General features: G+C 36.9%; 3 protein-coding genes across 4 annotated transcripts; 2 read left to right on the top strand and 1 right to left on the bottom strand.

Annotated features, from left to right (window-relative positions):
• Positions 1-27,702: 27,702 nt before the first annotated feature.
• On the top strand, positions 27,703-71,375 carry LOC104146878 (regulator of G protein signaling 7 binding protein). Its single transcript, XM_068925892.1, has 6 exons — positions 27,703-27,939; positions 30,681-30,847; positions 55,372-55,502; positions 66,056-66,203; positions 67,691-67,761; positions 70,347-71,375. The coding sequence occupies exons 1-6, from the start codon at positions 27,778-27,780 to the stop codon at positions 70,436-70,438; spliced, it is 771 nt and encodes a 256-aa protein (XP_068781993.1). The 5' UTR covers positions 27,703-27,777; the 3' UTR covers positions 70,439-71,375.
• Positions 71,376-90,084: 18,709 nt separating this feature from the next.
• On the bottom strand, positions 90,085-98,500 carry LOC104146879 (protein SREK1IP1). The gene is made up of 5 exons (XM_068924580.1): positions 98,061-98,500; positions 96,681-96,728; positions 94,895-95,035; positions 92,212-92,290; positions 90,085-90,709 (listed from the first exon to the last, which is right to left on the bottom strand). Exons 1-5 carry the CDS (start codon positions 98,071-98,073, stop codon positions 90,520-90,522), a joined length of 471 nt encoding a protein of 156 aa, XP_068780681.1. The 5' UTR covers positions 98,074-98,500; the 3' UTR covers positions 90,085-90,519.
• LOC138064026 (spliceosome-associated protein CWC27 homolog) lies at positions 98,163-212,077 on the top strand. 2 transcript variants are annotated; one of them, XM_068924578.1, is made up of 14 exons: positions 98,163-98,512; positions 99,500-99,596; positions 101,234-101,346; positions 102,698-102,841; positions 103,392-103,490; positions 103,702-103,805; positions 104,868-104,937; positions 107,931-108,010; positions 110,595-110,628; positions 112,652-112,827; positions 174,226-174,323; positions 190,284-190,393; positions 193,511-193,614; positions 211,656-212,077. In XM_068924578.1, exons 1-14 carry the CDS (start codon positions 98,471-98,473, stop codon positions 211,816-211,818), a joined length of 1,434 nt encoding a protein of 477 aa, XP_068780679.1. In that variant the 5' UTR covers positions 98,163-98,470; the 3' UTR covers positions 211,819-212,077. The 2 variants fall into 2 exon arrangements, with proteins under 2 accessions (XP_068780679.1, XP_068780680.1); XM_068924579.1 differs by lacking the exon at positions 98,163-98,512 and adding an exon at positions 98,735-98,828.
• Positions 212,078-215,101: the final 3,024 nt, after the last annotated feature.

Genomic DNA, 215,101 nt, shown 5'->3' with positions numbered 1-215,101 from the left:
AACACTAGTGGAATAAAACTGTTCCTCCTGCTTCTCATGATTGACGTTATGCAAGTGATGATACACATCACTATATGATATGTTAGTGCTGGCTTATTTAGGTTTGCAGTTTGGTTTTAGGATGAGAAAACTGCAGTAATTATATTATGACTTTTTGCAAGATGTCTTTTAAATTAATAATAATTTATTTTATTTTCCATCAAACATTTTCTTCAGCTGAAATATTTCTATGGTTCCAATAAGGCATTAAAATGTAATAAGGCAATCACTTAAATATATCACACATGTAATCTTTTATCCTCAAACAAGAGGTGAAGCATAAAAAGTAAATGCCACCAATAAAAAGATCATGTTAAGCCATTTAATATTCATACAAGCATTAAAAATTAATTACATAAAATCAGTTTTACTCTGTCATAAAAAAATGAGTATTAAAATGCTAATATTGTACTGTACTCCACTATTTCTCAGCTAGGGAATGGCATTCAAATTGAGCAGAAGGGAAATCTGCATGTAGCCACGCTGTATTAGCTCCCCAGAATAAATGATGTTGGATATTGACATAAAAATCTACATGACTGTCCTATTCAATGAACAAGTGAAAAATAATACTTTAAAAAAATCCTATGTAATCCCAGTGTGCCTAAAACATCCCTCTCTTGGGGATATCAGCTCTTCATATAATTAAGTTACTATCCAAGAAATATTGTTTAGACTTACAGTGAAAGTGTGAAAATAACTGAAACTCACAAAAGGCTCTCCTTAATCCATGAAGATTTTAAATCCTTTGGGATGTACTTGATTTCAGAATTCATTACCAGTCATAGCATGGCATCTGATAGTGCCTGAAAGACAAAACGTTCTAATTAGAAACACATGAGGTAAGACTGTGTTTGCCTTGCAGATGGCTCTAGCTAGCTAATGTATGCCTTTCAGCTGCCAGAAGTTAAACTGGTTCTACAATAATTTGAATCAGACCTTATGCAAGGAAGAATGTGTTAATTTTCTTTTATATCTTATCAAGCCGGGCATGTTTGCAAGGAACTAATGTTACAGATGATTTTTAAGCCCTATCTTAGAGAAGTGGACCTCACTTTTTATCTTTTTTGGAGTTGTGAATTTAACAGACATAGAAATTAATGATTAGTTGTCTTTATTAAAGAGCACAGGCTTTTCTTGTGAAAACTCTCTTACACTACCCATGTAGTGCATTTTTTATGAACAATTCCACCACCTACAAATGGTCTGGTAGTTTTGTATTATACACAACTAGCAATTAAAACAAGACTCCCAAACTCATTTTTGTCATCTGGACAGTGATTTAGATTCTAAACTACCAAAAAAAAATTATAATGCCATTAAGTTGCCAAGCTATACTGGCAGATTTATTCCATGCCCATATTCAAGGGGTTCAAACTTCCACTGTTTTGAATCTCTAAATACAAGTTCTAAGCCTTCAGAGCTTCCGTTTCGCCTTGTGGGGTAAGTGTACAAAGCACTTAGAGCTCCTCAAGTGACAGGCACTGTTACAAGCACAAGATGGTATCTAAATTCAAGTATTAAACTGTTAATCCAACAGTTTAAAAAAATATTTTGGCAACAGTAACTAAAATATTATCAAATTATCATTTAAATCACTGGACAGCCAATTACACATGCATGGTTTGTGCAGTTATTAACTATATTCTTTACTGACTCAATTTAAAAAAAAGCTGGTTTAGGATGTACTGCTTTATGGGAAGTTTAATATTAAAAAGTGCTTCAGGATTTTGTGTATGATCCACTGGTAAGGAGGAGATTTCTGGAAGATTGCTGTTGGCAGCATTCCTCCACATTGCTTAGCCAAGTATCCTCAGTAGGAAAATAAAATGTCCAAGCCCTTAAATAGTGCACACACCAAGTTGCTTCAGGCAACGCAATATAAATTACAGTATGATTTATCAAACGTTGGTTCTTTGCTCACTAGAAAGATGAGTTTTATTGCATGTCTGAGCTTTTTATCAAGTACACATAAAGTAATCAAGTAGTAACTGTACAAACCTAAGAGTCAGGAAGCCACCACTGTCAGCATCGCCAGTGATCTGCTGTGTGATGTAGCAAGTCATGCAACTCTTTTTTGCACTAGTATTTCTATCTGTAAAAAAGGATGCTTGTAAAGACTGTTGAGCTGTCTCTTTGAAAAACACTGTAAGAATAATACAGCATTATTTTAGAAAAACAGTGCAAATTGTAATACAGAGCAAATACAAACAACATTTTTTAACCTTTCTTGAAACAACTCACTCTTTATACATTGTATAAAGGATAGATTTCAAAAGCATGTGAATAAATTTATTTCAAACATAATGAATGGAATTACAGTTTTTTAAAAAAATCTTCAAATACAATAGCAAGTGTGATTCCTTTATATTTTTTTTCTTGACCGGGTAAAGCAGTGATTCCAGCCTCCATACAATAACAGGAATTACAGTGCACTTAAACTCAAGGACTAGATTAGTAAAATGTCAAGTTCTATAAAAGCATCTTCCAAACAGGTAAGGATGAAGTTCTGATTCAGCAATGAATGTTAAAGCTGTCCACCAGTCCCAGTGAAATTAGCAAATACAAAGCGTATTACATACGCGTACAAGCGTATGTAAGCGTATCTACGCTTACAGCTACGCAGAAGCTGAAGCGTTTTGCTGAATCTGGCCTTGGTTTCCTAAACTTGCCAACACGAATCTCAGTCTAATGAAAAGCAGCAATTGCTGCCACAACAGCCACAAATAAGTTGAATAAAACAGATGGCTTTCAGCAATAGTAGCAGAAGATAAGCTCAGAGTCCTCAGAGCAGTTCTACCCGCACTATATCATGATGTCTAACTTCTCCTAACCGTTCTGCTGTGGTATAAGCCTCTGCTGCAGTACTTACTTACGTTCTTGTTGTGAAGCAGTAGACACTCCAGAGATGAACAGAAATGAAATAGTTTTGAAATTTCTCTAGAAAAGCCTGCTTTACCTTGTTACTGGCTTACAATGATGCAGAGGTAAAAATCAGATAGTCCAAAACTTCCTTCAGACTCGCTCACAGCTGAAAGATAAATTCAATGCAACTCTTACTTAAGGCTTTCCTTTAATGGGTGTTAGATAATACACAAGTACAGTATTCATCTGTTCCCATATTATTTTGTAAGAATATTTTTCTGTAAATTTTCATGGTGGATTATTTTAATTAACATTTCATTTTACACACTTAGTGAACCGATTCCAAATAAAACCTATAGCCCATTTCCATTCCCACCCTTTTTCACACTTCTACCTTATTACTTAAGATCATGTTTATCACATAGAGGCCCTCAAATTCAAACATTTTAAAGCAAAGATATGGGAGGGACTCCTGTTGGCCTCTAGCCTATTTCACTTGATTTTTTTTTTTAATGGATTAACATTTGTCTCTCTTTAGCTCACTTGCTGTTTCATATTCCTTATACCTTGGTTGTGCTGTTACACCTTAACTGGATTACTGACATGTCCATCTAAATTATAAATCACTTAATCTGAAACGTCGAATTCCAGTTTTATAAGGAATTAATGAAAGTAGATAATGGAATTAAACCATCACGTTCAGAATGCAGGGTTTAGAAATACTAGGTTAAAAACTGAAATAGTATTCTTAGATAAGTAAAACTCTCATTAAGCTCAAAAAAACTATTTCTTTCCTCTTGTTTTTACCTGCTTTTAGGGACAAATCTGGTCTCTCACTAGCCCTTTTTCTGTACCACTGCATCATTCTGCACCTGAAATTGCTGCGATCTGCTCCCCTTTTAGTACAGGAATCCTTATGTGGACTAAAGCCAGCATGGCTGGCTGTGCGCAACAACGCTTGGCATTGGGAACTCACAGATGGCAGGGAGCATGGTCAGATGGCACTGCAAGCGGGCCATGCTCTGCCAGAACAACAAGCTCTAGGTGACTGTTAGAGAAAAGTGGAATTTCAGCGGCTGCAACTCTCCCAAGTATTTCTCCTCTGTTCCCAGGAAGTGATTGTAACACAGAATGAAGGACGCCCATATCCTCTACCGTAGGAACCTAACTCCCCTTAAAATAGCGGTATCTATTATACATAAATTATAAATATATTTATCACTGATCATGATAAGATTATTCTACGTAACAGTTTAGTGGCCAGAGAACTGTTGTTACATAGGGAGAATGTGGAATTAAAGTACAAATGCTTTAAAACCTTAGCATATCAAAGTAAAATCCCTGATTAAAACTCTTGGGATGCTTCTCTTTCGCATAGTGGTCTTCAAAATTAATTGGAATCATTACTGTATACAAATCAGCAAGCATATGAAAAAGATTAGTTTAACAAAGCCACCAACAGAAGTTAATTACGAAATATATGAACATTTTGTCTCTCAAGTTACTTTTTAAAGAACAAGAAAATATATTTACCTTGTCAGAGATATTTGATGAATTTTTTAAAAAATGTTCAGCACTGATTTTAAGTAAATGTTTATATCAGTGAAACTTTTTAACGACAATAGAAAGAAAAAGCAAAATAACACTAACAGAATTTTGCTGAACTCTTATTAAGAAACTCGTGTTTGATATTACCATGTTAAAGGCTGTGCAGTTTTTAGATACTGTTTTGGCCTTGACATTGTTCATCGCATTCACTCAGAGTCAGAATTGTCGCAGTCTTTGCTGGGAACCATGGCGAACAAGTGCGAACCCTCCTCTCTGGCCATTGTCACAAGTGTTCTCTCATTTTCTGGGAAGCATGACGAATCCTTCCTTCTATAGCAGGCACTGCAATTACTGATGTTCTCTTATCTGTGCTTTCTTCAAAGGCTCGCAGCACATTCAAAAAATGCTAAAATAAAATAATATATATATTATAAAACAGTAGAATAAAAATATATTAACTACTAGTCATTTAAACAATTTAAAAGTTGATCTGATTGTGGCATGACTATGGTATAGTTAATAAACACTTTAAAGCATTGTTTTTTAATTATAATCTAGAATTCTGATAGATAATTCAAACTGCATAGTTTCCTATAATTTTGTCTTTTGCATACCTAGAACTCCACACTGTAGTTGGAGTGAGGCACCAGTCTTCAACTTCTTGAAACTATGTCAGAATCCAAGAAATAGCATTTACAGACTGTACCGTGAAATGCAGAAGCAGGTCTCCAGCTTACAGAGACTATGAATGTGGAATAACTGGGTGTTTGAGAAGTTTTTGTAGGATGAACTAGTCTTCATTACCAAATCCTTTTTTTCAATCTCACCCACATGAGCTGAGGCTAAAATTTAGCACAGCTACTGCTTCATGCTTGAGAGATTTCTCACGTTCCTATTATCCACAGTGCTGTCTTAAGACATAGGCCCCCAAATTCCCAGGCTGGAAGAAGGTCTTAACAGTGGTCATACATCTCCTATATATATTTGTATACATATATATATATATATATATACACTGTGCAGTTGATATCTGTGAGTACTGCAGAGAACTACATATACACTAAATCTAACACACAGGATGCACATGAACATAAAGTACTCAGGAGCTTTTCAAGGATTAAAAATTCCTGCTGATTCACAAACTAAAAGTAGTCCGTATGTTGTACAAAATGAATACCATAATCTATTATTCTGACAGAAGAAAGTAAGTGTAAAAATTAAATAATATGACAAGAAGAGGAAAGAAAAAGCATCATGAAAAAAGAATAATTTATTTTGAATCAGTCACGTGAGGAAAAAGAGGTTAAATATGATGTCGTAATAACAAGGGAGCCAAAGTGGGGAGAATAACTTGGTCTGAACTGTATTGACATATCAGGGAGCCCATTCCAGCGCTCCATTACTTAACGTAATGGGGGCTGTATTGGCTTTGAACAGACTGTGAATAGGGTGCCTCTTCCTTGCACCCAACACGCCTACTGCAACAGGATCAATAAGGAAAAATAATGAAGGCATCAGTTAGGCCAGTTTTATTACCCATCAGGAGATGTTTGTGCTAGGTCGTAGGCCCAGAGGGCTGGATTTTTTCATTGGCCTTTCAAAGTAAGGAAAAATGGGAATAAAGCAATTCACATGACTGTAAGGAGATAAAGTACAGCCAGTGGGCCTCAGGGAGGAAAGTGAAAGAAAAGACTTAGAAGGAAAATGAGGAACTTATTTTTCTCACTAAACTTTGAAACGTCTACTTTCAGCAGAAATTACATAGATTATTGCATTATCTCAAGCTCTACATGGCGAAACACAGTGTTTCTAGGCTTTGTTCTGTGGCTTTGGGCTGATTTCCTTCATATCTATCTACTCCTGGCAGAATTCCTGAAACCTTTTGGGACACAGGGTTATAAATTACTCTGGCTAAATTACGAATAGAAGGTTTTAGCTAACGCTAATGTTTTTAAACACTCTTTCTTTAACTTTTTAGCACAAATCATAGGAGCATATGACCTGTTATCTGGCTCATATAATTTAGATCTATGAAAATGGTTTTAACTATCTTTACTTTTCACATGATTCTTAGGATTAAAAAAAATACATGTTAACAGCTGCTTAGCCCAGAATGTCAGGTAGACTTCCTTTTCTGGAAGGGATTTAAATATATTTGACACTGCATCTACTAAAAAGTGATTTCTCTGTAGCTTAGTCCAAAGCTACAAAGCTTTGGTTTCAAAAAAGATGTTCTGAATTTGCTGTCTATGAAGCAATAAAGATGCTGAACGAGCGGTCATTGCAAAGTTTCCAAAGTGAGGTATATGATACAAATAAAATACAGTATTTTATTCACATTGTTTTGGGTACAGGGAAAATTGAACAAGATGTGAGATAGCAAGCATCAGAATGTGCCATAAACTGTTCATTTTAGGACAGTGCAAAAATATAGATGACAAAGGGTAATGCCTTACCTCTTCAGTGTTTCACACGTCCTTGACTAAAGGAAAATTGCTTTCTGGATTATTAAAAGGACTTTACAGGCAGGTTCAGATAGTCAGTAAGTAAATACCAGCTTTTAGCTTTTTCTTCCGCATTTCAAACTTGCGGCAGAGGGGTGAGTTTACTGCTATGAAAATGAGAATATATTTCAGCCTGTAGGGTTCATGAATAGATGGCAAAAGTGTCTTACAGAGAAGATCTTTAAGTTAGAGTTATTTAGATCAGCATTCCTCCCTTCTAACAAGTAAACAGTGTTCTGAAAGAAACAGTTGTGTTCAAGTATCACTGGGAGAACCTGACAAAAATTGAAGGGCCATAGTCATGACTAAAGAATAAAATCTTAGGTGGGATTTTTCAGACCTGCGCAAGTAACTTAAGTGTTAAAATCCACATATTCCACTTTAATCTCAAGTACATGATAGCTAAATAGGGCATCTTCTAATAGCGACGTAGTCTTAGCTGCCTTTAAAGGTGTCACTGTCCTTTTCTGACCTACTCATTGAAATCAGTGAGATCTGGGTGACCTAACACCCTACGATTGGTATTTTAGTTCTCAACCCTTACAATGAAAAGAGATAGAGCGTTATGTAGTTGTCATTTTCCTGACTCATTTTAAATTAATTCTAATATTTGTAACCATGGAAAAACTAATACAACACAACTTCTGCAACTGGTGCCTAGAGGAGCAAAAGTGACAGAATCATGCTGTACTCTCTCCAAACATTAGTTTTGATACTTATATGAGGCAAAGAAAGAAAAGGAGATAGATGGTGACAGTGCCAGGAAGTATCAGTAGACCTTCATCCCCCCCAGAACAATTTTATCACAGATTGTTTGCGAGGGTGAAAAAGGGATTTTATCAGAAAGGCTTCTGTCCCTAAAAAGCCTTACATGCTAAATCCAAAGCCTCCACAGGTTAAATTCACTTTCTTAACATGTACGAGGCCACTAGAATTTCAAACCACAGTCTGAACTCTTTAAGACTGTTTTGTACTTCCTCCTTTTTCTATCTCTTCAGAAATCTATCTCTACATGCCTGCAGGACTTATCTCCCAAATACAACCAACTCTTAATAATCTGTAATCCAGCTTGCATCTGGAAGAAGTATGACCATATTCATACAGCAGTGGCTGCATGGATTGCAGGGGCAGGTACTCAGAAGCTGTCACAGATTTTTCTTTTTCTTTTCTGGATTACAGTCTGGTAGAGTTCCCATAAACTAATTTCTGTATATTTTGTGTTTTAGCTTTATTTGCATTATTCAAACTTATAATAATCTGGATGACCGAAAGATGACCACAGAAGACAGGTCTCCAAGAAAAACAGTCCCATTCTCATAAAGGACAGTTCTAACCATAATACTAAGCAATTATTCCTCTAAAAAAATATAGCACTTACCTCTTAAATACTGCACAAGACAGGAAAAGAGTCAGGAGAAAATGTCCTATTTGTATTAACCAAATTCCAAAAGCCATCATAATGACGGGAGCTGATTGGAACCTCATATTTTAAATTACCTGTTAGTGATGCAGATTTCAATATGGTAATTAAGCTCATTCTGACAGATTCAAAATGATTAATAACAGCTGCAGAAAGTGTCTGTGTAGTTTCTGTATCAAACATCTAGGAATACTTCTGTAATGCTGCATCCCTGAATCCTTTCTCTGAAAAATCATAGTAATAATATTTACCTAATGAATATGTTCATACATGAATGTACACACAATGCCTATTTCAAAATTACTTTCAACTGTAAGGTTGCAAAAGAATTAGTAATAATACTATCAATTTTTGTTTTATTACAAATATTTTATTAGCTGGAAAAATAAGTTGAAATTGCTTGGAGCCACCTTCTTAAATAACTTCCAAATTGAACATGTACATTTTGCATACAAATAGAACTGAGGGATCGTGGCTACAAATAGCTGTTCTTAATGTGAACATGCAAAAATAGTATTTGCATACATGAACTTTACGAGAAGACTAAGATGGTTTAAAAAACAAATTTGGTATCTGTGTTTTCTAATCTTCTGCAGGATGGCAGGAATATTCATTAGACTAAAGAAAGACAGGAATTTCAGGAAATGAACACATTTGAAAACTGATAGGGGAGAAAAGGTAAAAGAATTGAATCAAAATCCAGTGTACTCTCATAATTTAGCAATCACCATTAGATTGCGTTTTATGGAAATAATGCTTCATAAGCATGAAGTTTTCTCCAAAACTCTATTTAAATATATCAGAACACCTATTAGCCAACTAATTCTTAATGTAAAGTAGGTAGACTTTTTTTCCTTTAGATATTGTCCTTTACTTAGAATTCTGTGCCCTGGTTCTGCATCTGGATCAAATCCAAATTCTATTCCTGCTACTTGAGAAAATATGGAAGTTAAGAAGACAAATGCTGAACAGCAAAAGGAATAAAACAAATTAATGAACCATTTGGAACAATGCAGTAAAAGCCCACTCAGAACAAGCAAGACATTGCTCAACACAGTAAAATAAGATTCGTAAGATCGTACTTTCACCAAATACCCTAAAATATAACGGTATTTGAGGCAGCAGTTAGGCTTCTTGCCAGCAGCCCAGAACATGGTCCAGAACTAATCGTGAATGTTAAGACACTAAAAAAAATAAAGGTATCTAGTTATTATGACATAGTTGTGCTCGTTTGCAGGTGTTATTTAATGGTCTCATGGAAAATCCAGGCTGCATGTTAAATCACAACATGTCATTTCAGTACTAACTAAATCATTAATGAGTCTGTCATTTGGAGAATCGAGCTAACTCAGCAGCCCACAATAAGAAAACGTCGTTCTTTTGAAGGTTTTTTTTTCAAAATAAAAAATATTTCCCAGATAAATATCCCATTTATTTTGTAAACCAAACATGCACTGTATGTGATATGATTCTACCCATTTTTAAAATAGTATAATACAGTAATAATATTAGAAATGTGTCTTTGCATCATACTTTGTACAAGTATGACACAAGGTTTGTGACACCATTATCAGCATTAATTGAAACCATCAAAAAATTTAACTTTCTGGGACAATTAATTTTGTCATACACAAATAGAACAGATTGAACGATCAGGCTACAGAGCTTCCGTCAGGAGCTGGCTGTTCGCAAACTCGAGAGCTTCCAGCAGTTGTCTTCCTGTAATTCTGACTACTAGCGGTGGATCTACAATAGGAAAGTCAAAAGATCATGCACAGTAAAATCCCCTGCTGCAGGTACTCGATTTGAACAAAAGGTACCAATAAAGTCATAACAGAAAATAAAGGTATGTGATGGTTTTTTTTTTTCCATAAACATTTGGTTATATAATACATTTCCTTGTTCTAAAGATTTAATATTTGAGGTTAGGTGCATAAATAAGACAGGATGTGTGGAAACAATTGTCCAAATACCTGCAATACTGCAGTCAATGCTGCAAAGACTTATACATATACTTAATTTTGCGTGGTGAATAATCCTTAGAAAATTAAGCAAGCATGCTGATTTAATGACTGCTATAGTTTTTTAAAGTTTCATATACATGGGTGGATGGAAAAGCCAAATCTCAATCTTAATCCCTTCCATCATAAAGTAAGAATATAGCCAATTTAAAACTAAAGCTATTTGGGCACCAGGTAAAATATTGTTTAAAATAAACAGTAAGAGTTCAGTCTAAGAAGAGCAATTATTAGCTAGGAAAATAACAGGAAAACAGAGAGAGCAACCCCAACAAAACTGACTGTATATGAAGATTTGTAGACATTTTCGTTTTTAAAATAGTTTTACAGCATTTTGATGTAAAACACATTTGGCAAAACCAATTGCTCTGCAGATTTAGTAAGATGAAGACTTTATATGTGGGAAGAAAAACGTCCTCTCAAATTGCTTCTTATTTGGTTAGGGAGTGGAAATAACTGCAAAAATATGTTGCCTCTGAGACTATGACCAGGGTTTCACCCAGGCCATTTTATCTCATTAAAATACTGCTGTATTAAGTGTATCATTCTTCACTCTTAACCATATTCACTCTATAAACACAATATGCTTGATTCCTGCTTTGGATACCATATATTTTAAAAGACCAAAAAATAAAAATAAAAAAAACACAAGAGAACAAGAGATAGAGTAAGGAAAAGTAGACCTTTTAAGTAATGTGTTAACAGGAATCACTGTAACAATATAAACTATAAGTATGAATAAACAAAAATTTTCTAAGACTATGTGTGTCCATATATACACAAGTATGTACTTCAAACATAACCGGAAGCAGTTAGGTTTATAAGACAGTACATCTTAGATGTTTAGTTCACATGTAACATGCTGATATTTTCGGTATATTTCTTGCTATATCAAGTATTAACACTCACTTTTAGAAATTTTTGCTGTTTCTAATTCCTTCAGAGGCTTTTTTTTCTCTGAACTTCACTGGAATGCTTGGATTTCTTTTGTGTTACAAATCCCAGACTTCTTGATTTGTTCTTGCTCAGATGTCTTGGAAGGACTACTTCAAACTTTAAAAATTAAGACATATTTCTAATTTTAAATATTAATAATACAAAATGTTTGACTATTTTAACAACATGTTTTAAGCGAACACTTAAGTAATGCAACATCAGCATGAGCACCTTCTAACATTGCATTGGCTCTCAGATTTGCCAGGTTACTTTCTGCTCTTAGAGTAGTTATTCAGCCATCTAATTCTGTATCAATTGAGCAAAGAATTTCTAAAAATAGGTAAAAATAAAATTCACAATATCCTTATTTGCAACAGACATTTCCTTAATGCTCGAAATTGGTTTCAAAAACAGATGTTTTATAAACAGTTTTATAATTTTAAGTAGAAAAAGAAGGATATGAAAAAGGTGTATTATCACTTCAATCCCATAAATCTGAATACATGTACAAAACAATTTGTTTTGGCCTTGGTTAATACCAGCGTTCTGATTCCACCCAGCTTCCGTTCTGTATCTACGCTTACGAGAAGCTAACAGTACCAGCAAAGCTACAAAATACATCTCCTGAGTTTGACAAAGCAGAGGGAATCCAGTCTAGCATTTCCTCTTACTACATCATATACAAATAAATTGCAGATATCAATGACAGTGGACAGCAGGACTGAGACCTGCTCTAAGATATTAAAACAGAGACGGTTTTGCAGAGTAATGGATACAGTTCTATCCATCCTCGTCCTTAGACAGAAGGCTTGACTGGACTGCAGATTACTCTCTGCAGGAGACTGAAATATGGGAGCATGTTCCCATGCAGGAAACCACTTCTCAAAAGCTAAGGATATGTGGGATTTTACTTGTGAGTTGAGAAAAGTCAGACTTTTCCATGTTTTTATGTCTTTCACGTGTTTTATGTGTTGCCTTTGCAAAGGGAAAGGTAAAAGGATTCAAAAGATTGTATTAAGTCCCCGAAGACGACTGAGAAGAATTTAGCCAGAATCTGAGTATATATGGCAAGGGCCCCATAACCATGTATATTGAATTAACAGGTTGCAGCCTGCTGCTTAAATCCCCTTTTGGAGCCATAATCAGCCACTTGCACTTCCTCAGCAATTTTCTTAGCTATTCTGTTACATGATATCCAGAACAAATTAATCTCCACTTATTGCTGATACCTGTTGTCAGCAATAGAAACTTCCTCGGAGAAAGTTAAGTGCTCAGGGATTGCAGGCAACTTCAGTCAACTTAACCTTTAACAGTCTCAAAGTTTTACTCTAACGTGTACTAGTTTTTAGTGTCTTTTGTGGATTCAGACAACCTAATTAAATTGTCCTGTGATCTCCAGAGTCCCCTCAGGAGTAGAGAATAGAGCAGATGCACTACTACAGTATGGCAAAGACTGCTATAAACTGCAAAGATTGCAGAAATCTACTGGTGATTGACAGGTATCAGTGGTATCAGTGTTGCATATCAGGAAATAGCTTATTTGAATTTCATATTTAGTCAGAAATATTTTATACACAGCAGGAAGGTACTATGCAACTCAACTATGATAACTACATAAGGAATTTAAATATAAAGCTCTAGGGATTGTAGTGCTACAGCAGTATCACTAACAAATACCTATAATAATACAGGACATTCTTAATTAATGGACAGTGATCTTTCAATTAGAAAGTCCCAGCATCCATAAAAAGGAATGTTTTAGTAGCTATGTCAAGAATGACTTAATTTATACACCGTCTTTAAAACTGCATAGGCAACATTCATTTTCATAGGTCTGAAGAGATTCTCTCAAGAATGCAGTTGGTAACAGGCAGAAGGATGTCCAGGGTACTGTTTCTTACCATGAGCTTTCCCATATGCTGCAGATATAGCAATATTTTAAGTTCAACCTGGATAAAATACAAAATTTCTAAATGCCATTTTCATAAGTGGGATTAAAACTAAGTCTGAAGGTAGGTGAGGTCTTCTACTGAAGTCAGTGGAGTTAGATCAGGAAGAAATATGGACCTCATTTAAACATGTAAGGTGAAGCTAAGTCACAAATTCCTGTCGAAAAATAAATGCAGACTGTTTTCATAAAAACAGGAAAATCCCTCGTTACAATGTATATGAAACAGAGTTGATTGCACTGAGAATAATACAGACTAGAAAACAGAGAGTACTCTTGCTTCCCCACACCCCAAATTCATACATACAGAGTCAAGGTTGCAGCCGTAGTAGAACTCTGTGTCCAGGAATATGGAAATACTGCACAGTCCAATATTATAGATGTGGCCATTGAAAACAGATTTTTTTAAATAAATTTGAAAATAATTCTTGTTAGCTGTTTATTTTTTAAATAGATAATTAAGAAAACCATACATACCTGTGGGTTTTGAGTATACTCACTGACCACTGATTTTATAAAAGAATCTTCCAAATTTCTCAGAATATCAGTTCTTTGAAGGTTATACTGAAAGTGTGAACCAAAGTTTCCTATACTTATTTTTGACAATCCATGTTCATGCTTTTGATTCAATAATCATGGTCAGGGCCATACAGTATCGATCTACTCCATGGGTATTCTGTGCAAGTCTCAGTCATTAATTCACTTCAGATATGTCATAGCAATGATAAGCTCTGCTCCTTCTGCTTTAGGTTTTGCAGATATTTCATTAGCTACTTCAATATAATCTACATTTCAGAACTTACTAGGTGAATGCACTGCTCTTTTCAGTAACCAGCTTTGTTGTCTAGTAGTTCTGAAACTATTTGTCATCATCTTACTTTGGAGTTTGAACACTTGCTGCCCACATCAAAAGCAAAGTCTGTTTCAACAGAAGAGTCTATTATTCTGTTTATTAAACAGTATTTCTTTTCATAAGCACATTTTGTATTGTTTGCCTGTTAATTTCTAGGCAGATTATAGGCCAAACAAAAAATCCTATATAAATGGTCTCGGATTTAATTCTCCCTTGAAATAAAGTTGTCACACAGTTGCTCCAAGTAGCACCTGAATTAGAGAACAACCGTTCTCTTTGTTAAAAGAGAAATTACTGTTGACTGGTTATTCTAGGCTATGACACCATACCTTTAGGATTTGATGTTCCTTTTATTTGTGCAATTTGAGAAGCAAACTTTGACTCTTCCTTCATTCCCGAAGAAGACAGTCCACATGAAGGAGCGTTTTTTGAGAGAGCTTGTAGAAGTGCATTCCCTACACTGTGTATCCTATGACACGGTGCTTTGTAGAGCACAGACACACCGTGGTCCAACCCTGAAGAGGGACTGGGAGCAGGCCAGAGGTGCTCTCGCTACAAAAATACCGTGCTTGTTCTACTGACAACAGTATGCTGAGGCTGCGGAGCACTACTTCGGCCACTGGATTAAAATAATCCCTTTCTACACAGCACATCAACAGTTTAGGCTATGCTGACAGTGCAGATCCCCCAAATTTTATTACAGATAAAACCTCCACATCTCACCTAGACAACTTACAATCAAAAAGCTGTAGGTGACTCCATACAATTTGGAATAAATCAACAAATTATAGGTATTATGAAACCCAACTTACTTTATATTTACTTGGCAAAGATTGGGCAATGTGCTCCAAAGCATTTAAAATAGGAATCATATGTTTTCCTTTAGTTACTGCACTTAAAGCTGACCCATTTAAGCAGTCTCCACTAAAAACTGTAAGTGGATTCAGAGAACTAAATTTTTTTGTATCTGTAGCAAATCTACAAGCTAAAAAAAAATCAGCACAACATGACACACTCTTGCTGTTCTTCATCCATTCTTGTAGCTCCTTCCCACTGTAGAATTAGCAAAGTTTTAGAGCTTGGCATTTCCTCAAAATAAGCCAAAATATTTACAGACAGAAGAGATGAAGGAACACTCAGAACACTGTATTCTTTTTTAAATGTCAATAGTAGGTGTGCTCTGAAAAGAAATGGAAGGAAAAAATAGAAAAAAAACTACAGGCAAAATGTGGACCTGCTCTTTTTCCGTATCCCACTACCTTTTGCGTTATCTCATTCTGACCTTCACTCCTAGATACCTGCTCTCTTATCCCTTTCCATTTCACTCTCATGATTCGCAAGTATTCTCTGCTGCTGTTCAGCTGTTTCTGTCCTGTTTCTACACGTTAGTATATATGTCTCTCCTCTTCCCTTTTCTTCCCTTCTTCCACACTTCTTCATTACCCTGATCTTTAAAATATGTACAAATTACTGAAATATTTAATTAGTACTAATGTTATTGTCTTTAAATCACTTTACTGGTGCTCTACTGAGAATAGCATTTCCAGTAATTGAATGTTACAAAATGTTGCTTTCAACAGCACTGAATCTGAAAAGCAGAAAAGATGCTGAAGTAATGGTAAAAGCAGTGGAAGAAAACATCTGTCTCTAGAGTGGACAAATAACCTTCCATGAAATGGCAGACCCTTTCATCAGGCTGGGGAAGGTTGCAAAAGCAGTTTTTAGCTTCTGTAGGAATATTTGCAAGCAAGTATTTCTTCTGAAGCTGACATGAATATTTCTAATTCTTGTAATTCTAAGAAGTACAGGGTTGAAAAGGACCTTGAAAAGTCTTATAATCCAGTTTCCCTCCCAAGGGATGATTAACACCTCACATGTAACTTCTGGCAGAAGGGTGTCAAACCTTTTCTTTCAGACCTTCAATTACAGTCTCCTGCAGAAAACTAAACCAGACCTTCACTATCCTTACCATTAGAAAAAAAATTCGAACTAATTTGAAGACTTGCTGAAATTTATTACATTATTTCTATTTTTTATTATTTCTATAATTCCAGGAAATTATAGAATTTCCTTTTGCAGGAGCATTTTGTGTACTTGAGAACTGCAGTCCTGGTCTCCCTCAGTCCTCTACTTCCAGTACTTTCAATCTCTGTGGAGTTCATGTTTTCTAGACCCCTTATGATTTTTTTCTCCTGACTCCCCTTCCACCCAAGTGGCTGACAGCTTGCTTGAAGTGCAAGGCATCACACTGGACAGGGTATTGCAGCTGGTAAAGCTGAGACCGAGCAAATATTAAGTGGAAAGATTATTTCATGTGTCTTGCTAGTTATAATACTAACTATACCTCCTAGTACGATAGGGTTGGTTTCTTCCCATGGCAGCTTCATCTTCAACTCAACAGCTACAAAAAAACCAGATCCTGTTCTGCAGAACTTTATCTACCCCAATCTTCCACTTATACAGTGGATGCCTTCTGCCAAAGTGCAGCACCTTATACATTTCATTATTTAACTTCATAACATTTGTAAAGATAATATTCTCAAGTTTGCCAGGACCACAATGAATTCTCATTTATCTAAATTCCAGCAGCAATCCCTTCCAGATTCACATCACCTGCTACTTTAATAATCGTACTGCCAATAACGTCATCTGAGTGATTACAGAAAACACTGAACAGAGCTGGACTCTGCTGAACCCCATTCAATATTCCATATTAAGAGTCACCCATTGATTATTCCTTGGGATGTTTGTTCAAATAATTTCAATTATTTATTATTATGTTCAATAACACCCCCATGAGAAGGGTAAGAAATAGCATAGAGGTATATACTAATCCATAGTACATCTGTGGAACGTATGCTATATATATGGAATATGATTTCCTCAGTCCCCTGTGGTTACTCTTGGACAACAAAGGCAGGACTAGAGACCTGGCTCCGTAAGTCTACCATGCAGGATGCAGTTTATGTTTGCTTATGAAGCTGGATCTAATTTTATTTAATTATATATAATAAACCTTCTTCTCACATTACAGTCTTAACATGAGTTCTTCAGGAAGTTGTTCCATTGTTATACCTAACTAATCCTATGCAACAAAAGTTTTGAATTTTGCTTATATTTGGTCATCTAACATACTAACTTCAAAACTACATTTCAACTTGTCATTTAGAAGAACAGAGCAGAACAGAAATCAATAAACTCTTCTTTGATCATACAGAAAAGAAAAGATGGCAATGTAGACAATAGAGAAATGAGTGAGAAATGAGATTGGAAAAAATAAGGACAAAACATACAGAGTAGATGGGTAACATCAAAACAGAAGAACAAATGGAACAGGAAAATATACCAATTAAAAAAAAATAGTGCATAAATCATGAAGGAATTAATGCAAAGAAGCAAAAGAAAAAGCTAAAAAGAAGAGAATAATAAGAGAATAAGAGAATAAGAGAAACATTAATAACATCTAATAAGAGAAACAAGAAAAGGCAAGAAAGAAAATGCAAATTCATGAAACAACATTGAAGGCAAAGACATTAAGTGGTTGGTTTCAAACTATATTTCAGTCCTATATTTTTAGGAGAGTAGTCATACGTTCTCCAATCCTTAGCTGTTGGCAGCGCAACAACTTCATGCAGGATTTTAAAACATGTTTCAAGACAAGGACGTACCAGTCTCTCTGAATTTCTGCAGATCCTCCCACGCACTCTATCTTTTTCTTGATCTAAGATTCATTAAGACTTAAGCTGCTTTGCTGTTTTTAAATCTATGAAATATATTGTCAGAAATATTGGTCTTGGTGAATGTCTCCCCAAACCTTTCCTCTTCAGAATTCGTAATCATGTTTAATCCTTTTTTGAATCTTAGAAAGCTATTTCTTTCACTTCACTATCATACAAAACGCAAGTCAGCATTACTAGAAGGGGTTTTTCTTCTTGTCTCTACTGCCTATGAAGTAGAAAGGAAAAAGAATTAGAAGAGACAAAAGTTGCCAGCCAAAGCCTGCATCCTGATGCTTCTCTGGTTCCAGATACAGCTACCACCACAATCATAAACACTTTTCTTATTTATGAACCTCTCCACCTTCACAGTAACCACCCAACAACTTTGAAAACGTAAAACCACAAGCCTATGGCAGCAACCCAACACCACCACAGCACAACGAGGATTATCAAACTTTCCGCATAGGTGAGAAGAGAGAAAATTAAAGCAATCATCAGCTTACTACAGTTTGCACAATCACACAATTAATAAAATATATAACTGAAAATCCTTGTCAATATCATCTAAAAAGTCATCATTCTACCGTCCCAAAATATCACAAGAAATTCTTTTCATTTGCTTTCATATGGATAACCATATGGCTTTTTGTGTTGATTTTCATATTCTAACATGTTAATACCCTAATTTAATCAGTTGCAGGTTTCTTTAAGAGCCTCCCTGCTTTCAGGGAACCTCCTTGGAATGTCATCAACAAGCATCGTCATTCTCAATCCTTTTCTAGATAATTTTAATTAAAAATAAAAAATAAAAAATAAATGTAATATTCAAGGGTCAGGAGAGCAAAAACAAGGGTTCCTATTATTATCCTGCTCCCATTAGTCATGTCACAGACAGCCATATTCTCAGAAATGCTCAACATTCATTGAGAACTACAGTTTTTGTTTGCTGGGAGAGTCTGAAAATTAATCTGCCTTTCTAAAAAAACAAAAACCACACAATAAAAACTAACCCTTTGGCTCTGCAGCAGTTTTAAAAACTATGACTGATACTTCCCTTTTTTTTCTATGATACCAGCAACTTTAGATGAAACGCATAGAATTACTTTTAAGCTGGTTACATTTAAAAACAGAATCATAACATAAAACACAGTGCACATGTCTTTCGGAGAAAGAAATTTCGCCTTGGTAGATGGAAGGGGAGAGACCTAAACTGAAGAAGAGCAGGTACTAACAAGAATGGTTTGCATCCTCCTCCACAAAGTTCTTCCATGTTATGTACAACTGCATATAAAGCTCTTCTCCAAAGCAGCATAAAATCTGCCAGAAATAGGTACCATTTGAAACTGATTTATCCGACTGGTAAGGTTTTATATATGAACCAATACATAAACGCCTGTGGCAACGTACTACCGAATAAGCAAAGCTCAAGCAGGCAAAACCATATAAAAACTTACTCACGTTAAATATCCCTAAATACCCAACTCCCTAGTGCAAACAAGGTAAAAAGAATGAAACCAGCCAAAACCCTACAGTTAGTGAAGGGGATGCTCCTGAAAGCAAACTGGTGAACAAGAGGCTGAACAACCACTGGTCCCTCAAATTCAGCCACAACTAACAATTTCTTCTGAAGCTGAGACAAAACAAGCGAAACAAAAGTGACTTATAAAAATCCCGAACACCCCGTGGCCTGGAGCAGGCCGCGGGCCCGCCGCAGCGCCGGGCGGGCAGCCCCGCGGCCAAGGCACGGCCGTGCCCCAACAGGGGAGCCGCAACGGCGCTGCGCCCCCTTCCCGCCCCCCGAGCAAGATGTGAAATACTGGAAGGGTCGCTCCCTCCTTCTTGTTCTAACGTTGGGATGGGACGGTATAAGAAACGTTTTTTGACTGTCATGTCCTTGACTCCCAGCGCTATGAGGGAGCGAGCTATGTCTCAGCTGCCCCTTCCCGCCTCAAGCGGAGGCGGCGGCGGCGCTTCGGCCGCGCACTGCCCCGCCGCCTGCCGGCCCCTTCCGGCCGGGATCCAGCAACGGAGCCGCCGCAGGAGCTCGGCCAGCTGCTCCGCGGGGCTCTGCGTCACGGGAAGGGCAGAGGCAGCGCCTGGGCCGCCGTGTGGCGACCCCCAGCGGAGGGCGGCGGGCCCTGCCCCGAGCCCGGCCGCACGGGAGGCGGGAGCGGGCAAGATGGCGCCGAGGCGGCCGAGCGCCCCGGGCTGGCTGCGTGGACGGCGGCGGCCGTTGGGCCGTTGGGCCGTTGGGCCGGGGCGGGCGCCCGGCCGCCCCCAGCGGCGTGTGCCGGAGCCACGCGTTGGGCGACACCAGCTAGTTTAATTCCGTTATTAGCAGTGCAAGCTTTATTAAATGACATATGGGAAAAGAACGGAGAGAAGCCACTGCGGCGATGCATATATTTTACTCTTTATAATCTCATTACTATACTTGCTTAATGCAGGGAACTTAGCTCCTAGCATGCAGACTCGCAGCGGAGTCAATGACAGGAGCGTCAGGAGCAGGTGTCACCGGGTGTGCGGTGCTCTAAGCCATTTATTATGGTATTATTTTTTCCCCGCTACGTGCTTGCAGCAAGTTGCCCCCGAGGAGACCCGCACCGTGCAGGGTTTCTCCAGGCATCCCTGGAAAAGAGGTGGCGGAAGGAGCGCGCGCCCATCTCTTCAGCAGGCGAACAACGGCTAGACCAAAGTGACGCTAATTTTCTCCAGGAAAATCATTCACACCATGGAAAGTAATCACGCAACAGTTCAATTCAGAATGATTTCTAATTTAAGTAATTATGGTATTCCAGTAGTATCTGTAGTGTGACTTAATTTTTCAGTAATAACATTTTTGTTAGAGGTGAGAGATGTAAGAATAGTGAAATGAGAAGTTACCTTGTCTTTTAAGTTAATTACTGCCTCTATGTTGTATGAAAAGTAACATTGTAGCTAATCTTTAGCGATCAGCATAAGCAATAGAATTAGATGGAATAATACATAGCTATGTATTACATTATCTCAGTGGAAAAAATAAATGGAAGAACTTGGTGGGGGAGAATCACTTTCTCTTCCAGATAGGTTTTATTCTGCTTTGGAGTGGCATTTACAAAAGCAGTCTGCCTTAAAATACTGCCTAGCCTAACCCTGCTCTGACTCAGGTTTGTTTTTCCTTTAGTACAAGGAGAGTTAACGCTAGTAAGAGCAGGGAAAGGCCAGTGCAAAGTGCTGTGAAAATCAGCAGCACAACTCTTCGGTGGGTACCGACAAGGGCCCCGGCCGTTACACCATGAGCACAATCCTTTTCCCTCTTTTTTCAGCTTTTGCTCTCTCTCTTCTTCCCACCGCCAAGTCTTTGTTTTGTAGAGGCTGGATGACAAACAAAGAAAATTCAAACACAAATAACCTGTATGGGAATCAAAGTAAAACAATCTCCTGTGATGCCTTGGAGGATGTTCTTCTTTTTTGTTTGTATTTCCTTTTCGTATGAGCCATTGATATGATTATTTTGGCCGTAACAACAGGCAAAGGGAATTAAAACTGACAAGACATAGTAACAAAGAATCTTTGTCAGATTTCGCAATTTGAACGTATTTATAAGCAAGTAATAGTACTCCAAAAAATACACAGCATTTTTGGTGAAAGTTACATCAACTGTTTCAATTTGACCAAAAATGAAGACTTGAAAATTCTATTCTTTCCATTAAAAATACGAATTTAGTCGATGTGAAGGCAGATAGATAACTCCTCCTAAGTATGACTTAGACACTTGCAGTATATGTTTCCATTGAGAATGGCATGATTTCAATGCAATTACTCACAGCAGCAAAGCTAAGAAAGCCTGTAAGGCAGAATAACAGCTCGAGTTTCCTCAATAAGAAATCACTGGTCGTTTGATCCAACCCATATTACATTTTCATGTAAAAATGAGCTGTGCTGCATTTGCCACGTACCAAAAGCAGATTAAGCCAGTGTTTGTGGTGTGCTGTAATGACACTTACATGGAAACCACATCATTTTCTGAGATTTAAGCTTTCATTTAAAGAAAATATGAAAATGTGGTTATTAGAGTAATCTTCTAAATGTGAAAATTTATTGAATCTGCAGAGTAACGTTCCCAGCTGATAGCTCTTAAGAGGATGTGATCTATTTCTGTTCATTTCAATAGAACATTAATTTCTAAGTGCAATAATGATAATTTTAAAAATCAATGCTATATCTTTTCCGACCATTTAACAGAAATATTAATCAACAGAGTAACTGAAATTGTAGACAGTTTGCTTTGTAGGGCTACTATGTCTCTTTCAAAGCTGTAGCTAGTTATCACTGACTACAGGCAGAAGAACGGAGATACAAAGAAGCCTGTAAAGGTATTTTCATAAATGACAAAATCACATGGCAGGCAAAAGAGGTTTCAAAGTACTGCTGCCTCCAATGAGCTTATTGATTTTGAGATGTATCTTCATCTTCTTATAACAAATTGATTAAGCCTCTATGTCCACTGTGATTTAGTTTCCAGATTTTCTTTAGGTCACTAACTCTGAGAGTTTTCTTTGAATACTCTTTAAGAGTTTCTCAGAGAGTCTGAGAGTTTGAATAATTCTTTAAGAGTTTCTTTGAAGCTTTCTTTGCTCCTTGTAATGGCATAATTCTTGTGCTGCATTTACGTTAGAAACAGCAGTGAAATGTTAGTATCCTTGATTTACTTTTGAAATCTGAAAATATTTGTTCAGAACCACTGAAATGTTAAGAAAATAATCTTTCCAACAAAAAATGTACACATATGCTTGTGTAATCAACTAGCAAGATTCCTTTACCTGATCTAGGTTATGTTGTTTGCTGTTCTGTAGCTGAGCACCTGCTGCATGTCTCCTAGGAGAGAGTACTGACATAGTGGCAAATCGTTTCTCATACAGACTAAACTAGACATTTTCTATAGGACTTTGTTTCTCAAAGCCACATGGGTCCACAGAACAGCTCTGGACTCTTTAATGACTATGTATTGTGTTATCTATTCCACTTCTATAAATTAAACATGTGACTTTTTAAATGTTCCTGAAGATACGGCGGAAGACCTGTCTCTTAGTCCAGGCATTTTTCCTCAGTGGAGCAGGCGGGAGGAAGATTATTTGGTTTGGTATTTATCCATTACTTCTATGATTCTGAAAAGATGAGACATGTTTTTTTGAATTAAGTATATGTTTCCAGAATCCATAGAGGATTGCAATTTATACCTTTAATACAAAAACACAAAACCCCATATTTCTCCTAAGCATCCATCAAGCAGTCAGCCAAAACACTGTGTGCCAAACATTGCATTCTCTAAGTAGTAAAGCACTGGTGCATCTACAGACAGTAAATTCATAAGCATTCATTTGGCTAGAGCTATGTTCTGTCACTCCTCTGTCTTACAGCTCCTCAGAAATACATGGTGTATTCATTTGCATAGCTGTTTCTATCCTACTTGTATTCATAGCCATGTTTTCCTTTCAGAGTTTAATCTTCACCTCACTATAAATCAAGTATGGATTTATTATGTGTATTTCTTATAATATTTTACTGTCCAGTAATTTATAAAATTTATAATGGGGAATATTAGTAGTACGGAATTTAAATAATTTCATAAAGCTGACCTTCTAATTGTTAGTTCTTAAAAGTATTTTGCCATTATTTCGATTTTTTGTGCTTTATGAAGTTAGTTTTTCCTGGCTCATTTTACGCATGTTTATAGGAGGATTTATTTGTGATCCTTTTTATCTTCCATTCGTTGTTTGGCTTTGTTTTATTGCCAAATTTTCTATCATACAAAAAATAAAGTTAAGGCAAATTTATATGTATTTCTTGCACTCATTCTCTGTTATCTTGACCGTGTTAGCAAAAGATAAATTATCCATGCTGATACTGTCATAAAAAGAAACTGATATTAGCCTTGTTCTTTTCAGAATGCTAATTTCATAAATAATTTTTAATTTCTACAGCTTAAAGATTTGTAATGCTAATGATTATTGTTGAAAATAGGAATTTTGTTTTTTCTCCTAATAAGAAGTGCTGATGGCATTAGCCATTATTGTATAAATGATATTATGTTTAAACAATTTATACCTGTAGAGCCGAAAGTAAAAAAAATCTGGTTGTATATGGCTTATTTTTTTCATTTTTTGTGTCATCAAATCCTACATTTTGTTGGCCAAATCTGGAGAAATTTGAACCCGTCTGGCTACCTGAGTGCTCCCAAAAATATTTTCATATAAATTCATGTTATGTATTTCATTTATGTATGTAAATACACATAGTAAAGGAAACGTAGAGACGTAATTTAGGGTATTTGGGGTCAGAACCACTGTATTGACTTCTCAAGTGACTGAACATTTTTCTATATCTTGTTATTAGGCTAATAGATACTAAAAATATACGAATGTGCAATCTTTCCCAGAAAATAATTTGACTTGGCAAGCATTGCACTGAACGCACGCTGAGGAGAAGAGGTGCAGGTAGCTGCCGCGGCTGGACGGGTCGCTGAATCCAGAAAGGCTGACGCTCAGCTCGCGCTCCACGAACCGCTGCTTGATGGAGCCGGGCCAGAATACTGCCTCCTGTGGCACTCCTTCCCTAACTTCTCAGTCTGGAGGAAATGATTAATAAAAAAGATATGGCCACTGAAGCTGTGATCCTCAATGCATTATTAAATTAGGTATGAAGCTTAAATGTTTTTATTCCATGGCATGCGTGCTGCAAAAATGGACTACTGTACCTCCAAGCACTGATCTGACCGTGCACTGCAAGGGAACAAAGTTTGAGCCCTGTTTGAAATGCACTGTATGTACCTGGAAAGATAGTCAGTTCACTTTCTTAAAATGCATTTTAAATAGATGCGAAAAAAGCTTCTGATGCTATTCTTAAGCTTTCCCTTTCAATCTAACTTTAAAATGTATTTTGTTTTCTGCCCCAAGGACATCATGCAGAATGACTCTTGTGTTGTCTTCAAGGTACCTGTTTCTCGGTTTTCTCTTTTCTCCCTGTATCTCTTCCTACAGAAATGGCCTGTTTTGCCTTCTCTCTTTCTTCGCCTTTATCTTCACCTTTTTTCCCTTCAAAGGGCTCTCCTCAAATTTCTCAGCTAATCAGTGTCTCTTTCCTAACTTATCTAATACATTGCATTTTACTCACCCTTGGGAAATATTACCAGAAACCAACAGAGAAATAGGTGTATTAAACAGACATTACAACAAAATGGTGCAAAAGAGGCTCCCCAGTAAAAAGTTTTGTCTTAGTTCATTTTTGTAGAATTACAGTTCAGATTATAGGCAAAGCCTTTATATTTACTGCTATTTCATTACGGAGCTGTGGCATTGCCTAAGAATTTGACTTGCCACATACATTGTGAACATATTTCAAGGTCACTTATCCGTGCTCTTTTGAGGATGTTGCGGGAGGGAGAAAAAGGCCCCTGCTTGTTGTAATCCATTAAACATCAGGAGACAAAGTTAGAATAAGGCTATTTGTGGCAGCTGAGACAAAAGGAAAGAACAATTTGTATCTCTCTTTTCAGGAAAAAAATCCTGCAGCACAAATACCTGTTTTCTCAGGAGAGCATTTTGTATCCTGGGGTTATATATTTTCAAATCGAGTCTGATTGCTCCTGCCACCCCCTGAGGCAGCATCTGATAGTTTAGCTTGCAACTGTTTTCCCAAAGACCGAGAACTGAGACGCATACAGAACTGACTGTTTCTTCTTCATCTCCACCTGACTTGTTCCCTGTCATTCCTGCTTCTCCAGCAGCGCCCTGAGGGTGTCGTTAAATTCGTAACGTTCCGTGATGATTTCAGAGGTCAACTGGAAAAATTACAAAAACACAGAGTCTTCTAATTACCGAAAGAATTACCAGATACGCTTCCAAATGTGCACACAGGGAAAATAGAAACAAACAGGACTGCACACATTGTAGATCAGTTTTACCATTGACTTCAAGGGACTTTCAGCCAAGATAGGTCATGTACAAGCAAACACACTGCACTCTTTGGTAGATTTATTATTATTTCATTATTAGTATTACAGTAGCTCTTAGAGACCTGAAATAAGACTAGAACATATGAATGAAATGATATAGGAGCAAAGTTTAAAATACTATAGAGTTAATGTGGCATAGCAGGGACATTCTATTTTCCCTTTAAAAATAGATATTTTTGTTCTGTATAGATAATGCAAGAAGAAGATGCATTCATTTTGCTTTTTGCCAGTATTTAACTATTTTCTGTCATTAGGTAGTATTTTGTCTGTGTATGGAAGTAATGTGATGTCCTAGCTCAAAGTGCAGCATCAAGTTTAAGCATTTGCTTCCTATCAGTAATAGAAATAAGTTTGCTATGAAAAGAAAATGTGTTGTCCTTAAAATAGCACTTGCAATCTGCAAGTTCTTGTTGCTCTGAGTGCTGAAGATCTAGTAGCATGTTTTCAAGCGTAGCATTGCAAGGTCAGTTTAGTTTTGCTTAGAGCGATGACAGTGCTTGCAAGTGCTGCAAACCCATCAACACTAACGCACATGCGGTAGCTTCCCTTCCCAGGAACAGAGTGCGAAATGCCTAAAAACAGTTTCAGAGTAGACAGGATGGGCAGTGTTGAGACCTCAGGCAGACGCTGGGCTGCCTGCATCACACCAATGCTCTGTGCAGCCGGCGAACAGGTCCTCTGCCTTCCAGAGCGGCAGCTTCAGTATATCCAGGCTGCTTGGCAAGATCGCGTTTCTGTGTATACTGTTTGGTGTTCCTTCGGTGCCTTCAGTCCTTCCGTATTACCAACATAAAAGGCCACACACTGAAACACAAAAAACTTCAATTTAATATTATAAAGAGATAAAATTGTCCCTGGGTAATGAAAGTGAAGTAAATTTCTAAATGACCATAGCTACCTGATCACCAAGGGGAACAGGAGCAGCCCTGGGGGGAGGCTGGCTGCTGCCGCAGCTCGGCCCAGGGCAGAGGGTCCCCGGGGGGCTGTGGGGAGCAGGGTGCGAGCTGCGCGAACCCAGCCCCGCGGCCGTCTCAAGTCGGGGGAAGCACCCTAGGCCTGGGGGCTGCCAGCACCATCCAGCTGAACTCCAGCTGCTCCGGTCAGTCAGGATTTAACCTTCCACAGTGAACAAATACAATCGCCTTCCAAACATCTTGGGTAGCGCCCCAGACTACGGTATTTTGTCGTGAACGAAAACACACTTAAGCAATGAACCACGGCTTGGTTAACTAGAGAAACATCTTCCAAGTCATCCTCTGGAGGGCCAGCATACCGACTTCCCCAAAAGTCGGGTGGACACCGTGCTAGCGTCTGCTCGGGGCCGGCGGGAGCAGAGCCGGGGCCGGCAGGGGCCGCAGCGTCCCCCCGCCGGGGGCCCCGGGGCCAGAGGCCGGCAGGGCGCGGCGCGGAGCCCGGCGCGGGCCGCCTCCCTCCCCCGGCGCGGGGGGCGGCGCGGCGCGGGCGGCTCCCACTCGCGCTCCCGCCCCGCGAGGGCGTCGCCAGGCGGCCGGTGCCCGCGGCCTCCGCGCGGCGCCCCGCGGGCTCTCCGGCGGCGCCGGGGCAGGGGCAGGTGTCGCTCGGCGGCCGCTGCATGGAAGCCGGTGGCGGCCGGGCAGGGCCGGGCTCGCCGCCCCCCCGGGCTGCGGCAGGAGGACGGCGGGGCATGCCGCCGGCGGGGCGTTTCTGCAGGGACTGACATGCTGCCGCAGGAGGGAAGTTGCCAGCCCCTTCGCCTCTGCCGCCGGTAGCGGCCGCGATGCGCGGCGCTCCCCTGGCTCTGCCGCCGGCGCCAGGCTACCGCCGACAGCAGCCGGGCTCGCCGCTGTGAGCAGCGCGGGGCCGGGCGGGCCGCCGGGCGCGGCCGCCGGGGAAGGCGTTGCCCGCGCCCGCGGGGCCCCGCGCAGCGGGCGGCTCCGCGCGGCGGATGCGTGTGCATGAGCGCTGCAGCGAGCGGGCGCAGGAAGCGCCCCCGCTCCGCCGCCTCCATCTTCCAGGGCAGCAAGAGCCCGCCGGGCGGCCGGGACTGTGAACGCCGGGGCAGCGGCTCCGAGAGCGCCCAGCAGCAGATCCAGAGAGCCCTGGACGACTGCAAGATGGTGGGTAACACACCAGGGCTTGCTTTAATTCCTGCCGTTGCCGTGCGCTTTCGTGGCCGGCGGCGGTGCCGCTCCCCCCGCCAGCTTGCCTATTCCCATCACGTGCAGTTGCACTATTTTTAAAACCGCGGTGCCCGCCGGAGGTGCTGCCCTGTAGCCTGACTCGTAGCGGTTCAAAGGCGGCGGAGGGGAGAGGCGCGGGGCCGGCCGGGGGGCGCAGGGGGGGCTGCCGGCTCCGGGCAGCGGGAGCGGCCTCCCCGCGGCGCTGCCAGCACCGGGGGCTGCCTCTCGCCGCATCCCGCCGAATTTGGCCCCAAACTCAGCCGCTAAAGCCCACATATATCGGTAGCTGGCGGCGTCCCCGCAGCAGCGCGCTCTCAGCTTGCCGTCTTGCCGTGCGGCAACTGCAGCCCTCCTCTTGCCGTGCAGTCCTTCTGAAATAGGATTCAGCATTTGAGACCCTGAAATTCAGTCCCTGAAGTAGGTAGCACCTGCTTCCAGTCTGCCCGGGATAGCTGGTTGCCACTGTAAAAGCCCAGACCGAGCCCCTGCGTCCGTGTTATTTTTGGACCCTCCCGTTATGGTGTGACACTCTGCTCCATTCATGCTCAAAACGTTTGGATCCTGACACGCTCCTCCAAACCAGTGCAAACGGCCCGCGTCTGGCTCCTTAGCCTACAGACAGCTGGACACTGAGCCCCAAAATTGCACCTCTCACCAATTGCACAGATAGAAAACGAGTGAAGTTGCTGCTACTTTACCTGAAAAAAAGGGATCGTGCTACACCTCTGTGGAATAGCGCTGGAAACATACTGGCTACCTCTGCTCTGCTGAATTCCGGCTCTTTTTTTTTTTTTCCTTATACTGCAAATTGTGCTGGCAGATACCGCTCTGATACTTCAGATTCGGTAGCAACTCCCAGTGCACCAAGGAAGCTCTCACAGTAGGGCTATAAAGATTTCCAACAAGTGGATCCTACTAGGTCCTGTCTTTTTTTCTCATTCCAGACAGTGAAATTTGGATAGTTACTCAGTAGCGGCAGCTTTATCTCTTCACTCTTTATCCAGTAGAATTCACTGATCAGAAATAAAATGCAATTTAGAGGTGGATTGTTAAGATGCACTTCAGGAGATAAAGCCGGTGCTTTTTTCTTCTTCTCTATCTCGATGCTGCTAGATCAGTCTGATTTTGTTTTCCTTGGCAATGCCGTAGTGGTTAAATGTGTCCTCTATTTAGACGGGGGGATATCAGGTGACAGGTGGCAAAATACCTCTGGCTCAACCAGTAACCAGTTGCAGGAGGTGAGGATTTTCTTGTTTCTTCTTAATGCAGAATAATTATGCTATGACACAACATAGTGCAATTGTTTTTTCTCCACTGGCTACATGCATTCTCTGAAGCTACAGAGACGCAGGCCACATTTAGCAGAGTACAAGTATTGCGTCTAGGGTTTTGTTTGTTTGGTAGTTTTTTTTTTTTTTAGTGCAGATGTACCAGAATGCACTGGGAATGGATTGTTTTGCTGCTCCAGAAACAGTGAAACCTATTCACTACTCTTACGATGACATTTAAGAAAGCATGGGCAAAAATGGGTCCAGATACTGGTTCTGAGTTATACAGGGTAATTGCAGTGCGATGTATGAAGACCCAAAATGTAATATTGCAGGGGAAACAGCTAATTTCTATTTCTGAATATAAGAATTTGAAGGCTTGGCTTTAAATTTTTTAGATCTGATAGAACCCAGGTGCCAAACCAAGCTTTTTAACATGCTTGTATGTTGGGATATGTTGAACTCCTGGTGATAATGATGGTTATAGAATTATAAGCAGCTACGTTTGTCTATTTTTGTACAGTTTGGAAAATGAGGTCAAATTAGCAAAACAACGATAAATATATATTTTGCTCTAACGCTCCCTAGCAGTCACCCCCAACCCCACAACATGGGTAGCAAAACATCTGCTGTGCTGTCTTTCAGAAGGCAGCAAATGCTTTGTTTCTTATAGTATCATCCCACATAGGTTATCAGGTTATCAGTGGAACTAAACAGTAATAATCTTGCCGTCATACCCACTTATCCAGTAGCATCCACGTATATCTGCATATATCTTGTGTTAGAAGATTTCTGTGAAAAGGTTGAAATGCTTATTTACTTTGTTGTTCTTTCCCCCCCTATTGGAAAAAGTGCTTTCTAGAATACTAATTGGAAAGTGCCTGTCTAGTACATCTTCTCAGCCAATAACTTTAGATCAATGTCAAGCCTGAAATCAGGGTTAGAGGCCAGTGACAGAACAGAAATCATTACAAAACAAATTAGCCAAATCTCCAGTGTAAAAGCAAATGCTACATTCCAGTCCCTAAACGTGCTGTTAATCAGGAAGCAGGAGGAGCAAAGGCAATCATTTCTGGAGATATTTTTGTCTTTTATGATAGCAAAAAATAATCTCATGCTTCCAGGGAAACAGCTGGGATTTTTTTGTGTGCTTAATATTTAGGACTAATAACTCAAACACTTTCGGTGATTAAAAGAAGAAATACAGTCTTGCAAATGAACACGTATACAAAATAGGCAGCTGGCATGAACGCCCTAGTCCTTCGCTAGATCCTAGGCGCTTGATCCTGTATGCCATGAAATCAGGAGGAGCAGGAACAAGCCCCAGATTGGGCATGGTTTTCTAAAACTTGAATGTTTTTATCAATATAGCTAAATGTCTCATATTAGTACATCATCTCTGTTTTTTAGCTTGTCCAGGAGTTCAATACCCAGGTGGCTCTGTACCGGGAGCTGGTCATTTCCATTGGGGATGTCTCAGTCACCTGTCCATCTCTACATGCTGAAATGCACAAGACTCGAACCCGAGGATGTGAGATGGCCTGTCAGGCTCATCAAAAACTAGCAGCAATTTCTGGGTAGGAGTCTCCTTATGTTTAATTAAAACTGTATTCTTGTGCCATCTTTGCTAAATATTACAGTGAGGCGGCTTTGGGCAAAAGCATTAACCTATCGTGTTTCTATTTTAGAGAGATGTATGACCACAAATTCTACAGACTATTCATATCGTTACAATAAAGTAATTTGGAATCAAATCCTGTTCCCCTTACCAGGATGGCATCTTACTGATTTCACTGGATGCTTTTATGTAAGGTGAACAGGATTTTTCTCTGTACCACTAGGCATCTTAAAAAGATCAAGGGAAAAGTCTTGCACTTCAAGGGCAAAAGAGCAATGGATTTCTGTTGAATCCTGCAGTTTTAGACACGATGACCTTCCATTGGGTGTATCACCTAATTGAACAGAGACAACTAATTCAGCACAAACAGAGACTTAGCAAAATTTGAGGAAAAAATACTTAATTGATTGAGAGTTACATAGAGGGGAATACAAAGATGTACTGTGAAAACAACTTTAAATTCTACATGTTGTAAAATCTTTAGTTGTGTTGACATGAGGCTCAAAGCCTTCCCAACATATCATTTTTCAATTTATTCTCCAGTGAACCTACATTACCGTATTACATTACATACTCTTCTTTTCATGGTGACAGAATATATCATCACATACTTAAGACTGTGTCTCAGTACAAGAAAAATGAGGATATCTTACAAAAAGTGAATTCATGTTGCCTATACAAAGTCTACTTATTATTGGGTTCTTCACAGGATGGTGATTGGGGCATTTGTATCAACACAAACCTGTACCTTCTGAGTGTTTTTTCTCTGACTGAGTTCATCAGAGCTTTTGGAGCCTGCCTTGTCCAACGTAGTTTTCTTCCAGAGGTGCACAAATGGTTTGTTTTTGGCAGCTCTGCCAAATCCGCCTTGCAGTTCTTTTATCAGTTTACTTTATGGGAAATCTGTAGGAATATAAGGGAAGACCACACTAACCAACTAAACAGAAAAAAAAAACACTGGTTGTATTTTTGGTAAAACTGTCAACTTTTTCAGATACAATTTTGTGCAAAGTCTATTATGTTGATATTACAACCTCTGCTTTGTTCCTCAAACAAAACATATGCATTTAAAATTCTAAAGTCTGTGAGAATTAAAAAAAATCAAAAGATTTTTAACCAGTGTATGCTACCTTAACACTGTAGCACTGAATATAAGCAAATAGACAGATTTAAAAGAAGTGAAATTGATCCTATGCATTTTCAGAGTCAAAAAGAAAATAATACATAAAATAGCAGAACCAAACTTCAATTTTTTTTTTTTTTCAGAAAGGAAACCATAGATATGTGCTCATTTAGAAATACAGAGGTTTTTTTTAAGTAATCATTTCACAGTTGGGAGTCTGTCATATACACAAAGATGTCCTGAAGGTTGTGCAGTTGCTATGAGATTGACATTTAGCTAATCTAGAACTGTTTTAAGTAACCGTGATAATAATGTGATATCCATAACAACTGGTAGGTGTTAGAAACCCTCTGGAAATGGGTTGTTTAGTTTGACAGACGTTTTTCAAGATGTGCTTCACATGCCCACCCTGCTACAGCTGAGGGAAGCTGGATGATCCAACTTAACTTGTTCAGTATCTCTGCGACGAAAGATAGGAGATGAAGGTGCAGCAAGGATTCAGTGTAGAAAACAAACGGAAGGAGAGGAGTAACAAATTTGGAAGTTCAATCTTTAATTCCGCTGGAAGAGTGATGTAATGCATAGGATATGCATAGGATATGGCATAGGATCTGGAATGGGAACATACAGACATAAGAGTCAGCATATATAACATAACAAAGACCCATTTAGCTCTCTGCTTTAGTTCAAAATGAGCAGCATTGCGCTGTGTGAGCTTCTGGATAACGCAACCAATTCCATCTCCCTTCTTCAAAAGCTTCTTAAAAGACAGTGATCTCTGCCTATTGCTTTCCCAGCCAGAGATGATAATAACAATTAGCTAACTATGTTACTAGACTATAAAATTTCATTACATATCATCATTCTATTAGTTAAGCTCATTAGTAATGTTTGGTTAGTCTCTAAGTGACCTGAGCTATTGCAGTGACATTTGAGTTTCTTTCAAGAAATCGACATCACTGTATCAGACAACACTGAGTCTATTAATCTTGTTTGCGCTGATGTCCTCCTTGGAAAATTAGCAGGCAGCTTCCTTTTATGCTTCTTGTTTGAATACATGAGGATTTGAGCGTCTTGCACTACTGAGTCAGGCGGCTAGAAAAGACACCGATTTCCCGTCATAACTCAGCGGTTCTACCAGAGTAGGGAAGGTAACAAAGAGGAAAGGTGCAAAGACTCAGGCAAAAAGAAACAAGAACAGATTCACTGGCTTTGGCAAAGGCAATTCTGGAAGAAAATTTGGGAATTGTGAGAAGAGAAACAGAGATGCTGAGATAGAGATAATGCATTAGGAACCAAACGGGATAGAAGTCATGAGGAGAAAACTGATCATAGGAACATCAGTTTTTGGAATATTAAATGGACATGAGAGTGGGACAGTGGTGTAATGTGAACAAGAACAGAAGGCTCCACTTGTAGCTACAGAAAAAATATACACTGATAAGCCTTCCAAAGGCAATCCAGCTAGGGAAATAGAGGGAGTGAGAACCACCTTAGCTTTTAAAAACTTATCAGAAAAAGAAGAGCAAAGGAGATAATAACAAAGATAAAGAAGTAGCAAGGAAAAATAAAACCTTAAGAAGTCTGCCCTGGATTAGACCATATGACTCCATCTAGTCAGAGTCTTGACAGGAGCCAGTAGCAGAGATTTAGTGGAAAAGTGTATAAAAAACAGGCTGTGCATAAAGTGATGCCTTCCCTAGTATGCCTGCCACTTCCCGGCAATCAGTAGTTTAAGGGTTTTCTGAGGCAAAGGCTGCATATGAACAATTTGTGTGTGACAGACCTGAACTCTCGTAAAAGATTTCAGGATTTGTCTGAGTATTAAGGTCTTTACTTAGAAAACGCTGAGGAGGAATAATGACATCTTTATACTGTGGTGTGTTTAAATCTTTACAATTCAATTTGAAAAATAGATTTAGTTGATCGAAAAGGAAAACTTCAAATTCTATCCCTGACTTAATAGGTCTTCATCGCTATTAGACCCTCTTCTTAACTTGCTGTGTTATGTTTTTTTCTTGTAGAGACACATGAAATTTTATCAAAGAGCAGATGCAGGCTTGAGTTCTTTTCTCAGACCAACTCTATTTTGGCTTGTAAGGAATAAAGATTAGAAATAAAAATATTTTAAATTGAAATATTCTAGTTCTAGCTGATGATCTTTTAGCAATGTCAGTCAAAGAAATCTCTGCTTTCACAGTTGGTATTTCAGGAGCTCAGGTCAATTCCTGCTCACCGTAGTCATCCAAAAAATCCTTAATGATTTAATGAGACTGTCTTCCGAGTAAACTGAGCAAGGTTTGGTCCTTCCATTACATTTTCTACTGTATGAATATACCAGAAATTAAATATCCCAATGGAATTATGCTATGCACCCTTGTAGATGTTATGGTCAAACCTGGAGAGACTAAAGCAACAAGAATATGAGTCAGCGTGGTTTTTTTCCAAAGGAAAACTAAAAGAAAGGAAAAACACTTGGAACAAGATGAAGAAGAAAAAAAAGTGTAAATCTGTTTTGTAAATCGGTCTGCTTTATGAGATGGTAAAGACTCTCAAATAGAGGGTCAGCTTTACAGAAGTGCGCTATTTTGACGCTGTAAACAGAAAGAAAACTTAAAACTGTATTTTAAGATAGAGGTCTGCACAACTGTGTATACACTTTGTCCCTTTCGTATTCTCAAGCACTTGGTATGTATACATAATGTAAGTACTTTTGCAGGTTCTTGGCATGCTGAAACCAGAACTGGCCACGTGTCTGTTACAGTGTGATGTATATGTAGACAGAAGAGCGCAGGGGTGCAGGGCTTTGAACGTCTCTGTGAACCTACCTTTGAAACAGGCTGTCCTCTGTTGTTCAGAGTGGTGTTGCAAGGTCCTGCACCTGGGGAGGAATAACCCCATGCACCAGTAGAGGCTGGGGACCAACTGACTGGGAATCAGCTTGACAGAAAAGGACCTGGGGGTCTTGGTGGCCACCAAGTTGAACGTGAGCTAGCAATGTGCCCTCGCAGCAAAGATGACCAAAACCACCCTAGAATTAGGAAGTGTCACCAGCACATCAAGGAAGGTGATCCTTCCTGCCTGCTCAGCCGTGGTGAGGCCACATCTGGAGTGCTGTGTCCCATTCAGGGCTCCCCAATAGACATGGACGTGCTGGAGTGGGTCCAGGAAAAGGCCACTAAGATTATTAGAGGCTTGGAACATCTATCATTTTAGGAGAGGCTGAAAGAGCTGGGACTGTTTAGCCTGGAGAAGAGAAGGCTCAGGGAGGATCTTACTGATGTTTAAAAATATCTGAATGGGAGGTTGTGAGGAAGACGGAGCCAGACTCTTCTCAGTGACAGGACAAGAGGCAATGGGCACAAATTGAAAGACAGGAAATACCATTTAAACATAAAAAAGCAAATTTACTGTGAGGGTGGTTGAAAACTGGAACTGGTTGCCTGGAAAGGTTGTGGAACGTCCATCCTTGGAGATGTCTAAAACTTGACTGGGCATGGTTCTTAGTAACCTGCTATAGTTGATGCCTTCCAACCTGTGACAATAGTCACCATTAATTTTCTTATCAGGAAATTTCCAAGATGAAGTTTCCTTATTTTGCACTGGGGTGCATCTTTCATAAGACAATTGTTACATGTAACTTCCCCTTAGTTCAAGAACAGTTAGGGAAGTAGACCTAAAATCACATCCTGACTGCATTCCAGTTTTTGTTGTAGTACATAGAAACACTGCCAGAGTGTTGCTTTAACTATGCACTTATAGTTCACTTCTACTGTTCTTTTTTCTTCTGCAACCTATATTAGATTTCTGATGTTTTTATTAAGCAATAGAGGGTAATTTTTCAGACCTAATTAATATTAAATCAGTTGTGTTAAAAGACTATTCACACCTAGTTATGGCTACATTTTTATTAAAATGTTTATGAACTTCCCCCAGATTAAAGCATTTTAAAATGACTATCTGCTTTCTAAAGCACACAAGCAAACAAAAAACGTCTGCTGCAAAATATTTCACAAATTAAGAGAAAGGAGACTTCAGGCTTATAACTTAATGAGAGCTGCATTAGGACAGACATAATACAAACCATTTTAACTCTTTAACTTAAGATGTTAAATAAAGCACTCCTGGCAGGTGGTATAGCTTGGCAGAAACAAAACACAGCAACACGCAGTTCAACAGAGAGTTTTTATCGTCATGAATCAAAACAAGATAATGCCAACAGATAGAGCAACAAACTAGAGCTCTCCCCAGGCTAGGTATCAGTCATGCAGCATTTATGGAGATATCTGCCCTCCACAGCTGTCTCTACAATCATTGCCATTGCAATTGCCATTGTACTCCTTCTATGTACTGTACACTGCCTATGCCAGAGGTGGGGAGAGTAATGATAAAGTTAATCCCTTGAGTTCTGAGTATGAGGCACTACCCCTGTATCCTACCTCAGTTACAGTTAAAATAGTTTCAGCAGCTAAATGAAAAGTTGAAAAGAAGGTAAGTATTTGCTTCACAAAGGCCACACCATGATAACCAGAACATGGCCAGTTGTGAGCATAATTAAATATTAAAAAATAATACGATGATCAATACTCTAATACATGATATACCAAGGACATAATGCTCCCTAAATCCATGTGGATTTTGCCAAAATTTTGCAGAAATTTCAAAACAGTAAGAGGACAGCTCTGACCTTAAGGACCATATTGAGTAAGCTCAAAATGACTAGGTTGTCTGCTTCTGAAAGCTGCAGGAAATAAAAAAGAAAACTTGCCATTTGCACTCACAGGCATATACTACAAATCATCTCAGTAAGTAGTTCCATATAAGCTGGTGGGCCAGATCCCGCTATTCTTATAATTGTTCAATAGTACCTTACTCAGCATGTTGTCCTGATGACTTGACTTGGACTGTTCAGTATGGGAAAAGTCAGTGAGATCTTTGTCTCCATCCAAAGAAGAGCTTTCAGTATCTGGAGCAAGTTCATTACTAAGCACTGTCATCATATAAAGCCTTTTGCTTTCCCTCAACCATTATATTCACCTCTGTAAACTTTTACTATAGTTCTTAAATACTTACATCTTTTTGTGACATGAGCATATCAAATTATGCAGTCAAATTCTTATCGTGTTTGTTCCGCTTTATTTGGAATATCTTCACTAATTTCTCAGTCTGAACTTGCTTCAGACTTACTTTTATATCAGAGACTTCTTCCAGTGGCTCAAGGCACACTTTGGACCAGTGGAATTGGTCTATACAGGGATGTTTTGGGAAGTAAGCTCAGCTGTGAACAGACTGTGTACTTACTCTCTGTGGACAAGCTAGTGCACAAGAAGTATAACATAACTTATTCCTCTCTCAAGAGGATAACAGTCTTCACGATTGGAGTTCTCACTCTAGGTTCCTTTGCAAAAATTTCTCTAATTATACAACAAGTCCTGCGCATCTAGAATGATGGAAAGGCACACTTTAAAAAGTTAAGTTGATTTTGTACAGCGCTGAGTTAAGATGGGTTCTGTTGTTGAGAAGAAAATCTATTTACTAAATTTAAAGTTGGTAGTAGAAAAAGAAACCATTTAAGTCTGATGCCTCAATTTCTAATAAGAGAATGCAGAAAGTGAATAATGAAGGAGAAAACAAGGTTACTTAACTAAAACTAGAGTTCTCAAAATAGCTAACCTCCACAGATTGACTTTTCCTTTGTACCCTTGTCTTTGAAGATGTGTTCTTAATAGGCAATTGGGACTTAAAGATACAGGGTATTAGTATCTCCCTTTATAGATATGTCTTTCAAAACTGGGAGCCAAATTTAGTAAAGGGTAAACATACATACAACTGAATTTAGCATTTACTTCCTTTTGTCCAAACCAGAAGTCCTGAAAAGCCTGAAAAGGTCTACCTCTGAAATGACACAATGTAACTTAGTTTTGACAAAGTGGAAGAGTCTTTGCACTTTGCTTAGGGCTAAACCTAATCAGGAGGCAGAAAAGAGTCATTCTTCCTTGCTCAAACTCTGAGGAGCTTGATCCCATAGGCAATCTCAGAGCATCCTTAGAGCCTAACGCACACTGACAATTTTGGACTCCTCACAAAACACAGTGGCAACTGCCACTTTCTTTTAAACCAAAGCTGAAGGTGAGTCAACTTAATTCCTAGAGCAGTGGCACGCTACCTCCTAGAAGAATGCTCTGACTTCCAGACAAGTGAAAGTGAGAGATGAAAGCAAGACAGACATCACCTTTGTCAGAGTCATTTATCTGTCCCTTTCTTCCACCTCACGCTCCACCAGCACATTGCAACAGCTCACAGTACAGCGCTGCTGCTTCTGAGACACTCAAGGACTGCAGATGTCAGGTAAGTCAGACAGGTTTGTTAACCAGCTGCCTCTTATGTGAGGGGTCCTCTAAAAAGAGGACCAGCAGCCAGGGAGTGTGCTTCACATTCAAGGACACCCACATATCATATTCTCCTTCGCAAGAGCACAGCAGCTTTTCCTCTGTTACATGACCTGAAACAGTCTGGCAACTACAGGGAAAGAAGGGACACACTGCCATCATCTGACCCAGTGGACAGAGTACTGGGCACTGGAGAGCAAAACAGTTGAGAGGTCTGCAGTCTGCTCCTGTTTCAAGCAGTGCTCGTTCTGGCAAACACTGAAGACTAAGGCACTTGTTTGGTGGTGAGGAGAATTTGTATTCCAGTCCTTTCTGCTTTTTTTTTTTTTTGTGTATTATATGCAGATAAAATACAGAAGGATTCAGGGGAGCAGAGATCTATAACTCACATGAATGTTGAGTACACATTAGCAATCTGCATCTTTAGCCCAGTGAATCATAACTTCTACAGAGTCTCTTGGTCTAGGGTTGGAGGTGGCTTTACGTTTAGGGGGGTTTGGGTTCCATTTCAATGTGCCCTCTGCATTCAGACCCCATCCTGCGCTCCAAACTCCCCCCTGGAAATGGATGCCCACAAGTGAGGTGCTGCTGTATTTGAAGCCCTCCACTGGACTCTCTTCTACCTTGTGCCTGTCCAGCGTTCCACCCCAGCTGGATTCCAGGGGTGGTTATTTCTCTAAATCCAACCGACTCAGGGATCATGGAGTTCTCCAGCCACAAATAAACCTGTATATCTGTAGCAATGGTTGAAATATCCACTCTGTTTTAAGCTCCTGTTTTGAGCTATACAAACCTTTTAAATCACAAAATTGGAGCAAGAGAAAACAATGTATGTAGCCAGAGAGATTTGGGGGCTAAATTAGTTTGGTAGGGTCCCTTTGGGAATGCTGCAGCATCAGGGCATGCTGGCGTTTTTAAGACAGTCTAACATTTTTGCAAACATTCTCTGTCTTCATGTTCCTCTCGTGCCCCATTTTGTCCTTCCTTCAGGATATCTGCTCTCACTGTTGCATATAAGAAATTTCAGACTTCTTCTAGGAAAGCAATTTTCTTAGGGAGCAATCAGCCCAAGAATCTAGCTGTCAGGTACATTTACAGAAACACCAAATGTAGGATTTTGAAATGCTCACAGAACTTAAGAGTGCACTACTGCCTTTGGGTTTAGACACTGCTGTAATAAACATGATTAACAAGAATACTGAATCTTTTGAATAAATGTTCTTTCATACAGTTTTCAGGAAATCTTAAAAATCTTTCATTCAACCTCTCTCTAATGCTTTAGGTTAACTACCTATTAAATAAGTGTACCGGTACTTACTGTGTCTTAAAAATACTACGTATATTATTTAATGTTTTTGTTCATATTTCAGTCTTTCAGTCTTTTGTCCAGTCTTTCAAAGGAAAGCATAATATTAAAATATTCTTTTTTATTATTGTTATGTTGTTTTCTAAATAAAACACACATAGATAACACTTTTATCTTCTTCCTGAAGAGCCAGTTGATGTGTACTGATTTTAAGTTATTTCTTTAAAATTTTGTTTTAAATTATTGAGTGAAATTTTAGGATTATCCAGTTACCCAATGGAATTTTAGGCCCTAAATCTTACAGTGCTGAGCACCTCCTGTATGTGTCTTCACATGTCACAAATTGAATAAAGTCAGTAATGTTTTCCTGAGCAAAAACTTGATCAATATTAACTTACATCTGTAAAATGATGCTTTAAAAAAGAATTCAGAGCTGAACTTTAGAAGGTATTTCAGGACCTACAAATGCAGATAATTATGACGCTTCCAAAAGTAGCTGCATTTGTAAGCCATTTTGGATAGTATTAACATTAATTTGTTTGCCTTCCATGGAATTCACAGGACAGGTACTTTGATACCTTCAATAAGCTTAGTTCTCAATAAGACTGCATTTCATACACAGTGTCATGGTTTTCATCTCTCTGAATTCTCTGTCTTGCCACTACGTTTATGGGGAATGTCCTGTCTTGTTTGCTAAGGACCCTTTGCCCACAATAATTAGGGGCACCATGGTAATAAGGATTCAAAACTAATGTTAGACCAACCCCAAACCAATGTTTTATTTCAGTGTTTCTGAGAGGAAATTTCTTTCCTGGCAAAATTTTGCAAAAAGCTCATCTGTTGAAAAAATGTAGACCGAAGCTTCATGCCTAGCTTCACAGCTGTAATTTAGAGTTGCAGCTGAGCTGGTGAAGAACCATTCCTATAAACAAGACAGTAGGAACAGCTCCCTTTTGTCCCATGTAGATCCATTGCTTTGAGATCTGTCTCACCAGCATATGACAGTGATTTTCTTCCGTGGATCTCTGCTGTAACACAGCTGTTGCCAAAGCTGAGAATTACTCATGGGTTTTAAGTGCTTCTTTCCTGGTCATTTTTTTAAATGCTGTTTGATTTAGAAAGAGCACGTTTCTGCAGTTTTTAGAGTTAGACACTCGGCTTACCTTGACTCTGTACAGCTTTGATTGTATTGTCTTAAAAATATGTTTCTGATTCTCACTTAAGTTCTTTTAAAAACAGACAATTTTAACAGTATGTTCACATAGAGTAGGACAGGAGCAAATTAGTACGGAGATGAATAACTAAAAAGTCAGATGGTTACTAAAATGTTTTGACAAAGGAAGAGCTGGAGAAAAGGGAGAGAAGATCCATTAAACTTTAAATCAAAACCCAATAAACTAAGTTATTTTAAAAACTTTAAATTTTTAATTTTAAAGAAACATTATTTTTAAAGCCCTAGAATCTAAATAATCTGCAATTTTAAAGTTAAATCACCTTTAAAATTATTTAAAATATGGAAAACATATAATATCAGATTGTTCCTCCTTCCCAGATCTGTGTATCTTCAAGGAAGTGGGAATATAAGTCTGAGATACTGAAGTTGTGTATTAGAAAAAGACCTTAACAGGGGCTCCTAAAATTCCGTGTTTGCTGTTTTTTCACTTGTGATTTCTTAATTCCTTTTTAAATTTTGGACCAAATTCTTCCAAATATTCTCCATAGTCCTCTGCATTCTGAAACATTTATCTCTGATATAAAAAATAATTTTGATTCTGGGTCTCAGTGAAATCAGCCAGTGCAGATCATAAGTTAGTTGTGCAGGACCATGCATTTAACTGCAGCTACTTCTCATGATCCATGTTCTGTCCTTCCCTTTCAAGTGGTAGACTTCCTGCAGAGTCTTCTAAGAGAAGACTTCTTATTTGTAGTCACCTCACTGGTGCCTGGAGATCTGCTCTAGTAAAATGTTGGGCATCAGCTGATAAAAGGTAGCTGCTCTCAGCAGCAGCAGCAGCAGCAACTTGCAAGATCAGTCTCCAACCAAGGGAGACCTTAGGTCTGCCAGGCTTACACAGGGAAATTCCAACTGAGTCAAAATTTATTATAAGGTATGTAAAATCTGTTCTAGTTTTTCTAATTGCTTTGTAATTCTGTTTCATAATAATCAAACATTCTAAACTATTGTCTGGGCATTAAGGTCTCAACTGAACAAGCATTCCTTAATCAGGAATCATTCCAGTGTTGTCAATTAAATGATGTTTAAATTCAGGTATTAAAATTAAACTCATATGGTAGTGTTTGGCTGAAGTCCTGCCTGTTATTGAATACTGTTTCTTCTTTCCTGAATACATTTGCAGATCTACCCTTAGATTTTCTGTATTTTTTTAACTATAAGAGGAATAATATACTCAGTTATTTGTACATGAACAATTTTTCTCTGTAGCTTCTTCCTTTCCCCTCCTTTGTTCCATTTTTGCCTTGCTATTATCTTTCTTATGAATGCTTTCTGGATGAACAGCATTTCCTGCCAGCAGATTTGGCCTAAGAATTCAAACACTATCATACTATATTAAATGATGTGTTCAGAATTGTTGAAGAAAGTGCCTTCCCCTAGCAGAAGAAAATGAGTTTATAGGGTGAGCAAAGAAGAGCTGACACTTCATATCTCCATCTATCATGGCAAGAGAGAGAGATGCAAATGTGCTGTTCGTAACCTTGTCAGCATGGGAAACAGTTAAACAGCAAAACGGAAAAGTGTCTTGTTTATACAGCAGCCTCCAATTATTTCCAACAGTTCTGGAGTTGTTATTGTGGCAAAGCAGAGCTATCCACTCTTAAGCATTTGCCGAAGAGAAAAACAAAGAGATTATGGTACTTTGGGACAGTTGCAACCATAGCCCTGTGCTTAGGCTGAGCAATGCGGAGGTTGTATGCTGAGGGAGAAGTCCTTCCATGCAGGCTAAAGAAGAGCAGGGGTGCTCCTCCACGACCACTGCTGGGGCCCCAAAGTCACAGGGAAGCACAGAGTCTGGGCATTTATTTTCCCCCAGACCTACCCGAAGCAGCCTCGCCACTCCTTTTATAGCACTCAAGAAGTGGAAATGACTAGTACACCTGTGCGGTTGCTAACGCAGGATAGGGGAAGACTTTGTGGAGCCATCTTTGCTCCCCAGGCAGAAGTAGGCATTTCAGAGGAAAGTAAGTAACACCAGCTCACAAAGTGGAGACTACAGCAGAAGTGAAAAAATCCAGTGAAAGTAATCTGAAGTACTTTATGCTAAAATACTGCTTCCCAAGCACATTTTGTCAACAGATGGTTTTAAAAATTTCATTCTCCATGCATGAATTTGAAAGTTTCAGGAAGCTTTTCTTTTTTTCTTTTTTCTTTTTTTTTTTGACACATGTTCAAGTTTCCTCACAGTCTCTCAGCTGTGATTTTTAGCTTAACAACTTATATGGATTGATCTGTGAAATATCTGCTGGGGCTGTGTGATACTTCTACTGACATTACACCGAGATCTCTTTTTCACTTGGAAGACTTCTACACGGAGGTATTGGGATATTTAATTTTTAAAAGACAAATACCCCAGCATGTAAGAATGTACCTATTGAGAGCGCTGCCAGGAGCATTTGATACCTCCAGAATCCCAAATACTTCCTTATTCTGAACAACTTATTAATAATCTCTTTTGTGGACTGTTTACCTTCCCATTTAAGGATGGTAGCAGTCACATTGTTCATCTACAAGAAAAAAAGGATTAATGAGAATGTATGATCTTTTCAATAATTTTTAGTTTCAACTGGTCCTTAGACCAAACAACGCGTTTTGTCATCTTTTCTGGGGAAATGTAAATACATTGTTCCTTACTGTTTCTCATTGTACCCTCTCTTCACATCTGCTCTATTTTTCTCTTTTTGACAAGTGGAAAACCAGAAACTTGCATCACAAACTCAGATAACAGGTCTTCAGACCACATGAGTGCTTTATGGACTGCCCTTTAGGAAAATATTTTTAAAATTTATATTCGGAGTAGGTGTTGAAGACAGAAAGATGAGAAAATAGAAGTGTCATGAATCAAAGCAGTCATCTGATTTAGTGTCCTGTGGCTGGTCAATAGCAGCTGGCATCACCTGCCTGTGGCAGAGTTCCTTCTAAGTCCCATATGTTAGTAGCTGTGCTACGACCTAGATCATACAGCACCAAATACCTGAAGCATTTAATTCCTTTTCAGGCATTTCTGGGAAATCTGACCCTGTTTGTCCACACAGATCAGAACAAATTTCCTAGATCATCCTGCATGAGATACTTGTTCTGATGATATTCAAACATCAATTCCCTCTCCAAAGGGCCTGAAAACCAAATTACTGCAAAACCTATTTACCAGTGGAACTACATGGGAGTGTAGGTACGGATTCTTGGCATTTGAGCTAGCTAAAAATAAATAAGATTGTTACATAAAACTCCTTTTTGCTATGAAAGATTGAGTTCATAAATAATTTATAAATGATTACTGAGTGACTAAGGAACATTTTAAAGAATTTAGAAACATAACTAAAATCAAAGGGGAACTCCACAGACAGCGTGAGTTTCTGCCGTCTACAGTCAGATGTAAGAGGCAATGTGGAGACATACTGGGCTTGAGCTTGTTACCTGGCACAGACCTGATTCTGCACTCAATACTGCTTTGTCAAAGATACTCATCTGAAAGCAGCCTGCAGATGCTGACAAGGCAGGGTGCTGACCAGGCATCTCTTTGGGAAGCTTAAAAAATTGTTGCATCTTCAACTAATCCGACTACTTCTTTCCCAGTTACCACAGTCTGTGGAAGGTCTGTGCCATAGTTTGGGTTTATCTATTTTTCAGTAGTGTCTATCATATAATTAAGAGGCTGTGAGTCAGACTGTTCGTCTGACTTAAGCAGAGCTAAACAACGCTGATTTGAGAGCTCACCCAAAGATTTCTTTTGTCTGACTTGACGCCAGCTCTTCTCAGTAGGGAAGCTGGTTATGCACTGAGAAAGAGGCACTGCTCAGCTCATCTTTGGCCAATGCAGAGGTCTGATGGATTTCCCCAAAGGCAAGGGACAGCCAGCTGAAGAACAGAAGGATGAAAAGGTGGCTTAGAGTTAGTTTATGCAAAGGTGATCGTCAAGCCCTGTGTTTACTTTTTGAAAATCTTATAGTAACTGAAAAGCATAATTAAAGACGTGTGTGCAGTTTCACTTGGAATTGTGAGTGCTTAGAAGTATTGTGTCGGGGTTTTTTAATGCCATTGTAAATGTTCTTTTATTTCATGAAAAACATGATTTCATAATGCAATACTATTTGCCTGGGTATCATTATCATGCACTTTAAGTGGGCTGCAAGAAAGACTCTCTTATGCAATTTAGGAGGTCTGTGTAACTTCATCCTTCTAAAGTGTACTGTGATTAGGACCATGGATAGATAAATGGAGTTGCCCTAAGGCAACTTGAAGCATAAGGCCCAGAGGTAACTTGCTTTAGGACAATTGTGAGAAAATGAACAACCATTCCAGAAATAAGCTGTCTTTCCCCAGGAAGAAACCAGCATCTCCAGAATACCATTTGGGTTAGTTAGTCTTACCTAAAGGTACAGTGGAGTGAGTTTGAATAAAATTTCCTATATTAGTGCTGTTACACTCCAATTCAAGAAGTTCTCTAATGGAATAGTTTGGCTAATCCTGTGATAATTTATTCCTCTGTCCACAGCTTGAGTTAATTCAGTCAATAAAATATATCTCTGAGGAGAACAAGCTCTAGAAAATTCCAGTCTGTAATTCTGATAGTTTCAAAAAAAAGTCTTCTGAATAGCATCTGTAAATACCAAATAAGCTGCGAAGTAGCTGAACATCTCCTAACCACAGTGACTGATACTTGTTCTCTCGATAACATAAGGTTAGAGATGTGGAAGAATCACTACAAACTGTGTGTAAAGAATGTGGCAATTAATGAATCCATTGGAAAGGCAACGTTTCTGCTTCTGTACTAATCGCCTCATACAGGGAGTTTCCAAAATAATTGTATAACTTCAACAGAAAAAAGTGGATGACTTCCTTAATAAAATAAGTGGTAGTGTAAGTTTTCCTCTGGAGAGATTTCTGAAAGAGGGGAGCCAGAAAAATGAAAGAACAGCGTATTCAAAATGACTCTGTACTCTGTAGACCATACATGACCCCTGATTTATAAGTTAACTTATATCGATTTTCTTGAATGAAGAGAAGTGTATTTCCTACTGGTATGGTTTTAGCTATCTGAAACTGTTCTAGCATGGAAGTACCTAACCTGCCATCAACTAGGGAGTCAGAAAAGTCTCTACAGTATAAGCCAATGTACTGGGTCCTTTTTCTGCTTGTATGATCATACACCCAGAATGACTCCGTCAGCCTTATCAGAGTAACTGGAGATTTACACTAGTCTAACGAAGCAAAATCTGGTCACATATTTCTGTTGTTGACAGAGCGTTGAAGAGCGTAACAGCTTCAAAACAGCAATAGGATGCAATAAAAACCATGTTGCAACAATTTTTAGGTCTCCTAGAAAGAACTAGTCCTGCTCTTCCTCAGGCTGGACTGGGATATTGGGCAGCCCGATTGTATTATATGATTACAGTGATTACAGTGATTACAGTATAGAACAAAAAACCAACAGGTAATTTGCAAGAACACATGTATTTTAGAAAAAAACTGATAGCCTTTTTTCATTACTGAATCTAAAGTAACCCTAGCAAATGGGAAGAACACAAACAAGAATGTTTTCTCAGAATCGGCTTAGCAGAAGACAGTCTAATTTGATGACTTTTCTACTTACAGTTAAGATAATTTAGCAAGTCTTTTGTTACCTTTAAAGATGAATGGTTAAGTGATGAATAAATGGTATGTTTAAGACACAAAAGCAGAGGCAGGTTTAGTAAACTATTGCACCTGAGCCATAATGACAGGGGCTTCTTGCCACTTGTCAGTGATTTTCCGTAGTTCTTCAGGCCAATTTATGTTCATTTTCATGGGAAGTGCATATATGGGGCATAAGGCAGAATTTGATGAATTAGTGTTTTCATTTCTGATTTGCCAAAGGTTTATTTTCCTTTAGTTGATGTGATACATCTAAAATGCACATTCTTTTTTGTGTCTCTAGATAGTTTGTTTTACATTATAATATTTTACAATTATTGATACTGTTCATAAAGTTGTACTTTTCCTTATCATTAAAGATGGACTTTGTCAAGCCAACACTTTTGCAAAAGGGTATGTCAGACTCTTTGGATAATTCAGCCCTTCTTTTGGCCATAGATAATACATCAACGTGTGTTTTTAAACGTTATTGACAGTAATATTTAAGTGCTGTTCTGTTGTAAATGTGTGACTAAAACTTTTAAATTAAAGTAAGCATTAGACTGGAGGCTTTATTCAGTTTAACCAGACAAGTTTCATTAATTTCAACGATACTATGAACACTGGACACCAGTGTGAATTTCAGGAAAACCTCAAACATATTTTTCAGTTTTAATCCACGTTTTGGTAAAAGCAGTATCATAAAATCATCTGTCAACTACTTTGAAAAAAAATCATTTTTTAAATGGAGTTGAAAAATAATAACCATTTTCAGTCTTATACCTTTTCATTTATAAGAAGGGGCGTTTTAGCCATGTGTATTGTATCTTAGAATAATTATACAAAGTGCTGCATTCCCCTCTCTTACTTATATGAGGTAGAAAAGATAATAGTTAGTGTAAGAGCTCCCTCTATAGGGTTTATTTTAAATATCAGCTTAGGAAAGCATAAAGGAAAATAACTTCCATCCATTAACAGTGTTTCATAAACATATTCAGTTGAACAAAATCATGTGATTTTTAAAAAAAAGGATTTTAAAGAAAGAAAAACATCAATGTTACCAATAGTCAAAGTATGAAGCCACATAATAATGTTACAGATTTACATTAGGATTTATTTATAATATTCATACTTGCAATTTTAATAGCAGCCTGATAAAATGTGTAATTTCAGTTACTGGTATATAAACCAATAATACAGCATTTTCTCTTTTGTAACTACTTTTAATACATATAGATATAAGAGCTCTGAAATTGCAAAAGTGTGGCTGACATAGTAATGCAAGTTTCTCCTCGACTGAGTAGTATTCACCTCTTAAGAATCTCTACCCTTTATGGACCCTGGTGGTACAGTATTCATGTGGTAACTACCAAAATTCCTAGTGAGAGAGCGACAGGATATTAGAAAATATTTAATATACAGCTATCAGCATACTTTAGGGAAGAGAAAAAAAGAGGAAAATAAGGCCAGGTGATCTGACAGTTTTCCTTAGACATCAGCAAGTGTTTCTAGGTCAAATAAGTAATCCTACAGACCTCATGGTGGGAAATGTGGTTGTTAGTAGTACTGCATTCACCATCTGGCTTTCTTTCATACAGAGCATTTATTATTAAAAACAAAACCACAGAACCTTTGTATGATGGAAGCCGTTCTCTTAGTTTCATTTGAAAATCAAAGCCTAAAATTGTCTAGTGAGAATCAGGCTGGAATGAAGCCTGGTGGAGATATTGTATGGATCCATAAACTTTACTCTGCATGCAAATAAACATTTTTGCTTAAGCGCATGTACCCCCCTCTCACCATTTCTCCTTCCTCGTGTGTGGGAACGGGTATGGCTTGCAGCATCACTGGAAGGTCAACAGGCTCTCTGAGGCCAGTGGAACTCCACACGTTGTATCTTTGGTCCCGCCCTCCCCGGGCACCCATTGCATTCATCTTGTGAAAGGCAGCAGTGCTCCCCTATCAGAAGAAGTATCCCCAAAAGGCCATAACCTGTGTGTCCAAACCCGGTATTCTCACAGGTTACTGGCACCTCTTTGTCTTATCTGAGTGAATAGAGAAGCACGGATGCAGGAAGGGAGCACAGTTGCCCTTCTCAGCCTTGCGGCAGCTACGCTCAGAAGCCAATGATGAGCCACTGGCCTTTGGCTCACTGGCAAGTGCTCAGTGCTGTGCTCTCTCTCCTACGTCCAGCTGCACTTCTACTGTTAAACAGCTCCATTGACAACATTTATCACAGCAGTTATATGAGACTATCATATGAGATTCCTCTTGAATATCTAAGTAGTGTTCATAAATAAATCAGCTGGACTAACTGAAACAGAGGTAACTAATTTGGGGGGGGGGCAATAAAAAAGTTTATGTGAATTTTTCTATTTAAATAAATACCAATTTGCTACATACCTATTTAATAATAAAGTTGTATGGTAATCAACATTATGACAGTTACGTTTGTACTAGTTCTCTCGCTCAGCATTTCTCACTGAACATGTAGGCATAGAAGATTGCTGAGAGAGGGCAAACTGATGATCCTTTAAAGGGAAATGTTAAGCCCACTGCAAAGAACGCACACCAGGGATTATAAAAGAAATTGTATATATGTTGGCGTCTGAGCATGCGGCCTTTAGAGATGATAATGAGGCCTACATACATGCCTAGGAGAAAATCATTTGGGTTGGAAGCTAATGGAATTCTTGTGGGCATTACTGCAATTAAATGCTAATTAACGTCTTTGAGACAATCAGTGAGGGAGGTGGCCTGAAAATAACTTTCATTGTATAAATTCTGGACTATTAAAAATACTTTTCTTGAATGTCACTGCTGTTACTCTGGATTTACAAATGACAGAAGAATTTTCCCCACAGTCCACCTACAGATGCTCCATGAGTGGGTCAGAAAACACCCATATTAAGGATGTCTCTAGTTCACACTTTTATGATATTCAGAAGTTTGAGTTTACAATAAAAATATATTAGATGTACAACAGCCAAAAAGTCAGTCAGAACACCTGTAACTGTGTTTTCCACTTACTCTTCCCTTATCTGTGAACAGAAAGAGAAACTCAAACTAGCTTATGAGCAGCCCTTCTTGTACTTAGTTTCTAGTTTCTTAGTCTGCGCGATTAAAACTTCTGTCAGTAAGAGCACGTAAGTCTTTTTTATTAGGCATAAATGGCAGGGTTTTGGTAGCAGGGGCTGCAAGGGGTGCCCTGTATGGGAAGAGGCCATGAACTGCCCTGTGCCAGGCACAGACGGTTCCAGCCGGCTCTAAATGGATGAAAACAGTCTCCACATGCCAGAATTTCAACCACTCCGAAGAGCACTTGGCATCATTGCTCACATGTATTTAAGAAAGGGCAGTAGCCACTGGGGACAGGAGACAAAGGAGGAGGTGTGTGAGAGGAGACACAGGAGGGCATGCAAATAGGGACACACAAGGCGAAATGCGAAGAGATGTGCTTGGAGAAACAAGATGGAGGAGGCAAGTAGAAGGGGACATTGCTGAGAACACAGATGGAGGTGCACTCCTGGAAGGAGGCACTCCACGCTGGACAGGAGTCCCTCTGAAGGGACTGCAGCCCATGAGCGAACCCATGCCGGAGCAGAGGAGCATTAAGAAGCAAGAAGCAATGGAGGAAAAGAGTAAGGAAGGAGTGGCAGAAAGAAACACAAGACACCGATGTCCTGTGCCACCCATTGGCTCACTGAAGGGATTGGGAGGGCCTAAGTGTAACATGCACGTGGCAGAAACAAGAGAGTTGAGACTAGGAAGGAGATAGGAGAGAGGGAGGCGAGGGGGGAGCAGAAGTGGTGGACTGAAGTTGAGCATGGGGAAGAGGGAGGACAAGTGTTTCCTTAAGTGTTTGTTTAATTGTTTGTCTTGCTTCTCGATACTGAAATACTGAATACTCAAATTAAAAGTTTATGTTGATTGACAATAAATTAAGTGAAATTCCCTGAGTCAAGATTGTTTTGCCCACAATAGTTTTAAAGAAAGGCTTTCACTATTTTTGCTTCTCGGAAATGAAATAGCTGTATGAGATACATACTGTTTTCTTACCCCTGTGTGCAGACCCTCAATCTTTTTGCTATGACAGCTAGAAAAAAAGTAAGAAATACATTGAATATTTTAAGTAAAGTTCCTTAACAACCATGACTCCTTAAAAAAATAAGGATTTATAACGTTTGAAACAACGTAGAGAAAAATAGGACAAAAATAATCCAGTTTTATCTAAATCTGCTATAAGGAAATTATCTTTTCACAGTGTAAATTTCAGTACTCCGGTTAGTGATATCCTTACGGTTTAAGAATCATACCCTTAAGAAGAAAGAGGTAGATTCAGCTTTCCTGGGATAAGAGAGCAGAGTAGATCAGTATCTCTCTCTCTCTCTATCAGAAAGTGCTCTCATCTGAGCAGAAGAGCAGATGACTGAGCAACTGAGCAGGAAAAGGCCATTGCTGCAATCTGTGGAGACTCTCTTTAGTGCAGGTTCCACTCTGCACCAGGAACATTTAGGGGGTAACGCCCTGCAAGTGAAATAGGCAAATGTCTTGTTTATCCATTACAAGGCATCTAACTGCTCATCTTCAGGATAGAGAAAGTCCTGCTCAGAAATAAATTTTAGGCATCCTGGAAACTTTATGAGAAGAAACTGAATATGCTTGAGTGCATATTGGGAGGCTGAAGGATTTAGGTATTAGATGAACAGTGATTTTGAAGAACTAAATTTTGGAGCTGGGTGATAAATATGGCAAGTAAGGGAGACCTCTACATTCCTAAATCTTGTTGTAATCCTTTTATTGGTAGGGATAGCTTAAAGGAAATTAATTACTGCATGTGTGCTCAGGAGGAAACAAGAGCTGCAACAGTAAGAGACTCAGATGATGAAAAAAGCTATACCCGCACTTACTGAAGTAATTCCATTGTGCTGAACTGGGGAATACTGGAAGACTACTGACGACGCTAGGGGGTTAAGAAATCTCCTCTGTAAGCTAAAAGGTAGGACAAATCACGATAGTAAAAGACCTCAGGAGGTCATGTATTATCTAAATATGTATTGCCTGAGTCTTAAATGTAGTTATCAGAGAAATGAAAACAAGTATCTCAGACCCACAGCTCAGAAATTTAAAATACTACTGCAGAGTAAGGAAATGTGATGTGCTGCGTTTTTGCTGTATTGGGCCAGTTATTTGTTTGTAATCTATTTGGCTAGATGGACTCTGTAAGGTTACATTTACTCGTGAGACTGCCTCTTGCAACAAATTTACCAGAATCCTATTCTGCTCTTGAGATTTATCCAGTTTTGTAGCAGGCATTTACAGGAAAGTTTGAAATCATTAGGAGTGGTATATGCAAAATGAAGGAGTAGATGTTGGGCTTGAATATGCTGGTATTATTTAGGAAATACCAGTCTACTTCTGGAGAGCTGTTCCTGATTTATACTAAAGCAAATTAAATTTAAATCAGGGCTATATTTATTTTATCTTCTTTGGTTAATACCAATGACATTACATTAAAAACCTTTCTTGCCATCTGCAAATTTAAAAAAAAATGCTGCTGAATTTATGGTTATTGCTTATGCAGAGAGCAGTCCATTTCTAATCACCTAAGTGATCACAGATCTAACAGCTGCAATTCATATAACGTATAGATTGCTTTAAAATGAAAGAAGCAGCGAACATCTAATTGCAGAGAATGTTAAGGTCTAACTCTTGCCAAACTGTTACTAGATACTATGGAACAAATCAAGATAAAAAGTATTATAAAATATTGTAACATACGTAGTAGAACTTCCAAGTGTCTGAGGATTCTTCAGTTAGGTATGTTTTTTAAAAATTCAAATTTAGTTTATCCCACAGTCATTTTTGTATGTGTTGCTGTATTGCTGTGTGTCTTCTTCTAAGCATAATTTTCAGCCCTAACTAGCATTCGTTATTCTATTTTACTACTGCTAGTGCAGTCACTGAAAACATTTATGTTGATAACTTTTGAAAATAATATGAGATTTGAACAAGGATTCATATCCAGCAAATGCATGTTTCCATATGCAGAGAAGGAATTGACTCTGAATAAGCAAACTTCTCTCAGGTAGCTAATTTTTCAGGAAAAATATGCAGGGACTTAAGGCAATCAAATGTTTTTGGAGGTGGAATCATTGGGAATAGGAAGAAAAGTTATAACGAGCATCTGAAAAGACGTCTTTAAGATATCAGGCATAAAACCTCTTTTCTGTTCTGCCATCACAGCTTTACACTGTATTAATGCTAAGATGGATGAAATAACATATCGTGTATGGCATGATTTCTGAATAAAGGCAGACGTGATGTTAAAAGTAGAAAAGTAGGTGTGGCTTAAAAGAAATACACTCATTGCTGGTCTAGTCAAAGGAAATAAAGCTCCTACAATTGACAAGTTTATTATCATGGGTATGGTATTGGTTCTGAAGTAACACAGACCACAGTAAAGGCAATTTGGATTCCAGTTATTTTCTGCCTTTTTGATGAGTTCTACTTTATAATGGATTGGCAGGTGGGACCTATCTCCCTTTGTCCCTTCTTACTAAGTCCAGCATGATTTCCTTCTAGTCCCCACTCCTGCCCAGCCTTCACTTTCTTTTTCTTTTTTGTCTGCAAGCTTGTTTTTAGCATTTATGATTGATTGCACAATTTACCACTACTGTGGTTCTTGCAGTTCCTACAGTTCTACAGTTTTCATTGGCCTGTAGAAACACCAGTAGTCTTCCTTGATGTGCTGTGGAAGTGCTAAGGTTGTTCTTTCCCTTTAGGAAGGTTCTGGCCAATTCTGTGAACCCTTCATGGTCCTGTTTGATTTCTGCTGTCACTTGGAAGGATAGAAACCCTTGAGGGCCTTGGAAAAAACACACAGTTTCTCCCTCATTGGGGGCAAATTATGGCAAGTCCTTGCATCAAACATTCCTTTCAGACTGCTCCCTTCTCCTGCCCACTGAGCCACATGCACAGAAATAAACCAGGGCCTATCTTCTTCTGGCCTTGTCTAGTTTCACATTCCCAGAGTATGGCTGGGCTTAATCTTCCCTGGTGTCACTGAAATCAGTGGCAGAAGCATACATGCTTTCTAGGCAATGTACGGTCTCCACTTTGTTCGAAATAATAGTGAATCTCAAATACAAGAACTAGCAGCTTTTAGTATGCAGTGTTTATTTGTTTGAACTGAATTTCGGTAAAATTGTATCAGCACAAACTGGTAGGATTTTTCTTAAAATAGACTTTTTCAGTTTTGTTCATGACAAAAGAGCCAGACTTAGCATTTTCATTGGACGTAGGGTTTGACTGAGTATGACTAATGACCCCTCACCCTGGTGTCAGACAGAATCTAGTTTAAATAAACACTGTCTGCTGTAGGTCTCAAAAGTCTGTGGCCTAGATTGGTATTAAGAAATTATTTGAGCATATGAGCAGCCCAGTTTAGTGTTGCTACAAATAATTTATCAGGTAAGTAAGTTGCTTTGATTCCCTTGAGAAAATCCACAAGTCTGATTTTATTTCCTATACAAGAGGGTCTTTAGAAGTATCAGTTTAACCACAGGAAACACAATCCCTACAAAGAATGCTAGCAATCTTTTTACTGTGAAAGCTTTATTTATATTATTCATATGCTAGAAATCTGAAAACTTGCTGAGAAAATTTTTTAGTTTCATATTGGTAGTATTTAGAAATGCCATTAGGTTCAGTTTATTTAGTAAAGCAGAAGTTTCTATTTGTTATGAAATCCAATTTTGGGGGTTGTCTTATCATTTAACATCACTGTGTAGCAAGCCAATAGCAAGAATGTCTGAATACAAAGTGGGTGAAATCCTAACTCTTTAACCTTACCACTTACTGCCCTACTGAAAGTACCTTTGGAAAGGGGATTGAAAACCTGCTTTTCAGATATGGCTGGGTAAATCTCCTCTTTGAGCACTTGAGGAAACAGTTACGTTTATAAAATAATATATTTATGTCCGCACGCCATTCTGAGCCTAGGAAAGGGAGACATTGACCAGTTTTGCAGCCAGGCATGAGAGCAGTTGGATCCTGAAATCTGGATAAATGATTTATTCTAGTGTTCTGTGCAATTAATTGATCTAAGATTATTCTTGATTTCAATTTTTGTTTTAAAAGGTGTTATTCCTGAGACACTCCTGAAAGATAACTTCTCTGGAAAAACTCTGTAATCCCCCCATTCTCCTCATAGTGCAGTATTAGCTAATCACATGACCAGCATTTTAAACACAGGGGGAAAAAAGAAATTCAGGCAGAAACTGCAAAACTAAATGACTCAACTGCCTTGTTTCTTATTAAAGTGTCAGCAAGCTGGGGTTGATGATGCCTCATCCAGCATTTCTAGCCTGAACAGGGACAGTAGAAGGGGCCCTGCAATCTTCTCACACAGCTGCACCAGGACCAAGAGTAGTTGAAACTGGATGGCACAAGAATTCTTCAGTCTACCAGAAAATACTTCTCCAAAGCTGGTAAAGAGGACAAGAAAGCTCAGATTTTTCAGGTCATTAATTTACTCCGTTTCTAAAGATATGCAAGGGAGAAAATAAATCTTACAAAAATCTTACCATAGAGTATTACCAAAGAGCCCAAGTTTAGCTGTTTTGAGTTCTTGTAGAGCTAAGGTTTTATTTTTAGATCCAGTTTGGTAGAAACAACTTGTTTATCATATATGCATAGCTTAATAGCTTATGAAGTTATTATAACGTGGTTGTTTGCAACAGTGGGGAACTGGATTTGATGACCCTCAGGTCCTTCTGGTCCCATTCCTAATTAAATTTTCTCTTTTTTACTGCAGCCCAGAAGATGGTGAAATTCATCCTGAAATCTGTAGATTATACATCCAGTTGCAGTGTTGCTTAGAAATGTACACAACAGAAATGCTTAAGTCCATATGTCTGCTAGGATCCCTTCAGTTTCATCGGAAAGGTATTGAATTACACAAATATACAGATGCTGATTTAAACAAAAGTTTTTTTGTGTCTGCTTGCATATTCATTAAATACACAGCACTAAACTGTAAAATCACCTACACAACTGTAGAAGCTTTTCAGCTTCTGAAAAAGCTTCTGAAAAAAGCTTAATTTCTATTGCAATATCATCATTCCTGCATAAATGTGTCGTATCAGGCATGTATCACTAATGTACTTGTGTAGTTCAGAAGTCTGAAATTAACCAAAAAAAAAAAAAAGTGGTCCCAAACCAAAGGTTGTCATTACTCAGATTCCAGTGAGCAACCTATCTTAGTCCTTTTATTAGAATAACTACTGCAAAATGGAAGGTTCTGAAAAATTCCAGTTCACGCATATAGCAATGTTTTGTTTCAGTTCAGGTTTCAACAATAACGTGTTTACTGTGTTATACGAAGTTTATAGAAGCTGTTGTCAGGATGCCCTGTGTCCATGTTTTTCTTCACAGGATAATCTTTCTAGCCAGACTGTAATTCCAGTCATGCTCAGTAGTAGGAGGATGTCTGCAGGACAATATTTAAACTAGAAGGCAGCAAGGAGCTTGACCTGTAACAAAGGCTGCCTAACAACTTAAAATCCCTTTAAAAGTCCCTCTCTTGTTTGTTATGTCATTGTTAAATAACTATTACTCAAACTGAAGTTTTATATCTTTTTTGTTTCCTGCCTAAGAGGCTCTTTTGTTCTGTTATTTTGAATTTACCACAGAAAAAAATTTCTTCCTAAGAGTTAAGTTGGAGAACTGCTACTAACTATCCCCATGTGAAACATTTTGTAACAGTCCTTTAAGAATACTGCTGCCTCTGTGCCTTATAAGTAGAATGAAGGGTTGGCAGGTCCAAGAGTGTACACAGTTAAAGCTTATTGGTTGCACCAGACAAATGAATTTTATTTTCTCTCTCTAATGGAGCAAATTCTATACCTCCATAAATCACTTGCATGTACTGAATGAAACTTTTTAGGGACTCTGTAATCAAATTGCTGCACTTGCCATCTGCATTACACAACTTCAGGAGCAGTAAAAATTCTCCAAAGTCTCAGAGTAAGGACAGACCTGTATTAGAGACATCGCATTCACCTCCTACTCTGACAAAGAAAGTGTGAGAACACATGGATGACAGAGGAGTAATGAAGTTTATGTTACTTTTCATATTACTCAGCAAAAACTCACAAATATTTTGGAGGACTGTCAAGTGTCATTTCCCAGATGGGCTTCCTAAGAATTGTGTAAAGTGATCTCTGATAGAGGCAACTCTGGGGCTCTGTTTCCAGCACTGGGATCTCAGTGTTTTAGCTGCTTTAACTACATGCCTTCCAGGCTGAATCTACCAGAGATCTGTAGAGAAATCCTGATTCTCAACTGTCCTTCACACACTGTATGTTTGTTTTGCTTTTTTGATTGGTTGGCTGTTGATGAACAAAAGGAGAAATTTGTACAAGTTCAAGAGTTCTTTAAACTAAGCAGAGCAATTCTGATCACACTGATAACTGTATTGGTATGAAACTTTTCCATCTAGGAAAGAAACAGCTAAGTCAACAGAAAAGGATTACTTTAAGCATGATGCCCATGCTGAGGAATTTGTTGGATAAGATATCTGAAGGCGTGTGTTTGGTTGAGCAAAATGGCAGGGGTTTAGTACTGAACTTATCCCTTACTGTCCATGTTATTTATCCAACAACAGCAACAATTGTTTATAGTAAAAGATGAATACATATTAAGAGCACCTTATGGTTAGGAAGCTGTCCACCTTTACAAAACTAGATACCAGATTCAGCAGTGAAATATATCCCACAAAGTGTATTTATACAAAGGAGATGTCTTTCTTTCAGTGAAAATGCACCTCTAATAACTTCATGTTTGATTAGCTGTCTACTAAAAGGAAAATGTAGAAATGCAAGCCATTTACTGAGCAGATTACTCAGTAACCTCATTACTCAGTGATGTCACACATCTTTGATTGGGACCATATTTGTGCCTGTTGTAACTACTCTTTGCCCAGGTAAGATCTCAGCAGAATACACTAGGTAAAGACAAGAAAAGGCCTTGTTTTGTAATGACAAAACAATAGGTTTTTTTTCTTTTTAAGACAGATTATACTATATTTCCTAGCACTGGCAATATTTGTCACAGCACCTTGTGTAATTGCACAGAGAGAGAGAGAGTAGTCTGAGGTGGCCTGAGTAACGCAGAGATGTGCCTGTGGATACAATGTGCTTCATTTGCCTGTGAATGGAATCTACCTGATTAACTTAAGCTAAACTTCTAAGTAGTAGACGACTAAAGTTAGATAAGATGAGCTACAGCATTACAATGTAGACCAGCTTAGTTCCTATCTTGTAGTACTTTTGATGTACAGTGGTTCCCAATCTGAGCATAGTCTTGTGCCATGGCTAAATGGAGTAATTTTTTTCCTGTGTCCATGCAGAGATAACCACAGTAACTTGGCTCCAAGTTTCATCCAACTGACATTCTTTGAGAAAAGTTCATAATAGACAAAAATTCTATAATCACAGAGACTTGAATAAACTGAATTTTGGAACTTAGCCAATAAAATGTTGTGCTTATATATTAAATATTTGGGCATTTACAATGCCTTGAGGCACTATAAAGGGATCATGCAACAAGAGAAATGCCAATTAGATATTAAGAATTTTTTAGCAGTGAAGGTAGCCAAACATCAGAACAGGCACCCAAGAGGCTGTGAAATCTCCATCCTTGGAGACATTCACAGCTCAAAAGGACGAGGTCACAGGCAACTGGATCTAAGTTGGCCCTGCTTTCAGTGGAGGGTTAAACCAGATGACTTCCCAAGACCTCTTCCAAACTAATGTTTTCTGTGATTCTGTATCTGCCAAAACAGACTGTTTTCCAAGGAGCAGAATGAAGCTGTATTTTTCTTGAAATTCTTTACTTAAGGAGAAAAGTACTGCAGTGTAGGCACAAGTGCATAAATTTATCTGTAGGAATGAAAGAGCCAGTAATTTGACTGTTCTGAAATATATTGTGCTGTTGCTAGTATATAGCTTTTTTAGTTTTCCACCAGCATCTGAGTGATATTAAAACAAACATTCAATTCATTTTCCTTGTCAACAAATAGTACTACCCTTTTGAAATTGTGAACATTTCCAATATGTATTAACTTTGCTAAATTTATAAATGCGTATGTCTATTGTTATTCCCTACATGTGATTTCTGTCTGTATCTTGTAGCTCATTTTTGAAGGTAATATTTTCCATCTGGATATAATATTTTCCATTTTCCAGCCCTCTTACCTGTTGGATAAGTAGTTTGCTGGGCTTTTTAAATCTCTCTTGAGGCTTCAGCAAGGTGTGTGTTCTATTTTGGAGCCAGCAGAGATTCGTGTAGAGTAACATGCAGGCTGTTCTCACCAACATGCAGCTAATAAATAATAATGTGGGTTCTGGTATCTTGACCAGACATTATCAAACAAACTGCAGAACTGATAAATCTAACGCAGTGAGCTGATGCTGATGCTCTTTTCCCAAGAGGAACTCAGCCAACACTCCCCACTGGGAAACAGATGCTGTTTTATGAAACACCACAGTACTATTTGAAGGGCTGAGCTCTGGTACTTTCACTGTCTTTCTCAGCACTGATCTTCTGAGCTCCCCTTATCTTACTGTGCTACTGAACAAATATTCCTACATATACTATATAATATCTCAAGCTTCTTGTACAGCAATTTCTTGCATATTTACAGTACTTCAGATTAACTTACTCCTGTCATATAGCCTCTGTTACAAAAGTAAGACAGTCCATTATTTGTGTGAGCTGTAACAGCCACAGTGGGGCCAACAGCCATAAATATTTCCAGCTGAGCTATGCAGTGAGTAAACTAAGTGCTCTCTAATAAATTTATTTCTAAGATACATACACCACAAAACTCCAGTGTTGAAAATACATTATAACTGCAAAACTGAATATTCAGAACATCTGCAAATGACAGAATGAAATGTGCCTAAGTAGGGTTAATTCCACCTTTTTGTATGCACTAAGTCCTTGGTTACCGAATCATATACTTACTCTCCTTTTCCACCATCCCAAGAGTCCCGTCAGATTGAGACACATGCTAATATTTACTTGGGCAGTCATCTGTGTTTTCTCCTAATTGCTCAGTGTTATATGTCATATGTCTTGCACATAATTCTGTTCTAAAGGCAGAATCCTTCTGTTCCTCAGACTTTTCTCAGTAACTCATTCAGTGATGAGAGTGTCTTCAGAACTGTCTTAGGTAGTGAGATAGTAACAATTTTTCCCATTGTAAAGAAGGAACAAGAGATTTAGCTAAAGAGTGCTAATTTAGGATCTGAGATTGCAGCATACTTAGTAATCTCTCCGTACTTTCAGTTGCAGCTCTGAGTGCAGTCTTCAGGCTGAGCAACCATAGAATGAGAAACACCTTGTCAGTAACTATCATGAGGAGCTGTGTTTAGACAACTTGACTAGAATCACAAGAAAATTCTGGGGCAGAGGAAGGTGTAGAGTCCAGTTTTCAGGGCAGCACTCAAGCCTGATAACTGTGAAGAACTCTCCTGTGCCTTCCTGCAGTCCCTACCATATAGCTTTAAGAGTCTTGCTGTCCCTTTTGTCACAACAGGGTATCTGCAGCAAACACCTATTGGCAGTATGGCAGAAGACAGCTCTTCTTCCAGCTCTTCCAGGAAATCTTCCGAAATGTCTCACTGTGTTTGTTTACCACTAGCATACTTGACCTAGCTTTCTTCTGCATCATCATCGTGCTGTAGCAGAACTTTTCTGGATAGCATCCTTCTCTCAGACTTCGTCAAGGAACAGATTAGTTCAGTTGCCTAGGACCAGAAGCTTCTCTCCTGGGCCTAGTTTTGCTTTATTTATCTCCCTCCATTGTCTGAATTTCAATTAGCTTGAATAGCTTTATGCCTTAGAGAGCAGCATCAAACACAGGTCTTCCACCTGGCAATACTTTCTTAAAATTTGAACTATAGTTTCATGGAAAGCAAGATATTCTGGACAAGCTTTGGTACCTCTCTAAAGTGTTTACAACATTCAGCTCTAATTCCTTTAAATGTTATATGTTTACTTTATTGATCTTGCTTGTACATGTTCCCAACACTGACTATTCTTTTGATCAAATAAACAAATCCTGGCTTAGGTAGCAAGCTGCTAGAGGAAGTAGTTGACAAAATTTCTGTCTATAGAATCAGCTGGTTGTAATGATCCTTTTTTCCATATTAATATTGAGCCTCTTTAGATCCTACACTGAAAAAACTCAGAATTATCTCAAAGTTCTTAAGTACATTTCAGCATACATCAGTGCATTCTGTTACAAATATTTCTGACTCAAAGATTTTCATTGATAATATAAAGAACTTCAGTGCATCTGAATGTGCAAAAACAGCAGATAAAACAGCTTTGCTGATTCATATATCCACAATAGTATCTTCCCCAGATAGATCACTAGATCATTACAGCGTGTTACTGTGGAAGTGCATGTTACTGAAGTTTAGTGTCTACACATGTTTACAGAGAAGCTATTACTTTCTTAGGATTATCTACAGATATAACTGGCTTGTTTGGTTATGTAAGAATCTATAATAGAAATATTTTAAAAATCCAAAGTTGCAAATTGCTAGCATGTTACTAGCTCTCTGTGCAGCATTTGTGCACAGTACTCATTTTTCTAGTTTTGGGAGCAAGCACATATAACAGATCAAAGGTAAGAGAGGACAGAAATTGTGAAGGTTAAAACGAAGTAGAGGTATTTTCCAGAATTCAAAACATGCTGTGAAAATAATTAAAGCTACCATGTCATGGAAGTACAAGGCTTGAAACTGGTAACGATGTATACCAAGTTTGGACAAAGCAAGTCACTATTCATGTATACTCGTAAGAATATGTTATTCTTATGGTCCAGAATCAGGTGAACCCACTATACTAGTTTGTAACTTACTGACAAAGAAGTGTACAACCATGGGAAGGTAATTTTTGCTGTCAGTTACTCACGCATAGCTCTAGTCATTCTAATAGAATTTGGATCCATGGGCGAAATGAGTCCCGGATACATTAGGTTACACTTCCTTATATGAAATGTTCTCAAATTCTCATTTGTTTCCTGTCTTTCTTCCTAAATGAGATGTTTATGCATGAAAAATTTCTCAGAATGAAATGTGAAATACTTCAATGCTTGTAACACACATATTGTTAATTCTTCCCAAAAGTCATTTGGAAGCCCTAATGAATGGCTGAATTAGCTAAAATCACAGTTCTATCACTGTTATTGAGATGTGTGGGCCCCTCTGACTTTATTAAACTTATATGAGCACAGAAGGACACCACACTAGGATACCAGAGTGGTAGGTACCTGAAGAAATGCTATAAATACATAGATAAGAAATGAAAGAATGGAGCCTAATGGAAAAATTATGTGTACGCATTATAGAAAGAGTAAACTACGCTTTTTCACTGATCTTATTCCTGCGTTGTTGGTTCTTGAGAATCACATAAAATCACAGGCAAGTGTGTATGCTACTTGTATGTACCGTAGAAAGCATTACAAATTGGAATTCATAATATAACTTTTGTTTTCCAGTATGCACTTAGTGATAATTACATACATTTTTCTTAAAATAGTACCTAAAAGCCTTTGACAGCTTACATTACAGATTAGAAAAAGAAACCTTGAATTCAGTGAAGGGATTTTTGTTTTATTTTGCTTTGTTTAAATTACATCCTATTTCGTGTTTTGAAGAACATGGAAAGGATTGTTCAACTGATGTGCTACAATCTCAGCATTCTGTTTTAAAGACTAGCAGATATTTGTCAGCTAGAGGCATAAGGTTTGAGAGAGAAGCACATAGGTGTAGAGAAAAAAGCACTTAAAATCCAGAGAATCACTCATTCTCATGTGGACACTAGGAAGAGGCCAACATGAATAAGCCAAAAGCAGGCATGGAAGCAGGAAAACACAGTATCCACTACAGCCTTATAGATTCCATTGCTTTTTCCTTGATAATAATATTTCCATTGAGACAATCTCCATGTTCTGCAGATCCCAAGTATAGCTCAAGAACGAAGTTCCTCAGACTGAGCTAACCATATTTGCAGCAACATATTTCTTCCTTCCTGCAAGATTCTCTCCTATTTCCCATTTTATGTTCTCTTTTTCATTCATTTTATTTGTGTTCTAGATCTTTGTATTTATTTTTAAGTGCTAGGTTACAAATCTGATACAAATGCGGCCTTCTTTTGAGAGATGGGTTCCCTCCGCTTGATTAAATCCTGTTATTCCCCTCAAAGATCTTTCTAGTTCATCTGGAGTGAAATCCAATTATCTGTGAAGGACCTATATGTATATGTGTGTACATATATATATATGTGTGTACATATACATATATATATGTATTTTTTGGCATTATGTAAATTTCTCTGGGTAGCAGGTGATGTTTAAGAGTAGGAGCATAGTGTAGTATGGCAGAAGCAAACACCACAGAGGTCACCACAGAAGCAGTAAGGAGTACAACAGGTGAGTATGGTCACCGGTGGTGTAGCCTTACTGAGGTGATCATTTTTTACCCTTTTATTTATCCTCATTCAAGTTGGATCTTCAGCATTATTTAATTCAAGAGCTTTTCACTCCAAAGGCAAATCTCTGCATCATAATATAAAAGGACACGATGAATTAGAGGCTAGAAGACACAGAGTACATCAAGTGTGTGTTATGTTAAAATTTTACCAGTAGTAAAAAGGGCCATTGTCTAGCCAACTGGCAAGAACAGCAACTGCATGTGGACACCTCTGAAAGCAGTGTGCATGATAAAACTCCTGCTGAAATCGGTGAAAGTCTTTCCGCTGACTGAACTGCAAGTAAAATTTATGGCTCGCATTTCTATATTAAGGAAGTGTGTTGTACAAAAGATATCCTTCCCCTACTATGATGAGAAGATTAAAGAGCTTTTATTTCCCTACAGTGGGTGGCATAGAGTAGGAAATGTTAAGCCGAACTCATAGACATTATTCAAGCAAAGCCTTTATTATTAGCTGACTCTTAACTATTTTCACGTGATTGAGCAGATGCTGTGAAATTCAAGGAAGGCTTCATGAACTGTTCACAATACAACAAAATTTCTGGAAAAGAGCTCTTTCCATTTGAAAAGAAATCTGTGCCTCTTGCTTGTTCTGCTAATTTTTCAAGAGCTTTCTTTTGCACTAACAAAAAGAACAATGCAGTCTCTATACTTCTCCAGTTGGGAAAAAGAATTGTTATTGTTTCTACTGAAACACCTGAAGGATGCATCTATAGACAGGGTTGTTCTTGACAGCATGTCACCAAAGGTCAGGTCACTTTCAACATAATACTTCAAAATAATGGCAGAACTAACAAACACCCAGTTCGAGCAACACCACCTTGTATTTCTGCGACATGAATGACAAATTAGATAGTTTTCCTGGGGCAACCCTCTTTTACAGAAAAGCGTGGTAAGTGAGATATTGGTAACAGTATATTGTGCTATGGGCTTCTTATACTGGGAAAAGTAATCAATAATGAAGCTTACATAAATGAACAATTAAAACTGTACATTAAGATCTACCTTAAAATAACAGCATAAGCTGCAGTTGCCAACTAGAAATAATTTGAAAGTTATACCTAAAAAGTGATAGATACACAATAAAAAATACAATCTGGGAAATGGACTTAGGCTGCTGTTCCACAAGCAACTGAGTCAACATAAGAGCTTTTTGTTGCCACCAAAAATGTCTTGATCTCTTTCTCTGTATTTCCACTCTCATCTTGCTTCACTTCTTCCTCCCTTCCACTGCTTCTGGCTATATCATCACCCCCATCCTCCGGCACTTGCTCTGGAGCATGCTTGGTTCTTTACTGACTCGATTTAACTCACTGAAACAACAGAAAACTTTTCACCTTTGCTTTTTCTTTTTGTGGAGGTAATCGTCTACCATTTGATGGGTTCAGCTGGCTCACAGAGGGATCTGACAAAGCCAAAGTTAGAAGCAGGTGCCAAACTAAGCAGCAGAGAAAGGACGAAGGACACTACTTTTAGATGATAAACTGTTATGTCAGGTCATCTCTTGGGATCATACAGTTAGATGACTTTTGGTGAGGATGTATAATGCAGGGGAAAGGACATTGTACTGACTTTAAAGGATGATGAAAACATTAGGCAAATATCTCTTATAGTATAAGGAGTGTCTCGTTGGACATTCAGACAATGAGTAGCTGAGAGTTTTTCAGCAAAGAAATACTTGATCAAAATATAACAGTTCAAAGAACCTGCTTAAACAGTTTCTTCAGATCCAGAAAAACGAGAGAAAGTTAATAGCGTGATAGCTCGGGTACTAACCTGTGATGTGGGAGAGTAGTATAGCATGGTCTTAGTCTCTAATGCCCCAGAAGAATGGGATAATCACTAGACTCTGTCCTTCCTGTTCTTTTCAAACCTTCCAGGAAGTGCTGAGGTTTGTCCTGATGTGATAATTTCTGAAATTGCAAAAACTGTGAAATGACAAAACTTTTCCTACTCAACTCCTCAGTACTACTGGTTTCAACATTATTTTCTCTATTTTTACAAGGTTTATGTGTTTCTTTATGAGATTGTGTAAGCTATGTTATTGAAAGAAGAGAAAAAACTAACCTCTCAGTAAGTGATCCACTTTGAAATTTTTCGTTTAAATGAGGCACACACAAAAAATCTTTCACATCCAATCTTTAGTGCCAGGGCTGTACTTGCCACTACAGACAAAGAATAGCAATAGGCTATCCATGGGAAATTTGCAAGGATACTAACTAATCTCCAATATTTAACTCTCTTGCGTTCTCCACTATCATGGTCCACTTCCTACACCTCATTCTCTCCCTGGCAAAAGCTCTGGCAGATCTGGTGTGAAGTCCCCAGACAGTTCCAACATTGCCTTTATTTCTATATAGTAAGTATGAATTAGGAAGGTATAAGTATGCAAGTGTGGAATATGCAACATATTGGGTTGTGAGTGGTGGCAGCTAGGTATTGCTATCAATCTCATCAAGTACAAAACTGCACATTTTTGTCTTTTATTTTCCCATAGTACTAGAGTGAGTACTATTGAAAGACACGGATTACGATGTAGCTTTTGATGTTGCTTTCAGAATATATACTCTAGTTCCCGATTAGTTCTCTTTTCTCCTCTGGTTCTTATTCTGTGTCACATGTGAGCTATTTGAGTTTAAGTGAAACTCTTTATAATACTTACTAAGCAAAATCCTAAGCTCCACACTTGCCTGTTGGGCTTCCTCTTGGTCCTGTTTGGCAGAAGTAGCATGGACCATACAGCAGCGCTCTGATGAGCAGACTGGTGTGGTCCACTCTCTTTCTGAACTGTTCTTACTTGGAGTTTGCATACACAACTCTCTCTTCATGTATGCTGTGCAAGATGAAGCCCAAAACATCAATGATATAATCTGAGTATACCTTTTAATAAATAAATAATAGGGATATATGTTTTGTTTTAATATTTTAAAGGAAAAGAGCCTTGTGCCCCGCACAAGATCCTAGACACTAAAGTGGAGGAGAGTTCTGAAGTACCTATTTTAGAAGACACGTCATCATCCCCAACAGATATTCAACAGCATTTATGGCAGGTTTCCACAGATATTGAGAACACTGAAAGGTATCTGTAGCACTTTATTCCTAAATGAAACAAATTTCTGTCTAGAGTTTATTCAGTCTATTCCAATTAGGCAGCTAGTGTTGTTATTTTAAGTGTTTGTAAATTATAGCCTGTTTAACATTTTTGTTGTGTTTAACATACCTGGACGCAATACCTGTGAGAAGGACAAAGAGAAGTGACATTCGTACTTTGGTTAATTGCCAGAGGGAACTACTGCCAAAAAGAAAGGGTAGAAAATTATGGTGCTAAAACAGAGAGAGTTTTTGTCTCATCTTTACAGGTTTCTGGTTTTGTACCTAAATATGCTGCCCTGCAGTTTTGCATTCATAAACCAAAGGCACAGAATCTAGTTCATATCAGTTGTTTCTGCCCATAGTTAAAAATGTGAAAGGCTCAGGAGGGGAGGGGAAAATCATCCAAAGGTATATCAAAGTGGACTTTCATTCTCCTGACTGTCCAGGTGAAAGACAAAACTAAGACCCTTTGGTAGGGAGCAATCCTGATGGCCAACATTTCCTTTCTTTGTAAAAAGGATCTGTGTTCGTGGCTTTGTATAAGCTGCTGCTGAGCTCTTAATGGTTACCATGTTATATAAATGGTTACCGTACTTATATAAAATAAAGTTCTGTTCTACTGAGAGGGTAACTCAGAGAATAGAACTGAGCAATAATACAGTCATGCCGCTTCATTTCTAAGAACCATATCATATGTAGATGAATGAGGCAGGACCACATTATCTTTAAATCCTGAAAGCCTTAAGGCATCACAAGCCCGCACACAAAATTGCTGATCTGCCACCTATCTGTAAAACAGGAACCTTTTTACAACTTCTAGCCTCTTTCAAAACATATGTAACTTGCCATGTGTAACTTGCTTTGTGAGATGGTATTTTGTTATGGTATTTTCCATCCTCTGCCTTTTAAAATTTTAGCAAATTTCATACCAAAGTCCTCCTAAAAGGGGCCAGAATGACATCCCTGACATCTAAAATTTTCTCTTAATCCATAGGGAGCTTAAGTGTCATGGATTAACTACAAGTATAGTTAATTTTTTACTTTTGAAACACTGACCACATTCATGGTACAAGCTACAGAATGCTGATACTGGGATATTATATCAGCATTAGTACCGGCCAGTGCTAGTTGTAACGCATATTGTATGTTTTGCCACTAAGATCACATTGGTGCCCACGAACTCATTTAACATGGAATACTCGAGATCCAGAAAAGATAATAAATGTGGACCAGAAAGCTACCAGTTACAATCAGGTTGGCTTAAAATTCTTCCCTTATTAAATCTACTGCCCTTTATTTTGGTATGCATCTCCTGATACATTTGAACCAAGTGCTTGCCTAATAGGTTTTTATATTATTTAGTTTGAGTTTTTATTCCATTAGTTCAGCATATAAAATGATACTGTGAACTATTCCCTATTGTGAGTCTTCAACTGCTGTTCTATTGTATTTCTTTTAAATTTGTTTCTGCAGAGATATGAGAGAAATGAAAAACCTTTTAAGCAAACTCAGGGAGACTATGCCTTTACCACTGAAAAATCAAGGTAGGTTTTCTATTTTCTTCATGTAAGATAAATCAAGATCATTAAAGATTTTGGCTTCCATTAGATATGAAAAATCTATTTTTTTCTGTAGAAGTTACAGAAAGAAAAATCCAGGTGAAATCCTTTCCCTACTGAATCAGTGGTGCCAGAATTTAATATGTGAACTTTGTCCTCTTGAGTTTCACTTGAGAACACTGTACTTCAAAGTACTGAGTTTTGAAAGTTTGTAGGTAGGGTATCTACAGATAAAATAATAGACTTCTCCTGGGGACATGAGGCAGCAGCACAACTAATTCCCTATCTCAGGAGGCATTTTTTTCAAGTGTAATGAAGGCATAAGTTGCGCAGACTATGATAGGGGTCATGCTAAGTGATGGGGTTTGCTTTAGGCCTGCGAGGGTTGTAGCATCTGTATTATGACTCAAGGATAACAAGACACTGACCCGATGCAGAGATACCTGCCCTGAGGCTGGTAACAGCTTGCTTTTCCTAGTAGCCAGCTATGAGGCACCCTATACAAAGGCACAGGGGGCTATCCATCCTAAAGAATTTATTTAGGAATGGGCCTTCATTTTGTGGCCCAGCAGTCTCATATATTCCACATGTACAGGCACTTTCTTTCTTCATGTGAACAACATTAAAAAAATAAACATTTTCCTTATTGATTTCTTCTTGATAATACGTATTTCTTTAGTGCTGCATACCCTTTACATGCTGGTAGCTGATGAAGTATGCCTTATGTGTCCTGGATCTTGTCCTGAGGAACTAAGCAGTCTAACATTAATATAGTAAAAGATGAAGATAGAATGGGTAAATTCATTATACAAGTAAGAGTTTATGGCAGGGACAGATTGAGTGGAAGTTATTTGGAAGGAGAAAAGGAATCACACTTAAGATATGATGATGCAAAAGTGCCATTGTAAAAGAATGGAAAAATGCCATAAAGTCTATGCCTAGCCTAGAAAAAAAGAAGCATGGTGGAAATAAAAGAGGAAAAAGGCAAATTTGGGGGAAGTATAAAACATATAGAAACTTTAATTCAGAGCAGAGGGAAAGGCATACAGAACTCTTCCCAGCAGACTGGCGTCCATGCAGCCCTTCAACAATGGCCTGAAAATCACTGATCATCTGTGCAGCAGGCTGGGAGACATGTCAGCCAGATAGTTTAAAGCTCTACAACACACTCCAGGATCAGAGAATCACAAATGGTACTTTTGCTGCTCCCACAGAGTCCAACTGTGATCACAGTTTACAGCTGATCTTTGAGAACGGATGCTTCAGGAATGGACAGTCATACCTACTGTTGACACAGTAGTTAAAAGCTACAAAATATTTCAAGACCTTTAATTAATTAAAGCTAGAGGAAAGTATAAGAAAATAGAACATACAGACATTATAGGTAATTAATGTGGTCTGGACTCTAATTTGTACATATGTATGAATTACAAGCATGGCTTAGAAGAATGATTATGAGATGACTGAATCTCATGGCTGTTGAATGAGTTGATCTTTACAAGACCTGATCCTGCTTTCAATTAAATTAGCAAGTGTTTTGCCATCGATTTCAGTGAGAACCAGAAAGGACTTATGGTTGCAAGCAAAACAAACTTCACATAATGTTACTGACTACTCACAGACTGCTTGAAGTAGTGTTTTTTGCATAGAATTCTCTTTCATAATTTAAGCAGCAACAGGAAAGTTACTATGCTAAGAAGTTTAGTTGATGTGAACTCAAGGGTCATACTATTAAATGTTGTTTTACCTAAGTTTTTGTATTTAGGTATTTGTATTACACTAGTGTCTAGAGCCTCCAGTCAAAACTAGGTCCCCGATGTAGCACAAACAGGAACATAATGAGGTATAGTTCTTAGCCTGAAACCTTGCTTGAAGATGGCTCAAATTCAAAGTAAATTCTACATGAATTTTTGAAACAGTTTGCTGACAGGGCACAAACTAACATAATTGTATGCACTAATATACGTATTTTGTATGAATTTAAAAGGAGTTAATATACAAGGTAGAAAGCTAACCAGAAGCAGGGACAGCAGTATGTGCTAACTTTCCAAGGCAAGTACTTTTAATCTTCATGTGCCAAGATGTTCTGATCTTGGAGTTTTTAATTGAAATTCTCACTGATGTGCACAAATGGCACTCAGTAATCTTTTTCATCTTTAAAGCCAGCCAGAACTTAAGCTTCAGTTGTCAAATTTGCATGTCTTCAGTTAAGATCTCAAAACTATTTTGCTTTTGGTTTTAGTTGTTGCCTAACATTATTCATCAAGCAGGAATATTTTGGCTTAGGTCTCCTAGCACTGGTGGTGTAATTTCATTAAGGTTTCGTCATTGAACTGGTATTCCTCAAGCCAAAATTTCTATCGTATTTTCATGGAGTCCTGACAGCTGGCATTTTAAGACCCCTATTCTAATATAGAAAAATCAGCTTATTATTTGCTATGTGCCCAGAACAATGGGGTCTACTACTTGATCCTGTAGGTGCTGTGAGGACACGCAAAGATACAAACTCTTGTGTATGCGTCTGTGTGTGTATGTAATTGTATTCAAATGTGGTTTTTTTTTCATCACAGATGATAGCAGCCTCCTAAACTTGACTCCTTACCCATTAGTAAGAAGACGGAAGCGGAGATTCTTTGGACTGTGTTGTCTTGTCTCAAGTTAGAAGATTAAGTACAGAAATGACAAGAAAATCATAACTTTGATTAAACCACCGAAACCACTACCATTTGAGCACTGCAAAGATGAACATTACTACTCTTGATTATAAAGTATATTTTCTACACTAGCGTATTCCTTTTTCTCTTCTGCTCCATCCCCCTTTTCAAAATGAAGAGTTTTAACAATTTAAAGCTATGGTGTTCAAGAGCCAGTTGTGGAACAGATCTAGCCTAACTAAGAATGTTTCTAAAACTTTTTCAAATATGTTTTGCATGCTTAAACGACTCAGAGAAAGACACATGAATTATGGTTAGTAGATCGTTTTAAAGTTTTTATTGTTTGAACTACAGCTGAAAGTTTGTGCATAGTACAGTACTCTTATTAGTATCACATTAAAATACTTGATCATATTCTAACAGTCTTAAATCTTTAAGCATAGAAAGCTATTTAACAGCAAAAGTATTGAAGCTCTAAAACATTTAGACAATATTGTAACAGAATTTGCACAAAATCTACAGTTGCTTTTTGTGCTCTCATTCATATTTAGTCTTCCACTCTATCTCAGTCTAAAAGCTCATAGGAAAATATCTTAATTTATGATACACAAACCATATAAGATATTTAGATCTTGTAAATACAGAGAAATCACAATATCGACATACTGTACAATGCATAGAAATAATAAATTTCCTTTTAAGCCAATGGTATCTCTCCAATCTTTTGGAAAAAAGTAAGTACTGTATTAAAAGCAGGTGTAGTAAAATAAACAGTTACCCTCCAATGTACAACACAACACTAACCCATTTTGTTTCCAATAGATTTTAAAGCATGGTGTCTGCATATCACTAACTATTAACTCTTATAGGGCATGCCAGAATTAGCTCAGAATGTAAGATAGTAAACATTTTACATTGTTAATAAAGTTTTTTATTTAAATTAAATGTTGACTTGTTTCTAGTTATATTGCCAGAATATGCCTTTTTTCTAATTTTATCATCAGAATACTATACAAAGTTTTGGTAATTTTTTCCATTTCAAGATTTATTTCTACAAAGATAGACAAAAAATGATGATGAACTTATAAATGCTGTAATGACAGCTCGTAGCAGTGATTGATAGATGCGAATATGTCAGACTCATTGTACTGATGTTTCAGGGTGACAGGCAAAAGACATCAGAACTGAACTTGCACTGAACTGCTGGATTATGGAACACAGACATTATGCAACACCATGAAACCCTTAAATATCTGTAGCTACCATGCAGAGTAGGTCACCTTACCCCTTGCAGTCGTAATAGTATGAGCCCTTTTGCCACTCCACCATGACCCAGCATGTTAACAGAAACCAAATTCCTTCTTTTTGCATACAGGTTTAGTGGTGGTTAACATGGAATTGTTTCTTTATCATAGAAAACACCCATACAGTTATATCCTCCCTGTATTTTTTGTAGGCTATTAATACACTTCCAAAAGCAATTTATCAGAGACATTTATTCACTGAACTGTACCTAGCAGCTATTAAGTTTGATTCTACTGATTTTTTTAACCCGTCTTTCTCCTGGAATACTATTTGCTGAAAAAGGAAGAAAATATCCACATTATAGAAATACTAGTGTATGTCTACAGCAAGGCCCAAAAATTGAGTTCTAATTTAATCTCAAAAGGGGAAGGCAGGATTTTTTATTTCTGAACAGTAATCCCATACTGTGGAAATGGCTTGCAAAACCCACTGAGTGACCAAAATCTTGCAAACTTACTCTGCACTCCTCCGTCCAACAAACTAGGCACCAAACACCTGTCCCAGAGCCAGCCTTAAGTAAAGCAGAGCCCTGAGCAAGATCTGTAAGAGGCAGGGCCCGTCTCTGTTCTTCCTATGTCTGTCTAAATCTTGATCTTTGGCATTGTTCCCTGGCAGCTGTGCCACCTTCCTAAACACTCTCTCTGTGCCTTCTCCTACCTTGACCTCTCTAATACAGGACTCCCTACCTCCTTCACCTTTTTGTGCAACACTTCATCGCTCTCATCCCATATCCACTACCTCCCAAGCTATCTACCTGTCTGCCTACCTACCTGTTTAACTGGAGGAGCAGATCTCAGTTCGAAGCTGTGTCCCCAGGCAGTGAGAGGTCAGTGATACACTTTGGTGCAATGTGCAGGCTCTGCAACTCAGCAATTACTCTTGATAAATCTAAGCATAGTATACTGTGCTGGCAGTTTTCACAGACCAGCTGATATGTGGTATGCAGTGAGCAATCTATGCAACTAGCCCATTACCCCAGACGCAACCATTCAGTCACTTAATCGGGAGAGAGGATGGCACTTTGATGCCTTCAGAAACATATGCTCTGGTCTGTCATTTGGACTACTTGTGCCAAAGACAAGCAGCCGTGCATCATCCTCCTCTCCACAGGCCCTAAAGAAAATTCAGCAGCCATGAGGAAATACAAAGGTGTGCAGATTTCAAAGCGATTCCAAGATCTGTTTTCCTCTGTTAGTCCCTGTTGGCTACAGGGAATTGGAACATCCTCTAGGGGCAGAACGTACCCACTCACAAAATGCCGTAAGCAACAGTTGTGACCTAATCGGCAAAAAAGCATATTGGTGAAAGCAACACCTTACACCATCCAGCATGTTTAACGAGTATTTGATACATGAATCCTTGCCAAGTTTGAATTGTTCTGGCTTGCATGTGACCTTCTGAACCACATATATAGGTGCGTGAGTGTGTGGGTATGGGTGTGGGGGGTGGGTGTGAGACAGACGGAGAGAGAGAGAGAAAGAGAGAGAGCGTGCGTGTGCATGGCTTCCAACATCCAGCTTGCTCCAGTGAGCAATAGGATCTTTATTGTATAAGCGTGTCAGCATCAGCATTACGTAGCCCAATACATGTCCCTAGAGTGGCTGAGAATTTCCCTGACCATTGTTACAAATATTTTTATTATTGATTAGGCCAAGTGTATGGTGTAAATCCATACCATACAGTATTTATATTCACTATTCATACTGGAAGTGCAGTTGAAATGATTGAAATAAGTTCTGAATTCCCTTTTACAAGCATATCTAGGGCAATGATAAATGCACAAAACCAGCAAAACCTACTATGTAATGAACCGTACCATAAACGCGCAAGTACGTGCCACTGCAAAGTCTGTGTGATTCAGATTTCAGTGTGCACGAACGCCTTCTGTTCAGTGCATACAGAACAGTGTATTTAATTTACCAATGCACTATTGAGACCCTCCTTCCAAAACAAGATTCTCCTCTCTGTCCATTAAAAAAATCCAGGCATGTAAATAAGAACAATGTTCCAGCGTGCTCTGCTTGTTTCCAACTGCTCTGTTACCTATTTGAACACTGAAGTGAGTTACCACAGCAACCTCTTTAGTCCTATACGATGGCACAGCCTACAGACGTCATTTACATCCTAAGTGGTGAAATGAAATTCTAGAGTTCTTACTTCACAAACACAATGCTCTAAAACCAATGCTCATACATTGTCTAGTACATAAAAAACGCTTTTCCTACAGATCATGTCTGCAAAAATTCCTAGAAAGGAAGCTGGAAAATGTGATATAGCAACTGTTTTAATTCCTGTTGTTGTTTTGTCATAGAATAACAAAAAGTTTGACTTATTAATATCTTTCGACATCTGAGTTCAGAAAAGACCCAAACAAATGCTATCTGACCATACGAAACCAGCTACAAAGACGAAAAGGGAACGGCATCACACAGAAAGTCAGGCTAGCTTAGGCCTGCACAACATGTGAGTAGGAGAGTTCGAGAGCGCAGATGCAACGAGGGAATGAGGTGCTGTGTGCTTGGGGCAGCTGAGGTAGCCAGTTGAAAGAGCCATATTTTTGGCAGGCCAGTTCACAAGAATGTGCTTATCTCCCGAGCAGAAGGTACATAGGTGCCGCAGGAGCTACCGAGACAGGCAGGAGGGACCTCTGGTCTAACCGGCCAGCCTTCCACCTAGGAGACACACGTCGCTTTCCTATCCCAAGGACAGGAAGCCAAGCAGCACTGTGCACATTTTGGCTATGGTGTTTCAAGGAACAATCAGTGTGAGGAAAGCTGCCTCACCAGCAACTGTTATTTACTAATAATCAGTGGAGCAAAATGCATATGGCTGAGGGAGAACTGCTAAGGAGAGTGGAGGGGGGGGGAAATGACATGAGTAGAAGTTGGGAAAGAGTTCCAAAAACATTTGAAAAGATTTCTCTGGCTGCAGAGGAGTCTGTTGCAAGTGTCATTGGCTAATGGAGGGAGAACAGATACGAAGTACCACACACTGAGATCAGCCATATAAATAAATCAATACAGACCATCACCCTAAAAACTTCATGCATGCCAGATGAATCACCTACCATAAAAGAGGTGGAAATAAACTGAATTTGGATTGTAATACTGTGAATAAGCACCTGATACTAGTATTTACAGCACCTCGCAAAGCAGTCTGAAAGCACTGTGTACACTACTGGAACATTTTATTCTCTTCATTTTTAGTTACACCATAAACTAATGGAATTTTACAAGATGACAAAACCACAAACTGAAATTCAATTTAAAAAAAAAAAGGTATTTCCATGCCAGCCCACATGCAGTGGATCACAGATGATCCAAAAGATCCAAGGACTGAGACGGGGACTAGACTAGACTTTGCTCTGTGGAAGCTGGAGAAAGTTGGGGAAATCCCCATGCAGTTCATTGGCCAGAAGCCCAAGGAGGTCAAAGCCTAGGTCAGAGCCACACCATTTCAGTTTTAGGAAATCATATAACTGAGCTTTCAGCACTTCTTTGGAAGGATCTTTTTCTTTTCACTCAGATGCAGCAGACTGATTTTTCTTCCAAGTTGTACTGACCAGTTTGTCTTCCAGTCTCCCAAAGAATGAATATATTTTTGAATAATCAGGCCCACAAATAAATACTTCAAATACAGTAAGGATAAATGCATTTAAAACGCCCTCATGGAAATGGTGGGTTTCTGTATGCAGAATGAGTTCCATCTGAGGAATGCATGACTAAATACTAAAAGAACATATAGCTGCAAGAACAGTTAATATTCTTTATATAGCACAGAAAAAGGTAACTGCAATGTGTTTTAAGGTTTTCAGGTCACAAACTATTTTTCAAAGTACATGTACAGCACAGAATGGATGAGGTTGGAAGGGACCTCTGGAGATCATCTAGTCCAACCTCCCTGCTCAAGCAGGGTCACCTAGAGCGTATTTCCCAGATGGGAAATCCAGATGGGTTTTGAATATCTCCAGCAAAGAAGACTCCACAGTCTCTCTGAGCAACCTGTTTCAGTGCTCCGTCACCCTCATAGGAAAGAGGTTTTTTCTCAGGTTTAGATGGAACTTCCTGCATTTCAGTACATGCCCGTTGCCTCTTGTCCTGTCGCTGGGCACCACAGAGAAGAGACTGGCCTCATTCTCTCGACACCCCCGCTTCAGATACTCGTACACATTGAGGAGATGATTGCCTCTCAGTCTTCTCTTCTCCAGACTGAACAGGCCCAGCTCTCTCAGCCTTTCAAGCCTTTCTAGTGCTAGCACCCAGCACGGTAAGGCCTTATACACTCACAAAAGAGTGAGTGCTTGTGGGCACAAATGTGCATTTAAGAAGCATGGAATCAAAGACCATAGCAGGATTTTTTTCTCAATTAATTCGTTGACAATAGAATATTTTTTCCCCACATCCCTCATCAACAATGTCCACATTAAAGTGACTAATCAGGTCCTAGCTTCTGTCTAATGATTTTTCAAAGAATGTCCAAAAGATGGCAGCACTGCAACATTTTCATAAAATTGAACTCAGATCTGCAAACTGGCAAGACTTGCTCTATAGCTCCATCCCCAGAGATACAAGAGGTTTTGCAACTGTGAAAACTTTGGAAAATGAACTCCTGATATCTAACGGCTACTACAAAATGCCAATACTGTCTGGGAGTATGATTTGTAATTTCAATTCACCAAATAATTTTGGTCCATTGTAAGTTAAAAAGCCAGACTTTTTAAATTAATCATGTAGGTATTAATGCCAAAAACCAGCCATTAGTGTACAAACCAAGACTGTATATGCAGCAATACGACAAGAAAGAGGAAAGCAGAGAGAAAGAAAAGAGTCTGTATATAACTTTCACAAAAGCATATCATGTTAATTCATTAAAATCTTGTTATATTGCTGCATACACTGAAATTACCATATCAGGTTAGTCTGTCTTAACAACTACTTTCAAAGAAAGATTGGGAGATTAAGCAGTAAGCAGTAAGCATGTCTCAGTGCAGTACCAGCCCACACACCACCACGTGGAAGTTAAATGTCAATTTATATGACAGCACATATCTCTGTATTATTATCGTGTCTATTGCGATGGAGCATTAATCAGAAAAATGTATAACTTGTTAATTAATCATGCAAAGCTCTTGACCTCCATCATATCTCATTGCAATGAGTTCCACAATTTTAGCACATCCTGAGATGAAAATAGATTTATATATATTGTCTTTAAAGATCATAAGTCCTTTCTGTTCTTACCATTTTAGTGTACAGTAATATGCACACCCTTGTGCCTTTTATTATTCTGTGAACTTTGGTTGTGTCTCTTCTTCCTGAACTAAACAGTACTAAACTTTCAGTCTTTGCTCATTTTGAAGCCATTTCATAGTAATCAGTTTTTCAGCTTCTCTCAAGCCCCTTGCATGTATTATATCTACTAATCCTGACGGACATATGCTTTAATTCCCAAGCTTTATGGCCACTTAAGGAATGTTGGTGATGGAATGTCTTCCAGTTATCTTTTAAAAGATAGTGGCCATCAACCAAGGCCTGGTAAGTATTTGAATTGAAGAGGTGTTAAGGGATAAACTGGCTTAGTTAGGAATGCAGAAGATTATCCTTCGTTAAAATTCAAGAGAAAAAAAAAGTTTTCTTTTTCACCTCCTAGAACATGTAGGTCCAAGAAGGATATATATTAATGATATGACTACATTTTACTTTAACCGAATAGGGCAATGTGGGATAAAATTATCACTTTCCCACATCAGTGTGATACATTAATTACTTTGAGACGATTTACAAGCCATTCTACTATTTATTTTCCAAGTGTTATAAAAAAGACAACTTCACACTGAGGAATGCTTGAATGCACAGAAACAAGCAATTTAGAGAAAATACCAGGGAAAACAGTACTTGTTCTCTAAATTTTTCTTAAAGGATCTAGGATTTGAAAATTTTAGTTCAAAATGTAATAGAATAAAAGCACAATAACTCTTCAGCAGGGTAAGAAACAAGAAGCATCATTTGTCTACGCACCAGATATACTGAATTCCAGCAACCCTTTTAATTAAAACTTTGTGCAGCTCCTGCTTTTCAGTACAAAACCGAATCCTTTAAAACCACTATTCGCTTGTAGTACCTTTCTTCTTTTCAGATACTTCACGTCATACAAAATGCCTGTCCAAAAAGTCAGTTGCCTAAGTACACTGTAAAGTTTTCAGAGCAGAAGCAAAATACAAGCACACTGAAAAAGGCTGTAAAACAGCAGTTACACGTTGCTGTGAAAGGGAGTCTACTAACGCTTATCTCTCTTACTAGTAAGTCATATTACCTACCTATTCAATCCAGGGCAGGCTGAACTGGGACAAGATACAGTATAAAGGCATTATTTTTTCCAATATAAGATATATATTTACCTATAAATTGAAGGCAATAAGAGTTTGAAGCACTGTCTTGACTATTTGTGCTAACGCTAGGGCTACTGTAAGATATGTTTATTACATAGTACAAAATTTCTTTTGATTGACGCAATGCAGATTCTCTCCAGACATAAAGGAAAAAAAAATCTCTGGAATGAATGCGGGGAGCTAAATGAAAATGAAGATATGAAAACAATATTAGAGGACACAACAAGCTTAACAGAACTTTTCTGTTGAGCACTCACATCATACTTGCTTAAGCCCTGGGATTAATCTGTTATTACTGCAGCAAGGGAAATTCAACTTGTAGTGAGACACTGGCTTCTTCACATACCAACAAGCATCATGAACATAAAATTGTCATAGCAGAAAAAAGAGAAAAAGCTGTGAGCCTTTGAGAAGAATTTAACGACACTTTAAGGAAAGAATGCTTTCACTTACTGTGTCAGAAGTAAACAGCAGTTAGCAGGAGATAAATACTTCAAAATTTTAGAAGTGTCTGGTGGTTTTCTGCAAATATTGACAAGGAAATTCTATGTGCAACATGTTTGTCATGCAACCTGGTAGGTATTTTTAAAAGCAGTACTATACTGGCTTTTATATCAGTATTCCATAAATGCAGGCGCAATTGTGTCTAAATCCTTTTATTTTATAATTTATACTCCAGAAAAATCTTATGTAATTATTCCCGTTTGAATGCATAAAATGCATAGGTGCTTTTGAAACAGTATGCAAAATCTGTGTCAAAGGTGTATTGGCATAACACAGCTCTAAATCAATTTTTAATTATTGATATTATTTACACTATAACTAGAACCACAATATGTAAGACTTTTATGCTCAGCTAAATATCCCAGCATGATTCCAATTACTGCTATTAGAAATTCATGAAGGACTGAGGTGCTAATACACAGGTGCCCGTATGCAGGCTCCTGGAATACGCAAAATGGTGGAATCCCACCTACACACTGGGGAATGGTGAGATGGAGAAGAGACAGACGGGGAATGACAGTCTGACCCTTCTGTTACCAGGCGGGAGTTACTCACTCAAATGGTGGAGAAGACAGTAGTATTTCTCAGTTCTTAATAATAAAATAGTTTTATCACCAAACAAATTTTGTCAACAGAAAAAAAAGCAGCTCATAAGGAACCTCTGACAGTTCTGAGCACATCTACTCAAACTCCAGTTGCAGTAAATGGAAAGAAACCATTGACTTAAAGGGAAGGTGAGCTGGACCCTTTTTAGAAATTTAAGAACAAGTGACAAAGTTTTCAATGGGAGTCAGTGAAACTTTCATTTGTTTGCTTTTAGAAAGTAATTAACCTTCCTCTATGGGACTACAGGCCAAAACAGATGGGTTTCTCACAACACTGAGTACTGCCATGCACAGCTCAAGACATTTGGCTCCCAATGTATAATCTACAAACCCATAAGCAGGTACTTAGGTGCCATATAAAAGATGTTGAGCCCAAAGCCTGAAGGGGGCATGAAATAGGAGTTGAGTTGCTTAGTCCAGTCACTAAAACAGGCACAGGCAGAAATAGAACATATGACACAAGGGAGGTGGTTTAGGACTTAAAACTCAGGTGAGGCCTGCTCAGTGAAGGTTTTCAGAATTGAAGGTTTAGTCTTTGGCACCTAAATTCACCTAAGACCCCACTTAGGCGGTCTAATAATATTTTACCTCTGGTCTATATGTGAGAGAATGGGGCATGCCTGTTATGCTCTGGTTTGAGATTCTTGCCTACTTTTCTAAATTAGATAAAATTTGCAAAGCAACGGCTGGAATGTGACTTCCTCTGTAAGCAGTATTCAGATCAGCCATTTGATAACTGATTATCCATATCCCAGTGGAGATTGATCAAGTTATTACAAAAAAAAAGAGAAAGTAGCTTATCTGTAGTGAGCTAAAGAATGGGAAAATAAAGCTGCTACAGACTCTGGACAGTTTAGGACTAACTGCAGACAGTTTAGAATGACTGCAACTAGTTACTGTATTCATGGGGTTTTTTGCAGATAAAAAAAGGCAGTTCACAGCAAAAAAGCAAGAGTGACTCCTTTAATAATCCTCTTCGAATAATCCAATGTTCAACTAAATATTAGCGGAAAGCCCATGACTTTTACTTCTAGCTTTTCCTTGACAGTGGTCACTATTTCTCTGATCTTAACTCTAAGATAAGGTTTCACACCTCCTTTACATCACTCCTGCACTTCACTGAACTGTTGTATATATTCCCTAGTTCAGGAGTGTCCTTAATGCTATGCTTTCTCATAGCAACACTCATACAATAACTCATCCTGTCTACTATGATATTCCCTACCATCCAGCAGGCATTAATTACTATCATAGCCATTACTTTTTCACTACCTACAGGAACATAATATATCAGATATGAAGCCATCTGGTCATAGACCATAATTAGATCAGACTGCTACAGCAGTTCTTCGAATTTGATCTTCCTATATGCTGGCTTCCTACAGAACTTAGAGTAAGTTTCTAAGTCTTTATCTTTAAAGCATTTAATGATCTTTTCTGAACACATCTAAAGGAATAACAGAAGCATAAAAGTCCATATAGCACTTGAAAACTCTGCTTCTCACGTTGGGTTATTTAACTACGCACACAGCTTATCAGAGAACAAATTATTTGTCAGAGAAAAAATTGTCTTGGGCTGTAGTTCAAAAATCATACAACAACCCATACTCTTGGGTTGTTGTATATACAGAAGCAGAAGATCATTAAAAAAATCTTACCCTTTCCTCTTCTAATGTAAGGCTCCTTTGACCTTGCTTTTTCTTTTATGAAGATTCTAAAATACGAGAGCAAAAATCCCAGTCAAAACACTTCATTGAAGTCACAATTCTCAGTGGGAGGCATAAGAGAAAAAAAAACACTGGGGAATTCTAGTCACTGTGTTTAATGCTCAGCTGAAAGGCATTCAGCTGCTACAGTGACAACAGTGATATAAGCACCTGGGCAGAACTGAAAGTTCATGTCAGGTCACTTTGAGCACAGTGGATTCAGGAACTGAAGGCTAGATATTGAATATAATAAGCCTCTACTGCTGTTGTGTGGTCCCTCAAGAACAAAATCTCATTTTAAGCTCACTGTATTATTCCTGGCTTGGCAATGTGAGCAAAGAAAGGTTCTACCATTTGAGTTTTCTATGTTTGATGTTTATGCATTTGGTATACAGATATTCTTCTCTAAAATTCTTTTCTTCTAAACAAGTCAGCCAGCTGGATATAGAATTTGGCTAGCTGTTTGGGTAAAAATCAAGTAATATAATGTACCATCTTTGACATCTGGAATCAGATCTTTTCTTGTGTTGAAATGAATTCAGGTGTGATACTGATTTTTTTCAGCCCACATCATGTCACTGTTCCATGATGCTTCATTTTTGGGGGGATCATACAAAGAATGAGATGAGATGTACTACTAAGAACTTCTCTGCCACTGTGATATGTCCTTTCTAGACTGATACGCAACACTATCTTGTGTGAGGATGAAAAAAGTTTAAAATTAAAAAAAATATTTTTCCTGTGGAATATCTAAATTGCCGAGAGAGTACAGAACAGTGCACTCTAAGGAAGAGTGAGTAGTCCAGACAGCTGGTGACATGCTTTGTTTCCACGATCCCTGCAAATTAGTCCTGCAAATTTCTGAAGTCAGAATAACTTGAGTCCTATAAAACATGACGATGGGCAAAAAGTTGTGTACCTGCAGAAGCTGAGCCAATCTTTGGACAGCTGAAGGCCACTCAGGCGCTGGCAGTGGCAGAACTGCCCAGGCACAGCCAGCACGAGTTTGGGCACAAGAACAGCAGTGACTCCAGCAGCTTCCTTGCAAAGGGGGCCACTGTCCCCCACTTAACTGTGAGGGTAATATAAGTAACCTTGGAGCCTATGATAAAAGTAGATCCTAAACCAAGCCAGGAAGCAAGCAAATTACCCTGAGGTCCAACACAAAACAAGCTTTTCCCCAGTCACAGCTTCCTCACAAATAAAGCCCCTCAGGATTGTACAGGGCAGGCGCAGCCGCTGGGGAGCGGGAAACCCACCGTGACCGCCATTACACCACCGAGGGAGAGGGCAGAAGGGGTAAACCGCAGGGGGACGCACGGGCGGCCCACAGCCAGGCCGCCTCCTCGGGGCCCCCCTGCCGCTGCCTGTCCCTTCTGCTCCTTCTCCCTCCGCTTTCCACCACCGCGAGTGGCCACAGCCAGACCCGTACTGGCTACTCTCCCCTCAGGCACACTTACGCGGGCCTGTCTGGGGCAGAGGGGCAGCCAGGAGGCGGGGAGCTGCCCCGGCGGCAGGGCGCTCCCCTCACCGCGGCGGCCGTGGCGGCGGCGGCGGCGGCGGCGGTGTGGACTCAGGGCGCTGCGTCGGCCCCGCGCCCGGTCCCGGCGAGATGGGAGGGCGGCACCGGGCCTGCCTTTGAAAGTAAAAAACAGAGCCTGCTCGCTTTTGTTTCTTTCTTTAGCAGACAGAAGTCGTTGTTCTGCAGAGTTTTGTCTTTATACTCCAAGATAACCTCTCCCAGATCTTGATTCAGTTGCCTGCACGCAAATATGTGGCCTTGTCTGACTGCTGTATGGTGTCCTGTCCGGACTAGGTGAAGGAGAGCGGTTTCTCACAGGCGGTTTGATGCAGGACAGACCCGTGCAGGTGTCTCAGGTACCTGAGATCGTCTCGAATGGCACTGGGCACCTATGCGCGGACAACTGAATTGATCCCGCAGCGTTAACAATGTGTTTCAGTCAGGCAAGGTGTAAGCAGCCTTCACAACATTTATGATGCGCTAACGGACTTCACTTCCACAGGGAAATTCGGGGGGGATGTGCTTCCATAGGTACTGAATTTAGGTGCCTCAGCAGACTTGCATGTTGAGAGGCACACAGGGTGATGAGAGCGGGGAAGTGTGGCAGCCAGTAAGCTTCCCTCATCTTGGAGGAGGAGCGGGATGTGGAAAATTCACTTTCCGTTAGTATTTTATTAGCATTCTGCAGAGCACGCTGTCTTCTGTTTCAGCTGTCATCTTCCAGTCTGCAGCACCAGCTCTTTCTAGCCCTTCTAAGAGATTCGTACGTGTTTCTCCGGTATAGGTCTTCTGACTGGATTGGGAACGGCTACATCCATTTTTACTATCTGTATCATTAGCGTGCTTGCACTTTGCTCTTTGTTTCTGCACATGAAAACAGAGGTTAGATGACGGCCTAGGCCACTACCCCCTGGCAACTTCATCTGCGCAAAAAGGTAAGCAAAAAGTCTTTCCGAATCTCAAGAATTAATCCTATTGTCTTATAACTCAGTATTTTAACAGTATTTGAAGTGGTCTTAAGTATTCACTTTAGAGTTAATTTAGATCTAACTGTATGTGCTATATTTATTTAATTGGTCACACAGCAACATTAACATCGATGGAGTCCATCAGTGGCAGCAAGTGACCCTTAACTGTACAATGGATGGTGTATGTATGTAGGAGAAGTCGTATTTCCTACTCCATTATCTTCATTTCCTACTCAGCATCCTCACCCCCCACCCCAACTAGGATCCCATCTTTATGACCCTTCCACTTCCCTCAGCTAGCTACAGTCCATTACCGCTTGCATGAACCAAGACTCTAGCCCATCTTCTGCCCCACTGAAGGCACTGCCAGTGGCATGATCTTCAGAGCCCTCTGTTTTGACTCCTTCCATTCATATTCACAATTTCAGTTCTTTAGTTCCTACAAGTGCCGCTGAACTAGAATCACTGCTGCATGCTGTGCAACTTACTGTCAATCAGCTCAGCAATTGCCTTTATGCAGATATTACTTCCATAACATAAGTGCTTCTTTTCAGGCAGAATCACAGAGCTCTCACTGGGTTAGGCAGGAAAAGACATCTTGGTTGAAGTGCTTCGCGTATGGCTGTTTATGACTTCTGTGCTATATAGTATTACTGCTATTTGGGCTTTTTGTATGCTAGTGTTGATCACCTAGAACTAGGTGTGATACTGGTAATCTTATTGTCCAACTTCACGGACAAGAGGCCAGAAGAAGCTAAGGAGAATAATTTACTGCTTCAGTCTTTCAGCTGTGAGTTGCTATGGTTAGCAGAAGACATTTCTAGCATAGTTTTGGGAAGTGTGTGGTCCTGTTCAAGTTTCAGGACCTTGATGGCGCAGACTTACAGGCAGCAACACTTATCCTTCGCCAGCAGGAACCATGTAACCTTCCCTTTCTACTTCAATAAGAACTGAGCCAGACTAAAGCCAGCTAGATTGAACATGTTTTTAGGGACTGCAGCATGATAAAGGTTGAAAAGACTGATTTTAAGCTGTTCCACAACTGAATAATTTATATAAAAAGTGGAAATCTTCTTCCTGAGATTCTGTGTCCCTGTACTGGTTTCAAAATCTCAATTACTACCTCAGTCATGCCTCTAGCAAAAGGTGTATCTTTCTTTCTTAGCTGATGGTTGCCTACCCTAATTTTTTTTTTTCCAAGTTATCTTGCTCTGGACGTAGACATAATCTGCTGTCCAGTTCTTTCCTCATGCTGCTAGTCCGACACACTTTTCCCTTGGCTCTCTGAACTGTTCCAGTTTTTGCACTGTTTCCATAACATTTGAGTTGTGGAGTGCCACACTAATGACTTCCCCTCCTGTAATGTGACAGCTTTAAGGATGTAGGCCTAGGCTTTTTGTGCAGCAACTTTGTAAAACTAAATCATAGCTAAGCTTCCTTCAGATTTACTGCTGCCCCAACTGGCTGATTTTCTTCAGTTTTTAGGTTGATTCTCTACCTGATTTCTGCTGTTGTTTCTGACCTCTTCAAGTATATTTCTTCATCCTTACTAGTACTTGATACTTCCCCTTATTTCCTATGATCGATAAATTTTATTTAATTTTATTTATTTCTATTTATATCCTTTTGGATTTTGTTTTAAATGAAGTTAAACATCAGTACAAGCAGAATCCTGGACTCAGAAAGACCATCTGATTCTATTTGTCCAGTCTCTTCTTGCCTCATGCAACCACATCCTCCTATAATCTATTATATTTGCCAAGCTCCATCTTTAAGAAGTTTTATTTCTTGCTCTTCTGGAACTTCTGTGATATATAGAAAGTTTTGTCCATGAATAAATTTAGGCTGGAAATTGGAAAAATAATGCTTATTTGCTTGTATCCTTATGTTATCTTTTAAGTTTTCCATCTTTGCTGTTTGTCTACTTCCTCTCTCCCTAATACTTAGGAAGGGCCATACCCTTATCAGCCTGCATTTTGCTAGATGAAAAGTCAAGTTTTCTTCTTGTTTCCTATAAACATTCCTATAGCAATATCTCTGGAGTGAAAATATCTTCCTCCTCAAAGGCTGCTTTCTCATCTTTCTGCTTTTGAGTGCCTTCAGTAACAGTTTACTGAAACAAACTTAGTACAATGCATTTTCCAAATTTGGGTGGGTGAGGGGAACTTATTAAATTAAGGCTTTGTTGGGGAATACAAGCGGTCTGATTTAAAGCATCCAGAAATGAGCAAAACCACCCTTAATTTTAATAATATGAAATGTGAGATTTTTTTCACTCATAATAGGAATAGCTTATTCATTTTTATCCGTCAAATGAAGAGTAATCTATACATATAGTCATTTTATAACAGAAGAGAAATATTTCTTCTGCTCTGTTTTTGCTCCCTTTAGTTTACTCAGATCCTGTTTTCTAAGGGTTGGCTTGGAGAATTTTTTTTTAGATATCTAGGAAAAAAATAATTTGTACTATCAGCATAAAAAAGAGGCTTTTAAATCTTTTCTGATCTGCGACTTAGAAGGAAAAGTAATAAAGCTTCAGAAGCTTGGGGGAAAAAAAAAAGGACAGAGAGAGAAAGTTGCTGATCCCAAGAGCAACACACATTTCACTTTCTTTTTTCCAGATTCAAACCATTAATCTCTTTCAGGAGAAGATACAGTAACAGCAGAAACAGCAATTGCACATGGAACACATCTGGCAACTGTTGTAGAAAGAGAGCATTATTTCAGGTTCTGAACCCTAGAGATTTAGAAAGGTTTGGCAAAGCAAATTAGTAGAATTTAATGTAACAGAACAGATTTTCTTGAGGATTTCAAAGTTTTATATAAAAAATTATATCTTTCAAAGGATTACGAGCCTGCTCTTTCTCCTCTGAAATAAATACACAAGTTCTCATTGGTACAAATCCATACAAAGCCTTTTTCTGTTAGATTCCAATGTTTCAGCCTCCTCCAGTACCATGCATTCCTAGTCCCTGGCACAAGCAACCTAGTCTGTTTTTAGAGGCAAAACTCTATCCTCCCCATCTTCCTAACCTCTTTTATTCTAAAGTTGGGCTTACTAAGACAATAATTTCTTTAATTCCAGTACCTCAACAGAAAGCTGAACTGAGAAAGATCCTCAAAAGGGAACTTAGTAGAAGTGGTAGTAATTACCCCTGTATTAACTGTTGTCAGGCTAGTCGGCCTTTCTATAGCAAACCAGAATGTACTGGTTAGCTAAATACAGACATAAAATTCTTTAGTCAAATGCCATTTTAGAAAAGTTTAAGGTAACTGCTCGGGTATTTCTGAGGTCTGAGGCACTTAACAGCAACGGAACGTCTAATAGTTTTCTTAAAAAGGTTTCTGTTATAAATTATCTGAAGCCTCAGGTATATTATTTGACGCTTCCTGTTGTCTTCAAAAATAGATTTTCTCTCCCCTGCAGTAATTACCTTGTTTAATTCTTGAAAGTTTGTAAAACCCAGGATTTTACAAGTGTAAATATTCAGAGACTTCTCATCTAAGCCCAAGTCAAGAGTTTAACTCACTCCTTTCTAAACATAAACATGGAGAACTGAAGCCTGCACAGTAAATTTAATAATCTCATATACTCGCACTCCTTAATTATAAGGAAAATGAAACTACTGCCTTATCACAGTAGACTGATAGTTTTTACAAGTTTTGGGTTTTTGTTCTTGCTGTCTACCTGTAATTGCCATAAGTCCTTTTTTCCTTTTTTTTTTTTTTAATCTGTAATATTTCAGCTAAATTAATGTTTGGGTTTTTGGATCAAGTAATTTTGCACCTGATCTGTTTTCTGAACAAGTGGAATTAATGCCCAAATCACAGAAAACTCGTACTTTTCAGACTAGAAACTAGAGCTAGAACAACTAGTGGAGGTCATCTGTTTTGGAATAGATGCCTTCTCTGCAAGTGGAAGAAAAGGGAGATAAGAGCGAAAAGAATGATTCAGTGAAGACAGAGCTAGGAGTAATGCTTTTGTTTTTGCAAACAAGTAAAAGACAAGAGACATCTGTAAAAGATAGAACATCTGTAAAGTATAAGTCAGTGTTATCCTTTGGAATGTACGGAGTCCAGGATCAGTTAAGGCATAATTGTATCATTGTGAGCTGACACCAAATTTTCCTACAGAGTGGAGCACCAAAACTTTGTTTAAAACACGAGTTGCCACTACCACCAAAATAATTTCTGTAAGCTTCATAAGTTGCTTTGGCTAAAGAAACAGGTATTTTTTAATGTATTTTAGTGAACTTTCTGTAAGATGACAAATGACTTAAAATAGAGGAAAATGAGTAATCAGTAGGATTGAAATAAAAAATAATTCAAGCATGGAGCATAGCTTAAACTAGTATTTCTATTACATTCCAAACTGTCTTGAAACTCCCTTCTCCTCAGATCTGGGCTGGATACTAAATAATTTAAGATCAAGTATTTTAAAATAAATGTACATACAGAAATTTGTTGCTGATGTTGATCAGCTGTTCTTCTTTTCACCATCTTAAGACTATCTATCTGTATTTTCACACATACGAAAATATGTATGCTGTTGACAAGTGGTAAAACCTGAACTTTGAAATTCATGCCTTAGGCTTTTGTACAAAATATCATTATAAGTAGAATTGCTATAATGTTACATGAAAAGTAATTGCACTATCATTTAGGTAGGTACTCTTCTGATCTCAACAATTAGAACTAAAATCTAAAATGGCTATTTAAAACTGCACAGAAGCACGAGGAACACTACTAAAATTTATACCAATTACTTTTCTGAACTTTAAGCCCCCACCCCTTTTCTTTGTCACTAAAAAATGATTTAAGAGCTAAATTATACTGATATATACCAGTATACTAACCCTAATAAAGTTTCATCAATAAACTGCAGTCGTACTGCTATGTGGTCATTCTAGTACGTAAAGCTTAGTAAAACTCTTCAGTTCCTTGTTTTCAGATAAAACACCTGAAGCCTTCAAAATCAAGTAAGGTACAAACTCCCATTTTCCGTAGCTGACAGGCCCACAGAAGATCGTGGGAGAATTGCATCGGAGCTATGAATTCCCCTTACACCAATAACCCTCTCAATACCATTAAGTAAGGAGCATTTTGGGGGGAAAAATGCACTGAGTTGCATCTTAAGCTGTGGCTTGATTACATATTTTCTTTGGCAGCACTACTGGCTTAAGTAGCCCACAGTTCCCTTGTTGCCTTCTACAGAATGACTTCTACAGAATGGCTTAGAGAACTAATCCAGACAAAAATAAACACTGCTTTTCACCTGCACTGCAGCTCCATTAATAGCCACAGCAACATTAAGAAGACTAGAATGAACAGGTGATGGAAGCCATTAAATTAGTACTGCAGAAAGAAACATTCATTACACTATTCCTTTTCTGTCTTATGTACAGGCACCAGCTAATTAAGGAGTCTAATTTTTTTTCAGTCACATGGTGATAACATTAAAAATTAGAGAACAGATCAAAGAAAAAGAACAGATGCAAGGACTCCTGGCATCCTCTACTAAGAGACCTACTTAGAAGGTTGCAGGTTATTTTCCTTTATTCTGCAGCTTCCACGAGTCTTTCATTGTCTGATGTTCACTAGCACAGCTTCAATAGCAGAAGCAGCATTGCCTAAAAATTGGGATACTGGCCTGGGAGATACAAATTTGAAAGAAATTAGACCTACGTACCACAATTTCAGACCAAATGAACCAACCACTAAAACACCATAGAACTTTTTTTACTGACTCAATGCTTTAACCCACTTTAAAAAAATAAAAGCAATGAGTTTCATTCTCAAGGAAGCTTAGGTATTACTCTTCCTCATCTTTTGACCACTGTGAGGCTTAAACAGCAGCTGCATGCCTAGCTGGTCAGGTGGAAGCAGTTCCATGGTTTTGTTTTTTGCTTAGGCACAGGCACGAAGGGAATTCTCAAGAAGCTGTAAACGTAGGCACCATGAGGTTTAAGCATTCCAAGAATAGGATCATAATTTTAAGTTGAGCAGATTTTAGGTGTATCGATCTTTTTTGAATATGTACCCTATCTTGGTATAAGATAATTGGACACTGTGGCATCCAATTCTTGTAAGATTTTTACATGCTTACCCTTACTCCCCAATAGCAAGTGGTAAATTTTGTTACCAGCTGCAACAGGATATTTTGTTCACTTTACACAAGAGGAAAAAAAAGTTTTCAGTGGGAGGGTTTATTAGAATGAATGTACACTTCAAGATTCTTGTTAAATGTCAGTCTTTGGGTTTGCTCTGCTTAGATAATTGTCGGCATTAGTCACCCCATACTGCATTAATACAGCACTTATATTATTGTAAACAACCTTGCCGCAAAGGTTTCTAGTCTTAAGAAGTGGCATTTTATGTCTTCAAAGCTGCAGTAGCTGCAACCGTGAAACAGAACCTAGGTAGAACAAAAGGACTGTGAAAGATCCATAGGGTCTGTTTGCTTTTGTTTGTTCATTTTCAGCTCGCTCACACAGTGATCCTGCCAAAAGAATGTGTATTTGTTGTATATTTCAAAATCTATTACTTGATCAATTTTGAAGGAGCAGTCTCCCGCAGCTCCTTACCTCCTGTTCCTTCCCTTCTCCCAAGCCCCCAGCTGTTCCTCATTTGCACTTATTGCTTATATAGGTAGAAAGTGTTATACAAAACATATACATTTATTTAAAGAATAAAAGAACAGAAAGCATTATTTAAATTTCCAAATTTGATTTAACAGTTCCAATACAAAGCATATTTAAGTCTGAACCTTTCCATGCAACTACTTGCAAACTGAAGTTTGCCATATCCTAGTATAAAGGATTCAAAATTCAAGTAACCAAAACTGAACTAAGAGTCAAAAACAAGTCCAACTTGCATGGTAGGGTACTAATAAACTTGAAATAGAAGAGTAGCTTCTTTCCAAATCATCCATTTAATAATTTGAAGCACTGATATTTGCAAATAGATTTCTTCCAAAAAATATATATATCCATCACTTTAAAACAACAGCATTGCAAAGCATGAATAGGTTATATTTCAAAGGAAAATCATTCTAGTCTCTATGGAAGTAGAAACAAAAACAGGCCAGCAGCTCAGTCACTACTAGAACTGTCTGAACTATCGGAAGATGAACTTTTTTCCTTTCTTCTCTTCTTTTTCTCTTTTTTGTGATGTTTTCCTTTCTTAGATTTATTCTTTTTTTCCTTCTTCTTTTCTTTTTTTTGTGCTTTTTGTTTTTTTGATTTTGGCTTATCCTCTTCAGCTGGACTTGATGAGGAAGATCTAAAATACAGATTGACAAGTAATCAGAGGAGGAAAAATGAACCACTACCTATATAATATCACAAGTTAAATTTGGTGTAGAATTCATACAGTAGCATCCGGAAAGCTTATGGCCATCTCTGCCTACGTGTTCAACTGAAGAACGACTTTTCTAATTAGATGATCTTGCCAGAAAAAGCAGTATGTTTATAGTATTGAATTATTCACAATGAAATAGGCAAGTTGTGTGTTTTTCAACCTTAACAAAACCACTCAGATTATAGACCTCAAGAAAACAGAATGTAAGCAGGACAATAAGATAGAGCTTCAAGTTTAAGTATCACATGATCTGGATCAACACTACAAGTAATGCCTTCAGATAAATCTTAATGTATTTCTCATATAAAAAAGTTACGAGAAACAGGTATGACCAAGTTAGATGCTCTTGCAGCTCATAACATTTGTCTCTAACAAAGAGTGATGAGGGAAGTGATTATATATGTACAAGAAGTAAGATGACAATAAAAAAGTCCTGCTTAATTTACTCAAGAGTGCAGTTTTATGGTACGGTTTACAAGATTGACTATTACTTGCATCTAAAGATTACAGCAAGCAGTTTGACTCCTCTATACTCTCTTTGTAAGTACAGGTTAGAGTTCCAGTATGTAAATAAGGAAGGGGAAAACTGCCAATATGACTAGTGTTGAGTCCTGTTTCTTTGCACTTATTTTGTTTCTGAAGAATATGTTATTGTGGCATCCATATACATTACACGTTTCCTGGCTTTCAGTGCAGTTCCTGGGAGACTATCTCATCAATAGTCCCAACAGCCAATCAGTGAGTAGTCTTATCTAAAGAAATCAGTCAGCAGGCCAAAATTCAGATTCACAATTTGAGTATTATGACTTTTTTTTTTTTTTGAAACTGGAATAACAATTTTTGGGGCTTCTAAAGCAACAGGAGTGTTAAGACTCAGCACATTTTAAGTAAATCTGCAAAAATGTTTTCCTACTGACAGTTATACGTCACTCAACAAAGGAGAGAGGAGCAACAGAGGATCTTATTAGGGTCAGTGAACTCCAGAGAAGCCCCACCATGTGGCTAAGCTGGGGATCTCCGGGCTGCCAATCAGAGTTCTGCTGACTTGTTCTGGTTGTTCTACTTTTTGCACCACGTCCTGGGATTCCTCATTGTCGGGCAACCAGAGCGAGCACTGCTATTTCAGAACTGCAGGCCTCCAGAACTTCCAAGCCTTGCTAGATTTTCCAGACTTTCATGGTCCTAACGCTGCAGCAGAAAGCCTGGTGACTTTACCACCATTCAGAAACCAGACAAGTTCTCACTGGAAAACAGGAAGCTTTTCAAACCAAAGAGGTACTTGGCAAAACATATTGGATCAAAAGAGACAATGTTTTATAGGAGGAAAAAACAAAACAAAACACCCAACATGGAATATTTCTAAATATTTCTGAATATTTCTAAAGTTCTGTTTTGAAATTAAATGAGGTGTGTGAAAGAGTTACCTTTTCCTTGCTCTCTTTAGTTTTGTTTTTTCTTTGCTTTTTCTTTTTTGTTTCTTTTTTTCTTCTTCCTCATTTAAATCTGTGGATAAGAAGTTACACTTTACAAAATACTTCATTTCCGAATTAAGATTAGCATTAAAAGAACGGTTTCAACAACAGTGTAAAATTAGCATAAAATTGCTGTTAAAAAAGTTTCTTTTCCTTCCCTAGTAAATTAATTTCAGAAATAATTTGCAGAGCAGCAGAACTTGTTATACCACTTACATTCCAAGGACTTTTATCTAAAGACTGAGAATGAAGAAATACCTGTAAAACATAGTAAAAATTGTGACTTGTCCTTCACATTTACATCAACTTCAGGTTTCCATATCCATTATTCTGTATTTTTAAGACTTGCACAAGTCTGAAAACAGGTCATGGAACTAGAATGTACCAAATAATAAAAAAGTATTTTCACTCAGGCTTACCCGAATTACTTGTACACAACCTCATTTCATGTGGAAACAGCAAATAGTTAAGTCATAACTAAGATAAATTTTAATTAACTGTCAGTATACTGTCTGTGAAAATTGCTAGAAAAGTTGCTCCTACTCTGGCCTATCCCCACTTTCCAGGTGCAGTTGAATAAAACCTAAACATGGAAGAGAAATACTAAAGAAAAGGACAGCTAGAAAGCTCCTACTGTTATGGTGAAGATGCAGTTTTGACTGAAAAGAAACATCTGCAAAGACACCACCAATAGTACTTTATCAAGACCGCACTTTTGAGTTTGAACGATTCTATCATAGAAGAGGAACCCTTCAGAGACTGAACTAATGATGTGACAACAATATACAAATATTCAAACATTATTAAGTTCCACTTAGTATTGCCTGCACTTTCATGGAAAAGACATCTTTAGCTACCTTAATATCTGACTCTGAATTATGTTACTGAGGAATAGTTAGCATAGCAAGCATATAAACAAAAGATAACTAAATCTTCTACCATTACAGACCTCCTTGTCAATTACCTTTATAACTTTTAAGTATATTTGTGAAATAACATTGCTTCACCAACTCATTTTTCTGAGTTGCTTTAAAAATTAACTACATATCTGTCCAAAACAACCTCATTAAAATCCAAAAGGCTAGGTTTGAAGACATACAGGATTTGCTATACCAGAACCAATTCTTCTACTTAGCAGTGTTTTAGGAGCTGCTGAAGTGGGGTGGAAGAGATAATGAAAAAAAAGCATCTTCTGCCCAGAAAGGCGAATTTGCCAGTTAATAGGTGAATAGAAGTCAGGCTTCTGCTATGACCTGTCTTCTACACAAACCTGTCACCCTCCTTCCTCTTTCCACCATCTAGAAACAGAGCTCAGGAAAACCCTAGCTTTATTAAGGCTAGAGATCACTTGTGCAGTCATGCTTGTATGTTTGTTTCAAAGCCAGTAGGAACACAGTTACCAACACAAACTCAATGTAAAAGAAACATTTAGGTTCAGAGAGGAGGATGTTGTTACTTATTTTCTTATAAGGGTCCTGAGGTTTACTGAAACAAGAAACAGGAAGGCAGGATTAAAGACCAAAAAGGGGGGGGGGAGGGGGAAACATTCCCAAAATGTCTAGATGAGTTAAAGATACAGATGCCCTTAAAACTACACATAGCAGCCACATGTTGATAAAGAAAATATAAGAGACAGGAGTATCACAAGATCCAGTAAAGACCTGTTTTTCCTGCAGACAGCCATCTTTAATATGTTTAGGGACAAAAAAAAAAAAAAAAAACCCAAAATCCTACATTCAAAAGCATATAACAAATGGAAACAAGTTTTTCCAAGGAGATTTGTTCCAGGAAAGGGCTGTTGCAGATCCAATTCAGCACTCTGACATGCAAAGACTATGCATTTCTTTTGAAGTGTTATAGCAAAACACAGGGGTCTCTCTATCTCTTCTCCTTCCTAAATAGTATCTTGGGTAGGAACTGCATGTAGAGACTGGAAGGGAGAGCAACAGAACAAAATGTGATATTTCAAGCGTGTAGAAAAAAAATTAAGAAAATTAATTTTAGATTGGCACACTTAAAACATGCTTTGGTGGAACAGCCTCCCCTTCGTATTTAGGGGAAAGGCCTTTTCAGAGTCCAAATTTAAATGAACTCAAGTACCTGGTAACTAATTAACCCACCTATTCTCTCTGACACACAGCTGATGTTCAAAACTTCCACAAAGGGAACAGTATCTCTCCAAATATGAATTCAATTCACTAGGTGTTTCAGTCAAAAGGCTACTTAGAAACAGGAGAGAAACTCACTTTTCTTATTTGTCATTATTTTTAAGTTACTATCAACTTTAGGATGTTTGAACTATATGCAATAATCAAAGGATTAATTCAGAACATCCACATCATTTTCTTCTAAGCAGCTGCTTATTACCAGTCTTACAATCTTTTCTATTTGAGAGCCCTTTTTGAGATGTTCCAAATGGGTAATTATTAATTTCCTATAAAAGGAACTAATTATAATAAAAAAGACTTAGGTGTATCACATCTCTGAAGTCTGAACAGATGAATTAAAATCCTTCTTTTAAACCACTAATAGTAATTCCAAAAAAGGATAAAATTCCAGTACTTCATGCCAGTATTTCAGAAGACCATTATGTGATTTACTCTTTAAAAAACAAAAAAAAACCCAACCCACATACTCTTTTTTTCACGAAGGGCTTGTAATCTTTGTAGTTCTTCTTCCTCACTGTCTTCACTGCTAGTGCTGCTAACATCTAAAACAATATCTCTTTGGGGATCCACTCGGAGGAAGTTTCGGCATTCAAATGTGAGGTGACCAGCTGAACAAAAAAATATTCAGAAAGAAAAGTTACAAATTACCAAATAATATCAGAAACTAAGGAACATGCATTTTAGTATTATTCAGTTTGGTAAGTGAAAAGGCTAGATTGCGATCTATGAATGGAGAGAAAGCTTACTTTGAAAAAGCCCTGAAGAATTTTGAGAGGCTGTGCAAAGGTATTCCATTTAATGGTGCTTTATGACCTCCCTTCATATTTCTATAAGTTAAAGATTTCATCCAACCTCTGCTTTCTATTTTTTAATGATCTCAAATGCTTTCCTGAAGAAACATTTCAAAGCAAGGAGTGAAATATTTTTCAAATTAGAGCAAGTGTGTTATATTACTCTTTCTCTCTCCCACTAGCAAAACACAACAATTTTATTCCCTTATATAATATATATTTCTCTTTAATACATATATTACATACATTATACAATTTCTCTTTAATAACTGGTACATGATGCTGGCCAAACTACTACCTATACTACTACCTAGACAAGTATTTTTAGTTTTCTAAGTTATGTCTCAATAATCATGACCAGAGATAGACACCTCACAGCTGTATATACCTATAGCAACATTACAGAAAGATAAAACAAACTGAATATATGGTTTGGAAGAGACTATGCTAAAAATACAGAAATTCAAGTAGCAACAGAAACAAACTCAGCTTGCTCCTATCAAAAAACCTACATCCTGAAGACGGAGCTTTTAGAAACATAAATACCAGCTGAGTGACTTGACTACAAGTTTCCTCCCTTTCCAAAAAGCTGGAGATATTTCACCTACAAATCAATCACTAAATATATACAAATATCCATGCTCCTTTGGAAGAACTGATACACATAAGCAACTCATTGACAAAATTTGTTGGAGGCAAAGTCTACAGTGAAAGAAGCAAGCAAGCTTTTTTTTTCCTTCACCCCACATAATGCTCGTAAATACATAACTTAAATCCCTGTAAGGGTTTTTTTTTCCCTTCACTGTTCAAAAACAAGCCTTAGTGATTACAAAATTAAATTCTACGTGAGGACAAATCCATGTTCAGCAGGAGAGTAGCCACAGACATGCTTTTATGACAGCATAATGCAAAGCATAAGCCAAATGCTAACTAGAGAACTTGCAAGTAGAGAAAATATACTGTTTCTTGAACTATAGACTGCATGAAGTAGATTTTCTTAGCATAGAAGATCATACAAATTTTAAACTATTTTTCATTTCAAAGCATGCATTGGACATAACTTGTGCAGAAACGTCTGCTCAAGTTTTGCAGCAAAACTCCTACAATGGCTCAGAAGAAGCATGATGGTCTATTCATCTAGGTAAGTACTAAGCTAGATGTCATGAAATTTCGAATTTAAAGGACGGTCTTTAATTAATTGCATTGCAAATGAAGCATATATGAATACAGCAGCAAATTTTTTTCATTGAAAAACTCAATGGTTTTGGAAAGCAGTGTTAAGCGTGGGGGACCAAAGAAAGAGTAGGAAAAAAGAAAAACAAATATGGTAACTTAAACTGAGAAATGTCTGGGCAACAATGGAAGAAACTTGTTTTCTTTTCTCCAAAAGGCAGTTCAGAGATCATAAATTGAAGAAAACGCTGTATCATATGCATCTTCATACTGCTTACTACAGACTTACGGTAGCCACATTTCTTGCATCCCGCTCTGATGTTATCCTTATTCCCACCTGCAAGAGAAAAATCTATCAATTAGGTGTTATGAAACAGAACTCTTTAAGCTTTTTAAAACCTGACATGACAATGTCAATGCACAGACAGGAATGAGCGTTCCTTTCAGAATACTAAGATCTCAGACTGTTTCTGTCATCAAGGCTGACACAAATATAAAGAAAAGCAAAACAAACTGCATTTCTAAGGTCACTCTTCTACATAGTATTCTATCAGAAAAACGTGGCTCGTATAAACAGGTATGGATCATCAGGCTTCACATAACTTACTGTCAAATCCTCCATTGATTTCTTCTGACCTTATAACTTTAATAATTATTCCACTTCTCTGAAAACTCATGCATTTGTTTAGTTACAGTATGGACACGTTAGTAGTCACTGAACATTCCAGTGATCCATAACCATGCACCAGAAATGTATTTATAAATTATTGCAGTGTGTGCACGTTGACAGACAATGACTGGAAATTCTGAGTTGATGTATATTTTAATTGCAGGAACTGTCTAAGAAGACAATTAAAAGAGAGATAAATAATCATTCCTGAAAAAAATACAAAAAGACTAATAGAAACAATAATTAAAAAAAATTGGCTAAACAAATCTTTAATCCATCTTGAACTCAGGCAACAAGGCACCAACCAATGAAGAATTAATGGGTGCCAGAAAGGAGATGGAGAATAAATCGAAGAGAATACGGGAAAGGACAATAGATATTTTGGAAGAAGGAAGACCAGAATTGTGCAATTTTGGGGAAAACTAGGCAGTTTCTATACCAATGTGAGCTCCCACCTTAGATAGACAACTTAGATAGACATAGTAAAACAGGACTCAGAAGAAGAGAAGCCCCAGAAACCAAAGAAAAATACAACACTTTCTAATCAGCTAAGCCTATTCATAATGGTCACAACTAAATTTCCACTACCTGAAACCCCCAAAGTTATCTCCTTCTCTCCCTTGCTCTTAAAACTAGAGACGTTTTAGAAAATCAGCTTTCTAAACCAGAGCAATGTTTCTCTACCTACAGCACCTATGATGTGAGGAGATGCACCACAAACCGTTTCTCACGTAGAAGACACCGGCAAACACACCTAAGCGAGCGAAAAGACGCAGAAGCGCCATAAATGAAAATACTCCCCAGCCACACACCCCCACCGACCTCCCTCTCCCACATTTCCTACTGCGACACGCAGTCATGTGCGATCACCGCCGCCCCGGTTCAACGCGCAATTTGTTATCAACCTGGAGCTTACTGCCCCCTCCCAGCACTCCGCTCTGGGGCCAGCCTGCTGCTGCCCCTTCGTCCCCCAAGAGCCTGGCCACGGGGGCCCCTCACCCGGCAGAGCCATGGAGCCTCCCGCGGCCGCGGCCCCGTCCCGCTCCGGCCGCCCTCCCCGCCGGAAGGCTTTGCGCGGCGCACTCCTGGACCGTGCCACTCGCAGGGAAGAGGGGCCCGCCCCCGTGCCAGGCGGGAGCAAAGGAGCGGGGCTTGAGGCTTCGGGAGAAGCTTCCAGGTGGTGCCGAGGCGGAGCTGGTACTCATCGACTCGAGCGGAGGCTCTGGCCGGGGTCTCATCCCTTTCTCCTTCCCCCTGGCTCGGGCCGCCGCCTCCTCGCCTCGCAGAGCTGGATAGGAGCGCCCAAGATGGCGGGAGGCTGGCGGCGGTAGTGCGGGTTTGGAGGCGAGGCGTAGGCGGGCGTCGCGCTCGGGCCCTTGGCGAGGTCCCGAGCCGCCCCTCTCCCGACCATGAGCAACATCTACATCCAGGAGCCTCCCACCAACGGCAAGGTGAGGCCTGCCCGGGCGATGCGGAGCGGAGTGGAGGGGAAGGCGGCGGCCGCTGCCGCCGGGAGCCGGGCGCGGGCAGGGGCAGGGGCTGCGGCGGGGCGGGGCGGGGCAGGGCGGCCGTTGGCGGGCGGGGGGAGGGGCGCGTGCGGGCCGCCCGGGGGGCAGGACGGGGCGGGCTGGGGGGGCGCAGGAGAGGGGCTGTGCCCTCCGGGGGGGGGAGGGGAGCGCACTGCGCATGCGGTAGTGCGGGTGAGGGGTTGCGCTCTGCGTTTAGGAAGGAGGGTTGTGGCGGTGAGGGGGTGTTTGGGTGTCGCAGGTGAGGGGGTAGCGCTGCGCGTGTGTTGGCGTTGCGCCTGTGAAGGGCTCGTGCGCAGCAGCTGTTCGGGTGAAGGGAGCGTGCGCGCTGCGTGCGCGGGTGTGCGTGTTTAGGGGGCGGGTGAGGCGAGCGCGCGCCGCGTGTGCGCGGTGGTGGTCTCGGTGCTATGGTGCTGGGTTGGTTAAAGTTAGTGTTTGACGTATGGTAGGCCGTAAAGGCGTTGCCTGACTCAAGGAACAACCTGTGCTAGGTGGACGGGTGACACAACGCAAAGTAGTCCTTGCGGCATTGCATCTTATTTCCCCTGGTCTGAGACCAAATCTGAGGGTCTTAATAGTGTTGTGATGTCACACTGAACGTAATGGTAACACCTGCAATAAAGTTGTATGTCTTTGGAGGTTTAAGGCATAATTACTCTTTTTCTGTGTTACTTCATTGTGGAAGTGAATAAAGAGTATCTAATTGGTACCTGCTTATCGTTAGTTGAGAACTGTATTTTATGTACTGGCAATACTACGTGGGACTAACGGCTGCTACCTGGCACATCAGAATATGTGCTACTGTTATTAACCTCACGAATTTAGAAGTATTTTTTTTAACTCGGTAACGATGTTCTTTGATCAGTGATTAATTTGCAAGAAAACTAATGACATTTATATACGTTTTTATAGGTTTTGCTGAGAACAACAGCAGGAGATATTGATATAGAGTTGTGGTCAAAGGAAGCACCAAAAGCATGTCGAAATTTCATCCAGCTTTGTATGGAAGGTAATGACTGAATGGGTTAGGAGCTGTTGAAATTGTTTCATGTACAGTATTGATATCTGTGCCTTTTTTTTGTAAAATAGAGGTTGTAATTATGCTTTCATCTTATTATGTTAAGTAATGTTTTTTGTATGTAGAAAATACTAAATAGTATCCAGAAAGAGAATATTCCTCAAGGCCTTGTAAAAAGAACTTGAATGAAGAAAATATAAAAATTGTAGGTGTTTTTCTCAAATCTAGTAGACGTAGTATTTATTGAAAAGCTGTACATCAAAGGCTCAGGAAGGCTTATTTTTAGCAAGTCACTATGAAGTATAACTCCTCCTTTAATAAATGTGTGAAATGGCAGTGATGCAAAACTTGGACATCCTCTGAAAAGCTGCTCTTTGCATCACCATCCTTACTACTTTTACATTTATTCATGAATGCTTCTAATGTTTCTTTTGCTGTAGTTTTGTGCCGACTGAACTTCTGCAGTGCTTATCACTGAAATAGTGGGTGCCAGAATGAGAAGTTCACTGTTGGGAAAATTATACCAAGAATGTATGAAGGCCTTTTTTGCCTTTGTGTGTTTTCTAGCTGCTGCTATTATCCCATTTATACATTTATAGAGTGGTTAAGAATTCTTTTAGCCCTGCTCTGTTCAGAAACAATAGCAATCTGGGATTTGTGCCTCCAGCACTAATCACATCTGTTTCTTGTTTAGTTAGTTTCTTGCATCTAATCTTGATGTGGAGATTTTTTGGAAAGGTAAGTCAACTCAGCCATTGGCAAATCCTGAGAGTTACCCTTAGTGTTAAAGGATATCCTTTCTGAATTTTTCTGACTGCTGTGTAGGATCATATGCTTTTTTTATGATAACTTTGAGTATTTCCCTTGTAAGTTCCCTAGGGTGTGACCATCTATGAAGATACCTCGCTATACTGTAACACTTGTAGATCCTACTTTGTCTTGCAGCATGTTACTGATTTTAAAAAAAAAAAAAGTAAATACCTGTATACCTGTCAAGTAGAGTTAAATTTTGGTTCCTTTTGTTTTCCTTATGAGCTGATAGCTCTTATCTGATGTATATAGAATCAGAGAGGAAGTAACTTAGGGAGAAAGCTATACCATGTATTTTGTTCTGTGAAAATCATCAGTATGGGTACAATGCAGGTGAAAGTGATGACACCTGTGTTTCCTGCTGGTCGGTGAACATGCTACCATTTGGTGTATGGGTATGGATAACTATACATGTAAGAGGTTAGCTAGGACAAAGTGTAGTAGCTTTAGCTCTCCTTTTAAACTGGTATACATTGGGACTATCATTCTAGTGATAATACTGGAGAACTGAAAAGAAAGTAACTCATCAGTATCATCTTATCAGTGAGGTACAGTGCCTTTTGAAGCAGGAAATGTAGGACACCACAATTTTCTTCATAAATGTTGTCAGTCATAATTTATAGGTGAGAAACAGTGAAACCAAGCAAGACAGTGGAAGAAGAGGGGACACAGAGGAAGGAGCAGAACCTGGTTACAGTACTTGTTTTCTGGATCTCCAGTCTCTGGATATTTCTACCTAATCTATATGGAAGTGTAAATTTGAGACCATTTAAATATATTTAATATCCTTTTCTTCTTCTTCCTTTTTTTTCCTTTAGAGTATTACAATAACACAATATTTCACAGAGTTGTGCCTGGTTTTATAGTGCAAGGAGGTGATCCCACTGGTACTGGATCAGGTGGAGATTCAATCTATGGAGCTCCTTTCAAGGTAGATATCTTTATTTTGTGTGTTAATTTTTGGTTATTCCCTATCAGTTGGTCTTCCTGATAAGTTAGATTGCAAAAAAGCAGAACTCATGTAAGAATTGTAACGTTAGTTGTGTACGCTAGTTGCTTTGACATGTTGCTTCAGTGTTTTTGAATATGCATTTTTGTATTCAGAGTTCTTAAATCTAGCTGTTGTGATATTATAAATATATAACCTTACTAGCATGATCTGCACAAGGAAGGATTGGGGGAAGAGTTAAGAGTAGATTTTTATATGCAGCAAACTCGGATACAGAAATGTACATTATTTACATAAATTTATATCTCAGTTAGCAAAGATCACTGACTATTATATATGATGCATTCATTTGAATTATTGTTACTGGCACAGCTCTTTTCTTGACCAGGAGCCTCAGATCATGAGCGAAGCCACACATGCACATGCACGCTATATTCTGTTACGCTTGATCGCTTTGTTTCAGACGTGGTGGGCAAGACCTTTAGCTAGTCAATGAAGCTGCACAGCGTGTCTCTGGGCCTTCAATCTCCCCTACTGCTAGAGCAGATTCATGCATGTGATATATCTTGATGTTTGTACCTAAGCAGAACACAAAACAAATATTTGCAATACTACAGTAGCACTACTGCTTAGATTACTGGTATCATTCAGCATTTGCAGTGCTTAGAATTGTGTTACTACCATGCCATTAATATATTACTCATCAATTCACATTCCCTTGAAAGTAGTCCTGTTCTGCTTTAACCGAGGAAGAACATTTTTGGGACCATGATACTTGTTCAATTTTGAGCTATTGCAATCTGTTTCTGAATTTCCAGTTATTTTACCTGAATTAGGATTTGTCCCTATATGGAGTAGTTAACAAGAATGATAGATTTACAGGAAATGTGTGTGATGCAGTTAGTTACTTTGAGAAGTGTCTTTTTTTTAATATTAGGAGGAGAGTTAATTCTAACAAAAATACTGACTAACACTAATAATTAGACAATGCTTGTAAAACAGAATCTTTGAAAAAGACAGAAGTTACAGTTTTTCTTAAATCATATGTTTGTTTATATTATTGATATAGTCTATTTTCTTCAGTGTTTGGTTAGTGTTTTTTGAAATAAAATGGCTCCTATTGAGAACAGGAGCCATTAAATATAATCCTGGCATTCAGTTATAAATGGCTGGTTTTATTACTGTCAGAAAAAAAAATTAACACAGCTTATTTTGTGTTTGTGTGTGTGTATGTATATATAGAGAGAGAGATGTAAATGTAATTGGCTAAAGAAGTGGAAAAAATAAAATTACATGACCGAAATCATATTTCTTTGTCTGTCTTGTTTGGCAGGATGAGTTCCACTCACGATTGCGATTTAATCGAAGAGGACTTGTTGCTATGGCCAATGCTGGACCCCATGATAATGGCAGTCAGTTTTTCTTTACATTGGGCCGTGCAGATGAACTTAACAACAAGCACACAATCTTCGGAAAGGTCTGTGATACGGGCTAGAACGCCAATTTGAGTTTGGCAGAAGCAATTATGTGTATCTCTTTATTCAAAGGCTATTTTAGTGGTGTTTTTCTGCTGTGTACCTCTGAAATTTATTTCACTACTTTCTAGGCTGTCTTCATTCTCTTTGTTTCACATGCCTGATAAGAGTCTTTCTTTTGGTAGTTTCTATAATCATATGCATTGCTGTTGGTTTTCTTCTAAATTATATTTTAGTATTGTGCTTCCTTTGAGTAATCTCTTAATGAAAATATTATGACTGTTTAAAAATCAGTGTAATAATAGTAATATTTTTATAAAATTCCATTTGCAAATTATAATCACACAAGAAGAATCAGGAAAATGAAAACCTCAGGATGGATTTGCCAATATCATGGTTTATTTGAAAGAAATAAATGAACTATTTCTGCATTCCACAGTGTTTTTATTTTCCTCTTTCACTGCTCCGAGCACTCTCCCCTCCTCAAGCTCTCAGAAGTGCTATTTATTGCCTTTTAAAAATCTTATGCGCTTACAATGTTTTCTATATCAGGTTACAGGGGATACAATCTATAACATGTTGCGACTGGCTGAAGTAGAAGTTGACAAGGAAGAGAGACCACTTAGTCCACACAAAATAAGAAGTAGTGAGGTGGGTATGTTCTATTTTGAAAGCAACTTAAAGATTTTTTGTTTGTTCATAGTTTTCAGACAGCTCCATTCTAATGTGAAAACTGGGCACACGTTTATCTATAACTGTGTATGATATGCATGTCCTTGTATATTCTGATTTAAAGTAGTCAATCGTTGAATTAAAACAAAATGCCTGTTAAAGATGTGTCTAAAATAGTAATTTTTTATAGGTTTTGTTTAATCCATTTGATGACATCATTCCAAGAGCAAATAGAAAGCTGAAGAAGGACAAACCGGAAGAAGAAACTAAAAAGTCCAAATCAAAAGGCACAAAGTAAATATAATATAAGCACTAGTTAATTTTCTTTCACCTTTATTTTACAGCTTGCTTATTTTCTGTTTCTGCTTTTGAAACGTAAGTCTTTAACCAGACGTGCAGAAGAACTTTCTCTAATATTAGCAGAACAACCTCCTCCTCTGTCTCTTCAGAGATCAGAAAAATCTAGTTACTGTGACTGAAACGGTTACTGTGCATCAGCTGACCGATGATAACTGTATTATGTGTAGTTTGCTACAAAATGAGGTAGAATGTAGTAGTTTAACCCATTTTCCTGTGGGCAGGAGTATGCAATCATTCTTGTGTGACTGAGGCAATGCAGAACTTGCTGCACACTGGTAACTTGGTCATAGATCAGCTGTTTGAGATTTTGAACTTATTTGTCAACTGCCCCTTCTCGCCCACTAAAATATTCAGCAAAATTTCAAAAAAAATTCCCATTTGACATGGGAAATTTCCGTTCCTGTGAATGAAGCTTGATAGTTATAAACATGTAATGAAAAGTAATAGGAAATGTAAGCTGCATCTGTGCTGTCTGTTCTGTTGCCTAAGTATTGTGTAAGTACGTCAAACATGGTGAAAATTTTTTTTGAAAGAACTTAAAGATCATAATTTCTCTTAATTACGTTATGTGAATGTATGTCTGTATTTGATGCCTTTCTGAACTGTCCTGTCTTGAAAACTTTATATTTGTACTTAAATATTGCTGTATTGAAAAAAGCTTAAAAACAAAAAACCAAAAAGCTCTGCAGAGCTGTCAGGCACTTGAGTCCATGAAAATCTGTCAAGGGCAGAGTTTGTTAAGTTCCCTCCTAACAGTTTCTAAGTGATGCTTAACTATAGTGGTGGTTCTGTCCTGGGAAGAGGATAGAAGCCTACCTGTCTGAATACTGGTAGTTTATTGAAAATAATTTGTCATAGTTTGAAGTTGGTGCATTTAGCAGGAAAAAAACTGCACATAAAATGTAAAAGTAACATATTTAGAGGTTTTTTTTTTTGGATTGTTGATAAAATAGTATTTAAAGAGTTGCTAGAATATATGTGTTTTCTCTTTTAAAGAAATTTTAACCTGCTTTCCTTTGGAGAAGAAGCTGAAGAAGAAGAAGAAGAAGTCAACAGAGTTAGTCAGGTAATGTACTTAATGCTTACTTTTTTCTTTTCAACTTAAAATCAGCTTTGTTGCCTGTTTGTGAAAAGCTTTGAAGTTGCTAGCCTTCTTCATAAGTTTCTGAGCTTTGAGCAATAATATTAGAAATTACTGTAGTTTACACAATTCTATTAGTTTGACATGTAGGTAAACAAAAGTTTTTAACTTCTCTAACTGAATGTGACTTCAGTTGCTGCACAATAATTTTTATATTTCATTAAACATAATATTTCACGCTGCATAATTTGGAGCTATTTCTACTGTTTAGAATTCATAGAGGTGATACACACCTTATTTTTCCCTCACCTCCTTAATTACAAGAATGGGAAGTGATGGTCATATTATTTACTTGAAATTTGACATAGGTCAAATTGTTCGTTGCCAGTGCATTCTTAATCCCATTTTCTTACGTATTTATCCTGTGCCTAGAATGAGGCAGTGATAGTGTGGAAAAATAGTGCATTAGCTTATAATTAAATGTTACACTATTATGAATTGTCCACGTTCACAGAAGTAGGGTTGCTTAGGTAGTCTTTGACCTAACATTTCCTAACCTGATTCAAATAAGGTTGGTTAAATATTTCTTTGGCAAGTTGCTATCCTCATTTCTGCTGTTGTACAAGTGATTTCTCTAAGGCTGTATGCTTTTTAGCTTATTTGTATGGCTCAGGTACCTAGCTGTTTCAGTTAACGATCAGACTACATTGTGCTTGGTCCTGTACCAACATAAACTGAAAGGTGGTCCTCAGCCCTAAGGATTTGTGGTAAAATGGAAAAGAAAGCAGTGAATACAATGTTACAGTGAGACAGCATCAGTCAGGGTGATAGCAGGGGTTTATCACAGCAGTAGTTTTAACTGGTTGTTTCTTGCTTTGGCTTACCCCTTCAGATTAACTGTGCTTGTTTACCTTAACAACATGCCATTGCCCTCTTGCTGTTGATAGACATCTGTCTGTGTTTTAATATTGCATCTCATTCTATTACTTTGTTCTTCCCTTTCATGCCAAATAGCTTGCTTTTTGGTTTAAAATGCCCTAAGTAGAACATATCTTTAACCACAAACTCCTGATTCCACCCCCCGCCCCCAACAACCCAGTTTCAAGACTGGCATACTGCCTTCCAACTTGATCTTAAAAATCTTATCCTCATGTTTGTCCTAATTAAATTCTGGACTAGCTGTAGCTATCAATTGCTTTTAAGAATTTCTATTTGTTCTTTGTAACAAAATGAAAACTTATTTTCCTAACCTAATTACTTGTTTCTAATAGGTCTAGGTCAGTATCTCTATAGTTCTGGACACTGTTTTTTTTTTTTTTTTTTTTTTTAACTCTTGATATGCTGCTGAGGAGCCCTGGAGGCTAGGTGAGATTTGGGAGGAAGGAGGGGGCAGGGAAAGGAGTCAGGCTGCCACTGAGGAGCCCCAGAGGTTGGGTGGGACAGGGTTTCATTCAGGAGGCTGGGTAGAGGCTTAGCCCTGTGGGGAGATCGGAGCCCAGGGCCAGGCTGATCACTCAGGAGGAGCCACGGGGTCAGGGTTCACAGTTTGGCTCAGAGGTCAAGAAGACCTAAGCTAACTATCAGGGAGCATCAAGGGCTGGCCACTACGTTAGGAAAATAAGCCAAGGGTGATCCCTGCAGAGGTCATGCCCTCACCAATGGGTTGCAGTCCTACAGGATCTGGATATGGCAGGCAGAGCCAGGTGCCAGTAACAGGGTCCAGAGAGTCCCCAGGCAAGGCAAGAAATGAACCAAGTCTGAGATCCGTTCAGGTGGCCCAGTCAGGAGCAGCAGGACATGGGGCCAGAGACAGGACACAGAGACAAGGCTACAGTGGAGGTCCAGATGGGTCCATTTAGAAGACAGGGCTAGAGACAGGTTCACTTACGACAGCTCAGGTAAGGATTGGATTTGCAGGCCTTGAGCTGAAAGGGAGCTCATGGCCAGGAGGCTATGGGGTGAAGACCCCAGGTGAAGCTCCTCACAGTCATTAATAGCTATTAGTACACTCAGAGCCCTGACCTTTTGGCTCCTGCTAGTTGTGGCTTAGTCTTTAAACTGAAGCCTTTGATGTCCAAACTGCTCTTTTAATTGTCCATACTTGTCTGGAGCTGTTCACAAAGGTACTGCAGCAGTTCACAAAAAACTGCCATATGTTCTGTCTGCCTCTTTAACACAAAGTTGTTGAAGCAAGTGATTTTTCACGTTGCTGAATGTGTTAGTCTTTTTTTCTACATAATAATAAATTGCAAGCGTTTGTAAGTTAGGATATGATTTTATTATCTGCAGAATTATTATTAAGGGAATATAAGCTGCAGCTGAAATAGAGACCTTCAGGTCACAATGCAGAGTATTTGCGTACCAGAGGTGGTAATATTTCAGTGTACCGCTTGGATCAGCATAGGAAATGTTTTCTTACTGGTATCTTTGTACCTGAAGATCTGAAGTGTTACAAGATTTTATTACTTGCCTCTGTAGATGATTCTTGCATGTTGTATTGCAGGTTATTCATTTCTTTTTTTTTCTTGAGGGATCTACATTGTGTCCAATCTAGTGATAAGTACTACTTTTGTACATGTTAGTTCTGAGTTGCTGTATACCCTCATTGGAAAGTTAGGTCTTAGCTCTTCATTCACTCGGGTAGATACACATGAAGATACCAGGTCCAGTAGGTAATGACTATGATAATAGGACAATCTCCTCCTCCCCCTCCCATCTTAGAATTAACTGCATTGTTGTTGCTGAAAGAGGTGTATATCCATGGAATCAACTTGATGCTTCTCTTTCTGGAACCAGTGAAATGAAAAAAAAATGCTTTCTCTGTTCTTCTCCTATTAAAAGTGTTTATGCTCGCGGCTTAGGCTAAAAATAGCAGGAAAGAAATGATCTTTTTCTTACCGTTACCTCTTTTCACCATCTATTCTCTAAAACACTGATGTTTATAATACCTTTTTTCTTTCTTTTTTTTTTTTAAACAGAGCATGAAAGGAAAAAGTAAAAGTAGTCATGACCTACTGAAGGATGATCCCCACCTAAGCTCAGTTCCTGCTGTCAAAAGGTTAATACACAATTTCCAATTTCCAAAACAGATTTATATTGAGAATGTTAGACCTGATTAGCATCATGTATACTCATTGTTTGTCAGTCACTCTCTAAGAAAGTAAGAATGGTCATGCTAGGTCAGAGTGAATGTCCCTCTAAACCATTATGCTGTCATGGGTAGTGGACAGTAGTGGATGCACAAGAAGGAATAAGAGCAGGGAAGACCTGATGTTTCTCTGACTAGTCTCCTAGCCTCCAACTACTTTCAGCTAAGGGGACTATCAGTTTGAGGTATGTGGTTCATCTGTTATAGATCTCTCTTCAAAGTACTTGCTCAGTCTCCTCTTGAACACATGTAATGTTTTTGCATTTACAGCATCCTTTTATAAGAAGTTCCACAGCTTTACTGGGTGTTGCAGGAAGTACCTCCCTTTTTTTGTTCTGAACCCTGCTGTTGCTAGCCTCTTTAGTAACTTCTAACTCTTCTGTTGGAAGAGACAGTGAACAGTTGGTCCCTATCCATCTCTCTCTGCCATTATCCCTTCCTAGCCCATCTCTTTTCCAGCCCGAACTGCTAAAGGCTACTCAATTTTTCCTTATGCAGAAGTTGTTCTGTACCTTTGGTTATTATTGTTGCTCTCCTGTGATCTCTTTTCTGTTCTAAAATATCTTTTTTGAGGTCTACACAACATATTAAAGGTGTGAGTGAATCATAGACTTACGCGCTTGCGTAAACATGGTCTATTTTGTTCTGTTTCCTTCTTAATAGGTCTTAACTTCTAATTTGCTTTTTTAATCACTGTTGATTATTAAGCTGAGATAGTTGTGTAAAAGTATCATATCAACTCCAAGAAGTTGTTCATGATTGGTAATAATTAGGTCAGCTTAGAGCTCTTCGTTCTGCATTTGGTATTCCTTTTCCACATGTGCGTCGTTTTACTTTCATCTACTTTAAATTTCATTTGCCTTTTTGCTGACTCATCACTCAGGTCCTTCTGCAGTTGTTCAGTCTTCTCTTGTTCTTACTATTCTGAGTAACTTTGTATTATCAAGAAACTCAGTGATCTGGCTGCTTGCCTGCTTTGTTAATGAATTTGAACAGCCCAAGGCACAGCACAGACTCCTGTGGCATACCACTAGTGATCTCTCTCCATTGCAAGAACTCATTGTTTGCCCCTAACTTTTGTTTTCCATCTTTTAACCAGTTATTTATCATTCCCATCACCCAAGAGATGCTTAGTTTTCCTTTTTGGTTAGACATTCTGTGGGGGTCCAAATATAATATATTTAGCCCCTTCAGAAAACTCCTAGAGGTTGGAAAGGCAGTTTCCCCTTACAGAAACCATGTTACAAATCCCAATTAGATCATTATTTCCAGGCATCTGTTTATTTTATGCTTTATTATAGTGTCTACTCACTTGCTCAGGACAGGCATCAGAATTACAGACCTGATGCCTCCAAAATCTTTTTTTTAACGATTTTTGAAGAATTCTTTTTTTATAATCTCCTACTAAAAACAGTTACTTCCATAGACAGTTTTCTGGATTCGTTCTAGCAAATTTATTGTTTCATTGGTGACCTTGGCTATTTATTGATGGGTTAGAGTGTATCTCAAAGCCTTAACTACTGAGACTCCTTCAATGTTCTTTTTTTGTTTCTGTACCATAACTTTTTATTTTTAAAGTTTTCTTGTGATAGAAAAAGCCTGGAGGGTCTTTGTTATTAGTTTGTGACAATTAACGGTAGATAGGTTAGCATTAGTATATTATCTTCAAATAGATTCCTTTTCAGTATGCTAAACTGTAGGTGTATATCAATGGAAAAGTTGATGTTAAGCCTAGTTACCAGTATAGTGCATGTAGAACGTAAGTATGTAAAGACGACTTCTCTAAATGCAGACTATTTGCAAGGAAATGCTAGGGATTGTTTGTATATGAGATCAAAAACATCTGTCTTAACAGAATGAATTAAGTTTGTTTGTTTTGAGAGGGGCAGGTTGTTTTGTTTTGTTTTACTTCAGTCTGATGCAGACAGTAGTCAAAAAACATGATGGTAGGCTCATTTGTTGTGTGTTTTATCTGACGTGATACTCTCACTGTTGTTTACTTTTTTTGGTACTTATTCTTGTACGATACTGAACGTATACAGTGTCACAGCGCTTGATCATCCATGTTTTCTTCCAGACTGATTTCCACAACTATCCGATAATCTTTTATCTACATGCCTAGTCATACTTTCTTTAACCAAAATATTTTGTTTAAAAATAATAATAATTCTCTATCTTATCAGAGACGATATTTTGTCCGGATAGTTCAAGATGTGCTTTATCTACTATATGACAGCACAGAGTTTTCCTATTGTTTTATCCTATGATTTTTAAACACTTCTAGTTAGAAATGGTAGAAAATATTACTAACTGATGCTGTTAGGATGAAGTTGAGCATGGTATAAATGACTAAATTGGCTGAAATTTCAAGGAGGTAAGTGAACAGAATTTTTAATTCAAGTACTGTTTTTTGGTGTGTGTTTGTTTGTTTTAAATACTATTCTAATCCTTCTCTAGTCCTTCAAAGTAGTTATGGTTATTTTTCTTCTTTCAGTGAAGCAGCAGGTGAAGAAGGAGGTTCAAGTGAGGTGAGTAACATTTTTAAAATAAATAAATCTTTATTTTTTGTTATGTGAGAATTAGATCTTAGGGAGGAAACAAACGCTGCTTTTCTAAACACTGCTTCCATGACAAAAAAATGTTTAGGAAACCATGTTTCGATGTTTAGGGAAAAAAAATCTGTACTTAAAAAAAAAAAAAACCTTCGCAATGAAATTTGTCATAAATAATAATAAAACTCCAGGTTTTGAGGGGAAACTTTTGTATGAGTGAAAGTCCTGTTGGAAAGATTTCTCCAAGGAAACAAAATTTCAGTGAGTACACTTCTCACTAAAATTAGTATTGAGGGAGACTGTCATCTCTGACAATCAGGAAATGTGAATAAGCAAGCAGTAATACAGTGGACAAACGACCAAACATGGAGACTATTTTAGTTACAAAGAGATTGTCATATATCGCGCAGAATAAAACTGGTAGCTGAAGTATGTCTTTGTCTCAGGGGATAGCCCTTTGAGTTGCTGCTGAGAGGACAAGGATGTATTTTTTGACTGGGAATATAACCCCCCATTCCCCAGATTGAATGCTGGAAAGGATTCTCTCTTCCTTGTCTATCTACAATGCATAGATACTGTACTGTTAATTCATGCACTGTGGAAACAGAGGAAGAACCCAACCTGTCCCATTCTCTTGCATAAATGAGAAGAAAACTGTCAGTTTCCAGCCTGTTTTCTCTGTGCTGTGTTTCCAGCCACAAAACATAGTATGAGTTTAGGTTCTTGTACTCTCCTCCTTTGTAATTCTTGCTGTACAGGAGTGTTTATGTGTTGGAAGGGTGGTGAGAACCTTTCTGAGAATGACATTCGGCTAATAATTTTTCAGATACTCAAATTGCTCTGTGTTGTCTAAATTAATATCTAAGCCTGGTACTCTGAATACTAAACAGTGATTCAGATTCAATATCTAAAATCCAGCTCTCAATTCTTTTTTTCTTTTTTTTCCTTCCCTCCCCAAAATTGTACTTCTTGCTTCTCTCCCCCACCTCCAGTCTTTTCCTTTTCACACATATGGATGTGGACATCATGATCCTCCTCCTACCTGTAAATCACACCCAAAGTGTGTATATTCTCTTTAGTGTTCCTTTCCAACTGTTGACATCCTGGCTATCTCCTGGAGTTTTGTATAGTCCTCTTGCTAAGACTGTCATGTCTGCATGTGGTTAAAATTGCCATCACTTAGCATCTTATGCCGTCTCTTTGGCTAATTAGCACCATTCCAAAATAAATTTAAAGAGCTGTGCAGTCTGATTTTTGTCTGAGTTGGCATCTTTCCATGAAGATTCATGCAGGCTTCCTTCTTCTTCAGGGAAGCTTTCATGTGCAGGAGTCAGACTTAGATCCCTTGGTCCAGTCAGGTTTCTGCTTTGTTGTTGAGTGGCTGATTTCTCCCTCCCAATCATCTTTGAACTGAGCTTCCTCTGTCAGGCGTGGAAACATAGTAACTCTATAGCAAGCAGGGATTATTGATTTTTTTTTTTTTTTTTTTTACAAGTTTTCACAACTTCTTTCAATCAATGTTGCATTTGTAAAGTCCCTCCCAGAGACTGATGGGAAAACCTCTTCCATCCCATCATGACTGTATAATCCCTGTATTAGGATATTTTTATTGAGGACTTTTTTTTTTTAATGGAAAATTAAGGAAGTGTTTTATGTATTGCCTTGATCATATATAGGATCCAGAAACAATGATCAGACAGGTATGACATTGTTATGTGGTATTCCTTAGACCTAGGAGGGTTTCTTAGGAAGTTATCTAAGTGATACAAAAAATTTATAATTTATGTATGAAAAAATTATTACCGTGTTTCTAATTTTTGTGTTCCCTCTGAAGCAAATAAGGAGATATTTGTTAGAAAAATGTGTTTTGAGGCGATTAAAAAAGAACTTAACATTTTTTTGAAAGATAATCTTTGTACAGAATTTTGAACATGGAAACTTTCTTAGTCAACAAAAAAAGAAGCTAAACCAGCAATTTTCCGATTTTAAATCAATAAAGGAGGAAGAGGAATGTAATGAAGATACTGATAGCATAGAAGGTGAAGTCACTAGCAAGGAAAGATTTCAAATGAAAGAACGCATTGCAAAAAAGTTAAAAATTGATACAAATGAAACTGTTAAATTGCCGCTTCAAGAGGAGGAAACTAAGGCAGAAAAGAAAACAACTAGTCGTAGGTAAGTATCTTTTTCTTTTTTTTAATTAAGCTTGTTTGCAGTTAGATTTTCTGTTCACTTCTAATCTTGTAGTTTACTACACTGATAGTATTATATTAAAATTATTTCCCCTCCGCACCAAGATGAAATTGTCTATTGTTTTCTCATTTCTTAGTTTTATTTGGCAGTTTAAATTTAGAGTTAAGTTGCGTTTTTGTCACACTATCTGAAAGTTTATTGTTAACCTTTTATGGGACTTCTTCTGTTTATTTTCCCTATGAAAAATATAAATATAGAAAAATATAAATATAGTTTGGACTGTATATATCATGCTTTGTTTCATCTTTATATGGAGTTTTGCAAATTCTTCATCTGAAGTAATTCATGTGTTCATCTATCACTCAGACTTTCAGAAAGTAAAGGCTTCCACCTATATTAAAATCTTATTTAACACAGCAGTCATTCTTACAGTGTACCAGTTATTCAACATTGCAACTGATACACCAGTTTTTAAATACTATGTAGGGTCGTTCTTGAAGGATTGAAATATGTCTATATTTAACAGTGTAACATTATATTGAACTAATTAAACTAGCTCTAGACAAATTATTTTGTTTCTGTAGTAATGTACAGTTCTTTACAGAGATAGCAGCTTATGTAGTATAGCTATGCCAGTCTTAGTGAAATTTTATACTGATTAGCTCTCAATTTTCCGTGAGTTGATTAGCCTCCTTGGAACCTTGTGTAAGACGGTCTTGCTTCCAGAGCTAGTTTGGGAATTTCTGCCTGACAATATTCATATTAGCGTAGGAACACCCTTCATATATGTAGTTGATGAGTAGTGGGGCTGATGTCAAATTTGCTATGAATTATTTTTCAGTATTTTAGTAGCTGTGGACTCTAGAAGTTACTGAACAGTTAATAGTCTTCATAGTAATACAGCTTAACATGTAAATTTATTTATTCAGTGAAATTTGCTTGGCTGTTGTGGAGGAAGCATTGAAAAAGTAATTTAGAATTTATACTCTAATTCTGTATGGTTGTCATAAATAGTTACTTTACATATAATAAATTTTGGGTATGCAGTGGCTGTCTTAGACTCTCTCCCATAGCCGTCGTCTCTGAACTGAACCAACCTTATTTTATTTTTATTTTTTCCTACTTGTTTCCCCCAACCTTAGATATGGTTTTCTATGTAATGGCCAAGTATGTTGTCAACATGGAATAATCTGAGGCGGTCTGTTTATGACGAATACCTGTATTCAATATAAATGCTTTAAAGAGGGATTTCAAAATTTCCATTAAAAATATTATCCCTGTATCACTAACTGGGGAGCAAAGGCTTTGGATCCAGATATCTGAAGATACGTTTGTTGTGATGGTGTTATATGCTTTGAGATAAAATGCAAATTCAAACTATTGGTTAGAAAGGAGAGGGGATGACTCAAATCAGCTGTTATTTTACAGTCAGCCGGAATGCACACATCTAATTTGCACCACTTTCAGGTTATTCAAATTTTCATGGCTATATACCTAATAAAAGTAAAAATAACTATATCATATTGTAAAAAGGACTATTGTCAGTTGTGGTGGACAGTCTCAATTGTAAGACAAACTGGATTATTAAGAGAAAAGGGATAAAGTATCCTGATATTTGCTACTTGATGAATATTGATTTGATGCTTTTTATTGAAAGAATTTGATACTATTTCAAAAGCAACATCATTATAAGTTTTGAGCGTTCCACGTCAGATAACATTTGTTAATCCTACATGGCCTGTGTTTAAAAGCAGGCAGTGCTTTTAGAGAAGTAGGAACATTTGCATTATTTTGGATAATCTTTTAATATGAGTATGCAACCCTAAGTGTTGCTGCTTGTCTAACCTTTGGAGCAGTGAAAACCCCAGTGAGAACATTGCCAAGAATAGAATTTTTATTAACCACTTTAAGTTTGAACAGCTCCAGCAAATAAAATACTCATGGGATATAAGCAGGAAATTCAGTGTCCTTTTCTACAACTTCTGCAGTATTGACTTGAACCTGAAAAGCACACCAGGGAGAGTACCAGAGTTTTGTATTTAAAGCAAATCTGAGTAGTTCTCAGGCAGTTCTTTTCCTGGTCCAGATGACAGTGCCGCTTTCAAAGCTCCTTGTAATTTTGTGTTTGCTCTGAAGAGAAGACTCAATGTGTTTAAATAGCTGGAAATAAATGAGCAAGATCATTTGATATCAAACGTTCAGCATAACAGCATAAAAAGATACAGTAAACAAAATCTGTAGTTTAAATAATCATTAAGTTTATCTGTAGTATGATTTCACTTTTAGTTAAAAGCAACTAACTTTTCTGCTTTGGCAAGTTGCATGGAGTCCACAAGATATGTGTAGTCAGATCTGTGGATTAATGGTAATCCATTACTGTTGGGCCCATACATAAATCTCATCTCTTCATAGAACTGTATAGTGTTATGTACATGAGTATAAAACTCAATTTCCTGAGCACTGGCTTTCTGTTACTCGTTCTTTTTTTCCCTGTAAGTGCACCTGAATCGCACTATATGAAATTTAAAAGATCCGTTTTTTTTGTGGATTTGAAGGGCCTGGAGACATCTGGTGAGTCCAACATATTCATCAGAGGGAAGATATTTGATCTCCTCATAAATTGAATCACCTTTGTCTTGATGGCTGTGCTAGATATAACCAGGTGTTGTTTCAGAGGACATATGCAAGGCATCTTTTAAAATCTGTCCACTGTTTTTCCGTTCTGCCATCTTTGATATTGTGCTGTGTGGCTGCTTTGGAAGTTAGTGGCTGTGCCATCTCTGCTGTGGACTAGCTGTCTGCAACAAAGTATATTGAAATCAAGGAGGATGACAGGTAACTTGGATCTCAAAAGGCGATTATTAGTTCTGCAGCTGAGATCCATGCAAAATCCCAGTGATAAATTGTATGAATGTTTCTCCTGCGTCAATAAAAATGATCGTGTGTCAGCGTGCGGGTCAAGGACACATCAGGTAGTTTTCTGTCTCAGATCTTGCAGGAACATTGTGCTGAAGCAATTTTCTGACTGCATGAAGAAGTAGTTCTTCAATACTATGCCTTCAGCGATAGATTAATCCTGAACCATATAATGTTTTTGGTGTTATCCATAATACTCTCCTGTATGGAAAAAGTGTAGCCTGTTTAGATTCAATGTGCTGTCCTTGATCATAGACGCAAGTCTGAATAAAAACGTGTCAATCTTTCAAATTTGTGGACACTTAGGAATGGTCTGGGTTAGGTTCTTGTACGGTAGGCTTTGGGCAAAGATCAGTGTTAGGAAGCTATATCAGATTGTGAAGGGAAATAGCACAGAAATAACAAAAAATTCTGCAAGGAAAGTTTTTTCTGAAACCCTATGCTCAGGTATAGAGAAGCCAAACAAAATCTTTAGAATAGGACATTTGACTCTGTATGTACTTGCTACCTGTCTGTCCAACGGTTTGTCCAGCAATCTGTTTAAATGCCCATTGGGTTTTTCAGGGATCGCTACCAGAACCAGACTTGCTTACAGTGTAACAGCAAGTTTGCAGCATGAAGGAGACACAAATCTGAGCATGTGCTTTGGAATACATGAGATGTTCTATGTCCAAGCTTGCATGATATTTTTCACATTTCCAGAGATATTTGTGTGGATGTTCCATAAGCTGTTGGCTGTTCATCTGGAAGGTGCGTGTTGTGTGTTTGTGATTATTCCACTCTTATAGGAGGGTAGCAGTAGAGTTACCTTATCTCAGAAGAGGGCTTTATTCGATACAGTTGTAGCAGTTGGGAGCCACCACTTAGTATCACAAGTGAAGTCAACTTCTAGCTTCTGTTACTTTCCAAATGATAGTCTGGCATCCTCTGACATGAAGATCAAAGACATAGCACTGTTTGATCTGAATAGGTATTAACTTTGAGGTCTGATAAGATATAGTAAGATAAGCAGCCCATTATCAGGTTTCGTTGTCTGAAATAGTGACTTTTTTGTAAGCGCACTGGAGAGGATTGGTAATATTCTCATGGGACTTTACCACCCACTGTAGTCCAAGTGCTCTTGATCAGAGCAGACGTAGATGTAGAAGGTGTGGATATCAAACAAGAAGTTGGATGACCGAGGCATAGCTTGCAGGGGAATGTTGAGTAACATGTCAGAGGGCCAAGGAACACCTGGTATCTATCAAAATCGTTCATCTCATCAGAAATTTAAATCTGCAAATAGAATACTTGAATTTTTAATAATTTTTTTTTTTCAGAGTAATGTCTCTAAAGGATAACTTTTTCAACAAATCTGTGTTCATTTGTGTCTTTCTTGATTCTTTTAATACAAAATCCATTTGTGAAGTCACGTTTGCACATCTGTTTCGGAGAAACAGTATGGAAACAATAGACACCTTCTCAAATTCATGGTACTGAGATCCCAGGCACCTCTTCTAAATGCAATCATACTTGGAGTGCTCAGAATGGTGAAGTTAGTTTTAGTGATTTCGTTATGTATTTGAACCTTTTGCATATGTTTTTCAAAAATAATTTGAGAGGCTTTCCAATTTCATATTAGATAGGAAACATCAGGAAAAAGAATTTCCCGCTTATTCTGGCAAGTTGTTAGAGAAATTCCACAGGTCTGTTGCTTTTAGAAAGGTTAAACCTAAGCTTCAAAGGATAGAACAGATGGTTAAATGAAAAAATATATGCAGATAAAGGAAGTGTTTGCCATCATTGTAATAGGAATCAAATTCATCAGCATGACATCCACTTTGTAAAATGTCAGTAGCTGGAGATGATCAGCTGAATGCTTGCAAGTGAACACTCTTCTAGCCTAGTAATTACGAAATATTCCTTTTCCATTTGTTTTCTTCCTGTAGGTGGCGCTCGGGTGCTGCACATTTGTAGCTACCAGCTTTTTTTGAACGTTCTCTGCTCCTTGTTACCAAGACATGCAATGTGTAAATAGAGTACAAAAAAAGGAAATTACTGCATAAATGCATTGATTCATGATAACAGCAGAAATAGGTAGAAGTATTTCTAGATGTTCCAAACTTCCAAAAATGCTTTAGCTGAACTGTAAGAAATTAAACTGCCTCAGCTAGAAAGCTCCAAAGATTTCTATATGTGTCTGAGCAGCTTTTTGAAGAGAATAGTAAACAGAATTAAAATTATTTTCCCTGTCTTTTCTTATCATTAAAGAGCTCATAATGACGATGGAGCAAGTAGGATTTTTTGCTTTGGTGCCTGACCCAAGTTTTTTACTTTGGAGTTATAAAGATTTAATTTTTCTCCAGTACTAAGTAGTCATTGCATGTTTTGTTACCTTGGGATGACTGTGTTTTTGTAGCTACTGAAGTAATTTATGGATTATTTCTAAATGTCGCAGCTATATCAAGATAGTATTTTGGGATGTTTAAAATTTTTCACTGTACAGCAACAATTTCAGTTGTATCTCTCTGATGGATATGCTATTGAATGGCAATATGCTATTGAATGGCGATATGAAATAGGTGGCTCGAGTAGCTGAACTGCTGAGGAAGAAATATTGACTTTTCTTTTTGAATATTTAACATTACTTGAATTTAACTATGTTTGTGCTTCTCCTTTTTTTCCCCCCTGAATTCCTATGGTCTAATGTAGTGCTTTGATTAAAATACATTTATTAAATACTATCTCTCTGAAAACATATTTATTGATAGATGTACCTTCAGAAATTAACTTCTATAATTTGGGCTTCCAGCAGGCTATTCTACAGAATTTCAAGTGCCTGTATTTTAACAGTGGTTTGCTTTTTAAAAAAAAAAAAAAGATATTTTAGTAATGGATTAAGGAGGACAGTAATAATCCTTTAACTGTGTATTACTATGATCTGTGGTTCCTTTGTGAAGCGAGGAATGCAAGTAGCAGAGTACAGACTTTGGACATCAAGAGGATAGAGTTTGTCTTATTGGAGGAACAGGTAGGTGGTATCCTGGCAGGTCTTTAAGGACAGTCTCCTCCAAATACAAGTTCAGTACTCAGCTGGAGGCAGGGAGGGGGAGTAGATGTGTCAAGAAACTGGCTCGGCTAAACAAGGAACTCATGACTGATGTCTAAAAAGGACATGAAAGTGAGAACAGAAGATAAAGGAAGTATATGGAAAAGTGAGGACATGCAGAGAGGGTGTTAGGAAGATGGCTAGAGTTGAAATTGGCAAGGAAAGTCAATGACAACTGGAAGAACTTCTGCTGCTGTGTGAACAGTAAAAGAATAAGCACAGAAAAATATGGGCCTGCTGGTGAATGAGGTCTTCTAGGCTTCTGTGGCTATAGGCAGGGTTCAAGGAAGAGAGGAATTATTAGTAGTGGAAGAGGATTGAGTCAGGAATTGCATGAGAAATCTTGACCCATTCATGTCCATGGGATCATATGGGATGCGTCTGAGGGTGCTGAGAGAGCTGGCTGATGCCGTTGCTGCTTTCTGTCATCTTTGAAATGTTGTGGAATTCCTCTATGATGGGAGGATGTTGACCCATCTTCAGAAAAGGCAAGAAGGATAATCCAGTCAGCCTCGCTTTGGTCCTTGGGAAAATCGTGGAGGAGGTCTTGGGGTGGAACTTGGAAGCCAATCCTGGGAACATGAAGGGAGAAAAAGTTGGTTGGAAACAGTCAGCATGGATTTAGCAAAGGTAAATCACGCTTGACCAACCTGACTGCTTTATATAATGGCTGTATCTGTAGATGAGGGGAGAGCAGTGGATGTCATGTGCTTTCAGCATGAGGCTAGAGTAGATGATGTTCCGAGGTTCCTTGCAACCTGAATACTTCTCTCATCTGATTTATTTATTTATTTTCCCCTGAACTCTGCTGGGGGCTGGAATAACAACTCTTGCAGCTCTTCAGCTGTATATTTTTGGTGTTTTTATTTGGTATTTCATTTGTGTATTAAATTCAATCCAGAGTCTCATCCTGCTGTATTTGGCAAGATACTTTTATACTTTCTTGTGAATGCTGTTTGTTTGTTTATAAGTAGTGGTAGTGTGTGTTGTGAATGCTGTATACTTACAGGTATTTATTCCCTTTGGAATGGGAAATTTATCTATTTCTATATAGAATTTTGATACTCTTTCTTTGCAATAGTGCTTATTAACTACATTTCCAGTACTCCTAGCATTTTGTTAAACCAGAAATAACTGGTTGTTCAGGTGTTGTTCAACAATACAGTATGTCTCTTTGCTGTTCAGTTTGGTATCAGCAAATGTAAATTGTACACTAATAACAATGGCTTTTGAGTTCTTGAATAATAGCTAACTTTACTATTCTTAAAGAACTGCTGATATTTTTATATAATAAATTCAGAGATTCTATTAGTAGTGTTTTAAGCCAAATGGGACCATTAGATAAATTATGTATCTCATGCCATTAAGTTACACCCAGTTAGCCCTATATTGAGCTCACTCTTTCACTACAGCGTACCATCCAGGAATGGCATTCAGACATAATTTGTAGATATCAACAGTGTAGTTTGGTCTGTATTTGACTAAAGAGTTTAATTTGTTCCAGTGTTTACATACCTTGGTATTTACTCCTAACACCTCCCTGTCTAGTTTTTAATTTTAATTTGTCTGGGTTGCAGCCAACAAATATTTTTCCTATGCCTTGCTTTGAAGTTCGCTACAGTATGCTTTATTTTCTGTTACATCAACTACTTGAATTCTAATCGAGTCCATTCTGTCTTTTTCACAAGCTATACCTATTGAGTTCTTTCAGTCTTTCACAGCAAGACTTTTTTTTTGAGTCCTCAGATCATTATAGCTTTTTTGTTCAATTTTTTCAAAATTCTTCAAAAGGTTTTGATCAGTAGTCTGTTATTAGTATTACTAGTACTATATACAGAAAGCTATAACTTTTTTTTTTGCTCTTCCACCTCCATGTTTGTAAAAACAATGATCACATCAGCCCTTCTTACCAGTATTCCCCTGAGATTTCTTAGGTTCCTAGGGCTCTTCAGGTTATTTTCGGTTACCGCTCTCCAAGGACTAACTTCCCGTTCTGTACTTTTATCCTGTTTTCTGCTTCCTAGATTTTGGCAATTACTTGTCTTGGGCTTTTTTTGTTTTGTTTTAACAGGCCCAGATCACCAAGCAATCCTGATAGGATAAATCTATACCATTGTTTGCTGCTGTGTCAGTTTGCGTCTTTCACTAGTTGTGGATCTAGTACTGAGTTCCCTGGAGTGAACAGATATATTTCCAGTCCGTGGTTAATATCTTACTGACAGCTGTTTTGATTAATATCTGCTACCTAATTCTTACTTAACGAAGATGTTCTTTTGGCCTGCTTTGTATTGTTGACATTTTAATGTAGTGCCTGAAAACATTCTAATTAGACCACCTTCTAAATGCCATCTATGGAGTTACCTATGAGTCGTGCTTACAATTGCAGAAAGGTAACAGGTAAATGAAGTCATTTTCATAAAAATTTCCTCTCCTTTCCTCTCCTTCCATTTACTTGATGTCATTTTTCTATAGTTTTGTCTGGAATTAATCTCAGGCTAGTTAGTCTCTTAAGTTATCAGCAAGATGAGAATATGTATCCTTTTAGAACATTAGCATAGCATTGGCCATTTCCATTTCTCTCAATACTTATTTGGGAGGAAACAAACACCCCCCGAAAACCAGGCAAATGAGCCTCTCGGTCAGTTCCAAAGATTCTTAGGTGTAGGTTGTCCATGCTACTAGTTTTAAATATGCTTGTTTGCTATCATATATTGTTACACATCCCCTTTAGTTTATCAGTGGCTTGAGAAATGTTTCATCAGTCTCATGATAAGACTGTATTTAGCAGTGTATAATGTCAGTGGTATCCCATTGATGTATGCATAAAACATTGTGAAATCAAAAATTTCATAGTGACAAATTAATGTTTTTGCACTGTACCATAAGTCTGTGGTGTTCAAACAGTGATCCAAGATAGGTAGACATTACAGCTTGTGGTTTGTCATAGCTTGCCAAATGTCAGTATTTAATGTAATGGAAATGAGAGAGAGTGAAAATATTACACAAAATTACAGGTTTTAGGATTATGTTCATATCTTGCTATACACAGCATGTGCGTATACAGCATTAATTTTATTAAACGTTTTTGACGTTACTGCGTTTTGACGCAGTAACATTGTCTCACCCTAAAGATACCTGGCTATTTGGCTTTTCAGACCACAATACTATTTGACTTTCTTAATTGAAAGGACTGGAAAGCCCTGATTTCATATAATCAAGAGAGGTCATTTGGATTGACTGTGGAATTAGCCAAGTTAACAAACAGGCAGGAAATCCCATTGAATTCTACTAAGAAACTATCTGATGGCATTATGTCAGAACTGACGTGCTCCTTTGAAATGTTTTATTTTTGACAAGTATGCTTTTTCCTGTGGGAAAGTATTACTGGATTATTTTGCACTAGCCAGATCCAAGAAGTGCACTTTTTATGTAATTAATCCAGTATAAGTTAAAAAGAGAGAGAGAGAGATTGCCAGTAAAGTTAACAGCTATTTCATTTAAACATAGAAATGAGTGTATTTAAACTTACTAGTTTCCATTTGGGGAACACGGCGACACTAATATCTTCAGGTACAACCGGTTATAATACAGACAGATCTATTGCCTTTTTATCATTACCCCTCTTAACTTTGGGTCCAAAGATCTTTTATGCTAAAATACTCAAAGTGCCAGGTTTTACAATAGTGGAAAGCATTTGTTAGAGGGGACCAAAACCAGATTAAAAGCTATCTCTAGAACTGTTGTACTACTATGAAAGACTATGCAAATGTCAAGGCAATTTCATGCAAGTGTCTCTCATGCACTTGTATTTTTGCAGACTTTAGTACTTTCAGAGATCTGTTACTATGCTGCCTGGTATTTTGAATTTAATTTTCTTGGAACTTTTAAATGTCTACATACTTATACAACTACTAAGTGTTAAGAGTGACACTTGCATTTCATCTGATGGTGAAAGTTTAATTGTAAATATTTATATTTTATTCAAAATCGTTCATTCCATACTTCAAAACAGACATGTTCACTGTGTGATATTGTGCTCGACTTGTATAGGTATTCTTTTAAAACTAAGAGCCATGCATGGTTATAAACCAGCAATGGTACAGTTTCTGTTGTTTCATTCTAACTTGCTTAAAATGTACCATTTTATTCTCCATCCTTTTAAAGTAAGTGTCCAAACCTATTTTAAACAATTTAACAGATTAAATTGAAAAATTCTGTTTTTGTGCAAAAGTAACTGTTTAATCATTTACTGTAATAGAAAAATTACTAAGTGGGTAATGACATTAAAGTAGATTTTTTTTTCCCCCCCATATTTCTCCTTTGGTAGATAGAGAGGAATGTGTTCAAAATACATTATCTTTCTTGATTTGAAAACAGACTGGATAATAATGATTACATAACAGCTATGACGGAGGTAGTTGTTAGGATAGGTAGGTATTCTGTGTAATGTATTGCTAATATGTAGCTATGGCAGCTATAGAGTTATAACACTTTACATTTGAATTCATTGTGTTCTGCACAGCCTATGTTTAAAACAGGACGCTACTTAAGACACCTGTGCTCTGTATTTTTTTTTTTACAGAAGAAGTATTTTGTGACAAAAAAAATCTCACACTAGAAAAAATCTAGATACTTTTAATTTGCTGTTTCATGCTTACTTGCATTAAGATATATTATGTATTTTCTTGCAAGACTACTCTGAACATAAAGCTTCTACTGTGTGGTCTGTAGCCTTCCTCCCACTGCCCTCCAAGTTCTAGTTTTTAGGTGTAATATAATCAGCACAATATACTGGAAATTTTGCTCGGAGCTTAGCCAGCGGATATCAGTAACGTCTCCAGAGGTCCATCTGTCCATACTATAATATTATGTTAAAACATAGTCTGATACATAAAATATTGGAACATATAACACTAGAGTGGAAGCTAGATATGAAGAGACCACCTATACATCTTTGACCCTATAGCTTTTGTGGCTTGGAAGAGACGAGAGATTGTTAAGGGAGGATCCTCTATACTGAAATTGTTGCCATTAGAGATCAAAGAAGTTCAGTCTCATCTTCTCTAATCTTAGCTCCTTTTATTCAATTTTGTCCAATAATACATTGACATAAAGCTCTGAAAATGCTATCTTGACAGGAGAACCTATAAGCTCTGCAAGGATGGGATAAGGAAATTTACTTTACTCTTCAAAAAGTTCAGGGAAATTTCCCCTCGTCATCCCCCAACCCCTTTCTTGAGTAGAATACAGCACTGTTTCAAAATCTATAAAAAATTTTAACCAATTTTTCTGAAAAATGGAAAGGCTCACATCATACTGAAGTTCAGTGATACGTATATACAGCTCATCTTTTTTGTCAGTCCTGTGCTAATGCAGAATATCAGAATGTTTCCTTTAAATCCTAACCTTTAGGGGCTTTTAAAGAAACTGAACAGAAGTGTTCTGAGTGTGTTACTGTTTGTTCATCAGTGGGGTAATGTATTAGGATTTCTATATTCTGCTCTTTTAATCTTGACTTGAAATGCCGTTTGAGAAGTTCTTTGGAGGTGCAGTACCTCTCTGATGGAAAATGACAGGTGTATCAAACATGCTGATGAAGTTTCTGCTAAGAAAATCAACTGTGATGCGTAGCGGTTTCTTTTGTTTTGTTTTTTGACTTTAAATTGATAAAGATTCCTCTTTGAGGAAATACTGAGAAGATAAAGCATATGCCCAAGCTGAATTTCATTAGGTTTGTTATTATGCCATTAGTTATGAATTGGCTTTATAGCATGGGAGTACACAAAGCAGTTACTACATGTTAAGTTGACTTCAAGATCACAAAACACTTCCGTGTTTGTGCTTCGTAAGTGTAGAGGCTTCTTTTCCAAACAGTCCTGGCCACACGCATCCAAAACTTAGCTGAAGCTCAGAGTTGTGACATGCTTTAAGTGGGTCACTGTCTTTGGAAAATTATTATAGAGTAATGAGAAATATACAAAATTCTAGGTATATGGTAGGTAAAGGCCTATGGAGTATTATTAGACAGCATATATCTAGTTTACACTGAAAACGCTTTGTACTGATTCTAATTTACGTATGACTCCTGTGGCCTTGCAGTTGGAACTCTTTTGAAACCTAAAAGTCTGGGTTACCTGGGAGAACGTGTCTGTTGTGCTTTATTGCCCCAGTTATGGTAAGCAGATGTGTGAGAGCTGGAGCTACCTGATGTAAAAGGGAAGAGTTCCCCCACCCCGCCACCCCTGTGGCACTGAGGAAAAGGACAGACAAAAGTTGGCAGCAATTCATTGGCTAGATATCATAAAGTTTTGGGAATGGGTTAAATGGTGCTGGTATAAGCTAAGTTAATATGACTTTTGTGAAGAAACCTGATATGGAAATTTATTTTGATGTATTCTTCTAAGTTAGTGTACTTCTCTTCCAGTTCAGTGATTGACTGTGTGTCTGATACAGATGTAATAGCAGTCTTAAACTTCTGCCTTTTGAAAAATAACTTAAAACCCATAAACTTTACACACAGCTAATCTGCATAATCTATAAACCAAACTTTTTTTTTTTTAATGTCTACATGTTAAGGTGTTTTTATAAACTAGATTCCCAGAAAAGGAATGTTAGCTATTTTTATGGTTCCTTGCTTGATCTTGACTATGGCTAATGTTAAACTAGCAAATCACATGCGCAAAGATTCACTTTAGATATAAGAGAAAGGAGGTTTTGTTCTGTATATTTCAAGACTGTCTGAAAGAAGAGAAGCTGTTCCTGAATCTTTTGTTCTGGCAGCAGGATCCTAATTGTGTAATGATACTGTATACAGACTCACTCACAGGCCATGCCCTTGCAGACATACCTGCTTACATGTCAGATAGTTTGTTTTGATGTACTTCCACATTAACTTGTGTATGTTCAGCATGCTTTGAGTGATTTATCATGGCATATAAAATTCAATATGGATTTGAAATCAAAGTGCTAATTTATAAATTGCCATTTGTCCACAGTCATATGGAAGTTGCTCAATCCTACAAATGCTTACATGACTCAATGATTACAGTGAAAGTATGTGTTTAAGTAAAAGTTCATAGAAATAAGCCTGAGAACCGCTGAAATTACTCTGGATTGGAATTTGACAATCACTGTGTGGTATGAAGGATAGAGGAGGGGAGGGAATATTTTGGCAGAAATGACAGAGCAAGTCCTTACTCTTGGTTTTGGGGGTTTTTGTTTTTTAAGACTGTCTCAAGAGGTTATTGCCTTCCTTTCTTTTCCCCTTGGTCACTTGTTCTTGTCATTTTTGCTTCAATCAGATTTTTATAGTTGCTTATGGATTTCCCTGTAAAATAGATATCTGATACGGTATCAGCAAAAAGAAAGTCAGCTACAAAGCCAGGGCAGAAGTAAGCTGTCGGAAATGAGGAACTTCTAAGTTAGTTTTAATGTTACAGAAAATGTGCGTGACCTTCTGCCCAAACCAAACTGCACAAAATACATTGCGATCAATCTTAGAAACGCGGAGTCGGGGACTAAATGAGTTTCAGTGAGATTAAATGATATGCCTTGTATTAATCCATATTATATATTTTAGCAAGTCATTTGGTTATTAGGATTTTTCTCATCTTCTTGGTAAGTAACATCGTAATGCCAACACTTTTAAAGTACACTTTATTGATATTCTCATTTATTTTAAATGTTTCTTTTTTCCCAATGAGTAAGGGATCATGCACTTCAGTCTGACTAATATTCCTTATGGAAAGCAAAATATTTGATTTAGGTAAGTGTAAGATTTTAAATTTTATCCATTCCTCTTTAAAGTTGATCAGTTACTTTTTAACAGATAAGGTCCTCTTTTCATTACTTCAGAAAATGGAAGGAACGATCTTCTTTTCCTTTGGTAAGAAAAAATAGTCCTTAAGTTATCTATAAGTTTAGGTAGCTAGTGTGTTCCTTTTCATTTTTATATTTTGTTCAAGAATTCCAGTATTTCAGAAATCTGTAACTGTCATATAGGAAAGAAAGATTACTTCCGAATTGGTTTTAGAAATACTTTATTTTTCTAAATAAGACCATTTACTTAGTGCTAAGGATTGCACTTTTCAAAATAATGTAGATTTTTCTGTATTTTTTTTACCTTAATGGCATTCATTTTAAAGAAAAAATAACCCCAGACATGGTCTTTATAGAGTTAATGATTGGCAGTAACTTAAAAGCAGACTATAGTATATTAAGCACAAACCCAGATTGTTTGGGCACAAAACCTAGAATCCCGGCACTGAGGTTTTTCTTGGCTAAGCATCAAAGCATGTTAATAGGTATAGTGTTAGCCTGGGACAAAGACTGGATTGTTACTGTGGTATATTTCATCCTGCTGCTACTTGGCAAGAGTCAGTGTATTTTTAGGTGAAGTTTGTGTGTGCGTTTGTCTAGTCACCTGGAAAAAAGGATGCGTAGATGACCCGTGAAAATGCAGTTAGCATGATGGAAGGTGAGAATGTGTAATCCTTATTATACAGTGAATTGTTAGCACTGTATTGTGGGCAAGATACCATTTCAAAGCACTAGAGTACTCTCAATTGTTTAGCAGCACATGTGATTTCTTTGTAACATAGCGAGACGGATTTAACAGTGGTATAGCTATGTACTTTTTAATTGCTAAATGTTCATGCTCCATTTCCTTCCTTTGTTTCAACAGAGTTGAGTAGCATGGGAAGAAACATTTTGAGGCTTTGTGTTTCTGTTGTAGAATACATTTCTTCTGAATATGAATAGTGCATCTTAAAGCGGTACTGTAGTGAAGGATGACTCCAGTATGTTCAAAGACATTTTCTTTATTCATCCCATCTGCTGTTTGTGTCTAGACAGTCAAGTCACAGTATAATTTACTATATTGTTAATATTTTACGTGCCTTAAAACATTACAGAGAAAAATAGGAAATAGGTGTTTCTAAAGTAGTGTAGAACAAGATTCGTGGGTGATCAAATTCTGCTGGTGGTATCTTTTATAATTAGTAATATTATGTGAGAAAAAGAAATAAAGTTCATTTTTTGCCTGAAAGATTGTTGTGTTAAGTTTTGATAGTAACAGTTAGTAGTTAACAGTTAATAGTAGTTAGCAGTTTGCTTGATAATAGTGAAACAAAATAAAATTACCAACTTTATGAGCTGAGAAGATTTGATTTGGAAGTCTTTCAGATGGTAAAGATAAATGCTACTAAGTTAATTACTCCTATTTTTCCCCTGAGGCTGTAGCTGCTACAATGTATTAATAAAAAGGCATCTTTCATATTATTCTGTGTTTTATAATGCTTAATATCCTGGTCATTTTTGAACACAGCTCTTTACTGAGTTGTCTGCGAGCCTACCTATTATCTTTTGCTGTCAAATCAGATAATATATTTTTCTCTCATTTTTTGGAAGAACCTTAAGAAATAGTTGCCTTTTTAAGCCCGTTTTCCCTTAGGCCTGGAATATCCGATTTCTAGTCAAAGCATAAGCAGCATTTAGACATAGATTATGGTGTTATCTTGGTGAGGAACTTGAGGTAAATGTCTGTGTGAATCAATATGTGTATTCAGCTACTTAGGAAGGTTTCTTTTTTCTTCCGCTTGGGTCAACAGGGGAGCTCAGCTCTCTTTTGCGAAGAGCAGTGTAGTGGTTAATTAACTTTTTCTTTCGCTTCTCCTATCTCTGTTATCTTTTGTTGAAAGCAGTCTTTTCCCCTTTCCTGTGTTGCTCTTCACCAGGTGTACAGGCAGCCTTTCCAAAACTAGCCATTGTACAGGACCTTTCTCAGGACACTACCTTTACAGCTGTACATGTACAGCAACATCTTCCCTTGATTCTCTGCCACCAGCTGAATTTTAATCAACAAAAATGTTTGGTCCCTTCCCTGTACTGCTAGGCTTCTACTCTGTCTTCAGTCCAATATCACTTTACTGTAACGGTTGGGCCTACTGAATATCACTGACACTTTTATTTACTTTCTGAATTTTTCATTTTTAATTGCTGGTTGTTCCTCACAAAAACAATTTACATTAAGGTTTTTGATAAAACACTTCCGATCACATTTACTCAAAGTAGAGTTTAAGTCTACTGCAGAATATTTACTCTGATTAATAAGTTTTTTTGGTTTGGGTTTTTTTTTTTTTTGCATAGTAAAATGGTTGATTATTGCATTTATGGTATGTTTTGTAAATACTTTTGAAATTTTTAAGTGAAATAATGCCAGTCCTTAAGTACAATAATAATTTGAATTTCTGTATAAAAGTATGTTTAATTTTTGTGAATGTATTTTTGTCTGGATAATTTACCTTCAATTTGTACCTTAGTTTTGTAAGTAATTTTTAATCTCACGTTTCTGAGGAATGTGGGCATAGAATGTTTTGAATTGAAAATATATATCACAATACGTGGAAATTAAAGCAATGTGTGTATACTATGGTTTCTGTCATAAATTGTCTTATTTTTTGTTCTAAATGGTAGTGGTTGCAATTCCGATGTGTATTTTCATAATATCTCATTACTAGATGATTATTTCCAAAAATATTAAGTATTCATGTGCCACTCCCCCCAAAACTCTTGTGAACATATTCAAATTGCTCAATTTAGATACTTTGGAATTTTTTTTGCCTTTTTCAGGGTGGGGGGGGAGGGGTTGTGAGTGGTCTTATATGACCTGATATGTTTTCCACATGAATGTTTTAAACCTTTTTATAGGTAGCTAATAACAGTAATACTATTGATAGTGACCTTCAGGTTCAATGATTGTTCCGTTTGTTGTTAAAATTCACAATTTCAAATTTATTTTTAAGTATAAATGACAAATCTCTGATTGCATGCAATCCTGGTTAACATTCCAGATAGTGAGGAGTGAACCGTTTTACTTGGAAAACATGTAATTGTTTATTCCTATCAGTTGATAAACTCTTTCCAGCAAAGACTTGGAACCAATGAAAGTATTTATTGATTTCTGTCTCTTAGAGATAATATGTTGAATTTTATATTGAATGGCTATTACTATGGTACTAGTATTAGATCTCAAGGTACGTCACTTGTATGTAGAGTGTATGGTCATAGAGTTAATAAAAGCCATGTCTGTTTGAAAACATACTTTCATTGTACTGAGAGGCAACTTTACTGATAATATTGACAGGATGTTAATTATGACTAGTATTCTGCTATAAGCTTGTAAACTCAGTGCTTATATTTATGATTGTTTGCGAATTACATGCTCATAAGCACACTTCAACACCCTGCATGTTTATGAATCCAGTCTGTAGTCATGGTAGTAAAGATACAAAACTTATTTAGACTATTTTCATAGTATAGTAATGTTTCAACAATTTTAGGCCTTGTCATTTTCTCTTCATGAATATATCTTTGCTATTGTTCTTGAGAATACACTTTGGTAACAAATTTTGGGGTTTGTTTTCTTTTTCACTCAGTTTCCTTTCGGTAAGATTACTCGCTTGAAATGCGTGATAAATTGCATAATTTCTTGTAGCTCAAATTTCTGTGAATTTGAGGATACAGGAGCGTACTTGAGAACAAGAGAGTAATGAGTGGTGCTTTGGAGGCTAGATTCTGCAAACTTTTATTTTAAGTGTTATGATTTCCGTAACTGATAGTCTTACTAATTCACTGAGTCTGAAATTTGATAAAACTGACTAAATATGGTAATAAGCATTACAATAAGTTTTAGGAATTAAATTTTGAAGAATAAACTTTTGAGGTTCATTACTGGGCAAGCTTTTTATTGGTCAAGAGTCAAGAATGTGTGCAAACTGAAATACTCCCTTTTTGATCAGAATCCTTTGCACATAATTAAGGCAAAGCTCTGTAAACGAAACAGGCTTTTTTGGGTGTATTTTATTTAGCAACTATAACTTTAACGAATTTCAGTGTGTGCATTCCATACAGATTTGTGTTTCTTGTGACCACTTGTCTTTAAGCATGGAGAACAGAGTTGTGTTTCATAGTGATTATAAGCATAAAAAACTGCTTTAGATGTTTTATTTCAGAAATGTATTCATAAAAATTCTTACCAAAACTACTTGCATTGATTATTTCTGAAATAAGATTTAAGATGTATTAAACAAGATACTGAACAGAATTTGTGTTGGCAGGAGTAAAGAAAAAACAATTTGAATCCTTATAAGGGTATATCTGCTTCTAATGAGAAGAAGCTGTTTATCTAGTGAAAATGGAAAAAATCCAAAAAGCCTGGACTTTCCAGGGGATAAGGCTGAAAAGACTGCTATGATCATTTAATCCCGTGTTTTACCTAATAGAGCACCCAAGACTTAAATTCTTTTATCTTGTGCTTATCTTTTGAAGGAAAAAATCCCATTTTAATGTAGAGATTTCTACTGAAAGATACCCCCTTAACTAAAATTTTCTTTGGTTAATTGCCTTTTTAAATAAATAAAAATGCCTCTTCTTTTCTGTCTGTCACTGGCTTGCTTCATCTTAGAGCCATTAGACCCTTTTTACACATTTGTTTGCTAGCCTTCTGTTAGCACATTTATCTTCCCCTTAAATTCACTTGCAAATTGTGACCAAATCACCCTTGAACTTTGTTTGATGACTTAAGTAGGTTGAACATTAACCTTTCCTTCTGTGGCATTTCACTGCTTCCCCAGTCTTTGTGTCCTGTGTAAACTCGACTGGAAATAATCCTATGTTTTGTTGCTTCACACAAGTTAGTCTGACAGATGCTCTTCTCATTATGTCTATTTTGAGTTAAATTAAATTAAAGAAGATACAAAAAATATATAATCGTCATACATCATATGTCCTTTTTTTTTTCGGTATTGTATTAATTCTCTCTTTTCTATTTGAAGGACCACTTTAATACCTAACAGGAAAAGCAAATTTAGGAATATCATTTTCTATACCTACTCAAAGATACATACCTTTATAACTTTAGCTGTCTGTTATCATAAATAAATGACCAACATTTATTTAGTTGCCACTTTTCTATTTGAAAATACTTTTACTTTATTATAGTAACATCTGAGGCCAAATTAAGAAAAAATACTATTTTTGTATTTTATATTAGTTTTTCTTCCAGCATTTGGCAGCAAATTACAAATAACCAGCTTTGCACTTCTCCCTGTACAGCTAATTATTCTTTAAACTTTTCTATGAGCCTTGACAATAAAATTAAAGATGGTGGTAAAATCATAACATCAAGGCCAAATGGCCCCATATCCTTAACTCATCTTTTAAATGAAACTGCTACTAAAACATAATATATTTCTGTTGTATTCTAATGTGTTAAAATTAGGTCTCGCTAAGAATGAACACTGATTTAATAAAATCATAGTTTTTTCTTGTTTTTCTGTTTTCAAGCTACCTTTACTAATAACTAGATCAGGTATTGTCATCCTCTATATATGAGGCATACTATAGAGACTGCCTTTATTACCAAGCCAGTGTTAAAGGGCTGGACTAATGCCACAGGATGGCTGTCCAGTTGGCTTTTCGCTCTCGGGGATATTAGGACATTAGAGCATCTCAGATGAGGGAAGAATCCTGGTAATACAGAGAGCACTGTTGAATGCAATGGAGAAAGCTGTATTTAATATGCAGTTTCGTGGAGCTAGCTCTAACCTGACAGATTTTACTTGTCTCATCTTAGCATCAGAATCTCAGATGTCCCCACGGTATGTTTTCAAGCTCTTTAGGTAGGGTCCCAGAGCTCACATAGTAAATAGCACCGCCTCTTCCATTTCCAAAATATTAGGGGAATTGCTTTGATGTATCAGAGAGAGAGAGAGGGGAGTCACAGAAGCAGGCAGATGAGAATAATGCAGTATGGGAAATCTAGGGGGCATTAAAGAAGAAAAAAATATTGCTGTAGAAGTGGGTAAGGAAGCAGGCTGAATTTAAGTGGATTTTTTGCAGTGCTACAGAAATATGGCTTAACTTAAAGTGAACTGTATTTTAAAAGTTATTCAAGCACATTACTGCGATGTGGAATCAGAGCTAGTAACTCCTGCCCAGCCTACCAAGTGACATGTGGAAGCAGCTTGTGTCCTCTTGTACTATATTCTTAGAGCAGTGGAGCTGACCATTTCTGACCATGTGGTGCGTCAGGTCAGCATGGCTTATTGAGTCTGTTTCTGCAATAGCTAGGCTGCACCCAACCCAGCTTCTAGAGAATCGCTGGGCGTATTTGCATAGTGCTCATGACCCTCCAGAATGTGGACAGTTTTGTGGAGGGCACTGAACCAAAATGGCATCTATTTATTTACCTGGCAAAGAACCTAAGAAGCCCTCCCAGAACACTGGAGAATACCAAGGTACACAAGTGTCTCTTCAGGAGCCATCCTCAGCCCAGTATATCTGATGCTGAGTTGGACTGCTAAGTCACGTTGGACCTGAGTTGATGCTATGAAGTCAGCTGTCTTTGCACCGAGTCTCAGTGTGCTCGGAACACAGTGAAGGAATGACCAGCCTGGCTCAGCACCAAACCAGATCTTGTAAGAGCTTGTATCCCATTCCATATTTCACTAGAGCGGTTCTTGCCCTTTCCGGATGTCATCCATCTCTGGAGATGACTGTTAAGTTGCGGGTGAGGCTTGCTAGCCTGGTGTTTCCACACATGTACCGTCTGGCTACATGTTTATAGTCATCAGCTACTGCTGGATCCATGTGGTTATTCAGGTCAACTATGGCTGATGCTGGGCTGGACTAAGTTGTGCCGTGCCCCAGCTCGCTCAGTGTTTAGTGTCTGTATTGTCCCTAATCCTGGGATAGGTAGGGGTAGATTTTGTGCTAAGTCTGTACCTAAGGTGACTTTGGGAAATCCCAAAACACCATCCATCCCCCTCTTTACTGAAAAGATTGTAGCACTCTGCATTATAACTGAGCTGTCCTTTGGAACTAGTAGTTCCAAATTGTCATCCGTTGACTGCTATGTGGTCATGTTAATGGTAAGCAATTTACTGAACTACATACAGTATATTCAGTTAGATATGTGAAAAGGATGTGTTTGTAGCCTACAGTACACTTTGGCGGGTGTTCATGGTCCAGAAAATCTGATGACTGCTACCTAGGCACTTTATGTGGCAATATCTTCTTTTGTGAAATATAATCGATAAATAAAATATGTATCAATCTCTAAGATGTTACAGTTTAATGTATTAATCCATTAAGAGGACATAAGACATGGAGATTACTTGAAAGCAATAGGAAGATCTGAATTGGAAAGATAATTGCAGAAGAGGATCTTTGAAAAGATGAAGCAGTAGAGATCTGAATGGCCAATTTGATATTGGGATACACATCCTCAGATGAGCAGACCTCCAAAAATGCAGGGATTTTTAATTGCTATGGGTTATGTGATAACTAATATTAGGAAAGGACTACTGATAGGATTTAAAGATTGATTTAATTCTGAACAGTATCTAAAAGTACTTTGAGTCACCACAGAGAAGAGCTGAAGTCAGGTGAACACTGTTTTCTGAATTGTGATACTGAAATACTGTGTTCCTACTCTTATTGTCATATAAGTACTCAGCTATATTGCAGCTACTTTGTTTCCTGCATCCTTTTTTTGATGGACTTAAATTGACATATAGTTCTCACCACTGTTTTCATCAGTTCTCATTTTGACTCATTGTGTGCTTGAAAATTTGTGATCCTCTCAATAAAAGGTTTAATCCACGTTGTTTGACAACTTCCCAAGTTGGAGAACAGCAAAGCATACCATAGTCACAGTTGGATAATTTCACAGCAAAATCACTTTTTAATGAGAAGTACATCAGCAGTACAGAGCTTTTGAAGTTCGTAAGTTTGGCTGATAAGCAGCCACACTGAGCTCATTGATGGAAAAGCGTCATTTTCTGAACAAGCCTCATGCTTAAGACTGGAAGTCACGGTTACGTCATTGCTTGGTTAATTGGCTGCACCTGTCACTTGTTAACAGCTATAATCCAATAGTCTCTGAACCACGTGCTGAAAGGTCAGCAGGAGCAGGAAAGAGCTCGGTGTACTGGGGAGCATTGTTAGATGTAGTCGTAGTTTGGCAACCTGTTGTGCTTGTTAAATTCAAATTGTCACTTTTCAGTTCATGACGTGAGCGTCTCAAAATATGAATATTGCAAATAGCTTGAAAGCATGAATACTTTTTTTTTCAAGGCACTGTTCAGTTAACACATGCTATTTACAAAATGTATTAATTTGTAGGTGTATCTTTTCTAGCAAAAAATTCTTTACAATTTAGTTCTAATTGCAGTCAAAGTGAAATTAAAAAAAAAAACTTTTTACATGTAACCAAGGAAAATATATTTAGCTACAGTTGACCTATATATGGGTGTGTCTATGTGTGTATATATAGATATATATGTATATAAAGTCCATACAAGATACATGTATACACATATATGTTTAATGTTTAGATATCTGTCCATATCATAGCATTTGAGTCATCAGCTGTCAGGGGGATGTGAGCCTGTCATTGTGCTGCTTTTTATCACATGATTCTATTTGTGGGAATTAATTTTTACTATAGTTATTATTGTACATAGGTAATTATATTAATATTTCCTGCTATTTATAGACTTAAACCGTCTGAATTTTAATATGTTTTTTAGCCAGTTAGATGGTTACATCTTGAAAATACTTGATTTCTGCATGCATTCGTATTGTGTATGATTTTTGAAAGTACACCTGAATATTTTAGGTTAACTAGGATTTGAGATGACTCATATGATTTGCAATTTTCATACATTTTGTAGTGAACAAGTTCTCCAAATTGTTTAGACAATTTGAATAAGCTAATTGGATTGCATTAGGTTCAGAACGCTGGTGCAATATAATCTTTTATTACACAGAAACAATTCTTATACCATTAAATGGGACTTCTGCAAGTTTAGAAATTTCATAACATTTTGTGTTACATATATTTTGCTGTTTATTATATTGTAAATTTTGGACAACTACAACGAAACAGAAGTGATAAAACAGGGTTTTGCTGTTGATGGTTATTAGCAAGAAAATAAGCAGGCTTAATGAGTGGTGTTTTGTGTTATTTGCCCGATTCTCTTGTAGCATTCTATATGACATTGGAATGTTGTTGCTAAAAATCTTGATATGATGGTGTAATATATGTTAAGAGACATTGGGTTTTGTCTGGCTCGTGCCAAACGCTGTCTGGTGATTCTTGTTTAGATTCTCGTTCCTTTTTTCTCCTCTGTTTTTGAATACATTGCATTAATAGTATTAGATGATGTTGTTCAGAGTTCACAGAAATTTTTGACGCTACAGTGTATGAGAACAGTTATATTTTATTCAGGTGGCCAACAATAGATCATTATCATATTTAACTAGTGTATACAAATTGGATAGAGTAGCCATCAAATATTGTGCCTTGGCCACCTCCCTTGAAAGTTTAATACAGTGTTGTTTAATCCACTAGTTTGAAAGAGTTCTGCCTAGATGAACAGGTAAAACTTTTTATTTCATTTTAGAGGATAGGATGAGCTTAGTCCTTTCTAAAGGCTCTTTGCAGATTTTGTAGTTTTTCCATAAGCTTTTCTGTAGGAATTTGTGGGTTTTGTTCAAATTTGTGACACTTCATGGAACAAAATTAGCTGCCACTTTCTGTCACTGTAAATAATATTAAAGACGTAACCTGATCTGACCAAAATGGCCCCCATTTTCCTTTAATATATCGAGATGCTCCAAGTGAAGATGCCCCAGTCAAAAATGTCACCCCTTTCTTTTTCTGGTGGAGTTGAAATTAGATTGCCTTCTAAGAAAACAGGACAGAAGAGGAGATGGGAACGAAACCTAAAGGATGATGCATGTCAGCAGAAATAGGCAAGAAACTGAAGAGTCCAAAGGATATGGCAATCAAAAATGGAGGAAGACAGAAGATGCAAAAAGAATATAAGGAGCAGGCAGTAGGAGGTATGAGAATGAGAACAGCAGAATTAGGCTGTGATGCGAGGAGGGTTGTGAAAGAAGGCTTAAGGAAAATCAAGTGACTGGAGGGACAGGGTGAGAAGGAATAGAGAAAGCAGAGAATCTGACTGAAGGTAGGATGAGCTTATTGTCATTCTCTTTCTAGCGTGTGTGGTTTTGAGATGTATCTCCTGGCTCCAAGGGACACAGGAAGATAAATCATATTTCTTCAGAGGAGGGAATAAGTTGGCAATATTTTCATGATGGAATTCAAGTCTGAATATGAATTGAGAGATGATAATGTATAATTTGGAAGTGGTTGGTTCCATATAAAATAGAGAATATTTCAGCATATTAGATACTATCATAATACCAATGCCCTGATTCATTTTTTTCTGAAAAAATTAGGCAAATGTAGCTTTAAACATAGCATGTAATTGCTACAGAAATAGCATTATGGTATTCTTGTTAAAACTATCTATATACTTCAGTTGGTTCATCACACATGGTTCATCATAGATGATAGTAAATCAATAATTTCTTTCCGCTTCTGTTGTGGTAGGAGATCATGTGAGTTCATATTAATTTTTATGGTGTGTTCATCCATGCCTTTGCTGTCATATTTAAGACAGCATTCTCAAATGAGTGATTTGAATGACTGTTTCAGCGAATAGAACAAAAAATGGAAAAAAAAATACTGTAAACTGAGGTCAGCAGTTGCATAATGACCTTCAGAAAATGAGGATGGACCTAACGTGTTCGGTTTCCTCTGAACTGCAATTTTTTTTTCATTTTTAATGGATATTTCTTGGTTACAAAAGAATCAAACTGAAAGCTTCTTCAGGACTTATTTAGGGATATTAATTAGTAATTACAATCTACTTTGGAGTATTCTGTTGACTTCTTGTATAAGGAAGATGTCTTATGGGTTTCAGAGTGTTTCATAGATAGTTTGTGTGTTCCTTATTTTTCCTTATATTTAAACATCAAACAATTTACTATTCATTCACAGTAGCCTAGGACAAATAACTACAGAACTCTCTCTTAGATATATTCAGGTTATTGATGATTATGATTTTAAGGTATTAGTATCTAAAACTACATCGCCCAAACAAACGGATTGTAAGGAAAAAACCAACTCCTTGGCCCTCTAAAATGCAAATTTGTGTATTAGGGGTTAAAATATGTTTAAAGATACAGTAACCATTCATTGAAAAAATATGTTTTTCTCATTTGCAAAGTAACTACTTAACTGAAAAATAAGTCTTTGATTACTTAAAATGGCTGTGTTCTTAGGTCATGACCCCTCCTATTTAGCACTGAGGATGCTATCTTCATGATAAATATTTTTAATGGAAAATGTCATTGGATGAAATGTGGCAATAATCTTCAATTCCTGTAAAAGTGTAGAAGTTGAATTAAAGCCAAATGATTGTTTTTAAAAACAAGAACTGCTTGATTCAATAAGAACATTCTTTTTAATTGAAGCTGTTGTTTTTTAATAACAGAAAAAAAACCTCGCAGCTGATGCAGTTTTGCTGGGGTTCCGAAACTGCGTTGAGACACCTTCTTTATGCCCCTACTGAATAACTACAGTGCCAAACTCTTGGAAAATAGGAGTTGTACATATCTACCAAGGAGGGACTAGTCATACTGTTTCATGTATTAATCAAAATCCAATGGAACTCTTGGCCACTTATTATTAATACTAAAGTTGTTAGAATTTGCTTAGTTTTGTTTGTCAGTTCTTCAGCAAAGATGGTAAAAATGATACGATTTTCCTTGACTAGAGCTGTTTATCAGTCACTTAATATAGATTCTATCAGTCACTTAATATAGATTCTATCAGTCACTTAATATAGATTCTATCAGTCACTTAATATAGATTCCTCTTCACATCAGGTTTGTGGGATGTGGATGTCCTTAAAATCCCATCCACAATTTGTATGATTAGAAGTTTCTCCTGTGAAATTTCCAGTGGTCTGGCAAAATAGTATCTAATCCTGACCATTAGATAAATAGGCATTGGATTCTCCCACTTTTAAAAGTTCAAGGAAAAAGGTGAGCATGTTTAACTTGTAACAAAGTCATACAAAATATTTCTTTGCATTTTGGTCCAGTAGGGATATTAGTATAAGGTGAAATCAAAGGGATTTCTTTTTTTAGAATTGTAATTGTTGCCATTTTCTGAAGGGAAGTTTAAAGGATTAAGTAGCTGTTTTCATAGCTCTATAATCAATAAGGTTGTAGAATACTGAAAAAATGCATTCACGGGTGTCTGTGTTTTCATTCAAGCACTTCCTCTACAAATTCACTGCCCAGTACCCTTTAGGCTTACTCTGTTGTTTTTTTTTCATTGACTGCTGAAATGGTAGTTCCTGCCTGTTGGCAGAAAAGGAGGATTTTGAATGGTGGCTATTGTTCTATTAACATTAGAGCCCTCTGGCTAGAGGATCAGCAAAAAATGCCTGCTAAGATAGAGTGACAATGTTGTCTCCTGTTCATGGGAATAACTTACTGATAAATTATGACAGTATAAAAAGCCCTAAGGGCTGAGGGTGGGCAAAGCTACATTATTCTTCATATATTGCTCAGCAGAATTCTTATTTAAAAGCTATTTCATCCGTTAGTAGATATTAGGAAATATCATGAATTCTAAATTAATCTTGCACAATAAACTTTGTTTATTTGTACTGTTACGTTTTATTAAATAATTCTTGAAACATTTACAAATCATAGAGTTTCATTTCTGCCTCTGTGCTTTTATATATTACTTTCTGGATGCTCGAATGTTTAAGGCATTATCAAATCTTTACAGTGCAAGGCGTTTACACGTAAAGTTTATTAAATAACTGTTTTTGCAGCACTCCAACTGGTATGCCGAAAGGCTAAATAATGAGTTCCTTTCTCTCTCATACCTCCAAATCTTTGAGTAATGTGATTCTTATGTGCAGATTAACTGTGTATAAGGATTGTTGCCTTCATTGTTTCATTCAGGCTCTGCTAAAATTCTCCAGAAGACACTTAGCTTGATTTAAATACATTTATAACATTTTAACTATTATTTGTGATTAATAAAGGATTATGTATCTGTTTTTATACCTCCTGAAATAAAATATTCAGTATATTTCTAGAAACATTTTGGTGCATACTGAAGGTTAGAGTTCTCAAAGACTGATATTTCTGCCTTACAGTAACACACTTTTAGAAATTATATGACAAATGTTGTAACTGTTAATTTGTCCATAGATACACAAGCATGAGGTAAAATTCAAAAATCTTAGCAACTATGATTTTGACATAAGTCTTAAAGATGTATTTCTAGGATTCATATGTGTTTGAAGAAGGAAATATCGTAAATGTCCATACGTTTCTCTCTTTTCTATCTTGAGGGCTTTTCTTTATTATGTAAAAATCATCACACAGCAATTATTGTTCATTCATTTCTATCCAAAAACTTGAATAAGTATATATTGTACTCAAAATGGTGAACTACGGATGTTCCCTTCAGTGGCTGGGCAGTTTTTCAAGAGTAAAACTCCTGTTGCACAGAATGAATAACCACTCTGAACAACAGAATTGATCTCTTCATGATTAAGTTCTTATTACAGTTGTACAGTCAGTTTCGCATACATTTATTTGATTACATTTGTGAAACTTCATCAAGGTTGTGAGATTAGCCCTTTTTGAAGATCCAAATAATTTATATTGTAATCTGAATGAGTGGAATGAAAGTTACCTTTTAACAGAAATTGCAGTGAACAATGTTTTAGAGAGCTACTCTTATGCTACTAAAACTGTTTTGTTTTCTGATTTTATCTTAAATTGCTTGGAATTGATTTGAGCTTTTTATTGAGAAAACTTTTTTTTTCCCAAAAACGGGTGCATTCACGTGGCAAAGATATATTAGTGTAATCGTAGTCGTCAGTTGTAGACTAAGAGCCGGTTTTGTGCATAATCTTTTAATTCTTTTTTTCTGGTTATGCAGACAGAAGTTGGTAACTGCTCCAGTTCAGTCTTTTTTCAACTTATAAAACTGTTCTGAATACAGTAACATGTAAAATTTTCTGCTATTCTCTCTTTCAAGTGACCAGAAATTAATTACCCATTCCATCTCTTTATGCAAAGAGTGGAGGAGGTCTGTTTCATCTGCCAAGGGAATCTTTAAAAAGCTGCAGTTATGGGAACTCTGACCTGATTGCCTCAAATCTGCAGGTTCCCACACTGCCAGAGGACAGGACTTGAGATTCAAGAGAGTTATAAAAAACCTTTGCATACCAGCTGAGATTCCTTTTATGAAGCATCTTCTGCAAGGGCAGGGTCAATCATCTGAAACTTTGCAAGCTCAGCAATGTATACTATCCACAACAATCAAAATTCTTGTCATACGCAGGCTCCATCTGCCTTTAGGGCAAGAGATCCGGTATCTTGCCACAGGATCTGTAGTTGATAATTCTGTCAATTAACAAGACCTTTGGAAGTATTCTTTTCAAGCCTTTTTCTTCCTTTTGTTAGAATGTTCTTTTGCACTTTCTTTTTTTGCTTAATTGTGGTCTTAGTTATATTGCTCTACAGTTTGGAACCTTATAATTGCTGAGGAAAGAAAAAACTTGTTTTCAAAATGAGTACTTAAATGGAGTTATGGAGGACTATTGTTGTTGGAAAAGTGTCTTAAGGAGTTCTCAACAGAAGTAAAACTTTCAGCTTCTGTGGTTCATATGAAATATATTCTGTTATACTGTGGAATATCTTAAGGTCTTTTCCTACAATCTGTCCTTCCTTTTCTCCTCATAAATCATCCAAGAAATATGTTTTATGCCAGCGTTGATGTGAAGAGTAGAAAAACTTACTCTTGCATTTAGAGGGAACTAAAACTGAAGAAATCAGGTTTACCATTGATGTGAGTGGTCATTCACGTTTATTGAAAAAATAAAAGAAAGGATTTTTTGAAAATAAGCTTATTTTTCATTATTAAAATCAAGATGGAAATCACATGTAATTGTATGAACTGACCAATATTATAAATTCATTATATAGATATTAAGCATGTGTACTTTTTATCTCCGAGTCTTGTGGTTGTATACTAAAGTTTATATTCTCTCTGTATAGGCACACAGAAACAGAACAGGTAACAAATCAGGCATATGTTGTAAATTAGCTTATTGGACATGAAGAATCACTTAAAATATGAATAAGAGACTGGTGACCTGATTGCTCCCTGAATATGAAAATTTATTTGTCAGTTCCTTGTAAAATAATCAGCAATTCTACAGTTTCATGAGAGAATATTAATTTACCTAGCTGTTTATGATGGCTCTTTTTCCCTGTACCCTCGACTCCTGGTTCCACATGTCTGTCACTTACCTTGATCTGCTGGTAACAGCCCTCATCAGAACCCCACTGACTTATTTCACTATCCTATAAGAAAATTTGCTGAGCAAAAGAATGGATAGTTGTCTGCCACAAAAAGTATGCTTATGGAAGGGGTCAACAAACATCAGAGTGACAAGAAGGGGACTACTGCCACCTAGCTAGATGTTGTAGTAGAGGAAGAAGGAGGAACAGATGAGGAGCAAGCAGTAGTACAAGACCTCCTCCTTTCAGTCACAGTAGACTATGAAATCAGATGAGCTATTCATGCGACATTCATTTATGTATATTCGCAGATCCCAAACAGTATATGTAGTATGTTATGATCTTGATTTCCAGCTGTCAAATTGTATTAAAACATATTCAGTATCTTCCTATTTTCTTAACTTTACCTTTCCATTAAATCTTTGTTGTAGTTATAAATGGAGATGTTGGTTAATTGTGAAATAGAAATGAGCACGGTTGTGATGTCCTTTGTGACCTTGGGTAATAAATTGTGATATATGTTGTGGAAAAATATGAAATAGTATAATTTCCGTAGAATTGGTGCTATTGTAGGACCCACACTGGAAAAGGAGGGAAATATCAGACAAGCTATTTTTGTATTGACAAGCCTGACGTAAAATCAGATGTTTAGTTTTCTCTCCCTACTGAGTCTGCCAGTCCTGCAATGGTAGGATATAATAGTATTTTCCGGGGAAGACAGAAGACATTAGTTTGGTGATAGAAGGGGGTAAGGGGAGTATTACATTTCAATCCTTTCAAATATTATTTCGTTATTACCGTTAGAAATTGAGGAGGGTTCTTTAAGAACCTGAGAGGCCTTACATTCTTTCATAGCATGTTACTGATTACAAAGTCTGCTACTTCAATATGAATAAAAGAGTATGTTAGTAAAGCTTCTATGGTCAAAGATATGCCACTTCTCTAGAGACACTTGAGTCCATTCTTCCAATAGTGAGTAGGACGTCCTGATCCAGAACAGCAAGCTTCTTCCCACCGTTTCCTTGGAACCTTCTTTTACTTAATGAATCTGTCATGCTAATTCAAATACACCTTCATGTTTTCTCTTCTTCAGGTATTTTCTCCGTGCCTTGCATGGTATTGATTCTACTCACTGTGAGTTCAGGTGGACTTGAAATTAATAAAAGAAGACTTTTTTTTTTTCTTTTTTTACCAAATGAATTTCCCTCTCCAAAAGGAAAAGTTAAACAAGTTGCTCATTACTTGAAAATTATGCTCTCTTTTGTGTGGCATATGTACTGCTGTAGGGCTTTGAGTTTTGAGCAATCTGCCACTCTAAACTCTTGTTAACTCGTTTTTCATATCTGCATAGTTAATTTCTCTCTCCTGGTGTTTATTTTGTTTTATTTTGTAGTTAATAGGTTTTTTTTCTTTTTTCAATCTGATTTGCTTTTTAGAATTGACCTTGCTTCAGAAGCTGTCACAAATTAGACTGATTTTTTTCTTTCTTCTTCCTCTTTTCCTTGCCACCTCCACCCCATCGGGAGATTGGGAGATTGTGTTAGCCACTCCTAAACTGACTTAGTAAGATTTAAAATGTAAAACATAAATTTTAAATATTACCAATGTTTTAATTTTATGGCTTTAATTTTTTTTATAAACCTGATTTATTTCATATTGATTGCTTGAAAAAATATGTCAAAAATGGAATTCATGTGTACCCAATGCTTGGTTCTTTTCAAGCTTTAAGGAATTCTAGCTAATAAAACAGAAAAAATTCCAGGATGCGAAATGAACCATATTATGCCCCCCAACTCACCCTCCACAGAATAGTCTAGAGTTACATGAACTTTTTGCCGACCCATCATTAAAACTGCATTTTTGTCATGGCTGTCATAGGAGTTATAGATTCCATGATTTTCATGTTTTTTAAAAAATATCTATGACTTTTGACATTGTGGTTTTTTGCATGTGTGTGGGAGGATGTGATGGTAAACAGTTTGAACCATTTTCAGTGAGAACTTTCTGAGCTGCCAAGTTAAGCTTTGAGCTCCATGGGAAGCAAGTGGAGAACAGGAGCTCAGCAGCAGTTCTGCAGTGACACACAGGATTAGGCATGTGAACTCGCAGTGAGAACTTTAATTCTTCCAGAGGTGGTTATGCTTCCACTTCCTCAGAAGGATTTTTTTTTATATATTGTTGTTTAGAAAGGTCAATAACTGACTATATAGCAGTTCCTTTTTCAGATCAGGCTGTGTCTTTCAGAGCAAACTCCATTTTGGCTTTTGATTTTCTTTTTTGTGTGGAGTCAAAGTACTTTAACTTTTGGTGTGAGAAACAATGGCTTATGACACTTTGTACTGTGTTTCTAGAATTTTTAACCTTTTCCAGCTTATGGTCTTAGCTTTTAAAAAGTACCTAAATAAGAGCTCTTATACATGATTGTTGATTAGAAACATTTGAATCAATTTGAGTAAATGCTATTTTCTATTCTATTTTGAAGATATAAATTAAAATATCAAAACCACCCAGTTTGTGGGTTTTGTGGTTCCTGAATTTGGCTGGGACCAAGGTTTGCAAATAACTTTAGGGACATAAATTAAGACTGCATTGGATTAAATAATGGCTTAGAAATTGAATCTGTTTTTACCTTAAATGCCTCCTTCTTTCCCATTTGTCTATATACATGTGCCAGTGCCTTATAATTTGAAACCTAATAGATTTTTGGATGAAAGAATGGTTTTCAAAAGCACACAAAAATAATACGCAAGTAAGCTTTGTATTACAGATTTATCTTGAAGAGAGATATTTACCTACATGAATTAAATGCTAATATTAAAATCTGTTTGCTCTTGATAATCTGTGGCACTATATAATCTTTATCTCAAATCTCAAATGATCTAGCCTATGATTGAAAAGGGAGGCAAAATCAGTTAAGTTTAATCAGAAACTATTTTAACCCCTGCATGCTTTTTTTTAACGGAGGATTTTTATTTGTTTTTGTTTTTCCTTTCTCCTATCTGTAAAATAAGAAGATGAACTCCCATAAGTTCATTTCAGTCTGACCTGTGGGGTCAGACAGTCATTTTGAGTCTTTATCTCAAGACTTGACAAAAAGGGTTTTTTTTAAACTACCTGAGAAGAGTGGCTTAGCCCCTTTGATATTCTGTCCCCGTTCTTTTTTGGTCACTAATTCTATGAAAGAACTCCAACAAGTTGGAGTATGTAACTAGGGGAAAAAGTCCTCCTTGTGCTTGTTTGTGTAGCATCATATCTGATCATAATTCAGAACTGCTGTTGTCTTACATTTATTAAAAAAATTGCAAACCTTATGCTCTTCACGACAGACTGTAAAGGAAAAGTATTGAAGCTGATGAGCTGTGCAGGGAGAGAGGGTCCATTTATTTGTTAATGAGTAATAAAACAAGATCAATTAGTTGAATGTTGTATTTTGTTCAGCAGATAACAAAGTTTGTGCTTTTTTTTTTTTTTTTTTGTCATGTGAGAAGTGACTTTTGTAAATAATGCACTTAACTGCCAGGAGATCCTTGGGTAGATGAAGGCCTGTTTCATTCAGCTTACGGAGGAATATTTAGGAATCTAGGAACGTGGATAACTGCCCCCACCCCAGTCAGCTCAGAACAGGCTCCTGTTACTGAAGATACCAAATCATACAATCCCTTTCATAAGTTTATCAAGATTTATTTTAAGAAAGACTGAGGGTTTTTTTCTTAATTTGTTTCTTGATACGTGCATATGTTTTTTCTGCAATATCTGGATGTTTTTCTTTTTGTTAGTTCAGAGTTTTACCTGGACAGGATTTGCTGGAAAAATGGTAGACTGCTCTCAGAATGTAGTTATTTGCAGTTGGGCTTTTTCAGAGATTTTGATCTAAAAACATCACAGCTGGCTGCCCTCCCTTTCCCTAACGAACATTTCCCTAACAAAGCTGTCTTTTACTCTGCTGTGTCTCTCTTCACTTCTTTACTCTGCATAGTTTGCTTTAAAAAAAAAACCTGCCACCATGCTGCCTAGAAGCCCACACTTTTCTTCAGAGTAGCTGAAAAAGTAGGTTGCTAGGGTTTTCTTCCATTCTTGTCATTCTGTCCCTCATTTATACTCCTCTGACATCCGTGAATTAGGCTACAGATGTCATAAGAACAAGAACTTGGGGGGGGGGTGTAGAAAGAAGCAGGTATATATTTTTTTTCTTAATTTGCTGCTATCTTTGCAATTATCTTTGTTCTTTTGTTTTTTGAATACAATCACTGATTTGTTTTCATAAAGTATAGTGGTAATCTTTGACTCGAGAAGAGTAACCATTAGACCCAGGAGTATTTCTCCCATCAAGTAAGTCAGTTTTGTGCAGAAGAGGATAGGAGGAGTTTTATCTGTTTATTAAAAAGATTGTGTCTATCTTAAAAAAAAAAAAAAAAAAACCTACTAGGCATTCATAAAGCTTATCGGTAGCTCTGAGTAAGATCTTCCCATTTCATTTAAGCAAAGGAAGTTGACTATCAGTCACCAATGTAAAGCCAAATATTTTTCACGTATCCTTCACAGATTACATGGAGTTTTTGGGTAGGCTGGAATCACAGAATCGTTGAGTTTGGAAGGGACCTCTGGAGATCATCTAGTCCAACCCCCTGCTCAAGCAGGAAGAGAGAGTGTGTTTCTTCATTGATCTGCCATGACTCTGACATTAACTCAAGTAGCTGGGGGTTTGTTAAATATGCCTGAGTGTTTGAGCTCAAATATTGTAAAACTGCTTTGGAACTTAAAGCAGTTCCAAAGGATTTTCACCATACTTTCTTTCTAATTCTTTGTAGGGAACTATCCAAAACTACAGTGTTTGAGTACACATTTAATTCTTATACAAAGGTCTGTATTCTGGCCTATGAATCTTAGTTAAATTTGGGCACTATAGGTTTTTGAGGGCTTTGGCAAGTAAGTATGTTTATTTTGGCTAAGAGTGTGGAAACATGTGAAACTTTCCTTTTTCCCATCATGTAAACTAGAAATAGCAAAAAGTAGCATGGATTTTTGGAGCTATTAGATCATCTAGTCTGACCTCCTGTATACCACAGTTTGTCCCAGTTACCCTTATTGTGAGTGCAGCAATTTCTATTAGATAAAGATATAAATTGTGTTTAGTTATAGACTATCTTTTGGAGAAGCATCTAATCTTGATGTGAAGATAAGATGGTGTAGAGAATATACAGCTTAACTTTGTAGTTTCTTCTAGTGATTAGTTATACATCTTGTGAAACATTTGTGCCCAGTTTGGTTCCAGCAAATACTTCTTTTTACTTTTCTCTAGTAAAGTTAGGTCCTTTTCAATTCTCAGTATTGTTTCCTGTGCTTTCGTTTTTAGACTTCTGTTGTTCATCTTCTCAAAAAAAAATTTTTTTTGAAAGACTGAGCAGGCAGTCTTTCACTCTTTACACAAGTCATTCTCTCCGATAGCTGAAGTAGCGTTTTGGACATTCCTGTACTACCTAAAAAATTACACTATTTTATATAATGCCCATTTTTCATAAACCACAGTAGTTGGTACCAGTTATTTTCCTATATTGTACTTCTTTAACAATTGAAACTTTACCACCTATTATTTACAAAATAACTTTTTCTCAACCAACCTAAAAACGCCTAGATAGTCCTGAATTCACTTTTCAGAGATTGGCGTGGTGTAATCAATCTTCTAACATTCATACGACAAATATATTGGAAGGTGAGGAGACAGAGACTTTCTCTGCTAAGTCTTTGAAAATTTAAATAGAAATTGACAGACTAAAATAGATTTATCGTTCCAGTAGATGGTGTCTAACAACTTCTTTATTACTAGTGGTGTGGATCATACTGCAACAATCTTGTGTGGTATGATTAGAGGATTTTCATTTTTTCCAAAGAGACATATTTGTTAGTATCTATTTCATCTTTCTAATCACTGTATGTTGTTTTTTCATTTATAATTTGGTGCATTCACTTTGACAGTGAACCTGGTTGTGCTTTTTACCTGATTTATATTTTTTTAGTCTTGCAGAGTTGTGACTTTGGACCATCTAAATTGCTGTTTTTTAATTGCTGTACCCCAATTTGAAGTCACAATTTTTGTGCTTTTTATTACTCACAATTTTGTAATAATTGTATAACCTTTCATAATTTTTATTGGAAAACTAGTTCAAATGTCACTCTGCTTATGTATAGTCATGATTGAGTTTGCTCTTTTTGTAGTTTATCATCAGTGGTTTCTAAGCAACCACTCTCATTTCAATGAATGACTGATCATCATCTTTCACAGTGAAGTCCAAAATACTGTTGGAAGCAATATTAATGGTATTACAAGCTCATAGCACTCCTTAATCTTTGCTTGCATTGGAGCTTATATCTCTCCCAAAATGATTTCCATTTTTTATTTCCATGTTTTAATAACAGGTGATTAAAAAGTACTCCTTTTTTTCTTATTTCTTTCTTTTTTTTAAGAAGACATCCATGAATACCTCTTCAAGATATGCTTTTTTCCATAGGCTGTCAGTCTGATCTGCCTGCCTGAAGATTTCTCCAGCTTCCAAAGTATTTTAAATTTGTTTCACCCCCTAAAGTTCTTTGACTCTGGACTAACTTTCTTGACTAGAGTTCCAGTTACTAACTTCTCCCCAGAGTTTTCAACACTCCAGTCATGCATATTGACCCACTAGATTTCACTAATGTCAATTATATCAGTTAGCCAATTATACCAATTAGTGTTGTCTCACTGAGTATGTGGAATGTGGGATCATTCCTACTAGAAATAAAGGCATGACATTAAATTCATATACTCTGAAGGCAGAAGGGATCTGTTAAGCCATCTAATCTATCATCTCATCAATGGAGGATTATGCTCTTTCATACTGAACAAAATGTTCAGAGTAATGACACTTCAGTCACTTCTCTTAATTACTAGACAGGCAAATATGTTTTATTGCCATAAAAAGTTTCTTTCTTCATTTGTTTCCTGCTAGATTGTTAACTAGTTGTCAACTTTAACTTACTAGCAAGATGTTCAATCAAGCAGAACTGTTTCAGCAGAATAGTTACATGTTTGTGCTTTACTCTTCTCCTAGCTTGGTATGCACATACATAAAATCCAGCTTATAGGGATTCTTCCAAACAGGAGTTGTCTGTTAGTTATTCCACTGGTATTCTGGTAGTTATTTCCACTGCTTCACCAAGAGCACTTCCATAATTGAGTATACATGTCTTAGTACAATTTGATATTCTAGTGGAAAAGATGGTGGCTAATTTCATTGCATCTCTCACTGTTGATCCTGAATTGTTAGGTTAGTATTCTTTACATCATTCTGTCATCTTCATACTTCTGAAGAGTAAGACATGGGTCATGTACCTATCTCATAATATTTCATTAAAAAATTGGTTTTCAAGGTTTTTTTTGAAATACCTTTCTGGGCATGGATAAAAGCTGTTTCATATACTCATCTTTGGAATTTTTACTTCCTCTCTTTTTTCCTGCAGTCAGATCACAATTCTTCATTTTTGTTGTTTTCCAAATTTTTACTTACAGTATTTAGACCATTACAATTTTTATTGTTAATTATTATAGATCAATCATGAATGCTTTGGTGCAAAACCTTGACATAATGAAAGCTTACGTAGTTGGTCATAAATCTGTTTCTCTGGTTTGGTGCTAGGCGTTTGCTTAAAGTTGGCAGTTTCTATAAATGTTTTGTCACTAGCAATCAGTAAAGCACTGCAATAGTACAACTGCAGTAATTTAAGTTTTAAAAAATAGGTGAAAGTTCCCATAAATGTATTTTGAATACTCAGCTTAAATGAGTAGATAATGACTTCATTTGCATTTTTTAAATTTTAATAGTTGTTTTTAAGTGTAGTGTATACAGTTTGCCTTTTGATGGAGACCTAGAATGGTCTGTGCAAACATTTTGCTGTAAGGCAAAAGCTGCTGACTCATTGAATTAAGAAGGTTAGGCTTTGGGTTACGGGGTAAGAGGAGAGGCTTGTAAAGACTGTGAAACAGGAGACGGACAAAACAGTTTCCAAGTTTTAGAAATATGTAAACACGTAGCAGAGCATGGAGGTGGGAGAAGGAGTTTGGAGGTATCTCAAGGAAATGAAGTTATAGGGAAAGGATGCATTTTAATGAAAACGCGCTATGTGTGCTGGAAATGTGTCTTTCATATTCCCCCTCCTCCCCCCCCCAAGCAGATGAAAGGGTGCTTTTTTCTTTTCATGAGTTGAGACCAAAACATAACATCACTACTCCACTGGAGACTCCTATGGGACAGGTGTGGTCAGAAAAAGACTGCTAACACTGTCTGAAGGGAGTGAGTCTGAGTGAGCAGTGCTGTGAGACAGTTAACATTCACTGTTCTGTAAGATGATTTGGCACACATTTCCAGACCATTTTTATAAAGCTTACTTAAACAGTGAACATAATGTTTTTTATATTTCTCATCTTTATTTTTAAAAAGTTGGAATCAGATTTTAGGTTTATTGTGTTTTAGGTTAGTGACTTAAGAAGTTCTTTATGTATTATTCTTGCCTATCTGTATTGAAAGACATCATGGAAAAAAGTATGTGATCTGTGATACAGAGTTGATCTAAAACTGGTACGTGAAGGAACGTGGACAATCCCAAAGCTACCCATGACAAACAATTTCGTCACCAAGAGCAGCAAAGACATAAATGTAAGAAAATTTACTCTTTGAGCAAGAAAGTAAGGATTTGAGATTTGCAGATGGGTTGTTGAGCAGAGTGAGATATGTGCGTCTCTGATATGATAGTTTTTCACATTTATTTTTCTGTAGGACAGTACATAAGAAATTTGAATGTTAGTTATTTGAGTGTTAGAACTTTAATCCTCTGGTCATATGGTACACATGATCTATTTTTAAAATAACCATAAATATTTAGTGTACGGTAGAAAGCTACACTTGTATCAAATACAAGGACAGGCCTGTCTTTAACATAAAGAGAGTTTAAAAGTAACTACATTGATTTTGATTGGCTAATTTATAATGTTCTTATAAGCTTATTAGTGTTATATAAAGAAAAAACACAAAAATTATTAAGTACCAAGGTAATGAACTTTTATCATTAAATCAAACTCTTTCAACTGAATAGGATTCTTTCATCTCCCATAGAACAGAATAATTGTTGAATAGGATCATGTTGAAGAATAATTGTTCTTCTATATAAAGAAGTCACTGAGATCAGCTTGCCACCTTTCATTTACCTTTCTTTAAGAAAAATGATTGCTGTCAGGAAATGTATATTTCGGATACAGAGCAAGGGAAAGGCCTATCTGTTGAGAAAGTTCTGAGTTTTCTTTACTGATCTTTGAAAATGATACGCATTCATGCATGAAGCAGATGTGAAAAATAAAAATAAACACCCTCCCTCCCACAAAGAACAACCTTCCTAAGAGTAAAACTTAGTTGGAAATTGTGTTGGGAAGCATAAAAGTTACTAATTTCAAGATAAGTCCTGCAAGTCCCAACAAATTGACACAGAAAAACACAGAATTTTATTTTCCCATCAATATATACTATCAAAGGTTCAAAATACTTAAGTTATGGCATTGTTTCTCAGGCTGTAAAATCAGAGGGTTTACTTCTAAACCATTTAACTTCCCTAGCCCATTTATGCAGTGTCAAAACAGCACTCATTTCCATTTCACTGTGATATCAGAGATGTTTCTGAGTTTGATAATTTTTTTCTGAGTGATGATGAAAAAAATCACCTTTACATACAGTGGATGATTTTCTTTTTGATCCCAGCACTTCATGCGCTACTAATCCGTACAGTGGTGGTAGAGCTCACAGCTAATAACTAACTACTACTTATACTGTCTTTTCAGTTCCCTAGGTATCCTTCTGGGTTTTTAAAATCTAGTGAACAATAAAACAGCCAATGTTTTTTTTTCTTTATTTCTATATTTTAAAGAATTAAGTGTGTCCTTGCAGTTTAATTTAGTTCAAGTTGCAGGTTCTGGGTTTAGGAACAGAGAAGAGGACACCAAGCAGTAAAAATCACCTGCAAATGATATCATCAATCTTGAAATATTCCTGAGCAAATGTAATAAAAAGTAACTAATACTGCTAACAAATATAAGAAGAAAAACACCAAAAACGAAACCCTGAAACATGAGTTCAAAATGCATGTATAGCAAAATATTCTCAAAATATCTTATGGAATATTCTTACTGATTATTCTCCCTGCATATTTGAAAGCCACACTACTTAGTAATTCATTAAGCAGTACTTTCTACCTTTTGTTCTTAATTTCCCTCTTCTGATCATTTAATATGCAAGCATTTGCAAAGTATATACTAAACAGCGGGTGCCATCTCCTATTTTTCATCTGTCCACTAGCCTGTCTGGTTGGACGTAGAGCTGTTAGTAACCACTTTGGCAATTGCTAGTTTCACAAGCCAATAGGGTTAAACTGTTTACTAAATTTCTCAGCATGGCAATTGTGTCTCCACCCCTAACTCTCTTAGAGTCTCAGAAAAGTATTCTGAAATCAGTAAGTATTTTGAGGGTCAAGAGTCCCTTTTAGAAAGGGAGCTTACAGTGGTGAACTCTCTCTGCTCTTATTGCCCTTGCAGGATGCTTCCCCTTCTGCAGATCTCGGTCTGTGTGGGATCTGATCAGATTGAGAATATTTACTGAAACCAATAGTCAGTGTTTACAGGCTTCCTGTTTATTACTAGTTGTGGTTATGTGCCAAAATTGCTATAGTTAAAACCTGGTTCCTGTGATTCAAGGCCAAAATGACAAATGGCTCGAGCAGCCCTGGGTACTGCAACTTTGACATTCCATATATATTTACTGTTCTCAAAAATGACTTGACTTCATTCTTCTAAACAACCAATACAACAATCTGCTGGGTGGATCTTTTTCAAAATTATGTTTTTTTCTTTCTTTTTTTTTTCCCCTCAACTAGAGTAATTTTATAGGAGTCCTAAAACTGTTCCTTGCCTGCATACACCAGTTTGTTTTTTCCCCTGCCATGGAAAGCAAGATTGCCAGTTATTCCAGAAGTAGTTTCCTGCAGAGTGACACCATGAACTCTATTTGCTTATGCTCTGTACTGATATTCAGATCAACTCTAACTTTTTTGATGCGCATTTGAACTATAGTTTTTTTCCTTTATATAGTCAACTCTGTAGAAATAGAACCTTTTTGTTTTATTCACAAATGAAGGCATTTGGCAATATAACTCTGTAGAGACGAAGCATCTATCACTTATTCATGTATGTGTATGTATGTTTATATTTACATTTAAGAAACCATAATTTGGTAGAACATGCTTATTTGTAACAATAAATCTGTAAATTGTTATTCTTCATTTATTACAGCTGAATGGTATTGCTCATTTATAAGGTGTCCACATGATACTTGATTTCTGAAATAATGTTTCTGCTGATCTTGAAGCATTCAGCAAAGCGACTGTAAAAATGCTGTTGATTCTCCATTAGTTTGATAGCCTTGATGACTATTGACAGTGAGGGTGTCTGGGTGCCACCAAAATGTAGCTGAATTTAGGTCTTTTCAGGCTAGATTCTGTGTAAGCACAGAAGGGAGACAATCTTTGACTCGCTGTACTTAAAAGATATGGGCCCACAGAAAAGTGGGGGTTGTGGGGTGTAGATGCAACATACGAATAATAAGCACCACAAAATAGGATTGTCTTTAGAGAGCAGTGTAGTCTTCCTCTATTCTTAGGTACGGTTTTGGTAGCAGAGAAAGACAGCAGAGAAAGGAAAGAGGACAGAGAAAATAGCCATAGACTGTCATCTGTTTACCCACGGTAACAGTCTGGGTTTTGTAGATATTTTGGCAGAGGCTTTTGAGGAAGACGCAGTAAAACAGAAGACTTTTGAGGAAGAAATGTTAGTGTCTGCCTGGATTTTATCAGGAAATTCAGCCGAGACGTAAGAGAAGGCAAAATAATATTTAGGGGAGGAGCTGACAGATATTTATGTTCAGAGCTAGATGCAGCTGTTATATGAAGTTTGTGGGGAATGAGTTAGCTGTAGTCTTAACATAGATTACATGAAAGGCAGGTGCCCGAAGTCGTTTTACTTGTCCATAGTAAACTCAAGTTTTCATCTTGCTGGTGCTCATGTGGTCTGACTGGTGTCAAAATACTGCACTTGTGCAGAATTGATCTCCCGTAGTGCAAAAGTGATCAGCAGCAAACATGTGCTGTTGCCACATTTAATTTATGAGAGCTGAAAACTGCTAGGGCAGCATTTTGACCAGTAGTTTGTATTACCTACACCCAAGGCAGTCTCTGTATGTTTCTGTAATGCAAGTTAGCACATTTTTGAGAGAAAGACTAATAAGAACTGACATTATGTTTTCTAATTCCTTGGGGTGTGCTTCGTCATACAATGGAAAATAAGACTTTAATCAATACGTAGTTCAAATTTTATTCTGAAATTATTTTACTTCTCTCAAATCTAATACAAAATTTTTCTATATTTCTTTAACTTCAAGGCATCAGTCCTCTCCAGAAGCTGTAAATTCCCCCCTTTTTTTTTCTAAAAAGAAAATAATAGTCAACTTTCTGTTTTAAGGAAGCATCTTTGAAACGTAGGTTAAAAAAAAAATCAATTAAAAGTCAAGTATACCCACTTATCTTTGCTTTCCTAAAGCCATAGAAATGGTCTAGAAATGTTTCCGGATAGCTATGAATCTAGGCCCTAATTCCGCGGCAGGTTATATATAAATAAACTACTAAACGTGAAGAGAGCACCATTACTGTGCGCCATCAGAGCTGTGATCTATAGTTAATATTTATGCTTTCCTGTATTTATGCTTTTCCAAATGCATTCACTGGTTCCTTTGGTTTTTTAATAGATCTGATACTGTATTTTAGTGAAATTTAACATCTGTTGACAACTGTCTTTATTTGCTGTAGAAGTTTACCACCTTATATTTTGAAGGCAGTGTTCTCTGTTAGTCTTGAATCCTTCCTTTATCTAGAGAATATTGAATATCCTGAACTTCAGGAAGAGGAACTGAAAAATAAACAGAAGATTGCTTCGTTTTCTAATTCTGTACTTCATAAAATGTAGTTAAGAAATGATCTTTACATATCCACCTATAAAAAGTACCTACTAATTTGCCTTAGCTCCTAACGCAGCTTTACTGCTTTCCCCAGGATGTTAGAGAAATTGCTTTCATTTGTCACAGGGTTCTGGCATATCTGCTTAGTGTCAAGGGTGGGTGGGAAGGGCAGATGTGAAGCCTGGCAAGAAAAAACCATGGCTGTACTTCACTAGAACTCATTGATCTTGCTGTTTTTACTCTTCTGCATACCTTAAGCTAGTTTTAGTGGGGAAAAAATCTTAATTCATTAACCCTTCTTTTTAACTGTTATAATAGTTTTAATAAAGGTGTTCATAAAAACATAAGCAGTATGGCCCCGTATCACATATACCAATCATAATTTTTAAATGAATGTGTTATCATTTCCTTTTACTCAATATATATTGTACCACACCATAAATTATGCAATATTTTGTAAAGATAAGATTGCGTCACATTCTTTGTAATAAGTGCTTAACCTTCTTGTGAGTAAAATACGTCAAATATACAAAAGACAATGTTTGCCAATAGTTGGCATGAGGGTGAATTGCTAAAAAGAAAAAGTCGATAAAATAACAGATTGAAAAGAGAAATAACTGATAGAAAGTCGAGAAAAACTACTGCAAGAGTAACTGCTGGAAAACTAATGAGCCACAAGATAAAATCTTTTATTTGGCATAAAAGCAATTTAGCACTTGTTACCAAGCAAATATCATGCACTTCTGCTCTTAGCATAAATGCCGGAATTAGATTGCCTTAATATTAATGTTTCATCTTTTTCTAGACTCTAAATATTGATGTAAAAGATTATCTGGTTGACGTGATTTTTCTATTAATAGTTTTTTCTACTAACAATTCAGTGCAACAGAAAGGTTGGGCAGATTTTTACAGTTGTGCTGACACAAGACAGTTTAAGACAAGACAATCAATGTGACTCTTGTGAGGAAAACAGAATAGTTCTTTTTCTCCAACCAAGACACATGAAAATGATATTAAGCACCTACAGAAAGAGTACATGAAAGTAGCTGGCAAGCAGCCAGGCTAGTGCAGGCTTCATTATCAGAGGAGAATACATTTTTGAGGAAAGAAAGCCTGCAAAACAACTTGTGAACAAACTTCTTTTTTAAAAAAAAAAAAAAGGTAACCAGGATAAAAGATAGATTTATGCAGCTGTGGGACATAGACACAGCAGCTTCCTTATAAGTGTGCAGTTCAATTTTTTTTTACCCTCTATGTACACTTTTTAAATGTAGTGTACTTTAAAAGTGCTAGGAGCATGTAATTCATAGATCCATGTTTTTATGGATTTGGGAATACTTTGATCATACATACCAAAATCCAATAAATTCTTGCTGTTTTTTAAGGGTTTGCATTATACACAGTTTTAGGAAAAATAGTTACCAGATTTTAACTATTGAGATTTTCTATTATAGTAAAAGCATTACTGTATTATTTGGAAATGATATTGCCTGTTATGCAAATCTCTTGTTTTGCAGGGAAATTCTTTGGGAAGTAATGAGTTACAGGATAGTTTCTGCATGTAATGCTTTGTCATGAAATTTTGTTTAACAGAGTTTGTTTTTACTAATTGTGAAATTTCCTGCAATATAAATGTCAGTAGTATAAATCATTATTTATCTTTCCTTTCTATGTTTTGTTCTTGTAAGACTTATTTTAAACAAAAATGTGCTATGGTTCATGACTGTTGATCATTTCTGAGAAAAGATGTGCAAGTGAGGTTATTATTTTTGTACAGGGCATTTAGAAAAAATATGTAATAATTTACTGGGGAAGCAATTATAGAGCTGTAGTCTCTGCTTACTAACACTTTACTTCAGAATACTGTAAACACTAACCATTTTCCTCATCTAAGCTACGTGAAAGGCAAAGAGCATCCTTATCTGGAAAGAAAGAATTTTAGGGTAAGATGGTGTAGATATGAAAAATAGCCGTTGGGGAGTATGATTTGGAAGACATTTGTATAGAATATTAATCCACTATTTCCAGAGTCCCAGACTGGTGGATATGTAATACTTTTTTGTTACTCTTTTTGTCTTAAAAAGGCTGTAACCATCCTGAAATTTCTCATAATTTTTATTCACTAGAAACATTAATAACTTTATAACCCCGTGAAAACAGACGAGCAGCTTTTCTTTACAAATGTGCATTTTTTATTTATTTTTTTCATCTTTGAACAGTACAGTACCTACTAGAGATGAGAAAACCTCAGAGGGAGCCAGTTATTCATTAGAATTTTTCCTTGCGTTTTGAGTGTTAATCTGTCTACAAATCTGGTTGGAAAGTGCCCATGCATCTTTTGGTTCAGCTCAGTTTAGAAATGCAATTGAATTTCATCTTAACCAAATACATAGGCTGACTTTCAAACATGTTAAGAATTGAATTAATATGGTGCAACTGCAATATTAGTTACAGCTGAGCTGTTTTAGTCGTCACTTAAAGTTTTAAGCTTAATAAGCTTAACTTTGTATTTGTGATTGCCAGAGCACATATACATGTATGGTCAGCTGATAAACAGTCATTCCGAAATCTTTAGTATCACCTCATGTCTGGTAGTAAGAAATAGCATGTTACTTACAGAAGTTTTTAAAGAACAAGAGAGAAAAGATTTGAGATATTAATGGGGAGGGGAACAGAATGTTTTAACTGAATATCAGAAATATTTTCCAAATTATGAAACATAAGGAAATAATTGTTTCAGATGCTTAAACTAAGAGCACAAAAAGTGGTGTGTATCTTGTAGAAATGAGGAAGCAGATAGACTAAGTAGCCCAGGAGATCTTTTCCATTTTCTTCTTCCTCCGGTTTTAAAAATTTTGCTGCAGGTTTTGAAGGATCATTTTTTTTATCCATTCCAAAAATGAGTGTAGCATTTGTCGTATCATTCTTCATATTGAAGTTTCAGCCAGGAGTGTTACGACCAGAATATTAACTCCACAAAAAAATTTAAAGGGAACTGTGAATGCCATAGTGCTGGCTTTAATTAGGTTTGTTTGCGTTGTCTGTGGATTTCACTTGGTTCTTCTCATTGATTGTCTGTATTTTTAACTATTTTTCCCTGATGTTTTTTTCCTTGCACTTCCAAGACAGAGTTCATTTCCGCCCATACTTTTAATTATTATAAGTCTGTTAATGCATTTTTATATTCTTACTGGAGATAATTATTTAGTGTCTGCAGATTTTATTAATGTGTTTTTTACTGTCTGATTCATAATTTAGCCAAGTCAGTTCATCCATCTCTAACAGCTAGGGAAGAAGCATAAAGAGTGATGAGCAATATTAGCAAATTTAAAACATGGATGATCACCTAAAGCTAAGATTTGTGGTACTAAAAGCATGGCAGACTGTGTAAGAGCTAAGAGAGGAAAATCAAATATTTCTAAAGTCATCTGGCCACATGAGCAAGCTTATCTCATGTGTGTTGCATCGGTATAACTCCACCTCAGTCATAATGTGAAATGAAACACTTTTTACATGAATACTATTTAGTCTGAGCATAAATGTAATTCAGTTTGTGAAAGTGCAATGCATCTGTATTAGCAGACACAAAATGATTAAAAAAAAAAAATTTCTGCTAGCAGATGGTGTCCAACAAAGACCACTATTGTTTCAGCGTGAGATGCTTCAAATGTTCTGGGCATTTAGCCCAGACATAGCCGTTTTCCTATAGTATGTGACCAGGCAATAACAAAAAGAATGAAAATAGAGGTGTCAGTCCATATAAAAATATTTTTATAACTTAATATATCTAACAAGTCAGTGGCAATGATTAAACCAAGTTAAATTAACAAAACTGATAAGATCATTCTTTTTTACATGTTCATGTCTCTCCAGTTATTTGGCATTCTACCTTCTAGGAAAAATGAGTTTGGAAAGTTAAGCTACCTGCTGGTACTGTTTAAATGCCCACAGATAACATAACTCAAGCTGCCTGGTTCCTGAAAGTGAGTGTTCGGGCAATCAACAGGAACAATAAAAATCTGTTCAAACAGAAAATCCACAAATCCCAAGGATTTGGAGCCTCCCCATGGCTTTTCCACAAATTTTGCTGTTTTCAGCAGAATCTAAGCTTTTATTTTAAAGGTGAACTGCAAAGCTAAAAAGAAAATTGAGTTAATAAAAATATGTGCTGAATCCTCTGCTCTCTTTTTGGAGCCTGTTAACTTGGGGCCCTCTGCCACATATGTTTTAACTTTTTCTTAACAAAAGAAAAAAAAGTTAAAAAAAAAATCCTCCCACTTTGAATATCATCTAATACTTAACTGGTTAACTTCAAGAATAAACTTCTCCCATTCTTCTCAATAGTCTGTTAACTCTGAAGTGTTTCTTTAATCCACAGATTTGATTTATATTTTCTTCAAGTCAAGTGACTGTCATCACTCAACTTACTTTACTTGTATGCACTGTTCCCTTATTTTATCTGCATTTAACTCTTTAGAATATGAACTCTTGACGGAACACCTATATCCTTCTACCTACCTGACATCTTAAGAAGAATGAAGTAAATTAAGTGTTTTGGGGAAAATACATGACTATTACAGTTATGAAATGTGTTTAGGATAAAATTTTGGTATGGATTACTTGAAAAAAGAATGACTATTGATTTAGTTTACAGCCATCAAACTATTTTAAATTGTAAAAAGAAAAAAAAGATGAACTCTGAGAATTCTTTTGTGTGAATTTGACTTTTGGTAACTTAAAAGCCATGAGAAAGTTTTACATAAAATTTCAACTGACTTTCCTGATTTGAGAATATTTAATGATCATCGCTGGCAGTTAAGTTGAACGAGGAATAGGATTTTACTGACTAACGAACAAGTGAAAACCAGATGCCAAAATGCTAACAGTGAACAAAGAGAAATATCTAATACTTCTGTTAGTATGTATCAATATTTAAGTAAAAAAGCTAAGTTACTATATGTGTATGATTGTTATTTATTTTATTGTGCATGTAGTTTATGGTAGTAAGGAGAAATACTATTTAAGATGAATCTTTTTTCATAAAAAGGAGATTTACTGTTAAAAACAGAGACTCGTTCTCTGTTATGTTCTAGTGACATTTGTTATTCTAGTGGTGAATAACAGCTGTGATATAAATGGAACTTCTTATGGGAAGAAGGATGTGGAAAAACATCTGAGATAAAGGATGAAGAGACTTATGATGCTGTTTAAAGACATATTCTCACAACTGTGTAAAGGAATCCTGTACCATAGGTACTTCTTTCAGGTGGGATTAGTCAGTGAAGCTGAAAATAAAAAAATTTTAACTGGAAATTTAGGATATGACAATTAGTTTTAGTCCCCAGATTTAATATCTGAAATATATAGAATTAATAAAAAGTCACAGGAATAAATCCACTAGTCCAATTACCGTCTTCAGCAGTCCGTAGGAATATTTTATCAGCATTCAAGGTGAACTGGTTTTCCTGACTGTTTAATGGAACTCATCTGTTCTAAGAATAACTCTCATTACTCAATAAAGTGCAAAAAAGCATGTAAAAAACAATCAATATTTGGATAGTATATTATTTAAACAAAAATCAAGTAGTGACATTATTCAGAAGGTTTTTTTAAAATTCATATATGATATTTACACATGGTAAAAATATTACTTACATAATAAAATCTTTATATTTGGCACGTAAGTGCCCTCTAGTTCTGTATTTTATTTTTGCACATGATTACAGCACTTATCAAATTAATGTCATTGGTGGCTCGGTTACAAGAATTATTCTTTTGATATTAAATGCAAAAATATTATCTATGCCAGCTTAAATATGAGATTTAGGCAACTATGTTATAATAATTTTGACTTTTTAAAAGACAAAATAGAATTAATAGACTCACCGACACTTAAAAAAGGACAAAAATTCTGAGTTCAAGATACTTGTTGTTTGATGCACAGTCACATGTGAGATAAGATGCATAGGGTGAGAGGTCAGCTTCCACCTCTCTTGCAAATACTCAAACATGAGCTTAACTTTACTTGTATGTTTACAGCTAATTGTTTGCAAGTATTTGCAGATTTTAAACTTTTGGCCTCAAATTTTTAAATCTATCGCACCATTAATTGTCTTGCCAAATTTTTAAATGTTTTATTTCATTTTGGGATACAGGTATAATAAATTAAACCATAATTTGAGTAACACAGTGCAATTATTTACATGTAGAGCTGATACAAAAGTGTCCTGCAGGACTGGAGACTCCATGTATAGTGGAAATAAAAGTCATTAATGTGCTTAGCTATGCCACTCCATTAGCTCTGTTTTAGCTATTAGAATAAAAGATAATGTTCAGCATAAAAAAATACAGTTGATAAGAATAATATTCAATATTAGTGAATTACCTGTTTTGTTTTTTAAATCAGCACAAATGTTCTTAATTACATGTTGGAGTGAGAAGTTCATGGGAAGTGGACTTTCATTATGTCATATGATTTGGGTCCCCTTTAGGATCTATTGCAAAAATAAAATACCGTTTCTGTTTGAGACTTACTTTAGCTGAATTAAAAATACTTTTTATTCAGTCTAAAGAAATCCCAAAATGTTTCTTCTGGCTCACAAACTGTCCTTGTTTAATTGATGTACGGATGTGGCATAATAAAGTAAGAGGCATTTTGAGGCAATTCTTTGGTCAAGTGAGAAGGGAATGGGTAAAGGAAGAGATCTGAGATGGAGCTACTTCATGCAAATGTGAAATCCGTCTGATGTAAGGAGCAGATCAAATCAAATACTCTACTGTAAAATAATCTAGAGCTCGTAAATGTGCTTCTTACTAGTTAAAAAAAATATTTTTCTTCTGTAATATATTTTGTTCTTACTCACTTATACATAACTCAGAGCTACTGGACCCTACTTTTTGTTGTAACTTAAAGCAGACTTAACAGATTTTAATAGTTGCTATAGGTACTATCATTTTAATTTGCTAAATTGTTTTGTAGTAGTATTGTTATGAAATTAATATGTTAGTTACTTTGGTGACTAATTTTATAGTTGAAAGCAAAACTATAAGACGCACAAAATATACTAGGCACAGTGAAATACGTGCTTGATCACACCGTGGGAAGCTGGAGGAGCTTTTTCATTATGTGTACATCAGTGTAATTAATTCTGTAGTCTTCAGGCATTTGCTTTGGGTAGCTTTACATCAGCACTGGCATATCTGTCGCATGTTAACTGTTCACTGTGGAAAAACTTCACCCAGGTACTACATACTGTATTTGGCTTTGATTATATTTGAAAGTCTACTTAGTGCCTGTTAAACTCCTACCTTATTTAACTATTCATGCCTTATATAAAAATTAGAAATGTATTTTTTCTGTTTTGCCTTTACACATACCACAGCTGTTGCTTTTAAAGTTATCTGAAGCTTTCCCAGTTACCCAGAAGAGAGGCTGATGTTTTTCAGAACTGTGAAAAAGCGTACTTTCTCTCCATTCAAAAACAGAAAATGACAGGTCACTCTCTCTGAGGAATATTTTTATGCAAGTGATATTTAATCCAAAAATCAAGCAAAAAACCCAAGTCTGTTTGTACACCTTTAGGCATGGACCCCTCCGATATGTAAAATATCACTCCACGCTTCTGTACTGCTAATTCAAAGTAATAAATGTCAGTTTTTCAGAAATCATAGTTGATTTAAGAATAAGCTGTGCTGGATTAGATCAAAGGTCCATTTAGCCAATATCCTGTCTCTGACAGTGGCCAGAAGCAGGGTAGGTCTAGCATACTACTGGGGAGCTTTCCATGCTTCCAACAGTCTAAAGTTTAAGGGCTTATTTACTCAGAAAATTAATTTGGCCTGTTGTGTTTAATAGTTTCTGGTGTATTTTTATGTTGTGAATGTATCTAGTTGCTCTGATTACATTAATTCTTTTGGCCTTCAGGATATCTTGTGGCAATACCCTCCTCAATTTAATTGTAGGTAACGTGGACAATATTTCCTTTTGTTTGTTCTGAATCTGCTGTTTTACAGTTTCATTTTGCACCCTGTAGTTCTTGGATTCTGAAAAACAGTAACTAATTTCTGTAGCCTAAGTTCTGCTGAAGACATTACTGTCCTGTATTTTGATGATATATCATTTCTGTGCTCATCCAGATCTCCGTCTACTTGCTGGTAAAGAATTTATGGACTAATTTGCCTTCCATATGAAAATTCCACATCCAACCTCTCTAATCACATCCAGTCTCTAATCACTGGATTCTGAATCATGAACAACCTTTAGAAACGGTGAGACTTGAGGGATCTCTTGTTCTTTCATTGGACAGCCAAGGGGTCTTGATTGCGCAGTCATGTTGCAATCCCAATCATATGTCGTCTGCTCCACTCCATCTAGCAGCATATCTGGTAGAGGGTATTATAAAAATAAGGCAAGAAGTGCTTACAAGGTCGTCTTGACCATCTTGTGTTCTGAGACAGAAGCAGTTATATGCTGAGCTATTCCTTGCCTGGTAAATGGGCTACATCATTTTTCCAGCGAGAGAAAACAATCATAAATAGTAATCCTTTCCTGTAATATTGTGTGGCTTATTATGAATTCAGTGCACAGTACAGCTCTGAAGATTATTTTCCTGAAGCACTGCATTTACTGTGCATGTGGGTATTTTCTGCCTTAAACAGGAGAAGGAAAGCGAGGAGCAGGTTGCTGCTTCCAGACCACTTCATCCAGCCCCTACCTAGCTCTCTGCCTTCAGGAGCCCTTCCGGCCTAGACAAGAAGTACGGTGGAGGCTAGATAAATTGTTCTGACAGTGCAACTCCTGGCTTCTGACTTCCCCTGAGAGTCCTGCATCCCTCCCCCATCACATTGTGTACATGTGGTCCCTTCGTGTGACAAAAGAGGACTTGGGGAAGGCAGGGCTCCAGCTAGGTTTTTTTCTTGCTGCCGGAAAAATTCTTTCCAGTCTGCTCTCCCTTGTCTGGATCAGAGGAGCCCCTAGGAGAGGGAGCAGCCAGGAAGGATCCTCAGGCTGGATGAATCACCCTGTTGGATCCTTTGAGGCTAAAATAGTACTATTGGAAAGAGGAGGTTTTTGTTAGTTTTGAATGAGGCACAGTGATTGCTTCTAGCCTTGAAATGTTCTGCAAATCAGGTTTTAAACTGACGTTAAGTTGATGACATTTTTATGTATAGAAAAGCAATTTTATGTAATGTTGAGGTTTTAGAAGAATTAAGTTATTTTGTTTCTCTTCAGAGATCTGTTCAGTTTGGTTCTTAGTTAAAAAGAAAAAAAGAATCTGTACTTATTGTGGGGAACACAATAGGTAGATTCAGCAGAATGTTTCACTGATCTTTCAGTCGATTTGGCACTGATCCTGTGAACACCTGGGCATATGCTTAACTTTGAGTGTTTTGTAAAGTTAGTAGCATTACTGTGTACTCAAACATACATCTCAGCAGTAGCCTGCAGTAGCAGAGCATTTGAATATGATTTGTTTGTTTAAAATATGCATTATATAGAGATTGCAGAGCAGACTCACTTGGGAATAACATTGCCATTTCGTAATAGAGAAGGATGCTGAAATGTAGAAATGTGTAGGCCAACCAACTATGAAACCTTTTTGGCAAGATTTTCTTTTTTTGAAACTGGCTTTCCAAAATAGTCTACTTGACTTAATTTGTAATTATTTGTTTTATGTAAGGCTGCTTCTATGACAGAATTTACTATTTTGTATAGACAGGTGATATGGGAAGTCAGAAAAGGATTCTGTACATCTGTGGTGACTATATTTTACAGTGTCTGATAGGTTTTTATGGAAACCATTTGGTGATCTCATCAACAACAAGTCTATTGTTTCATTACTATCAGATTCAGTGTGTTTGTGATTAAATCAGCAGAAAGGAGAACATGAAGGGAGTGCTGTTCACTTTGCAATCATTTCCATCTGGTATAAATTTTTATCAGATGTTGGGAAACAGCAGGCAAAACTCAGAGCAAGTGTTTTATCCAATTTCCAAGAAACAGTGATATGTAATTGGCATATTTTGTGCTTTTAGTTTAATCTATCCATTTAGATATTAAAATGTGCTATACTATTCAGGTATTAATAAGGTATATAGAAAGTTATTTCTTTTTTGCTCATGTTATTTTCTTTTGAATGCTCTGATGCTGACTTACATGTTTTAGTACTTGTAGTAAATTGTAATTGTGAGCACTCATGACACTTTTCATAAAATGGAGGGTCAGAGTGAGGCTTGGAGAAGAAAGTCTCATTTAGGCATTTGCTGCTGTCCTAAATGGCTTTGCCTCCACTGACGAGGTAGAATTTGACAAGTTCAGTTGGCTGCCAGTGGCAGTTCAGCTATTTTCCCCACCACATACTTTGTTTTCAATCCATTTCTCATTATTTGCTTTCTCTCATAGTTTTTTAAAGGCCATTGTAAAAGGCTTTTTGAATATATAAAGCTGTTCAGCATGTTATCCTTTACTCTGTTCACGCACAGCTTCACCAACACATTGAAATAAACTATTCAATTAGTGAGACAGCATAGAGACTCACTATTTCAGATGGTGTTCATTTACCGGCAGCCCCAGATTTAACTTTACCTGCATGAAATTGTTTGGTTTGAATAACCTTTTACACCTTGTTGTTTAGTCATGCTCTTTCATCCCATGCCTTTCTGGTCCCCTTTCTGTGAGCTTTGCATAACATCTAAGACTTTTATTGTTTTACAGGAAACATTCCTGTTGTTTCTAAAGCTTTTGGGACTTTTATCTCTGACATTAGGACTTCTCTGACTTATCTGGTGAAACCACCCTTTTAAATTTTCAGAATGACTGGTGGTTATGGTTCTCCTTCTCCTTCTCTAAGCTGGTAGACCAATATAAATAGAAGTGTCTCGATTTGAAAGCAAGAATAATCAAAGGCAAAGAGTAGTGACAAATAGAAAAATATTTTAAACTGGTTTACTAAAGCAGATTCTGCCAAACTAACTTGTCTTTAGGTCTTTTCTAAGAAAAAATAATGTTTTTTTTCTCTAGACTAAATATATGCAATAGAATTTAGTCTGCATGGCCAAAAAAAAAAAGCATTTGATAAGATGGTACATAGAAAATGGTTAAACTGAAGGAGATGGAAATTTACACAAAGAACTGTAAAACAGGTAAGAAGTTAATTAAGGGAGAGTGTAAATTATAGTGAAAGAGCAGCTGTTAGTTTGGGTCAAGTTCTTTAGGATGGTTCTTATTTCCTATTTTCAGTAATACTTTTAATATATTTAAAAACCCAGAGTTTGTTAAATGAAGCTTGTAGATAGTACAAAGCAGTAAAGTAATGTTAACAAGAGAGGAATATCTTAAAGATAGGAATATCTGAAGAAAACCTGGATGATTTCAAAAGCTTGAGTGATAGAAATCAGATGAAATGTAACAGTAAAAATCATAAGATCGTGCAGTAAGGGGCTAAAATAAGAATTCTTGCTGCAAGCCATCATTTGGAAATGATAGAGGAGGAAGAAAACCTGTTAATCACAGAACAATAGTGAACTATCGATGTGCTGTTAAAAAAAAAAAAAAAAAGGCAAATGCACTTCTCTCTAGTGCATTAAGCTAGGCATTTGCAATAGGGATAGATACGCTATTGTTCTGGATGAGAGATATTGGGAGTCTCCCAGTGTTTTTCTGCTTATTCTGTTTAGTTTAACAACGTTGCCTGTATTAACCAAAGTTAGGTTCTTCTGCTTCATTGGGAAAAGTTAAGTTCTTATGTGTTCCAGAATTTGTTGGGAAAATAGAAATGTAGATAGTGTATAACCATGCATAAAAACACAGCCTTAAGCTAAAACTATGATATATGCTTCTATGCATGTCTTAATGCATACATCTGCCGTTTCTGGTAGTATAACTGCTCGCTGAGCAATATAAGTAAAGTAAGTTTTGTAGGGAAAGTTAATACCTTTTGTTAGGCTAACTGTGGAAGAAAGATAAACTAGCTGAAGAAGAGTTCATGTGCCCTGAAACCTGTGGGTTTTTTCCCCCAGCTGTCTTAGTGGCCTGAATGAAAGATACTGCTTCTTCCTTAAAACTTTGCTGTTTCTTGATAATATATATACTTTGCACTAACCCCGCAGGCCCATGCTGTTTTGCTAAGCTTCTCCCAGCAGAGTAGAACGATAACGTTCTTAAGCTGTTTCAGCCCATGGGAATTCATTGCTTAGTACTGAGATTGCTGACGTACAGTTTATAGACCAGTATACGTAATTACATTAAAACAGAGTACCAATTAGCTGATGCTTTAATTATGTAATCCATTTCCTTATGCTCAAGTTGTTATTGAAAGGGAAAGATAGTAATGGTTGCCAATGTACTCTGAAATAAACATGCCAGTCACATTAGATTTCAGCATTGAAAACTTTATACATTTTAACTAGGACTGTTGAAATATTGGCATTTCATCCATAAACTCTTTCATTGCAAAAGGTTTTTAAACAAAGTATTATAGTACTAGCTGCAGACTGCTATACACCAAGTACTGTTAAAGTCAAGAAACTGCATAAGCCTATTACATGTGTACATACAGGGCCCAGGAGCTACATTAAAATGTTTAGTTTATAAGTTTCCTGTATCGAGACTTCTACCATTTTTTGTACCATAGTCGTCTTATTTGAGAGATGACTGTGATGTACCATCTGCAGAAGACAGATTGCTACAGCAAAACGAGGCTGGCAAGAGGACACTATGCATATTCCAAACCCATAATTTTCATTCTTATTTTTATAGTTCTGAAATTCTTGCAGTGCCGGAGATGAACAGTAATGTAATCCAGATAAAATAAGATTCTTGAACCTTAGAAAAGTCTTAGATCTACATGCCAAATGTGAGAATTTGCTATCCATTCCAAGAATCCTATGTTCCACAGGTACCCCAAGAGGCAGGAGAGGGAATATCATAAAAGACATCACAACTGTCCCATTATAGAACAAACAATTCCCTTGATTCTTCCACATTTGGCATATCAGCTAGTTGTACAAACATGCCATTTTTATCTTGTTTTGTTTTATCATTAAATTCTCTATTTTTAAATATTATGTGTATTTTAACTAGAATTGGATTTCTCAAATTGAGAGATAATTCTAATATGTATTTTTCAAGAGTATCTTACAGAAATTAAAAACTACAATCTAAATAGGGATTTTCCCTCCTCATCACTGAATATTGCTAAGGTATCTGATTGTCAGCTCTAGAATGGCCTCATGGGTGCACATGATATAATAGGCTTTGAAAATTATCATTAATAAATTTAAGAAAAAGAATACAAAATGGGGTATTATAGAATTAACAAATTTAGGAAACGGAATGTGATTGCCTGTATTAGGAGGAGACTGAATCCCAGCTGTCTTCCAGTTGGTTAGCTTAAATTATGAAGGGACGTTTTACTAATGTTTTACTATGAATTCACATGAACAGTGTTAAAGTACTTCACTATTAATTTATTTTATCATATATACATATGTATATAATTTCTAGCATAGCATACACTGGAGAACAGTGTAAGGGAAAATTTAAACTATTTGAGAAAAGGTGTCAAAGGATGCTGTTCATTTAAAAACCAAACTTTATGTGACAAACTTGACATGCTTTTATTATTTATAACACTATAAAATCACTTCATAAAATTAACAAGAGAGTTTCCTTTTTTCTTGTTCTAGTTTCTTTGCTTTAACAACACTTACCAAATCATTTTACCATTTCTTAAGGCTATTCAGTTAGTCATTTTCCTCTGTTGCTGCTGAATGAAAAAATAATAAAAGCAAAATGAAAGGAAATGGCCTTTTTGAAAAAAAATGTAATTATAATACCATAAAAAGAGGAAGGAAAATAAAATACTGTAAGATCAAAAATAATTATTTAATTTAATCCTCATTACCGACAACAGCACTTCCCTAAATTAGTTCACATTTCACCTAGAGCGTACCTTTTAGAAAAATGCCAACTCCAGTGTTGGAGAATACACTGTACTCTTCTGTCAGTCATTCAGTTACTGGATAGTTTCTCCATTATAAAGGTACGTTTTATCTGAGTGAATTGTCTGAGTATGAGATCTGTATGCCATCTGAGTAACTGAGTTTTGAAAGAATGTGGCCACAGTCAATAATGTTTGTACCAGGTGTACTAGACTAGTTTCATGGAATTTGGGCCCCTCTGGGGGTTAAAGTGGTGTGTAGAGGAGGAGCAGTGCCTACTCTGAATTGCGATGGAGTTTAGACTTGAGTTAGGATAAATTTAAGTGTGTATGGAAAGCCACATTCAGATTTCTAAAGCATTTTGTGGTCAAAATACGGGTATCAAATGAATGTTGACGTCTACTGGGCTTTGTGATCACAGGATGTGGGGATATCTAAATTACAGTTTTGAGTATATGCGACTACCTCTTTCCTAAACCATGTTTTAATAAGATTTTGTGCCTTGCTAGATCTTATTTGTCTGTGTATCATGTATGTTATATTAGCTATAGATTTTATATGTTTAGATAAATACTGCTAGTTACTGTGTTTATATGTATGTGCTCATGGGTATACAAACACAGAGACAAGTATTTATAGAGGATAGAGAGGAAGTTTTGTGTTTGTGCATAGCAAGTACAATCATGATCATTTGCACCTAAGGCACAATTAGTGTTTAGTTCTGTAATCAGTTCTCTTTATTCTGACAAAGTGAAGTCTGATATGGAGTTCCTCCTTTTTGAATTAAAAAGTTATGCTCTGTAAATTCAGAAGACATCTTACTGCTTGCAGCAAGACACCTTCAGTATTTGTTTACTTAGAAGCAAGTTTGTTCATTTAAACTTACAATATTTGGCTAATTTCAAATTGACTCTATTCCTTATTAATTAAATATTCATTCCCGATTTAAATTTTTTTTAAAGGTTTATTAGAAAGCTGAAGCATGGAATGCATCACTTTATAATGATAACTGCATAAAACCCTACTGTTAATATAAAAGTATATTGAAATATATAGCTTTAATACTGATATAGGTAAATGCTTACAGATGGAAGATGTCTCATAAGAAACAAGCAACACAAATGGGCTTTGCTCATGCTTAGGCAAGCCCCCCCCCCCCAAACCTACACAATTAAATGAGCTTGAATCGATAGGAGGACTAAAGTACTGAAGCTCCACACCGTATCAACAGAGTCATGAGTTTTTGGCTCTATGCTTGTTCACAGCTCATCAGCTGAGGGCACAGGTGATATGCAAGCTTGTGCTTGCCCACTTGTGAGTAGGTCCTTAGTGGTAGAACCAAGATTAGAGTTAAGAAATTACTAGCCTCCAGTCTTGTGTTCAAGCTACTCCCATTGCATTTCATAGGGATGGGGTCTTGATCCACCAACATCCACTTTCTTTCAAATTCAGTGGGAGGGTTACAGTTGATCAAGCAATCTCCAGCAGGTTCGGTGTGGTGTCTGTCCAGCCATATGGATGTTTCTAGGCTTCTAGAGAATTTTTACTTTATATGACTACAGTGGTATGAATCTCTGAAACAGTCTAAGACTTGGAGTCAAGAAACTCTGGCAACTTATGTATTGAAACAATCAATGAGAAGAATTCTTTAACCTTGGGATCATAGAAAACAGCAGAACCTTGAAAGATTTTCCAGGCCAATACTTTGGAGTGTTTGAGGCTTGCTTCACCATGAAATACATAAAACTGCAAATGAATTACAGCAGTACTTCTGCTGTCTTGTACTCTGCTGAAGTGAGAAAAGGTACTTCTTGGTCATTAAGTGTGAGCTAAATTGTTTAAGATATGTTGATCTACTCTATTGCTGGTCTAGAAATTAGTAGTCCTACAGCATTCATGATGGGATTTCATTTAATTTGTATAGATGAGTTGGAAAATCAAATGCAGAATGAAGCATTATCAAAATAAAAGAATTGTGCAGGGATACCCATGCTGGATGTGAAAAAAAATCACACTAGGAAGAAAACATCATTCTTTAAAAGAAACAAGAAATCCATGAAAAATAAAAAATGATATGGCAAAGAATGTTTCAAATGGAAATAGAGAAATGAATAAGAATCAATGAAATATTAATGAAATGACCGTGGGGCTTAAAGCGAGCAAGGAAGCATTTCTTAAACAGCTGAGGGCAGGGGAGAATCCTAAGTTATATAATGAGTCATCTAATATAATAATTTTACCATCTTATGACATAGAAAATGAGAAATTATTCAATAGGTATTATGGTCTGTATTTGAAATGTGGAACATATACAAGTGGAATAAAAAGTTGACATCCATTAAAAAGGAGGAAGTTGGGCAGCATCCTTTGAAATTAAACATTTCCAGTTAACAGGCCTACTTTACTTAAATCCAAAAATTTGGTGAGAATGAAATGCTTTCTACTCATGTTAATTTTTAATAAACCTTGGGAAACAGAAAAAAAGTATAAAGAATTGTAGAACTGCCAGTGTAATTTCAGTGTTTAAACATGGCAAAAGGTATGATTTAGAGAAATGGAAGAGTTGGCCTTGCTTCAGTCCTAACCAGCAATAACAGAATGCTTAATCTGGGATGTTCATCAGCCAAAAAAAAAAAAAAAAAAAGTAGACACTAATGTCTTAACTAACGCCAGTCAGTGTGGTTTCATAGGTAGTAGATAGCTTGCCTTTTCGGGACACTAAAGGGAGGGGATGACATAGGCTTAGAAGTCTTTGGAGTTGAACGTTTTTTTGATTTATAAAAATAATTGAGTTGGTACACTGTTTATAGTGCAGGTAGATTTGCATCAAATGTTTATTTAGAAGTCATTGGCATTCTTCTTTTCATTTAAAAAAAAAAACAGTCAAACCTAAAAAGCTTTATATTTTAAGACAACAATAGGGTATCTGAGGACAGGCTGTTGTTGCAAATAATAGGAATTAAATAGCTAAGTGATCTCAACGCAACAAAAAAACTTACAATACTTACACTAAATACTAGGTCATACAACTGGAAATCAGAAATGCAAGTTGTAGCTGCAGGATAGTATAACAACCGTCGTATGACAATTTGGAAAGAAGTGGCTACAAAATGGATCTAGAGTCATTGTGAAATATAGCGTAAGCACTCAGTGCAGTGATGACCTTGTATTCTTTGGTGAATTAAAGCTAAGATACCAAGTGTACCCTCAGTAAAGCACTACTGGAATTTTGGAACCCATCAGAAGGCCTGATTCTGAGGTCCACATTCGAAATGGCTATAGAAATACTGCAGTGACTTCAGAAGAAGTAGATAAAAGTGATTTAAGACAGGAGAACATCTCTTCCTTTAAAAAGAACTTAAGAAATACAATCTAATTGGTTTATCGAAGAGAAGCCTGAGTAGTGCCCAAGATAACAGTGTAGAGGTGATCATCGATCCTGCACACAAATAGTTTACCAGGAAAGCTGGTGGACTTTGGGCACCATGCTTCATGTCTTTAAGGTGCAATTAGATATCAATCTAAAGTTATCCAGGTTCTCCACAGCTTCTAGATTCCTAAGGTCTGATCAGTCCTAACAAATTGAGGCATACTGAGCCAGAGTTGAACCAGAAAGGTAAATGGATTCTTAGGCTTGATTTCTTTAGAAATTTTCTAGATAAAACAGTTTGATCAGTTCTAATGAAGTCATCTAACAATATTTATTTACATGCTGAACTGGAAACATTTATGTACACGCCCGGCTGAAAGTAAACTACAAAAGAAATCCTCACCCTGTATTTCCAAGCCTTTGCTTAAGAAAGGCCAGTATTGTGAGAAATGGTATTACAGATAAGAGCTCTGTTTATGTAATTGAATTCTTAGGGAGACGCATCAATGGCACGTTTCTGCATTATATCTGTTTCTGCTATTCAGTGACTTTGAACGCTAAATCAGTCAGAACTGAAATTAAGGAAGTAGAAATTCTAAATAAAAAAAAAAATTAAAATTAAATACAAATTCTAACACCAGAAAAACATGAAGTAATGATCAGTTCTCATCTACTGGTAACCATTAGAATGGCACAAATGGGCACAAATTGAAATACAAGAAATTCCATTTAAACAGTAGAAAACACTTCTTTCTTTTATGGTGAGGGTGGTCAAGTACTTGAACGAGTTGCTCAGAGAAGTTATGGAGTCTCCTTCCTTGGAAATACTCAAAACCTGGCTGGACTCAGTCCTAAGCAGCCTGCTGTTGCTGAGCTTGTTTGAGCAGGGGGTTTGAACTGCACAGTCTCCGGAGACGCCTGCCAACCTCAGAGATTCTGTGAAGAACCTTTTTCTTCAATTTTAATAACAGCTTTGTACAAGAATTGACCTACTGCTTAAATATTTTAGGAGAACAACTTTAGCTATTCAGCTATTTAACATCTGCAGAATTTTGTTGTCACTGGAAGAGCAAAAGAGCAAAGAAATAGCTCCTCCCCCAATAAAGTAGCATTTTGTTTGATATAACAATACAGCAAAATAGGACAGACATTTCCTTTAATATTGGCACACTGACTTGCAGCCTTTTGGTTTCTTCTTTCTAGTGTTATTAGCTGATCATTTTTTGTAAATATTGGAAAATTGAATTGATTTTCATATGTAATAATTTGTTACTCAGCAACTGCATTTTCTGTCCATCTAAGAAATCCAAGATGCTAAGATTTATTACTTTAGTAAACTGATTTTTATAATATATGTAGTATTTATTTGGCAGTGTCTCCGTTTGAAATGTTCTGTGTGTGATTCTTGTAGTTAAATATTATGATAATACAATGTTAAATTAAAAATACAAATGGGAGTTCTTTGTTTTATTATTCATGCCCTTGACATATTTCTAATGGGCTCTTAAAATAAGTCATCTGTTACATTCTTTTGCTGTCTTTGCTAATGAAAAGATGAACTTTCTTTAGGTTCTAATTGATTTTTAAGCCAAGTTCCTAGCATCAGTGAGTCAGTACATTCCCTTTGTTTATAGCAGAGATTTACTGCCCATTAACTTTGATTCTGTTTCTCCTGAGTGGCTTTACATTCCCAGAAGATTAAATTCTTGTAAATATTGTTCTCTTTGCAGTGAGGAGCTGCGGAAAGAAGTGCGACAGCTGAAACGTGAACTGCTGGAAGCAAAGCAGAGAAAAGAAGAAAGAGCTGTAAAACCTAAAGAAAATGAAGGTAAGAGTGTATTATAGCAGGTGATGTGCAGATTTCCAGTTAACATTCCGGTGTTAAAGTTGTTTAGTATTTTTAACACAAAAATATGTGGACGAATGTGATCACTATATTGTTGGAATGTAGATTTTTTTTTTCAAAGAAGAGTGATTTTCCTTAAAACTGTAAAATGGTAATAATGAAAGGATCCTAGTATGCAAATAAGTTCTACAGGTAGCATTTTTTCTTTCACACATTCTTTAGATATGTATGTGCAGTTGGGCAAGTTGCTAGATTTGAAATACTCTCATTTTGATGTATTTTTTGGTTGGGACATACGTGCTCTGACTTGGAAAGCTTTCTTGACATTTTGACTTGCAAAGGTACTTAAATGCACATGCGAAGTTACTGAGTTAAGACTTTTACAGTTCTTCTGAATGATTCAAATAGAGTCAATGACTCAAGTTGAAAAACTCAGTTTCACATTTATTTCCACAAACCTTAGCAAAATAGGATCTTTAGATGCCCCCTTTTTAGTCAGACAAATTTTACATTTCATTTCTTACTAAATATGCTCAAGTTGCTAAGTCTGTAGTGGTAAGTAAGGTGCATATTTTGGTACAGGAAGATGTAACACCCTGTATTAGCTGAACTGAAAAAAATAGACAAGTTTTCAGGCACTCCAGAGTTGTTGGACATATTTCTGGAGTGGATCCTTGGTCCAATTTTCAACAATATAAAAAACATGGAAGAAAATGCAAATTCATTGCCAGAAAAAACTTACACATGATACACGGTTTAAAGACTGGTAGAAATTATAACATCATTTTTAGAAAAAAATGTGAATTCTCTTGAATAATGGGTGAGCTTGAACAGCGACCAGTTTGGCAAATGAAAATTGCAGTATCTGGGACTTGTGTATGAAAACTGGAACCATGTTTTACAAAGCAGTGGCTTTAAAAAGGTTCTAGGAATCATGCTCAGTCACTAAAAGAATGAAAACTCTCTCATCAGTAAGACAGTGAATGCAGTTGTTGGACATATAAAAAAAGAATTAAAAGTAGAAGTATAGAAATGAAAGAAGACCGTATGTACATATATGGATACATAAATCATACAGAGCAGTGCTATGCATGGCATCTGTAGTACCATTACTTAAACGTTATCTCTGTTTTGGTGCCAATTACTTCAGAGGAGATATTGCAGCGTGATTACAGGAAATCTACCTGCACAGTGACTGGCTAAAGTAATACTTGGATGATACTCATAGTTAATACTAAGGTGTTGTTGTGAAAGATACCTTTTATTCAAGGCCAGACATTAGGGGAAAAAAAGAGGAAAGTGAGTGCTATATGTCAGGTTTTTCACCTTCTGTGAAATGAATAACAGGTAGGAGATAAACCTGTTCAGAATCTGTAGGTAACCTAATGATCAAAATAACCTTGCTGTTGCTTTTTTGAGTATTGTCAGAGCTCAGGATGTGGTCTGTTCTAGTACCTGCTGAGAAAAGCATATGACAGGAAAGAGCCTATTCAACAAGTTCTTGGAGTACCTAGTTAAAAATTCTAAAAATAAGCACATGCCAAAACTTAAGACAAAATTAAAAAGATGCCAAATAAGGTGCAAATGGTGAAGGGCAAAATGATTAATGGAAATCATTGTTAAGTACAGTAACAGGAGAAGGATGAGCAAGAAAAGAGTTGTTCAAATGCTAAAGAAAGAGGAAACAAGCTTAAATGCCTATTTTACCCAAGTCTTTAGTATAATGGTTAACTTTGATCATACGGTTACACACAACCAGTGAGACAGAAGCAAGCATTTACGAACAGAATAAACAAACTTGAGGCTATTTAGATAAGTGCATTAAAATCACTTGAACTTGATGAAATTCACTGAAGCACATTAAGAATTGGATAGGGGAGTCCCAGAGATATTGACGCTAACAAAACAGTAACAAAATGCTGAGAGAGTAGTTATCAGTTGTCTGTAATCAAACTGGAAAGTGGGGTTCCCAGGAATCTCTTTATTAATGATCTGGGAAACAGGATGGAGTACCTTTACTAAATTTGCAGACTGCAGAAAATATATGGGGCAGGGAAAGGGAAGATGAAAGAAGAAAGAAAGAAAAAGTGCAAACTTATATGCTAAGGGTGGAGTTCCACAAGCAGTTGTCCAAGTGAAGAGCTGGGTGGCTCACTCCCTTCCCTTGCACTAGCCCTATTCCATGCTGGAGCGTTTGCTGATCTGATTCAGTTTGTTAACATGGAGAAAAATTGCTCATTTGATCTTTGCTGGAATAGTTTTGTACCAGGTTAGTGGATGGAATCAATTCACAGAGGTGAAAAGCCAAGTCAAAGTAAACAGAATATGTGCCTTGGAAAAAGGGTGATTCAAGGGCGAAAAGAGCTTAGCAAATTGGCTTATCCTGTCTTGTGCAACTTCTGCTTAGAAATTATCAGTTACGCAAACACAAGATGTTAGGTACCACTTATGCAGCTTAGAATCTAGGAAATACAATAAATAGCTAGCTGACTGCAAGTTGACAGTGCTATGCTTTTGAAAAAGACTAAAATGAATTATATTTAAAAAAAGGCACGTTGTAAGCAAGGCAGAGTCATTGTCTGTTCAACCTGAGCCGGGCTGCAGTCTGAATACTTTGCCCAGTTTTAGCCATTGCACTTGAAAAAAAGATGCGAGACACCTTAAGAGAGCGTACTGGAGAGCAACAAAGATGACTGATGATCTGGAAAGCATAATATTTGAAGTCTGTAAGAACGCGGGCTGTTTAGTTTGGAGAGGCGATGACTTTGTAAAGGGATATATTAATGCTCTTCAAGAATGTTAAAGGCTACCATGGAGAGGAATTATTCTATGTAATCCCTGTGGAGAGGACAGGAGATAATAGGCTTCAATTGCAGCTGAAGAGATTTAGCTTAGATGTTAGGGAAAACTTCCTGAAAATAAGTATAATAAAGTATTGGAAGAGATGATCTAGACCATTAGTGGAATTTTTTAAAAGCAGATGAGACAAATACTATTTAGGACTGGTTTAGAAACAGTTGATCCTGCCTTATGGCAGGGATGGGTTTAGGTGTGCTATTTTTCAAGTTTCTATGAAGCACAACCTATTTAGTAAGTCAAAAGAAAGGTAAGCTGGGACTTCTAAAGGAGGTCTTGATATGGGCGGAGAAACTGAGCATACTTTTAACAGTGATAGTAACTAGATGGAAAAATTACTGAAAAAGTATTACATTTACTACCACTGTTAGTCTTTAAATCAAACAATTAAAATAATGGCTTTGTAGGTCTGGTAAAATTATCCAGTAAGGTGTTACTCTCTTAGCTCTCTTCGTGTCAGTTTTTCAGGTTATCTAGTGAGTTATTTTACAGATGTCTCTGAAAAGAGAAAATCAATGTCCTAATGTTGTTCCCCTTATTGAAGAAGTTTTACACAAATAAATGTAACTCACGGTATGATCAAAGGAAATAAAAAATTTCTGCTGGTAGAGAATCTATCAGTGAACTTACTAGTCCAAATACCCTACCTGAAGAATAAATTTAAAAGACTTATTCAGCATACTTGGTATGGTTTGGAAGGAGCAAAAGTGACTCCTATACGTAGGTAGACTGAGTATGTAGTGCTTGAAGGTGATGACTGAAAGTCAGGTGGTAAATTCAGTGTATAACTAGAATATGGTCTGGATATAAAGGATCAAAACAGAATGAGGCAGACATTGAGGATTAAGTAATTTTCTAATCCGTTCTTAAAGGTTCAGTAGTCAGATTGTCTTCGTTATCAGGACAATAGCTCACTTGCTTTTGGCGAGTATTGCCAAAATTCAGACTAAGACCTGAGCTTTTTACTAAAGGAGAGATTAAAAAAGTGCGGGGTTATGGATGTCTTGTGCAGTATTTTACAGGTCGCATTGTGTATGTTATTTGTAGTGTTTATTTACAATCTTTAGTACGTAGCTTATTTAAAAGGGAAGTAGATTTATTTAGCAAATAAATTTACTGTCTAGATTTCTTTAGTAAGTAATTTTTCTGTCTTTACTAAATCAGGAGTAATAATAGCGTATTCTGTGCCTTGGGATGCTGTGTCAATGTTTTTGGCATACAGGAAAAATTAGGATTCTAGAAATACATTTTAGATTTTTCAAGGAAAAGGAAAGCTTTTTTTATTAAAAAAAAATAAATTTAATCAAAATATCAGCTAAACCAGAACCCACCTGGAATTATCAAACATTAACATTTAATGAGTAAATAGCATGCTTAAATTATTTTGAATACTAAAATAGTTTAAGTGATGAAACCATCTACATTGTTCCTGTTGGCTGCTTTTGTCCAGACTTCAGCTGATGTCAATAAGTACTAAAATTCTGGAAGCATCATTTGACACTTGTTAGATATCTTTTCCCGTAGTGCCATCTTTCTGATTAATTACTGTGATTTATATAAAGTTGGTTAGTACAAAGTTTTAAATTATCATTCTTGACTTTTGTATTCTACCCACTGCATTTCAAATGTCATCGTTTTCCAGATGTCAGTCACAAGCCTGTCAGCTTGTCTTTCGAACTGTACAAAACTTACAATCTGTATGGAAAGAAAAAGTATAGTTGCCTGATGAGGCAGTTTCTTGTAAAGGACCAAAGAGTTTGCAGAGCTTAAGATTGGCTGGAGAGAGTTAAAATTTCAATAGGAATATTAACTGAAAGGTACACCTACATTAGTGTTTTACCACAGATCAGATGTGCTCTTTTGGATGAAGTTACACTGGAAGCTACGGTTCCAGGAGCACACTAATGACCTCCCACTGGCAGTCCAAAACGGAACACCTCCAAAATACGTAGTGAGCATGTCAGGGCCTTGGCACAACTGTCTTATTCCTATTCCACAGTATCACTGGCTAATATATAAGTAGATAAGGCTTTTCTGTCTTTTGTGAATTTCAGCCTTATAACTAGAGGTGGTCCAAAGGTCCCCCACAAAAAACAGATCCAGATCTAATTGCCTGAATTTTAAGAATGTTTGAGCCTGTCTGCACTTACAGCGCACCTTTTATTTTCATCACGGTTCCAATAGAGCTAAAAGTAGTTTACTGAAGTTTCTCCTTTTCACTCTCACCAAATACTGATATTTTTCTCTAAAACATTATAGAACATTTTAGTTCTGATTAATCAACTTTGAAGAAGATGCAGATTAAAATTTAGGATATATGTTTGAACAATTAAGAAGCAGCCTGTGACTGCGAACCTATAATACTCCTGTCTTGTAGCAGTGTTGGAAGGACCTCTAAACTTACTTAATGTTATTAATTGTGAAAACACTTAGAAAGAGATGTGTTTGTAAGTTTTTGTCATACTGTCATGGTGTTGTATCTTAAACTTGGCTTTGGTCTCTGTAAAGTTATCTCACTACCTTGTATTTTATGGTTGGTACGTTACAGAAATGAAAATAGGCCTGAATAGTCATACTTGATCTTATGACTACTGGCAAAAAAAAGTGTTAGAAAACTATGAATTCATTAATCAAGAAGCAAAAGTAAATGTCACACTAAGTGCTAGATTCTAATACAGATCAGGGGGAAAAAGTAAACTATAAAAGAGAGTAGTACGTGGAGGGAGCAAAAGATGGGAGAATGTCACTGAAAATAAATCGATATATAAATTTTGACAAAGTATCATACTGCAAAAAAACCAGATACTGAACAATTGAATGGATTGTGGAAATGGATAAAACCAAAACTAACAAAAGATAAACTCATTTTTTAGGAATTATTTAAAAGTTAAATGTGTGTGATTCAGGTAGGAAGTGGGATGGAAGGTAGAATCTTAAGTATTTAAAGATGGTAAACAAGAAATTTAAAAGTATATCTTTATTGTGACACATTTATAACTGAATAACAGAAAAGAATTGAGACACTTTGATATAATAAACATTTATATTTGAATATAATAAAATCAAACTGTAAAAAAAACAAAGCGTTGTACCTGAGCAAGTAATTTTGATTGCCAAAAAGTTAAAAGCATTTATTACGTCTCACTTAGTTCACATAATCATTTTTAGTTTATTGATCATTCATTAATGCAATAGAATTGTCAACACGCAGGATAACTTGCAGAATATGTAACGGTTTACCTATTCCACATTAGTTTACATATGAGAAATTGCGTATAGATAAAAACAGACTACTATCAAGAAATAACTGTGTGTAGCAGGAGATTTTTCCATTGTTCTCTCCCTATCCTCTTGGGGGAGTGTGGGATGGAGAGTGAGTTGTGACATGCTTTATCGGGTATGTCTACACAGATGGTGCAGACACTTGCGCAGTGTCTGCTTATGCTCTGAGTTGGCTGGGATAGAAAAAATGCTGGTTCAGAGGCTATGTAACTGCATTAATATGACCCTGTGCTTGATTAATAAACACTGCATTTCAGCCAAGACTTGCAACCATAAGGGTAGAAATTCACTAAAGATAACAGAGCAGTGTGAGAGTAAGGCTTAGGTCATGCAGAACTTTTTGCAGAATCAGGACTGATTCTGCAGTGAGGCTACCGGCTAATTGATGGGTGGTGGCAAGACATCTATTTTACATCTACTGGCAGATCTTTATTAATATCGATATCACATTTAGTATCACGAGTTGAAATTATTCCTGTTAAATATTTGCCTACTTAAGCTTTTTTTCCAAATACAGAGCGTTAGAATAATTAGAGAGGATTGGGGGCGAACATTTTAAGTGTTTACATTGTTTAAAGAGGAGGAAAAAACCTAATTCCCTCCTTACAAGTTTGATTATAACCAGCCTTCCAATTTGTGGAAAAGATTGCTGACTATGCCAGACTGCTGTCAAGACCTTACTTTAAAAAAGATGTTTTTCTTTTATGTGACACTTGCTGTTGTGATGCCAGAAATTACATCAAACATTATAATTTAAGTGCTGAATTACTTCAGCGTTTTGAAGTACTTAATCAAATATTTGAAAAAGATACACTTTTCACAGTTTCAAAGTGTAAACCTGTAAATATGTTTCAGTGAAAGTTACTTTAGACAAATATCATCTGCCCAGTTTTTAACTACATGTTAGTTTTAAGTAGTTTTAAAGATTTATTTTAATTTTTCTTGTTAGAACAATTTTGAAACAGTCTGGTAATCTTTGGATGATGAAATTTAATTGCCACACATGAGAAAACAGAAAAGCCTCAAAATACTGTCTGAGCAGTGAGACCTAACAACTAATGTAGAAACTAACAACAAAATGTAAGAATGCTACCGAGGCATGAAGTATTTTCTACTTTATTTTTAATTGTGGTAAGGGAATCAAATGATTGAAGTGTTCAGAAAACCTTCAAAATGTATCAAGGATCCCAATTTAAGATTGTTAATTTAATTAATTGATATATTGATTAATAACTTAAGAATTATTTTATTATTAAATTTGGGTAACATCAATGGCACTTAAAGATGTGTTTAGGTCCTGCCTTACATAGAAAGATGCTTTCCTGAAGTCAGAGACTTTAAGAGAACTGTGCACCCTGGTGAAATCATGAAAATTACGAAATCCAAATGTTGATGGTTTGGGTACTACACAGCATAAATATGTATAAGGATGAAGATTTTGCAGTATAGTTGTTGTATTTTTATCAAAGTATGCGTCCTGAATCTGTCATCCCTGCAAAGTCTTCTGTTTTAATCCACTATTTCTATTTTTATTTTTTCCTCAATTAGTTGCTCATAAAATAATACCCAGCATCCCTAGTCGGTCTCTTTCTCTCTGTGGCTGGTAAAAAGAGTGTTTCTCTCTCTTGTCTCTATCTTTCTCTTTGCAAAAGAGGACAGAAGCTTAGTAATAAGCCAGCTTTGATTTTAGTGGTAATCCTAAGGATGTGTTCAAAATCGACTGACATTAGAAAATTAACCACATATTAGACTGAGACTTCTGTAAAGTGTGCCTGAAAGCTGTCAAAGTTCAGAAAACATTCACTAGAGATTTCCGTTATCGAATGTTAAAGTCTACGTTGTCTTACAAATCAGGGAACTCTGCTTGCTCAAACAATGTTCTGAGGCTATAGTAATTACTTCCAAGATTATATTGTTCAAGTTGACTATATGAACTAGTAAGCTTACTCTAGGAAAACTCTTGTAGTTTTCACTATAGCAAACTTCAAAATCTAGCAATCAGTGCAACCCTGGAAGCTCATACTATAAACAAACGTATTAGGATATTCATGGATAGTAAATATGTCCAGAATTCTTGCTTAACTTGTAAACCCTTCAGGTCAAACACTCTGGCTCTTCGGGATCTAATGCAGGCCAGGGCTGTGATAATAGTAACTGAATAATAGTTAAAGGTGTGAAGAAAACCAAAGTAATATTAGACTATACTAAGCATAAATATACTGCAAAGTATGTTATAAATTCTATTAAGCATAATAGATATATTACTTTGTATCATATTTTTGGTATATTAATCATTTTTATGGTACCTTACAGTAAATGAATGTTTTTGTTTTTCATAGGTAGTATTTAAAAATGTTGTAAAAAGTTTTCCTTTATTCGGGAAAACGTGTGTTATCTATCTCGGGTCTTAATTACAGAAATGCACTTTATGTTCTACATCTGTCACTTCTGACAGGAATTCCATTTGAATTCACAAAATATTAAGGGATATCAGAATTTTTTTGTAATTGGATTTTGCTTCCTAAATCCTATTTTCCAAAAAAATTGTTCTTTCTTTTTAAGATTTGAATCTTATTAACATTTTTAAAATCAATACTGCATATATCTGTAATTCCAGAGTAATGCAATATAAACTGAGTATCACTGAATATCAGAAAGTGTAACATACTGCACAGGTACAGTAAGTGTCATAGGCCTCTTCCTTTGATACACAAAAATGATTCAGCCATACTTTTTCAGTTCAAATAAGGAATTGTTCAGTGTTTTTCAGTTTTCCTTTTTTCCCTTTGGCATTAATTCTACCTATACCCTGCATTTCTTGATATATCTGACCAATAGATCTTTTATCATATCAAATGTGTCATCTGTGTTAGTAAAGATTGCAGCTGAGATACTGACAAATGTTAGTTGGTCTGCCTTGTTTAAAATGTATACAAACCCTAGAGCAAGAAATAAACAGGGATGGTCTTGTCCAGATTTCTTTGTGCACTCTCCTTGTTGTCTTACCTCGGTTATGCGTGAACTCACGATTATATATGCAGAGTGCCTCACAAGAGTTACAGAATTACTTTTGTGACGTTCAGCATAGCAGGAATGTTTTGTAACGAAAGATAGTTCGGTCTATTTTTTAAATTCTGCATGTACATCATTGAAGAAAAAGCATAAAGACAAATTTTATTTTTCTCTGTCCCAATACATATTCTTTCTTACCTTTTGAAGGTTGGTGTGTTTCTGCTAGTACTTTGAGCACATTAAACTGATCGTTATTCAAGCAAATGTTTTATGCTTAACTTCATTATCTCTTCCTATAAAAGAAGACAAAATCTCTTGATTTTATACAGGTTCTACCCCCTTTATTATGAGGACAGGCATTATTCCAAGGTTTATAAAAATTGATACAAATAACAAAATGATAAAATAACAGAATTAATACTGTGAAAAATTATATGCATACTGTAATAAGTTTGGCTCAAAAATACCGTTACCTTATCAGTGCCACTATTTATGTACATACTAAGCCCCACCTGTAATGCTAGCAGTTAAGTCCTATCATTAAGGCCAGTATGAACGTCAGCCTAAACAATGATCTTATTTTTCTCGTCTATCACAGTCAGTGGATCTAGAACTAAGATTTTGTGGTTTTCATAAAGCGAAGGAAAAGTTCAGTTGGAATTTTCAAAATACAGGGGGACTGATGCAACTTTTGCTGTGTGTTAGTTACACTGTTAAATTTATCAGGTGTTTTAGGAATTAAGCTTAAAATTCCTTTATCTGAAATTAAGTTTTATGTTCTGCTCCACTTCCTATTTAGAGTCCAATTTCAAATCGTCAAAAGACTGCCGTTCAGTTCAATACCCTTAGATCAAGTTCTCACGTCTTTGTTATACTTCTGCAATTTTGTAGTTAAACATTGATTCCAGTTGAACTCTTCCTAATTTAAGTGCGAGGAAAATAAACCCTTCTGTAATTTTTTAAATCAATCTCTTCCTTTCGAGTTTAAAGACTTGTGAATCTCCTCCTTAGTTCCAGACTATCATTGGAAATGATGTCTCAAACACAATGTTTTAGGTTATTCCAGATGTTTTATTTTGCATGGTATTTGTCTGGGTTTGATAAAATTATTTTAGGTCTACATGAACAAAGTATTTGCTACTTAATAAAGCTGAATGAGTTATTTATATTAAAAAGTAGATAGTACTTGTGGTTTTGAAATTACCTTACTGTGCAGGGTTTTCACAAGTTTTGAAATGTGTTAGAAACTGATTGACTTAGAGGCTTTTGAAAATCCCTCCTGTTATAGTTCTTGCTTTTAATGTGGCGTAATAGGTTGTAAGACCTCACAGAGAAATTATAAGCATGTCTTTAAGTCATTTTAATGAAAAGTGCAGAAATATGATGCGTATAAGTGCAAAACTGTTTTGGTTGACTCACTGTGAAGTTAGTTCAGGTGGGTCTGATTATCTTTCATTTGATTTATAAAAAGGCAGAGAGAGTAAAGTGCAGGATTAGAAAAACCCTGTCAGGAGACACCCAAGGAACAATAATCTTAAGAGAAAGCTTGAACTGAAATTCAAATTGTTTGTTTTGGCAGTAAGTGACAACTGAGTATGATAAAAATACACAAATACGCAACTTATGGGAATTTAACCTATTTGTATGAGAATTACACTTGAGCTGGACTAGACTGAACTAAAATCTTAGTCAAAGAAGTTGTGTTGACTAAGGATCACATCATTTTTAATTTTAGCATATGTGTATTGTTTCGATCACAGTCTTTAAATGTTTATGGGCAGATTGAGACTTGCATTTGCATAAGTTTTCAAGAACACTCAGGTCATTTTTGTCATTAAAAGTCACAGTTATACTCCTTATCATAAGGTAGTTGAGATTCTTTTCCAAGCCTCCCTTCAGGCAAGTATCGCCTGAAAAGTTGTTTTCCATAGGAAAGCCGGTGGTTTGGTAGCTCTTTGCTGTATTGCGTGTATTCTATTAAAATGTTTTCCCAGTTATTCTTTAAATACATGCATGTAATACATAAATTAGGATAATAAATGAGAGATTTTAGTTATAAAATTATATAAGCAATATATATTTGATATATAAGTACTACAAATTTATTTTCTGTTATTGTGACATGCTATGTTTATAAACTTTATAGAAAGCATTAAAAAAGGTGAGAGAAAATTTCCGATTCCAAGGTAAATTTTTCTCTGTATAGCTGTAAGCTGTCATCTGAAAAACCTGATTCAGAGTTTGATTTAAATTTATACTTCAAATGTATACTTTATACTGAAATCTACTGCACCAATTTCCCCGTAAATATTTACTTTTTCATCTTTTGGAATGGACATCTGGGGAGTTTTTTCTTGGACAGAAAGGTAGATTTATTTTTCTGTTCATTATCAGCAATAACAATCTTGTAAATATCTGTAAATATGTTTCACGTATACTAAACCAATATGTGAAATATCTTTAATGAGAGTAGCCATGGGCTAGTCCCGATATCCTTTGTTACTACAGAGTCCTTTCATGTTTGACAAGATGGAATGACAAATAGTTTATAGTATTAAAAAAAAAAAAAAAAGTTGGTACTAAATGATTGAGATTGCAACAAAGGTGTGGAGTATTGGTGACAGGTAGAAAACCAGATCTTCAAATACAAAATCTATTTGTCATTTAATACCCTATTATGTTAATGTTAATAATACTTCCCATAACCCTTTTAATGCTGGATCTGCTGGAGCAGTTTGACTGTTTTGTCTTACTTGTTCCTCTGGCTTCCTACTGCTCTTTACCACTCACTGGGGTCAGTGCTGTGTCATCCTATGTAAGGAACAGCCTCTCTCAACAAAGAGACAGAGGATGGAAACAATTATTATCTTTTTCTTCCATTTCTTTCTCTTCTGGCAGAGGCTTCCCTTAGAGGAGTAAGGCGTGCTCATAAGTATTCTTAGTTCCTTTACACAAAGGTCGTGAGTGCTAAAATCTGTCAATCTCAGCAAAGGGCTTGTCCAAATAACGCTGGAGGAATAATAAGTAACTAGTTTCACAGCAGGCGTGAAAGGAACGGCCCCCATTCTTCAGTCCTGATATGTTGGCAGATATGCCCATCTCCATACTGTTCCTGAGACACAGAGGTCTTCCAGATGTTATTTTGCCACTGAGGCACCCTTTCCAAGAATTCAGAAGAATCGACTCTTGTTGCCTGTAAGGACAACCATATTTACTAGAAAGAAAAGAAAATTCCCCAGAAAACTGAGACTAAACTTTCCAAGAACTTGGTATATGTTCTTGGAAATTCATCACTTGATCATGGGTGAAATCATGGGCTCTCCTAAGATGCTCAGGAAGAAATACTGTCTTCCCTCAAAAACCAGAAAGACAGAGAAACTGCCAGATGTGCAATAGTTTGAAATTCTTATGTTTTCCCTGTTATTTTCCCACCCATTATTTTTGGCAGATACTTCAGCTTGAGTGGGGGGAAAAAAGTCATGATCCAGGACTACGATCAAAAAGTAGTGGATCATTTGGACAAGAGTCAGCTTTTAAAAGCTCCCTTATTTTGCCTTTGAGTCTGCCAGCTATCTTTACCTTTTGGTAGATCTCACTTCTTCACTTTGTTCTGTGTAGATTTGAGGAAGTAAGTACAGCTCTGTCACATGCCCTCCTAATTTCTTGGCCCTAGCTGACAGTTCGTGCCATTCTATCCCTCCAAAGCTTAAGGCCTGTCTTTGAATTGTTTATTCCGTAGATCACTTCCTTTCTTTTGGCAGGAGGCAGCTGCTTTGATAGTCCTGTGACCCATAATTTGGTGGAAGGAACTGCTCAGTTACCATGGGAGAGTATTGTTTCTGTTGTCCTCCTTCCATATAGGATGGCTGTGATGGACAGTTTGCTCCTGGAATAGGAGTTCACATGGATGGCCTAGTAGCTCAGGATTACCTGTCGCCACAGGAGAAGAAACTAAATCAGTGTTCCAGAACCCAGAAACGTTGTGAAATGCCTGAAGAGTACTCTGCTCTGCCCTTTCAGAGTTGCTGTGTTCACGCAGTGATGGACATTGCCAGCATGATATTACTCCTCAACAAGTCAGATGGTCTGAAGTCCTCACTAGTCTGCAAAGAAGCAAGAATCTGTGTGAAACTTGAATCATCTGGTAGTAGTTTGCTTCTTATGCGCTCTGCATACCTCTGGAGATGGTTGGCCTCTCAGCTAAATCATAAATGGGAGATCTGTTCTAATATTTGCAAGGCTGTCTTCCAGGATCATGAATGCCATAAGGTAGACTTGTTCACCTCGAATGCCATCAAAAAAAAAGTTTTGGCTCCCACGCCAGTTCCCTGTTTAGAGGTCAGGATGACATGTGTTTACCTTTCCACACATCTCACTACCAAATCCCTTTGCAAGGGGGTTGGTCAGTGTAAAGTAAAAGAGGTGCTGATGGCTGTCATTTATCGCTGTCTGACAAGACAGTTCTGGTATCACCCTCTCTTTCTTATATAACCTAGGAAATTCTTTCTTCCTTCCTCATCCTGTCTCACTTGTAATCTAAATTAATATCACTGTTGTTTTTTTGTCTTTCCATGTTATTCAGAATTAACATGAGGAATTAATTTCTGTATTAGTTTTAGGAGATTCCAAAACAAACTACGCATCCAAGCCCGTTGTATATCTCAGCTAGGGAGATGCATATCTCAATTTTAATTTCCTTATAGTATTATTTCATAGCTAAATAATTACTTTATTCTTTTTGCTGTCTTTGCTAAGTTAAAGATGGAGAAAAATAGTAAATTCTGGATGTTATATATTGAGGAGAAAATTTAAAACACTAAATCCCAACTTTGTGCGTGTAAAGGAAAGATTTAATTACCAGAATAGCAAAATGATTTTCGAAGGATTTTAATAAGTTACGGTTTTGTGATCAACCACAATGACTCCAAATTAAGCAGCTGATCATTTTAAATACACCCTTTAATTCACAGAGCATTCATAAAGTATCTAGCATGATTTTAAATCATGCCATGCAGCTAAATGTTGACATAAGTTAAATGCCATAGCAGTAGTTAATTCCAGATAATGTCTCAAAACAAATTTCACAGATTCTCTGATGAAAGAATTAATGTTTTCCTTTTCACTGTGGCATTTCCAACAAGTATTTCCCTATAAAATAAATTCTTCAAATGTCTTCTAAAAAAACCACTTTGTACAAAAGCATGTGCCATCCATTTTCTTACCTAAATCATTAGGTTTTCAGTTATTAATGGTGCCTTATTAATTGGCTAGTGACAATTTATGCCACTTCTATAGCATACTTGATTTTGTATCACCTGAATATAAAGTGCTATAAAATGAAGCGTGCAAGTCTTGAAAGCATAGCCCACGTGACATTAATACACAGGTTTTGAAAAGGAAACAAGAGATTTCACTTTTCACTAGGAACAGTGCTCAACACTGGAGGCCGTACCAGCTCTGAGGCCTCAATAAGCCAATGTCTCAGTATGGCACTGGCTTTATGACTTAGTTGATAATAATTCATAATTGCTCCTTAGATCCTCTTCCACAGAGCTTCTGTTTAGACTGACTTCCTCATCTTGTTTTCTACTTTATTGCTCCAAAGTATAGTACTCTGTGCTCATCCTTGCTCAACCATCTGCACCAATTCAATTTCAAACTACTGCTCCAGTCCATAAAGATCTTTTGAATTCTAGTTTTCTTCTCCAGTCTCTTTGTATCCCTCAGTTCCTCTTGCTTTGATATTGCCTTCAAAGTTAATAGAGGTACATTATATTGTACTTTCCAAGTGATTCTTGAAAATACCAGTAATATTGGACCTGAGGCAGATTCCTGGGGATCCCCGCTTGTTTTTTTTTCTTCCTACTTTGACTGTGAACCTTTATTAACTGCTCTCTAAGTATGTTTTCCCAACCAGTTACGCATACACTCCACAGTAGTTTTAATCAACAGCATGTTCCTATAGCTTGCTTATGAGAAGGTCATGTGTGAGTGTGTCAGACGCCTAAAGTCAAGGGAGATGACATCTGCCACTTCGTGTGTGTGGGAATTATGCTGTTATAGAAGATACAGCTATGATAAGACAAATTTTGCTATCGCAAATGGATGTGTGTTCACCACATGAAGCTGAATATGAAAGAAAAAAGAATCAATTATCATGGGCACAAGCAAGGAGCCCTTTCTCAGCAGAATCCGGAAGATATTTTCACATAACTCTATATTCACACAGCAGGCATTTTTTTACTTCACGAAATCTTCTCAAAATATTGCACTGAGTAATCTTTGTGTATGCACAAAAAGCAGATGCGAACAAAGATGCTTCTTCTCTGAAAGTAAACTTTTGTAAACAGCACCGTTCCCATGCTGTAGTAATGTAATAATTTTCAAAGGCAACACAGGGTAAAGGAAACATTTCTTTAAAATCAACTGTAATTAATATCATTTCATAGAGGCAAACTAATTTGCCTGTTCCAAGAAAGATCAGAAATTAAGGTAAATTTGTTAAAAGCATTTCAGTAGTTCTCAATTTGGATATTAACATCAGAGTTTTTATTTCCATTTCCCTGCTTTCTCTAGCGCTATAGTAAAATAAAATTGACACACAAATTTTTGGATTTGCTGACTTTTTTTTTTTGAAAGCAAATCTTTCTACTTGCTGAGAAAGCAGTACATCTGAAAGATTTTGAGGAAGTGTTTTGCCTGGTATTTCAGGAGTCACACACAATCTTCAAAATGATATTAAAGCATGAAACCCAATTTGATTTGTTTAACAAAATGTGTTTCCTTATTCAGAGGAGGAACCTCCTCCAAACAGTATTCTTGAAGAATATCTTCAAGAGAAGAGAAAATATGAAGACAAGCGGAAACAGCAGCCAAAGAAAGGGGTGTCTCGTGAAGATCAGGTAAGAGTTTGACAAACTAAGGAGGAAAGAAAAAAAAACAGAGAAAGTTCTGAAAAGTTTTATTATTTCTTCAATTGTATAAAAATAAAATTTTAAAATCCCATATGTTTCATTTCATAAAAAAAGAAGAATCTTGTTATTTCTTATATAAAGGGGTGAGGGGAGGGAAATGCATGCTTTTTGATCCGCTATTTGGATTACTCAGGTACACAAGTAAGTGATGTTTCTATGCTCTAAGTTTTCTGACCAAAATCTATGAATTTTTATATATGAAAGTGCCATCAGTTTAGTCACTAAAACCAAAAAGGAAAAGCTACCCATGCAGAGCTATCCTGGATTACATTTACCAGAGTTTGCGTTTCTATACAGTGCTTTCCTTGGCTCTGCAGCTTTCCGTAAGATAGCATTGGGACAGAAGTTTGCATGCTTGCTGAAAAAGCTGTTTATTTTACATTTCAACTTATATTTTAAAGAGATTAAATTCGTCCCTATCTTTAGGTGTTACGGAATCAACAAAAAATAGCTTTTAACTGCACTGTAGAAAAACTTTTAAAATATAATTAAATTTATATCACAAAGTCAGTTTGGATGTGTGTAGACTTTAGTGTGCAAATATAAGCAATGGTAAGTTTGACATAAATATTTGTTCCTCTAAAATACCGACTTCTTAAATATATGAAACTGCCTGTGAAGTGGAAAATAGCATTAATCTAAAATCTGATGCACCTGTTTATAAGAGCATGTCAGTTCAGCAGTGATGTTCATGTTCAATTGCTGAAGCTGAAAGAGTTTGGAAACGTGAGGCTTAATAACTTCAAAGACCGGGTCAGCAAACATGTAGCAAGCTGATTTAGCTCTAAACTAGGAAGTTTTTGGAAACTCTGTAAATTCAAAAACCCATTAACTTTGAATCAAAGGGTGCTAAACCTCTGTTGGCAAATTGGATCGAGTGACTTAAAACTGCTTATTTACAGCAGCCCTGTCCTAGGCATCACAGGCAAATAGGATGACATGATAGGAATATATTTTTAGTAGATGTTAATTTTATTTATGTAACCCCGCTAGGAACTATTCAACAATAATTAACCTTGTTCTTTGTAATCCATTTCACTTGTGATGGGCCCCTTTTAGCCTCACATCTCTCCTACCTGGTCCTACAACACAGTACTATTTTCCTCCCTCTGTACAAGAGTTAGAGGGGAGGGGAGGTACGTGTCTCCTTAGAATTCCAGACGTTGGAAGTCCTTATAATATTACCAGCATAAATTTATAAATAAATGTGATCTTCATGATGGCATTTGATCACCCACTGTACAAACACCTACTGAAATATTCCAAAGTTATTTCTATAGTCAGGTCTATGTACAGTAGTGTGGTGCCTGGCAAAAATAGACTAGACACATGGAATGTGGCTTTGGGTAGTCAGAATTTTGTGTAAAAGGGGTTAATTTGTTCTCAGCTGATGGCCTAGGCAAAGACTGCCATCTCAGGTGTTGGAAGTATGGGATTTGTTTGCAATAGCATGGGAAGCTATAGAGATTGTAGGATATGCGGGTTCAAATATTCTTGAATTTTTCCTCTCCCTCATCTTAAACAGAAGGTTAAACAGGAAATAAAAAGAATAAATGCAAAAAAACTCCAGAACCCACTATTGGCAGTGCTAAAATATGTTTTTGAAAGAATTCAAAAGCCAGGAAACTCCTAAAGTTAAGATTGCTCCCAGAAGGAAATTTGACTCCAGTGAACACTTCTGGTATTTCCTATTTCTGTTTTCTATTCTTGTTTGATTTTTATTCTTTTAAATTTGAAAAACTTGACCGAACAAAACTAAACACCTATACAGAGGTGTTTTACAACATAGGTGGCCAACCTGTCGCCTACAGATCAAATGTAGTCTGCCACATAAATTCAGACAAGCACCTATTCCCTGACACTTTCCTTTCCAGGAATGTCTCAAATATAAACAGCAACAACAAAAAAAAAACTGTGGGCTGTGCAAATTATTCTTATGTTCTGTCCTTTTTTGAAGAGCCCTGTGACCTCTCTCCCATCACAAGACTTAGGCATACAGTTTCCATGTAATCTAAATCTCCTTTCAGGTGATCAGGAGAAACAAGTCATACTTCATGATCCTCAGCTGGCTCCTGAGATGCCGTGAGCTTTGCTCTAGCTGGAAGACTGGGCAATGGCATTCACAGAATAAAATACCACACAGACATTGCTATGAGCTTAGTGTGTGCAGCAAAAGAACCTGTATCTGTAGAACTAGTTTAAATGGTTCACTGTATTCCAGTCAAAGGCTTTGGATTTTTTTAATGGCATTACAGAATTTAAAAGATCAGCAATGTAAAGTATATAAATATCATTCAATTTAGGTCTTCTAAGCTTGAATCATCTGTAATTTATGCAATGGATTGCTTTACTAGACAAAAATGACAGGTTCAAACAGTAAAATTTGTTTTCAGTAGTCAGTGTTGTTTTTTCAGCTATTTTATTCTGTAAGTGTAGCAAAAAGTAATTGTTCCTTAAATATGCATTTTGATCTCAAGAGATGGCTATATAGGCACTCATGGACACGATAACTGTTTCCACTGTGCTGAAGATTTGTCATATTCCATTAAAATGAGTATACATAAGATTTGTTATTATACTAACAATACAATCTCTCTAAAGGGTATTCTTTTACTGCAGAATTAATAATTTTCTTCTGCAGCTAAATGTTCCAGGAAGAACCAGGAACCAGAAATATTTAGCAGAATGTGTAGACAAATATGCTTTTGCATATCTAGCCAGTACAGTTTAAAAAGTCAATCCTAGGTTTTAGTCACTGTACTTGAGCTGAAGGTTACTGTCCCCACAATTGACATGCTTTAACTGATCATGTATGTGATTAATTTAAATCTTTTTCAACCAGTGTGTATATCTCTCTCTGTCAGTCTGTCTCTTTCTCTTTATCAAAACCATTTCTCTCAAATTGAACTGATCAGAAAAGATCTCTTCCATCTCCTTTTCTTATTTTTCAAAATAATACTGGTTTAAAGATGGTGCGTACACCTGTTGTTTTTAAAAAAAAAAAAAAAAAAAAACACTTCACTGAAACCATGTATTTAATTTCAGACACTGGCACTCTTAGACCGATTTAAATCAAAATTAACCCAAGCAATTGAAGAAACTCCTGAAAATGAGGTTTCTGAGCCTGAAGGAGAAAATGATGAAGGATGGTAAGTTTTTTGGATTATTTTAAAATTGTTATTATGATTTTTGTTTGTTACAGTTTGTCAAGTTTGACTGAGGAAAAGTAACACTTGTACGTTTTTGTTTGTTTTGCAAACCAGAGCTGTCTTTCAGTTTAGTGCATCCTTTTTTTTTCCTTTCTTTCTTTTTTGATCTATTTACTACAGTTTCACTTGTTAGCAGCACATTTAGTTACTCATTTCTTTGCCTTATGTTTCCTTCAGGACATCGCTATGGATAAACAAGGTAGCATGTTTTCTGTGCCAGTTACCTCCTGCAGAAAATAAGCTGTAAAAGGAGTTAACGGCATTCCCTGCCTTGAAAATTATTCATTTACCTCTATTTATGTATCACTATGTGCTTCTGAAATCCTACTGCACTAACATAGTCTTGAACTTAAGGAGTAGCAAAATCACCAAATGTGAGGAAATTGATGCAGCAGGAGTCAGCTAAAACATACTGTTAGCATTCTGGACAATGAGAGAGAGCAGAAGACATGTTGCTGTGTGTAGTCCCAAGTCCTACTAAAACTCCATATTGGGGATGGGAATTGCTTTAAGATTGATGGTTGAGATAACAAATAAACTCACCTTAGGTGGGAAGTGACTCCTCGAGAAATGGTGCTGCACTGGAATAAATAAAGCACTGCAAAAATTACAGTCCCAGTCAAGGAGGCATCCTATACCATGTTTTTGGGTGTTACTCTTCTACCAGAAGAACCCACCTTTTGTAGGGGAGAGGAAAAATCAACATGATTTGGAGTGTAACCGTGAAGTCCTAGACTGGGAGCTCTTAAATAATAATAAAAATATGTGCCTAAAATTACTAGAAAAACAAAGCAAAAAAGAAACCACAGCAAAAATGTTTTGTAAGGACAGGTCGTTTTTAATAAGACTTGCAATATAGTTGGGCTAATAAAATATACTGTCTCTGCCTACAACTTTTTCTTTAGCTATATCTTTAAACCAATAGAGCTACAACAAACCTAGCGCTAAAATAGAAACTTTAACAAAGCTGTATCTCAGATAACTTAAAACAAGTAAGCAAAACTTACTCTTACCATCTTCCTAAACAATTCTTTCTTATGAGAGGGAAACCAGTAGTATGTTCTACCTGCCTCTGAGCCCCCAAACAAGCAAACTAGTAACTAGACCTTAAAAAAACTGAATTACAGTGATGAAAAAACACAAAAAGATTCTAAAATACACTAGACTCCCTTGACTCACTTTTTAAATAGAATATAAGTGGTATAACTCAATGTTGATTAGGTCAAAACTGTAAGATAACCATGTAAGATTTTTTTTTTTCTCAGATGAGAAGCCATTTAACATTTGTAGGAGGTGCAGATTGTCTAAATAGGTTTCTTGTACTGTTATTCTGCAAATGAAAAAGACGTGCATATTGGTGATTAAAAAAAAAAGATTGGGAAGGAAAATAATATCTGTAAGAAAAAAATGTTGTTAGCATCTTAACTCATAATTTTTCCCCACATTAATAAATGAAAAAGGAAACAATTCAACTATTTAGAAGTCATATGTTACTATACAAAAACCTATAGTATAAAAATGTTATTTGTATATATTTAATCCGAAAATCTTAGATGTTTTAAAGATACATTCTCTAAGAGTTTCAAAAAAAAAAAAAGTCATAGCAGGTAAGCTGAATTGCAACTGATCAGATGTCGTGATGATGCTCAGATTTTAGGTTAGTAAATATAGATCATTTTTGCCCATTTCTGTAGTCTACATGATGAATCACTGCGTTTATTTTAATTTAGTAAGATAAAGCTGCACATCTTCTGCAACTTTACATTGAAACATTCTTGCTTTTCGTTGAATAGAGGTAAGACCTCACAGGGCAAATTCTAGGATTTGTAGAAAACTTCAGACATATGTACTAGCAGAAAGACTTAACATTGGTAGTATAACACTCACTGTAGTGTTTTGCAGTTCATAAAACAAAGTTTTTCCGTAAATAATGTCTAATGAGTGTTTTTATTTTTTCTGTGTTTCTTTGTGGGCGTAGCGTAGTCTGCTTTCATCTTAAAAAGTGGTCGTCTTATTTTCATCAATGGAACAAGTGTTAGTGTTATCAGGTAGACTATTAAAAATCTTGTGATTCTTTGAAAACAAGAGCAATTCAAACATGTCATCATCATTTATCATTTTGCTTATTTTATTGATTTTTATTGTTTATTAATTTTTTTCTTTGTTTTTTCACATGGAAGAACTGGGCATTTCTCATAGCTTTAGAATCTCATCAAAACCATTTTTGTTTTTGACCTGAGAAGAGCCAAGTATGGTAGTTTAAAATGTTAATAATGTAGAGCAGGTTTCTGAACCCTAAATCTTCTTTCTAGTTTTAGTGTTAACTCCATTATCTGGATTGAAAAGAGGAAATACAGCCTTGTGTTCTTCTTTGTTTTATTCATTGGCTATTTTAACAGATAAATCAGAACATAAATATTTGTTGCTGTGGATCTTGTTTTTGAAAACAGAGAAGACAGTTTCCTAAATCTTGCCACTTTCTTATTAGTAATTTGCTACTATTTTAACTTTTCTTTTGTCACCATCTGTTTAGCTGCTTCTTTAAGCCACAGTCTTCTTTCATTATGTCTTTTCCTATCTCAGACATGATGCAGCTTTTTGAGGATGTGGGATAACATACAACATAAGTTATGAGGTCCTCTGGTTTCACTGATATGTTGAGGTCATTTTAAGGTACAGACATGCTTCTAAAGTCCTCCAAGGAGTATACAGCCTTTCCTCTGAACACCTGAAGGACTGGTCTTTTTGTCAGATGTTTTCTTGTCACAGTAATATAACCGGGCTTTGAAGGACTTAGAGTTTAGTCATCATCTTTGCTGTTTCTTTCTGAACACCTCTTGACAGCAAATTGGTGGCAGTAGTTCTTTTCCCTGCATGTAGCTTGTACTGAGAGAGGAGTGTTACCATTTCAAATTAGTTGCTTGTATTTCTGTTCAGACAATAACATTGCAATCAGAATTGTACTAAAATGAAAACGTACAATAATATGAAACTCTATAAGAGCCTAACAATTAATATTATCATATTATTAGTTTTACAGTGTAGTTACAGACAAATGAGCCTTGGCCCCTCTTCAAAGCGTTTACATTGAAGCTAAATAACTTGTAAAATGTACATATTGCACAAATGGGATATAAACACATACAAAATTAACAAAACAATGAAGTAGTCTACAAGCTGTTAATGACTTAGAATGGTTTGGAGACTTAAATTAAATTTTGTGTTTTAGGATAAAGGCTTATATTTTCTTTGGGCTCTTCTTTTCATGTCTTGGATTGGATGATTTGAGGTAACTATTGCAAGTTCACATTAAAAATTCTTTGCATCTTAATTCCAATCTACTCCTCAAAAGACAGTAATTCTACTTTACATGATTTATAGTAAATACTATTAGTGCATGGCATATACATATATGATACACACAAATTACGTGATTCCTCCAGACCATTTTGTAGGTCATGGTTGCTGTTTTTATGGGAAGTGAAAGCCAGCCAGTATGTTTTGCTCGGCTGTCAGGGTGTGTTATCTGAGGTAAAATGATTGCCTCTAAGACATTTTTATGTGTCCACATGAGTGGCCACACATCGAGGTATAATTTTCATTTTCTGTCAAGATAGAAACCATTACCAATTTGTTATGTTTTCTTTTATTTGGCAAACTTTTCTCTGCATATTTGGCTGAGCTGCTGTATTGGCATGGAGCACAGCAGACGTTTGGGCACTTTTCAGCAACATTTTACTTTTTATGCAAAAAAAGAAGAAAGAAATATGACTCTATTGTAAACAGTGTGTATGGTGTTTGATAATTATTACCAGATTTTACTGTCTAACAAAGCAACTGAGGAAGTGTTGTGAAGAGATCTGAAGAGAAATACGTAATATAAGGTTTTAACATGAAAAACCAGAATCTTTGCTGAGACATTCTGTTGCATACGCTGCTGCTCTGTGACAATGATTATATGTATCTGTCTGCAGCAGTCAAAATCCACTTTTCCCTACCAAGTATCTCAAATTTTGTAAACGGGTGCTTAACTGAAGGCATGAAATTCAAAATGCTTTTCATGCATAAAGAAATATAGTGTGTACTGTCAAAAAGGGCATTCATAAATAAAAACGTCTACAAACATGATATCTAAGTACCTCAGATTGACCCTAGCTGTTCCACATGCACACCAGAGCTCTCTATTGAGATTGCCATTATTGTTCTGATGGTTCTGTACTGAGAACCATTGCTTATGTGTCTTTTATAGTTTGTCAGATGTCTTCAGTACTGTTTGGTCGTTAGGTGCTATTTACTTGTTTACGGTCCATGTAGGAATGCCAGATGAGTGACTTCACTCTTCTGTTTCACTGAGACTGTGCAGTGCACAGCAGAGGAAGCTGATGATGTGGATCCTGTGAGCAGGACATGAAACATCTTCAATAGAGAGATTGCAGCTATGCAGGCAGGGGGGGATTTCAAATGGCTTCAAGTATATTCAAAGACAGAGTTCTTTAGGCAATCACTGCAAAACCTTCCTCTTCAAATGGGATGGGAATGATACTTAGTACTGTGAAACAGCCTCTGATCAAGTAATTCTCCAATTAAAAAAATATATATAATAAACCATATCCCCTTCCCAGTATGATCCAAAAAGAAATACTAGAATATTCATAATATCATCTGTGTATTCTTGTCATTGTCACTAATTTACAGGAATGTAACAAAGATACTGCATTGGCAGGCACTGATATAAAATCCCAAACAATAACGTAGTTGGTTTGGGCTATTAGGCTCTCAGCTCTGGGGTTCTTTTAGGACTCCAGCTTGGAATTCCTCTTGTACAAAATGAGTATGAGTTAAACAATATAATAAGGATGATTCACTGTATCTTCTGTTATCTGTTTCCAAGAAGGGGAGAGGATTAGATCTTTTGTTGCTGAGAAATGAATCATTCTCCCAGGTAATACATTCTCTAAGAAGTACCTCTTTCTTCTCACTATCAAATATTTCTGCTGATCAGTTGAGTAGAGTTTTCATTTCTGAAGCCACGAGAAATATTGATTAATCACAGCTGAAGGGGACCTCCAAGGGTAATATAATTCTTCTCCATAGCCCAAAGGATCATTTGGGTCTGCAGTTATCCTAATGTTTGTCTAATTTGTTCCTGAAGTCCAGTGATGGAAATTCCCCGAGCAATCTATTCTAGTGCTTAGCTATTCCTACTGGTATGGAATATTTATATGTAATAGTTAGTCTCCTTTACGATATGAGACCAAATATTTTCCATCCAATCCACAGTGGGTTTTGGAAAACAGTTCACTGTGTCTCTTTTTGAGGCTGCCTTTTAACACATTTGAAAATAATCATAAGAACATTTCTTTCAGTTGGACAAAAAGAAAGTTTTCAGTCTTTTCTCAGAGGTTCAGAAAATCTTTCATCATCTTTCTTGATTTGTGATCATTCTTCCTGAGGTTTCTCTGAGTGGATTATCTCTCTTTTGGTTCATCTCTCTTTCAAAGTGTGAATTCCAAGACTAGATACAGCACTCAGCTAAGATTTGCCAGTGTTGAGTGGAAGGATTACTTCATTTGTCATTGTTTCTTCCATTCCCAGTTTCCAGTCCCTTCTAAGCCCCAAATCTCTTTTTCTGCTGAATATTTGCCTAACCTGTCTCTGTCCTGTCTCCTTGTTGATTTTTCTTATTGAAGTTCAGTCCTTGCACTTTTTGAATTGTATCCTATTTTTCATTCTATTACGCCAGTTTGCCAAAATTATGTGGATTTTTTCAAAAACCTTCTTTGCAAAACTTCATTTTTCCATCTATGTTTTATGAGTGTATTCTTCTCCAGCAAAGTCCTTACTCTCAACCAAAACAACCTTACCAAATTCATTTTTTTTAGTTTGACATTAAACTGCGGATATATACTCCTTAAATAAGGCATGCCAGGTAGTTTTCACAGGCCTTACATCCTTACAAAGCCTAAGAAATCTGATACCTACTGTTTCCCAGAAGGAATATTGGTCTCTCTGGAAGTTACATATTCTCTGCTATGAAAATCCACCTGTCATAACCTTAGCCAAAATTCTGAGATATCTTCACCTCTTCTCTGTCTGATCTTTGAAAGCAAATAGAAGCTTCTTCAGACTGCTAGATCTATTGACATACTTCCATATTTCTGTCCCTGTGAGAAGTTTTACGGTCTTGACAATTTTAGAGCTGACAATTTTTTGTGGAAAACCCCCCCCCATCATTTTCCTCCCTTAAAGTTCACTGTTTGCCAAACCAACTTAACATATTTCTATGAAAGCTCCTCATTATGCATTCTCACACATAAAATTCATGAGATGTTTTCAAACCAAGCCTGGTACCATTCTGGAATTTAAAGCTTAATTGTCATGATTAACTTGCCCACAACTCATAAGGAGCAGCACGCCATACCACTAAAAACCAAATATATCACAAACTAAACCAACCAAGCTTACGATATCTTATATTACTTGAAAGCCACATAGGCTAAACAATCTCAACGACTTCCTTTGCAGACTGATTGAAAAGATATGCCCATCCATTCAACTCTTTCTAAGCAAAGTTCTCTGCTGAAGTACACAATAGCTAGTAGGCAGCAAACACTGGAAGATCACCAAAAGGTACTGGTATATGCCAAACACTGCGTTGAGGTAGTATCCCATTCTTGCTTGAAACCTGTTTCCATTATGTTAATCTGAGCCCTGATAAATGTGGTTTTACATTATTGTTGCTCCTTCAGTTTGATTTTGATGGAAGATCAGTTTCCCTCAATGGAGGGTTTTTATCTCTTATTAATCCCATCAGTTCACAATTCAGGGCAATAGGCAGGTATCAGGATGACTTTAGATATTGTATTACAGTGGAGACCTGTAATGTTTTTCTTCATTCTGCACCTGGCTTGAGGTTTATGGTTTCTTCTTCTCGATTCCCATCCCATTTCTGGTCTGTGTGGCTGCTGTCAGCAATGCCCTCTACATCCATTTAGCATTTGACTATGTGTCACGCCAGCACGCTACATAGTTCATTTCATTAATAATGCATGAGACCAGTGCTTTATAGCTGAAGCATTGCAGTGTTTCCTGGGTGAAATCAAAGGTGTTGATGTGAACTACAAAGTTTCTTAATCTTTAAAGGAGATCAGCTTTTATTTTCCCCATATAACACTGTCATAGGTGTAACTAATAATGACATTCAGTCACAACTGCCCACAAATGTAAATGAGATAGTTAAGTATTCTCAAGAAGGATGTCCAGACTCTGCAACTTACTCTTTCCTTTGATATGAGATAACATAAATCCATTCCGCTTTACATGTGCTGCAAGACAAGAAAGAATGAGTGGATTGGAAACTTGGAATGAGGTGGCATGGTTTTTGCAGTTGAAAATTCTGTTATGGTTGGTTACCTTTGTTGAGTCTGAGTTTCGATTAATCGATATGTAGATTAATATTTGAGGGATAGGAAAAATAAGTTTTTATTGGGTTTTTTGTTTGTTTCTTATTCAAAGTGAATAAGCAAATGCCTGAAAGTACCTTTAAATTCACAGTCAAAAGGATATTGTGAAAATTTTATAGAAGTAAAGGTCTTCCTTCTCAAGCAAGAAAGGCATTTCATGTCTTGCTTAATAGATTGTGTTTCATATGCATGTTGTGAAATTACTAATGTTGGCATGACTCTTGTCATCTTTGTTGTTGCTGATGAACCTCTCATTTAAGACAAGGAGTAAAAGCAGAAGTGGGAATTTAATGGAATTGTTCAAAATGTCGAGGCTCTTAAAAAAACTTTTCAAGATACTCTTTTTTGTTACAAAATGGTATTTTGATTTGCTCAGTGATGGTATGCATAGATCTGGTGACCTGATGGTAGCCAAAAATAAAGGAACCAGGTCTGTTTCATTAACTTGTTCCTTTTGTGGGCAAAAATCTCACTGAATTTCAGTGCTAACAGTTTAAAGTGCAGCATGGTTTATATATGTATATATAAATCCTGTAATCTGTAATCCTGAATCTGTAATCTGTTCCCAGTCCTGAATTTTAAAAAAATTCCACTGAGGTCAGTTAAATATTCAGAAAATGTTGGGTGCTAATGCTAAGTCCTTTTTGCCAGGACATTCAGAAACATTGCAACGTTTTCACCTACGATGTAGAAGCTGTTATCTTTTATTCCAGAACAAACACAAAGTAAATCTGTGTATTCAGTAAAAGTATTCTCTATCCAGTGTCAATAGTTATGTATGTCCTCTACCATCTTTAAAAATGTTTTTATTGATATTACAAGGACAATTTATGTTAGAATATTTAGCATTGGTTTCAGTGAGAAATGTGGTGGGAGTACAATATTTTGTTTATTTAATATTCTCCTAGTAATGAGCTGAGAGAGATGTGAGTCTGAAAAAAAAAAAGTTTTGAGGCACCACCTTTCAAATGCCTGCTTTAGAGAGTAGGTTAGGATGATTATTATTATTAATTTAATTAAAATAGCGATTCCAAAATCAGGAAAATGTTGAAGTCTGCCACACAATTGTTTTTTACAAGAGTTCATTTATATTAAGAACTAAATCAGTGACGCACACTGTAAATATCTACTCTACAAAAATTTGTTAATGTCCACCACATTTTATTTTCAGGCTTTCTTATTTCACAAAGCATCTGCTATTAAACTTTGCAGTGTGAAATCCTTCTGGATAAGCACCTAAAATATTGGATTTATTTCTTTCATAAAGCTAACAATCTTTGTACGTGTTTTCTAAAATGCAGTCTCTTTCAGTGCCATAATACCTTAGACTGATGATTATGAAATATGGCTTCCTCAAGATTAACACCAGGATCTCTGCATAATCAGTCGCAGAAGCTTAACTGTGACAAACACAGTAAGCTCCTGAAAACTAAGCAGCAATCTTTTTCACATGCTGATGCTAGCCTGAGGAATGAAAGAAAAAGTGCTGCTGTAAGTTATGCCAGTGAGGCACAAAGATGGATTAAAGCCATGTTTGCTCCCCTCCTCCCACCGAGATTTGAGCCAACGTTCCTCCACTAGTCTGGAAAAGCTGGCTGTATATTAGGGCTCTCCTGCTAAGGCCATTGATTTACCCAACTACATTTTAAAAAGTTGACAAAATACTTACTTGATTGTTACAGAACCCTTTAAAAGAATAAATGAATACCAGAGGTCTGTATTAGAAACACATTGGAAAGAGGGGCTTTGTTTCTGTTTGGCAAAAAAATAAGCATTTGTTTGGGTCTTAGTACTGCCACTAACATTTAAAGGAAGAAAGAAAAAAATCCGTCCTCAGTAAGTCTTTTTTCCCTTTTTTTCTCTCCACCTTCACCCTCTCCACACAGCCTCACTGCTAGAATATGGTCAAGCCTTGATATACAGCTGCTAGCCCACTGCTGAACAGTCAAAATTACCAAAATTGTTCTTCTATGAGAGAGGGGGGAGAGATATTTAGTGAGGGAGGGAGATTTGTATATATATTTACTGCCTCTAGCTGTTTTGCATGATGGAGAAACTCAGGGCACTTGGGGTGGGTTTTTTGTTTATTTTTTGTTAATTCCTCCGTGTCTAAGTTTATTTGGACTAGACGTCTGGGCCTGGATTTGACTACTGTTTGACTTAAATTCAGAGATGATCCATGCTTTACTCAAGGGATATCTAGTATTTCATTTACTGTCTGGAAACCTTGTTTTTTTTATTGCCGGCCAACCTAGTGACGGATAAAGTACTAATCTTCTAAATCTTTAATTGCTAGCTTAAGCTTCCTGTGTATCTACGCACATTTTTAAGCACCCCCAACATCCTCTCATTCAGTGACGTACTCAGAATGGGGAGGAGGAAGGGCAAAAGAGAAGGGAGGGTGTCCAAAAAATGTTGAATGCTCAGTTGTCAAAATCCAAGTAGCCTTTGGTTGGAATCACTCTCCTCTCCCTGCCCACAGCTCCTGCTCTGTGCCCCAGTGAGACAAAACTGCCTGTTTGTGTTAGCTTGGGGAGGCAATTTGCTGCCTTCTAGAGTATCAGATATTATACAAGCTATTGCCAGCAGCAGGATGCTAGACGAGATGGCTCATTGGTCTGTTCCGGTATGGCAGTTCCCATGTTCTTATAGTAAATGCTGTGTAAAATTTTTCTATGCTGGTAAGCTGTCTGGAACAACATCTGGAATTTGCATTACACTGTTCCGTACCAACCTACTCTACCAGGAAGAGTTGTCTATTTAAAGCACCCAGCTTCTTTCATGAAACTATTTAGCATATTTTTGTGAAGGGGATACAATTATACTGTAAATATACTGTTTATGTGAACTGTTACTGAACAGGAAGAACACAGAAATAGGATAACAGACTTTTGTATAGAAAAACTGCTGAAAAGCATAGTCATCATGGTATAACATATTTCTGATTCTCATACTATAACAAAGCCAAAACACTTCCCTCAGTCATTATATTATCTTTTGAATTGGATGAGCTTTTTTGTAGTTAGGTTGATTTTTCCCTTAGAAGATTACTTACAGTTAAAGAGGAAAAAAATGCTTAGCAACATGTTGAGCAATGGAATAAAAGGGTGCTCCATTGCACTACTCTTTATTAAGAGAAGCTTACTTTGTTGTTAGTTTTGCAAACACTGAAGTACTTGTTGTTTTTGTAACCTGGGTATCCCGTACTTCCTGAAGCTATTCTTATTTTATTAGTTTTATAGCCACTATTTGGGGGTAAAACTGAGAATATGTCATTTGAATAAAATAGCTCAAGAAAGAGTCTTGTTAGAAATATGTGCAAAAGGTCTGTTCTGATCACTTTATGCTGTAGGCCTACACCAAGAAAACGTATAAACAAGTCATTCTTTGGACTTTGGAGGACCCACAGATTTTTGGATATTCTGAAGAGTGAAGCCAATTTCTTCATCCTCCAGTATTTATAATACAATTTGAAAGGGCTAGTACAGGGTCACTGACATCTATAGTCTGACTTTATAGGATATTTTTAAATTAGATTTTTAATCAGTTTTTCTTACTTAGAATTGGGGTGATTTCTGCTCTGTGCAATAGCAGCAGTATGTTAATTGTTCTTACCATCTGAATACTGAAATGGTGTAGACTGCTAGTAGTCCATTGATCCAAAAGTTTGAAAATACAGCTTTCAGGGTCTTGCAGAAATGAAACGAACTTTACAAGAGTGTTTATGTTTTACAGGAGGAGAAGTGGGTTATAAGTGGTATTTATAGCAACAGTGAAAAAGGAATAGTATATTGATTCTTAAATTTCAGTCTAAAATCTGTGCTACATACATACCATATTCATAAACTAGCACTAATTGATTGAAACAGTATCTTGATGTAGAATTAAGTACGTTACTTGTGAAGTTGACTACAACATGAATAATATTTTTATACATAGCAATAATTTTCTCAGTGTTCAGCGATAATTTTCTCAGTGTTCTTCTCATCATTTATTTTTTATATTACTGACTTTCATAGAATTGACTAATGATTGGGATTTGGCTACACTTGAGAAGCAAATCTTATTTCCTTTTCTCAAATGGCAAGCAGACATATTTGAAAAATAGAATGTTTTGTGAAAGCACAAAGAGTTGGAGGGAAAAGCAGTCCGATTATTAAGAAGAGGAGTCGGGGAAAGAGGAACAATGGACCATGGACTGGTGGAAACAAGCAGCAAAATGAGAAGGAGAGAGTGAAATCTGTTAGCGCAACAATCACAGCAAATCCTGATGACTGTAGATTATTATTAGGAGACACTGTAAACTTTGCTGAAATGAAATCACATCAGGTTTGGCAAACTAGGCCCAGACTTGAACAGTTTGTGATATAGTGGAAGGTTTTTAAGTGCCAAATTCTGCAGGAGGGTAGGGGCTTTTATAGGTAATTTGGCATAGCTCAGATACTATGGATTACTGAGAGACAAAACATGCTGGTGGAAGCCTGTTTCCTGTGCACATCTTTTTGTGATAGCAGTGGCTCATGTGAAACATTGAGACTAGAACAAATAAATGAATCTACGTTTGAAACTTTCTCTGTAACATTACTCATGCAATCCATGCAAGCCTTATTATTTCCAGAATCAGACCCTCATTCGAGTGCTTGGGAAAACAACTTTTTTCCTTTTCATGACCTGTAAGAGAGAGAGAGAAGTTCACTTTTCAGGACTGCTTTGTGTGGAAATAGGAATGATGGGTTATGTTACACTAAAATAAAAATGAAGCTGATTGACTGGTGAAATAGGGCAGAGAGAAAACAATGTAGGAACTTTCCTGAAAGAGTTGTATTGCACAAACCACTTAATGGTGGTTGTTCTCAGTGCCTGTTAATCGCAGACATCATAAACATATTTCCTCTCTTAAGCTGGTTTGTGCTTAAACAATTGTTTGTAAAACTATTGGATGCTGTTATGGAAGGAGTGGTGAAGGGAGTCTGAGCCAAGAGGCTCATCTTGGTTGTAGCATCTCAATTCTGAAAAACAGTGGAAACCAGATTGGATTTTATTAACTTACTTATTCCTTTAACAGTCTCGTTTTATGGGTTTGGCATTCTTTTTTGTTGTATTCTTACTCTTGTTCTCTTCCCTCAATTTAACATTTTTGCTTGCCTCTGTTGTTTGAGATTTTCTTCATTTTATTTGCATTTTGGTCAGTCTCTTTCTTCTGTTTTTGCTTCTCTGCTTCTCATTCCTATCTTTTCTATTCTTTACCTTCCTCCATTTATTTTTCTTTTTGGTCTCTCTGTTTCTCTTCTGTCTCTCCTCTTCCTGTGCCACCCGCTACTCTGCTGGAAGTGAAAAGAGTGCCAGTGAGTTCATTCTTCCAGAACAGCTAACATTTTTTTTCCTTGGGAGAGAGACCTCATTTGCTTTGATCTTTGGATTCACTCATCTGTTTTCTCATCTGTTCATGAGCTATATTTCTATCTGCCGCCTACATATCATGAGGGAGGAGGGAGGAAAGTGTTGTAACATTTTTCTGTGTTGATGTTTATAGTTTAACATACCCATTCACAGTATTTACTGGAAAAATGTAAGTTGCAGATAGAATATAATTTAATGAAAGCAATAGTAATTGAGTACTTCTCAGTATTTTTAAGTATATTGAGATTAGTATATTTCTTAAGTTTATTGAGTGTTGTTCATAATTGAAAAAGAAGGTAGCATATTACCTGCAAGTGGTGTTGAACTCAGAAACAGTTGTACTGGTAGTGATGATCCATATTGGTTTCTACTACTTTTTTTTTTAATTTATCTTTTTTAAGTAGCCTGTACAACACAGGAGAAAGCAATGGCTTTCTTTCCACATATATTTATTCCCACTTTGTCCATTTTAAACATCCTGATGGAAAGAACCAGTAATCTTTGTTAAATATAGCAAAAGTTTTCAAAATTCTGGAAGTGGAAATTTTAAAGCAATCTAATTGTTTGCTTAATTCATTTAATCTGACTTTAGAATCAGTATGTAATTTTTGCCCAAGTTCTGGGTATGAATTTAGATGTATTGTCTCTAAGTGGTGTGTGTTTAGTAACATAAAGACCTGCAGCTGGAGCACTGAGAATTAGAAGATGAAAAGCTGTGCATTACTTGTGCTGGGTGCCTGCTGATCGCAAAGACAAAGGATGTATCATCAGCTGCCATGGTTTGTGCAGGCACCTCCAAGTGAATCCTGGCTAAAACTGCTTAAGAAGTTACTGCCTCTCTGCCAAAAAGCTAGTGCCCTCAGAGCAGACTTGGCAGAATATAACTTTGGTCCACACCTGTTGATGATTTACTGCAAAGTTCAGCTGTTTGTTTAAAATGCTTACATAGGTGAGTGTAAGATAATGTCATGGGCTCTCCACTGAAGCGGCTGAGGCACCAGAGGGCATGCCACGTACAGTAGCTTTTGCAAGGACGGGCAGCGGGTGGCCTGGTAGCAGCCAGCAGTCATGTAGGTTTGATAAGCAAGTGTGAAATTGAGCAATACAGCTTTGCACTTTCGTTCAGTGTATATAAAAATCAGATTCACGCAGTGCATTTTTTTGCATGGAGATCAGACGTTCATCATTAGTGCAAAAATATTTATAGTGTTTCCATGCTGTTGCTGAGGTTCAAAATGATTCTGTTCACTGATTGCCACTTTGCTTTCTCCCAAAGAGCCGCTCTGGAAAGGCCACAGCAGTTGTGATACCAGCCTTCTGTTTATGCGTCACTTAACGGGACTGCAACCTGTCAGCAGTTGGCATATGGTTCACATCCAATGCATGGCTCACACATCGCGAAACCACTGGGATTACTGTATATCATATCTTTTCTTACAAGTACCAACTCACTAGAGTAGTTCAAAAAAACACGATCCATCTCCTGAACAAACTGGTCGGGTCTGCCTGGAGAGTAATGTAGGTGGGGTCGTTCTTTGCTACACAGTTGGCAAGTATGGTAACTTAATTTTTTTAGGTTTTGCCTGTGCTGGACAACTGGACACACAGCTTAATCGTACTGTAATAAGTCTTAAATAATTTCTAGTATGCTAAAGGAGCTTAATCGTACTGTAATAAGTCTTAAATAACTTCTAGTACGCTAAAGGTTTTTTTGGAGTCAGTTGCAGCCAACATTCTCCCACCTGCTACCTCCTAGAAAGCAGTCAAACTCATCACTAAGGTAATGTATTAGTTGCCGCTGTTTCAGGATGTATAGGAGCTACTCTGCTAGTAACTGTGGAGAAGTAGTCTCACTTGCAGTGTTGCAAAAATCATCTTCTGATGATACTATTGTCTCGGCAGAGTAAAAATCAGCCCTCTCCAGCAATTAATTCATGCTAAGATAGCCAAATCTGATTTGCAGCACTATGGACTTGGCCCTGCATGCCATCTCTGTTAATTAAAAAGGTTAAGCAAATAGTTTTGTGGTTATTTCTTCTTCTAAAGAAAGTCAACAATTTGCACACCTAGATACTTAAGCCGAGAATTGTCAATTTGGCAGGCTATTTTATTAAATCTAATTTTGAGCAAAAAAACTAAGCTGCAAAACTTTTTTCTAAAGTGTCGTATAGGAGAACCAGTACCTTTACATTTTGAAAAAGCAGTGTATTTTGAAGTTGTGTGTCATATTAGTGTAAAATGAACTGTCAAGAGCTGGTGATAAGCAAAAGTTACACAGTAGGTTCTCGTTCTCGAAGACCAGTTTGCAGGAGAAGAAGTCAGAGCTTTCAGCACCGGCACTGCAGGCAGGCGGCTGGGCAGCTCTTCCACCGAACCCCTGAGCGTGAGAGGGAAGAGAGCTATAAACTGAACGACGAAAATTCTTAAGCAACCTGTATTTTTTGCAGAAGTGAAAGGTTTAGTGGTACAAGGGACAGGTTTTGTTGGAGAAGCTTGAGTAGAATTATTATAAATTCAAATAATTCAAACGGAAATAGTTGTTAGATACTTCTCGTGTTCCTTAAAGAAGAAAATAATTTGAAGTGGTTTTTTGAAAATAATCTGAAGTCTGATTTACCATCTAGATAAATACAAAATGGGTATCCTCATGAGGATGTGTGACTTGCAAAAATAAGCTTAAGTTTACATCAGAAAAATATTTCTGAAATCTTCACTACAGTCTGTGTTTATATTGCTTTACCTATGAGATTCTGCTTCTGAAATTCATTCTAGGAATACCAAAAATTTTTTTAATATTGGCTTATTTTTAATCACAGCTGGGAGCACCTCAGTGGAAAGTTATGAATAGGAGTCAGAGACTGTGGCTTCTTTCAGATCTGGGAAAGGAGTAAATTTTGCTTAGTCTGTATCTACTGCATCTGATTGATTGCCAAACTAGCTTGGACACTGTATGGTCTGATCAAAGAATTAGAGATGTATTTATTTTTAATTCCTGGTGGTTGTAGCCTGTAAATGTGTTGAAATGGGTAAGTGTGAGTACACTTCTACATACACACTGTAGAAGCGTTCACCAAGGAACAACTTGATCTCCTTGGGTCGCTAGTTTAATTCATACTAAAATAGTGTGATTTTAGTATGCATTATTTAAAAAAAAAAAAAAAAAAAAAAAAGCTCATCCTTAATAAGTTCAGAAGAATATGACAAATACAGAAAGCATGTTAACTAAAATAAATTACTTCAGTGCCTCCACTGTGAAATAATGTTTTTATAATTAAACTACAAATACGCAATCATGAGTCACTCACTCTGATACATTATGTTGTTCTGAATTGTAGATATGACTAAGAAAATAAGTTTTGGTGTTACTAATATGTACAGAATTATAAACTACTGAAGTTTTATATACTGGAAACAGCCTTAAGACATATTCTTATAGGACATGGTAATATGTGCAGGCATGCTCTCAATTCTGTTTAGTAAGTAAGTGATTTATGAAAACCTGTGTGTCAGGAATTGAGTGTGCTGAAAAAGAAAAATGACAATTATGGTTTTTAAAATGTTTCCAAAGTGTTTAAACGGATCCTATGCAGTTTATAGCTTTCAATTTTATCTGATTTCTTTAATAGTACTGTATTGTAATCTCACGTAACTGAGCTTGTTCTTTTTTTGCCTTCTTTATATCTGAAGATTTACACTTGAGCTCATTGAAAAAAACCTGTTTAATTCAGGACCTTTTAAATATTGCTAGAGACTGATAAAGCAGTATATCCTCTGCGACAAAACTTTTTTCACAGATTTTCTATTTCACAAAAACTGTAGGATTATTTAATGCTATGAAGACCATTATGCTTAGAGTCAGTTCAGTGTAGGTCTTACTACTTTCAGTTGTCCCACTAAAGTCAGTCAGTCAAAGAAATTTTTGCAGTTAATTGACACAGAATCCAAACTTAAATGGGCTTTTCTGCTAAGCATGTTTGTATTTAGTGAAAAATCTTGAATCTAGTTTTTTTTTTTTTTAATTGAACATATGAATTTTATACTCGTTCTCCTGCCCCCGGTTCCTAAGTAGCAGCTTTACTCCTGCTGTATATTCAACAGTCTTGTAAATAGTCAAGTGGGTTTTTAATTTAAAATATAAGAGCTGTGGTGAAAAGTGTTAATCCTATAACCAAGTTCACGTACTTAAAATAAAACCACATCCAGTGATACAGAAAAGTATCCAAAATGTCAGTAAAGATCAGTAGGTTTACAGTTGGTAAACTTGTCAGCATGTGTGGGGTTTTTGGTTTTTTTCTTTCCACTTTTCCTCCCATCAATTTTTCTTTAAGTAGAGAAAACAATTGAACTTTTTCTGTAAGATTTTGTTTGTCTAGGCTAAACCTTGGAGTTTTCTGACAGCTTCCATAGTAATTCCCACCTCAGGGACACCTACTGCTAAGGCTAGAGTTGATCAGCTTCAGGCTTCCCTGCCACTGAGTACAGCAAACAAGCTACTTTTGACTCCAGGTTATGGTCATGTGTCCAGACTATTGGGAATTTGTTGAAATGGGGAAGTATCAGAATGGTGAAGATTTCTGATCAGCAACAGAAAAACACTGGCTTGAACAAAACATTAGTTCAGTCTGGTATCTAAGAATTAAAAAGCATAACCTGAACCAAATTAAGGAACAGACGGACTTGAAGCATTCCTTTTTTCATCTTCTCTGTACCTACTTTAGGAGTTTTCCATGCAAGCTCTTGTCCCCTTTTGCAACTAACCATAGCCACGAAAGGAAGTCCAAAGTGACTAATAGGAAAACTTGAGAAACACTCCCTGTTCCTGGGAAAATTATTCAGTACATTAGGGAACATATACTACATAGAAAAAGGCAAGACAAGAGAATTCACTGCCTGAAATAAAACCCAGCAGAATAAACTAGCTATATTTTTCAAAATGTTGTTTCAGAAAAGCAGCTATCCTATAATACTAGGCTCTACTAAGAAAAAAAAACCACCTCAGAACGTTTTCTGCTCTACACACAAAGAAAGCTTGATGTTAAAATCTTTCTATGCATATCATAATTACAAATCATAATGTTCAGTTCTTTCACAGTTTTTGAGCTATGTTTTGTTTTGTAGGATGTCACATGTACTTCAGTTTGAAGACAGAAGCAGAAAAGTGAAAGACGCAAGCATGCAGGATGAAGACACTTTTGAGATCTATGATCCGAGGAATCCTGTAACTAAGAGGAGAAGAGAAGAAAGCAAAAAGATAATGAGAGAAAAAAAGGAAAGGCGATAAAATGAATGTAAAGCTAGCCAGGGCTGACTTGAAAAGTGACTGCAGTAAAAGCACTGGCTCTCTTGTAGCTGTAGTTCCTAAAAATATCACTGAGCAAGTGTGAAAAGGAATCTCAAGAACCTGTCATCTAGTTTTGAAGCAGAGCTATCATTTGTTTCTCAAGTTGTGCAGTAAAGAGAGTGCTCTCAGTGCATTATCTGAGCTCTCTCTTTAAAGGTTTTTAAAATTATGTATTTAATAAAATAAACAGCTGAGTTGATGTTGTTCTGTACTTTCATTACAATAGACACTAGCATTGTTCAATAAGCGTATGATAATCAAAAAGTCTTCAGGACAGTGAACCAAAATTCATTTAAGTAAGCATAAAATTAATTAGAAGATAAAACCCCAGTGGCAGTCCTTTGGTTTTTTTTTTTTAAATAATTATGATATTAATTTTTTTAATGTATTTTGATAAGGCATATAAGCACTTCAGCAGTAACCACTCTGTCACAGAATTCGGGTGATACACTCGCAAAATTCCAGACTTTCCGCCCAGTCCTTGGCATAGTCCCCGCCTTCTTGAAACAAACGAATGACATGTAATTTGAAGATTTAGTCACTTTGTCCATGTCTTGCAATACATATTCCAATGCTAGTTTGGAAGCCGGGATAATACACGATTTCAGGAGTGTTATTTCACAGACTTTACCACATAACAAAAAGAGAATTTGAATGTACCACAATGGTTGCTTAAACTGCTGCAATACAATAAACATGCTTCTGGCAGAATTTTTCACTGTAAAATAACTGGTGATGAAGGTTGGTTTCTTAATTGATTCCAGTACAAAATTAAAATCCTGATCAGTCCCATAAAAAGCTTACTTAAACACTGATTTTTTTTTTTTTTTTTTAGCATCTAAAAATGAACACCATCTCAAGTTTCCCAAAGATTAAAGTCTTTCTACAGTTTTTTTCTCCTTTCAGGGCCTAATAATTTTTTTTTTTTTTTGCCAAAAATAATAGGATGCTTCAAAGCTCTGTCATTACAGCATTTCTGATGCTACAGGAACATGGACTACCAATATGTGCAACAGCTAAAGAAGAGGGAGAGAAGTGAGCAAGGTCATAAAAAAAGTGTGACCAGAAGAGTGGTTTGCTGATGTTGTTTTTAGAATAAGTAAGTTCAGTAAGGTATGGTGTCCTTATCAAACTGCCACTGCCAACTTTCTCGATAGGGTCTGAGGTGTGAGATACATAACCCTGCATCAGTGGGGTAATGTGGCCTAAATGTCAGAGGTTAGATTAATGTAGAATATTGCTTTAATGTGCTGTGTAATCTTTGAGATAAGAAGAAAACTTGGAGGTGTGAAGTGAGTTCCTGTATAAAGCTGTCATTATCCTCTTCTTCGACTGAGTGAAGTATACTGTACCATGGTGTAGAGAAGTTAAGAGGGGTTACATTCTTAAACACTGCCACTCACAAGCTGAGTGAGTCAGTTATTTAACCATTAAGTCCCTTTCTACTGGGCTGCTATTGCTAAAGCAAAGAGCATCTTCTGCCACATATTGGCATGTCTATTTAGTGTTTTGTTTGCAGATAAAAAGTGTTAAAATAGTCATTATTGCAAGTGAGCATATCAAATCCTCTAAATAATTGTCTTTTATTCGTTTCACTAAGACAAAAGCAGGTCTGCATTTTACTTAGAACATCTCTGGTAATAAAATTATATAAAGCCAAAGTCAGAAGCACGCACTCAAATAACGCTCCTTAAACGCAAAACCTCTTAACTAAGAGCCTCTAAGAATAAAGGTTGAAGTTGCCACAGTTCCCTGAAACAACTGCTGCCTGGTGGCCGGTACCTCACCTTTGTGCATAAACATAAGTAAGTAAGTGGCATAATTTCTACATAGCTGTTTTATCTACATATGTATATGTGGGGGTTGGGGGGGGGGGTGTGTATAAAAGAACATTCTCTGTGCACTGCTAATACAAAAACCAGTGTTTGGCACTTGCTTTTGGACTTCACTCTCCTAAATGAGGCTAGTTGTGCCTACAGTCCACCCAGATTGACAATGCATACAACAGTGTTTGTTGATGCATATTTTCTGTGGAAAAGGTCACTGTTTAAAATTGTAGGGTATGATCTGTTTTCGTCCACCTGCTTTTTTTTGGATTACACTATTTCATTAAGCTAAAAATAGCACAAGTCCAAATTATGACTGAATTTTTGGGTTAGAGCTCAAAGATCAGGGTTACCTATTTTAGTGGGGGCTAAACTGACTTGTCAATAAATTAGTATTCCGACAGGAACACAGCAGGCCAGTACTGACAAACAGTAACACATTTGCAATGCCTAGACTATTAGTCCTTCCAGTCATGCCTACTGTCAATGTAACATGACGTCTTTCTTACTTCTTTAGAGGGAAGTTAACTGCTCTGAATAAAGGGGGGGGGGGTCTTAGCTCTGTGCACAGAGCGTTCTGCTGGTAAAATTCAAATCCTTGTTTCCTGATTTCAAGTAGTAAAGTTCGCCTAGGTCACACCTGGTACTACCAACATCCTCAAGAAAGGGCTGAACAGCTTGCATCCCAGATCCTGGTGATGAGGCCAGCAGCTAGTACAATGTGCCCTTTCTGTTTTGGAGCTAAAAACAAAAACACACCACTGACATATGACTGTACTACTGAAGCTGCCTTATTTCTGCCAAACAGCCAGTATGCCCGTTCTGTTAGGGGTGTAGTCTACAATGTTGTGTTTATGTAGCTTTCCCTGAGCAATGCTGCCTTGCAGTGTGACGGGGCTTGGGAAGAGGTTGTTCCCATACTGTCTCCTTTCCCCACTAAAAGGATGACTGACCTCAAATGGTTAAAAGAAGAACTACACAACAATTTTGTCTGCTTTTGTCTAGAGGACCTCAAGTTTGCAGGAGGCAAAGTTATGTTTTGGCAACATAAATACTCGCCTCAGACAAAACAGACATTTCAAGACTCTGCCTCATTCTGGCAGATAAGTGTACATCTGTCATTACTTATATGATGACAGAAGACTCAGGCCTTTAGAAGACGAGAGGACTACTCCTTCATGTATACCCTCAGTGAACGATGTAGATACTTGCTTGCATCCTTCATTATAACAAAACATGAGCTGACCCAACAGTGGCTACACATGTTTATAAGTTTCCTGCTGAAGTATATACAGCACAGAGAATGTAAACTCAAAACTCAGACCACATTTCTAGCTGTTTCTTTTCCCAGTGTAGCGTGATAGACTAACCAGGAATATCTACCACATCTCCTCTGA

The sequence above is a fragment of the Struthio camelus genome, chromosome W (assembly GCF_040807025.1).
Source record: "Struthio camelus isolate bStrCam1 chromosome W, bStrCam1.hap1, whole genome shotgun sequence".
NCBI lineage: Eukaryota > Metazoa > Chordata > Aves > Struthioniformes > Struthionidae > Struthio > Struthio camelus.
This window is presented reverse-complemented; position numbering and strand designations above follow the sequence as displayed.

Bases quoted from the DNA above. Each gene is read 5' to 3' on its own strand.
- LOC104146878 (XM_068925892.1), top strand. From the start codon at position 27,778: ATGAGCGCTGCAGCGAGCGGGCGCAGGAAGCGCCCCCGCTCCGCCGCC. The intron at 30,848-55,371 runs GTAGGAGTCTCC...TTTTTACTGCAG, and splicing joins AAACTAGCAGCAATTTCTGG to CCCAGAAGATGGTGAAATTC. The intron at 67,762-70,346 runs GTAGGTTTTCTA...TTTTCATCACAG, and splicing joins TTTACCACTGAAAAATCAAG to ATGATAGCAGCCTCCTAAAC.
- LOC104146879 (XM_068924580.1), bottom strand. The intron at 92,291-94,894 runs GTATGTGGGTTG...TCTTATCCACAG, and splicing joins AGCCCTTCGTGAAAAAAAGA to ATTTAAATGAGGAAGAAGAA. The intron at 90,710-92,211 runs GTAACTCTTTCA...TCTGTATTTTAG, and splicing joins CTAAAGAGAGCAAGGAAAAG to ATCTTCCTCATCAAGTCCAG.
- LOC138064026 (XM_068924578.1), top strand. From the start codon at position 98,471: ATGAGCAACATCTACATCCAGGAGCCTCCCACCAACGGCAAG. The intron at 103,491-103,701 runs GTGGGTATGTTC...AATTTTTTATAG, and splicing joins ACAAAATAAGAAGTAGTGAG to GTTTTGTTTAATCCATTTGA. The intron at 174,324-190,283 runs GTAAGAGTGTAT...TTCCTTATTCAG, and splicing joins AAAACCTAAAGAAAATGAAG to AGGAGGAACCTCCTCCAAAC.